This window comes from Parambassis ranga, chromosome 19, assembly GCF_900634625.1.
Source record: "Parambassis ranga chromosome 19, fParRan2.1, whole genome shotgun sequence".
Lineage (NCBI taxonomy): Eukaryota > Metazoa > Chordata > Actinopteri > Ambassidae > Parambassis > Parambassis ranga.
The window spans coordinates 3510960-3763915 of NC_041039.1; the positions used below are offsets into that span (position 1 = coordinate 3510960).

A 252956-nucleotide genomic window follows, 5' to 3' on the forward strand; every position below is an offset into this window, starting at 1 on the left:
AGCTGACAGACAGACGATAAATTTAGATCAGACATCTGTTAATGTGTTTGGTATCTCTGCCCATAGGCCTACTTAACCTGATGACCAAAACATGCACTGCAATAACACACACCAACGCAAACACACACAGGAAGAAGAGCATGTAGTCAGCACAACTGGCGAACAGTCCTGCGTGTGTGTGCATGTCTGCATCACTCCTCCCCCTAGCTCGCACGCTGGCTGACCTGCATGTGACCCTGACATCTCAGTGAACTCTCACACGCAACCAAGTTCACTGTCTGTCAAACAAACACACACACACACACAGTACATGCAGAGGGACCTTTGTACTGCACATTTCAATTTTAAAGCATCATGTGGGTCATAAAGACCAGGTTCTGATGTCTAACCCTAAGATCTGTATGAAGAGAAGATGACAGAAACATTTTATGAAATGTTTTACACTGAAATTAGTGGGTAATGGCAAGATTTCTGATCACCTGTGACTTGTAAGGTTGCTTTAATTTACCTGTTTTAGATACAGATACAGATACATGCAACAAACACCTACACATACCTAGGGTGAGGGTAACATTCATATGTAAAATTTGTCTGTAATCTTTCATGGCTGTACACAAACTTTGTATAAGAGAACATATGCTGACCAGTCTGATTTCTTAAGTGATGCTTTCGTGCACATAAGCTACATGGTGGCAGAGCAGAGTGCTTATTGGACAGCCTTCTATGTTGCTGCTGGTACTACATCTTTGCTACAACTAGTCAAATGCCCCCAAGTGTCCAAAAAGTACAACTAAATGCAGCTTTAATGCTAACCAAATGACAAAATATATAAACCTGAACAAGATGTCATGTATGTACCCCTCAAAGTGTTAAAAAATACAGGTTGTTTTCCTCAAGTCACTCTTTGTACTGAAGAATAATTCAGGTCGGTACACAGCTCTGTGTTTATGCTGATATACAACGCACTGTGCACACTGGGACTTCTGGGGTTTGTAGTTTAAGGTAGTAATCTGAAGTGCATTCCCAAAGGTCAGAGGGAGTGTGAGGCTCCAGGTTCAGCATGAGGTCAATCACTGTTTGTCTACTAACATCACTATCTCTGATCTCTGGATCTGACTGTAGAGATTTCAGCTACAGAGCAGAGTGGAACAGTTCCAGCTACTGACACAAGTCTTTCTGCAGGCCTCAATCCATTCATCATCAGTTAAACTGCAGCCTGGATCCATTGATTTTTCAACCCAGGAAAAGTTAGCAGTGATCCCACAGAAACTACAGTGAAGGGGGGGGGGGGTCTTTGGTCGACTTTTGCCTTTTAGATAACAGAAACAGAAAACCACCATATTCCTGAAGAAGATATCTGGGGTCATTTTATGTCTGTAAAATAAATGATTATGATTGGAATGGTCATCCGATGACATTTATCAGCTGTCTTTTCAACAGCTGTTAGTGTTTCCACTGTACAGTGTGATGGTAAAGTCGGCATGTATATTCACATCAGTACCCAGGTTCAATGTCCTACCCTGCTTTTGATCATATGCAAGATATGCAGTTTACACAACATGAAAAACCTGCTTACTTATATCCCTGCAAACAAAGTAAATGTCTGTATTAGTGGGAATGAAAGTAGAAGAGACTTTTAAGCTACCACTTTCCGACATGCCTCTGCTGCCTGTGTGTGAGAGGGGAATTAAATAATCTCATGAGTGCAACCTCTCAGATAAATCGTAGTGTTAAGCATGCATCAGCAAGGACAAGCCTCTGCAGTGCATCTGATTCTCTGTATTTTGTTCATATGTGAAAACGGCCTTGAGAAGCTGAAGAAGCCGGTGCTTTGGTGTGAGCAGATGAATAGTGTCTGGGCCAGGGGAGAGACGCGTCTTCTTCCTCTGTCTGTGTGCTGTATTGTTGAAGTAAATGTAAAAGCTGTTTATTGCCTTGTAAAGTGTTTGATCCCTGCAATAAAATACTTGTCACTCCCGTTGAGGTTGACACATAAGAAGGCACCCCTCCCCACCCCCCCTCCCCACACTGCGTTAACACAGGAAGGCAAGATCTTCCAAGTCTGCAGGTTTTCCCATGGCCTGATTGGTCAGAGGCACATGTGACAGTGAGACTGAGACTGGCTTTTGTCTGACACAAGAGATCCATGTTGTATCAATTATTGAATGTAATATTAGTTCAGTCTGAGTCTTAAAACTTAACATGGGACACCTGCTTGTTTACTGTGACTGTAGTGTAGTACAGATATATATATATATATATATATATATATATATATATATATATATATATATAGATATCAGGCAATGAAACTCATAAAAGTGGCGTCTTGCCCCGCGTGTGTATCAGAAACTCCTGTTTTGTCCAGGGAACAAGTGTCGTGCCTAGTTTTGGGTTGACATACAAAAATATATTATCCCTGCAGCACTCATAATAAATAATAAAGCAACTGAATAGGTTGTTAGCTACTGTATTCATTTTTTCTCTCCAAAATCCACCACAAAGGCTACAACTTTTAATGTACTCAGAGCACATAACAGCTGAATTCTGTGAATGTGACATTCTCTTAAAACCTTTGTTCTCGTGTGTGTATAGTCTAGGTCCCAGCAGGTAGTACTGAGAAATGGTGTGTTTGTTGGACCTTCTTGGAAACTGTGATTGGTGTCAAGCCCTATTCCTAATCCCTATCAATCTATATTCTTACTTAAAAAAGTTCCTGTAATTAACTGTTTAAGAAAGCAAAGCTGTTAGGACTTGCCTGGACTAAGTAGCAGAGAAAATCCACAGGGCAAGTGTCTTGTGTCATTTTGGTGAACTATTTGCAATACGATGCTAGAAGCTGAATGATCCATCGGTCATCTTTTAATGGTTTTCCCCTGATCTATATGTACTGTGAAAAAACGTACTTCATACGTCAGTTGTGGGGATGAACAGTGAAAATTGGGCTTGTTCAGAGAGCAGAGGAGAGTCAAAAAAGAGAAGTGTACAACCAAAACTTGACTTTATTTACAGTTAAAATATATTAAAACAACAGTCATTGACAAATTTGAGTTCATTCGCAATTTACCTGTAATAGTGTAAATAAATGTAAGAGTTGAAAGGATGGATGCTAGACAAATAAGTAGCAAATACTGTAGATAATTTTTAAACAGGGCTTGTTTGAATTGCATAAAAAGTGCATTTGTTTTCTAATCTGTTGTTAATTTGATGTTTATGACACTTCCTCATTGTCTACATGTCTCAGTAAATTGAAAAGTGTACATTTGAGCACAAATTTCATCAACTATTACTGCTGCTTTTGTTGAATTACTACTGATGGAGGTAACTGTCCAGTTTAAAACATGATTCAACAAAGTGATAAATAAATCAAGTTAATGCTGAAACTGTTGAAAAAAACATTGGTTCTATTCACTGTAGGTTTTTGGACTAAAACTGGTGGACGTGATGAAAACAGGGCTACTGCAAGTGTCCATGCAGTAAAACAAGAATCTGACAACAACATTCAGAGGTGATGGCTCTTTGTTAAACTGAATGAGTACTGCAGAATGTACATTATGACTGGAGAGCCTGTATAGTCAGTTAGTTAGTTTGTTTGGACAGATCCAGTAACAGAGGGAAAGCTGTAGAAATTATGGCCTGTATATGACACACCGCCAAACCAGGTGAAGAAGTTTACACTGGTGAGATGAAACCTGGAGTGAAAGCATGTGCACAGAAACCCTTTGACTGAAACTGAGTTAGGTCAAAGCTAAGGACCAGTATTTAAATTCATATTCATTTATTCATATTAAGTTGATAACATGGAATGTTACTCAGTCGTTGACTTTTTATATTTTAACTGCAAAGTTGAGTGGGTGAGAAGGTACCAATGTACTGTAAATCACTAAGGTCCTCACATTGTACTCAACTGTGTTCACCAAACAAGCATCAAACGCAAACTCTTAATTACATATTTACTTTAGGTGTTCATGGAGGTGCATATTACAGTATTAACCTCAATTCTGTTTGTAGCAGACAAACCGCTGTAATATTTTCTTTACAAAATATGCAGTATATACAGTGGCATTTACAAGCGACTATTAAAAAGGCAAATTATGAGTTTAAAAGAAACAAAAACATCAATCAATTTCAGTGCAAAAATGCCTGCTGAAAGGAAAGCACAGACCCAAAACAGTCTCATTAGAAAATGTTAACAGGAGGTTAGAAGCATAAACCTCCCCTGTGAGGCTGTAAAGAAACCAATGTATTTATTGCTGTGCTTTGTGGGGTATGCCATTCTAAAGCTTCATTTCACCCTGAGGAACAAAAAGAAAAAGGTTACTGAGCTGCTGAATATATATAAATAAATAACTGCTAACACCATTACATTACCAGTCCATGTGGGGCTTGTCTTTGTGTAAGCATGAATCAAGTCATTTGGGAGGCTTGCAAGACAACTTCATACATAAAGAATGTGTTTTACCCTACAACTGATTCACAGAGGGAAGAAGATTGGCAAAGTGTAGAAGAATGACAAATAGCAAGCAAAGTCCACAGAGGACTTAAAAAAACATCCCTTTTTCATGAACATCAGTCTGTCAAGACTTCATCATCCATTCGTCTATGCTTCCATCCGTCAGCATCGCTCAGTCCTTGCATACACACAGACAACAGTTTAACAGTGAAAGTAGTGGGACAATGAGTTCACTTGGTCTTTGTCACATGGGTGACAAACAGAAGCAATGAGATTTCTTGTCATTAATACGCTTCTGAATTTGGTTTAGTATGACTTTTTTGACCAGAAGTAGGAGACACCACTTTAAAAGCCCAGTTCAATACTATTTATGGGGCTGAAAATCTGGTGATATAATGACTATTTTTGCTGGAGTTACAAGTCCCTGAACATAAAACATGGGATCATTAAAGTGTTAATTTATCCCTTTTTAAAGGAAATGAAAACTCCTTAATAAAACCAAAAAAAAGTTGTTTTACAATTCAGCAAGTACAGTTGAAAATGCAGATTTCTTTTAACTAAAGGGAGAATTTATTGCACCCTTTATGGTTTTGCAATAGTAAATCCTGCATTGTAGTAGTCGCAATGTCAAATTCATGCCAATACACAGAACCTCACATAAAGCAAACTGATTCATACTTAAATATGTTCCATCATTCCCAAATAATTAATTATTCCCAAATATTCAGCTTTGAAAATGCCAGATATTTTCAGTGGACTTGCTTATGTTTGGAATGCATCTTAGTATTTTAGTGCATACTTAGGTTTCTTTCAGGAAACCTAAGTATGCACACACATTTTTTTTGGAAGGAAGATTTTAACTCCTTTTTAATGCATTATTTTGGAGGAGGAATGGTAAATGTAGATTTATGACATTCATTTCTATGGAGTTTATAGTCACTTCTGTTGCTAACACTAACACACACAACACATGCATGCACACACACCCACTCACATAAAACTACAATTACTAGTACAGTACTACTACTAGTATTAGTGGTAGTAATACAACATTTGTTTATAATAGACAGTATAATTTTTAAAATCTTTACAATGTCCCTTAATGGTGACCTTGTCACAGTTCAGTAGTTTACAAGCAGCATCAAATTCTAATAAGGAATATTCATTTCACAACTTTAACGGAAACCATTCAGTATAGTGAGGTATGTGTGGCTTTTGCCACTTTGCATCTTTTATGGTGTCACGGCAGCGTTAACAGGCAGGGTAAAGTGTATAGACACTTACGTCTGTGGCCGGTTACTTAATCAGCACATCATCATCACATGTCTACTGAAGATGAAGAGGCCCACTAGCCTCTGTGACCCCATGGACAGGTATGTGCTTCTGACAGGGCATTAAGAAATGGTTAATATCCCTATTTGTGGCGCCGTAATTGCTGATCTGTGATCTCATTGTCCCAATACTTGTGTCACTTCCTGTGCTGTACCAGTCTTCCTCCGGCGCTACAATCATTGCACTCTCACAAATGTACAAAATGTAGTTTGTCTCATTATAGACATTAAAAATACTTTACATTTTACTGTTCATTCCTGCTGAGAGTTTAGTAAACTGTTTAGCATGAGTGTGAGTTATTTACATTGACTATTCAGTCTGGTATAACAGAAAGTAGAAAATATGGAGAATATGACTTCATACATGTATGTGCTGTTTTTGCTAGGAGCAACTCTCCTACATGCAGGGAGTACTGCTGCATCTTCATGTGAAATGTGTGCAATGTGTGTACTGAATGTAAGCTATGTCCCTTTTGTCTGTCCGTGTATGCAAGAAGATTCTTTGTGTGTGTTTTCCTGTATGTCACTGCCACAGTGTGTAGAATTTATTTATTTATGTAATGTCCCTGCTCTCTGATTTTTGGCAGTTTAGTGTTTATATATGACATCATACAAGCTTCACCTATATGCATGTGCATATGTATGTGTGTGTGTGTATGTATGCGTTTAAGAGGACATGCCATTGACCAGGCTCCTCAGCTGTTTGACCACTGTCTCTATCAACTTCTGTTTATCTCTGTCGTTCTTCCTGAACTGAGAGAAGATGTTGTTCTTCTTACTGGTGTCCTTCATCCTGGACACAGAGAGACAGATGCAGACAGTCATTATGGGTGGATGTTTTGACACATAATCTGTTGGTTACATGAATCCCCGAACATTTTCTCGCTTCATAGGTAGTGAAAAAAGACAAACAGATCAAGAAATTACTTTAGAGTGAAATTAATATTCCAGTCTCAAAGGTTTCAAATGTGCGTTTGCTGTCTTCATCTCAGTTTTCTCTCTCTCTCTGCCTTTAGACCTGCATGCTGACCTGCAGTCCGGCCCCTGATCATTCCAATGCTTATTGCCTAAACCAATCTTCCTTCTTCCTGTTAAAAGGGAGTCTTTCTTGCCACTGTTGCTCATAAGGGGGTTCAGGCTCTAGGTTTCTGTAAAGCAATTCTGACTGTAAAATGTGCTATATAAAAAAAATTGAACTGAATTGTCTATAAATATGACTTTGTAACCATGTTCATGGTAATTGTAGGTGTCTGAAATCACCCACACAGTAATGGTAAGTTAATAGTTAGTGCTGCATCGCGGCCTGCATGACAGTACATATTACTAAGGCAGTGGCAATCACTTGTGAATAGTTTTCATAATGCATTATTATGGGTTTTAATGATTCTCACTACACATTCAGCAGAAATTCAAAATGGCTAACACACTATATAGTGAGTAGTTTAGCCACTGTACAAATGTAACTTATTACAGTATAGAGGAGGTAGAACCATATCTACAGAAGTTACAATATGTCAGTGCATGCATGTAGATGAGCAAAGAAAGAAAAGAGCAGTGAGAATGTTGCACCTACCCCCTGTATACTCTGAACAGCAGCAGCAGCAGAAGAGAAACAGCAAAGGACAAAATTTAGAGGAACAGGAAAGTAACAACAGAAAAGAAACAAAAGGAGAGCAGGTTTGAGTTTTATGTGTTCAGGACCTCTGTGGGCGGATCTTGCAGGAACTCACATGACTAAGATCCCTATAGTTGGTTAATGGTCAGTTAACAACCAGAAACTGTGTCTGGGCCATGTGCAGGACTAGTTGACGGCCCATCGTTAGAGTTTGAATGTGAGGGAAGTCTGCTAGGAAGGGATGAAGGGACAGAGTTGTAAACAGGTGAGAGCTGATGCCTCAGCCATCCTCCTATGTTTAGAGAGGGTTTTTCCAATTTCACATAGATGGCTTCTTTGACTCCTCTTTCATACCATCTGTCCTCCCTGTCTAGAATTTGGACATTATTGCTCTGTCTGTCCCTGGGAGTTTTGTCCTTGGGGTGGACCAGTTTTTGTCTCAGTGTAGAGCTGGGCTTAAAGTGTACTGGGATCTGATGTGCATTAAAAAACCTTCTGAGTTTTTTAGAAACTCCTGATATATATGGCATGACAATGTTTTTCCGGCGCGACTGGTCCTGTTCTGGTTGAGCTGTCTGCTGTTCTTTCCTTTTGCCAGCTTTCACCAGGGCCCAGTTTGGGTAGCCACAAGTTCTGAGAGCTGTGTTTACTTGTTTTTGCTCTTTAGTTCTACCTTCTGTCTTTGTGGGTATTATTTGTGCCCGGTGTTGTGGGGTCCTGATGACCCCCAGCTTATGCTCCAGTGGGTGGTGTGAGTCAAAAAGTAGATATTGGTCTGTGTGGGTTGGTTTCCTGTAGACCTCAATGCTTAGGCCCCTGTCTGCTTCAGTGTGAACATGTATAGGCATCTTTAAGCATTTCTTAGGTAATGCACTTTTTATTTTCACAATTATTGTGACAACAATGATGTGGAAAAAGTTTATTGGACTAATTGGAGGTCACTGGACTAATCAACATTTGTGACATCTAAGTGAAGAAGGCTCATGAAGCCTTTATCTCAACATCTCAAATCAGATTTACAATTAAGTGTCATCTGTTGAAATTGTGAGTCATTGTGTGAATGGTTGTGTCAATTGTGTGAAATTGTAAAATTACTTGGTTCAACACAATCACAGCAGGCTGTCATACATTTTTGCAAATATACTAATAAAAGTTTTAGTTAAAATGTAAACTACATAAAATTCTACACAGTATGTACTGTAATACAATTACACTGGCCTCATTTTAATAGCATAGGACAACCACAACTAAGTATGAAAGTACAGAAAATAAAACAAATAAAAACTAAAGTTGTGCTAAACATCTTCACACATGTCCATCATGAAAAAAAAGTATAACAATATTAGTTACATGCACTTACTTTTCAAGTAGAGCCAGGGCAGTGGCTGGGTTCACTCTCAGATACTTAGAAGTTGGCTGGCCATAGTCTGCAAGGTAAGTTGACCAGTCCCACACCATAAATAGATCCAGAAGCTAGAAAACAGAAAAGTTTTGCACTCAGATATACACCATTTCCACAGCTGGATATTGAAATATTAAATCAGTTCAAAATGAATTGTCTTTATATATCTAATAATAATAGTCTCCCTTTAATACCCCGGGAATCCCTGGGTTTTATATCTGTTTTTTTAAACTATGGCCCTGTTGCAACAGATTCAAATTTGGCTCAATAGATAAATATAAAACATTTACACTGACAAGAATTTGTAAAAAAAAAAAAAAAAAAAAAAAAAAAAAAAAAAACAAAAAAAAAATCTATACTCTTTAGCACCACTAGGTAACCATGACTGAGACCCACAGCCTTGGAACAATAATTCTGTTTGTTGAGACTTTCTGAGTTGATGAAAGTAGTGGTTTGTAGAATCTGTAAAAATGCAAGTTAAATATCTATGGCAGGATCTTTCTCTTCAAAATAGGTAATACTTTTGGGCATATAATAAATCTGTGCACAGAAAACAAATCTGATCTGGGTTTACTTGCACACTAACAGGCAATCAAAAAATGTTTTTTCTAGTTTAAGAAGACAAATTTTATTTGTTTCACAGCATTACAAGCCGTTCAACAGTGGCTTGTATACACCATATACAGGATTGTAGCAGTAATCTCTTTTTAACCATGATGACTATGCGGTCCTGATCAGGTGGTTAAGGATACACGCCACATTCACATTCTGTTTACTGTAAGGTTACACAAATCCTAAGATAACGCTCTACTGTAGATACCAGGAGCCTGTTATTATAGCCTATTGCCTCCGTAGCGCATGCAGCTGGTTCCCTTCTTACTGCGATATACTACTATGTAACCTATAGTGCAGGGATAAACTGCTCCAAATTAAGGGATAGAGTAGATCAAGTCAAAATTTGCCAGCAGCCAGACAAGTAAGTCAGACCAATGGAAATAAGAGTCATCACTCCTACAGGATCTTGAGAGGGACATACAGGTTACAATGACAAAATATTAGTAGTGCAGTTCAGTTCACTTCCTTTTTTCATTTATTTTGAAGTATTTAAGTCCAATAATCGAAAATGAGTCTGTTGGTAACAAGCTTGGTAATGCAGATTATCTAGAGAAGCCAGGTAACCACAGGAGAGCAAAACTAAGTTGACCCTGCTATGTGATACATGCCCCAGGGTAGAAGCAGGGTCAAATATCGTGATGATGGTAAACACTTGTGTGTCCTGGGTCACTGCGTCACTCAGAGATGTAGAGAAAAGACAGACGCAGAGAAGACAGAAGAGTGAGAGCTGCAGAGAAGAGGAGGGAGGAGGGAGGCTTTCTGCTACATGATGAGTGTGAAGTGTGAACAGGAACATTTAAAATGACCCTCCCATGACCTCTGGTTAACCTGATGGAGATGACCCCCCCTACCCCACCCACACACATAGTGTATGCTAATGTCATAGGGTGAAACAGCTGGGTGTTTGGGCCATGTTGAAAGAGCAGTGAAAGAACAGCTTAGTGATAATAGCATTATTCAGCTGACTTAGACTCCAACACTCACAGAGGCTTAGCAACAAGACCATTATTCTCACCTGGAGTTAAGAGTGATGTGCCATAAGGGCCATGCAAAGAGTGGTATAATGTATCCTGAAAAGTTTGCAACTAGGATGTTATTTTTAGCGGTTTTATGTATAGTTCTATCCGATATGAAAACCTAATTGGGTGATTTTCTTGCACAGTGAATGGGCATTCAGTAAACACAGATTTGATTTTTCTATATGCATACATAAGCTTTTAATTACAAAACCTAACTAATTTATAACTTAAAAGCCAATATTGATAAATCTGTAATATGCTAAATAGGGTCTCTCAAACTCTTTCAGTCTGAACAAAAAGTTGACCAGTAATCTCATTTTCCCAGTTCCAGTGTTTTTTGTCCTTTTGGAAATCACTGCAGTGGCATGTTTGTAGTGTGTAGTCCTAAATCTTTGAGGCTCAGGCTCTGAATCTCACATTCAACTGCTCCACTCTGTGTGTCTCAACTTAAATAGAGGAAGTTTAACAATGAGTGTCTGGGAATAGGATGCTGGGTGAGTTAGGTGATAGAAAACACTTGTTGGAAAGGAAATTGATCATTTGGCATCATAGCTAGAGAGACTGGTTAGGCATGTGCTTGTCAACTGTTCCATTTGAAAAAGGGGGACTACTGAGAATATAAATGACTTAATAAAAGTGGCTGGGTAGGATAATGCTTAGAACTGAGACAAGAAGTCTTTTGCATTATTTAACTATGTTAAATAATTTTGCATTTGGTGGTTTTATTTGACATCTGGAATTAGATTAAGATGGATATTTATGATTGACGGAAAGCTTAAAAACAAAAGAAGTTGTGTGAGTGAGATTTCCCTAAGGGATGGGGTCAGATAAATTATCCTCTCTATGACATTACGTAATGGCCTGTGGTAAAACGGCCTCCTTTCACCTTTAAATTGAGACAATAAATCAGGGTGGTGTCTTGAAATGTTAGAAATCCGCTATTGCTTTCATTCCATTAATACACCTGTGAAGCCTGACTTTGTCTGTTGATTCTGTTGTGTCACTGACTGTATTGTTTGGGATAGAGTAGTGAGGAATGAAGATTCTCTCTGCCATTATAGAAGGCCCACAGGTGAAAAAGACTTAGATATGACTAGATCATATTTACACTAAATTTAGTTGCATGCTTCCCTGGATCTGCACTGGTGTTTGTTCTACATCGCACAAATGATAAAGTGGGCACAAGACAAAGTGTACTTCTTCTTGTTTTATAAGTTGAATATAAGTTTTTACTGTTTCTATACATTCTGACAACTTGTGCACATGCTATTATTTAGCTGGGACAATTTATTCAATAATTATTGTATTGTATTTTGTATTATTATATGGTTATTGACACATTGTCAGTGTTAGGTGATACACTAAAACAACCTGTAGCACAAAGAAACAAAGACATGGCGTCTTTACAAAAAAAGAACTGCAAAATGCATGTTAAGTACAATGGAAACTACGGATGGTTGTATGCCACTTTTCATGCTCAATACCAATACTTCATTGGCTATGTGAGATGCACAAGAAAGGGTCATAAATCTAGATTATAGAAGTAAGGTCACTGTGCCGACGGCAGAATCACATAACATAACACATGCCTATCTGTTCCTCTCTCTCTTCTCAGTTCTGACTTTAACAGAGCAGTTCAAACAAATCTAAGAGGTGTTATGCTACTGAAGCCATGAAACGTTCTAGTCTTTGTGCAGTTTATTTGACAAATGTCCTCAGTGCAGTGCTGTGACCTGGACTGGATGCCAGGTCAAGCCTCCTCCTAAGGCTTGGATTAGCAGGTCAGCACAGATACAAGCTAATGAGGTCCAGCAGCACTTTACATACCACTGGTGTTTACAACTGAAAGGTAGAAAGAAGAATTTATCTTGAGTATGTGGGGGGAATATGTGATGGGGGGAATATTATGCCATATTACAAAACTAAAAAAAACTCTGAAAGGTTTAGCCTGTTTTTGTTTTTTTTTTGTTTTTATTCAACTTTTCAAAAGAAATCTGGTAGCAGTAAGTTTGATCCCAGCCAGGGAGGTAAGCACAAGCACTCATTTAACTTCTTCAGCAGAGAGCAGATAGAGATCAACAGAAAATACCCCTTCCAACAGGAACCTGCTTTTAAACTGCCAGAAAGCATGTAGACAGATTGGTAAAATTGGATGTTATAACTTACTGTAATCTCAATTTGACTGACTGGTATTTAATGCAGTATGTATTTAAGAAAGATTTCTAACTAAATCCCACCAGTGGTGTAGGGAGAGACCCGGTGATACTGAATAAATCAAGTTTCTTCTGTCTTGCTCAGGTAGATAATTTACCTGTCGCAGATCGATAAAGGCCAACTGGAGTGTGTCTCCCTGGAAGCCAGGGACTGGATCTGAGCTGGCAAACACTGAGGAAAAAAAACACACCACTTGTAATAAATGAACAGCATACTGTACAAACAGTTAATAGCTTTCATACACAGTTACCAACAACACCTGCTGCACAAAGCAGCAAATGCAGGGGTAAAGTAAAAACACCTTACTAAGGACAATTATTTACATTAAAAATAATGTAAAACAAAGAACCAATTTCCAAGGTTCTGAAATTCAGGCCAGAAATGTGTGTTTTGAATTTATGTTCTTACGGGGATTCCACCAAGGTGTACTCTAGATTCTATTCTATTCATTCTTCTTTGTTGTGAAGTTGTAGTCATTGGTCTAGAGAGTGTAACTTTAAGGTGTAGATTGACTATTAAATCCTGAGTGGGAGAGCAGACCATGCTCTTGTGATGTTTTAATTTCCCCCAGTGGATAGTATACAACTCATAAGGTTGCGTTCCTAGGTTAGCCCAGGTTTTGTCTCAGTGTAGTCATGGGTTTGAAGTGAACTGGGATGTAGATATTATTGAAAATCTTACACATATATATATATATACATACATACATACATACATATGTATGTATATATATATATATATATATATATATATATATATATATATATATATATATATATATATATATATATATATATATATATATATATATATATATATATATATATATATATACACATACATATACATATATATACACACATTCAAACAATACATTTTTATACTCACATTCACACTGAATAACATCTAAGTTGAACTGCTGAATGGCTCCCATACTGATCTGCTTGAGTTCCGTGTCCAGCAGCATTTGCATTAGTGATGTGGACAGATGTTTACAAGCTGACATACATGCTGTCTGGGCCACTTTTCCCTGTATGTAGAGAGACAGGGAGGAGGAAGGTGCAGAAAGGGTGCATTAGGGAAGGAGGGAGGAAACCAGAATGAGGATGAAAGAAAAAGGAGTGCGGGGGGTAAGGTAAAATGATGCAGGGATAAAATAGAAATGGGAGAACAAAGAATCAATATTAGCGATTACCTTCACCACATATTCTGGACAAGATGCACATGGACAAACAGTATGTACAATTATAGAGCAATCATCACCATCCACTATCTAGCCCAGGGGTCAGGAACCTATGAACGTCATGTTTAAACAAGTTGCTTAGAGAATTTTACAAATACCACACTACATAGTGAAAAACACTCAAATCAGTACAGACATGACATATGATTCATCAGATACAGTTTGCCACCAATGTACGCTTAAGAAAATGTTTGTGTCTTTTACGCAAACCCAAGACATTCAGCAATTGGGCCTGCAACAAACATTCAAAATTAGCCGCTATTAAATGATTATTAGTCTGTTACCTCATTACACATATTTCATATCAAAGTAAACATTGTTTTACCCAGAGGTGAGGATCTAGCACATGTAATGACAACCAGGATGGGACAAAAAAAACATTTCAAGATGGTGATGCCTGATGCAATAGTCACATCAGAAAGCCATCCAAAGTGTGGAAGCATTGCAGCGTGACAAGGGAAGGAAAAGGACTTTGTGCAACATCTGTAAGGCAGACATGCTTGAATGTGTAAGAGGACCTGAACTAAGGAAAGACAACAATGTGGGGTCCGACTTGGCTTTTCTGGTATAGTTTTGTATTTCTGCTACTTGCCACACTTGACTTGCGATTTATTTTTTAAATCAGCACCTTTTCTTTGTAATAATCCAATATAATGGAGTCTATTATTGTTTTAATAATATTCTACTAAATCACAAAAGTTGATAAATGACAATATATTTTAATTGAGGTATTCATCTAATAAAAGCTATTAATAAACTAAGATACTGAGATGAAGCATGTGCATCCTTAGAGGAACAACAGATTAATGGCATTTCCCTGTCCTTAAAGCTTTAACATGTGTTGTTAATGACAGATTAAGAACAGCCTGGAATGCAATTCAAAAGCTTTACTAGAGCTGTGTTTTAAAAAAGCGATCACTTAAGATTAGAGATAGTTATGCTTACAGGGTATAGGCTAATCACTCCATTATGGTTCCCACTGCCCCTGATCTAGCCTAATGCAGAGCTACAAAGCAAATGTCATCCTCACAAATTAAGTTTCTCATGAAATCCCACTGTAAATGTCTAAGCCTAACAGGCTATAGGACATTCATAGCGCTTCATAATGCATTATTTGAAATACATTGTACACACCATAAAAACCACACAGCACAGATGCAAACATGCAGGTAAAGAACAACAAAAGCTCAATTCAACTTTACACACTCACATATATTTCCCCAGCATTATGTTTACCACCAGAAAAAACATAAGAACTGAGAGCATTTCCTTCAGTTGAGGTAACGTGAACACTAGTAACCAAGTGGGACAAGTAAAGATTAAGAAAACCTTTATTTGTCCCGCAATGGGGAAATTGCGCCCACTCAAGTGATTGAAATGCTGACGTTGATTTTGAATCACCAAAAATGATAGCACAGAACAACACAATCCATTCAGACACTCAAGGTTGCAAAAGCCGAGGATAATTGTTAAAGAAAATGCACAGTTGGCAGGCTTAGGGAAGTACACAACTGTCTATATTAAAAGAACAATGAAGAAACAACCAAAGAAATGACAAGGTGAGATTATTAATGTGCCTTGCAAACTTTGAAATCCAGATGTGGTGTAATAAGGCAAGTCTATGTGAATATGTCACTTTTCTTAAGAAAAAAGGGCATCAGCTCCACAGAATCATATATACATTCTCAAAGCAGAATATCAAGAATCCTTTATGACAAATGCACACTCACACAATGAGAAAAATATTGTGTACTTCTTAAGTGAACATTTTTTCACGAGAACCTTTGCTTGTATGTTTGATGTCAAAACTAAAGTAACATGACTGAAACCCTGCTACATAGACTGTCTTTTAAGTACAGATGTGATTGATGACACTTCCATTTTTTTAAGTTCACTCACTTCTTTCTCTAGATGAGAAAGTCTGTTGATAAAATGCAAATATAAACCACATTTCTAACTATCTTCAGTGAGAATTCAAGGGTTGTTGACACAACCACAAGCATGTGCATTGGGGCATTTACAGTCAAACATTAGCATGCGTTTCATGTCCTCTTGGTCTGTAGAATGCCAGCAAAGTGTTTAGGGAGGGATACTCACCGACATTGATGCATGGTCATTGTTGTTATTCTGAGCAGAGAACGCCAAACCAATCAAAAATTGAAGAAGGGAAGGAAAAGAGGAAAAGGACAGGAAAAGAAATGTGGCAACAATAAATGGACAGGAGGACGTAAATTCAACTAGAAATATTTTGCATGCATGATAAGTCAAATTAACAAGGAATATAACCAATCAGTTACAGCACTGTTCATTACGAAAGGTGTGGATGGGAAGACAGGAGACATTCTTGAAAAACAAAAAAACAAAACAAAAGTTGGAACTGATTCAAGAAATAATTAAGAGATGTTACAAAGAATAGCAGGCAAGCAGCTCAGTGAGACTGATCAAGTCAAGCTGTAACTATCTGGGCCAAACATGGATTATCCCAGGTCTTTAATCTTTCTTTCACTCAATGTGCCTTGTTTAGTGTGTGCTAATGCAATTTATGGGGCAGCAACAGCAAAGTTTCAATGCACATTTACAAATCACCAATGCAACACATTCGGTTTATCTTCAAATGAACAATGTAAAACAATTCACATTCAGACGGTATATGCACATTTAGCAGGGATGTGATAAACATACAGTACACAAAACACAACAAGAAAAAAAAAATAAAAGAATGATCACATCCCCATTGCTAACAAATTCACGAGCAGCATGCCAATATACTATTTGTAAACAAGTCAACGGTAGTGTGTGGAATAAACTCACCGGCAGGTGTGTGAAGACCTGGAAAGTGGAGCGCAAGAAGTTGATTAGGTCCATGAGGTATCCAGAGGCACGGCCATCCGACTCAGCCATGCCCCATTCATAGTCTGCAAGCTGAATGAACTCATCGATCTTCTGGTTCAGTTTGGTATAAATTTCTCCCTCAGCAGCATGACGAGCATCCTGGAAAATATTGTTTGGGTGAAGAATAAGAGTTTTATCTAAGTATTATTGCGCAACAAAAAAAAACTGAAAAAAACATTTTAACTCTAATTTTACCTTGAATGTGGACAAGCCATAGAGTCTTGTGGTATGAACTGTTTCTGGGGACACATTGGTGATGTTTGTTATAAACTCCTCCAGATACCTGCAGGCCTGCTCCAGGTGGGTGGTGTTAATGATGATCTGTACTAGCTGTGGAGAGAAAGTAACATTTTCTGAATGAGTGAATCCTTTGTCATATTAATACGTTAAATTTGTGTAGGATTTGTTCCCACCTCTGTTAACCCTATGTGAGGTTTCTTAATGAGGTTCTGAAGACAGGTGCTAAGAGTTCGGGTCAGCAGCAGGTTGGTTGACTTTCGCAACATATCATCAATCTCTGTTGAACTGGTAATCAACATTTAGGTTCAGGAGGCAAATTTAGGGAGAAACAACTAGTAGAAATGTCAGCTTACAGCAATTGAACATGAGTAATTAAGTGACTATATAGTAACCTACCTACGATGTAGTGACTCTGAAAACTTGAGACTGGCGTAAATAAACTCTTTGACCTGCGTGTAGATTTGAGGGACTGACTGGGACATTGGCAGCTTCTTCGGAAAGTCCTGCTGCTTACACACACACACAAACACACACAACAAAACTATTATCCAATACAAGTTATGGAAAGAGCTTACCTTTACTTTGTGTGTCCGTCTGAATGAATGTGCAAGTTTTTGAGTCCATGGTACTGAAACCTTTACCTTTTCTATCTCAGCATCATGGAAGGGAAAACGGCTGATAACCAGTTTATACTCCTCCTCTGTCTCCACTGGGATGGGACTGTAGTTATCCAACTCAAAGATCTCCCTGTCAAAGGGCACAAAGGCACTTAATCTTTCTCTATTGTGTTACTTAAACATAAATAGACCAGTGACAACAAATTACGTTTCAAATGTCAGCAAAACTTGTTGCTAGAAAGGCAGACCTATCATAACTAGGGTGAAAGAGAAGTGAAAAAAAAAAGTGATGCTGAAACGGTAGCTCAGAATGCACTGGAATTGTTGCCTTTATAGCTCCTTTCTAAAGTAAACAGGACAAATGTGGGTACATTTTGGTAACAATGGCTAACATTAAGTATACAAGGTGATGTGTATTACATTTCTGTCAGGAACTGTCATTCCTATTCTATCCATCCCATATCTATGTGTTCCATCCCTCCTTTATCCATATGTGCCCTGAAGTCCCCCAAAGATCAAGTACACTGTTAGAAGGATATGTCAACCTATATGTATCACTAACAGTTACACATGACACAAAAAAATGCAAAAAGCCAACCTGAAAACCAGTGCCCATTTTTTCAGCAGAGTTTCATTGTATTGGTCTCGAACCTCAAACAATAGGTCAAACAGGCGATTCACTGGGAAACTATAACCCTGTACAAATGTACACAAACATTAGCAAACCAAATGAGTTCATCAAAATTATACACACACTTAGTGCTAGTTCCAAAAGGTTCAAATTATTTAGAGCTCTGAACCAACCTGTAGTGTGTCAGCGAAGATGACAATGAGATTCTTCAGCTCCAGGACCAGGTCTGGATCATCACAATATGACTGGACAGGAAAATACAATATCCAGGGGTTAACAAAAGCAACAAACCTCTGTAATGAAATACACCATATTGAGTAACTTAAAATTAGGATTCACTTATGTTTATCTTTTTTTTTCTAACATGTGCAGGTTTGGCTCTGGATACTAACCTATTATCTGAACCTATTATCACTGCAAATCTGTTAATAGAAAACTAAGCAAGTGCCTTGATTATAACCAAGGGAGAGGGTCAACAGACCCTCTATTTTTTGGAGCACAGAGTGATTTATGACACTGAAAGGAGCCCAGTTAAGTCCCCTAACAGTGATACAAGGATCCTGCCAAACGCAGGAGTGTGTAAATCAGTGAGTAAATGAACACAGCCAGAGATTGACATGAGACAGCCGCTGCCTGCCTCTTTGTTTACTCAGATAAACCAACCAATCAGCTGGAGACTAAATTTAACAGCAGCAAATCACAGCTGTGACAGATATTTCTTTAATCAGTTTCTATGCCTCTACTATATACTGCGCTGCATGATTTTAAAGTACCGGTACGTATTGATCATTTTGTGTGAGAATTTTGTAATGAAAATATTAGAAAGAGTAACATAAAAAATATTCTGCACTTATTTACAGAATACAGGAGAGAAGAAAAAATGAATAAGAGGATGCCTGGATGATGGATTGGTTTGTGGACACTCATTGGATGGCCATGCATTAGTGGTAATATCAGGATCCTGGCAATGTTGAGCTGATTCTTGGCCCAGCAGAGGGGCTGCAGGCCAAGGGGGAGACCAGGGCCTTTGTTAGTCTTCTTACCCCACGCTGTGCAACTCATTCTGTAGCCTGTTAGCATAATCCCCTGGGTCATTTACAATTGACTGCAGCCTAGTGGTCAGGGATATGCCTTCTTAATCTGTTGTTATTGTTGCAATCTGTCTCTCATTAACGTGCCAATATCAAAGATTTTCATTTAAATAAATGCCTCTTAAGTCACTATCTGTTGCCAATTGAGGTAACACAATACTAACTAAACCTAATATCCACTGACGATCCTTGTATTTAGAATATTATAAACTGTGGTTACCAACAATTATCATAATAAGAGAAGTTATATACACTGCCTGGCTAAAAAGTAATTCCCTCGGTCCCTCTGTCATTCCCACCTTTAGCTTTGATTATAGCACACACTCAACATACCATGGATCTGATTGTTTGGGAAGTTTGAGCAATGTCACAACATTTACTACTGTCGTCGCATTTATTTTCCTCCATATCTTGTATTGATGATTGGAGACTTGGACAACTCTATCACTTCCCCAAGATTCTCAATGAAGTTAAGGTTTGGACTCTGTGGTGGCCAATCAATGTGTGAAAATCATGTCCTGTGCTCCCTACACTACTTCATAATTTGAGCCTGATGAATCTTGGAATATAGCCATGCCATCAAGGTAAATCCATTGATGGCATCATTCAGTGCATTCAAGCAGTTAGCTGACCTCATTCTTTGAGCACATGATCCTGTTGGATGCAGATCTGACCCACTGAATATGATTTGTTACAATTTAATTTCACCAAGCATTTAAGTGACCTTAGATTAAAGTAGAGAAGATTGAAGCAAGTCGTCTGGACTTGTAGAGTTTTCTAGAAGACGTTTCGCTGCTCATCCAAGCAGCTTCATCAGTTCTAACTGGTTAGAACTGATGAAGCTGCTTGGATGAGCAGCGAAACGTCTTCTAGAAAACTCTACAAGTCCAGACGACTTGCTTCAATCTTCTCTACGTATGATGACCTGGATGACTGAGAATCTTCATCAACACCTTAGATTAAATAATTCAAGATTATTTTCTGATTTTCAATCTCACTTGTTGTTTGTTTACTTAATTTGTTCCAACTGAAACAAATGATATGTCTTCTGTCATGGTTATTTGGAAAGAAGCTTCTCACAGCTGAAATAAGAGTTGATTAACTTGTTGCCAGTTAAAACCTATTAAAGGTAGGGTAGGAGATTTTGATAACTCTAACTAACTTAGTGAGACTGAGCCAGATTTCGAAAGTAAACACACGCTCCTTTCTCTCGGAGCTCACCACAAAGCCACGCGCATTACCTGAAGACGAGCTGCAGTCTGTGACTTCGGCAATCATGCATGTACCTCTCTGGTGCGCGCAGAGCAGAAAGAGAGTGACAACCAGCCAATACTCCACGCAGGGCCCACCCGGAGGATTGGGTGATGTTTTCAGCGTTTTATAGCTTCCACAGATGATTAATATTCTTCGTTTTAATGCAAAACTGCAACTTACTCAGATTGTAAAGAGATGTTACACTGATTTAACAAAAAGTGCATCAGAAGGAAATCTCCTACCCTACCTTTAACCACTTCTAATTATCCAATGGAGGTACCCTTAACTATTTGTTGTGTCAAATCCTGATGGTAAATATTACTGTAGACAACCATGCAGTCACTCGGTGTCTCAAAAAAAAACAACAACAGAGATTTTTGAGCCATCTTGGCTGCAGGTGTGTATTTTAACCTATTCTGTTGATTAGGGTTTTTTGTGGATTTTGTGGGTGCACTTATCTCCACAGTGTTAAGTGTTTCAACCCGTGTGTGTGCTTACTGAGTGTGTGCGTAGCACAGCGATGATCTTGGAGAGGGCCATGTTCCACAGTTCATCAGTGAAAGCCCTGGTCACCAAACCTTGTGTGGCATGGAGGATATGGTCTTCCACAACAAAAAACCTGATGACACACACATACAGACACGCAATAGAATTATCATCTAATACAAGTTGACTGAGCATGTCCCTCTTTTCTGTGTCTGCCTGAAAGAATGTGCAGCTGTCAAATGTTACATTATACAAGGGAAGAATCTTACCCTACTATCTGATTGAAGTATCTTCTGTAGCCTTCCACTGTCTCATGCTAAACACACACAAAAATATTAACAGACATGGGTACAGAAATACCACCATCCCAGACTTTTTAAGGTTTATTTTTCTGTCAGTGAACTTACGTCACTGGTCAACATCACTGTTGTGTTACTCACCATGTTAGCCTGGGGTTGCAGCACAAGCCGTGCCTGTTTTTTTCTCTGTTTCCTGTAATAGTTCTCAAATGTTTCTCTGTCACCCTGTAGGCAAAGAGAAATACAATTATAACGTAAATACATAATACTATTACAGAATAAGGCTGAGAAACAGGATTACTTATAAAACACATTTTCAGTTTCAGAATTGTTCTTTCTGACAAACTCTATTATTTACAGCTGTGAAAACTATTATGACAGTTGCTATGTTCATAATTGAATGAGTAAGCAGGGGCACATACCAGCACAGTGTAAATATGTAGACACCTGTAGACAGGTGAGAAGTCCACCAGGTCCTGAGCTGTAAGAACCTGCCAGACAGTGTTAGGAAATGTGATTACTGTTCATTACTTTTTTATTCAGCAGCACTGATCCTACAAATAATAAATAATGAGAGCAAAGAAAAAAAAATGAAAATGATTATAGTACACTGACATCCCCATATAGAGTAACAGAATTTAGGCCTGAGGGGTCATTTTTTTAATGTTCTATAAAGATCAGTGTTTGACATACAACATATTGATAACATTATTTTAATATGATGAAATCTTGACTTTCTCACCTCTTCATCTGCTTCCTCTTCATCTACAACGTCGTCATCCATCAACAGGCCATTGGGAGAGTGACTGTGTGTTCGTCCATTGAGGGAGTATACAGGCTTGGCGTAGTGGCCAATACTAGTCTGCTTAGCTACTGCACTATTAAAGGTCCTGTGCTGCTGGGCCTTGATACATACACATACAGTCAGGCAGTGAAGTGATAAATAATTGGTTGTAGGTAGAATTTTTAAACAGTCTCACATACCTGTCTCATAGCAGTCTCTCCAACCTTGTCAGAATGTTTTCGGATGCTCTCCAAGAAGTCCTTGAGGTCTGACATAGAGATTTCTTTGATCTCCTCTCTCAGTCTTGGTAGGTTTTCAGCCATAATCTGACAGAACCTGTACTGACTAACCCTGCAGGGGATACAGCAGAACCAATCCAGACTTGTTCAAGGACTTTTTAGTCCTGGAATGGCTCAATACTACCTCTTTCTTGTAAAGTAGAGTGACAGTATGAACCTACCTTGGGATGTAGACCTTCTCTAGCTGTTCCATGGTTTTCAGGGCAGCATAGTATCTGTGGACACAAACATTATAGCTTTAGTTAGAATAAAAATAACAGAATAACTTAAAGAGAGTCAAATGAATGTATGTGGCTGACCTGAAGAAGTTCTTTGAGCTACAATGGCCCTAATAAATTATTGAGCATTATGCGTAAATATGCTAGTTTCATTTGGATATTTTATTTCCCCTCTCTACAGTGCAACTAGTGTCAGCAATATTTTCATATTCATGTACACAAATCACAAGGGTTCAATGTTAGGTCAGTGTGCTTCGCTCCCATCATTAGGCTGATAGGCAGGCTGTGAAGGGATCTAATTGGTTGGTCAGTGAGTGTAAAATGTGTTGTATACAAATGAACAGAGGACACACTCATAAAGTGTACAGTAAAAAGGTCCACAAAGACAAGAAGTGGCAGTACACTGAACAGAATGTGACCTGAGCATGAATACATTTACAAAAAAAAATATTTACACCACTCATTCCAAACCATAGTAAGAGAAGCCTGACATTAGTGTGTCCGCACATACAAATCCCACAAGGTCGCCATCAAGGGCTAATTGCCTTGGATTGGCTGTGGGCTGTGAAAGAGTGCAGTGTGGGGGCCTTGTTGTGAACAAGGGCACACTGAGGGTCAATTGTCCTGTCTCTTCCTTTGGTACACAGTAAAGAACACAAAGAGTCATTATTTTCCAGTCCGAAGTGAACCCCTTTCCCCTTTTTATACAGACAGGCATGGGCATGTGCCCAAGGTTATAATCGGGAGTTCATTGGGTAAAAATAAAGTTCAATCAAACTTACAGTGCAGACAATAAAGGACTTTGTGGATTTGTTTGACAGATAATACCAGACTTCTTAGGTTAATGTTACAATCTAAATGACTGTTTTAGAATCAACAGCAGAAAACACATAAAACGGTTATAAGAAAAAAAAAAATCATAATGTACGGATGCAAGAAGGTAGCAGTCATCAAAAGTATACTGTCCACCTCAATTTCCTAATCCATTTACCAATGTAATTTAATCATGTACATTAGTTTGATCCCAGTGAAGATATGATTGAAGTGATTCACTGAACATTCCTCAGGCTTATATGCTGCAAAATGTTTTAACACCACACTATCCTATAATGATCAAATGCTTTGAGAGGATAGGTACCTTTTGGATTCCAGCTGTTCCTTTAGTTTGCTGTACATTTCCAGCACTGTAAAGGAAAAGTCACAATTACTTTGTTAATACGTTTTATTCAGTTTTGCTCAAAAACAAATGTAATTTTGTCAGAAAGTGTCTAATCCGAGTTTGATTACATTGCTTTGAAACAACTCTAAACCAGATACCTTAGGTTAATTATGATCTTCACTGGGGTGGTCAGATAAGATACAAACATAGAAAAATTAGTATTGGGGCATACTTGTTTATTTTTTTTAATAAATACAAAGTATTTATATTCAGTGTGTTATCACCACTTGATTCAACTAGCTGATAAACTGTGTCTATGTTACAGCTTTCCTGTCAGGTGGACTGTGTCAATAGATCCTAATTGTTTGGGATATTTTACACATTAATGACTAGCGGTTGTGGGACATGCATAAATGTGCCTCCCCATCTATTTGCAGTTGCTCACTCACTCATGCTATATGAAATTGCAGGTTTGAAAAAAATCTGAAAAAAGGTTTACTGACAAGCTAGAAGCAAACACTAAACCTCAGTTTCTGTTAATGTTTGGTCAAAACCTGGACTATATTCCATAGTTAACTGAGAGTGTGTGCTCTTCACAGCATCTGGAGGAAACTCATTTATTATTATATGCCTTAGTGATAAAATTCGTAAACATTATTTGATGAAAGTGGCAGCAGCTGTAGACAACATACTATAGCAGGTGCTAAAACAAGCCACACAGAAGAATACACTTCACTTCAAAAAGACACCACTATCAGAGCTGTCTTTAACATGAATGTGGGTCTGATCACCTGGTTTCCAGGGTCCCTACAAGACTTAAAACAGGTCATTAGGGCCAGAGCACCAAGTGGTGTGAAGGCCCTATTATAATCGTAGAATTTTTTTATTCTATCCTCTGTTAACACTAACACCATATTAAAAGTTACTTAATATTATATTGACATTACCATTACACAGATACTAAGACAGTACTGTTACCTGGTATGCAGAGCTGGAGCTTCTCCACTGTGGTGGCCATGTTCCTCTGCTGGATCCGACAACGAATCACCTCCTCTGTCTGAGCTGTGACCTGGGGAAAGCAAAGGGAAGACACAATAGAAAAAAGGCACCATTGTTGGCAACTAGGTTGGAGAATGTACATGTGTACTGCAGAACTGTCTTTGCAATTATTTGAGCGAGCATGTCTTGACAGGAAAACAAAAATTACTTTTTTTGTCTTTTGTACATTTTTACATGGACTTACCTCCCTCCCAGCTTCTTGTAGTCTTCGATTAGTGTCTGTCACCTGACCCTTTGAAAACAAACACATTTACACACCATTTATTATATATCTCTCAGATCCCTCAGCATTCATTCTAATTACTATACCAACCACATCACCACCACATACCAAAGACCTTAAATGATCAGCATGGTATCTATCTTTCTTCTTTCTCTGTCACAGATTTCCACAACTACTTAAACACAGTCAGACAGTAGTCAGTTAGCAGTGAATAGGGTGAAGGTGGTACAAATAACAGTTGACTTTTTTCTGAGTGTCAGCTCTTTACAAACTGTTCCATTTCTCACCAAATGTTAAAAGCAAAACAGAAAGGATATAAGCTATAACCAGTGCTTTGATTCTGTCTGCTTCAAAAAGGGCATTAAACTGTTGCTGCATTTGGCATACAGCAATCAACAAGCTAGTTTGAGCAAATAGCAAAATAACAAGTAAAATAAGTGTTTTTTTACCTACAATTATAACTGGTATTTCGGTACCCTTTTGGTTCTATTCCATGACTTTTCGTGAAGGAACACTGGTATGTCTTTTTAAAATACTGTTTTAGAATGTATGAAGACCTTGGTGCTGGTTCTCCAGTACATGCTGTCACATATCTATCTGACCTTCCTTTTTCTGTCTGCCCCCCCTCTTCATGCCCTCTCTTTTCCCTCTCTACCTCACTTGCAGCAGCTGCTCAGCCTTGTAATCAGCTCATTGTCCATGAAGGGGCAAGGACAAAGGCAGGCAAATTCAGATTAACCAGGCAGTGGAGACCTGAACCCATCGTCGGTGCCCTGGGCCTTTCATGCGGTTTAATGGCTTGTGACAGGCTCTTTCTCACAGATTCTGTGACAAACTTCTCAATTCTGGATGGGGATTTTTGAACTCTCGGCTCTTGTCACACAGCTGAGAGCCATGACCCAATTGACCAGTCATCTTTTTGATGACAGTCTTTTCAACAGTGAAGCATCAAAACGAGGGGGGGGGGTCAACTACATAATCACTTGTTCTTTTTTTGTTTCAGCAATTTCACTTGAAGCAATAAGTGACATTTATAGAAGCTGTGAACAGTGCTGCATTTGTCAGCCAGAAGGGACTTAAACCCATGCCCTTGGGGGACAGTGTCTATTCTTATTACCGTTTGTACTACATGTAAAACAAAAGCACACCCTAGGACTGAAGTGACCCACCCCTGTAAACTAGTTTACAGTTCCAAGGGGACTGCATGACCCATGTTGCATGCAAACAGAACTGTTCAAGTCAGGCAAGGACAAGCACCTGAGAGGTTATAATGCAAACCTGAAGCTTATGTCGATAAAAGATGCAGTCATCAAACAACTTTCAAGCAGCCAGAAATTGAGTGTATGTTAAAAGTTAGGAGTTCAGAGCCAGCCTTAGCTAGTGCAAAAGAATGTTCTGGTGTACTTGCTTAACAGATGAGCTGTGAGCTAAAACGCAGATCAAATTGGCCAATATTGGTTCATGATTGCGTCTGAAAAGGCCGATCACAGGAGCCAATCAGATGATGTTGTTTACGACGATGTTACGACACTGCGCTGCAGAACCTGTCCTCAGCTCTTTGTGATCCAAAGTCAGGACTGGCTGCTGGTTGCAGTGGCTTCATATTGCCTTCTCTTACACCAGCTTACTTATTCTCCTGCTCAAATGTTAACAAAGTGATTAATAAAATTCCTGCAGACTCACAAAGAGAATAAAAGTGAAGGCATTCGCTTCTTAATTATTCATTAGTTACTAGCATTATTTAAAAATACAGTATAATTAAATCATTGCCCATCGGACTAAAGCCATATTTCAATTGCAGCTGCAGGAAATCATATCAAAGAAATCACTAGCAGCAGTAAAGCCGTAAATAGCCTATTAGACTTGTGCAAAATCGTATCGTCTGCAATTAATCGTCAGAAAAACTGTCACCGATTAATATTTGCCACTTATCGATTACGGCGATTAGTGCCTCGTCATGATGATGCATTTTTGTGTGCCACGTACTCTCACCATCACCCGCAAGTGCGCAGATGTGAGCCCACAATAACAATAATGGCGGAAGGCAGTGGTATTCAGTTAAATGATGCGGAGCAGCATGTTCCTAACAGAGGTTCAACGTCTGTCACCATAAGCCGGAGTACAAAGAAAGCCGAAGAAAGCCCAACAAGGCCACAACGCCGGCTACAGCTGTAGTATATAGTGCCGCACACGCATACGCGACATGCATTAGGTGTGAAGCTTGGAATGTTGGTTGTTACCATAGTAACTGGATGTTTGCTCGTATTAAAAGAATGAACTCCGACTAGAGAAGCTGCCTCCCGATCTTTATGTCTCCACAGCAAGATAGGAAAACATTACAACAGCGAAGTCTCCTCCAGCAGATATTGGAAAGAATTCCACTCAGCTGAGAGTCATTGTGCTCCTTATGACCAAACTAAGCGATGGAAGAACGTGGGTTGATTTGCACAGACATACATTTAAATGTGTGACATATTCCAGTCACAGGTTAATTTGCACAGACACATTTTTTTTAACTTGTGACTTTTCTAAACTTATTTGTCCTGTTTATTTTTAATGTTGATATGCACTCCTCTGTGACCTTAAGATAAGAACATTTGAAGGACAAAGTTACTTTAAATGTTTGCTTCATTATCATTTTGAAGCAGTTTGTGCATCTGTTATCAATACATATTTCAAACATAGCTGGTTTGTGCCTAATCACTACTTACCAGCTTAACCTGTTAGAATGAAGTAGTTAACTCAAGTGCAATTGTCATCAATTCATCGTCAAATTAATCGTTATCGGCTAAATGCCACAATTAATCGTGATTAATTTTTTAAGCGCCCAACCCTATAGCCTATTTCACACCATGTTGGTTAAACCTTCATGCAATGTTCCTTTAATATTTCAGAGTATGCCTTCTACACACCCACATGTACCATAAATTGTCGATGCAGAACAGTAATGAATATTGAGGGGTATTGGGTGTGACAGGTATTGTGGTGTGGTGTGTCTTTCTGTATGATAGCAGTCAGTGTGTCAGCAACACACACAAACTACTTGAAAACTACTTGCCAATATCTGCACAACTTCAAGATACATTACTAAACACTGCTGGCGGTGTCTCCTACATCAATGATTATAAATGTTTCCTGTTTATCAGATTTATTAAAATAGCTTATGTAAATTCACTCTTGCCATATCCTGCATTCATCACAGTATTTAAACAGGTGCAGTGCTCTACGCTGACCAGTGTTCTCTCGCACTGTATTTTCATATTTATCATCCAATGTAAGTCCTCTTTGCAGCAGTCTCTTACCATCAGTTTTTCTGCATCAGCACGAACTTTGAGGAGTTCTGTGATGGCATCCACAAAACCTTGGTGATGGAAGTTGCACATCTTTTCAATTTCACGGTCATGGTTCCTTATCCTGGCATCCAACTTTTCCATAAAGCGCTTGTGGGCATTGGGCTGGTCATCATAAACAGACCTGTGAAAGACAACAGATGAAAAAAAGAAAGCAAGGGAGATGAGGAAACAAAGACGGAAAAATGAAAATATAAGTAATATTACTCTTAGTGGATATATAGAACCTAGAGTTGAAGGAGATTTTCCAGTAATTAATAGGAGCACCCATTCACCTATAAGGCTCCAACGATTAGTCGTCTAATAGTCAACGGCAAAATTCTGTGACAACTAATTTAGTAGTCAACGAATGTTGCCGTCGACTATTAGTACGAGGGTAGTTAGTGACGTCATCGCATGGCACGCAAGTTAGGGTTGGGTGGTATCCAAATTTTGATACCATCAATATATAATACCGTGACCTGGGTTCTGCTGGTGGTGTCTCCTACATCAATGATTATAAATATTTCCTGTTAATCAGATTTATTAAAATAGCTAATGTAAACTCACTCTTGCCATAGTATCGACTAATAAATTGACCAGTGGACTGGGAGATTACCACAGACAATGCCTCAAACGTAAGACTGGCGGCTGAACTCAACAGCTCCACTTATCGTCACCTGCCTGCACTCATCTCTAAAGCCAGACCATGTAAACAGACTGGTATTTCTTGCTCAAAACATTTAACAATTTTTATGAGGAAGATTGCGGGGAGTCAGTAATTTATTTTTGTCAGTTTCGCTGTAATTAAACATTAGTCGATGTGTGAAAAAAGAAAAACCTGTTTTAAGTTTAATAAAAGCCAAATTTCAAATCCATGAATAATAAAAATAATTTGAATCATAATAATCGCGATTATGAGTTTTGCCATAATCAAGCAGCCCCAACACGCATGCACGTTAGTGGTATTTATTTTTATTTATTCACACGTCTTAAAACATTTTGTGTTTTTAAAAAGAGCAAGCGCTCCAGAGGTATACCTGTGGTTCACTTCTGGAGTGGCAATATTCATTAAAGTCTGCTAAAATTATGCCAAAATTGCAGGCAAGAGTGCTTGTGAACAGTTTTCTTTTTCTGCTGCTGTTTAGTACTGTGTGTCCCGGTACAGTTATGACAGAAATAAACCAACTGTAACGCTTCAAAAACAGTTTGTATCTGTGAAGACAGATGTTTGGCTTGGGTCAGTGGGCAGGGATGGCCGCCTCACATATGCAGGAAAACTTCTGGAAAAGCCTTCCAAGGTAAAGGGGTCAACTGCATGGGTGCAAAGATGGCAAAAGCTCACTAAAAATAGGTGTGCTTGGAAATCTGTGCTGGGTTAGGAAATGATGAATCAGGATCTGAGGTCAATAAGGTTTCACATTTTTCTCTCAGCTGGTGTAAGGGTTCCATCTAGTGGCACTGGGCTATAACACTACATCCAAGGTATGTTACATTTTATAGCCTATGCTTTGTTTGTTTCTTGGTTGGTTTTAAAACTGGTTATTTGGAGATTTTAAACAAATTTTTAACAAATTTTAAAAAAGCTGTCTGCTAATGCACCAAGGTTGATACCAATGCTCATATTAATATAAATTCTGCTATGAGGATAAAAAAATAGGCCCCAAGTTAACAGCATCTCTGATCTCTCTGAGTCTGAACACAAAATCTTAATCTGATAGGAATACAATATAAACTGATGACAATTCTGATGTCATGTTAACCTCCATCTCAGAAAAGACACATTTTTTAAACACCTGTGTGAAATTGTATAGTCTATGTCTACCTGCCAATCTAACCTCTTAACACAACAATGTCAATTTCCAGGACAAAACTTTAACAAGGTTGACAAGGTTAGCATACAGTATGTAGATCCCAGTTGCTTGTGCAAGTGAATAAAATCCTCCAGGTGTAATAGTGAATGTTTGCAACATAAATCCATAAATACTAAATATTTTCCAAGATTCAAATAACAGTTTGATTAGCTATTTGGCTGTAGCTAATGAAGAAACAGATGCAGGAGAGGGAAACCACTGTGGTTAAAAGGTGTCCATGGACAAAACAAATCACACATTGTATGTTATGTACAGACTTTAAGAAGCTGTAGTTCTCTGGTGTGATATTTTGGACAACCATGGGGGCATGTCCAAAAAAGAAAAACAACGATCGAAGAAGAGATATGTAGCCCAGCCACCTCGATGACTGACTAGAGAAAAACAATTGCCACCATCAAACCAAACTCAACCTCCATTTGTGGACTTCTGGTGGCTCCTATATACAGTATGCATACATCACCCCCCATGGCCAGATGTGTTGTTCTGGTCATCGTGGTGACCATCTGTACTTTATGGGGTAGTTGATTACCAACTAGCATGCTATTCATTTCTGAGGATGTCCTGTCTGTACAGAAATATTATTAAAAGCAAGAGATTAGTACATGTTAATTATAAATAACAGACGTGACCCTGAAGGGTTAAAAACACAGTTGGTTGCAATTTGATCTCTTGTTTAATGTCATCTTATTTTTGATTCAATGTGAAACGTATGAGACCATATATTTCCTTCCATTAGAGAATGCCTCTGTTGGCAATACAGGTGGAAATACTTTGTTAAACAAATCAGATGTTCTTAGCTAAATTTCCATTAGACGAGTGAAGATAAATTTTTTATAAAAGAAAATATAAGGGCTGCCTTTTTTACCATGCTGAATTCAATGAGTATAAACAAAAAAAAAAAACGAATTGCAGCTCCCCAAGAAACTAAAACTAAGATCTAGTCCTGATGTGAGAAGCCACAATATGCAAACTGAACACAAGCTCACCCATGCAACTCAATAATCATCAGCCTCCATGCTGCATATGAGCTTCTGCTTTCCTGTTATTAATATTTGAAGGTAGGTGGTTGCTGAAATAGGTCACAGTCTTCCTGCTTTCGGAGAGGACAGGAAGCTCAGTCCAGCCAGGACTGACAGGCCTATATCCCTACTACTCAAAAACAAAAAGCACTAATGTTTATTAATTGCATAAATTTCCTCTATTTAAATACAAAAAAAAAGAAAAATAAAAAAGCAGTCAACCTTTGTCATTCCAAAGAGAGGAGAAAAGAAAAATGCATATTAGAGTGGCCCAGACTTTAACAACTGATCAAACAACAGTGATGTGCGTTATCAATACTGCCTGAGTTGCTGTCACAATGTAGAAAAAGCAGTCAGTCGCACCACCCAACATTTATGACTTCCTCTTTTTATATATTAGTTTTGGGAGGGTACATGCACTTTGTATGTTCCAGTCACCTGCTTTTAGCTGGAATGAACAAAAATCAGGACAGAGACAGACAGTGAAGAAAATGTGCTGTTGCAAGAATGACATATCATTAAAAAATTAATAAAGAAAAGCTCAGGAAATAGATTATCTATTAATTTTCTTTTGATGCCAATTGTATTACTTTATTGATTGTTAAAGCAAAGAAGACAACATGGTACCTCATATACAGTAACCAATGCTGTGTGGCTGGAAAATGTTAGCTTGTAAATGCTAGTAATTCAGTATCTCAGTTCACTTCTATAACCTTTTTGACAGCCGCAGCACTAGGGGGTCAAGATGGCTCATCCAACTGTGGCATTACGGAATGTCAGACGCTGTCATTTGATCATTTCTACAACAAAACTAGCCAAAATGGTCACCAATTAGCTCATAGCCAAGACTTGCTGCATTACGATATCAAGATGTGTTGAGCCACAGCCACACCCACAACTGATGTTTACATATTTGACAAGTCATCAGATCTGCAGCATTACACATGACTAGAAAAGCACCACACAAATCCGGATTATCAATAATGCATTATACTAATTCAATACTGTTAGCATACTTGCTAACAAGCCACCTAGCTTCGTTCCTTCATTTCAACATCATATAGCCTGTTGGCTAAAATTGCTAACGTTAGCCTGCCGGTGGCTAGGGCAGCTAAGCTAGTGCTTGAACAAAAGGTCTTATAATGTACGACACGCAACCAAGCAAAGCTATTATAATTGGAAAGGGCTCTGTAAGAAGATATATATTCTTACCGAAGAGTGGGGCCGACACAAGCCGTGTCGGTGCTCTCAATTTCCTGCAAAATCCGCTCGTGTTCCGTTATACACTCAAGGGTTTCATTCTCCGCCATGATTGTTGTGTGTGTATGTTGGAGCTATCACTGCAGCTACAGAGTGCAGGTCAGTGTGAGGTCTGGTCTGTGGGAGGCGCCCTGCTGCCGCAATTACTGCGGCGACATCAGCTTTGTGTCCACATATCCTGTACGTTAACAGTCAAGTACCTGTAATAAAGTTGCACACTAAACTGTTCCAAAATGGAAACCCGTCCTCGTTTCAGCTGTATTAAACTATATGCTGAGATTAAACTTGGGAGACATATTTTCAACAATAACAAAAATGTAGCCTAACAGACAATCCAGCATCACACATGAATGCATTAACACTGTTCATCTTCATTTCTCTGTTTTTGAATCATGCTTTATTTTGCTGTAATTATAAATTACACCTACACACCTGCAAATTGGTGTGTCTTTCTTAGGACATGCATGACCATGAAATCAGTTCATGTACAATTATGCTCCTAAAACCTTACTTAATAATACATTTTACGAAGTCTTCACAAACAGCAGAGAGAAAGGCAGCTCTTGGTTGGGATATAAAAATCAAAATACAAATACAACTATAAACAAAACAAAACAACTCTCAGTTTGAGATAAGTTAGCCATAGAAATACATAAAATAATTTTGCATTTTCCTAAGTTTACCTTAAAGTGGTTCCTAGTGGCAGGTCCACAGATTCTAATTCGGCAAAAATATTCCCAAAAGTTTTCTCTTCTTTGTTTTCTTCTTCACCTTGACTAGGAGGGTCGGGTAAAGCAGCATGGACCCTATCTCTTGCCATCTTTTTTTTAATGAAGACTCCACGTATGAGGAGTAAATATCAACAATGATAAGGACGGCAAGAATTGTGTGTGTGTAAAGTAGAATTGCAGGGCACATGCTATGGTCAGCAGAAAAAGAGGGTGCAACAGGAAAAAGAGACCTTGTGATTCGCTGGACTTTGAAGCCAACAAAACATTTTTCAGCTGCTCCGTGTGACGCAGAAGACCCTAAAAAAGACAGCTGTATACTTTAGAGAATGTGTTGATTTGTGTTGACATATATATAAAGAAAAATAAGAAAAATAGAATTAAACTATACACATTTAAATTTCCAAGTGTGTCCTGCTACATGTGGCCTGTGGGCCTAAAACTAGAAAAAAGACATTTTATATTGTGTGTACATTGTTATTAGGTGAAATAACAATGTAGTGTCTCTTGATGTCAGTCTGTATCTGACTTGAAAGGTGTTGATAAAAAACCTACAGTACCACATTTTCTGAAAATACGTTTTTAAACAAGGCAGCAGGCCTTGGCCAGTTTACATAACCACTTTCTATTTCCTTCCTGCTATTCTTCATGGAATGGATTGGCCCATTAGGAGTGTGGAAGCAGTGCTTGACAATGAGATCTTTACAAAAGCCCTGAGTATGAGTTTCCTTATTACTCCACCAAAAACAAGAAATGGGTCACACACACACACACAGGCCTATAGGAAATGTGTCAGAGGAACGGATGCACAGATGGCCCAATGCTACACAATGGAGACAGAATGTATATTGAGACGTAAGATGACAGCTACACAAAGGGAAATGCACATAAAGCTCAGCCCTGTCTTTTAAATGCAGGCCTGTGAGCACACACACACACATAATTATATTCATATATTTTATAATATATATAATAGTTGACCCAGTGTTCACTACCGTTTGGCAAAGAGATTTTTGTTTAGTTGGTGCTTGTGTTGATCTTGTTGATGTACCATGTTTCTTGCTTGAAGCTTGTATCAGTTCTGTCTTTTTGGGTGTCTGCTGTCATTTGTTTATTGCCCTTTTTCCCCTTGGCCTATTCTCTGGATTAACATTTTATTTAGATTCATTTGGATTGGATATCAGCAGTGTTTCGAATTACAGGTGAGCTAAAAAGACACAAGCTTCCATGAAAGCCTACTTTGAGACATTTAGTGGGAGCTCTGAAATATTGTCAGTTTTTGGGTCACAGGTTACAGACTTCAATTTTCTGTACAGTCAGGTTCCTGAAATAAATATAGTAAAACATGCCAGTGTGTGTTTATTCAGTGTTAATAAACACAATGCGGTGTCTCTTCTTGACGGGTCGGTGGCATTGTGCTTTAATCACTACGTTATAAATTGTTAAGTTGCCATTGCTCTTTACTTAAGTGGTGCGGCTGCTACAGGCTAATCATGGCCAATCATTAGACGATCAATAGCAAGACAGTAAACCCATGAATAGTACATAGTTATGTGAAAGTGAGGTGATGTGTATGAGTGACATGTAGCCTGTTCACTGCTATTGACCGCGTGCCTCTCTTCATGTGTGCATGCATGTGACATATGTAGCAGAGGTGCTGTGCGAAAATAGAGCTCACCCCAAAGTCACAGTGTAATTTGAAAACTAGTTATCAGAGCAGTATGTCTGTGAGTTGAACTGTTTAAATAAAATTGCCCAACTATGGCTGTGATTGGTACAGTATGTTGATAATGATATAACAATTCTGGTGCCTGGAGAGAGGAAAATTAACATTGAATCAAGCTCTTTTTTTATCGCCCCTCTGTGTTTTCCCTTTTTGCTCGTCCTTGTTCTTTCTTTATCTTTTGTTTTTCAGGAGTTCTGGTGAGGTGGCAGTGCTGACTGGGCGGAGCACCGGGCTGATTAGGCACACTGGTCTCCACTCCTCCAATCACCTGTGCATTGATAAGGACCTGCCTCACCACTTCTCGTTGTCAGTTCTTCAGCTTACCTCATGGTAACAATACCATGTCATAGTCTCTCAGCCTGAATCTTTCGTCATTTTTATACTCACCTTTTCCTGTTTTAGACACCGCTCAGCCTTGTCCCATCCAGCTCAGCCTGTGCCCACCACAGCACCTGCTCACTATTGTTTTTTTCTCCCTCGTGGATGTTTCAAGAAAATAAACTGTTATCATTTGAGCCTGAACTTGGATCTCCTGATTTTGCACACAACATCTCCATACCTCTGTAAGTCATTCTCCTCCCTCCAGGCCTTAATCACATGACTCACCACAGAAAGTGGAGCAGCTCACACTAATTTAATGCTAATTTTCTGTGTAGCATACGTGGATGTACTAGCCATATTTTAGGGGGGTTTCAGCCTATATAAGCCCCCCTATAATTTGGGGAGATATTTTATTTATTAATACTATCTTGATATTTCCTTCGGAGTCGACATGAGAGCATATGTCTTACAAAGTCACTCATATCTCAAGAATGGTAATAGCTAGAGAAGTTCTGTTTTTTTCGAAAAGAGGACTTTCCACTGAGCTATCTGTCTGTGTCTTGTATACCGGCTGTAATATTCTATGGGCAAGTCAATATCCAATCGGACCATCGAGCGACATCACGAGGGGCTCAAATATCCAGTTGTAGAGCCTTGTGCCTCTGACGTGCTATATCAAAGATGTCTTCTGAAGACAAGAGAAGTATCTCCACTAACTAGCTGAGTCGTCGACACGTCTGAAAAGCGTCTGAAATTGCCAAAAGAGACATTTACAGCGTGACTATTTCTGAAAGAATAAGAAAAGATTATAGACAGTGACGCTGTTTCTGAGTCACTGGCAGAAGGTTTTTTTCACAGATGAACAGGTGCATTGGTGGTTGATAGGTGCAATAGTCACACACCACACTATAATAAATTACTTATTTGTTTCTTTTGATGCACCAGGTACAGTTTTCTACAAACCACTTCTACCTCCACTCAACTGTGCATACACACACACACACTTGGGGTCAACCAGTTGTATAGCTTCTCTGATCAGCACAACAGATTTAATTGCACAAAGGTTTTTGTAATCATCAATTAGCTGTGTAAGACATTTAGCTAACACGTCGACAATGTCTAGACCAGGGGTGTCAAACTCAAATTGATCGGGGGCCACTCCATACCTTGTGGTCCTATGAGGGGGGCACTTTTTTTTTGGGGGGGGGGGGGTATTAAAAATACGAGTTGGGGCATCTAATTACTATTATTATTAGTATTATTATTACTATTATTATTGGAGAGATGGGGGTCTGGGGGTCCTCTATAAACTAAACACCATTTCCTGCCTTCTGGTGGATTTTGACAGGTTGTTAAATACCTATTTTACATACAGAAGTTAACGCTTATTTTCCAATAATTCCAGCCTGTAACCCTCCTCCATCGCAGATGGCAAACAACAGTTCAGCCAAATAATATCATCTGTAACTTTAAGTAAACAATAGCTTCCTCCCAGCCTTTTCTTTAAGTTGAGTTTAACATCAATTTAACGTCACCAAGAGCTCTACCGTCTCTACAGTCCCCGGGTTTACACCTCTCTGGTCTCTCTATCACGCAGAGTGGAGTTCACCCCAATACGCGCAGACACACCCACACAAGGCAGGTGCGCAAATGTGCACGACTCTCTCCCCCTCTCTCTCTTTGAATAAACATGATGAAGTTGTACTTATCACTTACTACTGTTGGTACTCACCACAAAACTGACTGTATGAAGAAATATGTTGCTAAGATGTTAACCTCCTCTGCAGCTCTGTTTTTCGTTCTGCCTCTCTGATCCTTCTGTTCTCCGTGTTTAGTTGAGTTAGTTGGTTAGTTTCCACAGAACTAAATGTTTGTAGTGGAATGTTGTGGGTAGGTTAAATTTGTATGAAAAATTGAAATCTTACATTTACAAAAAAGATTTGGGCCGGATCATATATGTTTTGGACATTGTGGTGCGGGCCGGATAGAACGTTACTGCGGGCCGGATTTGGTGCGTGGGCCTTGAGTTTGACACATGTGGTCTAGACTGTATGTCTGATTCATTTCTAAGTGACCTTAAACTTTTGAATGGTAGTGTATATATATACTTTAACAAATCAACCCAGCACATAATGTTTCTAGAAATATTGAAGATGTTTCCCTGTGCATGATGGACTCCAGCAGGGCATCCCTTTGTCACGTCTTGTCACAATTTCTAGGTGCAGCCAGGTACCAGAGGGAGTCCGGTTTGGGGACCACAAAAGTTCATCTCGCTTTTTGCAGATGATATTGCCCTGTTGGCTTCATTGAACCAAGACCTTCAGCATGAACTGGGGTGGTTTGGAATAATGGAGCACCTCCAAGTCCAAGGCCATGGTTCTTGACCGGGAAAAGATGGCTTGCCAAGACAAGGTCAGATACAAGCAGCCGAAATTAGTTTCCTTTCATATGGTGGTAGAAATAGGGTCAGCAAAGGTGGCTCAGGCATCTGTTTTGGATGCCCTCTAGATAGTTTTCCAGGCATGTCCCATTGGGAGGGGGCCCCATTGAGGACTTAGGATACGATGAAGAGACTATGTCTCTCATCTCACGATTTCCCAGGAAGAGCTGGAGGAAGTGTCTGGAGAGAGGGAAATCTGGCCGTCCCTGCTTACACAGCTGCCCTCAGATAAGCCGTTTGAAGATGGATGGATGAAAAAACCCCGCCTAATGTGCTAATGTTAACTGTGCTAACTAAATTATGGTATGGTATAATTTTATTGTACAGGGACAATGCACAACAATACACTGACCTAGACAAAGTAATAAGGAAAGTTTGTTGTAAGTGGATAAATAGACCAAACAATATATAGTACATGCACACATTAACAGAATATATACATCTTAAACATAAGGTATCCCACCATTCAACCAGCATTATTCTAAAACCGTTCCAATAATCCAACCCTACTCACACACACACTCTTTCCACACACATGCACACTTACTCTCTCTCTTTCAGGGGTACAATACACACACATATGAACACTGACATGCATTCACACACACATTCATCACCAGTAAATACAAACTTATTTTGCCATTTCGTGTGGCTATCCCTGTTCTAATGATTCGTGGCAACAAAGAAAAAAGTTGATTTAATAAGTGCGGTTCTACACTTATAAATACTGCACTCTCCTCTGGAAGTTGAGCAAGTGACTTGATCTGTTTTTTTCTGAGGTCAGTATGACAAAACCTGTCAAGGTAGGGGCAGCACCCTCATCTTCGCTGGTGAGCTGGGCCTTTTACTGGACAGGAGTCCAAAAATATCCCAGCTGGGCACAGTAGATACATCTTCCTTCCCTGATGTGTTACTAATGTTCCTCTGGGCAGAGCTGAGTGTGTTCTAGCTGCATAGGTTCCTCTGCAAGTTAAGTGATCTTTGAGTGGGTCAGAGAAGCTTGGATAAAGGCATCAAACAGAGAGGATTTATTCCAGCCACTATCAGCTGCAATAGCGGGAACTTGAATATTGTATGTTTTTCATTGTCAGAGGGCCTTTGTAATGTTCTACAGTGCAATATGCACTAATAAACATGACATGTTTTTGAAGTCACATGTCAAAAGTTACAGATGTTCTTTAGTCTTTGACAAATCTATTGGAAGGCAAGTAATGCTACATCTTCAGACTTGTTAATTCATAATGCAAATTGTACAAATTGTAAATTGTCTACTTTAAAGAAGAAACTGTCAAATCGAATGGAAGCATATCACATCATATCGCATTGAAATCCTATCGAATCGAACTGAATCGTTCCATTTTAAAATGTATCGTTTCTGAATCATATCATACTCCATGTATTGAGATATGTATCAGATCAACTTAAGTTGGAGAGATGCACACCCCTAGTGATTGAATTATACTGGATATATATATATATATATATATATATATATATATATATATATATATATATATATATATATATATATCGTCAGTCCTACCTGTGGCTGAGGCGACTATAACTATACCTACAGCCCTGCGCACTATGTTTAAGGCTAACTATACACCTTACTAAACAGAAAAGTTTTAAGTCTAGTCTTAAAGGTGAAGGCAGTGTCTGCCTCTCGGACCCAGATTGGTAACTGGTTCCTTACTAGCGGTGCCTGATAGCTAAAAGCTCGTCCTCCCATTCTACTTTTATGAATCCTAGGAACTACAAGTAAACCTGCACTCAGAGATCTGAGTGTCCTATTAGGAACATACGGTACTATTAGGTCCTGCAGATATAATGGAGCAAGTCCATGAAGAGCCTTGTAGGTAAGAAGAAGGATCTTGAAGTGTATTCTTGTGAAGTGAAGAGATGCCTGTCAGAACTCTAGCTGCTGCATTCTGGATCAGCTGCAGGCTGTTAATGGAGTAATGTGGACATCCTGTTAATAGTGAGTTGCAGTAGTCCAGTCTTGAAGTGACAAAAGCATGGATGAGCTTTTCAGCATCACTCTGAGAGAGGATGCTCCTGAAAGCGGTCTTGGAGACCTGTTTAATATGAGAGACAAACGACATGTCTTGATCAAAGATAACTCTGAGGTTCCTCACAGTCGTACTGGAGGCCAAAGTAATTCCCTCCATAGAGAAAGAATTATCTGATAATCTAGTTCTGAGATGTTTAGGTCCAAAACAATGACCTCAGTCTTGTCCGAGTTTAATAGTAAAAAGTTGGAGGTCATCCAGTCCTTTATGTTCTTTAGATATGCATGGAGTCTGACTAGCACCTCTGTTTTTTCAGGCTTCATGGATAAATACAGCTGTGTATCATCAGCATAGCAATGAAAGTTTATGCTGTGCTTCTGGGTGATGTTTCCTAGAGGGAGCATGTAGAGGGTGAACAAAATCGGTCTGAGCACGGAACCCTGTGGAACACCATTAACCCTTGTACGCGAGGAGGAAAACATCATTAACATGAACAAAGTGAAATCTATCAGATAGATATGATTTAAACCACCGCAGTGCTGTTCCTGTAATGCTAATCTCGTGTTCTAATCTGTGTAGCAGGATACGATGATCTACTGTGTCATAGGCAGCACTGAGATCCAGTAGAACCATCCAGAGTTAGATTAGGATCTGTTTCCAGAAGTAGCGGTATATCCTCAGCGGTCACAGAGAGATCGTGGTTGATTTGTCCTCTAATAGTAGTGATTGATGATGACGGTGAAGAAACTCATGAAGTCTTCACTACTAAGAGCTGCAGGAATGCAAGGCTCCACAGAGCTGTGGCTCTTTGTCAGCTTGGCTACAGCATTAAAGAGAAAGTGCGGGTTGTTCTTGTTTTCTTCTATTAGTGATGAATAGTAAACTGTCCTAGCTTTACGAAGGGCCTTCTTATACGTCTGCAAACTGTCTCTCCAGGCCCACTGGGATTCATCTAATTTTGATTCATCACTTCCTCTCCATCCTTCGTGTAGTCCGTTTCAGTGATCGGATATTTGAGTTATACCACAGAGCTAGCCTCTTCTGATTTGTAGTTTTCTTCTTCAGTGGAGCAATGCTGTTCAAGACTGATTGTAATGTGTCTGCAGTGTTATTGACAAAGCAGTCCATTTCTGCAGGAGTAATATTTAAGTTGGTACCCCTATCAGTACTTATACATGGGACTGTGGGGAGTACTGGTAGGATTGCTGTCCTAAACTGTGATAAGGCGTCTTCAGACAGACATCTGCTGTAGTAGACCTCTTCCTCAGATGCTGATAGGAAAGAGTGAACTCGAAGGTTATTAATGAGTGGTCTGAAAGAACAGGATTTTGAGACCACACTAGCAGGTTCTCAGCTTCTAGGCTTCTAGGTGAGAACCAGATCGAGGGTGTGACTGTGACAGTGTGTGGGTTCATTTACTGAGAGAACCCAACTGAATCCAAGAGTGAGTTGAAGGCAATCTTCAGACTGTCGGAGTCGACGTCCATATGAATGTTAAAGTCACCCACTATAATGACTTTATCTGTGCTGAGCACTAAACTTGATACAAAGTCTGAAAACTCCAGCAGTAACTCTGAATAAGCAGCAGCAGGTGGACGATCCACTACGACGAGTAAAACAAATTCTTCCAGCTTCCATGAGACAGGCTGAGAGTGAAACTCTCACAAAAACTATAAGTAGGCTTAGGTTTAGGATTCATCATTGTGTGTGTTAGTGTGTATTTATATAAGGTTATTATGATTAATATATCTTAACTTGTGTGCTCTATGAACTGGGGAAGGATGTGCGACTGACAATAACACTTCAACTTCAATAACATTATTAAGCTTAGTGTTTCTATGTGTATTTGTATTTAATATGTTTTTAACGGAGGGTGGTGCAGCAGAGAGGTGTGTAGGACAGCGACTCTGCCTCCTGGCCTCGACCCTGTCAGGTTGGTCTAATAAACTTGACTATGTTGCTAGAAATCAGAGCTGCACCACCCTGGGTGGGATGAATGCCGTCTCTCCTAATAAGACCAGGTTTCCCTCAGAAAGTTTATCTATAAAGGCCATGTTGTTTTCTGGACACCACCATGACAAGCAAGTGACGGAGCGAGGACATGCGGCTAAACATGTTATCACTGGTCAGATTTGGGAGGGGACCAGAGAATGCTACAGAGTCCGACATGGTTTTAGCTAAATTACACACTGACTCAATATTAACTTTAGTGACCTCTGACTGGCGAAGCCGGGTGTCATTAACACCGACATGAATTATAATCCTACCGTGTTTATGCTTATCTCTCGCCAGCAGCTTCAGGTCACCCTCTATGTCGCCCACTCTGTCCCCCAGGATGTACTTAACTATAGCCGTTGGTGTCGGCTTTACATGCTGCAAAACAGAGGCGCCAATAACCAGGGTTGGCTTCTCAGTGGGTGTGTCGCTGAGTGGGGAAAAACGGTTCGATATATCAAGCGGCTGGTGGTGAACCATGGGCCTTTGTTTTGGGTTACGCTTCCTTCGAAACGCCACCCAACCTCTCTGACTAACATCAGCTAAGGCAGGTCGGTCCGCACAGGTTAACTGTTGCTGGCTAGCTGCTACAGGTCTATTATCTAACGTGCAAAGCCAATCCTCTAACTCGCTTAGCCTCGCCTCCAAGACTGTGAATAAGCTACACTTGTACACTAAGGTGCTTGTGTATTACCACAATAAAAGGAAACGCAAGTATGTCGAATGCAGAAAGTCCGTAGCACCAACAGCGCACAGCAAGTGAACAAACAAACAGTGTTGAAACAGGAAGTGACCATTACCGGGCTGAAGACGACATGCTCCAGCCCGGTAACGTATTGCATAAAATGCACTTGCTTTCATATCCAAAGATCATCTACACAAACTTCAAAGATTGAAGTGGTCCAAGGGAGTGCAGTTCAAATGTGCTGTGTAACATGGGCGTGTCTTTGCATCCTGTGAATGCGTGCTACCCAACGAAGATGACCAATCATGGAGGTTGGCACAAGCTGGAAAACTGATGTTAGGAGCACTCCCACACAATGCTCAACGCATAATGTTCAGAGCAGACAAAATAGCATAATGGGGGCCCCTTAAATGAGTAATGTTCAAACTGAACTCTATCGTCCTATACAGGATGCTCTCAATAAAACATCAAATATGCTTCAATTTAAGAAATGATCATTATCTCTGTTGAAAGAGGATCTGTGGATTACAACTGCTAGGAAACAGTGTGAACTGTCACTCTGTCTATTCTTCTGACCATGTGCTCTTCCTTTCGATACCCTGCCAGCTTCCTGACAGCTTCCCGTGTCTGTCAAGAGCAATTGCTGACCTCCATTGTAAGTTACACTCCAAACAAATAGCACTGAAGGACATCCTGGAATGGAATGTCCACTGCCATAGGCAGGGAAGTTGTCCAGATGTTTCAGACAAAGCCAGGGGCCCACTGGATCAAATTTGCCTGCACCGCTTTCTGTTGTTCTTTGTTTTATAATTAACTCATGATATAGACATCTGCTGAAATATTAAACAATAGTTTCATCTTGCTTGACAACATCAACAGCCTGGCATATTTGTTCTCTGTTTGTGCATGTTTGTTAGGCATGATTCAGTGGTTATAAGAAACCCTGTCTCTTTTTACAGGTACTATTGTATGTCCAAGTGTAGTTCTGTCCATTCTGGTAGTTTTGACAAATTTTTATACTTAATTTTCTACTTTGTTTATGCTTTTGCTTATTATTAATGCTCTATGTAAACTATATATCTCCAGACCCCCTTAAATTTTTTAGTCTTTGTTATATTGCAGCTATTTGTTACAATCATTTAAGTTCATTTTTGTCCTCATTAATGTACACACCACACCCCATATTGACAGAAAAACACAGAATTGTTGACATTGTTGCCAATGTATTAAAAAATAAAAAGTGAAATATCACATGGTCCTACGTATTCAGAGCATTTGCTGTGACACTCATATATTGAACTCAGGTGCGTCCATTTCTTCTGATCATCCTTCAGATGGTTCTACACCTTCATTTGATTAGGAAAGCCACGCAACCTGTCTATATAAGACCTTACAGCTCACAATGCATGTTAGAGCAAATGAGGATCATAAGGTTAAAGGAACTGACTGAAGAGCTCAGAGACAGAATTGTGGCAAGACACAGATCTGGCCAAGGTTACAAAAACATTTCTACTGCAGCCTGCACTAAAGAGCACAGTGGCCTCCATAATCCTTAAATGTAAGACGTTTGGGATGGCCAGAAACCTTCCTAGAGCTGGCCATCTGGCCAAACTGAGCTGTCTGGGGAGAAGAGCCTTGGTGAGAGAGGTAAAGAAGAACCCAAAGATCACAGGGCTGAGCTCCAGAGATGCAGTCGGCAGATGGGAGAAAGCTGTAGAAAGTCAACCATCACTGCAGCCCTCCACCAGTCTGGGCTTTATGGCCCGACGGAAGCCTCTCCTCAGTGCAATTGGCTCTTTAAGCTGGTTTATTCTCAGCCCAGTCCTCATGGGCAAAGGCTTCCAGTCCACTAATGTTGTTGGGTTTTCATGCTTTTTTCAAATCTTACTAGAAATTTTCACTGGGGTCCACGTCAGGCGACTGTGATGGCCAACCAAGCCTTGGTGGACTGAGGTATGCTATCATTTCCTTCCTCTTTCTGCCACATACTGTTAGTCTAGCCACTTTTCATTTACACTTGCAAACTGTACTTCAAACTGCATAACACTCAGTACCTTTGCCAGCTTTTTGTATCCTTTTACTTGTTTGTGCAAGACAATAATCTCTTCCCTGAAATTTATGGACTATTTTCTTGATATAGCCACAGGTTTAACTATTTAAACTGTTCTTGTGTAATATGTTTATTGCAAACACCTGATTTTTTTTCAAGTTTACCAATAAACCTAAAATTCATTGGAGGTTGAATAATTTTGACTGCAACTTTATACATTTCTTCATATTAATGGAGATAATTGACCTTCATCCACATGGAGGTTTGTGTAGCAGTACTGACAGTTGGTCTGCAGAGGGAGCCCTGTAGGCCAACAACTGCCCAGTAGTGCTGGGTGGGTTTTGTAGATTAGTTTCACTATACTGCGCAGCATAGGAATATTTTACTTCAATATACTGGGTTCAGTTCATTCACAGAGCCACACACTATGGCTTGACAACCTCATTCTCACACTTACTGAGAATGGAATTAGGTTTATTAATATCAAATTAACATTTAATTTATCAATCCCTGCAATCTCAGCATAAGCAGCATATACAAGATACACAAAAAATATACAAAAGACAATTAATATAATAAATGCTGTAAATACACTTATATACACATACACATATATCAACACACACATGTGTACACAAATAAATCATTATATGTAGGCCTAACTGAACAATTTGAGGATAGTCCAGCTCTAACAGGGACATATAAATGAAAGAGTTGGATGGTGGATTTAGTTTTATCATTAGTATTAGGGCGCGAGCACGAAACGTGCGAGAGCTCTATTGTAATGCAAGGAGTTATTATTCCCTATTCTCTGTATTGCAATTTTGACCCCCTGAATGTGCTCAAAAACTCAGCAAATTTGGCACAAAATTATCCCCCAACGAAAATCGTGACTTGACACTGTCTCTGACTTTGCTCTGCAGCAAAGTGTGAAAATATTCACCGCAACTCATACAGACTGGAAACTTGGTACACTGATGTATCGCCTTGTGATAAGAAAAAAAGCCTCTTGGACAAAAATTCCACAACGTACAGGAAGTCCGGCATTTTGAAAAAACCACGCCATGCTCCAATTTGCACTCCCCGCACTTTTGCGAACTCCTCCTAGGGGACTTGCCCGATCGGGCTGAAAATTGGGGAGGTTAAGGGGTTAGGGACCAAAAGTTGTCAAAAACACAGCACTTTCTCATACAGTCTGGCTGTGGCGCCACCACAAAGTTGACCCTTCGCTAACGCACAGGAAATGAATGTATTTGTGGCTGTATCTCCCACATACTTCCTTTTGTGTGGATGAAAAACAATCAGGCATGCTGAGCCTGTCATTCTGAACAGATTGATATGCTAATGAGCTGATACACTCATAGCGCCACCTACTGGCAGTATAAATGGTGTTCAGGCTGATTTTCCATGTTCCACACCTTGTATTTGAACGAACTCCTCCTAGGGAAATACTCTGATAGACCTCAGACTTTGTCACACAATTCTGAAGACATCGAAAACGCAGGTCAATGTTACACCATGTGGGCGGGGCAACGCCACAAAGGTGACCCTTCGCCACCATAGAGAAAGCTGCTGTGTTTCTTGATGTATTAACCCTACCTTACTCTATCGTGACATCAGCCCCTGTGCACCTTTTCATATCACCTAATCATCATATGTAGGCGTGGCAACATGGCTCAGCAGCACCCCCTAGAATGAGATCTGAGTTCCTGTTTGACCTACAGACATAAAAATCGGTACGCATATGTATCACCTCTATAGACAAGAAAAAAAGGCTCTTGGAGGTATCCTCTAAAATGCACAGGAAGTCCGCCATTTTGCAAAAACCGCACCAAGTACTTTTTAAAAAATGTATTGTCACATTTGTCATCTATTAGGTCTAAACAATCTATTTTCAATTGTGTGAAAATATGTTATGTAATTTTGGGGTTGGTATATTCACCATATTTGTAATTAACTTGATAAAGATTGTTGGGATATTCTGTGAAACCTTCTTATAAATCTCATCTGAAAAATATTTGGCATTAAAATCTTTTACATCAAGAACGTAACCATTTCCATCCATAAGGTGTATAACAGACCAAACCTGTTTTGTCATCCAGTCTTCTGTAAATATAGATTTCCTCCAACTCAATATCACTCTGTTGTTCCATATTGGCACATTATGGGGGCTGAAATTATGCTTGAACATCATCTTCCAATTTAATAAAACTCGTTGGTGAAATTTTTGGGTAACTTGGGCATATCAGAATCACAAACTTCAATACATCCAACTTTGTTAAAGATAAGAGAAGGTATTGAGAACCATATCATGTCTTTAATTCTTAAAAATGATCTTAGCCAATTAATCTTTAGTATAGACTTTTATACCTCCATCCTCATATTCCTTTATCAAGTCTCTATTTCTAATGTAGTGATGTTTATTTTTCCAAATGAAATTAAAATTGATTCTATTAATTTCTTTTATTATTCTGGGTGGGATAGCCAGGGAGAACGCTAGGTATATTAGTACAGATATTTTCAGATGAGTAAGCACATGGCTCAATACATGAGCAGGGCCCAGAAAGGAATAGGTAAGGACACCAGGGGAGCAAAACATCAACTACTGGTGGATAAAGCAGTCACTCGGGACTGTAAGACCAGACAGAGCAACCTGTGCACTGCCTGGATTGACTACAAGAAAGCATATGACTCAATGCCACACACATGGATCCTGGAATGCCTGGAGCTGTACAACATCAATAGGACCCTAAGGACCTTCATAAGGAACTCAATGGGGCTGTGGAAAACAACCCTATTGGCCAACTTCAAGCCAATTGCACAAGTCTCCATCAAGTGTGGCATCTACGAACAAGAACAAGGTCCAGGCCATCAACACCTACGCCCTGCCGGATATCAGATACCCCACTGGCATAATAAACTGGTCAAAAGAGGCCATAGAAGCCACTGATGTGAAGACAAGGAAGCTCTTCACAATGCATGGAGGACTTCACCCCAAATTCAGCATCCTGAGGCTGTACACTAAGAGGAAGGAGGCCGGGGACTGGTGAGCATCAGAGCCACAATCCAAGATGAAACAGCAAAACCCACAAGTACATCAGGAAGATGGCCCCAAGCAATGGAATACTTAGTGAATACCTCAGGCAACAGAAGCCCGATGCAGAGAAAGAGAAGCAATAACCATCATGGCAGGACACGGAATGTCCTCCACGGAATGTACCACCGACAGATACAGGAAGTGGCTGACATAGAGAAGTCCTACCAGTGGCTGGAAAAAGCTAGACTGAAAGACAGCACAGAGGCACTAATCGTAGCAGCACAGGAACAGGCCTTGAGCACAAGATCAATAGAGGCTGGGTCTACCACACCAGACAGGACGCCAGGTGCAGACTGTGCAAAGACGCCCCTGAGACAATCCAGCACATAACAGCAGGGTGTAAGATGCTAGCAGGCAGGGCGTACATGGAACGGCATAACCAAGTGGCAGGCATAGTGTACATCTGTGCCAAGTAGGGCCTGGAGGTCCCAAGGTCAAGATGGGACACACCTCCAAAGGTGATTGAGAATGACCAAGCTAAGTTCCTGTGGGACTTCCAGATACAGACCGACCAAATGGTGAACCCTGAAACTCCCAGGCCTCTGGTAGAGGACCCGAGATTGAGGAAGACACACCACCCAGGAAGGGGTGAGAAGGGATTTTTTTTATATATATATATTTTTTAATAGCTATTAATTAATTATTAATTAATAGCATTATTAGCTTTTTTTTAGCTGTGATTGAAGCACTAATATTGTCCCAAACACAGCAGAACTTATAGAATTTAATGGCATTTATTTGTCAAGGACAGCAGACTGTCTCTTATCACTATTATAACCACTGATATGAAAAATGTGTTGATGCTGTACATGAAGGCCTCAAATGAAAAATATGATGGTATGTAAAGTAGCTTTGAAGGAGTCAGATTCTATTAAATTAAGCCCTTTTGTCAGCACAACAATGCCATTATCATCTTTTTCTAACATGATAGCAAACAGTTGTTTATTTACACAGCCAGCTGTTTTTGAATATGTACAGCATAACTGCGAGCCTAAAACAGATGATATACATTTACAGCCAGGTAGTGTGACAGTATTGTTACATCACTTTATACATTTATTCATTCATTCATTCATATTTATACAAGATTTACAGAAATCACGAATCACAAGGGATGATGTAGTCGGCCATGTTGGGAAGACCAGAAAGCACACAGCAGCTCAGAGCGATGCGTCTGGCGTCCATGTCGCAGGTCTGAGACCACTCATTTGTCTCACTGTCATAGTACTCCACATTAGAGATGGTGGTGTTGAAGCCATTGAAGTCCCCGACAACAAAGAGCTGGTCCTCAACTACTTCGATGCCAAAGCTGCAGCAGGGGGCATCATGGAGGCAGTGTTAATTTTGTTGACGAATCATTTTCGTCATAGTTTTCGTTAACGACCTTTTTTTGCTAACGAAGACGAAATGTATTGACACTTTCGTCAACGAATAAAAACGAGACAAAATTATTGATGGAGACGAGATCCAATCAGAGCAAATTTTGTTTGTGGAAGGGAGGGACGAATCAGGACATGGTGACAGAGAGCCAATCAGAAGTGATCTCTCTGCATAAGAACGTTACCCCGCGATGCTAGGCGAAAGGGTACTCATGCATGGTACCACAAAACAGGAGAAGAAAAGACACACGGACACGTTTGATGTCAAGACAAACAAGACGATTTGCAAACCGTGTGGAGTGACTATCAGCGGTAAAAACACAACAAACGTGAAACGACATTTGCAGATGAGTCATCTTAACTTAAATTATTTGATATTCAGTTGACTAAAACTAGACTAAAGGTTAAAAAATGTTGATGACTAAAACGTGACTAAAATCAAATGACATTTTAGTCACAAGACTAAAATAAAAACTAAATCAGAAATTGCTGCCAAAATTAACACTGCATGGAGGACACCAGGTGTCCACGCCAGGTGTTGGTGTGAGGGTTGTAGACCTCAGCTGTCTGCAGACAGGCTGTTCCATCGAAGCCACCAACCTTTGGAGTCAAAGAAGATGCATCACTTATCAATTGTCACATAAAAAACTACCCACTTTAAACCGCTGATGAAAGCTGGTCACACATTTCTTTCATGCACTTACTGCATAAACATGGCTGTCGTATGCAATGACTCCTAGTCCACTGCGCCGGCTGCTCATGGGAGAGATCAGGGTCCACTGGTTGGTCTCTGGGTTGTAGAACTCTGCTGTTTGCAGGTGCTTATTCCTATCATATCCACCACATATGTTCCACCCACCTTGCCGTTGAGTGCTGTGCGGCTGGCGTGGCTTTTTAATGAAGTAGAAGCCAGTTCCTGCATTCTGGTGGATTTCAACACCTATTTTACCAACAGAAGTAAAGGCCTAACTCAACAACTATTACTGAGAGATTCAATAATAACTCCTTATTTATTTTAAGCAATGATGACAAATACAAAACAAACTGAAAAGAAAACAGCTCTGTCAACCAAGATTATTATAACAAAACAGGTTTACATCTGTTTATTTTCTACCTCTGTGCCAACATGACTATAGGCCTAACCACAAAAACTACATTTCTGTTTCGCTGTATTGCCAATGAGACCATCAGCCGGACTGTCAGATTTTAGAGACTTCACAGAACAGATTAAACAGATTACTCAAAGCCTCCAAAAAAGCTGCACAACAGGTAACTTAGTTCACCATGAATCTGTGCCGATTTGTTTGCTTGTGTTGATCAGCACACACAAGCAGTTCAAATGAAGTGACTGAAACACAGAGGGAGGGATCAATATAGAAGGAAACCCACTCTCTGTTTGTCACTCCCGGCTTTCCCTATATGCCATAACGTCTGCTGCGCGGTGTGCTTGCAGCTGAATCTCAGACCTCACCTGGCAACAAGAAATGCTATTTTCTGATTGGTGGATAGGTCGCTAATTGCAGACAGCTGTGGCAGCACGCTGTGGGGTTGTCTGGTTAACTAGCGGCTATAACTTGTTAGAGGTGTGTGCAGTCAGACGTAACACTGGACGTTCATGGCTCACTTCACTTCGTCAGTCATCCTGGAAAACTACACCGTGCACAAACATACCAGCGCTGCAGAACCTGCTTACGGGACTAGCAGATGAGCCGATTCAGTCGGTTCCAGAACACCCCCAGATGAGTCGTGAACTGGTTGGGGGAACCAGGAGGGCAGAAAGGAGGCCACAGGAGCAGTGAACTCCTCCATCTCCTGGAAAGGGCTTAGATAATGGAGGTGGAGCCAAGGCTCAGCATTTAGCTTGGATCATCCCTGTTCTGAGAACCTCTTTCCAGTTCCACATCTTCCCCAGCTGCTGGAGAAGGACAACCCTGCAGTTAACCAACCGCCACATCTCCTCGTTGTCTGTGGGAGGTGACGGCAGCTTGTCCACCAGATCTAACTCGGCCTGAACTGTTTCCCAAAGCTGGTAGACCTTCCTCCAGAGGCGCACCATCCCAAGTGGTGTCTCCTGAGGGCTTTAGCTTGAAGCAGCCGCTCCGACTGCTTCCATGTCCGCTGTGTCCAATTATGGTCAGTGTGTAATGTCAGGGTTCAGCGGCGAGGTGAGGACACAAGTGCAGGACAGGAGCAGTTCACAGTCTACAAAGTCTTTATTTTCTCCAGGCAGAGTCAAAAACAAAGATAATTCCTGAACTGGAGTTAATTCAAAAGTACAGGTTCTTCATGGCTTTGCTTTACTAAGAATTCAAGGCAAACACAAAAGTTCTTCATTGCTTGGCTTAACTAAGAGTTCATGGCAAAAACAGAAGTTCTTCATGGCTTGGGTTATCTAAGAGTTCAAGGTAAAAACAGAAGTTCTTCATAGCATGGATTTCAAGGTAATTCAAAAATAAACAAGGATTTACCAGGCATAAGGACAAAAGTCGCAAAGGCTGTCAAGGCATAGTGAGGCGACATGAACCCACAAAGACACAGAACACACACTGACACGGAGTGAAGGGAAGCCACACAAGATATACAGAGGATCAGGGAAGACAATGAGACACAGGTGGCACACATTAGGGAGGAGCAGGTAATCACCAGAAACATAAGGGAATGAAACTCACAGGGACACAAGGGGAAACACCAACAAAGGACTTTCAAAGTAAAACAGGAAGTACGAGACACTGAAAACACAACTAAGATGAACATTACCTACAGCTAACAATGATACAATAACAGAACACAGGTTAACCCAGACCCCAAACCTAAGAGGACAACATAAAAACAATAAGACAAGCTGAAACAGAATCCAAATCCTGACAGACGAGGTGTGTGTATCTCAGAGTGCAGTAGGCCAATTGCACAACAGGGTCAATCAGGCCACAAACACAAATCTTGTAAATTACAATGATCTGTTCTATCTAAAAATTCCAACTAATTGAATATTGATAAAACGTTTTATTTGACCAACCTGACTTGCACTATGTTTTTGGTCCCCCTCACCTACAAGTTAACAATTAACTGAGTTAACAAAGCAGTGACACTCATATCAATTTGATTTATTGTATTATTTTGACACTGACGTTTAACTGAGGTAAGATGAACATTTTTCCAACCTGCGCATCTTAATAGGCCTATACACACACATACGCATTATGTGTCATTCAGGAGCAATCATGACCTGTTACTTCAAAGTGATTTGACAGTACTTTATCATTTAATTTCATTTGTAACATTAAAATAGATTTGGAGATTCAAGCCACTCAAAACAGAGCATGATAACATTGTACTACCATATACATATACATATAGAACACCTAAAGAAAACAGCTACACAGATATGTACAAATACATAAAAATAGGCAAAAAAACATGCACATTAGTGCAATAAAATTGTAACATTGTAGTACATCTGACACAGGAACATCAGAAGGAACACCTGTAAAACAAAACAGCTCCAATTTAACCAAACATTAGGAGTGGTAATGATAATTCAACATGAACTGATCATGCATGAGGTGATTTCTGAGACAAACATTTATTATGGCTGGAAATGGCCTTTAAACTTCAGACAGATGTTTCTGTTTGCAGTGAGACGCTTGATTTTTTCTTTGGTCTCCTTATCTCTGGGTATCCTCTGAACGAAAAGGTCTTCCTGTGCATAGACCACAAAGTCACACCAGTCAAGTCCAGAAATCAACATTTGGCCCTGGATCTGCCAAAAGTAAGGATGAGATTTCAAGTTTGCTGAGTGTTTCTGTGCCATCATGGATCTTAATGTATGGGCAATCTACATAACTTGTCACATTTGAGCATTTAACCTCTACAAGGCCAAACGATGGCTGCCCCCATGGATCAAACACAACAACACACTTCCCTCTTGCACTTTTCCAAATAGAGAGTCAACCAGAGGTACATCATTCGATATTGCCATAGTTGTTATTAATGGACCTGTATTTATTTTTTACTTTAACCAATCTATTCAAATATTCATCACTAAAATCAAAACATGGTGGAACACAAGCAGTACAAGCCCACATGACATCTTGGCTATGATGAACAGGGTAAATAATAGTAAATAGTTACCATGGTTCTTGGCTTGTGCCATTTCTGCTCAGTTTCTGTGCAGCTGTGTGTTGGAGGAACAGTACTGATCTTCTGTTGACAGTAATGAGCAGTCTGGTACAAAAGGGCTGCCACATGGTTGCACATGGCATTGCATGCCATAGCATCACCTGCTGTACAGGGACACTTGTGGTTCTGCAGCTCCACAGGAAAGCAGTCCTTCAGCACAAGTTGAAAATAGAAATATATGTTAAAATATATACAGTTTAATGATTGAATATTGATAAACACATGTTTTAGTAGTTTTTAAACTTCTTCAAAGAGTTCCTTTACTGACACATTAGTTTGTTTACAATGTATCCCAGTATATAATATATTTAATATAATTGCATTTTAAGTGATAGAGTGCAACAATCACCCCCTGCTTACTACAAAGGACGCTATAAAACATTCAATAGAAAATGCCCAGATTGTTCCAGCTGACTGAATTCATTGTTATTAGTTATTCTATTTAGAGCAACAGAAACAGAACGTAATGAATAATATATTTTTTACAATTTAACCCAAAGTCATTTTACACACACAAAAAAAATGCTTAATACGTACATAAAACAGACTCATTTTACCATGTATAAAACTAGCTGACTGCAAGAGACACGTTCCTACCTGTTAATCAGCCTCCGGACGGAGTTAGCTAGCAGCTAACAGCTAACTTGTTCGCTTATTCAAGTGACGCTAACAGTGTACCGGCATCAGTCATGATAAAATATTTGAATATAATTGAATAAATAAGATATCTTATATAAAAAAATATATAAAGCACAGCAGATAGGCTATAGATCATGTAATGTTTTCTCTTTTTTATTATTTGTTTTATTTGTATTTTTTTAAAGCACTCTACTCCTGTCCACTTTACAACCACAGTCTCCTATTTCTCTTTGCAAAAAATGGATACATTGTAGTGCCTGTGTCCTGCTATAGAGCTGGAGTGGAAATTAAGTAAGCTGGCTTTGTAGAAACTGCAGTGGTGATCTGAAACAGAACAGTGTAGAACTGCAGTCTGAGGCGGAGCTTTACGTAGGGCTCTGTCAGACAGCGGTCATTTGCCTTCAGTCTGTCACATTCAGCGGACATGGACACGTCTCTGTGCTTGTTGTAGAGCTGGGAGCATGCACCACGAGAACAAAGAACTTTCTCCTTGCTCCCGAGGTGGCAAGAACAAAGTTCGCTTCGGCTCGGAGTATTCACACTCCCCGAGATGCGTGTGTGCAGCTTCTTCAATGTCTTTCCTCTCCGTAACCACACTGAAACCTGACACTGCACCGTTAGACTACGTGTTGACTCATTTGCATACGGACTGATTGGATGTTTACTCAGGGCTCAGGGCTCAGGGTGTGCGTGTGCTGCAACCTGTGAATACACACAGTGGAAGGACAGAGGGAAAGCTAAAAAAAGTACTCCTTTTTGTCGGATTTTTCCGCTACCGATGATAATTTTGTCAACTCGTAATATACTGCCCCCTCTTGCCCCTGCCTAGAACCGGCCTCAGAGGAGACTGAGCAAAGGCCCCAGCCAGCCAGCAGCTATGCTATGCGGACTATGCTTAGGATGTTTTATGAGTCTGTAGTTGCCAGTGCCATTTTGTTTGCTGTTGTGTGCTAGGGCAGCAGACTGAAAGCAGCAGACACAAACAGACTCAATAAACTGATCAGAAGGGCTGGTGATGTTGTGGGGGTGGAGCTGGATTCCCTGACAGCAGTGTCAGACAGAAGGATGCCGTCTAAGCTGCAGGGGATCCTGGAGAACAGCTTCCATCCTCTCCAGCACGTGCTGCTGAGGTGCAGGAGTACTTTCAGTGCCAGACTGATCTCTCCTATAAGCACCACTGAGCGCCACGGGAGGTCATTTCTTCCTGTGGCCATCAAACTGTACAACTCCTCCCTCCGAGATCAGACAAGCTGATCTGAGAGTTTCAAAATAACAATGATTTCGACTGTGGTGTGAATTTTAACTCTTATCTTAAAAACACACCTGAAGAACTTGACAAAGTTGGACATAATATTTTCTTCACCAAAGTCAAGCAGGTAATTGAAGTTAATCACTGCTTCAGCATTTTCCATTCACTCTGGTCCTGGTGCAGAGGTGACAGCTTCTGGTGATTTTGGTGCCACCTTCTGCTCAGCCTCTGAGCAGGGCTGCAGTGACTGCAGGATTTGTTCTAGTGTCCATTGCTCTTCGTGTAAGGCGTGCTCCTCCAGGGTGAAGGGACCCTGTTTTGTTCTGATCAGATCCTTTACATGAGCGCATGATGACAGAGCTGCAGCACACAAACACTGGTTATTCTCATGTGAAACCTCTTACCTTTTCCCAGGTCATCAACCAGGCTTCTGACATAAAATCCACCACCACACAAGCACGAAAGCGAGAGCCCTATTAAAATGCAAGCGAGTGGTGGAAAAGCGATTTTGGCGATTTACACCATTAGTATGCGGACAAACTCCTCTTAGGGATTTCGCCCGATTGACTTGATATTTGGTGGATGTCACCTAAAGGACCTGCTGATCAAAACTTATCAAAAGCTTTTCTCTAACTTAAAGGGCGTGGCCTCTGTGGCTCGCCAAAATCTGGCGACAATTCATGATTTTGCCATGAACGAACGGCTCTCACGCCCTACTTTATCCAAACATCTTCAAACTTTATGAGCATGATGAGGGCTCCGCCCTGAATGCCTCCATATGTTACCTCCTTACTCTGACGTGTATTGCTCCTACATAGTTCACAGCATCAACTTTGTTTCTGCTCTACAACCTTCCCAACTAGTAGGTGAAGCTACACTATGAAGGCCGTGAAGCTGCATGCAATGGCATCTGTGTGGCAGCGCGGTGACTGGCGATCCCTCACCGCGTCATTACGTTTGCTTTTTTAATGACCTTAACGACCTTCTATGATCATGAAAATTCATACATACATTTACGGATGTGTGTCCTAGCAATTGATGAGGGTCTTGTGAGTGGGGCAAAATGGCTCAATGGCGCCCCCTTGAATTTTTTTAAACACCCCTCTCCATAGGGATTTTTTTGGAGTATGAAGACAAAAGTCGGCACACACACAGAACACGTCCAGACGCACATAAAAGTCTCTTGCACCATTGATCTAGACCACACAGGAAGTTGGCCATTTTTGTTTTGGTGGTCAAGCGATTTCCACCTTTGGTATGCGAACGAACTCCTCCTAGGAATTTTGCCCGACTGACTTCATATTAGGTGGATGTTACCTGAAGACCGTGCTGATCAAAAAGTTATCAAAAGCTTTTCTCTAAGTTAAAGGGTGTGGCTGCTGTGGCGTCACTTCGGCATTCATACACGAACAGCTCTCTCTCCTAAATATTTGTTCCAAGTTTCATGTCACAATGGCCCGTCCCCGGACACGTCTGCATGCTCATGAGTCACCTGCACAGCGCCACCTACAGGAAACCGGAAGTAACTGCTTTTTGACCATTTTCATATATGAATCACATGTTTTTGGAGGTTTGATGCACAGACAGGTCTTCACTATTCTCATGGTGTCTGACTCCACCTAGTGGACACATAGGGTACTTCAGCTGGTATAACTCCACCATGGATGCTCCTAAAATCAAATTTTTTACATGTAATACAGACCCAACCTCAATCATGTGTGGACATCTGTGGACAGGTGGCACTGTCCACATAGGGTACTTCAGCTGGTATAACTCCACCACGGATGCTCCTAAAATCAAATTTTTTACATGTAATACAGACCCAACCCCAACCATGTGTGGACATCTGTGGACAGCGCCACCTGTCCACAGATGCAGAGGCACTGACATGTCTCTGCTTCTGTCTGCCGCTTTTTTCCCACAACTGGCAAAATTGCCACAGCTCATGGGGGGCACAGGGGAGAGAGGTGACAGCGTGATGGGCAGGGGGCGGTCGCTCGGAGTGCGAGGGCCCGATCATCGCTGCTCGCAGCTTTAATTTTTATTAAGGTGGGACATCTCAGGAGCCAGCTTGTTGTAGAGGGTCTTGGCTTATTAACTATGAGGTATTTTAAACTAAACAAAAGCCTATGGATGATTGAACCAGTCATTTTTTGTAGGCCTTCAGAAGGCAGCAGCTTAACCATATTTTGACAGGAGCAGCCATGTTTGAGTCCCTGAGTTAACAGTGGTGGACAGTGGATTTAGCTTTGTAAAGCTGGATGCAGGTGGGTGTATTTGGTCTCTGCAAAGAGCTCTTGTTATCCAGATAACAGGCTCTGATGGCTCTTTAAGTGTCTCTCTCAGTGTCTAGTTTACTCAGTCACATTCACCGTGTGCATACACATACACACACACACACACACACTGCTCAGCAGACGCAAACCTCTCTGAGGCTGTCAGCTCCCTCTCTTGTCTCCTTCAAGTGGGCAGGTTTTCACAGAACCAGGAGGAATGTTAACCCAGGTACACACTTCACTTATCCATCTGCCTGCCTCTTGTTCTTTCTTTTTTTCACACACTGTAAAAATGGCAGCCCTGGCATTGTTTGTATTAAATTGACATGTAGAGATATAATTATGGCAATAGATTTATGGAATTTCAAAGTAGCGGCAGGCACATTTTCTGTTAACTTTTGATGAGTATTGCATCAATCCAGCATCTCAGTCAAAGCAAGATATTTCAAACAGAACAAGTTGTGATTATTTTCAACAGCAAGAAGACTCATTTGATTCATATAAAACTGTGGATGCATCATTTTCTGTGCGTTGTAGGCAGCTAAATCAATACTTATTTCCCTTCTTCTTCTGTCTTGTGCTGTTTATCCATTTATATTGCCTTGGTGGGATTTGCAGTCTCAGTCACTACAGTCCTGTCATTGTTTGCTGAAGCTGGTCTGTCTGCACTGTACTGGACTCCTCCACCTCAGTTTGTCTGACAGAAGAGCCCAAGCTCATGCTGCTCATGCAGATTTAAAAAATACTAAGAAGAGGAAGTCAAACAAAGATAATGACCCTTCTCTACCTTCTGTAGACTCAAGACTAAAAGGATCTGAAAGATTTGTGTTGGTCAAATGTCATTTCATTACTGACATTTTCAATTCAATGGTATTTATATAGCACTATTTATATAGCACCGTTTTACAATTAGAAATGTCTCTAGCTTTACAGAGACCGAGAGCCTGAACCTCCGAGCAAGAAGACAGTAGCAAGGAAGAAACCTTGAGCAGGACCTGGCTTATAAAGGAGAACCTTCCTGCTGATAGTCAGCCGAGTAGAGGAGGAGAAGAAGAGGTAGACAGGCCAGAGAGTATAAGAGAGAGAGAGAGAGAGAGAGAGAGAGAGAGACATACATGCAATAAACATCATACATTAGAGAGAAGGAAAAAATGACAAGTTGTTATAACAGAAATGCTTTTGGCTGATATATTATTCAACTTAATTAGCACTATAGGCAGGTGTTGAGGCTGGATTTGTCAGAGGGCCGGATGCCGTTCAGCATGCTGATCTGGAAGGAGAGAGACCTGCAGAAAAATACAGAGAGAGAGAGAGAGAAACACAAAACTACGAGGAAGACTGGATGCACATTTACATTTTAGAACAGAGCCGGTTGTAATATCTGCATATTTAAACATATATGTTAGAAGTTAAATGTAAAATTGAGATGAGCCAATGAATGACTAAATCTCATAACATGCAAAGGGTAAATTACGCTGCCCCAGAATTCTGCAGTAAGACTTGGTCAATGACTTACAGTTTTTTCTGATTGCTTAAGCACATTTCTGTAACTATTGGCTATTTGTGCAAAACTCTACACACAAATAAAAAAACCTTACACCAAATCAGCAAAACATTGTAGATCTCTTGCAAAAGCTAATACATCTTGCTTAACTCTTCAAACCTTTGTAAAAATGGTATTTTTGTACCACACAGTTAACACAAACCATCATATTACTAAGCACACAATGTGCCAACTACACACTGATGGTATTAACTGAAAACACATCTGGCTTCTGCTTTCTCTGTGCATAAGGTCTGTCCATGTGAGGTCAAACTTTTGTCATAAATAGTTCTATAGAAACACAGGGATTCAAATTTCAAGTATGAATGTTTATTCACACACATCAAAACAAACACAAGAAAACATACAATTTCACTGAAAGAGAGAGAAAATCAGTCTCATTGTCTCTCTGGGTCCGGCCACAGAATTTCATCGTCTCATGCAATGTCTTCTAGTCCAAGGCACCGGGGAACATGTCTCCTGGAGTGCCGTATCCAGGCCTGACATGATGCCTGGTCCATATCCTCGCATGCCTCCTTCCAGATGCTGGATGTCTAGTAATTCTGTGGAGTAACAGTTTCAGTTTTACATGTACAGTATTGATGTTTTTCTCATTAGAGTATGGTACACCTACAAAACTTAGAGTGAAGGAACTGTACTAACCCATTCTCATCAATATGTCCTCATGATGCTTGCTACAGTGTAGCGGCTCAGGCTGAACCCGTTGTCCAGCTTCCCTCAGGGTCAATCCATGGTTCATCACATGATCCACTATTGTAGCTCCGATGACATCAGTAATTCTATTTCTTCTTACCCTTCCTCCTTCCTCTTCACCTCCTCGTCCTCTTCCTCTAAATTCACCTCCTAGTCTTCGTCCTCCTCCTCTTCCTCATGTTCCTCCTCTAATTCTCACTCTTCTCAGTTTCCTTCTCCCTCCATTGTTCTCCACACTGAAGCTTACCTGTGGCTTATTCACAGTGCTCATGCTGATTGCAAAGTGAACTAATGATGTAAAACAGTTCTCACATGTGACAGTGTAGCCAGACAGTTGGCAAAATAGTGTAAATACCAGCCATAAATGTGTGTAGTTTTACTAGGAGTGTGTTGATCATTTGGAAATTGTGTGTAAAGCAGTGAGTTGTGTTTACAGTTCAGCAAAAACAGTGCTGTGAAGTTGATTATATTTATACAATTGCAAATTGTGTGTTACAAAAGTGCAAATTGAGTGTAAAGCAGTTTTTTTGCTTTTAGTTTTGCAAACTCAGTGAGTGATTTTGCTATAACTATTAATAGTTTTAGAAATTGTGCTATAAGAATCATTGTTAGTGTTTAAGCAATCAGAAAAAACTGTAATCAACATCAAGTTAACGTTTGGATACAATTTTTCATTTCCTAACGATGATCCTAACAGTATCATGCAAAAACAAGTTTACGTGTAAAAGCTGTGTTGGCTTGCCAACAATTCTTTGGCTGTGTTTTTATAGCCTTATTGTTTCTTATGTATATGTTATGTATAATTTCTATTTCTATATTTTTGATTTAATATTTACAGTGTGAGAAAATGATATGCACAAACTAGAAATTTCCTGAAGAAAATTCTTGTTTGCTTGCTGCAGATGAATAATTGCTCTGAACTGCATGTTTGGGCAGCCATCTGAAAAATGTTTCTATTCTGTACAAACTCGCTCTGGACACATTTGGATAGACAAGCAATCCAAAAAAAGAAGCAAGAGATGTAGGCAGTGACAACCAGACTACAACCAGCAAAATACATCCAAAACAGCATGCAGTGGAGTACCTGGAGAACAGTACAGTACAGTGGTAAAACATTGAGGAGCGGCCAGACTCCATGCAGATGGCCCTACAGACATGTGAAACAAATGATCTTAAACCATGTCAACAGAAATACCATGTAGTCATGTTTTAGCATCAGTTTAGCTGTTTCCGTGGCTGTGGCTGTCTTCTGCAGTTAGAATTACAGCTTTTCCCGAGTCCAAGGTGATGTGGGACCAGGGTCAGTCCGGCACAGGGAGAGGCAGCAGCTGACCAGCTGGAGGTTTGTTGCTGTTCTTGCATTGGGCACAGGTAGGACAGGCTGCTGTAAACTCTTGGGTGTCCTTAACCAGGCTGACCCACCAGAGCTACCATCCCCAGCCCAGAATCAGACGTGTCTACCTCAACAATAAACATGTTGGAGGGGTCTGGCTGAACTAGAACAGGCGCAGGGGTACACAAAGACTCAAGCCGCTGGAAGGCTGCCTCACTCTCCGCAGACAACAGGATAGGTTAAGAGGGGGACGTGGACCTGTCAGAGTGGCTGCCATGGAGCTATAATTTCTAATGAATCTCTGGAGGAAGATGGCATAACCAAGAAAGCACTGCAGCCGTTTGCCGTTGGCCGGGGTGGGCCACTCAAGCACAGCCTTTACCTTCTCAGGTCAGGGTGAGGTCTCAAGTCGTGATATTAAAAGGAGACCTTGGACAAATCTGGTGAGGGCAGAATCTCTACAGGGGATTGTGCAGAATGCAGACAGGCAGCATGGCAGTGGTTGCTCCAGCCAATTACACGACTGGCTGACCATTCAATAACAGGATTGCATTGGACAGCGTGAAGATATAGAACCTAGAGGGGTCATGCTGATTGCCTGAAACAATAAAGTGGACTGGCTCGGTTCGAACTTTAACTGTGGAGACAATTTGGCCATTGAGTGAGGTTACTGAGGTTGGCTGGGTTAAAGGGAAGCACACATGATATACGAGGGCGGGAGAGACAATGAGACACTGGTGAGACGCATTAAGGCGAAGGAGGAGGGAGCACACAGGGGGCGGGGGTCGGACAAGACACCTGAAAGAGAGGGGAGTTAACGTTTTCAAAATAAAACAGGAAATAATAAGAATTACACATTAAGATGCCCTGGCTTAAGAGAGTTTTTGGCTGTCCCTCCTTTTTTCTCCTTCATTTTCTTACCTAGCAGTTGCTAGCTAAAAATAAATAAATAAAAGTAAGACTGTATTAAGTAAACCACCATAAACTAACCCAATTTGGTGTGCGTGCGTGCGTGCGTGTGTGTGTGCGAAAGAGAGAGAGAACATGCATTTTATCCAGTCTTTCCGTCATTGTTGTGAAACTGGCTGTGTTCATTTAGAATAAGGAAGTGAAACATACACACACACTTGCGGAGGAGTCACAGTGTGTTCAGTAAAGCAGTGCAGCCATGCATTGCAGACACATGTGTGGTCTTAGATAGTTTGTTGTTGAACAGGATAACATGTGCTGTTACTGATAGGCAAATCCTCTGGGTGCCATCTTTGCCTTCATGCTTCTGCAGACTGTAAAGAAGCAGCTTCCTCATCATGTAACAAGTACAGAGAGACACAGAGGTCAAAGCCTGAGGGGAAGAATGAGCAGGAAAAATATGATCAATGTGCACCAACTTCTTTTTACAGTGTCTCCTTCCACAGAAGCAACAGCAAAGGGACAGCAGGAGGACACCAAGCAACAATATCATCACTTATTGGACAGAAACAGTGTCAACACTTGGCACCATGATTTGATTTTCCCCTCCTGCCCAGTAAAACTCTATGAGTGAACTGATAAAAGTGTTTAAGAATATCTTGTTTATTATCTCATCTATAAGAATGCCCACAGACTGCTGGTTTATACCATTGTAGTGGTATTTTTAGGTATTTTTAGCACCCAAAGAGGCAAAAAGTAACAGAAGGTGAGCAGAAGGTGAGCAAAAACTAACCAAACAATAAGGATAATGCAAAGGGAGGACTCCAGGACTGGGAGAAACATGGATGACACAACACTAAGGTAAGCAGACAAGCCGTCAAGGATAAAGGGGAGCACAGGACTTAAGTAGACACAGACAAGACACAGGTGAACACAATCAGGGCAGAGCAGGTAATCACAAAGGGGAGAAACAGAGGGGAAGTAAAATACTAGGGAATACACAAGGAGACCAGATTTTCAAAATAAAACAGGAAACACAAGACGACACAACGAACACATGAAGGGAGGTCAGAAGACAACAACAAACAAATAAGGGAGGTCAGGGCAGGAAGGAAAACTAATACTGGGAACCACAATGCCAAAATAAACAAAGATCTTAGCAAAAAACAAGAAGGATAACAAACCACAACAATTGTTCTCAACACTATTCTGACAGTGATGAGGGTAAGTAGCATATTCTGTCAAAATACTCTGAACAAAACTAAAACTTTGAATGTGTGTGTACTGTGTATTTTCTTTTCTTTTGCTAACTTCAGATATGTACTCTTCTCAAAAATGAGTTAGCTAGGACATGCAATTTTCAGCCAACTAGGCACTTCACCTACCCTTTATTCCTTCAGCTCCTCTGTTACTCTCCACATTCTTTTTTCCTTTGGGGGGCTCTGTTGGTGGGACTGGGAGGAAATGATAAAACGGCACATCCTGTTACCCTCATTGTCTCAGATAACACTTTCCACGGATAACAAGAATGCAGCAGGGGTTCATGGCGAGCCTCTGACAAGGTATTTGTCTGCTCACACCTTACACACATGCTTGGTCTACAGAAAAAGACAACAAAAGCAAGCTTAAAAAAGCTGTAAGAAATGTACATTGTTCTGTATGAATAAAGTAAATCCTGTTTTGCGGCATTAAAGTAGATGAATATGAAAATATTAGGTAATGTTTGCATATATAAGTTATGCATACAGATTTTTGATGGGTTAAATAAGGTTAAATAGGGATATTCTATTCTATTCTAACCCCTTCCTTAATATATTCTTCTCTAAACTTCACAAGTTACAAAGTGCTGGATGAAGCCATGTGAAGGTCTCATGTGGTACATGGATGTTTGCTACACTGGTTTTTTTAACCAATTACTCACAATTAAAATAAATTACTGATGTAAAGGTCTTTCTTCCTAACCTAACTTAACCTAACCTGCTGTGTGACCGGTCCATCTTCAGTCTGTTTTGATGTTTAGTCTGCAGTCTTTTAACTGCTTTCCTTGTCCAATACCCCAGTGACACAGTGACTATACCCCTAGCATTCTTTGTCGATTAATGTCCTTTCCTGTCTGTGTCCTTTTCCTCAATGTTTTCATAGTGCTTTGCTGGCAACCAGCACTAACCCTACATTGTTCTGGCTGTTCACATTACAGCACAATAGTGTCAATAAGCAAGAAACTGCCATCATATGTGTCTCTTATCTTATGCCTGTTCCTTTTTGTAATCTTAGAGTGTGTAATAAGACCAGGCTAATCTGTATCTAAGCCTGTGATTAACATGCAAAAACCCATCAGCAGAGGACACTGACACACAATCAATGGTGTTCACATCATTACAGCACCAAATACACTACACCAGCACCTGTTGTATGCCATTTGTTTAGATTTAATGATTTTAGGATGAGGCAGTGATAATGCTAGAGCTTGGATTATGTGCTCTTTGTATTTGTGTAAAATTATAGTTAATTCTTCAGTTATGAAAAGATAGCTTTGCTGCTATATATAAGCTTGTCTGTGTTTGGAATGTGCACAAGGGTAGTACTGGTCCTGCTAAAGGACCTTTTATTGTTGATGTAAATTACATTTTTATATAAATAAAATTTAACTGAATACATTTGAGAAATTTTGGAATTTCCTTCTGTTTAGAGAGTGTAAATTGTATTAATCAGCTCAGACAAACTCATATGAGTTCCTGGGGGAGGCTCCATCCATCGCCATGTTGGCAGATTCATAGACCTAAACTCCTGGTTAATCTAAATGAAGACAATTGAGTTCACTTCTACCCTTGAATTATTTTAAGTCTAAACACAATAAATTGTCATAAAGGGGAACTTATCATAGACAAAGTCTATTTTTGTACCAAACTGTAAACATGGGTATTTCTGTATACTGAATGTTTTAACATGGGAGACGAAAAGATGAAGATTGACTCACTCTTGGAACCCAGAGGCTGTAATTATATTTAGTACCATAGGAACTAGTTGTTATCAGATTTTAAATACAACTACACTGTACTGATCTTTAAAGTGTTGCTTGAAAGACTGAGACAGAAGTTAAACATTGCCTGCATGAGTTGAGTATTATTTGAAAGCACATAAATTCAAAAATCAAAGCTCACTTACCTTTTTAAGATAACAATATCACACAGCTACACATATGTGTTAAATCACTACAGAGATGCTTTCAACTTTTAGTAGTTTTCATTTAAAAAACTGAATGTTACAGTAATTTTTATAAAGATTTTATGGAAACCATCTACATTAGTTGATTTCCTTTTTATATTGTTGCTAAAATGTCACTTGTGTTTTAATAGCACATTAATTCAGTCAGACGTTTGCTGCATTTGGCCATAACTATTTATTATCAGTGTGTGTGCTCTGCCAGGGCAGTTTGTTTGAGCAGCTAATCGTTCAGATGGACTCTATCTAAATTGGATGGTGAGGCAGAAAATCCTGTACTCTTCTAAGTAGCATGTGAATACTTTTAAAACCTCCCTATCTTCCATTTGTATATGGGCTAATTGAAAAGCAAATAGTATACTTGAGTGCACCCATGAATCAGTGAGTGATATCTCCTTAGTTGCCGGAGGAATGAATCTCTCAGCTGGCTCCCTCGCCCCCTCTCTGGTTTTCCATTGCTTCAAATGGCCTCCCTGACACATTATCTATTGGATTATTGTTTTGGGGATTAATGCTTGGATGTGGCTCCTTTTCACACACACAGTAAGTGGTTTCTGGGACAACTACAGACCTCATCTGTTGACTCACCAGATGGGATGCTGAACAAAGCTGAACTGATACATTCAAGGTGAATATAGGTAGCATTTTTCAATGGAATGGAAATTAAATGATAGTTATAAAGAGACAGTGATGATTTTCAAAATCACCATATGCACCATGTGCGTAAAATTAGTTTTTGTATTGTATAACGGTCACTGTGGAGGACACATTGTATAACAGTAATCAACAATTTGCCAAACTGAGCAGTTTATCATCATACTGGCTTGTGGCAAAAGCCCCTGAAAACCTCATATGACATTACAAATACTACACAACATCAACCTGAATGCTTGTTTGACTACTTATAGACTCCACTCTGGTAAGTTTTAAATGAGCTGTTCATTTTCATTGATCCTCACATTTTGATCATTATTAGATGGCCCATAATCTGGCAGAATCACTTGTTAATGCTAGAATCACTCTCACCATTATATCAGAAAATCTGGATTATGTGTGTGAGCTTAGTTTCATTTTCAGAACCAGGGTCAATAGGATTTGCAGTGTTGCACATGAGTCACATTGACATAGATCTTTATAGTAAAAAAAGCCATTTAAAACAGGTGAAGGCACAAACTATAGCCACTTTAAACTTATGAAAAGATGGCAGATGGTGGATGCTTCTACATTACTACCTGTTCAGGTGTCTTATACCCAAGTCACCCTGCAGCTGCAGACACCAGGGAGTCCAGATGTAAGCTGACATGCATGTATATACATTTTGCCATGCGGCAGCGGTGCTGCTGACATGCACTTTGCTGTTTTATAGAGTACGCACTGGTTTCACTTCTTTGTTCTGTGGCCTAGTGTCAGCAGTATCTCACTTGATGTCCACTCATCTTACACCCCATTAGCTCTACACATAAACAATGCATAATGTGAGTCATTCTATATCGTCTAATCGTCTAAGGGTCCAATAAAAATGCTGTCAGGTGTATCTTAGGGTGGATTTTGTAGAGAAAGCATATAAGGTACAATCTGAAGTTGGCACCAAAATTGGAAGACATGGCCATTGAGTAGGCAGGTCGGACACAATCAACTTGCAATATGAGAAACTGCGGAACCTAACCCCTCCTAGAGAACAGGGAAGAGAAGGAGAATAGAAGGAGGGTTCCTTCTGTGTCTGTTTTAACATTGAACTCAGTTCCTTTACTGTACTATGTTACATGTGGAATAAGCGACCACAAACTTTCTCATTCTTCTTCTCTGGACTAAATGAGATCTTGTTCGTAACAGTGTCGCCAAAACTTTTTCCTGCATTCTGTTGTAGAAATTTCCTAAGCTGAGTTGAGTAACTCAGTGATGAGTAATCATGAGACCAGTTCGGAAGCCTGCTATCTTGAGATAAACAAACATAATGAGGCATTTATCTTATGAACACAATGACTGTTTTCTTGAGATAATGTTGAAATTAAAGGAAGACTGTCTTTAACAAAGCAAATATGAGCATCATTAGTTCATCTGAGATAAAGAATGGGTGGTGAAAACCTTTTTTTCTTGAGATAATGTATTATAGATAACTGAAAATTGATGCTACAACAGTAATACAGTAATCAGCTAAACAAATTCAGATACAGATAAAATGACATCAATTGCAATGGCAAACAAACAAAAGAGAAATAATCAATTTGAAACTGAAGGGGTCATAAATGATTCTCTGGTGCAGGTAGCACACTGTCCTAATGGCAGGTTAATGGTGGAGGAAGCTGTGGAGAGCAGACCACTCTTCTCTCATGGTATACCCAGAAACAGACATTTGTCATCATTACAAGCCCTCAGAGAGCTGTTTGGTCCTGGATGCCACCCAGCAGTGCAGCAGTCACTGTTTGCTCTCTTTCAACACAAACTAGTGCACGGACAATTTACTTCTAGTTCCTCTGCACTGAGAGGTGAAGATGTGACTAAATAGTCCCCCCCTGGTGCAATAAAAAACTGTGCTAACCACCGTGTTATATGTACATGTAGAGATTCGATGGGGCCATTATTTAAGGTTTCACTAATATTACTGATTAATGATGTGCCCCGACTCTCATTATTGCTCTTCTTTTTTTATTTAAAAGAAGCTCTGTTGGGACGATTGACTTAAACAGACGTTGCCACAGTATTCAGCATAAAAGATTCTTTTTTCCTTCTAAATTAATACATGATTGCTGGAATAATCACAAAATATACTGCAGCATTTGTCTCTTCGTGTGTGCGTCTCTCTCTCTCTCTCTCCTTCTCACCCATGTCCTCCCCCAGTCTCCCTCCCTCTCTGTGTCCCTGTGTCTACTGGCGACACTAGTATCGATGTAAGCAGTGTTTTCTCTCATTAATTTATCAGTTCAGTGTAGGAGGGGGGCCCCAGCAGGGAAAGATAATGGCTTCCATTTGGCCAAGGTCAACAGTCAACACATTCCTCAGTCGTTCAAATATAACCACACATTAACTTATGTCCACCAACACAGCAAAGGGAGCACACAAACACCTACACACCTACATGAGACTGGATGTGGTAATTTATATTATGTACTCAATATTACATTATAACTACAGAAAATATCTTTAGAAAGGATCTGAAATTTATTTTACATTCCCTGACTGACTGTCATATTTTTTTCTCCCTCAGAGACATCAGTCATTCTTTTCAACTCTTAAAGGAGCCGTGTGCAAGGTTGCTTTTATAAAAAGGATGAAAAGAGTCGAACAGCTCTGATTCTGCCTAAGATGGCCAGATTGTATTGCGGTCATTCAGTGGAGCAAACAGCTGTGGACTGTGACCTTTTGTACTTTCACTATGGTGAAAGTTAAGGCTAGTGAGTCAATGCAGAGTCTAGTATAGCCTCTACAAGAAGTTCACAAAGTCTTTGTTTCCACTGTGATGATGTGGCTCAGCGACAGAGCTCCAAGAGCCATTCAGCAAGGCAGTCAGCTTTGTTTGGAGGTGGTTAAACTGTTGAGATCTCTGTGTGGGCTGAGGTTGCATTGCAGCTGATGACATTACCTGTAACATTAACCTTCTTTCTAGCTAAAGTGGTGGATCACCTTTACAATTCATGTTTTTACTTTGTTTGAAAATGACTAGTTTTACACATAGTTCCACTCAGCCACTACCCAAATTTAAGTTTGTGCAGTGTCACACTGTTATCACACTGTTGCACTGGCTGACATGTTATTTCGTCTGCAACAACACAATAACCTACTTTCCCTCTCCCACAAACACTTGTCACACTGGAGACACTGGCAGTCAAGTTTCCTGCCATCACATCTTCATTCCACAGTGTGAAATGCAACTTAGACCATTTACCTGATGTGTGATAAGATCAGGCTGCAGCCAAAGAGATGGAAAAGCTGTGGGACACCATGGTGGAAAGTAAAAATGTCCTTGATTTCAAGTAAAGGTATATATGGTACCCACTGAGAAGAACCTGCAGACTTCCAGGGCATATCATGTTAAGCCACAGCAAAGGCATTCATGTTGCAGCAACATCAAAGAGAGGATGATAGCAAGAAGGTGCCAGCCCAAAAACATCAGGTATTCTAAACCTTCACTTGATCTTATCACAGGCAAAGGTCTTCAAATTAAGTTGTACCACACTATGTCCCCTCGGTGTCTTCCAACCCAGCAAAAGCTTAAACATGGAGCTAAAGGCAAAATCTTCCAGTGCTAATAATAAATGCTGATGTTCCACTGCACAAAGGCAAGACCAGCAAGTGCAAATATAGAGGCGACTAACTGCAAAGTCTTCCCTCTGATCTTTTTGACCTACCAGCAGCTCCTGAAATAAACAGTACACAGTGAACATGGTCACCTTCTTCTTCTTCCACAGATGCTGTGCAATGTCACCAACCTTACCAAGTCTTTCTAAGAAGGGGACTGTGCAGTTCACCAAACCTTTCAGCACACGTGTCACCTGAACGTGATGTGGTAGCTCGTCTGCACACAGGAGTGAAAACACTGAACCAAAGGGGCCACCACCTTTCCCCAACCTTAAAAATATCTCTGTTCAATTCTGAAGATACACGGCAACACACCCACAAAGGGTGGACATTTAAAAAGAGGACATTTATTGGTTAAACTGGTACTGTCAGTGTTAACATGTTAAACAGACATAAAAACTATCTTCTGTTGTCATGTTGCCATTTTTTAAATGCTCATTTCTGCTGAATCCCAGTCCTTTTATGTTGAAAAGTCAATACATGCTCAAGGAAGAAATGGTGCAGTCAAGTGTGTGTTTGTGTGTGTGTGAATTGACCAGATCAGCCAGGCACTTTGGAATCAGTCAGCTATCTGCTGAACATTTCACCCACCAACTGTGAGTGTTATTCCTTCAAATGTTGACTTTACCCTGAATAATTTGTGAACCATTACACAATACGGAGGCTGAGATCAATGTGTGTACTGTTCGCTTTAGAATAGTCATGTATGTGTAAGGTCATTGAACCTAAGCAATGTAACTCAAACAAGGTTAAGAAACCAATGGTCTTTTTCCTTCCTTTATTTATCACATAAATGTTTCCTTTAATGATGACACCGGTACTTCTGAAAGTGTCTCATTTATGAAACAGTACTGTGAACATATTTTATGATTATTAATCCCCCTGCCCCATTAGCTATCTGCTGTCCCTACTGAGGGTTCACTCAATGATTAACCTAATCTACTCACTGAAAAACTCCCACTCACACTGTTTACATGAGAGCTCGGTGATAAGGTATTGGAACTTAAATGTGGTGATGGGACAACAATTGACATGGACTGAACTGTTTGCTAATCTGTAGCTGCCTTTGAGGTAGCAGTGAAACAGCAGTGATTGGGTTTGCATCTGTCAGAGGAACAGCCAGAATTTACAGACTGAATTTAAAGCTTCACAATATTTTCCAGTTCAAACCAGTTAAACATTCCTAAGAGGAGTCTTTTACATGCATCTATATTTTCATCTGTAAAGACTTATTTCTGAAAATATCAAACATATGTTACTGAAAGCTTTTACATGTAGTCTGGGCTACAGGTTGTCATGGTGTCCACATCCAGAGCAGTGAAAGCAGACATCCATTAAAATAGATGATTTAACTAAAAGTCATACTATTAACTTTACAGTGTAAAGTAAATGTCTACAGTCAGAGACAAACATTACTATAGCCTCCCTCATTCTTTGTACTAAAGCCAAGAAATGTTATTATTCAATATTAGAATATTTTCCTTCAACACAGAAACTAAATTATTTCCCAAAACCTAAAATTAATACAATTAAGATTGGCTAGTCTCTCAGGCTCCTCCAGAATTGATGGTCTCCACTGATTTTTAATCAGATTTAAGTCAGGGCTTCATGCAGATCTGTCAATAACCCTCACTTTGCTCTCCTGGAGGTGGTTCTTCACTAGACGAGATGTCTGCTTCAGGTTGCTGTCATTTTGGAAGAGAAAACTACGACCAAGATCCAGATTTACTGCTGATGCTTTAGGTTTTCTTTCATGATATATTTTTCATGTTTCCTTTCACCCTGAGAAGATTTCCACTTACACACATAGACACACATAAGCACCCCGCAGCATTGTACTGCCACTGCTGTGTTAATTGTGTGCTTCGGGTGCTTAAGACACATGTTGTCTGTGTGTGTGCTGCAATATACTAATCCTCACTTTTAAGTGCAGATCAAATGTTTACAGGGTCACTCAGTTACAGTAACACTATCATTGTGTAACAGTGATTTGTTCTGGGGTTAAACAAAAAGGACATTTCCTAACAGGCTTCATAATATTGACCCTGCTACTTTCTGGTTTGTAACTATGTGCAAATGAATATTATTAAGCTTCCTTGATGGAAATATGTGGTAAAAAAAAATAAATAAATAAAAAGACATTTCTTTGATATATCAAACTGCACTTGGGAAATATTTTGAGACATTTTTGTCCTCTTCTGTAAAAGAATAGTTCAAATGAGACCCGCGTTAAAATACTGAACTTGAATTTGTCAGTAATAAAAAGAAGAGCATGGACTGTGCATGGATTGATCGATTGCTGAAAAAAGGTTGAAGCCTATTTTTATGTGAGTAAAATTTGAAATGCTGCACAATGTTAAATATCAACCTGATATGAAAGAAATATATAAAACAATGCTTATATTAGCCTACATATATTATGCATTATAGGGTAAAATCAGGCATGGGAGCAAAAACAAATAAACAAACAAATATATAAATATATTGATAAGGCGTCTTGTCTTGGGGAGCACACGAATTGTTTAAAAGGTTACAAATAGCCTATATTTAGTAATATTTCATCCCAGTACGTAAAATAGTGTGTTATTTCGCGCACATCAACGGTCCCACAAATCATACATTTTGTGGAGTCGTGTTCTTTGGCACTAGTTGATTTGTGAGTTTTAAATTGGTGGTGTGCACTGTGCACGAAACAAAACAATTAAAACATACATGGCTGTTTTAGGTTATGTGATTGTGCTCACTCATCATAATCACCTTTTACTGGTAGGTCTACTTTAGTATGAGTTTACAAACCCAGCACTTTCCGGCTCTGATTTGCACACTGTAACGTAGTAAATGTGGCAGCCTCCAGAAACATGTCTAAAACATGACATGCGTTGTTATATGGGTTCATTGTTCAGTTGATTTTTAGGGCCCGAGCACCGAATGGTGCAAGAGCCCTATTGAAACCCTTAGGATTATTATTTTTTTTTTTTTTTTTTTTCTTTCCCCCCCTTAGATCGCATTTTTGGAGGCCTTAACATGCCCAAAAACTCACCAAACTTGGTAGAAAAATTCATTCGCCGGAAAAATTTTGAAATTTGCTGACGTTTGAAACGCACATAGGAAAATGACTCTATAGCGCCCCCAACGCGTAGCCCCTCTGGCCAGTTTGGCACAGGATTATGAAAATTGGCACACATGTGTATCACCTCAAGACGCACAAAAAAGTCTCTTGGACCCCCCCTCCAAACCCAACAGGAAGCCCGCCATTTTACCTTTTGTGGCCATTTTTGGCAATGTGTGACCCTGCTGCAAAACTTTTCACGCCTCGCATAGTTTATCGGATTGAGCTGAAAGTCGCCGTGTCCACTCAGGACACCATAGGGAATAGACGCATTCCAAAACTCTTACAAAAGTCTGACGGTGTGGCCGGGGCGTGGCCTCAAAGTTTGACCATTTCAGAGGAAACAGGAAGTCTCTATAACTTCTTCGTTTTCTGTCCGATCTGTACGAAATGTCACATGTATGATCAGAGTCTGACCCTAAACACATCTATACAACAATATTGAGGCTTTGACAGAGCGCCACCTACTGGCTACACAAAATGTTGTGTTTTCATAGGTTTTTCTGCCTGCCCCTGTGGCCTGTTTTCAGTAGGGTCATGAAAATTGGCACACGTGTGTATCACCCCATGATGCACAAAAAAGTCTCTTGGACCCCCCCTCCAAACTCAACAGGAAGTCCGCCATTTTGAAATTTCTGTTAATTTTTGGCGATTTGTGACCCTGCTGCAAAACTTTTCACGCCTCGCATACTTCATCCAATCAAGCTGAAAATCACTGTGTCCACTCAGGACACCATAGGGAATAGACGCATTCCAAAACTCTTTCAAAAGTCTGAAGGTGTGGTGGGGGCGTGGCCTCAAAGTTGACCATTCGCCATTACAAATGAACTCCCTGTATTTTTTGCCCTAACGCGTAGCCCCGCTGGCCAGTTTGACACAGGATCATGAAAATTGGCACACATGTGTATCACCCCAAGACGCACAAAAAAGTCTCTTGGACCCCCCCTCCAAACCCAACAGGAAGTCCGCCATTTTGACTTTTGTGGCCATTTTTTGCCTATTTGTGACCCTGCTTCAAAACTTTTCACGCATCACAAACTTCATGCAATTGAGCTGAAATTCACTGTGTCCACTCAGGACACCATAGGGAATAGACGCATTCCAAAACTCTTTCAAAAGTATTACCGTGTGGCGGGGGAGTGGCCTCAAAGTTGACCATTCGCCATTACAAAGGAACTCGCTGTGTTTTATGCAGTACTACCCATATACTTTATGCAATGTGGACAAAATCTTACAGTACTGCCATGGAGCCGAGTCTAAACAGATGTATATGCTAATAGGATGATACGGTCATAGCGCCACCTACTGGTAGCAGGAAAGTTTGGTTGTAAACATGTGTTTGTTGTATATCTGTGGAAATGAGAGGAGGAGAGCATAGCACAGGAGAGTATAGGAGACGCGAGCATAGGAGAGAAGACTGCGATGACCCCACGGATCGCAAGGTCCGCGAGGGCCCGCAATGCTGCTTGCAGCTTTAATTTTCTTTTTTTTTTCTTCTTTTTTTTGCTAAAAATTAATTACATATTTAAGATCGTTTATGACGGAATTAGATATAAAAAATAAATGCATATTTTGGATATCCAGTAACATTTGTATTTTATATAAGCTTACTTTAGGGCTGAGAGGATTTTATTTGTTTTCGATATGTTTTTCTGATTATTTGAAATAACTTATTGTCATTTCTTGCAGAAATGTGAATGAGCTTTCACATTTAAAGCAGAATTTTATTTTTATATAGATTAAACTGCATTTTTTGTATAACAAAATAGTTTATTAGTTATCACCAAACATGATTATCTAATGTAATACCACATTTCAGACAAAGGCCTACAGAGCGTTTACCATCCAAAACGATACATGTTACAGTACAGAGGAACTGCTCATTTACAGTGATCTTCACACTGTCACAGTCAGCACAAGTACAGCAGAGTATATGCATTATATACACAAGTCCAAAGACAGTCCTTGTGACAGGTGGTCTGTCGAATTTAGCAGTCCACATCAACCTGGCTTTGGCGGGGACCTTGATACTGCAGGAGACTGAAGTCACTGTGTCGGTGGAGTCCATCATTCAGCTCCCAGTGGATCTCTTGCCTTTTAGAACTGATGGGTGCCTGTGAACACGTCGTCCTCTATGTCCAGCTCCTGGTCTGTATCGTCCGACACGTCAGAGTCCAGCTCTGCGTGGGGCTGCCGCGAGGATATGGAGCTCACAGAGTGGCCCAGCAGCCCCTGCTCGGAGGTCTGTCTCTGCTCCATCCCAGCCGCTGCCGGCTCCGTCATTTGGTCTCCTTTATTATTCCTCCCGGCCGACCCTTCGCCCTCCACCTCCCTCTTAGCCCCCTGAGGGTTCTCCTGTTGAAAAGGAGGAAACGTGAATAAGACGAGTCATTTAAAGAAAAAGTATGATTTTGAAATGTGACAGCGAACGCACCTGTTTTAGCCTTCGCCATTTAGCCCGTCTGTTTTGGAACCAGGTTTTAACCTGAAAAAAAAGAGTTTTATTTTATTTTAGATTGGCAGTGTGAGAGCTGACTGTAGGACTGTTAGCCTACTTTCACTGCGTAAAGTGCACAAAGGGAAATGCGCCATCTGAAAAACAGTGAAAAAAGTGTAGCCTGTGGGCAATACCACATTTTCCTTCTGAATTGTGGTCTATCTATTGAATCTAATACTTTTTTAATCGGTGATTGATTAAATCTATCTAACCTCTCATAATGGCTGTTATGTAGCCTAATGTAAAGCATTAAAAAGATTTTAATGAATTTTATTTTTTATAGCACCTTTAACAGTCAACATGTTTTATAGACACATAAAGAAAAGGAAAAGGAGTTTAATTGAATATAAATCCAAGTTAAATTGAAACCTCATTAAAACAGATGCAGCATAATACATAAAGGAATCATCCACGTTGATTTAATCTTTGGCTGATCACTGTTACAGACACAATAACAGAACTGAGTGTACAGAACAGCTTGGTTCTCATCAGTCGGGCGCTCACCTGTCTCTCACTGAGCTGCAGCATCTTGGCCAGCCGTTTCCTCTCCGGCGGTGACAGGTATTTCTGTGTCTCAAACTTCTTCTCCAGCTCGATGGTCTGGTCGTTGGAGAAGCGGACCTGGCCGCCCTTTCGTTTGTGAATAGGCCGCTGGATGAAGGGCGTCCACAGCAGAGGCTTCCCTGTACACAGAGAGGAAACACTCTGACATTCTGGTTTGGCAAAATACTGTGGCAGTTGCTGCTAAGTAGATATCCTCTGCCTTTAACTTCAGAGTGTTCGTTTAATTATTCAGAACAATTCACAGGCCTATTGGAAGAAAATGAATTGCTCCGTGTTGCGCATGTTGTTCACATAACAAATGTGGAGATTTATTGAAGAGGCCCCTCAGTGTGTAATCAGATTGTTTTTGTCGTGTCCGCTTTCCTCTCCGGTTAATGGCCTGGAACAAACAATAGCAACCCGCGGCCTGCTGCACGCTTTTCAGGAAGGTCGTGACAGAGTGAAAACTATGGCCAAATATCCGCTTCATGTGCTTCCTGCTTTGTGGTGTGATTATAGACGGTGGCATCAACACAGACGCTCTTTTCCTCTGCTCTCACTGACAGCAGCCATAGAAATGTGCTGCGACCGAAACTGCTGTTAAAGACCTTCTTATTGCTGCAGCTCCAGAGGAAGTTAGCTAATCCAGTCTCATGAGGCTCGTCCAAAAATATTACAGCGACTACGTTTAATGCAATGCAGAATGTTAGCCCAAGTCACAATAAACAATCATACAAATAGGAATACAGTTTTGCACGTGATAATACACACAATTAAAGATGACCTAGAATATAAAACAAATCTGAAATAATCCAATACAAAAGAGGCTCCAGACATACAATGGCACTGGTAATAATCTCAGTACTGAAACAGTTTTGTTTCTATTTCTTTTAACACTGTGTTTAACCTCCTAATTAATAAAGTCATAATTTAAAAAACTAAAATCAGAAGTTGAATATGTTATGTCTCTGAATTGTAAACAGATTGGGATTATTTTGAGATTATTTTATTGTTAAGGAAGAAGTGATATATAGAGTCCTTTGTTCGTTTTCATCCACTTTGCACAGGTTTTTTAACATGTTTAAAAGAAGCGTTATATTTTCCCATAAGACCTGATGCGCGCGCTCTTTGCTTTATTTTCTTCTCGCCACCAACCATAAAGAAAGTCAGCCACATCCTCGCGGCCCCGGCAGAGGAAGTGCAACAATATGTGAAAAACGGATCCCGGGCTATCAGAGGCCGAGTGTTTCCTGAATATGTCTGTATTGAGGATGTCGATAAAATAATCAGCAGCGTGCAGCGGGCTCCCGAGGAAGCGGCTGGCCGGGGTGAGACAGGAAAACATTTAACAGCTTCTGAAACCAGATTTACTCCTATCGACAGGCTCATGGCTTCCGCTATGAACGGAAAAAGGCCCGGCTTGTTCAGCAACACAACACAAAATCAGGAGGCCCGCTTGTTACAATGTACATCATGGTCCTTTAATCCAACCACAGTCATCAGAACTTCTAAACCAATCAAATTCTTCCGCGTGTTTAGTCTGTATGATGTTTTAGACGTTTCACACAGCTGTATCACTGTACCAAGGTGAAATTATTTATGCCTTGTGTGGAACATTTACTAAAACTGGTTTATGCATCTACTAAAAAAATCACTTCACATATCTGAACGCTGATGGATGCGCGTAAAGTTGTATGAAGGAAGGATCTGGTGCCACACACACACAAAGTGATTAAGAACCCAGTTATGTTTTAGTTACTGGCTGACTTGCTCTTCTGATGTTTCAGAACAATAGGAGTCAGGAAAACGAGTCAAGGTTGCCGTGTACCCCCCCCCCCCCCCCCCCCCCCCCCAGCTCCAATAGCAGCACACTGAATAGACAGGACTGCTGCGATTGTGGCTCCAACTATGTCTGTCACAATAACAATGTGACTCATAGGTGCATGGTCAGGCATCACGCAGAAAAAAACCAGTAGACAGACAGTATAATGCCGAGGACTTGTATATGATCACGTTATGTCGTATAACCTGGAAACTGTTTGTGATGGATAAACGCAACTGTAGACCTTGAGTTCGATATGCATGACCAAGCGTGATACTTATGCAAAAATGGTTTCGTTGGCACTGAAACGAAGCTTGTAGACAGAAAAGCCTTCAAGAAGAAGAGTAAAAAGTGTTTTTACTGCCACATCATCCAAGCCTTCACATACGTTTTGCCGTCAAATAAAAACACAAGGAGGATAATAGGAAAACCATCTCATATAAATAACACATAATAACAATGCAGCATGCGAAACATGAACTTGATACATGAAATTATTTTTTGTTTGTTTGCTGACTAGAAGCGTAAAAGAAACTGTTAAGGCCATAAGGCCAAAACAGCAGAGAGGCTGAGGTTAACGGAAAATCTACGCACACGGACAGAAGAACCATGACTTCATGCGGTCTTTGGGAGTATATAACTAGATAGAAGTAAGACTACAGCACAACACTAAATGTATCCAAACAAATACGCACACAAGTTAAATCAACTCACCAAGAGGGTCGTGCCTCAGCAGCGCCTGTGCGTACTCCCCCATGGAGCGGTGGTGCTGGTGGTGGAACGGGTAGATGGAGCTGGAGAACGCACCGGCGGAGGCGTACGTCGCTGTCAAAGTGGCGTGGTGAGACAGTGCCGGGTGGATCGGCGTGGGCTCATAAATCGGTGTCCGGTACGGCGAGATCAGACTTGTAAAGGAGGAGTTGGGTGACGGGAGAGTCGGTAAGGGGATGACCGGAGTGGAGCAAGAGGAAGATGAAGAAGTGGAGGAGGAGGAAGAGGTTGGAGAGGAGCTGGTGGTGGCAGTCCTCCCTAAAATGTCCTCGATGTAGAAGGGAGTCGGGTGAGCCGGTTGAATTGGGGTCGGTGCGTAAAGCGGAACGCTCATGGTGCCGTGTGCGGCCGCGGCGCGCTGGAACTGAATTAACGGAAACCTGGGTCCCTCCCGTCTCTCCCTACAGCCTTCCTCTTTATCGACAATATCTTACAATAACTTTTTACATACTACTAAATATCTAGCATAACTTCCAGCGCTGACCTCAGTGTGACACTCACAGCAAACAGAGTAAACTTTCTGGGCTGCGGAGGAGACCGTTAGAGTGTTTTGGTGTCCATCAGGTTGCGGTGGTGACTGGCTGGCACTTAATCCAACTGTTGGGGTTGTTATCTGGCTACAGGCGAAGGAGGGTGGAGATAAGTGGACGGCTAACTTCCTGCAGGTGGCCGGCGGCAGTTTCTGATTGGCTTACGCGCAGCTCCAAACGAGCTAGACAGAGATCAGATGACAGGAGAGAAGAGATAAATGTATTTAAAGAGAATTGGTTCTCCCCGCCAACCATCGGGTAAATAGAAAACAAAACATGTTTTCATTTTTTTTTGTTACATTACATCAATGTCTGAGAAACTGAGCTGGGGAGAAGTTTAACACTTTGTTGTGACCTGAATTACTTTTGATTTACAATAAGGTAAAAATAAAATTCAGTTTTCTTCTGCCTTTGTGCTTTGAAAAAACCTTAATACATGTTTAAGGGCTGTTAAAGTATTTCTAAAAATCCCGCATGAATAGCTTCAGCTGTGGAAAAGAAACTCCCGGGCCCTGAATTCTATTATCGCACGTCCAGGTTTTACGCAGGGGCCTAACGTGCGTCATACAGGTCTTTGACTAACTAAACAGCCACCTTGCACCTTGTCACCTTGCATGCTATCCACGCAATTTACATGAGTTTTCTTGTGAAATCCATCTGTTAGAGTGGCTCGGGTGATATTGCACATGATAATGTCTATGAATGCAAATCTCTTTAACGGCTCACTTAGTGGGTGTTTATTCGCTCAACAGATTTCCGCAATATGTTAAACAATAACCGGTAACTTCTCTGTTTCAGAGTTACAGCACGGACAGGAAAGCCGCATCTCTGCCTCTAAAAAGGCCCCAGCTGCACGTGTTATAGTCATCCAGGTATTTTATCGCCATGTGAGATCATTAATGGCGCCCTGCAGGCACAAGTCACGCTTCGGTCTTAGGAGGAAGCCTATAGCTTTTCACCAATAAACCTTTTCACTAATAGAATGCAATGGTTCGATATTCTGATGCGTCTTTACAGCGCGACGCTGCCTGCCAACTTTCTAACGGCTGTAATTTAGATAAAGTGGACTCCGAGAGCAAACAGGGATGTGAGCAGCCTTGAAGACATGAAAGGAATCACCAAACTGCTAATATTTGGATTGAGACAATCATTGCAGCTCATTGATCCCAGCAGCTTCCCCTGGCGTCAGACTCCTGTCCAAAAACGACTGATAACTTCTCAGTGGCGCTCCCTGGCAGCTGGCGCCATATATCTGCCATTAACAGTTCAAAGAACTTTGATAGAGCTTCTGTCTCACTGATTGTCCAAACTGTCCAAATTATAGCAACCAGCTACCTGAACTCAAGCTACGAGTCTTGGTTAAGTGTGAAGATCACAAGTCTCCATAATACACAAAAAAAATCAACATTCCTAATAATAATTATAATAATATAGTAGAAATAGTAGGTAGAACTAGACGTCTTCTCAAAAGTAGGCAGTGTTTATATTTTTATTAAACAAATCATCATCATAATCTTCAATAAATAAGCTGAGGTTTGAACAGTTATTTCAGATATCATGTGAGCAGGTGACAGCTCCTTCATTCTGCTCATAGCTTTGTTGCACCTCCAGACTGCTCATATCATCACTTCCAGCATGGCACTTGGTAGTCTACCCTTCACCAGAGGTTCATTTAGTATAAAGCAAATAAATAAACAAATCCATAAACCCACATATTTAAGTCAGGATTTATAACATTAATGAGAGTCTCAATCTTGACACACAGAGACCTTCTTCTCAGCAGGTGTATTGTGTAAGGAGAGTATGGAAAAAGCAAATCAGCTGTAGGCCTACATGTTTATTTTTCATCTGGTTTACATGTGGAAAAAGTCATTATTAACACACCTGTGATTTCCTATGATGGTCCACTGTGAAAAATGCTGAGCACAGCAGGGAATATCACTCACACGACGACACAACTGTAAAATTATTCAGAGTATGTGTAAACCACACTACATACACTGAAGAACTGAGTGTGGATGGTGTTTATCATTCTAGAATGAACTAAAAATATAATTAAGTTACAAAATGAAAAAAAGTGACAGGAATGACAATAAGCAATAGAGGACATCAGCCTGTATCAAGGAAAAGATTGGATCATACGGGTCAATTCAGTACTTAAGATATATATAAGATATGAATATTGTGGACTGCACAAAATGTGTATAATGCTTAAAGTGTATATTTCTCTGGAACAACAAGTTGCAAAGATCCAAAGGATGTAGTGATCCTCTCCATTCAAGAAAGATCCAGAAAGTGGTGCTAATAGATCAGCACACATGCACACACAGCTTTAGCTTTTTTCCTAATCTGTGTACGAAGAACTGCAATTATTCTTAATCTCTGGAACCACAAATATACAGTTTACCATATTTATGTAATACTTCTAAAAGCCTGTTTAATAACACACCAATAGCAGCAAGATTGATGGAAACCATTGTGATTATAGTGCCTGAAAGTATTTCTTTATTCTCCAAAATAAATGTCCCCCTCCATCTACAGGGTCACAATGGATCGCAGCTGTCAAGCTGTTTTGGACTAAGAACACTGAATCCCTCTACAAGAAGGGCCAGAGCCACCTCTATTTTCTGAGGAGGCTCCGGTCCTTTAACATCTGTCAGACCATGCTGAGGATGTTTTATGAGTCTGTAGTTGCCAGTGCCATTTTGTTTGCTGTCGTGTGCTGGGGCAGCAGACTGAAAGCAGCAGACACAAACAGACTCAATAAACTGATCAGAAGGGCTGGTGATGTTGTGGGGGTGGAGCTGGACTCCTTGACAGCAATGTCGGACAGAAGGATGCCGTCTAAACTGCAGGGGATCCTGGAGAACAGCTTCCATCCTCTCCACCACGTGCTGCTGAGGTGCAGGAGTACTTTCAGTGCCAGACTGATCCCTCCTAAAAGCACCACTGAGTGCCACAGGAGGTCATTTCTATCTGTGGCCATCAAACTGTACAACTCCTCCCTCTGAGATCAGACAAACTGATCTAACACACTGTCTTGTTAATTATATCCATATTGGACCTATTGTAGACACTGTAAGATAGCATGCACATAGTATAAGTTGTATTATATATGACTACCAGTTTTGACTTGCTTGGTTATAACTTGAATGTTTATTATCGTTTAGAATTTTATTTAGGTTTTTTTAATTTTTATTCTATTCTTACCTATTATTTTACCTTACTTTATATTTCTAACCTGTTTCTAATGATGCATGGAGCACCTGGAATGCAAGCAATTTCCCCCTGGAATTAGTAAAGTATTTCTGATTCTGATTGTATCAGTTAATTTAGTTAGTTATTTATCAGTTTGTAATCTTTGTCAAAGATACAGATGATTACACAAAAGAAACAATGTCCATCATTTCCACTGATATTTATTTCACTGATAAATACTGAACAAATGTATTAGTTGTGCCCTACAGGTTATTACTTATTACAAAAAAACCCCCAAAAAACAGCTCAAAACTGCTTTCCATAGGCCCTGTTCAGCACAAACACTGAAGGCAGATATGATGTGGGGCAGGGTAGAGGGTGAAATTGGGGATGTAGATTCCAAATACCTGTATTACCTGTAACTGCAGATGAGGCAGAAGCCACAGGTCCATGGACTTAAGACAGGAGAGTTTCAAAATAACAATGATTTTGACTGTGGTGTGAATTTTAACTCTTATCTTAAAAACACACCTGAAGAACTTGACAAAATTGGACCTGATATTTTCTTTACCAAAGTCAAGCAGGTAATTGAAGTTAATCACTGCTTCAGCATTTTCCATTCACTCTGGTCCTGGTGCAGAGGTGACAGCTTCTGGTGATTTTGGTGCCACCTTCTGCTCAGCCTCTGAGCAGGGCTGCAGTGACTGCAGGATTTGTTCTAGTGTCCATTGCTCTTCGTGTAAGGCGTGCTCCTCCAGGGTGAAGGGACCCTGTTTTGTTCTGACCAGATCCTTTACATGAGCGCATGATGACAGAGCTGCAGCACACAAACACTGGTTATTCTCATGCTATGATGTCACACCTTACTCAAATTGTGAAACCTCTTACCTTTTCCCAGGTCATCAACGAGGCTTCTGACATAAAATCCACCACCACACTCAATATCTGTTACACAAATAAAGCTTTTCATCTTGTTTGTAATTCAGCTTACAGCAGGAAGTGATGTTCAATAAGCAATTTTAATGAAGTCAGTATAGAGGAAGAACGAAATATTGCCGGATGCAATGTGTGCTAACCCAGAGTGAAGAAAGGAGGTTTGAACTCCTGCAGTGTCAGGTTGTACACAGTGACGGGCCTGGCTGGTTTGGCCTCCACCTTGTGACCTTTCTTCAGAAGGACAGACAGACGCTGTCCATCTTTTTTCAGCGCTGAGTAGCTAAGATTGAAGAGGTCATACAAAACAGTTTTATTTGAAAAGAACCAGCACCAAGAACAGTGAAACTAAAACTAGATAGACTTACTTTGACTGTGAATGTGGACTGGATTTTTATTCTAGGTATGCACAAAATTGAAGTTTTGCTGACATGATATGCAGATGTCCAAAAAAATTGGCTAAAAACGTAACCCTATAAACATGTGATCAATACTGAAATTGTATGAGCGAAAAGCAACTCTGCCATTAATTTCTGTTGTTTCAGTCACTGTATCTGCCATTTTATCATCATCATTTTATTGGCCATCTAATATCTGATACCAATGTCTTCACAATAATATCATGCATATAATTTATATTTCATTCTTGGCCATTTTCATTATAAACTTTAACAATTAAAATACTTAGAAAATAATAAAAGAAGCGTCCAAACATTTGTATTAATAATTCAGGCTAACTGCCATATTTGAATACAAGTAAACTGTGGTTAATAGGAACAGCAGCACTTGTTCTTCCTACAATGAAAAATCTACCTGTCTGTAAATAGCCATGAACAGGTAGTGGAGAAAATGAATGTCAGGCAAGAGAAAAAAACTGGACAGATCTAATCTGAGGCCAAGCCAATGTGTTTCCATTTCTCATCTCATAATAACACATTTTGATTTGCATAGAAAACCCCTGAACAGTTAAGCTTCACTTGCATAAACATTTCAATATGGAGTCTTACTTACAGTGGGGGCACTTGCATGATGTTTCCAGTGAACACTTTAAGCTTTTCCTCCATGTCTAGCCTGGTTATGTGTTCTGTAGGATGAGACAGAGAAGAAAGACTGAACGTCCCATCAGAAACACTGGCTTAAATTAACAGGGCACTGCTGCTGTATATGGGACAGATAGTAAATGTAAAACAATGTAACATGCACTTCAGTTTTTACCAAAATCTTTCTCAAGTATCACACTGCCAGTAGCATCAAGGGTGTCTGTTGCTTTTCCCAGCTCCCCCACAGCAATGTATTTCTGACAAACAAGACGCACAGGCATGTCTTAATTGGTTTGTATAATGGCATAAAACAGATAGAAGAATTATAAGCAATAGTGTATACATTTTCCAACAGTAACATGAAATATCCAGCAATATCCATTGGAGACCACAACAAAGATCAGTAGACACACTGATACTACTGATATCTTTGTTGCACCTTATATTGGTGTCACAGTCATTCTATGAGACTGTGGCTCTACAATTAGCACCCATAGCTCTTTTCGTGAACAGCGTGACAATCTTACCTTTGAACCAGTCAATAATGTGCTCAGTGTTTTTGTACCATTCCCAACACCAACAACTGGAAGAAACAAAGACAACATGAATATTCATTCATCACAGCCTGGCAACCACCCTTATCAGGTCACTAAATCTGTTACACTGTTTTTTGGCCATTCAAAATGATGAGATTCCCATTATCCTGCAAGAACTGTCACTGTGAGCATGTTGGTGTGTTTAGATCCATTTGTCAATTGGATGATAAGAGCAGAGTGGTGTACCACGAAGTGAGAGTACAAGTTAACAAGGTCTGTTATACCTGATGAGTATTTCTAATCTACCTCTGGGCTACTTCCTGCCCTTAGACCTCCCCGAGCTGACCACCAGCATCAGTAAGTCTAAACCTACTAAATGTCTTTTAGACTCCATATGATAGGAGACTCCATATTAGGACAGATCAACCTGTCTCTGATCATTCCTACACTTAAAAAACCTTCACTGGACCCGGACATCTTAAGAAACTACAGACTGATCTCCAACCTCACCCTTATTTCTAAGATACTTGAAAGAGTGGTTGTAAGTCAGCTAAATGACCACCTCATAGGAACAGTCTGCTTGATGCTTTCCAGTCTGGATTCAGAGCCCACCACACCACAGAAACAGCACTGCTTAAAGTCACCAATGACCTCCTCATGGCATCGGACGGTGGACTCGTCTCTGTACTGTTCTACTGGATCTCAGTGCTGCCTTTGACACCATAGATCACAGCATCTTACTACACAGATTAGACCATGAGATTAGGATTACAGGAACAGCACTGTGCTGGTTTAAATCATATTTATCTGACTCCAGTCATGTTAATGATGTTTCACGGTGTTTCACAGGGTTCAGTGCTCGGACCGATCCCGTTCACCCTCTACATGCTCCCTCTAGGGAATATCATTCAGAAGCACGGCATGAACTTTCATTGTTATGCTGAAAATACCCAGGTGCTGAGAAACAGAACTGTTAGACTACAGGCATGTCTAAAGGACATAAAGGACTGGATGACCTCCAATTTTTTACTGTTAAACTCGGACAAAACTGAGGTCATCTCAGAACTATATTATCTGATAACATTCTCTCTGGATGGCATTACTTTGGCCTCCAGTACGACTGTGAGGAACCTCGGAGTTATCTTCGATCAGGACATGTTGTTTATCTCTCATATTAAACAGATCTCTAAGGCCGCCTTCTTTCACTTCTGTAATATTGCTAAGATCAGAGCATCCTCTCTCAGAGTGATGCTGAAAAGCTCATCCATGGTTTTGTTACTTCTAGACTGGACTACTGCAACTCACTATTATCAGGATGTCCACATTACTCCATTAACAGCCTGCAGCTGATCCAGAACACAGCAGCAAGAGTTCTGACAGGAATCAGCCAAATGGATCATATCTCTCCTGTTCTAGCGTCTCTTCACTGGCTCCCAGTGGACTCAAGAATAAACTTCAAAATCCTTCTTCTTACCTACAAGGTTTTACATGGACTAGCTCCATTACACTTGCAGGACCTGATAGTACCGTATGTTCCTAATAGAACACTCCGATCTCAGAGTGCAGCTTTATTTGTAGTAAATAGAACTCATAAAAGTAGAATGGGAGGATGAGCTTTTAGCTATCAGGAAGCGCTACTATATAACCAATTACCAACCTTCTCTTAGGAACCTTAAGTGCAGCAGAAATATTTAATGTGTAACCTTGGCCAGATCTGTGCGTTGCCACAATTCTGTCTGTGAGCTCTTCAGGCAGTTCCTTTGACCTCATGATTCTTATTGGCTCCAACATGCACTGTGAGCTCTAAGGTCTTATATAGACAGGTGTGTGTCTTTCCTAATCAAGTCCAATCAGTATCATCAAACACAGCTGGACTCAAATGAAGGTGTAGAACCATCTCAAGGAAGATCAGAAGACATGGACGCACCTGAGTTCAATATATGAGTGTCACAGCAAAGGCTCTGAATACTTAGGACCATGTGATTTCACTTTTTCTTTTGTAATACATCTGCAAAAATGTCAACAATTCTGTGCTGTTTTTCTGTCAATATGGGGTGCTGTGTGTACATTAATGAGGACAAAATGAACTTAAATGATTTTAGCAAATTCCTGCAACATCACAGGCAGTGATTTCAACAGTGAAAAATTCAACCTACATACATAGTAAAAATGGAATTAAATATTCTATTTGACTAATAAAGAATGAGAATGTATCCACAGAGTACTACTAAATGAAAGAATAAAATAAGATAATCCTTTATTAGTCCTCCACAGGTTTCTTCCATAAGATGGGTGATGCAGAAACTCTCGTAGCCTAGATGATATTCTTTTTTTTAATAAATGGATCATCTTAAAATGAACGGAAGTACACATGGAAATAAATTGGACATCTGGGCAGTTGTTAATACATGTGTGTTCTTGTGTCTTTGACATAACGTCACACTAATGCCAACTTTAAAACTAACCCTGCTCAGATAAAGTTACAGCTAATACTTCGTTTAGATGGAGCTTTCCTTTAATTACATCCACAGAAGAGACAGCAGTGTCACGCTGACTTGTGTGGATGCTAACTCCTACCTAAGACCCCACTGGCGGCGCTGTCCAGCGTCCCCCCGTGTCCCATCTTCAGGCTCTGCTTCTTCCTCTTGCGCGGGTTCGGGTTCTGGACACCTGCTTCTGAAAGACGAGTGACAAAAACATTTCACTGTCAGCCTCTAACAAACAGGGAACTTCTTCCTGTTGCTGCTGCTCCTTTCGTTACCCTTGAGTAAAGCTTCTTTGAGTGAATTTAACACGTCTGCAGATGTCGGTCCTTGCTTTTTATATATCGCAAATAATCCATTTAACGACTGGAGTTTAGCTAGCGCAGTGTGACTGATGTTTCCTGCCATGCTTGTTTTGCTTCTTCTTCTTCTTCTTCTTTATTTCCGGCAGGCTAAATGCTTGTTTTGCCGTTTAACCCTTGTATTCTTCTTCTTCTATTAACCAGTAGTTGCAAACTAGGACTTTGTTGTGGTTAGCCCCATCTTCTGGTGTGATACGGTAAATAACACATGCTCGCCACCACAGCCACTGCAGACACTGCTCCGCATATGCGTTCACACCACACACACACACACACACACACACACACACACACTATTGGACTGCATTACCCAAAATGCTTTGCGCCAAAAAAATACTTCCTAGTCACTTTGTTGCCTGGTTTCCTTTTTCTTTCATCTGGGCTGTCTACAACAACAGCAACTGCCAGGGTATATTTGCTGTGCACTCGCTGAGGTCTGTGTGTTTTCTCTGTAAAGATGTAGCTGTTATTTCTTTCTAAAACGCTTTCGTGTTTTAACCATTTGATTGCCCCGCGCGAACATTAAGATAGCCTGCGATAGCTCCTTAATTGCGTCACTCCCATTCAAAATTTGGCAGTTAGGTTTTACATATTGTAAAATACAAGCAATGTTTCGTTCAAATGCTGCGTTCAGGATCGGCACACATGTGCTTCCATCAAGTAGCATATTTTGAGTGAATTGTACGATTTTGTTGTTGCCCTGCAGACAGTCTGTGCTAGGTGGTGGCAGAATTTATGATGTCCTGATGATGCTGACTGAGCTGAATTTGTATCCGTAGTTTGTGCTTTCTCTGTCCATTTAAGTGTTGTTGTGCTGTTTCACTAAAGTAGACAGTCCATAGTAGCTCCTGCGCTTTCCTCCAAAGTACTTAATGATGCCTTTAAGTGATTAAACACATGATCATATATGAGTTTTCTTATGAACTGCTGCTGCATTTCCATTATTTCCATCTCCTAACTTCAAATCACTGCTACTGCAGCAGGCTAAACACTGGCTGACAGGGGTGGATTGATAATAACAAACCTTAAATAAACTACAAAGAAATGTAGTTTGCATGGACCCTGTGGGGTCAACACACCCAACCACACCTAGACTCACCTTTTGCAGAACAGAGAGGTTATTAGAATTGTAAATTATGTTTTTCAGACTTGTCTGTATTTTCTAGATAAGGAAACAAGACCCCCAGGACAGAAGGAAGAAGTAAGTACAGCTCTGTAACTATCAGATGATCAGGATTCTGCTGACCCACAATGGAGGATTTCAGGCGGACATACCTGCGGCTGTGCAAGGAGGCCGGCGTGGAACCTCAGGAGAGTGTGATGGTTCAGCTCCAGGAGGGCAGGGCAGCACAAGGTTCCAAGCTCGACCTGAGTGGACAGAGCCTGTCTGTGGATACCTGCTCCGTGCTGGCCAGGGCCCTCCAGAAAGATACCATGTTTACAGAGGTGTCACTCAGTGACTGCATGCTCAGTGAAGAAGGTGTGTACAAGACAGTCTTCTGACTTAAATACCAGTTGTTGTTTCTTCCTTTTCAGTGTCTGTCTTCATGCTTGTATGTGACTTCTAGGTGCCAAGTCACTGCTGTCAGGACTGTCTACCAACACAACAGTAAAAGTGCTGGATCTAAAGGTAACACCTGCCATAAGAGACTGTTGACACTCTGAACGCTCCCATACTGATGGCCTTTATTCCATGAGATGTATCTGTCTGTCAGTTTATGTAAATTATTTTTTACAGGGCAATAACCTGAGATCAACCGGGGCTGAAGTGCTGGGAAAGCTGTTGGCACATAACAAGACTCTCTGTAGGTGAGGATGATGTCATCATTTTTTCTGGCTCTGTAACGACACAGTTTTCATTTCTAAAATACGTGCCTCATTCTGGGACACATAATCATTGACTAGTGTACATATTTTTTTTTTACCAAAATAAGGCGACGCTTACCTCTTTATACCTGAAACTATTGATAATACTCCCATCACTGCCATTCTTGATCTGCAAAGAAACCTGACTTTTTGCAACCTTCTGCCTGGTGTTTGCAGGTTGGTGTTGGAGTGGAATGCATTGGGTGTGTGGGATGAAGCCTTCTCCCTGTTTTGCAGTGGTTTGGCCTCCAACAGCGTACTGACACAGCTGGACCTGCGCAACAATCAAATTAACCACCAGGGAGCATCTGAGCTCGCTCTGGCACTCAAACGCAACAGCACCCTGAAAGTGCTAGGTGACAGTGAACTCAAATATTACCCTGTCAAAGATGAACTAAAAGCCATTCATTTAGTTAATGAGAAAACTGTGTCAGAGGAGAAAACATGAACTTACTGAACAAGAGGAACATTTTCATGACCCTCTCATATAGTGTCTGTTTATAATTGTTTGCTAGTTGTTCCGTATTTAAATGATTTGCTGATGATCCACTCAAGCCTTCGGTATGAACCCTGTTCACAGATCTCAGGTGGAACAACATCGGTCTGCTAGGTGGCAGATCCCTGCTGGAGGCTCTCCAGAAAAACAAGAGCATCATGCAGCTGGAGATGGCAGGGAACAACATACCCAGTGACACACTCAAAGCACTTGGTATGTCTAATAATAACAACAATCTTTACTCTTATTACCCTTTACTTACTACCTACTTTGTTTCTGCGTTTAACTCTTTTAGAGCTGACCACTGGGCACAACTCAGATATTCATTCAAGCATGAGAGAGAGCCGCAGCAGAACCCAGGTCCTCAGCAAGGAGATCCAAACACTGAAGGAGGAGAAGGGCCGGCAGGTGAGGTTTGAATGAGGATGAGGATGAGGTGATTGATGAGGGTGTCTAATTTCCCCTCTCTAAGGCTTTTCTGACCTTACTCAGACACACACCTCTCTTAGTGTGTTTTATCTTTCAAACAATCAGAGTTAGCTTTTGAAAACTGAGTTTTAAAATCAAAGGCATGATCAGCCTACTGATTTGTCAGTTGGACTGAATTCACACAGCACCTGGTTGTAGAAGAAAGTATCAACTTGTCCTAAAAAAATTCAGATCCTTCGTCATGATTCTGGTTGTTCCTTTATTCTTTCAGTTCCTTAACCTTATGGAAACCATAGACAAGCAGAGGGAGGAGATGGGACACTCCAGCAGGTGAGTGCTGTTTCCTTTTTTATTTAGTGTTACTTACTTCTCTTCATATATCCTGATGTGTTTTACTTCCTGCTGTCTTTGTTTTCCCGGCCTTGTGCATCACATCATATAATCAGGCCGCTCAGTGTATATGCACCCAGACGTTGCTCTGCTTTGCCAGATTGTCTTTGTAGTCAAGCTTTCCTGTTTATATTCCTTGTCTTTTCCTGTTCTGAGTTTGCTATCCTCACATAAGACGTTTGCTCTTGGTGTGTTGCTCTCTGCTGCATCTGGGGCTTTGACCTCTGCTGTTACACTCTTCTGTCTTGTTAGGTCAACCTCCGTGCAGATCGGTCAGCTCCAGGAAGCTCTGAATGAGAGGAAGTCAACTGTGAACTCTCTCACTGCCAAGTAATCATTCCAACTTCCCTATTCTATGTTGAGTATCTGAAGAGTGAGGCACTTACTGAGGACAGATCATAGGATGAGGGATCATTATAATCTGTTTTGTATAAGGCTTCTTCACTGACCGAACCCATCTGAAATACTGCAAAGCGAATATTTTAACTGGCACATGAGCTAAAGTGTTTCATGTCCTGTGATGTGGTGTGAATTCTACATGAAATCTAAAGTGACTGTGAAAAATGGGTACACCCTCTGAACGTCACATGACGACAATAAAGCCGAAATGGAGAAGCCATGTGTAAAGTGCCCAGACATTCAGACATCAGGAGCTGCTGCTCTAACAGTAACACTGATTACATGTGTTGTTCAGGTTGCAGATGACAGAAGCTGCCCTCACTCTCTCTGAGCAGAAGAACCACAACCTGCAAGAGCTGCTGTCTCGAGTGAAGGCTGAGAGAGAAGAGCAGAGAGACAGACAGAGCAGAGAGAGGAAGAAAGAACAAGAGGTACAGACTAACTGTAGCTCATTTGTGATAAATGTACAAACTTTTTTACAAAAACCTAATGTGCTGTCGTACTGTGTGGCCAAAGCACACGTGAGTTGCCAGCCCTAAGCACCCATACTGAAAAACAAGGGAGGCAATTGATTGACCTGCAGCCATTAACCAAGTACTGTACTGGTGCAGTTTTAATTATATACCAAACTTTTAGCATTTTCCTTTCAAACCTTTGTGTGATCAGAGAATATACTTAGCCATTCTCATGTTATGATCTCTGAATGCCTTCATCCAGATTTTGGTACAGCTCACCTGAACTCCAGGATGTACTGGTGACAGTTTGCTGTGATGCCACAAAACACTATTTTAGCAACAATATATATGCAGATTAAAAACATGTTCAACACAATAAAGTAGTCCGCTGACGATTTATGTCTAAAAGGTTAACTTCACTCATTGCCATATTTCGCAAAACCACAGAATTACATACAAAGTCCTTTATCACATATATTATTTGGAATATAACCTGTCAAATGTCAAATACAACCTGACTGGTGGATATGGGGACTTATTGCAGCTGATACATGTGCTGCCATCAAATTGATTTGCATGTATTACAGCAGTGTGCAATAGCTTCACTATTATGTGTCTAAATCAGAGCTTTTAGCAATTAGGTGACACTTTGAGAAGTACAAAGTATGTCTTTGAATGTCCTCTGTTTCCTTCCTGTAGGAGAGTGCACTCAGAGAGGGAAAGCTGCACAGAGAGATCCAAAACCTGACAGAAACCAACAGCCAGCTCAGGAGTAAAGTAGGAACCCTTTATGTTCAAAACATTATTGTTATATCAACATTTTTCATATCTAAACTTGTGTGTGGGTGTTAGGTAGAGGAGATGGAGCACAGGTGTAAGTCGCAGCAGCAGCAAATCTTTGAGCTGAAGCAAGAACGGACCAATAGCACAGCTGAGCTCAAGCTGCGTCTAGTACAGGCAGAAGGTAACACACACACACACACACACTGACTACAGAGACAATTTTCACATGAAAATCATCAGAGGTTTCGGTTTGTCACTGTGTCACTTGCAGAGCGTCTGGAAACTGAGAAGCGAAGGTCCAAGCAGGCCCTGGAGGACATGGACAGTCTCCGCCAGAAAGAGGTGCTCTGTTACAAGTCCTGTAGATGAACATACCACATAAGAAGAATAGGCTAGGATTCCTCAAGAGAATCACCCTTAAACTTGTCTAAAACTACCCCAAGTAACTCCACACTAAAATGATATACAGCTGACCATTAGCATCAGCAGGGCTAATCAGTTTAGTTTTTGGGAAATCATTTTGTGTCTGCTTACATGGTAAAATGATGTGAGCTCCCTAAATAAAATCAGTATGTTTATACATGTTGTCTTTACATTCCTTTGCTCTATTAAACAGAATATGGCAAATATGGCAAAAAAAGACATTCAACATAGAGGTCTCAAACTGTATCATACTAAAGTTTACATTCCTTGTAGGTGGAGCATGCTAATAGACATCTGGAAGAGAGTGAGAGGGCCCTGCAGGACCGTATCTTCAAACTGGAGGGACAGCGGATCCAGCTGGAGGAGGTCAGAGCTCAGACCTGCAGACATACTGGTCTCCCTGTAACACTCACTTATTGTAACCGACAAATTAATCTGATACAGACTACAGACTAAATCAGAGTGGAACAAACTTTTACTTACTTTGGTGGGGTCACCTTCAGTTAAGTGTCGTTACTGTCATCTCCAGCCTACCATGTATTGTCCATCTGTTGTAGGAGCTGAGTAAAGCTAAAGCAGCATGTGTGACAGAGAGGGCCCAGGCCGAGGAGGAGCTGGGAAGAGTGCGAGCTCAAGTGCGCCTGGAGGAGGTGGGTTACAAATATCTTTAGCCCGGTCTCTGACCCTTTGATGTTAACAGTTGATACAGTCAAGGGGCTACATCATTTTCTGAATGCGTTGACTCCCTACAACATGAACGTTCGCTGCAGTCCCATCTGTCCGGGCAGACAGACTGGATTTATGCTTTTGGTGTTTGAAAATTAATGTAGGGAGACCTGGCTGCTAACAAGATGGCAGACCTTCATTATGCCATTTCTCCATGTGGTTTTTATGAGTCAGGTAGCACATATTGACTTAAAGACGCTGAAAACAAGCAGAATTATTTCTCTGTTGTTTTTGGCTGAAATGTTAGCTTTAAATTAAACAGTGATTGATATCCATCCATCCATATTCATGGCTTTTATGGTATCAAACCTGTTAGAATTTGTAGAAATATCGTCACCTTCCTAAATTAATTCTTATTTTTGACAAATGATTTTTGTGCCTAAATCATTTCCCCATGATGCTGCCAAACAGGGAAAATCACTTACAACTTCAGTTGAACAGAACATGCCTGTAGTAATGGCCTATGTCATAAGTGTGACTTAACCCAGAAGACCATTTTACAAGCTCTTCAAGATGGCTGCTTCAAGAAGAGACAAACTCTACCTAGCCACTGAAGTTATTTCCATGATTCAGGGCTCGCCCATGTTGATAAGTGATGAGGTATAATGAAGGCTAGGTTATAAATGTTGCATAATTGTTAATCATTTTATTATTTATTCAGTCTTTTTATTTAGTCCGTAAAGCTAGCATTTAGCAAAGAGTGAAAATAAGGCCCCAGAATCTTCGGCTGTTCTTTATGTTAACTCTTTTCTGTCTATAATAATAATTACTATTACAATAATATTTCATCTACAGTTTTCATCTCATTTTTTCTACATTACACAATCTAAAACTAAAAAAACTAAAACAAAAAATCTCACTTTTTTAGAATGAACACACATTTTTAACTGTACACCTAGAAAGGTTGAAATGTTTGAAGATGCACTTGACAATTCTGACACTGATAGCAAGTCAAGAGTCATCAATTGTCTTAAACTTTTCAGGTGAAACTATAAATGACAATTATTTAAGAGGGTGGCGATATGCTTGACAAGGTGTACAAACCATCAGACCGGCTTTAAAGCGGCACTCTCTTTCCACTTTGTTTGAGCAGCAGGAGCATGTGTCGACCGTGGAGGAGAAGCTCCGTGCAGTGCGTTCCTCCCTACAGGAAGTCCAGCTCCACTGCTCCCAGCAGAAACACACCATCTCTGAACTGCAGGCCAGGAACAGCCAGCAGAGCATCGAGATGGACGGACTGCGGCGCAGGATAGAGGAGCTCCAGCAGGTGAAAAACCCAAGCTGACACTGCTGCTGTACGGTGCCTTTGGTTTTGGTGGTGTCACCCTGGTGTCAGTAATAAACAGGTGGTGTGCTGCTGCAGGAGCTGTCGGGTAAGGAGCAGGAGAAGGTGGCTGAGGTGAGCCGGGTGAGGGTGGAGTTGCAGGAGCAGATCGGACATTTACAGGCAGAGAGGACAGCGCAGGGCGGACTTAAGGAAAAGATCAATGCTCTGGAAAGAGAAATGAAAGGTACAACATACTTACTGTTTTTGGGTTCTCTCCTTATATTGCATATTAATATTAATATTAATTGTTAATATTATATTAGCCCGAGCCGTACTAATACATTAAACATTCTTTACTGCTTTCTTACCCTCCCTTTGCCTTATTGCCCTGCAGTTCTGACCAGTAACCACAGAGAGGCGCTGCGCGACAAAGAGAGTGAGATGTCTTCATTGTTAGAAAAGCTGCGGCTGAAGCAGGCAGAGATCCAAAGAATCAGAGACGATGAGGCCCAGAGAGCCAGCTACCTACAGAGTGCCATCCTCACATATGTTCAAGGCTCACCGCTGGGGCACTACAGCAGCCCCAAGAAATGACCCACACACACACAGGTGGCACTCTAAGCTCTCAGGCTACTACACAGGTTAGTTTGACAGGGTACATCATTGTTTACTGTATTATTAGGGTTTGACTAGCGTAAGAACCTTGCAGCTGGAAAGTATGACAAAGTATGTAACGATGTTCAGATCTACAAAATGAGATTTAAACAGACTAGAACTTCATGAGTGCTTGTTGGCCTGTCTTGTTGGCTGCATTCTTCTTTCACACCATCTGTCTGTTTGCTCAATACATGCACTAATGTTCATCTATAGATTTGGAGTAAAACGTAAGCCTTTTCATCATCCTTTCAAACATCTCAGTATCTTTTAAATCACTTGATTGTTAAGATCATTCATCACACTGCAGAGTATAATGTAGAGGACGATGGTATTAGTGCAGCTTGAGTGTAGCCAGGTGGGTTGAAACCAGGTTCGTACAGATTTTCTAAAATGCTTAATTTATAGGTAAAGATGCAGATGTTGGTAACATCCGCTCAGTGAAAAAGTAAAGCAGTGGCTATGTAAAAATCTTTTTATTGGCAAGTTGTTAGGAGAAACTCGTTGTGATTTGGTGAAGAAAATAATTGCATATATGGCATATATCAGCATTGGCCATCAGGCAAAATGAGTTGGCCCTATCTGCAAAACCCAATATTATGTATTTTCCAAGGAGCCTCTTAATTTTAATAGTAGGAGAACACTGCATCTTTAATGTAGTGATTTTTTTAAATTTACACAGAGAAGGGTGTTATGGGTACTGGTTCGAAGAGATGTCACATTGAGAGAGAGGGAATCACCATGCTCAGGCTCTTTATGAAGTGTCTTAATATTATTTCTCCATTTCAGAGATCAGTGAGGCCGCAGAGTACTTTGAAAAGAAGTCAGGCGGTGAACAGTGTGACTGATCATTATGCACTTGGACCTGCAAAGCTCCCACCCCCCCAAATTTGAGAAGTGCTTCATAGAGTTCATGCAGCTGTACTCGTAGTTCTGTTGTGATTTGTTTTTTAAGTGTAGATCATTGCTGAACAGCTCTTCCTTGTGTCTCTGGCTTGTGCATTAACTGAGATGAACTGTGTAGTATTTACTGCATGTGATCATCTTATCTATTTTGCACTGTGCCAACCAATTCCATTGAACCTGTTCTAAATTGATATAAGTCAGTATGACTAAGTAGTACAGGGGTTATTGAAAGTAAGATTTGTCAATTGTGCCTTAATATTGTATCTGACAAACTACTTTTTTTGTTTTGTTTTATAAATTATATTTTACAAATAAAACTCTGGATACAGTCTTTTAAACTTTTGCAAATTTGTGATGGATATTTGATTTAAATACTTCTTAATACATGTATTATTCTCTACCTGATGTGTATGAGTGTGTCATTTTATGCATCAGTTTCCACTCAGTGTTTGGGGTCAAAGGTCATGTTTGTGCATGCCCTCTATAAGAGCACAGCATGATGTCATCTCGTTAGTGTATATACACTAGCCTCTATGATCCAGTGTGACAAACGCTCTTAGAGCATTTCTGTTGATTTGAAGTGTAGATCATTGCTGAACAGCTCCCTTTCCTGTGTCCTTGGCTTGCATTAACTGAGATGAACCATGCCAACCCATTCCACTGAACGTGATCTAAATAGATTTAGGTCAGTATGAGTAAGTAGTACAAGGGTTAAAGTAAGAATTGTGCCTCAATATTGTATCTGACAAACCGGACTTCAGGTCTTTTTTTTTTATAAATTATATTTATAACGGTACCAGGATCAGATCCTCAGACCCATTGTAAGACCATATGCTGGTGCAGTGGGCCCTGGGTTCCTTCTGATGCAAGACAATGCTTTACCTGATGTGCTGCATGATGAAGGCATTGATGCTATGGACTAGCCTGCCTGTACCCCAGACCTGAATCCAATCGAGCCCAGGCGTTGTAGGGAGGTGATACAGGCACATAGAGGCCACACACACTACAGAGCCTCATTCTGATTTGTCTTGAGGAACTTCCACTCAAGTTGGATCAGCCTGTAATGTTATTTTCCACTTTTATTTTGAGTATGGTTCCAAATCCAGACCTCCAATAATTTACAGATTTACATTGATCATTTTTATTTTATTTTGTTCTCAACGTATTCCACTATGTAATTAATGAATTTCAACTGGAATATTTCATTCATTAACATCTAGGATTTGTTATTTTAGTGGGTTTTTTCTTTATTTTTTGGAGCAGTGTATTAAAAAGGGTGTATAAAAGAAAGTAAAGAAAAAAGCAACAACTCACCTTGCTGCTTGCAAATGATATCAAATGTCACTTAAAACCCTAAAAACACAGATCTCAGGCACAGAGACCCAAAGCATTGACCAGGTCAGGGTTAGGCTGTTTATAGATTTTACATAACAACCTCATTAAATTTAATTTATACTAACAAAATACTATATTTTGTAATAATGGAACATTTTCTTAATTGTAAGGCAACAAACACATGCATCATCAGTCTCCCACTCAAAAATGTTTCGCAAAAATCTTATGAAAATGTAGCCTTTAATGAGTACATGTTTTCAGTTTCACTGTAAGTATTCAATACACTGACATTTCAGTTACCGTACAAAACATAGCAAGCCTCCATTTGGACTATGTAAAAGCCTCATTATCCCCCTATCAGGTCCATATTTACATTAAGTCCATCAGAACTTCCTCACTGGAGACAATAATTTGTAACTTAATGGACAGATGCAGATGTTTCTTTTGTTTCTGCAGTGCTATAAAAATTAAAATAATGTTAAAAAAAGACCATACACAGACAGAGGGAAAAATGTTCAATGTTGAACAGAGATTGTACAACTGTGGTGTGTGTGTTTGTGGTGTCAGACACATCAGCGGCGCCTAAAGGCACGTGAGATCCTCCAGGCATTGGGCTCCTCATAGCGGTTGTAGAGTGGCTCAAGGCGCTGCTGCTTCTTCTGCTTGCTAAGGCGTGTGGGGTCGGACACTTTAAAGAAGGCGGGTGCAAACTCTACGAGCCAGCGAGGGTCGATGGTGGTCACCTCCCGCATGTACTCCTTGGTAGTCAGCACCAACTCGTGATAGACCACCCTACAGAAGAAAGACAAGATTTCAGTTTAAGAAGGACATTATCTTCCCGTTCACTTGCTGAACATTTAAATCTGAGGTGCAGTCTTACCACTCAGGCTGTCGGTTGAACAGAGCACTGGATGGGTGAATGTACACAACCTGCTGGTCTATAAGTGTTCTGTAGCCTTCTTGAGGATCCTTTTTAGCTGCATTCCTGAAGAAACCACTGCAGATGGCCTTCTGGACTCGTACCGTGGCTTTACCACAGGATACCACATCCAGCTTATGTCTGAGGAAAAGAGCTTAATGTTGGTCGTTTATAACCAGAAAAATGTAGGCGTTAACCAGAAATGTTAACGTGGTTATTTACAGTACCTGTCCATGATGCCCAGCATCTGTTTGCGGATATCCTGTGCTCTGCGCAGGGAGCGAGCCTGGATGAAATTCTCGTAACACCAAGGGTTAGAGAACTTGTTGTTCTTCCAGGAGTTGTAGACAGCCAGCAGAGTCAGATGATCACCCTCAGGCTGGTGAAACTTTGCCTTCTTCTGATCAGCCAAGGCCTGCTTATCCTTTAATACCAAAGCAAAGAGGAATTAGAAAATACTGTATTGCTGTCATAGAAAAATAGAATTTAAAAGCTGTATTTGTGTAGAATCGGACCTTCGGCCTGTAGAAAACGTTCTGTACAGACAGCATTGACACGATGGTGAGCATTTCTTCACTGCAGCCCAGATGGACAGACATGATCAACATCTTACACAACATGGGCTCCAGAGGAAACTCTGCCATCTAGGGGGAAAAGAAAAGTACTTTATCTTCCATTTAATAATAGGTCCACACAATCTGAACACAAGTGTGAAAAATGCCTGGCATGAAGTTGAGGGGGTTAAACCAAGCTATCAACGTAAAACACGCCTCACCCTTCTACCCAGTCGAGTGAGTAAACCTTCATCATCCAGAGCTCCCAGAGTGTAAAGCTGCTCCATGGCTGTGATCAGTGTCTCCATTGGAGGAGCATCCATGAAGTCAAAGGACAGGAGGTCATTGATACCCATTGCCTGGAGGACAGAGGCAAAATAATTAGGTTTGAGAGACTGTACTTTCCCTGTGTGTCAAGTGAGTAATTAAATTATTACTTATACAGTCCTTAAAACCGAGAAGTACAAAGTGCTTAAAATAATATTTTGCACAGAACAAATGAAAATGATCAGACACCACAATAACATCAGCAAATGAATGACTGAACAAGCAAAATACAGCATGCCTATAGAGGTGAGAAGTCTGAGAGCCAGTGCAGCAAATGTGTGATCCCTTATTGTAATTGGAGTGGGAATGGATAAAATACTGAAAGTTAACAATCAGAAATATATAAATATAAACAAAACCAGCTTAAAGCTGGTTCAGTTCATACCAGTTACGTATTTAGTCGAGTGAGTTTGCCACCTTTAATAGGGCTGTCTCCGTTTGGCTTTTTGTGTGGCAAACATGTCATGATCTTCAATGAAGTGCAGGTGTTGAGCTAAGACGATATTTCCAGGATTCTGGGTACCGACTAATTTTCAGGAACAGTGGTGAACTAAAGCGAACTTAGCAAACAGGCAGCTCATATGTCTTTCCAGCTCAGAGTGGAGTGCAAGGCAAACTGTACCTTCAGAGAGAGCACAGTGCTGGCCAAGTTGGTTCTCTGAATCTCAGGCACGTTGGTTGTCAACATCTCATCTCTGTAGGCTCTCTCAGTGTACAGTCTGTAACACTTCCCAGGTCCTGTTCTGCCAGCACGACCTGCTCTCTGCTTGGCCTGAGCCTGTAATCAAATTAGTTTGTTTACGTTATAATTTCCAACTATACACACTAGCTGATATGTCATCTACATCACAAAGACAGTGCACCTGTGAGATGGGAGTCACCACCAGCTGATCAATGCCAGTCTTAGAGTTGTACACTTTTTGCTTGACAAATCCAGGATCTACTACGTAATAGATTCCATCGATGGTCAGTGAAGTCTCTGCGATGTTTGTAGCTATGACAACCTGAAAAAAAGATCAAAAACCATTATAATCACTTTCCACCGAACATTAGTATTCAAGTGTCTATTACATACTAATTTACATTAAAATGTTACTACATGGCCAAATTAAATCTACTACAGCACAGGGTCTGCATTTTGACAGACTTCTCTCCAAAAACAGCCCATTTATCCAAGAAACAGAACTCTTGTTTGAGTTATGAACTGTAAACAGACACTGTGAAATTTCACTAATTGAAATATTGATGGCACCTTTCTGCTGCCTGGAGGTGCTGGGTCAAATATCCTGGTCTGCATCTCACTGGGCAGAGCAGAATAAACGGGCAGAATGATCAGTTCAGGGACATCTGGTCCAAGGGACTTCATTCTCTCATACAGGATCTCACAGGCGGTGTCAATCTCTTCTTGTCCAGTTAAAAACACCAGGATGTCACCTGAACAGTGGAATGAATAGGGAACATGTGGATGAAAAAGTCTGTGGAGAAAAGTATAGCTGTGTGTGTTTTAAGATGTAAAAAGTCAAACCTGGAGGCTCAGTCAGGTGAATCTGCATGACTGTGATCAGACTGGCATCCAGGTAGTCAGTCTCGGGTTCTTTGGTGTAGAGAACCTCCACTGGATAGGTTCTGCCTGGTATGGTGAAGATGGGTGCTTCATAGAAATATTGTGAGAACTTCACAGCATCCAGAGTAGCTGATGTAACAATCAACTTCATGTCTGTGCGCTTCTGTACAGTCTATAGAAGAAGAAAAAACACCACACACACACAATCACTTTCAATTCTTACACTCTGACAAAAAATTAACATACAGGTCTTTACTTTGTCTTTCTTACCTTCTTAAGAAGACCGAACAGAACATCAGTGTGTATTGTCCTCTCATGAGCTTCATCAAGCATGATGATGGCATACTGGCCCAATTCAGAGTCAATCAAACACTCTCTCAACAGCATACCATCTGTCATGTATTTGATCACCGTCTCAGGACTGGTGCAGTCTTCAAAACGGATGGTGTAACCCACCTAGAAAACCAACATGAATTTAAACAAAGCTGCACTAAGGTAAAGATTCTAAATTGCATAAAGAACACACCAAAGGGTGTCATTCCTCACCTCTTGTCCCAGGCAACAACCATACTCCTCAGAAACTCTCTTAGCCACTGACATGGCAGCCACACGACGGGGCTGTGTGCAGCCAATCTTCCCCCTGGCAGTGTAACCTGCCTCAGCTAGGTACTGAGTGATCTGTGTGGTCTTACCAGACCCAGTCTCTCCAATGACGATCAAAATCTGGTTGTCATGAACAGCCTGCAGATTACACCATGTAATGTCAATACGAGAATGATCTACAAACACCACTAAATGTCACAGGCTGTAATCTGAAAGACGGCTTGAATGAATGCATCTATAAAGGCCTTTACATACTCCCCAAAAGCAGAGAAAGTAGTTCTCTCTAGCTTGTTCTCAACACATTATCTGGGCACAACTTTTTTTCTCATGTGGTGTCTGACAAGTATTGTGTGTTTGGTTAGATATTTGAAGCAGGCGTGATTAATGCGGAAAAGTGGAAACCTCCCACAAGCTATTATTTGCAGCCTGACCGCAAATCTGTCCTGGGTAGAGATCGGAGCGAGAACAGTGTGTGGGTGCAGATTAAACAAACAGGGAACTGCCATCTGTGCCATTGTCACCATACTGTTCCTGTATTGTTGTCTTGTGACGTATGAAATGCCCTGGCCAGAACTAACTTTGTTCTTGCCAGCTCGCAGAAAACAAATTTATCTGTTCTTGCGGAGTATGCAAAGTCCACTATCTCGTATTTAAAGGGACAGTGCAGCTACAGAAAAAATTTCTATGGCCTGTATAAAAAACAGCAATAACTGACTGGGGGTGAGCTGTTCCTTTAAAGGAGATGAAAAGACTCAAGTTTTTAGTGAACCTGAATGAGCTGCTCCTTCAACTTGTAGATGGGCAGACTCTCCCTCTGCTCCAGGATGGACAGCTGGGTTTTCTTTCCATATGAAGCCTTATTACCTCCAAAAGCATGTTTCTTCCACTCCGGGATGTCATTGGGCATCATGCCAATACCTCTCATGTTGGCAGCAATCTGCCTACCATCAGCTGCAAAGAGAATTAATCAAATATATGCTACCACACATACAGCTACATCACATGCATCCCATGGCAGGATAATAATGCCAGATTATAATAATAATGCCAATTAAACCAGCCAAACAGGGGTCTTCAGAAAGCTACACAGACATCTCCAGTACTGATGAGCCTGAAGGGTGAAGTATGCCAATAGAGAGAATGTCTCATTTCTGACTAAAGTTTTTAATACAACGGGGCTGAAAACAAACTTAAGATAATTTGATAATGTACGTAAGCATCAATATCTATATATCTATATCAATATCTATCTAATTAAATGACTGAGAATCTTAAAATCTTAAAAGATTTCTAACCATCTGGCAGTGGGTCGACCCAGTGTTTGTTCAGCCCCATGGGGATGGAATCCATCTCTGCTTCACGTGCAGCCTGCTTCAGCTCTCGTCTCTCCTTAGCCAGAGCGCTCTGCATCATGGCCGCCTGCGACAGCGAGCCATCTGGATTCTATGGAGAGTGCAAGGATAAGAACTACATGTTAAGTGTCAACCAACCAGCCCAAATTAAAACTGAAGCTGTGCTGTTAACAGGCTACCTCCTTGTGCATTGTAAGACTGCCTGGATTACAGCAGTGCAAAGAGTAAAATATAATTTACCTTGACAATCTTAACAGGACTCATGTCCATGCTTTGTTTGGTGTGTCCTCTCAGAAAAGGTGGTTCCTCTTCAACCAGTTCGATTTCCAAATCTTCATCTGTATGAATAAAACCAGTTAGTCTCTGTCACACATTCAGCTACAAAACCTTTACAACATTTTTGTCCATTAGCTACTGTACTGTGGTGTATATTACTCCATTTCTTACCCTCTTCATCATCAACTTTAGGAAGGATCCCTGTCTCATCATCAAAATCAGGGAATTCTTCTTTAGACAGCACATTGGCAGCAATCATCTGAGAGCAGACAAACAGAATGAGCTGTGAGGGGAAAAAAGGATTCTGTGTTTTCCTATAAGATTGTCAAAGTTAGCCCACCTGTTTGATTTCCCACTTCTCAGGGTCAGAGATTTTGGTCAGCCTCTTGCGCTCCAGGGTATCGTCCTGCTCTAGCTCAGGGGCATGACCGAGGTTCAGGTTGCTTGGCCTGTCTGGGTTCCTCATAGATATCTCCTCTCCTCCATCTGGTCCAACATTCCTCCTCCTGTTAGGGTTCAGGTCTTCTCCCGTTTCCTGGTCCACATCCTGGTAAACAAGACTGTGATTTCTTACCATATCCAATTTTAATTAATTGTTTAAAATGAAATATTAGTCTGTCAGTTTTTATACCTTCATACTGAGGCTGGTCTTGGAGCCAGTGAATGATAACACCTTTACTTTGACTCTTTGGCCTTTACTGACAACATCAGCCACATTGGCCACACGGCCTTCTCTGCGCAGCTCAGAGATGTGCACCAAACCCTCCCAGCGTTTCCTGAAAATAGAGGTGTACTTTATGGTTATGTGAATAAACAAAAAAGGATCAATGTCTCAAGTTCTATAGAAAGTGTAGTAGAAGAAAACACAGGCTGACCTTAGTCCCTCCAGCTGTACAAAGCATCCAAACTGCATAATGCTGGTGACTTTACCATTGTAGATGTCACCTACAGAAGGCTCCTCTGGTGGGGGGCGATCCACGTGTTTGTCCTTCCAGCGGTCAGAGTCTCTGTCTTGATCTTTTCTAGGGCTAGGAGACCGACGAGAAGATTTGTCTCTTCTTTTGCCGCGTTCTCTGTCCCTGTGACGATCGCGGTCTCTGGAGCGTGACCTGGATCTTGAACGTGATCGAGAACGATGCCGTCTCTTCCTGTCCTTCTCTCGATCTTTGTCTCTGTGTCTGTCTCTTTCTCTGCTTCTGCTGCGACTTCGGCTGCGACGCCTATTTTTTTCTGACCTGCAGAGAAAAGTAGTATTTATTACATAAATGTATACAGAATATCCTCAAAGGTAGGATTTTCTTCCAAGAAGAAACAAAATGTGTGACTAGTGTTCTTCATCTCACTTGCTCTTGCTGGCTGTGCCACTGACACTGGGCATAAACATTTCCAGTTCCTTCATGGCATCAGCTGCAACTTTAACGTCATCTTCATCCAGAAGCTTCTAAATTCAGAGTAGGAAAAGATAAAGTAATTTGTTTAGATGGAAAAAGACTGATCTTGTACTACATGACGCATCCACAATTTTTTCATATCTAGCAAGTATAAGTAGAATAGAATAGAATGCCTTTTATTGTCACTATACACAAGTACAATGAGATTAAAGCCGTCAACCTGTTTCAGTGGAAAAAAGCAATGTATAAAAAGAGATGTATGAAACATATTAAAAAATAGAAAGCCAGATACCTTTGGTGCTGGATCATTTGGTCTACACAACGCAGGAAACATCTCCTTCAGCCTGTCTTTCTCCGTCTTTGGCTGGGCTGAGGCCTCACCGACTGAAAGAGGTGGACAGTTACTGCTGTGATTATTCCAAAAAGAAGACTGTAGTATTATCTGAACATCAACAACAACCCTTAACTGAGGGTAACTGGTAGCACCACCTTACCTTTGCTTGTAGATGCTTTGGATGGAGGTCGCATAGTCTGAATGAGCCTAAGCAAATTACTAATGAGAGAATCCTACAATGGACAATAAACAAGAAAATAAACAGACGACAGCACCCATTAATTTCTGTGAACTAACGTCTAGAATGTAATGTTAACACGGCTTTAATCCAGCTTTTGAGCTTACTGTGAATTCGGCTCCATTTTGAAGCAAGAGAGCTTTGAATCCATCGAAGCTCTGCTGTTTTTCAGCAAGACTGATGACAAATTCAGCTGTAAAGTAGCAAAACAAATAATGAACATTAGCTTAAACTTGCGCCTGCCTGCTTGGAACAACTCTGCCATCACGAAAGATCAAATTAAGCACTGGTGAGATAGTATTACATCTGTTATATTAGAATTGGCAACTTGAAGTTGAGAAATTAAAGAATTTGTGTATTGAAAGTAGTAACTATAACCGTTAAAAAGTGCTAGCTAGCAATAATAGCCAGCATTAGCTAGTTAGTTGGTGTTACGAATCAGAACAGATACAGACCTAAATCTTTGTCATTTATTCCAAGATGGTTGTCAAGCTCCGTGCAGACCTTGGACACCAAAGATAAGTATTCAAGCTGCGAAAGCTCGTCAATTCCACCGTCTGCCATTCTCCACGAGTCGTTTTGTTCATTGGACGTACACAACGGCAGACATATTGTGGATAACCTCTACTTCCGGCTTTTCCGGAAATACGTAGGGGTATGTTCGTCTGCCTGTTCAGAGTTGGCCACACGATGGTGCTAAACCTAAAACTAGAAAAGCATTTCCTGAAGAAAATGCAAATTTGATTGCTGCAGCTGAAGCGTTGCTTTGAATGCTGATGTGAAGGATTGCTCTGAATTGCTGGAGAATCAGAGCAATTGATAGTTGCCCATAACTGGTTATGTGTACACATTACACCCTTTATGCTGCTTATTAAAATCTGAAAGCACTATTATTGCAATTGTAACATTCTATTGTACTAGTGTACATGCCTTATACACCATCAATAGATATATTTAAGGTATATAAGGCAAATTTATAAGTCTAATATTAGTAGCAGTCTTTCTCCTGTAGAACCGCCACCTATTTATGTTCCACCACCTCTGTTAAGGGAAGGTTTTTCCAGCTTAACATAGATGGCTTCCTTGACTCCTCTTTCATACCACCTTTCCTCTCTGTCTAGGAGTGTCCTTTGTCTTTGAGGTGGAGGTGAACAGCTGAGTCTTGTCCTGAGGAGGTGGCTCTCCTGTGCTGAGCCATTCTTCTGTGGAGTGGTTGTTTAGTTTCTCCAATGTACAGATCAGAGCATTCCTCACTGCACTGGACTGCATATATCACATTGCTGTGTTTCTCCCTGGGAGTCTTATTGCTCGGGTGAGCCAGTTTCTGTCTCAGTGTTGTCATTGGTTTGAAATGGACCGGGATGTCATGGTCCTACAGAGTTTCTCTGATACTCCTGACACATATGGAATGTAGATGTTCTTTCTCCATCGGCTGTTGTCCTTCTTCATGTTGTTAGGGGGTCTTATTTTTGAGTGCCCACTTGGGGTAGCCACAGGTTTGCAGGGCCTTCCTGACTTGATGTTGCTGAGGGGGATTCCTGTTCTTTTTGTCTTGTTGTAGTAGCATTGTTTTGTCAGTAGGGGGCAGTGAGACGCTGCAGAGAGGTGGAGACAGCGTCATGCTAAGAAATAAAATAGAGCAAGAGTATAGTGAAGAGTGAGTTGCGTGAGTGACGGCGAGATCCCGAAGTGGCGTGTGGCATATGTGCCGATCTTGAAGTGCCATGCCAGTACCATGTCTGACTGTTTTAGTGGTATGTGGCGATCTGTGTTTCACATGCCTCTGTTTTAAGCAACATGCCATTTTGTTGGGGGATGTTTTGATGGCAATTAGCCATCGCTTAGACAGTCTGCTCAAGCACTATATGTACCAATCATATGGCTTTGGTACCAATGTGTCAGCGCTGGATGTTTTAGTGGTATGTGCCGCTTCGTTGCTCCATGCCACAGTTTTGGGGGATGTTTTGGTGCCATTTAATGCCCGTTTTGGACTTCATCGGTTTGACAGATATAATGCTTAAAGTCTGATAAAGACTACAAATATGGCTGTTTTGTATGCTTCTTGTGTGTCAGCCTGTCACCATGGTAACAGCTTTGCCTGCCTAATTAAGCTTAATTAATGTTGGAGAGAGAGGTGTGTCAGCCTCCTTTACTCCTCTCAGGGCAGATCCCATGTATTTTAACCCTCGGGTGTCATTGGAGACTTTTTTGTCCATTTGGGTAATTTTTGCCTCTTTACCTGGCCACCATTTTATCTGTGTTGGTGCATATGGCACATTTTTTTGTAACAAAGACTCCCTCTAGACACATTTTAGAATTCCAATTTAAATTTTTCAAATACATCACCAGAACATGGTGAAACAAATTTACTACCCTTTTGTGTCATTAGGGGACAAAAATGTCCACTTACAAAAAACTGCTATAAAAACTTAACAGATTAATGTTTTTTTCTGCTTTCTTCTGCATAAATATGTTAAACAACTTTAGCCCTGCTCAAAACTACCAAACATTGAGTCATTTTGAGGAATTTAACCCTTTAAATGCCAGTTTGATTACTTGATGTCACAGTAAATTCTTATGAAGAAAACTCAAAAAATGAGTTATTTTCCACAAAACAAAAGTTAGGTGGCTGAGGCATTATATTTATATCTGTCATGGATATGACAAAGATTAGCCAAAATATTGAGTTTGATGCATTATTAGTTTTTGTGTAGCAGCAGTTTAAAAAATTACTACCCTTTTGTGTCATTCAGGGACAAAAACGTCCACTTCCAAAAAACTGCTATAAAAACTTAACAGATTAATATTTTTTTCTGCTTTTTTTCTGCATAGATATGTTAAACAACTTCAGCCCTGCTAAAGACTACCAAACATTAAATCATTTTGAGGAATTTAACCTTTTGAATGCCAGTTACATTACTTTGTCACAGTATTTTTTTATGAAGAAAACACAAAAAGTGAGTTATTTTCCACAAAACAAAAGTTAGGTGGCTGAGGCATTATTTTTATATCTGTTATGGATAGGTCAAAGATTAGCCAAAATGTGTCCATGTGTGTGCATACGTGTGTGTATGTGTGGTGTGTGTGTGTGTGTGTGTGTGTGTGCATGCATCTGTGTGCTGTTTCATGTGTCTTTGCAGTAGTCATTGTTGGTGTTAAAACTTATGTATGTAATGTCTGATGAAGTTACTTCAGTATATACCATCCACAGACATACAAACACTCTTTCAAGTAAACAAAAACATGCCCCCTTCAATGTGTCAAGGTGAAGAAAACATAATTTTGTTTCTGTGACAACCAAGGAGCAAGATGAAGATGGTGTTTCTATGTGGAAGAGGCTCAGGATGAAATGATGCTGCCTGTAACTGCTAGAGAGATTCAGGGAAGTGAAACATCCAGGAAAAGAGGAGTCTGGACGCCAGGACTGCAGCCAGGTGCTGCTGGCTAACTGCTGTTTGTGTTTTCTCCACATTGACCTCCTTGAAGTGCAGTAGGAAGAGGTGGGGGGGCATGTTTTTGTGCACTTCAAAGAGTGCGTTTGTGGCTGTTTGTGACAGTGTACTGCAGAAACTTCATCAGACATTACAAGCTTTACAAGGTCAACATACATACTACAAAAACACATGAAACGGCAAACACACACACACATGCACACACATGCACATGCATGCACACTCACTTAAAACAGCCTACTAAGCACAATAACACAACCACAAAAAATGATGAAATTACAAGGATTTCATGCATAGGAATATAATAGGTTAATGGCTGATTTTAGTGGTGAACAGTAGAAAATGTCAAATTTAACTATTTTTTTCAAAAATGGAAGGGGGCATGTTTTTGTTTACTTGAAAGAGTGTTTGTATGTCTGTGGATGGTATATACTGAAGTAACTTCATCAGACATTACATACATACGTTTTAACACCAACAATGACTACTGCAAAGACACATGAAACAGCACACAGATGCATGCACACACACACACACACACCACACACACACGGACACATACACACGTGTACAAACACATGCACACACACTTAAAACAGCCTACTGAACACAATCCAAAACACATCCACAAAACACAAGGATTTTATGCATAGGAATATAATGGGTTAATGGCTGATTTTAGTGGTGAACAGTAGAAAATGTCAAATTTAACAATTTTTTTCAAAATGAAACCCTTACATCAAGAAATGCATGGTTATATGTTGTTATAGCTATGATATTAAAAAATGTAGTATTATAATAGGAGTTAATGGGACCGAAGTGGAAAATACCATTTTAAACTAAAAACTAATAATGCATCAAACTCAATATTTTGGCTAATCTTTGTCATATCCATGACAGATATAAATATAATGCCTCAGCCACCTAACTTTTGTTTTGTGGAAAATAACTCATTTTTTGTGTTTTCTTCATAAAAAATTACTGTGACATCAAGTAATCAAACTGGCATTTAAAGGGTTGAATTCCTCGAAATGATTTAATGTTTGGTAGTTTTTAGCAGGGCTGAAGTTGTTTAACATATTTATGCAGAAAAAAGTAATAAAAAATATTAATCTGTTAATTTTGTCTTTGCTTGGTTTGTCCAAGCCGAAGCCTTCAGACAAAATAAACCGGGGGCAACCGGGTGCACCAGCAAGGTTTACTCTACAAATGTGTGCGATTTCATGTTAATCCACTTAAATATGTGGAGATGGCGGGGGAGTTAGAAAATAGGTTTGCTTTTTTCCAGTCGCTTCACTGTTTATATGGGCTCTTAATGAGGAAAAGACCGGCACTCTCCCCGAACAGCTGGCTCTACAGGCAAAACGGTTTGGTGTTGAGTTTTAAGAGTCACACCGTCAGAACCCAAACCATTTTCCTCGGAACTGGTGGCAAAATTATCCCTGTCAGATAAAAGGTGCAGATGTGACAGCAGGATAGAAACGCAGAAACTGGTTTATTTTTTTCCCCTCCCACACTCTGAGTGATGACATCACCCACCTATTGCCTTGGAAGACTCCGCGCAATACACACTAATGTTAAACTCAGAGGAGACCTCAAAAACCACGTGGTATAAAACTGTTAACCATTTGAAAACTATAAACAGCAGAACACTGAAAAGTTCTATAGCTAAAAAGACCAAAAGAAGCTGAACATTTTGATATATGAACGGTTTCTGTAGCTGAAAGTATGCAGGAAGTATGCAGCTGAAAAAGTTGAAGGCTCTGAAGGGCTCTCTCATAGACTTCAATGTTAAATTAATTTTATAAAACGCTTTATATTTAAAAAACTAGAGATAGCTGAAAAAAACAAAAAGTTGACCTATCATGTCCTCAATAAGCTTAACATTTTAACATTTAAATGGTTTCAATAGCACAAAGTATGCCCAAGATACGCTGAGCCAAAAAGTGTACGGAAGAAAAAATAAAAAAACTAGAAAAAGAAAGAAAATGCAAGTTTGATTGCAGCAGCTGAAGCATTGCTTTGAACGCTTATCTGAATGATTGCTTTGAACTCTTTGAGAATATGAAATTTGCATGTAACTCATAAAAACACATCAGAATTAATATGAACAGAAGCTGAATGGTGGAAGAAGAGCTGAACACAAGCTGAATGATGTTGGTGCCATGTGCAAACCACGTCTTTGCCCCATTGTTTTTTCCAAAATGATACATCTTCTAAATTAGAATGACATTCTAATTTCTCTACAGAATAAAAAAAAGCTTTTCTTAGAATGTTGTCACGCAGACCCCTTGTATTAACAGACAGAATATTTAAATCCAACTTGTTTTATGGAGAGAACCCTTAATAAGACGAAAACCAAATATAATGACTGCAAATAAATCGTCATATTAAAACCCCGGCAAATATATACGAGGTTGTTAGTTGGGAATTTCATTGCATGGCAACAGTTCTTCTGCAGGTGTGCAGGCAGTGCAGTGAGTGCATGCATGCGTTGGTGCGTGTGAGTTCTGTAGTGTACATTAGAGGATGGCAGCAAAGCCTGACATTTAGTTAATATCAAGGAAATGTGATGAATGTTCCAGAACTTAAGTGGAGTGTTGGAGAGGATATTTTCATACTATATTTCTATTATTGACTGACCATCTGTCTGACTCAGCCAGTACTAAGGTGAATCTCTGGTCGGATGTCACAGCATTTTTTTCAAATGTCATCTATGGGTGCCATCAAAACAGCATTCAGACAGGTATATCAGTATGAAGGGTTAACGAACAAATACCCCGAAGCTACTCTTTGGCTTATGCAGACTCAGAATTCAGATACAGTGTGTAAGGTGCTAACATGCTGGTGACAGTCCTCTAGAGGACTAATTAGAAGTTTAAGTGAAAACAGGCCTGTCAGGGACTGTAGAGGCTGGATGTAGACCACTTCCTTCTCCAGCTTCTACAGAAAAACCTTGCATCCCCATTGGCCACACGATGGCGCCAAAGTTCATGAAGAGGATTTAAATTAAAAATGTCTCCCCATGTGGTGTTACTGTGACAAATCTATTTGTCATCTTTAAAAAAAGTGGTCAGCTTTTCAGCCCGTTTGTTTACATATCTACTAGGCCATGTCTCCCTGCTTTAATAATGTTTTATTGTTTAAAGGATATTGTTTTACACATAATACGTACACAGTTATTATGTATGCTTTTATCATGTTTACAGCATAGCTGTGGCCCCTGTGGTGCATTGCAATGCTGTAATGAAAAAGTATTAGCACTGATGGGATTATTTTTTTACATCAACAACCACATTGCATCCATTAAGAGGACAGGTCTACTGGGGTTGATGATTTCTGGATGTACCCATCCATTCATCCATTTTCTTCTGCCTATCCAGGATAAGGTTGCAGGGGCAGCAGCCCAAGCAAGGAAATCCAGACCTCCCTGGAGGAATATCAAGGTGTTCCCAACCAAGCTGAGAGATATAATCCTTCCACTGTGTCCTAGGTCTGCCCAGCAACCTTTGGTGTCTGGGAGGCATCTGTAGATGCAGTGGAACCTTAATCATACAAAAATATTGTCCACACATACGTCCTCCAACTGAGAACAATAAACAGAATAAGATAAGATAAAATAAAACTTCATTAATCCTGGAGGAAATAATTTCAGAATCAAACCACTTCTCATTAAGTCAGATGTGGATTTTTTAGACTACTGCAAGTCACTTATATCTGGACTGCCTACCATGTGAATTTTAATGTAGTTTTATTTTATTTTTAAGCTTGAAATTAATTCTTCTGAGTACTTAAAATCCATTTTCTGTCTACTAAAAAATGTGCGTTTCAACTTGTATGTTTTGTCCTGCATGATATTGTGTTCTGCTCATCTGTCAAAGCACTTTGTGAGACTATTTAAATAAAGTTTATTTTTATTTTCTTAATGAAAAATGGTCTGTATGCATATACAGTGCTTTTCTACATACTCAAAGGTATACTCACTTTACACTATTACACATTTACCCTTTCGCCCACACAAATACGCACACATTCACACGGGGAGGGACACATCAGCATGCAACGAGAGTAGGGGGTTGAACCACCAACCATCAATGTTTGGTGAAAAGTCACAGCCGCCAGATTATAAGGACATACAGTGGGTATGGAAAGTATTCAAACCCCCTTAAATTTTATATTGCAGCCATTTGCTAAAATCATTTAAGTTCATTTTTCCTCATTAATGTACACACAGCACCCCATATTGACAGAAAAACACAGAATTGTTGACATTTTAGCAGATTTATTCAAAAAGAAAAAGTGAAATGTGACAAGTATTCAGAGCCTTTGCTGTGACACTCATATATTGAACTCAGGTGCGTCCATTTCTTCTGATCATCCTTGAAATGGTTCTACACCTTCATTTTAATCGAGTTGTGTTTGATGATACTGATTGGACTTGATTAGGAAAGACACACACCTGTCTATATAAGACCTTACAGCTCACAGTGCATGTTGGAGCCAATGAGGCTCATGAGGTCAAAGGAACTGCCTGAAGAGCTCGGAGACAGAATTGTGGCACAGATCTGGCCAAGGTTACAAAAACACTTCTGCTGCACCTAAGGACCCTTCCTAGAGCTGGCCGTCAGGCCAAACTGAGCAAACTGAGCCTTGGTGAGAGAGGTCAAGAAGAACCCAAAAATCACTGCATCAGTGCAAGACACATGAAAGCCTGCACTGAGTTTGCTAAAAAAGAAACAAATGAAGGACTCCAAGATGGTGAGAAATAGGAAAAAAAGCGTTGGTTTTTAAAAAAAACAGAAAATATCCCTGCATGCAGTCATGATTCATGGCTTTGCACTCACTAACAGATTTATTTCTCAAGGAGTTTTGGAAGAGTTTTACTGCGGGCGACCTGTAAATCAATACGTGTGTTGCCCTCCCCAGGTGTCCAATTTCCTCCTTAAAATGAAATGATTATTAAATGTTAGCACTCCTGATGAAGAAGCTTCTTTTTCATATTCGTATATCGTGAAAGGTGGAGCAGTATGTCTGCATGTTGCACCCCACTAACACTTTCTTCTAATGGCTGATCATTAGTTTCGCTCTGCTTGGCATTTCTAAGATTTCTGCTGCTGCATTCTTAAAAGCACACATTTTACATTTTCTCTTCTTCTCATGTTGACTTAGGCAGTAATTGATTCTCGCTGAAAGGCTTCCCAGGAGGTCACTTTTCCTCAGAAATCCCACATGATCTTTTCCTATTTTTTTTCCCCAAGTATGTCTCCTTTTGCACTCTACATAAAAATCTGGAATTTATTTAGCTGTTCATCTTTTGGATACTTCTTTCTACTAAAAGAGCTAAAAGTTCAAAGCCTACATTACACAGTCAAAAGTGGAAAGCAGAGCATTACACCCACATGTGGTTTTGGGCATTAATATGCATCTTTTCTTCAAATACTTTACTGGAACTCAAGGATTTGCTCCCATGGTGCAATGAAAGCTTTAGTGAGGTCCGAAATGACTGTTGACACATGAGGCCTGTGGCTCAGTTTATTATATGGGATAGAATAGGCGACAGAAAATATGGCTGTCATGTTGAAACAGGAAAGGTTTACTCTCAAACTACTGGCACATGCTGATGTATGCTTTCATGTCTAAGTGGTGGTATTTGGCTTAGCATAAAGATGAAAGCAGCCAAATTTAATTGACTTTTTTTCACTCTCATCAAAACTGGTTGATGTATGTGCTTAAAGATCTATCTACATGTGTACTCCCATTCACGTGTAGATAGCTAAGCCAGCTTGGATCAAATACAAAAGATGACATCAGTCCACTTTAACTAGGTCTGAGAAAATTTTCATCTTCCCCTTCTGACAGTTAGAGGACTTACAGAAGTGTCTCTCTCTCTCTACACTCCTCATTGAGCTTCATTTATCTGGTGTATATAGGCTTAGTTTGTCTGTATGTTGCCCTGTGATGGTCTGGTGAATCTGTTCAGGGTGTACCCTGCCTCTCACCTGTAGATAGCTGGGATTGGTTCAGCCCTGCACTGCAGGACAAAGCGGGTTCAGATAATGGATGGATGGATGGATATAGGCTTAGTTAACACTGAAGTTTGATGAATGTATCAAGTGTCCATTTAGAGGTTAAATTCAAACCAAACCATTTTTATTTTTAAACATCAGACAGATAGGTCCTTTATTTGTTTAAAAAGACAGTGGGTTTCCAAAATATGAAACAATATTTTCTTTAGTTCCCTTAGTTTCCGAGGTTGTCCACATACTATTAGCAATCTATCAATAAATCTGCACCATCTGGGCCTTTTAACATAAATACAGCATGTATTTGTTCTCTGTCAATTTATGCACATTACTAGGAATCCAGCCAATGTTTATGAAAAATGTTCCTCAAATATCCCACTGCATCTTTCCAGCTTGTGCTGCAGGCTTCTGTGTATTTTCAGTTACAGGGGGCCGCTTAAGGGCAACCCTCTTAGTCTCCCAGTCCTCACCTGACCTGATTTGAGAGGAAGCATGGAAATGTATGGTCCACTGGGAAGGGAAGTGGGTGGGCTCACACTTACATAACAGCCCCCTAGATGTACATATATGCACAATACATGCTGGATGTGCATGGCTGTGCTCATATGTGATTTCTGTGGTGAGAGCTGAGGACACGTGGGGAGGGACTGTGAACATTAGACAGACTGAGAAACAGAAATGAGAAGACCAAGAGAGTGTTACTGTTGGAGTGGATCCATGTTAGATTTTTTTAGAAGGAGCGTGTGTGTATAGAGAAGACATAAGGGGGAGAGGTATTTGTAGGCCATCCTGTCTCCCCCTGAGTCTCAGCAGTTGAATTTGTATTCTCCTGCTCCACTGTCCTGATAAACAACACATTCATGTTTGCAACTAGGTCTTTTTTAAGCCAGTTTGATAAGATCTAAAGGAGGGCATCTGCTCCTGGCTGACATGTGTAGCACACCGTGTGCTCTGTGTAACTACAGCTTTGTGCATGTCTGCATCTGTGCACACGAGGAAAGCCAGGAAAAGCAGGTTGGAGGAATAAGGGTGTCTGCAAACAGTCTTTGAGATTTAAGCACATACTACAATTGACAGCACAGCTGTCTGCAATGTTCTGCTGCTGCTGAGTGGAAAATTCCTACTATGACGGAGCATGAAGTGAACGTATGTGTGAGAGGGAGTATCTGCGCACGCACACACACACACACACACACACACACACACTAGAGAGAGCAAAAGGGGAGGGCGAGCTGAGGGGGGCTGGGCTATAATGCAAACAGCTAGTGAGGGATTGGTTGGTGGAAAAGCTGCCTTTGTGAGATCACAGCCCCCACAACAGCTTCCACTCACATGTGAAAAGATCCACCCTGCCTACACCAAATTAACACAAAAAAAGTCAACTTCAGAAAGTGGATGCTTTAAGTTATTCACTTCACTCACCTGCTGCAGACTGGAACACCCACGTACACAGGTTCCAGTGGAGTCATATGGGCGAACTGCAGCTGTTCTTTATGGATAAATAATCATAATAAATAGGACTAATTCACTATTCATTTATAAATGTTTGCCACTTATACCAGAAAGTCAAACTCTGCCACCTTAAATCCACTTTTATAGGGTACACTGTTGCTTTAGAGGAGTTTTGCAAAGAAAGATCACTCCACATATGCTGTAGCTCAGGGAGCTGCTGACACATTTTCTACAATTTGTGGGACTACTGGGCTGCAAACCCTAATTCAAATTACCCCAAGATAAATGTCAAGAATCACAAGTTACATGCAATAATATACAATTAAAAATGATTGTGATAAACCAAAGAAATGACACATGAACTTAGTTTAGGAATGAGAGTTTGGACCCTATGGTTTGTTTTCTTTCAGCTTATTAAGAGACATGTGAGTTGATCTATTAAAAAGTTAAAATTGAGCAGAGTTCCCAGTGTTGGCCATTCTTCTACTCTGATACTCATTTGATCAGACAAATTACATGTACTCTTCATTTAGCCATTATTTCAGCCAATTTTTACAGATGCTGCATACAACTGTAAAAAAAAATCAATCATGCAAATATATTTCACCAACTGGAGTGTGCACACGCTGCTGCTAGACACTGCTGTCGTTAATCTAAGTAGGATTAGGTACTTGGATGATGGTGCACAGGGACATTTACATCTATCATGAGTGAACTGTGTAAATGCAGTCAAAAACACAGAGATCGGCCAAAATATTGGCTATAATAACTGTGTCGCACTATGTGTTCTGACTCCTCTATCCAAAACAGCTGTTTCAGTAGCTTGAGCCACATTGGGTCAGACCACAGAGGACAGACATCACTCCCTAAGCGCATCAACAAGTCTTGGCTGCCCGTGACCCTATTGCCATTTCACAGCTTTTCCTTCCTTGAATCACCACTGCAGACCAGGAACTCCCCATAAAACCTGGGGTTTTGGGCATGCTCTGACCCAGTCATTTCACCATATTTGTCAAAGTTGCACAAATTCTTCTGCCTGTCCATTTTCCCTGTTCAACTTTAAGGCCAAAATGTTGTCTCCCTTCGCTAATATGCAATGATAACCTGATAATCAGTGTTATTCAATGCACGTCAGTAGTCTGAATGTTATGGCTGATCCATTTCAACCATATTCATTCATGACGTTTTCATGGTATCTCTACTCACAGCCTCAGTCAGTTAAAACTCACAACCCAGAGACAATAAGGTGATGAGTGTAAAGTTTTCATTTATTAGTCCATTAATGAAAACCTTTTTCTGCACAGTGATCTGGAAAACTGAGAGCCAATAACACACCAAAGAGCCAATGAGATGTAAATTTAGTCACATATTTATTACATAAATATATAGTAAAATAGACCAGCGACAATTACCATAAAAATATCTTCCTTTAAAACCCTGACCATAAACAAAGATTTGAAGATCACACAGTGACATTTACAAACACGCTGATTGTCTGGACCTGTCATAAGCAGCCCACCATATAAACCTGACATCACACCACCCACTGGACTCATGTAGGGAGGACAGGGTAAAAAGGAACAGCAGGGGATTTGGGTACTTGAAAAGAGGACAGGTCCAGGTGAGAGGGGGCTTTGTGTGATGACGGCGTGGGTGGTGTGAGAGATCACAGTAGATATTCAGAGGTTTCCTGTTCATGTGTGTATCTGTTTGAAAGATAAGACAGTTGTGTATATATTTAGCCCAGAGCATTGCCTAAATCTTGACTGTACATCCAATAGATCCTTGCATGTTTGCTTACCCGTGTGCATGATGGGAATGAGTCCTGAATATTGTTCCTTTCTTTTGCAGGCCAGCCATGTGTGAAGAGATTAAAAGAACAAAACCTGGGTCTGATCATATACATTTATTATTTTCTCGTTCAAACTGCACCCAATACCAGGATGCTGGGGGATGAAGAATAAGGGAAAGGTCACAGAAAAGTTAACTGAATAAAATCTGAAATATTTTCCACTGAAAATATATGTGTCTGGCACTGTGGATAGCAAATGAAGGAGAGAACTGTTAGTACAGTGAATGGCCATGTGTATCCCTGTGCACTGTGTTGTAGCCATGGATATACATACAAAACCTGTTATATACTGAATATTTATTCAGTTCTATACTACTGCAGATATCCATCTAGATACATATTTCCTTTGGCTTCTTAATGTCTCTCCCTTCAGCATGTGACAGCATAGCCCTGATCCAGGAAGGTACTTCACGCCAACATCTCTGAAATACATTACAATCTTCTTAAAATCTTAGCTAAGTGGAAACAGAACTCCTGATTCCACCTACTCCCTTAAACAGATAAAACGATGTATCCTTTTGCTTCTGTTCTGTCTGCAGCTGCTAACAAGTGTGGAAATCACAGATTTTGCATGGCTTGTATTGAGTCTAGAGATCTTACCTGGCACTTGTCAACAAGATTATTGTATTTTAAATAACAAAAAAATACAAGGTAACATGAGAATGAACACTGTGTTGCAGAAATATCTACTCAGGCTGGCGAGTCAAACTAGAACAAGAACTTGCTTTATGAGTCTGGCCTGTTTAAGAAGTCCCTATTTGCATCACCAGCTCTCACAATGGACCAGGTTGTGTAGAATATCCAGCAGATAATTATACAGGTGGCTGTTTATGATTAAAGAGCTACACCTACTACTCCTCCAGAAAAAGAATAAAATATACCTTTAAAATAATGGATTTCATGAGTTGTTGGAATAACACTACTGGATCAGGGCCAGTGACAGAAACTAACATCCTGTCTTTGGCACCTTCCAACCCTCCCTGACCCTGAGCAGACTGGTTGACCCTGGAGCATCTGCAGTCACAGTGAAGCAAGGAACTCTTGACAGAGTGCTATAAAAGTTAGAAAGGTGGTGGGTGGCGTGTTGTAGTGTTGTTTTCTCATTTGCATGTTCATTGCTGGTTTGAAGTCTTTAAGTTTCCATACACATGAACTCAGTGAGCAGGCTAATGGGGTTCTTGAGCAAATCTGAGAGGAAATCTAAGCTGAAGCCAGAGAGACCTCCACCTCCTCAGACTGTGAAGTTACTGAACACAAGGTTTGCAAAACGTGTTGTGGTTTTAGGCAGTCCAGACCTTAAAACTGGCATTGTTGTTAAGAAATGTAATAATCTGTCCACATTTTATCCTATGATTTTTTTCTGAACAGGACTGTATAAAGTAAAATACAAACACATACAGTTTATAGACATTTTGTACATTATCACCTAGAAATGGACAAAAAAAACAAAAAAAAACAACCTGCCACACCAACCTAACTGCTGCATACAAGATGGGAACATCATGTCCAGCAGGTGAAACACTGGTCCTGCTGCTGAGAGAAACTCTTTGAAGTAAAGTGTGTTTTGGTGATTTTTACTAAAGCATGCTACTGGACATGTTCTGTACGTGCAACACAGAGGCCTAGCCGCTGTAAACAATGTAAAACACAATAGTTCAGTGAAGAAGATGTTCTCAGTGGATGTGACGCCTTTAAAGAGTTGGTTGTTTTTTTTTTGCTGGTGCTGAATAAAGTGACCTGCTACAGATGTTTTGCACTGAGCAGAGAGGTTTTTTTTCTCCTGATTTTGCCAACAACAACAGGGAGCTGATGGTGCTAAGTGCTGTAGGGAGGGTGGTGGACAGAACAAGGGTAAGGGAGACATAGTGGAGCACAGGGGGAGGAAAGCACCTTTTAAGGCTGGTTTATCAAACCTGAGCAGTTCTCAACCTTATTCTCTACCTGACAAACATTGCATATTTTTCACATTATCACCCCCCCCCATCTCTACTCATATATCTCTAATCTCTGACTGACAGACAGGCTATTAATATTATTATATAATTAATAAAAGTACATTCTTATTGGTCTAGGCATTCAATGTTTTACCCGTTTACAAAAATATCCTCATGGATAGTCAGAGCAGCACAAATTTATCACACATACATCTTCAGTGTCCTCAGCTCTAATTAAATAAGGGTTGGGTCAATACAGAATGCTAACAGTCAATTACAAACCATCCCCATCCCCCCAAAAAATGTTGTTTCTGTGTCATAATAAATAAAACAAATTGGCACTTTGATTGCGTTGTTGAGCACACTGGTTTCAATAGTCTCTTGTTGTGCTAATGTGACCACATAGGGAGTATCAGCTTAGATTTTGTAATTTAATATTGTGTGTTAGCGATAACCTAAAAATCCCTTCAGGGATTCCTCAGTTCCTATCACCCCTTGCACTCCTTTTTTGCCTTCAATCTGACTTTACAAGTGGCAGCCTTCACAATAAATTCTCTGGTGCCCTATAATACACACTGTGCAACAATGCCACAGAGGAGGAGGGATACTAAAGCAATCAATAAGGCCATCATTGCGAGGACAAACGAAATTGCAAAGCCACGAAGTGCAGCTGGGGCAGTAATTTGCTCTGTTCTGCAGTGACTGTCTGCTTTTTTTCCCCTGTTTGTTCCAATTGTTGCAGCTTTTCTTTGAAATATTACCCACTCTCACAATCCAGTCTTCAATCTCCTTCAACCCTCAAATAGAAATGGTTCTCCCTCCTTACTCTCTGCTGAACACAGTATTAAGTTACATTCTTCAAAAGGAATAATACAAGTCTATGACAGAAGTCTGTGTTACCACGGCCTAAAAAGGTGCTTTTGGGAAGGTGAAAGAAAAGCAGGTCAATCAGAAAACAGCACACACCCACAAACTGATTTTCACATGCACACACACACCTATATACATGCACAGCCGTTTGAGCCATGCCAGCCTTTCAGTACATCACAAAGTTGAACAGTAAGCACACTGAAATAGAACAGGCCTGTGGAGGAACAAAGCTCTTCCCCTTGGGCTTAGGTGCCTGGTTTCTACTGTACTGCTTTATCTACCATTCATTAGCCAACATGAGGGAGAGCTGGATATTGCTGCTGGCACTTTGACCAAACAGGGTGAAAGTGCAAAGACTGTCAGTGAGGGCTGAATGTGTTTTTGTACAATCTGGCAAGTGTTTATGAGGAAAGTCAAGATGTGGCTTATTTTATTGGAATAAACCCATGACAAAATTATTTATTTTTTTTAAACCAAATTATGGTGACCCATTTTTGCCAGGAAAAAAACATTTAAAATAAAAGGTAACATTTTCTAACATAACTGAGTAAAATCGGACTATTTTTTAAACATTTTCCTGGTGGGAATGGGCTTTTATGCAGTGTGGAACAAAGACACCCAAAAACACTCTGACAGACAGACAAACACACACACATTCACACACATGACGACATTTTTCTTTACGGGTTAAGAAAGCAATGAGGGTCTGGCTGAGGGTCTCATTTTTGAGAACTTGGATCTACATCTTTTCATCCAGACTAAACACAGAGAAGAGAAAAAAATGGACACCAGAGGTTGTAATTGAGTGAAAGACAAAAAGCTGGTTTTCGTCTAAGGTTCATCATTTATTAGAAAATGTTCTTTTACCTGAGAGAATCCTTCAATAGCTTCCTTTACCCAGTCACAAAAAGTGGTCTGTGTTTGTGCGAGTGTGTGGACTGGGTTTTGCTGATACTCTCATGGGATGGTGTGTTATTTAGACAAGAACTACCGTACATCAGGAGCTTCTCTTACTCACTTATTGCACTTCATGAAGGTGAATTGTAAACGTTACGATCAGAAATTCATTGGCTTTGCCTCAACAAATCTGCTGTTTTTTTTTTACCTCTTAACAATCATTACAACTAAAGGTCTATCCACTTACAGTGGGTAAGGGCCATTCAAAGTGCTTTTTAGTTAAGTGCTTTAGTTTAGAATTGATGACGAGCAAATTTTAGTTAATCTAAAAGGGGTGATTTCATTTTTTTTTTAAATTTCTGATGCAAACCAGGTCAACACCTGTCTTCACAGTTCAGATGCAGAGGTAACAGGTTAAATAAACAACCCAAACATCAACCATTTAAAATGAACTTCACATTCATTGGTTGCAGGACACAAAGATAAAAGCTTCACACACACTTCACTGAAGTTAGGGGTTTTTCTCCATTTTGGAATTTGTTGCTCTTAAGGGCCTTAACACACCAAACAATGAGAGCATCGCATCAAACAGACGTAACCCATACGTCCAAACTGCACACATATACATACACACACACACACACCACTTTCTGAGCAGTTCATAAAAACAGCACATCTCTTAGAATTCTTGTTCTCCACAACATCCCCTTTTTACCCCTCCAACCTCTCCAAGACCCAGACCACTGTGAAGGTTGTGTGAGTCTGACCTTACACCAACAGTCTGGGCCCTCGCCCACATAATGTAGCAAGCTTTGGGTCTTGTAAAGAGCCTCTGGAATCTAAGCCAGGCAAAATCGGATCAGCAACACATAAGCTCACTGTTGTTACAGGAAGCTCGACTTTTGGAGGGATTTGGAGAGAAATTGCATAGACATCTTGCTACTTGCATGTCTTAACAAACTACTTTTGGCATGGGGGGTGGGGTGGGGTTTGGGGGCAAGGCCAAGCCCAACGACATTACAGACAATCTCTACCTTTGTCTAATGTGTCAACATATAGGAATAAACGTCTATTTATGGAGGGATGGATCACAATGCTCTACAAAAACCAGCCCAATAACCCGAAACTGCGTCTTATAGTCTGGAAAATGTATTTTTTTTGTCAGTTGGTCACTAATGGCCAAATTACTTCCAGCATTAACCAGTAGTATCTGAATTAACAGGTGTAAATGCTGCCTGATGTACTTTTTGTTAATCTGAGTGAAGATTACATTTAGCAGATGTACTGTGGACATTTTGGCTGGCGTCTGGAAAGCATTGAGGTGATGGACAAATGAACTAATCCATTATAGATTTTACCAACTATAATGGGGGTGTGTAACAGCCATATTAGCCAGAATTCATGCCAAATAATAACATGATAAAGTCCTATTCATATCATCTCTCTGCCACATCACCATACAAAACCACCCCCTGACCTCCAGCTGCTGTGACTGCTGGCAACACTCACATTGATAGTTAGTAAAGATCTGATTCCATAAGAAAACATACAAACTGGCACACAACTATAGTCATTCATGAATTGTGAGATTATGAGGGATATCTCTTAGCAAACAAGAGGAGGCACAGGGTTTATGATTAATGTCACAGGGCACTTCTGAACATGGATCTGCATGCACATGTGAGAGGGTGCACACAGAAAAATGTAACAAGCATTACATATTTCTTTCTCCCTCTCTTTTTAACCACTTACATGACAGTGGGATGGAGCAGTTTAAATTTACAATGAATCTTGAGTGTTTTATGTCTTTGTATTTACATCCTTGGTTATGGCCAAAATAAAAAAAATCAACATACAAAGAAAACATACAAAAGTACATAACATAGTATTGCACCTTGCAGATGGGGCAATATATATTCTCAGTTTTGTTTGTTGTTTGTAACGTCTGCGTGACACCACTATTCTTTATGCTGGTGTGTGGAAGGTTTTTGGGTGCCGGGCTCAAGTCCAGCCCCCCTCCCCCCCATCCTGTCAGCTACATTCAATTCCATAAAACACTCAGCCATTACAGAAGTCACAATCCCTCAGTCTTTGTGCCTGTTCACATTTTAAGTTTATACTCTGCGCCTTTAGGTTGGAGAAGTGCTCACAAATGTTTTGCAACATTTTTTCCTCAATATTAACATTGCATCTTCCATCACTCTGAGGACCAAATCAATATAGGGCACCAAAGCTTGAGGGGTGAGTCCTTTTGCAACTGATGCGTACACACAAGCACATATTATCTTTTAACATGTACATTTTGTTTAAAATCTATATATGCATCTCTGGAGTTTCACATCATGTGCCTCCAAAATATGACTCCTCCCAAAGTTCCTTTGAGTTTTGTGTTGTGTGAGGTATGACAAGATTGTGTTTCAGTTTTTTTCTGTATTTTCAGTTTATGTTGCATTATTTTTTCTCTATTTGTTTTTTTTTCTCCAAAGTTGTAAAAAAATGAAACAAAATATTAAAAAAAGAAAGAAAAAAATCCTGTTTTGTTGGTTGTAAATTCCTCCTGATAAAAGGGGATGGACAACGGGACAGACACACAGACAGACAGATCAGTTGGCTTATAAAGACAAAAGTATAGATGTGAAAAAGAAGTGAGATATTTTCTAAGTTACACTGCACGCATGGTCAAAAAGTGACTACAGCTGTTTTTTTCTCTTTTACACAGAACAGTTTAAGCATCAAAAACAAACAGAAATATAAGAAAACAATGATAAAATAATAAAAAAAAATCTCCAATAATTTTGTTCAGGAGTCTTTGTTTTAAAGTCATCTCTTTTCATTTTGTTTTATGGATTTATAATCATTTTATATATCTTTTTCTTAATCTTAATCAGACCAGAAGGTAAAGCAGCATATTAACCCCTACTGGAACACACAGACCCAGTCAACTCACGACACCAAGGACATCGATTTTTTTTGTTTTAGTTCTTTTACAAAGATGTCTTCAAGACCTGCATTTTTGGAATGCGGGGTCTCTTCCTGATCCTCACCATGTGAAAGCTGGGGGTTATCATATTGGAAGGGGCTGGTGGGTATTTTAGGGTTGTCAGCTGACATGGGAGAAGCAGGTTCACATGGGGCTGGGTTGGAGCTGAAGGGGAGCAAGATCTCAGTCTCTGCAACCAGCCAAATCACCCACTCTCACTCGTGTCGATGACGGAGGTAAGGTCTGAGGCCCTTAGCTATGTGTTTCCTGTCCCGTGCTTTCCTCCTCTTCCTTTGCTTCCTCACATTCTCACACTGAAGTGCCTGTTGCTTCCATTCACATTCATTTGGTGCCACCACTCTGAAAGGGAAGTTATGACCAGCCTTGTCTCACAAGGGAGAGGCCTAGATCCTGTTTTGGTGTAAATGATTTGAAGCCAAACTGGGTATAAACCGGTAAGTGTGAGAGGGGTGCTTAAGGAAGAAGAAAGGGAAGGATGGCAATGATGAAAGAGGGAAGGGATCTGAAGTGAGGGCTGCTATAGAAAGGAAAAGACAGTATGACTGCAGGGAGAAAAAGTAAGTGCTACAAAGCCCTCTCAACCCTCCTACACAGAGATCACGCACCACTCGTTGCTGGGCTACATGGTCTAATGCTGACAACAGAATGGACTGAGCCCACTGCAACTGCCGGCCTGTGTTACACAGTCCTGCTGAGGATTTGGAGTGAGGAGAACTAATGTGTGATTAAACTATGATGAGTACAGGGTGAAAATTAGGGACTGCTGCAGTAGTGCAAAAACTCCCACCAGCCTGGCTGAGTGGGGGTTTTATTTTAACGGTGGTGGGGCCCAATTCAGTCTGAGCTAGGCTCCAGAAAGGGCTGAAGTAGTGGAGGGTGGTGCAGAGAGGGCAATGGATCTCCACAAGTGCTTGAGGGAAGAACTCCACCAGTGTGCCCAAAGACAGCCTTCCAGTTCCTCTTGCCTTCCCAGTCAGGTTTGGCCATCCATGCCGTTTACCGCACATTCCTCTGCTAAGGAACTTCTGAGGGTACCCATGATGTACAGGTGCCAAATCAAATACTACTTCAGTTCTTTCTCTTTTTGTCAGAGTTGTAAACCTAGTTATATTTGCCTTGGCCCCAGAACTGGAATGAACAGAGTGAGCTTCGCTTTGACATTACTGTTATAGTGGTGAGCACTGTGAACATGCTGAAAGCAGCTTCCTTTTAGTTGTGAACATTCCATCTTGCTCGTGCATCAGAGAGCCTGTTTCCCTGATGCAGACAGAAACTGCCCTTCCAATGCATGCTAATTCAATGGGCGTGGCCACCAAGGGTTTTTAGTTGCTCTAAGCGATGTATCCTCTTGCTGCTGGCTTCGATGCGTGTCAGTTGGGCTGTACATCCACATTGTCCTACATCGCTTCTGTGAGTCGGTTTCAGAAACAAGTAAATCCAAATTTAAAAAGATAACACTTGGTCCCATATAACAAAAAAGAGACAACCCAAATGTGATGGGTACCACTCCCTGGAGCGCCTATACACCTTCCAGGGGGATGGTTGGCCCTCCTGTCTTCAGTGGTATTTCATTTGAACCAAGTGATAGCACTCAGGGTGTGTGTATTCTGTGAGTGTTTTGTCTTTCCATGACTAACAAGTGTTCACCTAAATAAAAACTGCACACATCTGTGTGTTAATCTAAACATGCGCCAACTCCAATGGTGTATGTCTGTGTGTAGGCTGTGGGCAGCTGCCCTGTGTCCACAGAGGTGAGGTAGTGCCTGACACCACAGGGGCAGTATTGCTGCTCCAGCCTTGGGGTGTGTCCACTTGAGGTAAATGGTAGCCTTCTTGGCATTTGCCTGCTCTCAGTGACGCCCATAGTTAAAAAAAAAAAGGCAAATGTGTATGGAAGCCTGGAGGGGCAACACTGAGGTGAGTCCGTGAGGAGGGGACTCTGTACAAACCCTGCAGGTTAGGGCTGTATATCAACACTGCAGTGCAGTGCATACAGTAAAATGAGGCATTCATGTTACTCTGAGGTGATGTTGTGTGTTTTTATGTGTGTGTGTGTGAAAGAGAGAGTGAGAGACAAAGAGAGAGAAAGGGTGTGTATGTGTGTAAGATGAGCTTTGCTGTCATGCTGGTGTTCGCTGCTATTGAAAACCTCCTTGGAGGCTGGGTGTGGGAGATTTACTCCAGACCCCAGTTTTAACTATGCAGTCCTACTATTACATTGTATTTCCTCTCTCTATCGCCTTCTATTCTACCCTTACTTCAATGCTTGCTGCGTGGAGAGAGAGAAGGGCTTAATTGTTTTTCACAAGACAAGTAGGCTGCTGGCACAAGCAGCACATGCAATGACGAGGCAAGTCTGCTCAAGTGCATGTGTTGTGTGTGTATATGTGTGCATTGTATGTCACAGGAGCCGGTCCAATGACAATAATCAAGGTAGATATGGAGCCATGGTCTGCATGTATTTTCAAAGGTAGACAACATAATTAGAAAAAAATGGAGTAGCCTTATATAAATATAGCACCGGTTTCATTGGAATCTAAGAAGCTCCAAAAACAGCTGTAACGGCTCAGATTGAATTATTGAGTAATCGGTAATTAGCTTTAATAAGTAACTCTGGTAGCTTTACTACGACAATTATACACCAGAGTAACACTTAAAAAGTCAGATGAGATTTCAGTGTGCAGTGCTTGCTGATTGCATGTGGCTGCGATGAAATGTCACTACTGACCATGTGCTCAGAATCACTGCTAATTCAGAGATAATACTGAGAGGTGCAGGCCAGCTTCGACGCTGGTAACATGGGCTTCAATACGTGTGACCGCTACAGAAAACCTGTGACAAGTGCTGCTCTGAAGAACTGAGGTGAAACAGGCTGTGGTTGTGTGTGTGTGCGTCTGTGTGTGTGAGTGCTGTCTGTGTGTGTCTTGGCAAATGGCTACAACTCTTACTAGATAAGACATCGTGCTCAGACAGAAGGGCCCCCACACAGATTTGACAGGGGTAGGTATAAGGAGGAGGAAAAAAGGTGGAGGTGGTGTTAACAAAACAAGTTCCTCTCTTATTTCACTCTCCTGTTGCTGGTGTGATGTTTCTTGTTATTGTTGTTTCCAGTTTTAAAACCACATATTATAAATGTGATGTCGGAGAAATGCAGACTCCCTCCATCCTTGCCCCTTAAAAAAAATCTCCCATTTTGCCTAACTTCCTTCCTTTGCATGGTGATGTCACACCTCCTGGTCCTCAAAGACCTCTAGGAAGAGTGGGGGGAAGAGTTCGTTTGGACACTCCACCTTCATGTGAAGGAAACGACTAGCATGGCACGCCCCGATCATCCGCAGATCTGTCACCTTCATCAGGAGCTTCGGCCAGAAGTGGGGAATGTTGTGCTTGCGGTAGTTGATGTAGTGCTCAAATGCCAGCAGGTACGTCTCCTGGCACTTCTCAATTTTGTCCACACAGGTCAAACCTGATCGGTCTGTGAGATGCAGAGGATAAGAGAGTGAGAATCATGGCCAATACAAAGTCAAACAGAGTGCTATGCCACTTGTAACAGTGGGTAATGACTAGATAAATCTAACAATGTCAACAGTTGCCAATCCAGAGTAAAGTGGTCGTGATGGAATTTTACAAATGTTAATTGAATAACCTGAGCTCATGAGAAGCACTGCCTGCAGCAGCGCCACTTCTGTGTCGTCCAGATTGAACTGCGCCAAGCTTTTGCCCAAATCGAAGATGGCATCTGACACCACTCCCAGACCGCCGTTTTTCAGCTGCTCGCGCTTCACAGCCATCTCCCCGCTCAGTGTCAGCGTCTCACTCTCTGGGTCATAGCGTATGGCTGCTCGCAGTGACATGATCTCCATGCAGCAGCCCTTCAACAGGATGATCTGGTCTTCGCAAGGCAGCTGGGAATTGACAAATAATTATTTACTGCTTAATGCAAAACTGATGGTTATATGACTATATAACATTTAGTATAATGAGGATATGATCGGTGATTTAAAGCTTATGTTTATTTTTTTCACACAGAAGAGTTTGTTACACACGATGCATTCAAAGGCCATCAGGAAGTGTAAAAAATTTAGATGATGACACAGGTAAAGATGCTTAAAATAAATGTTGGATATGTGAGACTGCCAAGATGTGTACATTGGAGTGATGGGAGGAAGAGAAACAAGATTTTTCTCATCTGATGTGTACAGATTATAACTAAATGACACCCTGATTTACATAGTTATTAGACTCTCTGGGTTAAAACCCATTTGATTAAATCAGCTCTGGTGTGTGAAATTAATCTCACCTTGATATAAGCTTGTTTCTTACTCTATTTCTCTCAACTGCTGAGCAGATTAATTGCCATTCATTGGTTTGATTAGTCTTGTAAATTTGTAACTAGGGGGCATGCTTAAAGGAAATGCTTTTATGGCTGCATTCATTTGTGGGAACGCAACAGATTAATTTTTAGTGACTAAATGAGTGCCTGCTTTGTTTTTGTGCATTCTTATCAGTGATTCAATGCAGTAGCATGAACAGGTTCTCCCCACCGCCACTTCCATCAGATTAAAAAAGAAACAAATACAATCTATTATATTGTGAAAAAAACCCACATTAAACATAACTGATTATCCGCTCCTGTGTCTGGAACGCTAAAGCTCCTTATCAGCAACAGCTGAGCTTATATGTCTCTATAATTATTATAACTTGCAGCAGCAGAATGAGGATTTTATATGCTAGCGGCATCCATCACAATAATAATATTGTATACAAGTACAATGAATGAATTTGACTTTAAATGTGCTGAATAAAAAGTGACGACCTCTTCTTTGTGTTCTTTGATACATAATGGATTATAGTTACTACTTTCCCTCTCCTGTAATTCATGTCTCCCCACTCATACTGTGCTTTCACAGCAGCTGTCCCACTAGACAATAACTCAACTACCCTAATAATTATCCAATCACACAAGGTCTCATTACAAGCAGCAGAGACCAGAACCATGATTACATGCTGCTAATTAAGGTAGGGCAAACAGGAGAATGAGCTTTTGGGATTGTCAGCAGCAACACAGCTTTATTTTCTGAGGCAGAGATTCTGAGGGAGCTCACAGGCAACAAGGAATAATGACGAATAAGCACTGCTCACCTCCGAGAACATGGGCAGTTTTTTGGCAAAATCAACGACACGGGTGATGGCAGGAGTGATGATCTTGGTGAACTCACTAAAAGCCTCCAAGTCCACCTTGTCTCCATCTGAGGTTGGAACAACTGGCGACTGGCCGATTTTGTCTGGCTGCACCGGAAAACACACAAGGACAGATTATCAGGATTTTACATTTCTTATAGGCAAGAAAATACAAAGCCTGAGCTTTATTGTTCACTGTAGTTTAATTTGACTCAATCCTGCACATGGCTGTGCTGCTGGAAATGCTACCCACCATGTACTATTTATCCACAGCTGAAAATAGTCCCTGGCTACAATACTGACAACTTACCCTTAGACTGAGCTCCATAAAAACTGCAGTGCTAGAAAATGACCGAGTTGTTTTAGAAAAAGTGAAACTCTATACTTGAGACATGTTTTTAAATCTTTACTAGGAATGCAAAGCACTACAAGGTTAGTGATGTTGAATACCACAGAATCTGACACAGAATATGAAAAAAATGGTCTTTCATTATGTGTGTATTTCACAAATATTTGTGTCAATCCAGAATCTGCTTCTCAACACCCACAACCTACAAACCTTGGCAGTAAAAATGCTTGCCCTGGACAAATGTGATGGGTTTAAAGAAAATACAACAACCAGCAGTTAATTTTCATTCACTAAAATAATTATATGGAGACTGAAAGACAGCCTAAAGTAAGTTATAGACTATTGGCCAGGTAGAACAATAAAGCTCATATGCCATTAAAAAGGCATAAGAGGACACAATTGAAGTCTGCTCTTAGATTTTGAAGGGCCCAGGAAAATACCAAAATAAGAGTATAGAAGACTAGTGTGCAGCATGGACTTAAATGTAATGGAAAAACACACAGAGTTTTAAATAGTTCATAAAATTCTTCCTCTCTCACAAATTCAAATCCATTTTTTAGATGAGGAAATCAGATTGTGCTCAGTGAAGAGAACGGGGCAGTGCTTACTGAGACTGCAGTGGGAACTGCAGAACAGTAATACATATGTATACATATGAGTTGTGTGAATCAAGGCTGTGACTATTAAAAATATTCTTTCATGCGCCAGTGCATAAAGCATGGTGTCAGGGCAGTAGTCATTTATTCAGGTTGGGATTCAGCAATACAACGCATGAGATGAAGGTACAGGAATAATCACCTGTCAGGGAACAGTATAAATCAGTGCAGAGTAATTATGGATGTTATTACCGTTTTTTAAATTGTAATAATTACTTAGATGGAATGCAACACTTAATATAAGAAATCCAAAATGAAGCAGTGTTTTTATTGGTGGAGATCTCCAACAACAGATCTCACAGGAGGATCAGTCTGAGATGGGAGGTGGAACTCAGCATGTCCCTGTGACCACAGTTAAAGTTAAACCAGCTGGAGCTTTGATGTATAACCAGGCATGTGCATGATTGTTAATTAGCCTTTATACATGTTCTCTATGTCTCACACCTATGGAAGCTTTCTGTTGGATTTCTTATGGATTTTCCTTCAACTGCTGTTGTTTGTTTATTAACTGCATGCCCATCTGTGTTGACAGCGAGGGTAAGCACTCTGCAGAGCCCACAGAGCTGGCAAAGGATTACTGTGTTTGCACAGACTGCTTGGTCGGGGTATTAATGTGTGTTAAACTCTCTGCAAACAAAACTTTTTTTTTGATCACACACAGAAAAGAAAAACAGCTTGCAATGTGTTTTGAAATAAGCACAAGTTTTTTTTTTTTTTTTACCCACGTGCACTGAGAGAGTTGGAAATCACAAAAAGAAATGGTTTTAACTGCAGTCTCATCATTTGTGTTCAACTGTTGACCTTATGTGAGATGCATTAGTTCTGGAAACTTCCTGCAGAGATGAAGAAATGAGAGTTCTATATGCTTGATAATGGATGTTCACCAAAAAAAATGAATGTGTTTTTTATGATTTCAGCAACATAATAAACTGAATAGCTTCATGTAATGAATTAACTGCATGACAAAATGATGAGATGACCTCATGAGTGTTAAACTGCAGGTATGCCATTCAAACGCATCAATGTTTAACTCTGAATGTCTGTGTTCAACTAAAACCATATGTCTTGCAAACACTGAAGTCTTTCTGATTAGCTGAAGAGAACATTTTAGAAAGCCATCTGAGCTGGCTAATGTTGCTGAGACCAACAGCTTGAAGTTCAAAAGTTGAGGACCTATTGAAAAAAGATTTATGCGAGGAGGATTTCCGCATCACTTGGCCTGGAAAGCTGCATGTATAAAAAAAAAAGGAGCAAGGAGCATCGGGAGATAGTTACTTCAGCATCCTGCATATTGTAAATATGAGTGAACAAACGAAAACTGAATCCTTCAAAGTTTTTTTGTCAGAGTGAATTTGTCTCTATGACAGGTGATTGCTGATGTTAATGAGTGGAGAGACACAGGAATGGCATTTAACAAAATGTTTGTGCATTTTATCAATATGTTTTGAAATCTTGTGTTTAAAAGTTTTTTTTTCTGGCATTTTAAACCTTATTGTCTGGGGTGGGTGTGTATTTTGTAAATTGCAGGTCAAAGTGTTCTTGCACAATACTGGTCTTCATTTAGACCCAACAAAGATGGGGAAATACATACCAGAGGGAGAACAAGCTAGTTTTCCCTCCACACTTCGAAAAGAAATGGCTACCAAATATTAAGAACTATAGACATGCACACAGGATCTGTTTCCAGATGCCTGAGTGTTTGAGAGAGAACACTGTAACTGTATTTACCTTTCAGATCGAAAACCTAACTTTCATTAAGCTATATGATAGATAGATGACACATAATGGATTCCTAAAGTGGTTAATTTAAAAAATATAAGGCATTGGCTTCTGCTTTCAGTTTCTCTTATGACGAAAACATGTTTCTTAACCCAAATTCTAACACAGTGGTAAATCCTAAAACTTTGAAACAAAATGCATACACGTATATTTCAAACACATCCACATACACATGCATTCACCCACACTCTCACTTTCAAATGTATCTTTCTCTTTAAGGAAATTTTCTTGAAGCTTTCTCAGCAATATAATCTCCATATGGCCCTCTTCCCATCACACCTCAACACAAACACTCTCCAGATGAACACCCACAACCCTCACACCTCTCTGCCTTAGAATTCTTTGAAGTCCCACAATGTAGTCATGGTGTGGAGGTGTCTCTAAAACCTGAGGTCCATGTCTGTGTGACAGGGATAGCCTGATACAAGACAGGGACACCCCATCAGAGACGTCCTGGATGAATCTGAGCATTAAACTCAGCAGGAGTGTGAGAGCGACACACACACACACACTCCTGCCTGCCAACTTGCAGAAGAGTAGTCATGACTGAGGATTTGCCTTGGCTGAGATAAAGAGGAAGCTTACAGAAAGCAGATGGGCAAAAGAGAGAGGAAGGCAAGGGTAGACACAGAGGGACAGTGAGAGGGGAAACAAAGGAAAGAAGAGATTAAAGTGAAAATAGAGAGCTGAGGTGTAAATGGAAACTATGGAGGGAATTAGGTCTGGTTAAAAGCCCAGAAGGATTAGGATGAATAAAACACTAAAATGCTAGAGAGAACTAACCAAGAGAATAAAGACACAGGCTGAGAAGAACAGGAAAAGACAGCCAGAAAAGGAGCAAAGAAGTGATGTGAGCGAGGACATCCAGCTTACCTTGATAAACAAAACCTTCGTTTGTGTTTTTTGAGTGTGTTTGTCGCACTTTAACATGTTCAATGTCAAAGCAATCCAACAATCTTTAGCTTTTATATAACACTTTGTCACTGCTTTAAAGGGAAACATGCAAAAGAATGTTAACGTGACCTAAATGTAGGGTGTCTTTATGTTTTGTGATTTTAAATTGTGCTATCATGCTATATAAGAATGTAATGATTTCTAAATAGACCTGGCTGTCTCTTTCTAAATGTCTTCTTACCAGGAATTTGCGATTCTGTTTCCACTGTGCGCCCTGAGCATTGGTGTGTCGATGGGCCTCTGTCACCAGGCGGATCAGCTCCCACTCGGCCCCGGTGGGTTCTGGACGGCTCTGGAGGGTTTTCACCATTTCCTCCTTCTTGCGTCGCTCCCTGTTCTCCTCAATAAGTCGCCTTTTAGCCACCCGCTTCGAGTCATCCAGCACCACTGAGAAAACACAGAGGAGACAGACAGACACACAGAAAGAGATGATGCCAAGAAAGTCAGTGTTGCAGCTACTGCGTCAAAATTCTATTCATGCCTGCAATTTGTTTAAAAATTGAGCACTTATATATCCTTCTACATGTTTTTATTCTCTGTGAGTATGAATGCACTTACAGTCCATGGCCATGCCCACTGTAATACACTTCTTAAAGCGGCAGAGTTGACACTGGTTGCGGGTGATCTTGTCGATGATGCAGCAGCCATCGTACTTACAGGAGTAGGTGGGGTGGAGGTTTTTCTGAATGGTCCTACGAAAGAAACCCTGCAGTGACGACAAAGAGGATTTAATATTATGACTGTGTGATTAGATTATTAGTAATTTTATTTATTTTGGACTGATTAATTTTGCATAAATCAGATGTATGTGCTAATAAATGCTAATAAATTTGAGACTGGGCTGTTACTGAAATATACCACATCAGCTCAATTAGAAGCCACACAGTCTGAGATGGAGCATAGAGATCTGATATACAACACACTGACAACAAGGCAGAGAGAAGGCTGAGTGCTGGCGGGACAGTGATGAGTCTATGACCTTGGTGCATGTTTGTTTGAATACACTCTGTAACTGTTTCAGAAAGTGTGTATTGCCTTATGTGAGAGGTGTTGACCTCAGAGGCCTCATATCGAGCTTCCTGGCAGATCGTGTGTGTGATGTGGTGTTTGTTTGTGTGTACCTTGCAGCCCTCGCAGGTAATGCAGCGGTAGTGGTAACCTGTGGCCTTGTCGCCACACACCACGCATGGCTCATCCTTTTCGAGGTAGCTGGGGATGTACCCTGAAAGAAAAGAAGCAGGGAGGACAGAAAAAGTCTGAGAAGGAGATGACTACAAGATCATCAGTCATGTGGCTCTCAAGTGTGGGACTGAAAGGTGGCCAGTTTCTGGTAGGTAACTGGATAGCACTTCTGTCTGTCACCATAGCTGGAAGGCATGTTAATAAAGGCCTTTTAAAGGACTCACTTTCATACCAACCAACAAAAAGGAAAAGCTACACTGTCAAAACAGAAAAAAGAGAAAATTCACTGTCTGGGAAAGGATTCTCAGAACTGTAAGTCTGGGGCACCACCCATCATTACTTCTCAAATGCTATTATAATTTAAAGTGCAGATTTAACCTGTAAGTAGCTAACATAAAATAAGAGTGCCAGCTGATCCAAATTTACAGTATTTGGCTTGTTCTTCCACTGTAATCTTCATCCTCTTTGCAGTATTTCCTCTGTTTTAAACTCAGAACAGAACAGTTTGTTCTTTTTCCATACTGCCTGAGAGACCAGTGAGACTGAGGGAGTGAGTGGAGAGACACAGGAAATAGCAGATTTCCAGACATTTCACATGATATATAGCTAAAGAAGATGGGAGGGAGGGACATGGTACACAAGTGCGGGTGAAAACACACACAAAAAGTAGCCACTGGGCAATTTATTGCACTCTGTACAGTACACACAGCACATATATGTGTTTTGATGCACACAACCTTCCATACCTTTAGATTTGTATCTGTACCACAGTGGGGAGCTGTTTTAGTAAGTCATTCTGCAGCATGACTCCCAAATTAACAGCGAGAGGAAGAACAAGGAGTCCTGCAACAGATGTTATTATGGCCCCCACAGTCTCAGGTTACATCCTACCTGCCATAAAAAAGCTGCGTGACTGTATCTGTAGAAGAACTGGTGCTGCATTTAATGCATTGGTTTGTTTTATTTTTCATTTTGTATGAAATTATGAAAGCCCTAAGAATTATTTTTAAAAGCATTCTTTTCCAAAAAACATTTCCTCATACTTATATGGGTGTGTTTGTGTGTGTCTGCCGGGGCATGGTGAGAGCTGTGACTGGCAGTGTCAGTTGGGCTCTGCCTTTTGGCTTCGTTACAGATTTTAGAGGAGGAAGAGGGGGAGGCAGAGGGGCAGCGCAACAAAGGATGGTGGAAAAGAGAGAAAATGACCAGAAGAAGGAAACAAGAGTAGGACGGAGCTAAAGGAGCACAGTGATTTTTTTTTTCTCTGTTTCTATTGATAATAAATTATAAGAATTAAAATGACTGTAAGATGGACTGTAAAGTTCACTCACTAGCTTAAGTTGTGAAAGATGGGAACAGGAAAGAATACTGAAGAAGAAGAGTGAAAGGGGGTCAAAGAAAGTAAGTGAGTAGAACACCATTATAAAAGAAGAACGTTAGCTCCACAGTGTTGGCAGCAGGCGGATCCCTGAGCTGCTCTGCCGCTGCTATGTTTGGCCAAGCCCAAAATCAATACTGCTGCAGCTCTCTAGCTCGGCCTGCCAGCTCCTCCCATCATGGGCCCTGCAATACCACCACCGACAAAAAACCCAGGAAAAGGGAAAGGAGATTTTTGATTGCTCCGAGTCAAGACAAATATTTTGTCTTCACAAGTTTCCCGACATAGCAAGTGCGATTTTGTGTGTGTGTGTGTATATCAGGATGGCATGATTTAGGTACCTGAAGGAGTCTCCGGAGTGTTTCTCTGAGGTCCCTACATGACAACAGCTCATTGTGGTGACATTTGAGACTGTAAACATTGACATTAGGAGACAGTACTGACTGCACACTAAAACCGGAGTTGAACCAAGTGAATCAAGTAAGCTGCCTAATGTCCAAAACACAACTATTTGTGTTTGGGAAGTCTTAATAATTAAACTACCAAAATGATCATTCTGCCTCCTCATTGATCTACTGTAGATCTGTTTGACCTTTAGACATTTGAAGCTGCTAGCTGGAGCTAGTTTGAAATATTTTCCATACAGTTTTGTATACAGGAAGATGAGAAAATCAGAGAAAATCAAAAATACAAGAATCTGTTTTCATTCTGTTATGGATAAAATATTTTGTGGTACTGCAAACAATGTGAGAGCAACTACACAGGGCTTTCTGTAAGACAACAGACACACTAAAAAAAATGTTGTGATTTAACTAGTAATTTTATGCTTCACAAAGTGTCCTCCCTATAGAAATGGGAATGATCTCATTAGGTCAGCTCCAATTTGGTTTACAAATTGACTAATACATTAATTTATTTCAATTTTTACATAGAAATTCTTTTACAATGTAGTTTAAAATACATAATGGTTAGACTATATATTACCATACCAGTATCACTTTATAATGTAAAATGTTATACATTTTTGTGTTAATCATGGTAATAACATGAATATATATATTTTTAATATATATATATATATATATATATATATATATATGACATCGTCACAGTGGATATAATCCAATCTCTGACAACTATGATGCCCCTTAGACAGACATTTTGTCATACTTTCCCTGTCTAAACGGACCACAGCAGGTTGCGGAAAGAGACATGGCTTTGGGATATATTTCATTAAATCAACTATTCGGCAGATTTAGATTTTTATGTCAACACCCTGTCTCCCTCACTGTTTTAGCTCAGGAGCTGTGAACTGTTGCAAGAGCAGGCAAAGCAGAAGACTTTTGTTTTTTTTTTTGCTAAGATGTTTTTTTATACAAACTGAAAGTGTAATGAGATTAACAAAGAATCATATATTGCCAGCTTCTGTGTGGTAACTCCACAGCCTGCACTGCAGTGAAACTGAAGGTTATTTCTAAAAAAGAACCTCAGAATACATCCTCAAAAAACAAGCCAGGAAAGCAATTTATAAACTGAATAATTATCTGCATTGGAAGAATGTTGTCTAAAAGCATGCTCCTCAAAATTCATACATCAGGAAGGACTCATGTTTGATACTTAAAAGCTACTTTCTAGAATTTCATTCCATCAGACACTCACCACTGACACTCTTCACCGAACATTGGCTGTTCTTCCTCTTCCTTTTCGGGCCATTGAGCCACCTGAGCAAATAAGCAAAACACAGAGAGGAGAGAAAATGAAACACAATTCAAATTTGATCAGGCTGATTACATCTGCAGGTGGAGGCAATGCATCACACAATTCAGTCAATTCCAGAGGAAGATAAACATTTCTGAATTAGTGTAAACCTTCTATTCATTTCAGTTAACCATCTGGTACTCAAATCAGGTGAAGAACTGCAAACATTCATTTGCCACCATATGTTCTCATTTCCAACAGAGGATAGTAATAGAACTCTGTGGGCCAAAAGTTTAGTGGTAATGTGGATGTCAAAGGAACAACAAATGGTTGTGTTTTGGCAGTCAAAGCTCTGCTCTTGACAGCGCTCCACTAAATCCAGACAACAGGAAAAATACTTTGTGTGAAATACGATTAATCCACTCAAGTCACTCCAACTGTAGAAACACATCTCACAACAGCAGAAGACAAAGGCTGCGGTCCTGTATGTACAGTATGACCAAAAGTGCGTGCTTTCATAACAGTGAGATGCACTCAGCAACCACACTGACATGTAGGAAAAGGCATGTACAGCACAGATGGGATGGGGTTGCACAAATGGGAATAATGAAAGATGAAGCAGAGAGAGAGAGAGAGAGAGAGAGTACAGGGGGATGGAGATTTCTAAAAAGAAAGCATGGTACAGAGTCAGTGAGTGCTCCTTGGTAGGGCTGGATATGTATAAATTCCCTAGGGTCAAGCTCCCTGTTCACTGATTGCCTCCAGTTCTCCTCCCACAGCAGGGCCCTTTAACACCAGCGCCAGGAGAGGGAGCAGGACTCCATTAGCACTGTAAATAAAATGAGGTCCAGCTCCGTTAAGATGTGATACACAGGCCTCTGGGTTCCATTTGCTGCGTGACAGAGGTGTATTACAGCATTTGCTTTATTGTCCAGTGGTGGGATTCTGAAGTAATACCTCTTCTATCTGTACATTCACCTTTAGGCAAACTTATGTGTATTCTGGATGTCTTGACTGATTGGTCCAACTGCAGAATATACAAACATTTACATATATTATACATACAAAAAAACTATCTAATCCTCAGTGTTACCCATTTCCTTTTCCAAATCATTAATAAATAAAAAACCTGCCTCACTCCTCCAGACAGATCCAAACTACAAAGTTAAGGCCCACTCTTGTCTGTAATAGTCCTTGCTCTCATTGCCCTGCTGATGTACAGAGCTTGTTTAAAATTTTATGAGAAGCTAGTTTATTGCCATTAAGCTTTGCATGGTGGCACAACATTAACAGTTTATTAACACAACCTTTTCAGTACAACAATTTTTCCCTTTTTGGGATATATTTTATCTCCACGTGGTTTATATTTTCTGTATAGCAGTGTAGACCCCAGAGAGTATCTTTCAGAGACACAAAAGTCTCTGCTGACCGGTAACATCTGACATGTAAGATCAGAGGAGACAACTGCACTGAATGCGATGCAGCATAAGCACAAAGAGGCAGCCTGGCATATGAAGAAGAGAAGGGAGGACAGTGTAGAATCAGGTGAGAGGGGAGGGGAAGATCAGGCGATGCTTCCTAATGTTCCTGCGCCTTGTATGTTATTAAAGCTTTTTGTCATGAGATGATAACATTTCCAGCTAAATGTGCCACAGGTTTTTCTCTTCTTATTAGGCAGCATGTTTTTTTGTATCTCACAGCAGCAAACACAGTTTGCTCCTGGGAAACATAACACTATAATTGCTTGTTAAGTCCAAGAGCTGCTGTAATTGAGCTTAAATGCCATCTCAAACTGCCCTTCACATTTTACCTTGGCTTTAATTATAACAGTGTCATCTTCTCAGTTATGATTTCCTTTGCCCTTCTCAGAGTGCATTAAGATGGATAAACAGAGCATTAAATTAAGCTCTTAAACAGCCTGTTGAGTTAAAGCTTGATTTACTACGATTGCTTCACTTACGTACTGTCTTATTAAAACTTATCTGCGGCTCAGAATTGTGGATGCACTGTTCTTCATGACAAGATGACGCATGACATGGAGTCAGGATGCACACCTGCGGAGCAACACATTGCACTGTGCATATTATAATAGGTTGAGAAATCCTGGGAAGCTGACAGACGCTTTTCATTTACTACGTGAAAAAATTGTCAGTAAAAGTCAGTAATCTGAGGGAGAAAAAAAAATTAAAGCTGTCACAGCAGCAAAATGGTAAGGTGGGGTTTTCACTGACAACCACTCATAGGTAAAAATCTCTCCCTCAACACAACTTCCTCATCACCTCACTGAGCTGCTGGAGGCGACAACCATCAGACTGTTAGGTATGTGAAAGTTGTGGCAGCATGTTTGTGAGGACAGAAACATCAGCAAAAGGGGATAAGAACACACACACACACACACACACACACACACTGTATTCAGCTCTCTGTCACAAGTATGACTCTTCAGAGTCCATCCAATTTATATTTAAATATCTATTATTTTAAGCTTCTGTCTTCAGAAGAAAAAAACAATTAATTGCACAACTGCTTATTTCCTTTTATAAACAGGCCCAGTGATAACCTTAAATGCCACTTCTGCCACATGTTGAGTTTTGTTTTCCTTCAACTGAGCTGTGCACTGTTCTGATATCAATAGAGCAATGATACAAATACTAACCTCTTCCTCTGCTTCAGCTTTCACACATCGTTAAGATCTCATCAACCCCAAAATAACACTGATAAAAATATTAGCACCTTGCATCTAAAATAAGCTTATGGCAGCACCTCAGATGTGCTGAGGTGCTGCTAGTACCTTTGATTAAAAAGCTCAGGGAGATATGATAACATGTGGTCATAAAGAGTAAACAAAACTAACATAACAACAGAGAAAGAGTTACAGCAGGACGTTGCAACTCTAATCAACATGATGCTTCCATGCAGCAAACAGTTGAATTTCATTTATGGCAGGAGAAATTTGAAACGTTATCACACAGCTGGAGAATTAGAGGCCGCTTAGCACATACTGCACAAGCAAAAGAAAAAAAAAAACACCTCATGTATAATTGAGTATTTTTTGATGGAATGTGGGTTTTTGCAAGTTGAAACATGGTGCTATGTGCTACACAGGCATGCCAAAGAGTACCTTTCAATTCCCAGTTCTAACACAGCTCTTGGGATACACATATCATCAGCACATCTCTAAATATGTGACGCCTCAAGTACTGTGTCTCTCAGCAACCAGAGCCAACATGCACATACTGTACAAGAAGATATTGATTGTTGAGCTCTGACAGCACTGTAGAATATGCACAAAACAAATACACAACAGAATCAACGACAGCAGCCAAAAAACACAACACAAACACACTTACAGTGCTGACCTGAAGATGTAGCGGGGCTGTAAAAAATGCATAGTGCAGGAACTGAAGGTGCACACAGCCCTCCTGCATGGACCCTGTCTCATTGTGTTTCTCACACTGATGTCTCTACAACTTGTGCTATGTTTAGCTTGCTGAACCTCTAAAGTACACTGCCAGCCCTCCCTCCCTCCTCCTTATTCACTCTGTGGGACTTTCTTGCTGTGGTGCTGGTACCACCCTGGCCTTCCCTGATTGATTGGAACACAGCCAGCTTCTCCACTTGTGACTTTGACAGTGACGGCTAATGCCTCTAACAGGTATTGCTGGTCATATATAGATAATCAACCAACCTTCACAAAATGCTTCTCTTGTCTGTTTGAGGCACTTACCACTGACATTTCAAACATATATAAGCGATTTAAATCCTGTAGCTTTGACTGTAGCTTTCAGCAAACAATACCCAAACCCAATACCCACAGGGGTTTGTTGAGGACAATTTTCAGTTGTGGATTAATACATTTTCTGTGCATTAATTGCAGAAATGTAATCACTTCTGCATAATCTGATGGGTATGATGCTCAGATTATGCAAGATTACGTCTTCCTCAAAATGAACCAGAAGTTCAGAGGTTGGCATCATTTTTACAGTTAATAAGACAGATTTCACAGGTTACTACATAGTTATTTTCAGCACTCTTTACAACCACAAGACTGTGTCTGTGTCTCATTTTAGGAGTTGCATCTCTTAAAAGCTATATTTGAAAACCCTCGAGAAGCATGTCAAAGCCTGTGTCAAGGGTGTCCCAGTGTCTCAGAAATGCAGCGTTGTTTTGAGTTGGGAAAGATCCTTTCCAGCTCAAAACAACGCAACAACATTCACTGTGTGCTGCTGGTGTAAACTAGGTGATTGGTAACAGCTTGTGATGCAAAAAAAGGGGTACCCAAAAGATTAGCATTCTTGCATAGACTACACCCCTCAACTGCACACAGTGTAAAGGTAGATGAACCTTTAGAATGTGCTACATTCTAAAAATACTTCTAGAGGTAATTCTTTACCTCTTGTACCACAATTAACTTAACTGAACCAAAGTTCAGCCTCTCAAACAACAACAGAAAGACACTCAGGGAATTATATCCCTAACAGTGTCTGAATGAGGGGCCCTGTACTATGTTTAGAGTGCTACAGTTGCCTATTGTTGTGCCTGCATGCTACAGGCCTACAGCTGGGTCTGTCCCGTTCTGTACATCCAGCACTAATGGACACTTTGTTCCCTCATGTGTCCTGCCACTGTCTAAATTACAGCCTTAGCTGGAAAGGGATATAGCATGCCACTGAGAGAAAGCAAGACAACTCCTTCTCTCCAAATACACATGTACAGCAAACCCACACATAACCAATAACCAGCAATGGACTGAAGACCACTTTATACATCCTATGCCAAGAAATGTCATTTCATTGGGAGTTTTCTATACATGCTGGCTTACATTTACACTAAATTTGTGTGAGATCCCAGCAGGGAAATTTCTCTTTTACAAATCCATGAACAATAAAGTACTAAAGAATCAATCTGGTTGGTACAGGTGCTCACCCAATTGGCTGCTTTTCTCTCATATAATTGGCAATTGTGAGCTGATCTTTGGTTGAAGTGCTTTTACAGGTGTGCATTGCCATGGTAACCATGGCTGCAGTGATGTTAGGCAGGTGAGCATGAGGTCAAAAGATAGAAATCTTTAGAGAGTGTCCTTTTGGAGCATTTTAATCTACAAAAACTTCTTACAAAAATCCAACCCTACCCTTTGCTTTATTGTACTTAACTCCGGGAGGTTTCAGTGTACATACATACCATAACCATGTCCTGCTTCAGTAGCACATTAAAGATAGTACCTTATCCTTGGAAAGGAATACAGGGATGTATGTTATTTAAGTTCTATGCAAGGGTCAAGGATTGATTAAGCTGTAAAATCCATAGCAAGCGAGCAAACAACAATGCCTTTAACATTGCCCCAACAGGACATCCTCATCTACAGGGGGAAGGAAAAGCTGAATCTTGTTTACATTTCCATTTAAACCACAGACATGGTGTCGCATGGAGTGGCAGAGGGATTTTTTTTATCATACAGAGACTAAGTAGTACCCAATAAAATATAGATCAGATATTGCAACATGAGCCATTGGAAGCCCAGCCCAGACTGTAGTCTACAGCAGTCCACACATTTTATTGCCATCCAGCCAAAACATAATCACAAAGGATCTGTGAAATTTAGTGAGACAATACATGTGTGTAAGGTTTAATAACATTTAGATAAAAATGGCAGAGCATGTCAATCAGCAGTGTGAAGAAGCATTCTCTGTATGCTGGCATCACTTAAAGAGCCAGAGCAGTTTAAAACAACAAGAGGGAGGGGAAAGCTGGAGCCTATCCCAGCTATCTATGGTACACCCTGGACAGGTCACCAGTCTATCACAAGGCAACATAGACAGACAACCATTCACACTCATACCTATGGGCAATTTAGAGTGACCAATTATGTATTAAGTATCAATTTATAAGACAATGTTTGACACTATAGCTTCAATCATTTAATTGTTAATGTAGAACAAACAATTATTTTCAAATGATCCAAATGGTCTTTCTCAGGCAGCAGACAAGTATTAAGTAATAACTCTCCTCTTCCATACGAAAGGGCCTCTTTCTCTAGCCCTATGAGAAAAGGTCCATAGCACTAATATTATGTTTTCATTAATGAGAAGAGGCTTACAATGCTGTGTTTGTTTGTGTTGGGGGTCAGCCTGACTGGCTCTGCTTCTCAAGAACTAGACTAAGGGCAGAAACATTGAGGTCATAAGCAGCCAGTGGCCCAATTTCCCTAAACACAACTCAGACCAGGAAGAGAGAAGGGAGGAGAAGCCTGGAAAAATGGTTATAGAAGCAGAGAGCACTGTGAGAAAGATTTAGATGATTGAAAACACTATACCTGCTTCACTTCAAGGGTTCTCAATTATATCAGGAAGTAAAGGAGGTGATCATTAAAAGGACGGAATGCTTGACAAATAACTACGGTACATTTAACAAAATGTCAACTCACTGTTTCTCTTCGCCCTCTGATGGGTTAGAGTCCTGCTCCTTGGGCATGTGTTCCATTCACCTTAATTCCATCCAGCAGCCAATCATGAGAGACTGAGGCAAGCCCCACCCTCGGATGCACACTTGTCATTCGCTGCTTGGGAAGGGTCAGTCGGTTAAAACATGACAGGGTCCCGTCCCTGGGTGGGGAGGATGTGGGGGAGGGGGAAAGACCCCCTGTGAGCTTGATGTAATGCCGCAAGATACAAAAGGTGTTGGAGGCCCTGTAGAAGTAAGTCAGCTGGCTCCTGAACCAGGGCTGGAGGAGGTTGTCGGTCTCAAAAATTTGGAGGGAGGAGTGGGGTCCAGTCTGCAAGAGAACCAAGGACACAGTCAGATTAAATCACCTCAAGAAATGAAACATGTTTGGCATCAAGCCCTGCCCAACTATACTTTAGAGCACTTAGGAGCACCCCATCAAGTAGTAGAAAAGGGGCCCCTATAGGGACACTTCCTGCAACTTCCTGCATTAGGAATACCTTCACATACAATAATCTCACAGTGAGTTGTCCTGTTCTCTTTCCACTGAGGCTTGTCTATCTGCTTGACAAATCAACACACAACAAGACTGGTGCAGTAAAGTAGATAGAAAGAGAAGACATTTCTGGATAGTTCTGAAACCCAAAAGCAAAGCTGTAGTTAACAAAAAGCCACAATGCTGATGATAAACACAGATGAGTCCTGACATCAGGTTTCATGCTACAAGTCTAAAGAGAGTTTGTCTTAAATACATGTTTCTGAAGTCGTGCAGCCAAAGATATGCTGCCATACTACACAAAATTAGAGCTCTGCCACATGTTGTGTCTACATGCTGTCAGCTCCACTGAGACTCCCATGTGAGTGATTCTTACACTCTGTCCAACATTATGTGACCACTGGTCATTTGAAACAGAGGCTTTTCCTTGTGTTGCAGAGACTTTACAGACACACACCAAGTTAATGCCGGATATGGTTGCCTAGAGGTCAGAAACGTGTCACCTGTAACTGTTACTGCTTCTGGTTCCTGGAAAACTGCATGCAGAGGGTTTAGGATGAGCCGCTGAATCTAGGAAAGATTTCTGTGTTTGCGTGTCTGTATGTGGAGAGACACAGGGTTTGATCCAAAAGCCTCTTCTTTCCTTCTCTGTTGTCCAAGGAAGGCTTTAGTTTTTCCTCCACTAATCTATGGTTCAATGGCATATAATCTGCTGCGACCTGTCTGCAGGTCTGCAATTTTCACATCCTCACTTAAAAGGTTTCAAACTAATTTAGTTGAAGGACAATGACCAATTTGAAAAATCTGCTGAAAAAAAAATACAAAAGATTACAGTTTTTTCCAAATTACTTTGAAAGGTTCTATACAGCTTTGATGTTGTATGATAGAGAGTCCACCATCGACAGGCTAGAGGCGTGGAGGCTAGATAGTCAGGAAGACATACAAAAATTGTGCTTTAGAGCCCAAAGACAATCTGTCAGTACTAGAATGAAATTATTACAAATGGTTGATGAGAGCATATATTATCCCGGTTAAGTCAAACGGATGGTCCCCTAATGTGCTAGACGTGTGCATTATGTGTTTAAGGGTACCACTGCTTATGGGATTGCCCCCAAAAAAAAGAAGTTAATTTTGTCTGAGATTGTTGGAGTGAAGGTACCTCACCAGGCAAAAATAGGTATACTTCATAATATATATCCAAAAAACTTTATTGTCAATCCTAAAAAGTCAACTTCAATCGACTTCGGACTCCTGCAGGCGAGGAGGATGATTGCTTTGTCTTTGAAAAAAAATGGATGTGCCCTTGATACCTATGTGGAGAAAGGAGATGGTAACTTGTATTGTGTTGGAAAGACTGATTTATATAATCAGGGGAAAGACTGCAGAGTTTGAAAACATTTAATAGAGTTTCTTAAATGTTAAAATGCACAATCAATGAGAAACTGCTGTGTTGAAATGTGTAGTTTAGTGTTTGTAATTTAGTCATTGAACTTGTTTTAAATGTAAGTATGTGCAATGTCTTGTGGAAACGGTATAAGTGAAATATATATAAGCTCAATAAAAACATTGATAAAAAATACTTGAAAGGTAATTGTTAAGCCCTTCTTCAAAGAAAAAAATAGCACTCTAAAAATAGATCTTATATAAGAAATCTTATACAGCCCTTCACGCAAGCTATACAGTTCCATTCCACTACTACTCTCTACTACTGTGCTCCAATATGTAGAGATAAGGAGGGAAAATAAGGGAACGAAAAGAGCAGAGAAAGAATAGAAGATAAAGGGAGTTAGTGGAATATTGTTTAGTGAGGTCATGGGAGATAAAAGGTGAAAACAAGCCTCAGTTGGAATGAAGACAAAATAAACTCATTTATCAGAGCTAGAAGATAATAACAGGAAGAGGCTGGGTGTGTCAAATGGCAGAATTATCCCCGATTCAACAGATTTCAAGCATGGATAGACATATAAATAAACAAATCAGTTACAGAGATCAGTACAAAAAAATGGGTACTGTGCATATACTGATAAGACAGCAACAATCTTGGATGCTTTTTTTGACTAATCATCATTCAGCTGCACAGGCCCACAATGATCTATAATCTGAATAGTGAATACTAATCTGAAAAATAATCTCTAAAATGCTTTCACATTTCTCAAAGAACAACAACTGTGGTCACTGTGGCCACAGACTCGCGTTAAAGCACTCTGCAGTTTGTTCAGTTTCAGTTTCATTTACTTATGCATTACTGGTGCTACAAAGTACAGATTCACATTTAAACCAAATGGTGCCAAATCAGAGCACATCTATAGTCACATAGAAGGCGAGAAAACACCTGGTCAAATGCAAACTAAAGTTACACAGTCCACGAGAACAAAGAACTTTCTTCAAGCTGAAGAGGTGGCAAGAACAAGAACAAAGTGCATGAATCATATTAGGAGTTTATAGTTGAGCAGTAATGCAACAACATTCTTCCTGTTCTTTGTACAGTCTCACCTTAGCAGAGTGCACTCACATACTTCTACTACTGACACCTTGCAGCTGCATTCACCTGCCTTTACAGGACTGCCTCAAATTTTTAATTGCACCTCCAAAAGCTGACATTTTTCCACAAACAGCTTTCACCTTTAATTGCATACTTTAAAATGCATCAAAAGAATAACTAGTGGAAACATGTTGATGCCTGGAGTGGCTTAGAATAAATTAAACATGACCCACTCTCCTTCCTTTCATTTTTTTAAGCCAAAGAGTTCACTGTGCCTGCTTTTCAAAAAAAACGAGACGAGAAATGAAGGCGTGTGATGATGGGGGAGGAACATGTTTCGAAATGTTTGGGTTGTAGTTTGATGGAGGGAAATCAACTGAAATATTATGAAAGAAACAAGGCACTGCTGTAATATGAAGGAACCCTTATATTAGAAGTTGTTACGAAATTAAAGGTAGGGTAGGGGATTTTGAAAACTCAGTGAGAGTCAGCCAGATTTCAAAAGCAAACCCACGCCCCTTTCTCTCAGAGCTCACCCCGAAGCCATGCCTCCTAATCACATGGACGCAATCACATTACCTGAAGACGAGCTGTCTGTGACTTCGGCCATCATGCACGTACCTCTCTGGTGCGCGCAGAGCAGGAAGAAAATGACAAGCAGCCAATACTTCGCGCAGGGTCCACCCGGAGGATTGGCTGATGTTTTTAGTGTTTTATAGCTTCCACAGATGATTAATATTCTTCGTTTTAATGCGAAACTGCCGAACTAATTGGTTGCTATCAGATTGTAAAGAGAAGTTACACTAATTTAACAAAAAATGCATCAGAATAAAATATTCTACCCTACCTTTAAAGTTAAATTAAGCAACCTTACTTTGAGCCTCACAAAGACTCAAAGGACTCTAGCCAATTCACTGAATCACAAACTTAGTTCGTGAGATACCTGTCAAGGTTACAAGATTCAGACATTCATGAATGAAAATGTACAATGTTCCTTAAACACATTGACAGATAAGCTGCAAACGACCACATGCTGTCTATCAGAAAGAGGTACAGCAGGTAGACCATGACAGCAGACGTGGGGGTCAGTGCTCCTGACTCCCAAGGGTGGCCTGACCAATTAGTGGTTAAGTAATAGAGCAAGGCAGGCCCAAGTTGTTGATGTGGCACATGCAGTCTGATCATAGAGGAAATGGTGGTGGAAATGGGGGAGGGGGGTACCCCTGGGTCAAGAGTAGTCACAGAGGCAAAGAGCTCATGTTTCATGCTACGTCTCTGCTTCCTCTCTCTCCAGGCTAATTACTGTCAAGGAATTATTAATGGGTGCTAATAGGTCACAGCAAAGCAACTAAATTCGATCTGAACAGCCATTTCACCGAATGTGACCTTGTGGCTTTGAGGTCCACAAACAGAGACATCTACACACAAAAAAATGTTAATGTTCAACTTCTATGTGTAATCATGAGTCCAGGGTTTCATGCCTGACAGGTACAGGCCAAATATACAAACTGCTCAGAGAAGACATACATTTATTTATTACCATAGTGGAGTTGACTCTGCGTGGGATGCTCTGTTTTCAAACTATTTGAAGGTGAGCGTCAGGCTGTCCTATCTATGCCGAATTTAGATGTCCATCCAGCAAATGATGGAATTTTTAAAATGTGACACGTTCCTTTGCTTGGTATGTGTGAGCAGGGTGTCTGTTACTACTAAATCCCTCAGTTGGCCTCAGTTGGCCTTGCTGAGATAGGAACAGAGTGTCTCTGCCGGTGCCTGCATGTTTCTTATTCTGTTTGCATGCTCTGAACATGTGTTTGAGTGTACATACAAAGCTGGTCTGCAGCCAAGGACAAACTCACACAAACAGTGGTTTTAGATACCACTGTCGTTTATGTTGCTCAGCTTAAACCCTCACCAAACATCTGTCTGTTTATTTACCATCACTCCTCCAGCCATCTTTTCTTTGTTCTTTGGCTCTTATCAACCTTCTGCCATGTCATTTTTAAAAGTAATGACAACGACAAAAACAAAACAAAATAAAAAAGTAGCTGTAAATAGTAGCGTGTCTCCTATTTACATGTCTTGTAACACAACTAAAGAGTCCAGTGCATATGGACACAATCATGGATAGTTCACATGGAATTATAAGCTCATTTGTTTTACAGTTACCGTCTCATTCACTGCCAAGAGCTGCTCAACCCCACACTATATACCCACTGGCCACTGAGCAGAACCACTGACAGAGCTGCAGCTTAGCAGCTACCTTGCTAAGTGGCATTAAGATTAAGAAACCTTTATTATTCCCACAATGGAGAAATTGCATGTCAGCAACGGTTGTTGAAGGGTAAGGTCAGAGGTCACATGCTGCTAGAGCCTGGCACTGTAACTCAGCAGGCAATCGAAGACATTAATCGCACATCTGCATACAGGGCATAGCTAACTCACAACCAGGCGGCCCCCGCTCTCTTCTCCCAGCATTACAATGTCACTCATTCTTAACATTTTATAGTCCAATTACAGCACACAGCATATAAATCTTAACAAGTAACATCATGACAGGCTGACAGGGAAAGACAACAGAAGCTTTGTGTGCTTCCTCTGTGCATCTTTTCAACAAGGCAAAGGTTGCAGATGATGTTTTTAATGTCCCGTTTCAGAGCAAAAGGTGCACCATCAACTGTCTTCTAAATCAATGATGTTTTTTGATTATTTAAAGATAACTTACTGCCAACCAAAGCTATAAATTCAATGATCATAGAAAGCTTAAACAGTGTTCTAGATTTATTTTTAAAGGCTTGTGTGCAATAGCCGTTGGAATAATACACACTGACTTGTGTGACTGGTTTGAGTAAACACACAAAACAGTACATTGTGAGCGGGGTTACATAAGGCAATGTATACTTTTTCCTAGATCCACAAAGATAAACACACATGCCTGCTTATATCCAAGGCCAAAGATTAAAGTAGAGTAAAAGTCGTATGCACTACAGATGTTTAGATTTACTGTATATCATCACACAGTACTGTCAAGGAACAGGGATCAGTCCTAAAATAATCCCACAGGAAGACAAACATGTCTAATAAAACTGTTGACCTTTGACTTTTTTAGGGTCTAATATTGTGGCACAGATTGGAAAAAAAGAAGGAATAAAGAAAAACAATCTGCACTTTCTCTCTCCTCTCCACCCTTCCCACCCTCCTTTGGCAAGGAAAAGGTAAAGTGCTGCCAAGAATGTGACTGCGTTTGGAAAACAAATCCAGCTCACTTCTCCCCTTTATTTAGTTCTTCTCTTATCGTCACTTACAGTTTTCTCTTACTTACTCTCTTTACTTTTTTCTATTAAGGTAGACCCATGAGCCCTCCACACCTCCGCGGGCAGCTGTTCAGGTTTTTAGACCGCAGATTTCTGTCTTTTGTTCTGCTCTATGTGTATTCTTCATCAAAAAGCCTTCACTCCTTCCACTCAGCTCTCCTGAACACACTCAGCTGTTTTTCTCCTGCATTGTTTTCACAGCCCACCTTAAGAAAAACTGCTGAAACTGTTAGGAAGCTGTGCTCATGTGTGTTTTTCACTATTGTTACACTTCCTCAAACTTGTTCATTTCCTCTCTGCTAATTGAAGTGTCTCATTGTAACAAAACAAAAGTAACAATTTCATATTACTGCTGATTGTTAGCCAACGATGTGTTTCGTTGTCTGTGTTATCCTTGTTTGTCACTGTGTAAAACACTATGGGCTATACTCCCTGTATGAAAGGTACCAACCCAGTCTCACTGCAAAACATTAATTAGTCATATAATTTTAAATGAATACTCATGCACATGGACACACAAACTGATACACACAGCACAACAACCTACAACCGTCCCCTATTTCTAAACAGCTGTGCACCAAAACAAAACAACAGCACCATATGGATGGCAGTCTGCAGTTTGGAATCATTCTCCTTAATGCAGACTTTTTCAACTTTACACAATAACAGGGGAAAATACATGTATATGCGGCAAGATGGGTGTAGCCCTCTTCCATAAGAGGGTATGGCTATGTAGGGGCATTTCATTAGCATTTAAAGCTACAGATGCTGAAACAGCCTGACACCAGGAGCATACCAGCTGTGTGGCTTTATTAACTATGATTTAACATGATAAAAGTTGTACAGAAAGGGATTTTAATGGTGATAGATGCAGAGTAAACGTAAGACAATAATTAAAACATTAAAGATATTGTTGATTAAAAGGAGATAGAAAGAAATTCAATTTTCGAGTTTGTATTAGTGCATCTATGAGAGTGTATCCAGCATTAGTGCAGATTGAGCTGGACCATTAACCAACTGTAGGGATCTTAGTCATGTGGGTTCCTGCACAATTTACCCACAGAGGTCCTGAACACATAAAACTCAGATTCCCAACCAGAATAGTAGCAGAACTGAAGAAGCCACTTGGGCGAGTGGCGAAACGTCTTCAAAAAACAATCCTTAAGTCCTCGATTTAAACTCTTGGAAATGACTATGACCTGAATGAATGAAAGCATCCACAGATATGAGGAGAGGTTATGTGTCCGTGGTGTGACTGGTCAGTGAGCCTGACCTGCTGTACCTCTCTATGTATACACTTAAAGTTAACCACGTGCCAGCAATCACAGCCTTACCTCATCCACACAGGTGCTGCTGCCAGGACAACAGCCCTGGGAGAGGTCTCTCAGATTAGTGATGGAGCTACACAAACTCCCAGAAGGCCACAGCAAGGGCAGGTTTATCAAAAATAAGTTTCCTACAGAATATAAAACACAATGCTCACTTCTTCTATTTGCTGTATACTAAGTCAACAAAAATACCTTTAGGTCAGTTTTTGGAAAGGCTATTATTAAGACGTTGAGAAAATCTAAGGTCAATTCAGAAACAACATTAATATTTTTCTTGCTGCCTGCAGCAATAATCTCAAATGTTTTTGACAGATTTCCTGTAAGATTTGTGAAGTTATAGTCTTACATGTTAACACAGGAAATGAAATAGGCTATGTGTTATATAGCAGTGATGCATGGATTAGCCTTGAATCTTCTCAGATTTTAAATCTAACTCACTGCCTAATCTCTGAGGTAGATTTGGCATAAATTGAAAACACTGTCTCCATTATATTTTTTAAATATTCCAATAAATATATATTTCTGGACTAAAAAAGAACCAGCAGCAGGGTGCTTGTCATGATGCTGTATGCCTGCCATGCAGTGAGTATTGTGCATTTAAGTGTGTGTATTGTGCGTTCAGTTTCTCAAGAGTTTTACAAACAGGGCTGGGATCCAGGCACCAGCCATAGCTCAAATAAAATAAACCAGACTTGCGTCAGGCATATAAACATGAGTACAAATAACATCATATAAATAAATATGTGCAAATTGCAAGCTGCACAGAAAACCTCAACAAATTGGGACGGGTTTAAGTTTGAGAGTCAGTCTGAGCTCCATGGGGGGAGAGGGACATCTGCTTTCTTCACTGAAATAGGTCTGAGTGTTTGGCTCTGTGTTAGCTGTTTACTGCACACTTCAGCCAGAAAAAAATAAAGCAGTGGGTTATTCTTTAAACTTTAAGTTGACGTTTTTATTTCATGCTTCATTACTAAGGGGCCTTCATCATCAGCTGTCTAGCACAAATACAGCAGGTCCATAATATCTGTGATGCTCTATGTGGCCAGTCAGCTGGACTTTGAGTGTCCACACACATGTGTGCTTGGAGCTAACTGAACTTCCATCATTCTGTATAACACGACACCCAGTGAAGCTGTCCTGACCATATCTGAGATGTCAAACACAGCAAGTGCAACATGCATTCACAACGACACACACCGCAACACCTTTTTCCACCCCCTCAAACCCTTCCATTCATCTCCACATCCCAGCCACCTCTGTAATGAGCAATAAAACACATACTGTAAAGAGACCACAAACACACACACAGACTCACAAAGGAGCAACATGGTCATTTTTTTTACAGTATTCCCCCTACCAATCCCTCCCACCCACAGGTGTAATGAAGCCTACAAGGCCAAGTGAGGCCCTGGGGTGCCACAGAGCCATAACTACCCCCCCTCCTCACACTATAATCTGGCTGAAAACGGCACAAACTGTGAAAGGAGAGAAGGTGGTAAAGGAGGAGGCTCGTCAGAGCCAAAAAGGTAGATTCAACAGGCTGGAAGGTTATTTTCTTGGCAAAGAGTCACGTTAGGGTATGGGGGGGCTAGGGGGCCCCGCTTCCCTAAATTTCTGTGTGGTCCTGGATTTGATTAGCATCAAACCCTTGTCATACACAAGGTACAGATGCCCACATGTGCATGGTAATAAGACTTTGCACATGCTTACATTTTACACACACACACACCCAATCAGACCTTGTACACATGCTGCACATATGCAGCAAAAGTGCAAAATGTTCAGAGCTTTACTCGGGTCTGTGAACACTGTCAGGATAGATGAAGAAGACGAGCGGTTTGCAGTTTTCTGACTCAAAAATGCAAGACAGTGATAAGAAACAGAGAAAAGGCAGAGGTGGGTAATAGAGACAAAGCAGTGGAGAGATGCCGCGGGAGCCAAGGCTGTCAGAGTGCAATGTTTTCAATGCAAACTCCCCCAAGGCATAAAATGAAAAATACTCAATCATTTCATCTTTTCCATTCATTCTCCTTGTTTTCGTTTCATGGACGTTACACACACACATATACTGAACCAGTCCTGAGGCAACAGACACCACACTGTGCACGAGAGATGTTTTTCTCTAGTGTGTATGAGTTCATCCGGAGTTTGCCGCCAGTGTGTATTTGCTCAAAGGAAGATTGTGTCCATGTGGCAGCCTATGCATAACATGTCCAGTTTGTGTGAGTAAAGAAAAACAGAGAGACAGGAAGACAGGAATGTGGCTGAGGATTTTATACTACAAAACCTCTGCAGTCTTTAAGTGTGACAAAGACCTGCTCACATTTAGAGTGTACACTGTGTGTTCAGGGAGGCTCCACCTTTCTTACAGTACAAATGCCTCAGGTGCAACCGTGCATCTGATGATTTATAATTTTGCTCTTGAAAGTTACTACATCTGCTTCCACAAGCCAAAATTCAGGTCAGGACACACTAAGACTTCTCTGACTCTGCCGTTCTTGAAAGTAGCATTTTTTCTGTTGCGAATGCAGTCAAATTATTCGGATGATGAAAAGGATTCACAAACTGAGCCACTGCGCATACAAAAAAAAAGAAGTTGTAAAGGGTAGCCAATCACTGCTACCCCCCCCCCCACACACACACACCTTGTGTTTCTGCATCGGTGGGTTGGAATGTGCATAATGCTCTACAACATACTATATGCTATACATACTAATACTCTCATTTGGAGCATATAATATCTGCTTTTGTATCAGCTGATATTTTTCCACTCCTGGGTCAGCAGCTGTAAGGATGTTTTCCACTTGTAAATAATCATTTTCACTGTAGAAGGGTGGTCTTCATATTGATTGGATGGCCTTAGAACCGTCTTTGACTGCCGGGCAGCAAAACTTGCATCTTTAACAGCATTGCCAATGATTTCCCATCTTGGCATTGTGTTAACACACACCTAAACGCTCCAGAACAACACACAACATTGATTTTTTATAGAGGTCTGTACACCTGCTGATAATTAGTTCAGGTCTTTGTTTAGCTTAATTCTTGTGGAAACAGTTTTTCACAAATGCCTTCTCTATTCTGTCATTATAATAACGAGAAGGATAGTTTCATTCTCTGTTAAAATGGAAAAATGGAAAATATGCCAAATATGTATTTTATAATAATCAATGTTTAAAGGAAGGCAGAATTTAATAGAAAACTAATAATATATTCTCTGTTGAAGAAAACAATGATCTTCAATATGAACCTGTGTCATGGTTTTGTTTTAAAGAATAAAACCAGAAATTTCAGAATAAAAATACACAAAGAAAATACAGAGTTATAGAAAAAAAGGGCATCCATACACTCTCCCTTTCTCCTGCACAGGAAGACCCCAACGTGCTCCTACTTAGAGAATCAAAGAGAGGAGGCAGAGACAAAAGAGGGCAGCCAAGTAAGAAACAGAGAGAGGAGGGAGTGTGGCTGCAGGAGGACACTGAGATAGGATGGCTACATGGCTGACTTCACACATGATCTGTATGTTTGATTTACAGTTCATTTGTGGGTTCATGCAGGCATGGACACACACACTTCTGCCTATCACAGCATTCCAGGAAGAGCTGTCTGCATTGGCAGGTGCAAACTATAATTCATGCTTGTTTTGCTGTCTTCCATAGGCTACCTTTTTCATGATGAAGCCTTTAAGCTTTTTTAATGAATGTAAGGAGCTCTGATGCTGTTATCAGATGTAGTCAGGTTCCACTGATATTTATCATTTATATGTAGATGAATGACTGTCCTTCATTAATCAATTTGACTGAACCATTAGAAACAAGCAATCTGTTGTACCTCAGAGACACAGTCATTTATTCACAGTAACTGGTTCACTAGGTCAGAGAACTGTGAAATGGTAGATCCAGTATCTAGGGAGCAGCCAGCAGTTGCTTCCACAGCTCTCATTAGTTAAGTGGGATTTGCCCAACACCATGGCTGCTATAAAGACTTAAAACCAGAGATCAAGAGGTGGCCTTTGTTTAAATGGAATGGTTAACTCATTGCTGTGGGAATAAAGTTCAAAAAGAGGCTATTATTCCTCATTGTGTGACAAGAGAACCCAAGTGACATGAATAGTGAATAAATGCTGCCCAGCCCCTTTAAGCCCAGAGGAGGAATGTAGGGCCTACGATCTGTAGTCTAGGTTTGACTGTGGCTGAGGACATAGAATGGTGGGGGATACGTTGCCATGGGACACTAAGCTACAGAAATCTATGTAAGATTTGTTCTATAAAGGGTTTAAAATTCACAGCATTGTGGTGTGATGCTGGAGGTGTCTATCAAACAGTCTGAGAGCCTTGCTAACGGATCCAGCCAATATCATATTCACATAGGATTACTGTAGCTAATTGTGTACACTGTGCCCTAATCCAATTTCAACATTCAGCAGAGTGAACAAGATATTTGATTCCAACTTTGCATGCAAGACAATAATATGTTTCACTATATGCTCTAAACCCAAGAGGTATTAACATAGTGATAATCTGAGAAAAACACTTTCCTTTCTTCAACTCACTATTATTAGGATGTCCACTTTATTAACAGCCTGCAGCTGATCCAGAACGGAGCCGCAGAGCAGAGTTCTGACAGGAATCACCAACCTTTCTGTTTAGTAATATACCCACCTATAGTTAGCCTCAAACACAGTGTGTAGGGCTGATAGGTATAGTTACAGTCACTTCTTGACATCCAGCCACAGGTAGAACCGGCTGACTAGCTATGCTGTTATAGGCCTACGCTGCTGGGGGACACAAACATGATCCACCGAGCGGTTCCCCCACCTCCTCAACACCACCACCATCTTTATTGCCCCACCTCCTCTCCTCTTCTTCTTCTCCCCTCCTCTCCCCTCATCAGGCTGATATATGATTTATTATTTCATGATACTAACTTCAGTTTTCCTCTCTCTATCTCTCTCTCTTTCTGCAGGTCTTTCTGGTGTCATTTTCCATGTAGTACTAGTATAATTACATTCAATAACATATCTGCTAAAATACATAAAAATACACAGATTCTTGGCATTTCTATTACAACCTGTCATGTCTGTCCTTGTACTGTATGATGTTTATTGCATGTATGTCTATTCCTATCTCCTTCATCCTCTCTGTCCTGTCTCCCTCTTCTTCTCCTCCTCTACCCGGCCGACTGTCAGCAGGAAGGTTCTTCTTATGAGTCGGGTCCTGTTTAAGGTTTCTTGCTGTTAAAAGGGAGTTTTTCTTGCCACTGTTGCTTTTAAGGGTTTCAGGCTCCGAGTCTCTGTGAAGCACCTAAAGACAACATTGATTGTAAAAGGTGCTATATAATTAAAACTGAATTGTATTGAAATTGAATTAAATAAAAATGGAAAACAATTTGATGTGATAGTCCAAATGGCTTACAAAAATGAAAAATACAATCAATTTTCTCTGCTGGACTTTTATTTTGTTATTAAATTCACAGCAATCTTGTATCTTTTTTCCCTCTTTATATTTCAATTTATTTTACTCTATAACTTTAATTTATTTTTTATTGCATTTCTTTATGAAGTGCTCTGAACTGCCTTATTGGTTGAATTTAAACGTTGCCTTATTCACTCATCACTTTGCTGTCTGACACCACAAAGTATCTCTTACAACATTATATCATTTTTGCTACTTAATGTAAAAAAATCAGTAAAACTCCTAACACAAAATGTGAAAACACCACAAGTGCTGTCATGTTTATTGTCCTGGCGCTGCATCTGTTCAGAAAGAGCCTATTATGCTGCAGCCACAGCCCTCCGCCAACAGCTGCACCCAAAGACAAACAGGCCCGCTTCAGCAGCAGCCTTATCACAACAGCCTGTGCCAGCTGCCTGGAGCTCAGGTGGCCTATCATTAGACTAATGGGTGGTCGATTAATGTTAACATGCCAGCAGAGCTCATATCAGACAGATCTACAGGTTGGCGCACGGCCATTAATAATCCAACTGACTGGAAGGCATTTTCTGCTGGTGGCCTTCTATCTTCACTCTGTGATCTTTTCTTATTTACGCAATGATCTGTTTTCCTTTGTTACAAGTCTGCCACTATTACACTTCATGGATAAAACTGATAGGAACGATTGTTTATGTTTTAACAGAGAGCATCTCAAAAATTTCTAAATGTTCCATGTTATTGTCCTTCCTCCCTGATGCTGAGAAACAGAAACAAGATACACATAAAAAAATGTTGCTGGAGGACAATTCAAATGCACCACACACCCATTATTTAGAAGACTGATGCAGTGATACCTGTTTCTGTTCTTGACTGACAGTGAAATAGTTTATTCTAGTATTCCATGGATACTGAAAGACAATAGCTACCCACTGTGGCAACATCCCAGCTTTGGAGGACTGGGAATTCAAACCAGGTAGTTGCTGCTGAATAAAATGTCACAATGAGAAGGGTCCAGAGAGAGGTGTAATGATGCCACTGTAAGCCTGTTGTGAGACACAGCTAGGAGGCATTACACTCACTTTTCAGCAAGGGTGCACTGAGAAAAAGTGACAGTAAAAATGGAAGGTTAACAACAATGTCTGCGATTTTGATCTTTGATAACAGCAACACCTCAGACAATATCTGAGGTATCTGAGGTTACCTTTCAGGTGAAAAATCACACGGCTCTTGTGTTATCTTTTGGTGGGCTGTTGCTTGGGAAATACACAATAAGATGTCTGATTAACACTCTGAAGCATGACACCTTTCTGCTCAAGCTGACTTTTACCAAAGTGTAGGCCCAGCACCAATTACATTCTCACCAGGGGCTAATGCATCAGTGCATTTAAAGCAGGCAAATGTGACAAGAATCACATCAGACAAACCCTTTTTGTATTAAAACTGTGTGTGCCATAGAGGCATGGTATTTAACATCAATCAAACTCTCAGCAGCAGCTGACATTTCCTTCCTGTCATTTAGCAATTAACCACTTCAAGAACACAGGTAGCCTACTGCTGAATCTTAACTTCAGTGCTAAATAAAGCATCAAATGTACTGGAGCGCTGTATAGCAATACAATAAGCAAGGTAACTGTTTTTTTCTGTTTGTGGACTTTATATTTACTGGGTCCTCTTCTTCCCTGGACCACTTGTGACATTTACTGACCACTGCCATTGGAGATACTCTGTCCTGTCTGGCATCACAGGTCCGTCCTTATCCAAGTCACACACAAATCCTCCTGCTTGTCTGTTTTTCCTGCTCTTAACATCAACTTTAAGGGACAACATGTTCACTTGTTGCTTCGCTGCAACTTCTAATTACCACAAACTCTTTGGACACATGATTAACACATGCATGTTCTGTAATTGACCCCCTCTTTACATCCAGGAAAGGACTCTCTCTCTGTCTCTCTCTGTCTTTCACACATAGTTACTAATCATCTGCTTGCATGAAATGCAACTCTGCTATGCTTTCATTATCCTGATGAAATTGTAAACAAGTGCACATTGTCTGTGCTGCTGGAGCAGCAGGAGAATAAAAGGAAGCAACAGCTGAGGCTGATGAAGACAGGAGAGGACAACATCCATGTTATGCTTTAGCCTATTTTTTGAACATGCATTACCTTTGAGGTTATTCTGCATATAAACTTACTTATCCACTCTAATGTTGATAGCAGTATTGAAATCTTGATTGACTGACAGCTCAGCCATGTATAATATGTATACTGTACAACTATACATAATGAGCAGCTGTAATCATAAAGCGTACTATACGAAAGAGATTGGTGGAGTTTGTCTGACAGTATCTAAAACAAATATGTATATTTGAGCAAAGAAATGAGGCAAGCTTTTGTCTAACTGAACTTTTATTAAGCATTGGATTTTACGTTGTACAATGACTGTTTAGCATTGCATACTTATTTAGTCATTGTGTATACAAGCCCAAATGTGAACAAAGAAGAGAGAAAGATTGTGCTGATTGTGCTGTTGGAAGCAACATGGCATATTAAGCTTAGTTATATATTTACATGTATTGGCCATGAGTATAGCTGTTGATAAAGTGACAAAGTGGATTGTACAAAAAAAAAATCAATATTATCCCAACCAAGTTTTTATTGGAGAGTTGTTATATTTGCTGTGTAATTGGGCTTTAAAACAAACGTGTGCTCTTTGATCTTAGTGAAGCTTCTGTTGGCACTTTGAATGCAGCACCCCTGTAGTGATGCTATTTACTGAGTGTTTGAACATGCATTATTTGTGCAGCTGATATAATGATGGCAGTATCCTTTCAGTGCCACTATCGGCTCAGCGATGAACCATATCCCATTACCAGCTATTCAGCTGACAAACTGTACCACAGCTCTAACTGTTTGGTGCATTATATTAACAAAAACCCACACACACACTCTAATCCCTTCAACAAACAGGATATGGGAGGCTATAATAAGACTGCACGCGAAAGCCATTCTTTTCACACGCCTAGATCCTTATTCACCTTGGCAACATAAAAAAATACAAATATTACTGTAGAAAAATCACAACTCCTTCAAGCGTCTTCACAATTTAACTGCTGTTATTTATTTCAACACCATATAACCCAACCAAGAAGAAGACCAAAGACTCGTGGTGACTCATAATCACAGCCCCTCAAGGCCTTTCTGCCACTAAAACACGCAGTCTAAAGAGATAACCCAAGATTGCACAGTGCATTCCCTCATCTGTCACACTCTACCATACATGATCACAAGAGACAGACTGGCTGCACCGGCTTCTCTGCACTAACAGAACCAGACATGCATGGCCGATGTCAGATGGGAAACATTAAAATAACATGGGACCTTAGGGGACCAGAAAAAAGACTGGAGCCATCCCGCCTATCTCTCCTCACTAACGGTCCCTCAGCACCGGAGAAATGAATGTGTGTGTGTGTGTGTGTGTCCCTTCACTGACCTCTCTGTATGCTGCAGCTAATTACATTGTATGTGGCTATATAATTATCTTACTCATTAGTCAAAACCCCAGGGTTATCTTTATTAACTGCTACAGTGCCTGTTTTGTTGAATGGGCATGTGTCATTATTGTGTCTATGTTTAATTAATAACACTTGGAATGGTTGCTGTTTCAAAGCAGAACACCATAGTCTGTAATTGTGTAATTAATCTGGGGTTCTTTGTGGTATCCAGGCTAGGTTTTTATACATATGTCACATCAACATCAATGCTATTATGTCCTCTAATAGGATGTTAAAAAATTATGTTCTTGCTATCAAACATTCAAGTTGTAGTTAACATACCTGTTTAATATGCATACAACAACAAAAAAAAAACCTACTATACATGATGAATGGCCAGATTGATCAAGGTTTAAAATAATTCTTGGTTGCACTCATATATTCCAATTATTACAGTGTCTGGCTGCTCTCTGTGTTATATTTTGAGGTTTGTTTTGTCCTTGCAAGGCTGCTGACCTGACACCAGTGTTGACAATCTGTCATGCGTCTATGCAGATCTTAAACATGTCCTATTTGTCCTATTTTAGTCACTTACTATCTCAGTATGGTAACATTTAGTACCACTTTCATCTTGACACAAATCAACAAAGAACTGACAAGTGACCAGGAAAGAAGTGTAAAGGCAACATGTAGAGAGCATTTTGACCAGAGATATTAGCAAATAGTACTTGAAAGAAATCACATGTGGGGAAAAAGCAAAAGTTCAACCAGTTTGTTTAGCTCTCCAATTAATTTGTTTCAAATATTTCAGATTTTAACCCTTAGCAGGAGGTGCAGGAAGAGCCAGCTACAGCTAATGAAGAGAGTGCATGTTGGTGAGGAGGCGGGAAACACTGCTAATGATGCTTTCCCAGAGCCACCGGGTTGTTTAGGATCAGTGTAGCCTTGCCACATTCACACCCAGCAAAGATAAGGATGTGTATTCTGGCTGACCCTTCTGGGACTCTAACAGTCCAGTTTACCATCGTTGTGAGCCAACTATAACACTAATACCCACCTCTTTGTAGCTGCTGCTGGAAAGTGGAACACATTCACATTTATGTCTGAAACTGGTTCAAGCATCAGTGATTTTTCCACTATGTTCTGCCATTACACAACCCTGCTGGTGAGCAGACACCTTGGTCCTGTGTGTGTGTGTGTGTGTGTGTACCAGCACAGTTAATTGCACACCCTGCTGGGCCTGAGGCTGTAGGTGTCCATTTACCTCTGCTATTGATCCCAGACCTGTCTCTATATTAAAACAAATTACTTTCTTCTACAGAAGATGCACATTTTCCTCTACATGTGCTGCAAAAAAAAAGATAGAAGAAGAAAGTATCCGGTGGGTGAGGTTGAGCCATCAAACCAAAGCCATTAAATCAATTTCCTCTAATCTGGATGAGGCCATCTGAGGACAGGAAATGCCAGGCAGTGAGCCTCTCAAGGGAGAACCAGCTATTGTGCCTGCAAACAGAGCATAAACTGAACAAGTGATTTAATAAAATGCTTTTTTTTCTCTACTGTGGAAGGTGCCTGATCTCATCTTTCATTCTTAAGCTACCTCCCTTCTTCTATAGGCACTATTTTCAGCACAAGAAACAAGCAAAGCTCACAGCTCTGATTAACAGACCAAAGACCAAATTACTGACACACAAAGGAATTAGTAATGTGGGCAATGTTTGTGTTATTATTATGACACCATTTTACCTCTCATGCAGGCATTTATACAAGCCAAGAAAATCTCTGTACAAGCAAACATACATAACACAAACAAAAAAAGAGACACACACACAGGGGGAGTAGATGTACAGTTTCACTTTTCACATAGGAACAATGTTATGTTCGACAAAACGCCATTTCAAAGGAGATGAGAAACAACAGGAGAGTGTTACTCTAGTTCAGATGTTTTAAATCAAAGGAACTGGTCACAAATCAGAGGCTTCTTTAATACAAGCCATTTGATCCAAACAGAGTAGCCGAGGCAGCGTGAAGAAAAAGAAATCTAATGAAGGATTTTCTTACATAGTCACAATGTCGTAGGGATGCTTTATTCATCAAGCTAGAGTGCACAACAAAAGAATGAGCTCACATTCATGTCCGAAATAGGCTTGCAATGTGCTGGTTAGACCTATCAGCAGGTAAATCTGTCTGCATTTCACAGTATATTGAAGATTTAAATCTGACTGATTGAAATACAGTTACCAGGGAATGTTGGAGCCTCAAATAGAAAAATCTAGAAAGTATCAATAAAAGTCTTCACTGTCTAAGACCATTACCTGGGACAAATGTTTTCACCGCTCCAAGACAATCATCTATCATTTAGAGGGACAGACAGTACCCTACTGGTCACTATATTCTGGTGCCATCTTTTCACAGCCAGAAGGGAAGGCACAAAATTCAGCACTGTAGCTTTAAACTTCAACATCTCCCTGATACATTAGCCTCTTTTACTGTTTACATAAACTTCAGCATGTAGCAGTATCTGACAATACTGTGCTCCCACCACCCGCCCACCCAAATAAGTTTCTATCCATCTCTCTGCTCAGCATTGTATGCTTACATTTCTCCACTCCAAGCCTTTTAATATTGTCTTTAATTTCTCACTATGTCTTTACATTCAACACTCTAAACTGTCTTCTTGTCCTCTACCGCAATCCTTTCAGTTTCCTTGTTGCCACAACAGCACATGTTCCAAACCACAACTAGTTAGTGAGCTGATTGGCTGAAAGCAGTACATACCCCCAACACACCTACTATGCTTACTGAGGTTTCTGGCACTAGTCTGCCTATGCAATGCAGATCTGTATGTGACTGTGCACTCACACACACATAAACATTGAGAAAAAAAGGGACACAGTAGGACTGGAGTCAGCACATTAACAAATGTCAGACCTGGGCTATGCTGCGAGGGATAGCTGCCAAGAGTGAGTGGCTGTGTCAAAACACATTGCCCACACCTACCCACATGTGCTTTAATTCCTCTGCTATTCCACTGTAGACTCTCAGTAGAATACGTCATGAGATGAAGTGCTAACAGCAGAGGACCATCACCATAATCCAAAGGGGGATCAATGATTTCTCTAGACATGAAGAGCAGGAAATGAAAGTTCATTCTTTAGCGCTGAAAACATTTTCTACTCCTTTTTGCAGTGTTTTCACATGTTCTATGGTTTTTCCAAGAGCACGCCCTTTAGACCACAAACTTAGTGCCTATAGTGAGAACTTCATGGCAGACCACCTATAAGAGCTTTCCCACTACACACCACCATGCATGCAAGTCTGAATGACAGTCAGAACATTGTGGACACAGAGAGAGGCAGAAATATTTCTGTATGAGCTGCTAAAATTAGGAACCAAACAGTGTGGTGTGGGGACACAATCCAACTTTGTCTTTTATGTAAACCAAAATGTAATTATGGAAATTTGAAAGTATAGTTTTATAATATGGCTGCCACAGCTTATGGCTGGCATAAGGGAAATTCCAGCACCGCTCTTCTGACCGAAACATAGCAAACATAAAATATAAACAGCCAGCCATGAAAGACTATAAAGAGGGTATTAATTTAGTTCTGAAAGTCATTGCTATGGTGTTCTGTCAATCTGTGGTATACAATAAAATTACAATGCAACTAATGGCTAATAGCTTGTTTTGCTCCTTATGCTTTAGATAAAGTTAAAGTTTAAGGTTGAAATGTACCAAATGGAATGCTAAGCCCAGCTGCCTCTCCATCCAGCAAGGAGGTAATGCATTTCCCCTGAGTCAGGCTAAGTGCAGCAAAGCAGACAGTGGCAGTAAGAGTAACACAGTGGCAAGCCAATCATCGATTATGGTAATTAACACAGAGGAAATGTGCCTAACTTTTTTTTTTTCCTGCAGAGCTGCAGAGGAGAAATGAAGGAGAGGAAAGGCCAGAAAAAAAAACAAAAAAAACAAAAAACAAACTTTGCACCAACACAGAAAGAGTTGTGCTCTGCCCACAGAAAATGAGGATGGAGTACAGGCTGGCATTGGTATCAATGGAGCTAATGCATTGGCATTCTGTCCACATAATAAAACAAAATAATAACAATTCAAAATTAACATTCACATGTCTGTAGTGCAACAGACACAAGGTCCCATCCTTATTACTGTGGGGCTTGCTAAATAAAGCTTATTTAGCATGTTTAAGTAATCATATTTAAATAAAAGAAAAAAACTATTTACTTTTGATACTCATCATGAAGTCTACTGTGCAGTTTAGTGCCATGCTGCAGTCTCAATGCCACTCGTCCATATTTTTTCTTTGTTTTATTTCTATAACTCATGAGCAGCCAAGGCTGCTCTGAAGCCAAGAGTACAGAGAGGAAGAAACAGAGAAGAGAAGCCAGGGCCAAGCTGCTCGCTCCATAAAACCAGTCTCTTGGGTGTTTTTTGTGTGTGTAATCTCAGCAATTAGCTGATCAAACAGACTGACAGAGGACGGGACTTACACTGTGGGTGGGCACTGATGATCTAGACCATTAGTTGTGAGAATATAGGTCTTTATATATACATATTACAATATGGGTCTCTGAAGACATTCTGGACAAGATGAAAAACATCTAAGGAAACAGATTTTGAACAGCTTTTGTTTCTCCTACAAATGTCCGAATGCATTTTATATCTATCTATATATATTTTATCCATCTCTGCATCATCTCAGTGGCTGAGTACACATGCTAAAGAAAAAACAAGCAGATTATAATTTCAAAGTGCAAGTGCACAAATTTCTTAGCTTGACAAAATGTCTAGTAAAGACAGGATTCAAAATCACACTTATATATGTTATGTGGGGACTGACTGGATGCAGACCTGCAGACCAAACCAGGCTCCAGCTGCTAGTTAAAGAAACCAGACCCTAACTTACACAGTCCCTGACCAGACGCTCTACCTCCCACTGTAATCCACTCTAAAAGTCACTTTCAGCGTGTTTCATCTGCCCCATAGCTGCCATGTCCCACATTCTTCTGATGACATTTACGACCTGATTGACGGGACAATGGCCAGGCTGCTGGCCGTGTTCATTTGATCAGCAAAGGCCCACCCTGTATGTGTTCAAAGTGGTGGCCAGGTCCAGATGAAATAGGCATGGAAAAAAATACATGCTGACATGTTTGAAAAAATCAAGAGAAAGCCCTGCAGCATATTTTGGCAGTGTTACAAGAATTTTTTTATGTAGTTACACTAGAAGTATGTTTTCACACACATAATATTTGTTCATAGTGATGCATATGCCATTTTAGGATAAAATACAGTGTGTGAATATTTACATTCTGTCATATTCCAAGTCCTACAGGAGTAAATTGTATAAGGAACACTCACACACAAGTACAAGCTACAACACATTTAGCAGGGTGCAAAAATACACACTCTAAATGCAAACAGTCACTTTTCTGGACTCCCTCCAAGTGCGGAGCTCCTAATAAGCAGCAGGCAGCTGAACAGCATCAGTGTGTTTCTGTTCGTTGAAATTAAGACAATGGCTGGTCTGTAAGGAGGAGCGAGAAGAGCCAGCAGATAGGCAGGACGAGTCATTGCACTTGACACTGCCACAGCAGGAGAGAGGGAGAGAGAAAGAGAGAGAGAGACTGAGAGGGAGAGAGAGGGAGCGAGGCTTATTGGTTCCAGGTCATTATCTGATGTGTTTGTGCTTACATTGTGAAAATGTATAATGAGAGCCTGAGCCTCTGACCTCAAATAATTTTTTTTATAGAAAACAAAGACAAAACAAACAACAATTGCTGCATGATAAATTATCAGCACAGATTCTGGCAAGCAGTAAAACCTCAAACAGCACAGCTCACATTCTCCTACATACACAATGAAGCATCCTTTACCTGCATCTGTAACCTGCTGGCAATTAACTCAGGCAGACTGTGGATTAGCACTGATACACACCTTCTCTAATGTCTGGACATGTGATTTTTTGTACAAATTTATGTACATATAATGAAAAATCACCACCTTTACCCTTTAATGGTTGATTGAGTAGATGTCTTTTATCCCCAGACTGACGCTTGTGTGCTGCTACTGGCATTATGGCAGCTCATTAAACTAACCAGGTCTGGAAATAGAAGGCAAAAAGACATCAGCATCTAAAAGTAGGCAGAGCTCGACATACACAAATGTAAATCAAAACGCCACAGGGAAAATGAATGAGTCTGGTCTTCAGCCACCACATAATAGGGCCTCACTTGTGTATGACAGCTGCAAATAACCATGTTCACTCAAAAACATCAGCAGCAGAAGTGAAGTGCAGCGGTCAGCTGTGGGTGCAGAACTGTGTACTTTCTGTGCTAATGTATTCGATCTCTCATTTAGCTGGTACCTGTCAGAATACGAAAAAAAACAAAAAACAAATTCAGTCACTGCAAACATGCAGGTCGGCCGCACAGAACACACTCTATCCATGTCCAGAGCCACTCTGTTTGCCAGGAAACCATTCCCCCCTGAGCCACTAGCAAATAGCTCCTTAGCGGTGGGAGAGCTGGTGATCAACGACCTGTGGACAGGGTGGCAGCCGACAGCTAGTTAGTTTGGCTGATAATTCTCTGACAGAGACCAGCAGAGACACTTTGAGGATGATGAAGCCTGTGTGTGTCTGTATCTCTCTGTTGTACTTGAAGACGGGGTTCAGTGATACACCGCTGTGCTGCTGCTCGGTTTACATGGATTTCTCAGGGGGTGCGCGAGTCTTTATGTAATTATTTATTTGACACAACTTTTGTTGTTTTAACTACAGATATGATTTAAGTAAGAGTTCATAATCAAACAATAACTGAAACCAGAGGAAATCACCACCAGAGGCATGGAATGAAAGCAAAAGGAAGTGTGGAAGTCCTGTGACCTGTCATCCAAATGGATCCTTTCTACCTAACATGAATTCTGTCACCTTTTTGTGTCCTTATGCAGCTGGATGCTTCGCTGAACACACTCTAAAGGTGTGGTGTGCAATATGAAATATCAAAGTGAACCTGGTAGAGGATCAATATGCATTTATGAAACTGCTCCTTCTAACTAGGCTAAAATGTACTAGCGTGTTTGTGTGTTGGAATGTGGTTGTCCTGCCCTGACTAGGTTATCAAGCTGTGGTGACTCACAGGTTGTGTTTCATTGAAAACATGGATCTGTGTATTATTAAAGTTTGGGGGCCATGGACCAGGAGAAACCTCAAAAAGAGGAAAGACACAGGCACATATTCTTTTCTGATCATTTCTTGTTAAAGACTTTTACAAGCCATAAATGTTTTTAGTGTGGTCTAATAAAAAAGGTTTATCTGTGTGAGTGTGTGATAGACAGTGATTTGGTGGCTTTTACATGCCTGACTTTCTGCACAGTCATGTGAAAAAGAGGAGAGTGACAGTAACACTATGTACCAGCTGCTCAAATGAAGCAGTACCCTGCACTGATCTAACGGCTGAAACATAGTAAACCTTTAGAGTAAGCCACACACACTAACAAATAGTTCTGTTGGTGCACTAATATAAAAGTCACACTGCTTCACACTTCTGCAGTAGCACTGATTTTGACCCAGGTGTCATCCACACCAGTCCATCCACGGAGCCTGCTGTTGTTTCTTCCATGTAGAGGTTGGCCACAATTGGAGAAACAGGTAATTCCATAGCCCAGCCGTGCTTCTGTCTGTAAAAGTTTCGCTTTATACTGGAAATAATTTGTGGTCAGGCAGATGTCCAGCAGGTAACAGATGTGGTCTGGCGTGAGGCTGGTTCTTTCCCTGAGTGTGTCTTGTGTGAGGCATCTCCTTACCATCTCTGTGGTGTCAGGATTTCAGCCAAGTGCTTAGCTACGTTGTATGTGACTGAGTTAGTGCTATTGACTAAGGTCTGAGGGGGACCCCTTCTTTGTGTATCTTGGGGAGTCCATACAGGTGTGGAGTGGCCTCCCCAGGATAAAGCCAGAGGTAGAGCTTGCGGATGATTATTATGTCCTTCTCCAGTTTCTGCAGGTAGCTGACTAGCTTTTTCTTGTTGTTTCTAGTAGGATCTCTCTTCAGTGTTTCATATGTGGCTGTGTCACTGAGGAGATGAGCCACTTTGGAGTGGTATTCCTGCGTTGTTTTAATTGTTATGCAAATCATACACTGTGTACATGTGCTAGTGCATTCAGCCATCTCAATAGATAGGTAAAGATGCTGGTGATAATGTTGCATAGTGGGCCATGATGCATTTGGTCCTATAGATGAGTTAATTGAGTGCACAGTAGATTCCCAACAACAGAAGAGCAACAAATCAAATGCCTAATGGCACTTAATTGCTGTCTGAGGGCGAGTTGCCTTACATTTGAAGGGGTTGTTTGGGAAATGTGCCTCATTGTCAGCAACAACACACATGGCCTTTCAACAGAGACACCATTCGAAAGCCAAAGAGATAATAAGTCTATTTTATTACAGACTATGTTCAACAGCAGTGCAGAGCACCACATCTTATATGCAACCAAAAGTTACCTGTAGATGAACCTATGAATCATCAAATATTAAAAAAAAAGTTCAAGAGACATTTCCTCTGTCATTCATCAGCTTAATGCACTAAAACTCCATGTGACCAGTGAACTGCACAGCATGCTCTCTTCCCTGTTGTATCAACGGAGAGAGTGGCTTAGTGTGACCTGAATGCAAGCTGACAGCCTGTCACTACAGACCAAGACGTGATAGTAAAATCCATCCAAACACATTCACAAGCAGCCTAATAGTGGGCTATTGTTTTGAGCAGAGCATTATGCTCAGACTTCATATTGGATTTAGACTGTGGCTGAAACCCATTACTAAAACCCCAAAAAGCAGTGAGTGCTACTGTAAAAGTCACAATATTGTGAGGAGGAAGAGGATGAACTGAAGAAGGATCAGTCATACTTGGGCGACAGTGCTGCAGATTAAGCATCCACAATTGTGCCAAGATTAACCCGGAAAGAAAATGCGGTTGTTATAAAAACATCTGGCAGCTTGTCGCTTTTAACATTCAGAAACAACAGCAGGCTTGTAGGTCAGAAACTTATAAATATGGGAATGCAGCAACATTAGTATCTGACAAGTAAGAGATGGACAGGTTTTGAACCAGTTTATCATCCCAGGTTCCTGAGCTATGTTTACACATAATGTGTCTTCTTAAGCCGTCAGCATCTGATATGCAAGTTAATGAAGCAGATTAAATTTTTAAAAAGTACTTAGAGTGTTTACATTCAATTTCCCTGTAATACTGTACCTGGTGTATCTTATGCATTTAATGTGTGAAACTGACTGTGGTAGGACCCTGGCAGGTATCTGTCTATGGATAGATTTTGTCAATATAACAACAATGTAGCCATGAAACATGATAGGTGCACAGTCTAGATCCAAATGAAGTGTTTGTTTTGAAAGCTTGTTGTCAGCCGAGTGGCCATTGTGCATGTAAACATATAGGCCACGGTCAATTCAAGGCTGATCCAAAGAAAGACAGATACAAGATAGACACAAAGAAGTCTGGAAGTGAATTTGTCTGAATTTTCCATCTGTGGGTCCACTGTTTTGAAGCAGGGGTTCAAGCTGTTTATTGCTCAGACTGAAGCATGCAGTAAAGCATATACTGTATTCTCCCAAAACACTCAACTGTGCCCCTCCCCAGTGCCGTGATATGCACACACAACTGCCAGAGAAAACTGACTTCAGCTTCAAAAGCCAGAATGAGAACCAGTTGTTCACTTCTCACAATTTTGTGTATCACAAAAATATTGCAGTTGCTGTTGTTATTGTAACAAAAGAACCCTCACAGCTGCTTTCAAGGACAAGTGCTGCTAACCTAAGGCTACATGTAAACACAACCTACAGCTGAACTTGCTGAACTATAACTTCTTCTTGTTATAACTGAAAAAATAATGATAACAAAAGTCAACCTATCTGGTTGACTTAACCAGATAAAGACGTTTCTTTATTGCTTAACAAGTCTGCATATTATTTGAACACATGCACTCCAGCCCACTTAAACTGCAGTGAATGTCCTTTCTTCAGGAAAAGCAGTGACCTTCTTATTTGTACTCCGGTTACTTCTTCTCTTTGTCCACACAGAAACCATTTTCAATAAGAGCAGCTCTGTTCCAACAGAGCCCACCGACACATTATATATCACTTTATTTTTCCAATTTCACCTCTGCTGTTGACATGAATGACTCTACGGCCACATACAACATACAGTACAGGCACTACAAAATGTGCATGCTGCACACTTGCGTGTGCATGTGTGTGTGAGGTGTGTTCATGTATGTGTATGAGAATGTGCTGTAGCAGCTATGTCAGCAGCGGCCCTGTAGCAGCAGGTGGGATTTATGAGGTGTTAAAAATGCCTTGCCTGTAGCCCAGCGATTGGAGCCTGATCCCAGCTCCTCGTCTCCCTGTGCCCCTTGCGTAACACCCTCTCTGGCTCCTACTTAAAGACACACATTCACATGAACCCACATATGTGCAGTACAGTACTCCCCTGGAAGCACTACACAACACACACATGTGCACATCAACCCCTCAACCTTTAAGTGTGAGCCTAACGTCTGCACCACCCCAATTCCAGCTCTGAAAGACTAACTTCCTGAGGCTAAACACACCTTCTAAAATGTCATGCTTACCCTGTTCCACTGCCTTCAGCATTTTTCCTTTCTCACTAACTGTCTCCTTTACAGGTATTCTGGACGTCAGTTGACAACAAGTATGAAGATACTGTACAGCAGGGGCCGCTCTGACAGAAAGGACTCTCTGAAAAGAGGGAAACGGTGCTCTGCTAAATATTCCAGGACTCAGGTTAGCACATAAACACAGTTATAACTTGGACCCTGTATCAGATTGTCAAATCTTAATGTAATACCTTTCTTTTGCCTGTAAAATCTGCACAAATGTTAATAAAATGTATCATTCATTTATTTTAATCTCGTCAATCATCCAACTAATCAAACTCATAAGAGAAAATGTGATTCTGCAATAAGAAAATTAGAAAATGTGCTTATCAAAGCAACTTTTACTCTGAACAAATTAGGTCACTATCCATCTTGACGACATAGGAGTCAAACCTCAACACCATCAATGTCAATTTTTTACAACAACATTATGAGTAGGATTAACACCAGTCAATCTTTATAGCACCAACAGTCACTTCTTTACAATCTCTTTCCCTATCTCTTGTGACACAACCAAGCCTGGTGTGCACATGTTGCACGTGTCACTCTCATGGCAGCACACCAAGAAGCAAATGGCATATTTTCATTATAAGGAATAAGACTATTAGGTTGGTATAGGTTGATAGAAAGATCTACCAAACCAGAGTAACTGAAATGTTAAAAGCTATAGACATGGAGCTCAGCGAAAGTTCAGTCAGGAAGACAGCTGATTAATAGAAGCACCTCCCTCTCCTATCAGTGACCATATCCTTGCTCATGTAGCCAATCACATGGGAGCATGAAAGTTAAAACATTTCCTCCTATTTTCAGATCAAACCCTCAGCCCTCCTCCATCCCAAGCACCACCAGTCAGAAGCCCAAGCCAGGTCAGCTTCTGGTCCTCCCCTTCATTCAGCCCCTCTCCACCCCCACCAGGTCTAGACCCCAGTTGAAATCTCTTTCACCTCCTTTTCTCCCCCCTTCTTGGATGATGTCACATTGATGTCTATACACCAAAACACATTCTATTTGTACTCAATCAAATACATTTGTACATTCTGGTAACTTGGTCTCTCCTGATTAAAATGAAGTTACTGCTTCTAGGCAGAGCAGCAGCAGCATGCAGGTTCACCGTGATGACAACATTACCCTTTGCTCCACAATCTCTCTGTCATTAAAGCCATTCCAACAAACATCTGTCCAAACAACTCTGAGGGTTATTCTGTCTCACTCAGTCCGAGCTGCACAGCTTAGAGCAGGATTAAACTGCAATTTGCAATTATATGCTTCCTCTTCCTCTCCAGCTGCAAGAGGAGAGGAGAAGAGAGGAGAGGAGAGGAGAGGAGAGGAGAGGAGAGGAGAGGAGAGGAGAGGAGAGGAGAGGAGAGGAGAGGAGAGGAGAGGAGTTGCACTGATTTCTTTGTTCTGTCAAAAAGTATACTTCTGTTTCTTTTATAGAATAAAAAATTTAAAATGGGTTGTCACTTCAAACACACAGTGTAAGCCTCTCCTCAATCTGACATTAACATTTTAATTTAATTTGGTTAGCTACCAGACAGTTAAACAAACAGTTGATGGGAGCTGCAGATCCGGTTGATAATTCTTTAGGTTCTAAACATTTAACATGTGACAAGAATTTTGTAACTTGGGATGAAGGTGACCCCCTTCTTCAGTGAAATCATAGCCTGGTGACAGATAACTGTTACAACTCCACAATAAATTGCTATACAAAGCAGCCTTTGTTGTTCACACATGAACAACATACATTTATTATGCATATGAGAGGACAGACAGAACATAACCTACCAGTCATATTGTATGTGTTTGTGTGTGGTTAATGGTCTCTGCAGGCCTCCTGGGTAGTCTGCCGTCTTGTCTATGTCCTAGAAAAATAAAAAGAGGATTGTTAGGGTGGGTGAAGGGAGGGGTAAGGAGGGAGTAAAGGTATACAGAAAACAAACAGTCACACTCCTCTGAAATCCCTTCTGTCCTCATTCTTCAGGTGTTCTTTTTCTCTTTCTTTTTCTGTCTTTCTTTTCTTCCTCTCTTACTTAATGGTTTCCTCTTTGTTCTGCCTCTGATCTCAGGAGCCTGTAACCTTATTCTTATGTGAGAGTGGTATCAATCATCTGCTCAATTATTGGCATTTCAGCACTTTCTTTTAGGTTACAAGACCTCTATGACATGGCAACACAGGGAATTCAGCAGAGTTCAGCTTTATGTAAAACAGCAGTGACTCACTATGATGACAAACAGCTAAAGGGCTCCAGTGTCCTCACACAGCAGTTAAAAATGAACAGTATGCAATCTTCCAATCATTTATGTATGAGGACATGGTTGCAAGACAGGTTTGTTACCTTGTATTCTTCTACATCAATAAACCTTCAGACTTTCTTGTCTTTCTTTGCTTGCTTACCTCTGAGCCTGTTTAGTGCACAGACGCACATGGAACTCGATCACTGATCTATTGGCCTGTGTCACCATCATGCTGTAATGGATGCAGGATCACCTCTTTTACTAGTTTTTATGTAAGCATTTGAAGTCTGACAGGCATTGTTTACCTGCAGGCTCTGACTTTGAAGTTTAGTGAGTTTAGTGTTAAGTGTGCTGCAGGTAGCCGCCATAAAACTGCACAAACTATAGTATGGCTGAAGGACTAATTAAACACTTTCACTTGTTATAGCTATAAGGGGAACTGTTTTATACCAATGTAAGCAATCTGCAAATCTTTAAAGAATGGTGTGTGTAACATGTTAATTAGTGACATTTAGGCAGAGAATTAGCTAACTGTTATATTAAACAAATAGTGGTAAGATCAACAAGGAATATAATCATGATACTTTTAAATCTTGCTAGCTTCCAGAATTCCATCCCTGGCTTCAAACCATACAAAAGAACATCCAGCAGTGCAGTGTGATGACCATCAGCTGAAAGACGGATAGACGGAAGACACGTTCTGTGCGTGTAACAGGAAAGACATGAGGGCAACCCCCCCCCCCCCCCCCCCCCCCCCCACCTCAGTCATGATCAATTTTTCTGCCATAGAAAAGAAGGCAGGTTGGATGGCTATTGGAGTTGGAGCCTGTAAACATGAGTAGGTTTGCTAACAGATGAGGTTGAAGGTCCTTCACTGAGTTTACGCAAAGGATTTCTGTGGACCGCATCTGTTTGAAAGGAGAACTGCATTGAGAGGATATGGGTCACATGTGCCACCAGATCAACTCACTGAAGGCAACATGTTAAGATAGGAGGTCAACTATTTAGGCCTTATGCTGACAGTCTGTGAAAGAGTCTGATCTTCCATCCCACGGTACAGAGCTGCAGAAGATGATAGATGGCAAAACAGAAGCAAAGTAGGCAGGCACTGAAGCCAAAGCATTGAGTCAAGAGCCTGGGTGTCTTTACAAGAGAAGCATCAAAGCAAAGTCGCTTCATTTTGTCAACTCGGAGCAATGCTATCGCGCCGGCCAGCATAGCCTTTTCACCATCCTGCAGACATGAATAGGTCCTTTTGTCGCAGTGAAATTCCACTGGCAAGTCTCTAATTAGCTGGAGGGCTCTTCCTGCAGGCCTGTGTGGGCACAAAAAAGGCAGGGCACAAAGAGGGAGGCAGCTCAGTGTGAAGAAAAATGTGCAAACAATAAGAGAGCTGAATGAAGAAACTGTCATATGATGCCCTTCAGCAACAGCTATAACTAACTAATAATATAATTTGGGGGGAAAAAGAGAATGAAATTCTGATGCTGTGTTGTTTCTGAAGGCAGGGATCTGACAGGTGGTTGACAAGTGTTGGGTTGTCAAAACCCCATGTGAGTACCCTGGCTGGTATTTACATTAACTCACTAGTGGGGAGTAGCTAAACTACAAAACTACAGCTATCCAGTCAAGAGCTGACAGCTGGCTAAATTTATTTCAGCACTCATTAGTAATGTTACCTGTCTCATTGCCTCAGATCTGATTTTAAGGGGCACTCAACTCATTTCACACATTATAAACTGAGGGCATAAACAAATGGCTTTAAAGTTCATTATGGTCACAGACCTTTCCTTTTTTCAGTTTTAATGAGCTATCACCATCTTACATGAATGCTAGAATGTCAATTATCAATGACTCCAAAAATGCTATATGATGATCAGTTAATCAAAAATAAAAAAATACATTTGATGAACATTTTATGAGGCAAAAGAGTAAATGAGTAAAAATAAAGAGTGATTTTACATGCACAACAAACAGTCTGCAACAGACAGGCTGAAAATTCAGAAAATCTTGAAAGTTTATACACTCTGTACATGTTTGATGTTTGGTGATCTGTGTGTTGCGCACAGTTCATGTGAATCTTGGCTGGCCTTTGGAAATACTGATGGGTTTTATGATACACTGAATTTGATCACATTGATCACATGTTGGTGCTATATTTACACTGACTGGAAAGCTATCTTATATAGTGTATCTTAGCTGACTAAGCTGTAGTTTAAGACAGAGGTAAAGGTATAATATGAGGTGAATCTGCACCATGGGCTCTCAAACCATGGAAAAGCAGTGGTATGTGCTCAGAAACTACTAATAAGCTTTTTTCTCTTCTTCAGACAGATCATATACAATTTAAAAATCTGACTTCAGGGCAATAAACATGTCAACACATAAGGGCGTTTCAACAAACACTGGCACATTAGGTAGGTTTAGGAGGTGAAATGTCACCATTTCGTGTTAAAAAAAGAAACCAAAGGTACCACAAGCACACAATATGATGCTGTGAGGTTGCATAGGTTAATGCACAATAAAAAAACATAAACAGGAAGTATGGTAGAGATTAGAGATACCAAACTCATATTACAAAATTCCAGCTCTGCAACATAGATCATCAAATGTGTGAGATGTGATCTGATAGTTTTAAATCCAGATGTGGACACTTTGATAAGGCTAAGTCTTGTGTTCACCGTCACTGATTGCATGATGCCTATCAGGCCACACTTGTCCTCCAATTTCCATCCCACACAGTTTAAATAGATGCTTCCTTGCAGGGACTGGATGTTTTAACAATCTCACTGCAAGATCTTGTAGAGGCAAATTAAACAATGTTTGCTTCTGCAAGATCTAAAAAAATGCCCAAGTGAAAGCACCACCAAGATGATCGCACCAAACAAAGTACCCATACTAGGCTCAAGGAAACAGAAGCAGAAAGTCTCCCCACTTCACAGAACATTCAACTGAAAACATCTTGAGGGTAAATTCTGTCAGTGGGCCCCAAGTTCACCACTACTCCCGCTCTCTAGTGACAAATGTAAGGCTTTGAACTGCAGGCTGGGAGGGGTGTAGGGGGAATTCACTGTGCTGTCAGGGCTATGAATGATGGTGGATAGAAAAGATCAAATCCTGCCTCGCTGCCTTCAGGGAGAAGATCTCCTGACATGGCAGGCTGAGCCATGCAAGGCCAGAACATAGCAAAGCTATACTTATAGCTAAAGACATAATTTTATGAAAAAAATCTGTCAGACTTCAAGGAATCATGTGACTCTCTCCTCACAAAGTAAAGTTTATAAACAAAGTGAGCACAGCAGTGATCAATAGTTTATTTGGTTTGGGTAGTAGACATTCCAGCAAAAGGCAAGCCAAGATGCCAGCAGTGGACTGTATATCGGGACATTGCATCAAGATTCTTTTTACGGCTTGCCTGTGGGAAAATGTTTCAAATCAATCTGCAGTGGCCTGATATAAGTCTGACCCTTTGTGCTACTTATTGTTATCCTCTGTATTACCACCTTTATACAACCCCCCCTTTCTGATGCACTTAACTCTAACCAAACTCACTTAAAAAGTAGTTAACACAATCTAACATCTAAAGCTGCTTTTTTGGAAAAAGACAGAACGTGGAAAACCCACACAAACCAGCAGCATAAAGGCAAACCGCCATCAGACAATTGCAGTAATAACAGTGTAATTTAACAGGCCAGCAGCCTAAGGGACCGTAAACCCGCAAGAACACGCAAGTATTAATAAATAGTCATAAAGTATGTATCTCTGCTGAATTCAGGAGAATGTGCAATTAGTGCTGTGTTTAAGTTGATGTGCTTCAGTAAAATTTCATTTACATGTTTAAAATTATTTAAACAAATATCTCATGCACCCATGTCAATATAATGTACTGTAAATCTGCAAATAAAAGAAAGCAGCTAAAGGATGGCCTCTGCTACATTACATCATCATGTTTACACATGTACACAAATAAATGCTTCCTCATATTTATTACAACACTAAAAACACAGATTACTGTCTTAAACGTAGACAAATCTGAACCTTTCTATTAAACTAATGGACTAAAGCACTAACTATGTCATGGGTCTGCGGTCTGTAATGCAAGTCAGCAGTACATACACATAAACATGGGGAATTTGTTTTTTGCCCATCTGGAACTGATTTAAGTTAGGGACAAGAAATTGTTCTATCATGCTATCTTAGCTGTTTGATGTAGTTTAAAATAAAAACACGTCCTGAGTTTAAATGTATTCTTTCACTACGAAAACATGTAGTGTCACATCAGGAATCAATTCTAACCCTGACTGTGAATGAATAAAATCACTGATTCACATGCAGGTACGTACACACACACACACACAAAACTACAGTGAATATCCTTCAGACCATCTATGTGTCAATCCATTGTGGTGGTGGGGGCATCAGCACCGCAGTGTCAGTCCAAGGGCAGCCGTTTTGTCCCAGTGAAAGACTGGGTTCACTATACGAGCAGTCAAAAAATCCACAGCTCTCAGGGAGAGGGCAGCTAAAGACATGAGGGGGGAGAGCTATAAGAAGAGATGATGAAGAAAAGACACAGATGCTGAAAGAGTCGGGCTTGTTGATGAGGGCCTGCACAGCTGGACAGGTCAAGGACACAGACGGGGGGGTAGTGCGAAGGTCAAAGAGGCAAACAGGGAGACGACAATGCAACATGGCTTGTCAAAGTGGAAATTTACTGTTGGTCAAGTTGCAAATAGCTTCCCTCCTGTGCCCTCCAAGCTGTATTTGCATGAAGTATGTGTTACAGATATAACGGGTTGGGAATGAGTAAGGGAGCAGGAGCTTTAGGAATGCTTGTCTGTATGTGTATGTATATATGTATAGATGGAAATATTAACACTCGCTGTGACTCAGGTGGTAAGAGGTACAAGTGCTTTGAGTACCTTAGAGGAAAAAAGTGCTATATAAATATACAGCTCTTGCCTTCTTTCACTACAAAGAAAATAAATGCTACTTTGAGTTATACATGGGGAGACTTGAACATTTATACCTGAAGAAACGCTACTTTTTTCACCTTCCCCTTAACCTGCATTCGCTCACTTAGAGAACAACTACAAACTACTTCACTTAGTTTTGCTTACAGCAAAATCTTCTGCTCCTCTGCTAACACAGAGAGCAGCAAGTGGACAATAACTAAGACGTTTTTAGATCCATGTTATTCTGTGCTTCTGTGGTATTGTTATAGCAACACTCACAGGCCTGGCATATGTACTACAGCGCTTTCAGTGGTTTGTGCGGATTCGTATGGATGCATGCATCTTCTGAAATGACGCCATTCAAGTTTAAAGGGTGGCTGGTGGATCCAACCCTGCTGCAGACTTTCACCTAGAAGTTTGGTCTTAAATGGTTTTGTCTATTTTGAAGTAATGTAGCTGTTGTCGCAGCAGCATCAGACAGGTCTTTGGAATGCCTCCAAAAGAGAGAGAGTTGTGTGCATTTACACAGATGGCACAACAGCAACAATTTAATTAATTATCCTGGTAATGACAGTGTGTAATCAGTGCTGCTGATGAAGATGCTTGGACAAGCTGCGAAACAGGGAACTCTAACAAGTCCACCTCCCCTGATATAATGATGTACCCTTTAGTTATATGTTCTAATCCAACCCTGAAAATGCTTTCAACACAAGTTGCATTGCACACTACTCTGCTTCTTGTCAGCCACAATACTCCTAGCAGTAACCCACATGTGGGCATGTGTTACTGCCAACTGCTCTTCCTCTGTGCTGTGTGCATCAACCTAACCAGACCAGGCAAGAACTCTTCTGAACTTGGTTAAAGTATTAAAATTTATTGCCCAGCCTGTTATGTGCTTATGTAAATAAACTACACTCCCCACTATTTGAGCAAAGCATAGATTTGTTGATGATTCCACAATGAGCACCACATAATCACACAAGTAAAAAGAAGCAAGAATCACAACAGGTGCACAACAACAGCTGGGCACAACCAAATCTCAAGACATGCATTAAATCATCCAGGCCTCGGAGCCCAGAGCAGAACAGAAGCTATCATCGTTGAAGCTAAATGCGATTAGTGTCCGGTGGTAATCTAGGGCCTATTCATTCCTGCTTAGAGTAGGCGACACATTTGATTCAGAGGATTAGTCCACCTCTGCCTTCAGTGTAGGGGAGGAGAAATCAAAGGGCCCACGTAAGGAAAGCAGTGAGAAAAGGAAGGAACTGTGCGGAAGAAGATGAAGGAATATCAAAGAAACAGAGAGGGGGGCAGAAGCCATGAGCCCAACACTCTTCCATAATTAAAGCAGACAGTTCCTTTGTGCAGCCATGTCATTAACACAACCTAGCACACTGCGGAAGCCATGAGTGCATTCAGTTCTTTAGTTAGCACATACATGATAAGAAACAGTGAAGCACGAGGAGCCCTCTGATGCTGCAAGATTTCACCACATGATAGGTTTAACATTCAAACCTTCCAATTAACCTTTGAAATGCAGCTTTGCCTGCAGCATACATTGATTGAACAACAAGAATTACCCTATGTAAAAAAAAACAGTTCTGTCACAGCATTCACATGCATGCCCATAAAGAAGCCTGGAATTCTGTTCGTACGTACATACAGAAACAACTGCTCCTTTTATTACACTCTGGTTTTAGTATATAGTAAGAGACAAGTAGGCCTGAAACAAAAACAATGAGAAAACATGTGACTCACTACATGATGTATGTACTACATGTAGCTATTCACCTGTTATCTGTCTCTGTATCTGTTAGATGGGCAATGGGAGCTGTAATATGCCGCTGTGCATTCTTTACATCAATACAATGGATGTATTATTCAATATTATTTTAGCTGGCTTTCATTCAGAAGTACTGAAGTCTCATTGAAATAATGACGAGTCTTGGAGATAATGTCAGCAGCAGTAAACAGCTTGGTTTTGTTCACATACAGAGAGAATATTCATTTTTGTGGAATACACAAGGCTCATAATTGCCTAATTGGACTACTTTGGACAGATGAACGGAACATGGCAACGAAGAGTGGCTGGAGACTGTGGTGATGTCATACATGAACACAAATCTTGACTTCAACAAGACTTCAACAAGGCTTAAACAAGGAGGATCTGTACTAAACTAGGCTGTCTCTAGTTCTTTTCTCATTCAGTTGCAAGGGAATTAATTGTAAACAAATTCACAGGTTCATTAGCTACAGTGTGTTTTTACTGCAATTGTCAATGCAAGAATTCTGGCATATGCAGACTGTGTCACGACCTGGTGTTTAGTTCTGGTTTTGTTTACTTGTTTTGGGTTCTCTGTTTATTCGGTTGTTGTCCTGTCCCCTGGGTTTCTGTTTTTGTGATGTTGTCTTGTGCTTTCTGTTTTATTTTGATAGCCTTGTCCTCCTTGTGCATTGTCTTGTTTTTTACTTCCTGTGTTTTCCCTCCTTGTGTGATCACCTGCCCTGCCCTAATGTGTGCCGCCTGTGCCTCGTTGTCTTCCCTGGTCGCTTTGTATATAGTCTGTGTCTTCCCCTCTGTCATTGCTAGAGGAGTTTTTGTTAACCTTAACAGCTCCATGCCTCTGCATTTGTGTCCTCCTCCTGACGAACCCTGACAGACTGACTGTCTGAGTAGACAAGTGAAACAACAGCATGGTGTTCAAAACCCTGTCCAGTAACTGCTGTCATCATTAGAATCCATAATCTTTCTCCTCTTAATCCAGCCCAGTCCAGAGTGCACTTCTGTCATTAGTTATTGTTGCATCTATCTGTGGATTGGGTGGTTTCCACAAGCAAACAGTGGGGAGTCTAGCTTCCTGAAGTGCAGCATGACCAGCCGCTCAAAGCATTTCATTACCGATGGTGCCACAGACGGAGTTCTTTAGGCATTACTGCTTAATGGAGTGGCTTGACAGAGGTGCAAAAATATGTCTGCAAAAGCATCCTTCATTTGCTAACACAACCCCTAAGAACACATCCTGGGATGTTGTCTGTTCCTGCAGCTTTGTGTTTAAATGGAAGCTACTAAAGTACTTGTTTGCTGAATAGTGGTGGGAGCACCTGTTACTGAGCAGTGTTGTTAAATAAAAGTCATTCAGCTTATCTGTTACTGACGGGTCATTGTGGCAGATCTGCTGATGGGGCGGTTACAGTTATCAATCATCTGAATGTCCCACCACAACCATCACGAGTCTTACTCATTATTGTTAGACATTAAATTAAAGGCCAAGATCAGCTAATCTCATATGCTATTTTGCCCTATAGAATAACATAACCACAGACAGAAGGATGGGATGTAAGTGGAACTGTAGATGAGGACTGCCTGGCATGAGCTCAGTAACATAGAAGAAAGCCACCGACTTATTTTTCCATGACTAACAAATACATTTTAATAAAGATGTACATATATTTGTCACATACAAAACAGACTTCAGGTTTCTCAAAAATAATGGATTTTTTTGGCACTTCTCTGGGGCCACTGGTCTGTCTGCTGCTGGGATATGATGAAAAACGTATTAATGAAACCAGATATGGTGTACAGGGTTTGATTGAATTTCATTTGCTTATTCTAAATTTGTGAATTGTGTCACATAAAGGAGCCTTGGTGAAAGGCTCCTTTATGTGGTGTTTTGCTGCTAAGCTGCACGTCCAAGTATGTCTGGTTTACCCAGCCTCTCTGCCAGCTAAAATAAGGTAATGTTTTCAATAAATTGCTTAAATACACTTGTGAAGTGAAGGATTTCCATCTGGGTCAATGGTTATTGCTATCAGCAGCTTAGGGCATAGATACTCTAATATGACTGGTCAAACGTTGCTTTTAATCATATTGGCAACATTTTATCATGGCAGCTATGTTGCTCTGTTAGGTGAACAAATGCATGAAATATAAGGGGAATGTTGAGAAAACCTTTGTTTCACGGACAATCTGTACGTCAGCAGCAGGGTGATATGGACGTCACACTGTCACCTCATACACCCAGGCTTTGCGGAGCTTATGTTTGTAGCTGTGCTTTGCCGTCCTCTGTGGATTTTCCATTTTCTCCACAGGAAAGCACACAATGGAGGCAAGAACTGAAACGGGTTTTTCTTCGTAATGCTACAGTTTTTATGTCCATATGTAAAATTAATCTACTTGTTAAACTAAACTAATGTTTGTGTCTGACAAAACCGCTCCACCTTTAGAGTCTTACCTAGCACACTGCATCACTCCACAGAACATCTGACACAACACAACCCTCCCATATGTGAGAGTAAAAGACACTGCTCAAATGCAAAATAAACTCCTCATTTCACAGTTCCAGTTTGTGTTCCATGTGTCTGCAATGGGACTCTGTGAAGACACGCCCTCATCAGCCTGGCGCGGCCTGCCCTGCAGAGTGTACAGTACAGCATGTGTAATGTAATGTACAGTGAGCAAAGTACAGCATGTGTAATGTACATTATGTACTTTGCTCACTGTAATGCAGTCACAGGCTTATTAATCCTCCCTTCTGTCTTTGTTGGGCTCAGATCTCAGATAAGCTTGCCATCAATGTCACTGCCTGTTGTTCTGTAAATGCTGATGTGAGAGTGCATTGTCTCTACCAGAGAGAGTAAACATGAGCAGATCTATGTTGTGGGACAAGCAGCTTTTCATCATTGAAGCCACAGATGTACGCTTAAGTCCATTGGTGTTAAAAAGTTGTTAACAAGATACAACCTAAAAAATTGATCAGTGACAGAAAAGGGTGAACAGTGGGTGAAGTTAATCTTATTTCATTGTGATACACTTAACAGAATATTTGAAATTGACCTACAGAGTTTTTGACCAGGAAACAAAGACCTGTCAGCTAAAGGTCAGTTAAAACTGTATAAAATACAGTTTGTCAGTGTGTTTCCACTATTAGTACAGTTTCTGTACTGAATTGTGGTAAAGAGATGGGAAGAAAAAAGGAACAAAAGAATATATCCTGCTGAACCAAGCAATTCCTGTCACTCTGTGGGTACAGAACAAGGAGAGAGTGTCTGAAGGGGATGCAGAATGGGATGGCTGCCAGTCACAGCACAAAAATTATTACCCAGCATGAAGTCACATGACCTCCCGTCTATCTCTTCTCATCCAGTGCTGAGGTCAACAGCAATCCATAAACCATTCCATGAGAGGAACTAGCTGCTCAATGCCGGCTGACCTGAGGTCAGTTAAATTTTCAACTCATGATTCTGTTTATGACGGAGGAGGAAGGACATAGATTCACAGGATTAGCTTTCCCATTGACATTATTTCTGCACACCCTGCAGGCAGCGAGCTCTGGCCGAGTCCTTCAGCACCTCCTCATGTGTGGGTGAGGTCAGGGCAGTGCTACCCTTGGGACTAACAATATATTGCACAAGTTGAGCACAACGTAAAACCAGCCAGCTACAGAAGCAGTGCGGATCTTCTCGGAAAAAATAGAAAATAGCTATGTTATTACAAAGAAAGCCTCTTCTATTTAAACATGGTAATGGCTCATTTCTGCAACTTAAATCTTAATGCTGGAAAGAATCAAATAAGATTAAAATGAACAGAAGTCTCCATAGTAAACACACTGTAGTATTTCTTTCCACTTTCACAGCTGCAGGAGGACATTCAGGAGCCCTGCTGCAGCTTGACTCAGGCACAGCAGCCAAATGATCCCAGCTGATCTGGACTAACTCTGACTTTGTCATAAGTTCAAGCCAGTTCCCACCCCCTCCCCCTTTTCCCTCCTCCCTCTTCCCTTGTCGTCTTACTTCCAGATAAACATGAAGTGAAGTCTGGCGGGGGAACAGACAGGCAGCAGGAAAAAGTGTCACTCCTGGCAGCCTCGCAGTCTGAGCAATCTTCTCTGATGGTGTATATGTGCCACTGTTTTAAAACCGGAGCAACAACAAAGCTGTTGGCCGTAGCACAAGCACTGTGCAGTGTCATGCTCTGTAAAAGGCATAATGCTGGCTAGACACCCAAATCCTGCAGATATGCTCACTGATGTACAAGTGTTTATATAATACCTGCAGCACATTTTCCCACAAACTTACACATCTGTGCTGTCAGCCTGCAATGGAGAAAACCTGCTGTTGGCCTGCAAGTATTGTTATTATTATGTTTATTGTTGTTGTTGAGGTCTCAGATCTCACAGAACATGTGATGCCGTTAAGGTGGTACATAATTGATGTTTCAACATATGAGCTACCATGTTTTGATGGGATCAGGTATCTCTACAGAGAAAATCCTTGCAGAGTAACTGTATGCTTGCCTTTTCTACTTATAGAACTGGAGATGTGTCAGCTATATAATCTGTGATCAAATCTGTGAAGGAAAGTGGAAATGCTATAAAACTGCATGTTGTACAGCAAACTATCATTTCCTGAAAGATAATTAAAGGTAGAAGAAATAAGAGTTTGCCAGGATTAGTTTTACCCATGGGGCCTCTGGTAATTTGTAATAATTGCAGAGGTCACCTGTGATCTTAATCCTACGTGGACCTGCCATGTCTGTAATTTGTGAAGTTAAAATTCTACTGCAAATATCCTACCATACTTCACCTTACAGATGTCCTATGATATATTAATCCTGTGTGAATCCACTGTCATTTGTGGCGTTTGTTTTCCACACCATTGCTTGCCTTTTTTGTGTGAGCAAGAGCACAAGAACAATATTTAAGAAGCTTTATCTTGCTACAGCAACAACAACTTAATGTTGTTAAATCAAAGTGAAGCTGAATCAGAAGAGGTTACAGGGAAAACTAATTCCCAGTAAATAGATGGGATCATTTTGTTTGTTTGTCTATTTATATCTGTTTTACTTACTATATCCATCACATTGACACAATTCTTTAGAGAACAAAAAGGCTCTGGCTGCATTTAGATATATACCAGTATGAGATTTCAACTCAACTTTGTACTCTTCTGCTGAAAAAGTGATTAACATTTGACAGTGACTGACAGATAGTATGTTGATGTGTTTCTTTTCAAACAACCATGTGTATATGTCATCAAAACTGTGCATCTATTTGTCATGGCTGTTGTATTGTTAGGCATCATGTAGAAGGTGATGTCTTCATTCTTTATCCCAGTGCCCTGAGCTGTGATTCGTCAACTGTGTCTTTAACTGGAGACAACAGACATCAGTCAGGACAATAGAGTGAATAGCTGGGTAAACTGGAATCACAGGCTGAGTGGAGGTCTAGGAACATGTAAGCTTGGTCTGTAATGCCCAGAAATAAGCAAGGATTGACTATTGATTGACAATGTCCAATGCAGTGGTGAAAGGACATGTGATTTCTTGTTAGGAACTGCTACCTATGTTTGGATACAAAGCTACAGAGCATATAAGAATAAAGTTTACATTGCCATAAATTAAATAGCAAAGAGGATCATGATTAATGGATTAGGCTAATTTAGAGGAGGAAAACATAATCTCTTTAGCATAACAAAGGATCCATCTTGACACACACTCTTTAAAAACACAGTCCAGTCTCTTTTTGTTTGATGCTATTTTTCAACACTAAATGAATGCAAAGCCAAGAAAAGCTATAAACACTGCCTGGACTGAATCCCCATTCAGAATATAGTGGTGACAAACTCAATGCTTTCACTTGATCTTGGCTCCTTGGGATAAATCCTGATGTATTTTCTAAATGTTGATAAGAATTAATTGTGCACAAGTAGTGACACAGTGCCACTCCAAGAAAAATATTAGGTCCCAGATTTCAGTGTCACATTGACAGCTGGCTGTGAGCATAGGAGACAACACATCGGCTCTGCACATGTGGTTCCCCTCCTACAGAGAAGCCATCAAACTGAGAATCTAAAGCAGACCAAACACAATGGACAACCAAAGACGGATAAAGCAGCCAGAGACTGGAGGCAGCAGGGGGGGAGGTTGGCGCCACAACCAAACTCAGTAAATCACAACACTAATATGCAGCAGGCTTGTCATCTGATCATTTCACATATGCAGATAAAAAAAAACATAAATACACGTCTTGAGCAGCTCTGTAGAAACCAAGTATTACGTACACATGCCCACATTAGAGTGTGTGCTTTGCATCACAGCACAAAATCAATTAGAGGCAGTTTGTTAATCAACATGTACAGACAGACATGTTGCTGAGACAGAATGTGTAAATGAGACATAAGACTCATGCAGAGGTGGAGGGAAGGCAGACGCAGTGAGATGAAGAGGAAGATGGCTGTCCTTTGTTTGACTAAACTTTGCATTAGTGAGCTTTCCAAAACTCTGTCTAACAAGAATGAAATGGTGTAATCAGTGGTAGAGGGATCACACAGCTCCCCTGCCCCAATTTGAAGGACCATTTAATGACACACTATACGACGTGAATCCAATAAACTTTGGTACGACATCAAGTTTAATGTGTGCAGATTGTACGATGACCATTTACTGAATCGCAGGCGATCATAGGTTACAACGTACGTCAACATGCGAGGAGGAGGGGGACGTGGATGTGGGGTGACAGGTCGTAGCAGCTGTCACCCTGTGAGACAGTCATGCTAAATTTCTGACACCGCTATACTTTTATCTCACCTTATCTTTGGTCGCAAGACACTGACAACAGCCATCATGGAACCTGCCTCACAGTGAGGCGTAAGACCACCGTTTTAGAGCCACGACCAAAGATCTCCAAGATTCTCCTACGATGGTCGTCTTTCATCCGCCCAGAATCGCACAGTGTAAACCGGCAATAACAGTTTTACTGTTGCTTACTATCTGACCATACCCTGTAAGCATGTCAGAGATTTTAACATCAGCCTTCCCTGAACAAAACTGAGAGAGATGAGGGTCACTAAGGTTAGTTAAACACTGGAGAACAATTTATCAGGCGGTGGTAAAAAGAAGATAAACGGGAAACGAAAAGGAGAAAAAACGACAGTGAAAGGAGGAGAGAGGTGAGCAAGGGGAAGAGCTATCTGACAGCCAGAAAAAAACTTTTTGGGACAGGTTGTCAGTAGTCTGATTGTTCCCTTATTTCCACACACAAACACTCCCTGGGGTCAACATGTGGGGGTGACAGACGTGGAGCGAAGGGGCCCGGGCTCCTGTGGAAGCCTGTAGTTGATTTAGGATTTTTGAATGCAGGCCAAAATTCCTGAAGGAACACAGTAAGCGGGGGGCTGGCCATAAAAACTGTCCCAGAACTGGGGCATTAAAAAAAGAAAGAGTGAGGGAAGTGTGGTGAATATGAAATATCTGTGTGTGTGTGTGCTGGTGTTGCTAGGGTAAAATAAGATTCTGGGAATGGGGAACTGTAGAATTCCAAATGGCAACACTGGGGGAGGGGGGGTCTCCACGGAGCCAAATACAGTGTTGGAGAAATCCACTGGTTAACATATATGTGAGTGTAAGTACATGTGTGCCGGTTGTGTGAACACAGATGCTGAAATGGCTGACCAAAATAATGCAGAAGGCCTAAAATCTCTGTTCCTTTCACACATCTAAAAAAACAGGAGTCATGCACTCAGCTCTCTTCTCCAATCACACTCAGCAAAGTCTCCTCTCTTCATCCATCCATGTAAGCTCCATTATATCAGGTTGGATCAGAGAGCAAACTGTTTGAAAACAGTTATCCCAGCAAACCAAATCTCTGATTTCCAGCTGCTCAGCCACCAGAAAACTGCCTTTGTAAAAGAAGTCACCAGAGAATCTTCTCCATTGTCTCTGGAGAGCCGTAAAAACAACAAAAAACATGTGTTGTCATGGTCTCAAAAATATTTAGGATTCTATGAATGAACAGTTTGATGGAGTTTGATATAGTAACCATAAAACCCTGTTGAAATTTAAATGTTAGTTAGTTGGTTAAATAGCATTTCTGAAGAATGACAAGAAGAAGAAAGACATGAGTCTTCCTTAAGCATAACGCCAGTTCACTCAATGCAGTTCTAGGGACTGTCTGAGTCAGGTGAGTGAGCCAGGCCTCATAGACGACTATGTTAAAATCTTCAGCTTTACAGAAGAAATAAACATGTTTACATCCTGGTTCAATTCTGGTCACTGTTGATACATTCCCTTTTAGTGACAACTGTGCGGCAACAACAAAGTGGTCTAGTGAGTCAACGTAGCCAGAGAGATGTATATATAGTACGATCAAGCCTGATGTCGGCTTGCTATGGGGACCAAGCTTCTATTTTGATGTCTGAATGCAGGCGAAAGCCAGCTTTACTGTGCCAGATACATAAGTATTGCAGAGTGGACTGTAGCTGCTGATATATTTTTTAAAATCTACTCAACAGAAGCTGCAGTGCCCCCCACTTTAGAGAAGCTTGACTAGAAATTTTCTCTTTTGCAAGATGAGTTTTATGTGTAGACCCCAGTGCTGGTGTCAAACGTAACCTTTATCACTTCCCTGCAAAAAATCATTACTAAACCTAACTCGAATTCTGCTCTTGGTTATTAGCTAATGGTATAATATACCTTGTGTTGAATTGAGCTCAGCCTGGTCTTCCAGGGATCCCTTAGCTCCTGGCTGAGTGGTCAAACAAGCTTGGTGACTCTGTTTCACACCGAGTCTCCTTTTCTCTTCCTCTTTGTCTATTTATAGCAGCTTTACTGCAGCAGCACAGCTTAGCACAGTGTGTTCCATAAAGCGCAGGCCTCTCCTGACCACATCCCCTAGGCATGTCATTTCCCACTGCTGTATGCATGAGTGTATGGAGAGTGCAGGAATTATCCAGACAGGAGGACACACACTGTGAATGTGCACAGCCTTGGGGCGTGCACACACACACATTCAAAGGGACGCAGACAGTGATGAACGCACTGGGACACATTTGGAGAAACCACACAGGAATACACATACACATTGGGGAATACAAACAGACAAGGGCATGCATATAGAGTCAAATATAGCAAATGATATAAAGGCTCAGAGTGGAATGGGATAAAAAAGAATGCTTTTATAGAGTGGCTTTTATACATTTCTGTATGTACATTAACAGGAAATATTGGCCAGCTAAGCTAATATCTACAAAGAACAACCACCAGTAGCCAAACAAGGGTGTCTTCTCCATGAGAATGAGTGAACAGCCCACACCACCAGTCTCTTTCAATGTTGTTTGTTTCTTTTAAGAGCATCAATCCTGCATTCTCACAGCTGTTGACAATAAATGTCTCAATATCAGTTAAATCTCTCTGGCTGCTGTCAAAGAGTGGAGTTGCTCCAATTACTCACCACTTATGAGGCAGCTGCAGAACCTGCCTACATTACATCAAAACATGTTGTTTTTTTTTTTACAGTTCACACATGTGAGAGGGAGAGAGAGAGAGAGATTTCCAGTATGGACTCAGACGAGGGCTGAATAACTATATAGCAGCCTAATGTGAAGCAGAAGAAAAAAGGAACACGAACCCTGGATAGGACAGGATTCCTCCAGGGTAAAAAAAAGCTTACATTATGCAAATACCAAGGACAGACAGGATTGTCTTGCAAGTTTAACTGACAAACTGCCAACCACTGAAGACAGTTCCACAGCAGCACCTGCACACACTAAACACACACGGAGGAAGTGTGTCAGACTACGTTGGCACAGCATCAGCTAAGCTAACCTTGACAGAGTTGGACAAGGTTCCTTGAGGGAAGTACTTTGCCGAACGGCACGCGGGCAATTCATGTAACAGAGAACACCGCAGCTGACAGCGTAGAGAGAGATGAAAGAAAACACAACAAGGGAGAGAAAGGAAATGGAAACATTAGTATGAGATAATTAAACAACAGAATAATATGCCTGCTGATAGGAGTCTTACATTTGGCTTTATGATATTTATATTTATTGATCTAATATTATTCATTATAACATTCATGCTGCCTTTGAGTTACTTAAAAAGAGGTGTGAATTTTATCCAGCTTTACTACACAATCTATAAAAGTCTCTGCTCTCTGCTTAGCAGTGGAGGGACAATGTCCCAATATGGCTTTAGGTAGTCCCGGCATGTTGAAACCAGTTCACTAGCTTACAGAATTGTGTCTTTAATGAGAAGGTGCAGAAACCAGCTCACTGATCTGGAACTCATCCAAATACAGTACAAAAGGTAGGCTGATACATTCCTGTGCCCATCCCCATCCATACCTGCTGGAATGCTAATGAGAAAACACATATACTCTTCGTATTTGTACATGCAGTCACCTGTATGTGCATGGAGGAGCTGTGTGTACGTAGATTTATATCTGTGCAAAAGCTCAATAAATCCACCAGGTTTCTTCCTTGGCCTGCCTTCAATAAAAACTCCTCCACATGCCTGCATAAAACTGCACCAAGCAAACGGCTCACCCCATCTGGAAAGCCAAAATAATGGCCGCTGTATGTAGTGAGACGTTTAATACTCTCTCCCCCCTTCTCCATCTTTATAAAAGTCCTCCAAAGTTCACTTTATTTGTGCGGCAAAGGAGTAGGAGCAAGCAGGGAAGATTGGAATATTTGTGGCGAGACAACAAAAGGAGCTGGAATGCCCTTCTCTAAACTGGATAATGCTGCCCACCAGTCTTAGGCCATATTTGCGCCCTTTTTCCCCTTTACGGTTTCTGTAATGTTTCTGTTCTTTGTGTGTTTTTTTTCTGTGACACAGCCCCTCTAGGAATACTGGCCTGGTCTTTATTATGGAAATGTCCCCCCATACCCAGAGCTTTGTAACTGTTTACAGCAATGTGGACATAATAAACATGAGGACTACACATATGCTGGTTGTTGTTGGGAGTCTAGTGAGGTGCCTGCGGTCACAGAGGGGATCTTTGAAATTTTACACCGTTAACAGGTTATCAGACCTTACCCAGCACACTGTAAACACTCAGTATAGAACAATATGAGTCAGACATGTTTCTATATGTGCTGTCTGATCTTACAGAACACATGAAGTCACTTTCTCTCCATACACTCTGTACTGTGCTAGTTGGTGATGTGTTACTTATTAAACTTCAAAATCAGCAGTAGTTCAGTTCTTTTGTCCTTAGCCGGAGGTAAAAGACATCATGAGATCTAAGCCTTCTCAATACATGGTGCTGTTATCTATGATCCCATATAGCTGAACACTGAGTGAGAGCAAACAGAGCCAGAGGTCTGTCTGGCTCTGGTGTTGCCAAGTACTTTGAACCCGTTTTCTGGCACAGTGTCAGAGAGGACTGTATTTAACATATACATACATAATGTGGGTTGGGGTGGAGGGGACTTCATATCACTCATAGCTGCACCTGTTCAGGGCCTCAACTGACACTGCCTGAATGGCAAGGTTTGAGTTCTCTCTGCTTGTAGCCGTGATTGTGCTGTTTCCAGTTGCAGGACTTCATGCTGCAGTGAACAATTAGCCCACACTGACTGAACACAACGAAAGCAACTGCTCCGGCTTCAGAGACTAACAAGATGACAGTATTCATAAAATACTTCACCTCTGTTGTGCAGTTTATAAAATAAAATAAGTAAGAAGACAGAAGGCAGTAAGAAAAAAAGGCAGTAAAAATGTGCAAAACCTGGCAGTGGATAACACATATATGTAAGAACTGAAACATTACATACATAAGTAGTAACATTATCATATGCTCAGTAAATAAGAACAGAATGATGTGACAGCAATGCAAAAGTGTGTTCTACACAGATAGAGCTGTAAGACAGTGTTATGACAAATGGTAGAAATGACCTCCTAATTTGTTCTTTGTCACTAACTAAGAATAGTCTGAGGGGGTGGGAAGGGTCTCACGGTTTGTTCAGTCACCTCCTGTTCCTCACTGACTCAGACATCTCCTGGTTCAGTCTAATGGTGTGGTAAATTTGATCACCATGCCTTCCCTGACACTAATGCTGCTCCCCCCCAGCAGACCACAGCACAGTACATGGCACTGGCTAAAGAGTACCGGTAACACAAGTTAAGATGAAAATAAGCAAGAAAACATCAAAAAGTTGTTGTACCAAGCCGCCGCTCTGCATTTTAAGGTATGTCCACATCACAGTCCATACAAAACTGACAGATGAAATTCTGTTAGACAGTCTGTCGATGAAGTGTCTGGGAAACAAGAGCTTCTAGTGAAAGTTGTGAACTCGGAAAAATGTGTCTGGTCTGCTTCACTACAAGAATTAATTCTTTGTCAACTGGAAACTGGAGAGCTCTCGATACAATCATATATGTTTCACAGCATGAAATTCACCTGGATGTCTGACAGGAACTGCTGCAGTGACAAGCGCTTCAACAAGTCTGATGAGGGGCTCAGATATGCAACATGAATGTACTAACAGTAACATGTGATCTGCAACCAGGGCTCATCAAGCTGCAATCAAAGTGTAGACTGATAAACTTCTTACATATACATTTTGTAACTGTATCTAACATTAAATAAATGCACAAAATTGGCTTTGGTGAAAAACTATTGATGTACACCTGAAATTTCACATTGCACTTTTAAAAACTGGCAACCAAAAAATGTACAAATCAGGCAGTACAAAGAAAATACAGAGATAGTGTGATTTAAAAGCCAAGCTACACATTTAGCCTTGGCACTCACCACTCGCTGCACTGAGAGGTGAGCAATCATAACCAGGAAAACACTCCTTCACATTACCACAAGCACTGCTTAATTTCTGCCAACTGTGGTTTGCAGAAAGCACAAAACGAGGCTGTCATTTCTAATACAGATGTTGATTGGATCGCGTAAGAATGAATGAAACAGCAGCGTACAGAGAGCTGCAAAAGAGGAACGTTCTGTGCTTCACTAAAAGGAAGCAAACAAAAAAACACTTCCTTTCAGTGAATGACTGAGCTGTCCAAGAAACCACACAGTTTCACTAAATACCACACACTCCATCTCTTACTCCATCTCATTACAGCCGCACCTTGTTTATCTTGCACTAACAATAAAACCATTTGGTGACAATCAGAAAGTGTTCACGCTTCAAATCAAATTCAACACAATATTTCAACATCGTCATTATTCAACTATTGTCCCCGCCATTCCTGGAGATGTCATTCAGCAGCAACCATGGTAATTGTCTTTCTAAATGAATCCCAGCATCTTTGCACAGTTAACTAAAATTGCTATTCTGTCTAGACATCTAAGAGCCTCAGTGCAGGTTATTAAGTTAACTTATTGATTACTATGAAAAAAAATTCAAATGTCACAAACAGAAAAAGACATGCACATCCGACTGGCTGCTTCCTGTTTATATGCCACTGTCTCTCTCCTACAACACTAACAGTAATAAAGCTCACTCTCTCCAGTTAGAGCCAGAGAGGGTTTCAATGGCCCTCCGAGAAATTCGATTCACTCAAATTGAAAGTGAGGTTTAGTGCAGGAGCTGTCCAAAAGCCTCAGCTGGGATTACCCGGCCAGGTGGCGAGTCAAACTGTCCAAGAAAAAAAAAATGCAATTCCAGCTCTGGCTCCAAGCCTGATCTGCAGCAGCACAGGGTAAAAGCTTAATGTCAGCACAATGCACACATTATCTGTGTATGATTCTGACTGTATTTGTATGTCTGTGTGCACGTTTGCACATACTTGTCCATTTGATTATGTACATGCAAATTTAGTATTTGCCACTCTATATGCATGCCTAAATGTTGGTCTCTGTGCATGTGTTTGTGCATGTGCCAGTGGGAAAGTGATTCCCCTGATGGGGAATGACAGATGGGCAAGGAGTGGCTCAGCTTGTTCTCTGACACCCAAAAAGCCCTAGTGCAGGATGTGTGTGTCGGTCCATGCTCACCTCTTGATCCACTTGAGATCTACTGCTTTTGTTTTAAATCACACCAAACAAAAATCATATTTACATAGAGCAGGGAACTGTTTTGGTTTTATTAGGCAAAAAAATAGGATCTAAAATGGATCCAAACCATTCAATATCAATAAAACAAAAACAGGAAAAACTGATCATTTTATATCCTCATGCAGGTTGGATAGATGACCCACAGAGTCTGTTGTGTCTAGAAGTGTCCTGTAAAATCAAAGGTGCAGCACTATCTACACACACTGCCTGGTCGAGACAAATGTAGTTCAGACATCAGAGGAAAGCAGGCCAGCCATAGTTTGTTTTTATGCTAGTGTGTAACACCATGCTTGTTAGGTTCACTCAAAGAAGCAGACATCACACAACATATCCAACATACTGGTTCTGTTAAACCTGCTAGAAGTCCTAAATGTAACTTGGCTCTCTGCAAACTGATGACAGTTTCTGAAATTCTGCAGTTGAACAAGTGGTGCTAAAACAATCACTCTAAACACTGGAACTAAAAAAAGCACGAGTAAAAACCTAGAATGTTGACAGGTTGGTGTTCTTGGAAAGGAACATTTAAGTTTTACAGTTGGCTCAGTATCCAAGCACACATGCTTTTTATTAGTTGTTTTTTATCATTGTTAAAATTCTATTATTAATGTTTTACTGTTTTTAATTCACTTTAAGAGCTTAAAAAATCATTTAAAGAGGTTTTTTTGGAGAGAAATTGTGATTTCAATTTGAGCAAGAATCATGCAGTGATAATTAAAACTCATTCTTTTCCTTGTTCTGTGACCCTACACCAACCAGTTAGCATGAATACTGCTATGAAGCAAAGGCGTGGCCCGTCAGCAAAGCACAGCATGTTCTGGACAGCGGTGATGATGAAAGGGAAAAGTCCAAAGCTGTGTAAGATAACGCTCTTGAGGAGGAGCACTGACTGTTGCAACTATAGGGTCTGTGAACTGTGTGATGCTGCACTGGCCTGCTGCCAGAAGACCATAAGAACAAACGTCTGGCCCAGAAAACCTGTTGCAGGTTAATTGCAGCGTCTCCATTTACTGTCCTGTGAGCAGCACTGAGTGATTCCTCAGAGCAGGGCATGTTTATCTCCATGAAAGGTTCTAATTGCTGCAGAGATTATTTAAAGAAAGCTTTGTCAGATTCACACAAAATGCATGGAGTCATAGAGTCAAGTTTTCTTAATGTGCCAGCACACATAAAGCTGCTGTCTATATAACATGCAGAACATCACCTGTGCATCTCAGGTGGACTTATCTGTTGTTATTTTGTGTGCAGTTTTAACAGGCACAAAGCATGAGAAGCTGATAAATGTGTCAGTGGGCTGAACATGTGTGCTGCACAGCTCAGATATACAGCACATAGGCCCCACCCCGCCCCCACCTCCCTCAAAAGCCAAATGTGATAGCTGCACCTGTGGAAATGAGACACTGTGTTCCAGCATGGAAAAATCGCCTTGCCTCTCCACCACTCTTTTGACTTTGTGACACTATAAGGGTATCGTAGTAACAACACACTCACAGAGCCCACTGTGAAAGGTCTGCGATAACTAAGTCAGTACACTAAGAGCAATGCTGCGTGATCTGCTGTGTTGTGAGCAAAGCGTCTTACCTTTGTGGTCAGCTGTCTTCAGGGTTGTTGTCTGTACATTACATCCAAGTTTTCAAGGTCTCAGGGAACTCTGCAATCACAACAAATGATCTGTGATTCCTTCATTTCTTTGCCAGCAAAAGACAAACATCCAGAAGGCCCAACACTCCTTACAGGCTTACAGAGGGATCCTGTGAGACAGGAGTTAGTCAAATCCTACAGATAGCCATAGCTCTAGCACAAGGAAATCCACATGGCCACCGATGCATGAATGTACTGACATGGGAGGAGCCTCAGAGTTCAGGAGAGGGAAAATCCCAGAAGGAGGTTTTGTTGTCTATGAAAACCGATGTTAGATTTTCATGTGACCAGCTTACCACTAAAAGGCTTAGTAGTCTAATCCTTTAGCCAAATGAAGTGTCTAACTCAAGGCTTAGGCTGGCCAGAAGAATTGAGGAGCGTTTATAGCATGAACTTTGCTAGACTTTCAGAAAGGCAGTACACACTGCTCTGTGATGTGGGCTCTGATCAGTAACTCTCTTAATCATCTCTATGGCTACTTTACTGTGCACCAAGGCCTATGACTCACACCTGGGGTACTACTACTGCACAGGAACCTTATCTTAACCCTCGGGCGTCATTGTGGACTTTTTTGTCCACTTGCCCAATTTTTGCCTCTTTACCTGGCCACCATTTTATCTGTGTTGGTGCATATGGAACATTTTTTTGTAACAAAGACTCTCTCGAGACACATTTTAGAATTCCAATTTAAATTTTTCAAATACATCACCAGAACATGGTGAAACAAATTTACTACCCTTTTGTATCGTTCGTGGACAAAAACGTGTTAAACAACTTCAGCCCTGCTCAAAACTACCAAACATTAAATCATTTTGAGGAAATGCCAGTTAGATTGCCTGATGTCGCAGTAATTTTTTATGAAGAAAACACAAAAAATGAGTTATTTTCCACAAAACAAAATTTAGGTGGCTGAGGCATTATTTTTAAATCTGTCATGGATATGTCAAAGATTAGCCAAAATATTGAGTTTGATGCATTATTAGTTTTTGTGTAGCAGCAGTTTTAAAATTTACTACCCTTTTGTGTCATTCAGGGACAAAAACGTCCACTTACAAAAAACTGCTATAAAAACTTAACAGATTAATATTTTTTCTTGTATTTTTCTGCAGAAATATGTTAAACTTCAGCCCTGCTCAAAAGTACCAAACATTAAATCATTTTGAGGAATTTAACCCTTTAAATGCCAGTACCTGATGTCACAGTATTTTTTACTAAGAAAACACAAAAATGAGCTTTTACAAGTCATGCAGAAAAAGATTCCTGATATTTTTAGCAGTGGTGTCACTGCAATGTTTGTCTAGCAGAGTGTGCTCTGACAGACTTTAGATAATGAATGAACGTGCCATTTGTACTGGTACTGGCATTTAAAGGGTTAAATTCCTCAAAATGATTTAATGTTTGGTACTTTTGAGCAGGGCTGAAGTTGTTTAACATATTTCTGCAGAAAAATACAAGAAAAAATATTAATCTGTTAAGTTTTTATAGCAGTTTTTTGGAAGTGGACGTTTTTGTCCAAGAATGACACAAAAGTGTAGAAAATTAAAGTGACGCATAAGGGTTAAATATGTATGTTTTTTTTAACTAGTGACTATAACAGCTTTGGTCTTGATGTAAGTGATCATTAAAGTATATTATATTTCACATTCAATTATTTTATACTGAACAGGCCCAAATCTGCCACTTTGCATTGGATCAAATAAAGTGATCTGGCAGAGGAAAATTGAATAATGCTTCACATCTGTGTCCTGTCAGGACTGCACACAAACACATGCACACTTAGTCAGACAAACATACTATATTGTGACAATTAAGACTATTTTTTACCATGCAGGTAATATCAAAGCCAGTAAATATCATGGAGCAACACTAAAAGCAGCATGCTGTTGTCACATTTATGACATCAGATTGAGCTGCACACCTGTTTAAGCAGTTCAGAAAACACATGTTTTCCCCAGGCTCAGTACAGAGATCAGTCATGGAGTTAGTTCCTTTGTTGACTGGCCCTTCTCCATGGTAGAAGACCAAGAGTGTAACCAGCTAACTGTTTAGTTACCCTTAGAACCTTGGTATACTGTCTCAAGCAGCCACTACCTTGCTGCGGGGTGTTTAGCCTAAAGTGAGGGTTAGCAGGATCATGAAGGTGGCTCTCTTTTAACCTGCTACATGACCACAGTAACTTATGCTGCAAATTTTACCAGGTCAGGATCAGGATATGTTCAGAGTTTCAGCTGTCAGTATGACACTGACAGAAAATGAATTCTTTCATTATCAGTCTCTCATGTAGAATATAATGTTACTGAAATTTTAAAACATATTAAAATATGTTTATCTGAACACTCATCTTAAAAGGGTTTTTTTCATTTCTGTAACTGCAGCATTGGTTTAAATGTAAAGAGGCACTGCATTTTAAATGGTAAAATTAATTAACATTATGATCAACATTACATGACATTTAGTTCCTTTCATTATGCCTCTCTGGTCTTTTTTTGCTGCATCAATGTTTTTTTTTTATCATGAAGTAGTATAAAGTCCCCTTATCTGTCCATCATAAACACCTGTTCTTTCTGGATAAAGTCTGTAACCCACAAACGCTCACTTTAATGTGAACACGAACAGAGCCTGAGGCAGAAAGCCTGGATTGACAAGAGACACTGTGATATACCAGTTATCTCTAATTGAGAGCTTTGACTTTGCTTTCTTAAGAACAGTCTGGCTCTGGCCAGCGTTCTTCACGAAACACCACCCAGATGTATCACAACATCCTGTGTGTGACACATATTCTCAGTCTGACTACACCAATGTAAGCAACACACGTTTTACCCAAGACACCTTCTGATGTTAGTCACATGAGTATGTGTAGCCTGACAGCTCTATGGCTAGATGAAGACTTTGACCTGTAAAAAGCATTACTACCTGTAACATCTTTGTGATTTTGTTTTTCTTGAGTTAACAGTAGCTCACTGTGCTTTCAGTACTTTACCTGTTCAGGTAAAGATCAGAATCCTGTGCAATCATCAGAATAACAACAAGTCAGGCCTGATCAATGTATCGCTCACTCAGGCTGATGCATTTAACATGTCAACACATTTTTTTACAAGTCATGCAGAAAAAGATTCCTGATATTTTTAGCAGTGGTGTCACTGCAATGTTTGTCTAGCAGAGTGTGCTCTGACAGACTTTAGATGAGAATGAATGAACGTGCCATTTGCTTGCTTTGATTAAGAACCAGCCCACATCCCAGACTTCACACACTTCATTGCATAAAATGTTATGGTTTTTTTTACCAAGTTGTTATTATCAGATGACATTTAGCCCAGTGGCAACAACACCAGTGGCACTTTACCTCATGACTCGACATAAGGTCACTCCTATCTTGCATTGAGAAGATAATGAAATAATTCTAGGATGCACCCAAATGAGACAGCCTGTTGGCACCCTATTATCAAGAGACACACAGAACAGAACTGGTGGCCTTTGATTTCATCTCACAACCGTCACTGTCCTGCAAATTAATGTTGGTATGGGGGTCAGGAATTTCCGGTGTTTTGTCATTTTAAAGTTTGACCGTTAAATGTCATACAAGAGTATCCTCATATTGAACACAAAGAAAGCACTGACAGCTAAATGTAATTTTAGGCAGAAATGATTCAATTCTTTTAATCCAAACAGAGTCCCAGTCGTGTAAAAGTAATGTACTTTTCCGTGGCTAAAAGTTGCCCTTAAGCTTGAGGATTTGGCAGCACTGGAGCATCTCTCTCACACTAACACAAGCAAGCATAAAATCTCACCAATGTACCGAACCGAAAACTGTGACATCAGAACTATGCAGTAAACCAAACAGTGGATTCTGTGAACCATTCCACCCCTAATGCTTACCCATTTACTGCTATTGTAATTCCGTGTGGCCACACATCTGATTCTCTAGCTAATCCGTATGCTAAACCAGCTCTTAGCCACTCAGGGAGGGATAAATATGCATCAGCACAGGTGGGACAGATAAGAGGGCCTGCCGCTCAGAGGTAGGGTTAAACCTGACTCAACCCGGCATTATGCTGTGTAGAGTGTTAATGCAGCATGTGGCCAATGAAATACACCACCAAAACTGATATGACCAAAGAGTTCTCCACAGCATGTGTTCATGTCACAAACTGTATGTAAAGAGTGCTTTCAAAGCTCAGAGTGGCCAAGTGGCTCTGCCCGACGGTGTGTATAAGTCTGCTTAATGCCCAGGTAATCCAAATATCGGCAAGTGGTGCCGTATTAGTGTCAGTTTAGATTTATGTTGCTTTTTTTTTATCAAATCTTTATGTGATTAAAGGTTTGCAAAGCCTTGTATTTAGTTTCCAGTCTTTAAGAGTTGCACCTGTATTGGGCCACCATTGCTGTAGTGACACTCCATAACAAAACCATAGATAAATTACTATTTAGTTACAACAAATTAAAGAAGACCACCACAACCACATAACAGCATGGGATGCTTTTTGTGTTAATGTTGTGAGTTTTTTGACCAAAAACAGAGAGCTGACACTACAGCAGGAAATCACTAATACACTGCTCTGACTTTACACTGAGAGAAGCCAAATTATTTTTTCCTAGAAAAACAAACCTACAGATGAGCTCTAGTCTTGTGACATGCTTTAGCGCACAGCACACAGCTGCACAGAGAGGTCACTGCATTGTGAGGTTAAGCAGATGGTCATGACAGATTAAAGTAAGAGCTGGGTTTTAAAAGCATTAAACAATATTACTTGTTCCTTAAGGCCTATTTTGAAAACTATCTTGAACCTGAAAACATTCTAAATTTAAAAACAGGAAAATCCATTTAATTCAAGCCATGGGGAGGAATAAATTAGCTTTGAGTCGAGGCTGTGTGGGTCCAGGTTGTCTCCTTAACTTATGCTCCTGTTAGGTTGTTAACTGCACTCCATTTATGAATGTCTGAAGAAATATTTGCCTCAACTATGACTATGTCAACATGTTTTTCATTGTTTGTGGATGGCACAATCTTAAAGGCTAACCTGTCAAGCAAACAACAATTATGTCACAATACAATAAATTAAGATGGCAAGCCACCCGTGAAAATAAGAAGAGAAATTCGCACATGCCTACAACTTTACATATTGCTGTCAAACATTTGATAGAGATGTCAATAAAAAGAAGCACACTAAGCTCTCATGCAAAGCTGTGTGAAGCCTTGTGAGATCACAGTATTTCTAATTTGGTATGCCAGTCCCACCTACCACTGTTCTGTAGGCAGACTGAGATGTTTAATCTTCAAGATAAAAGAAATCTCTCTTGTAAGATGACAGCACCTCCCACTACTAGATGGCAGTTATTGTTAATCTTTTTTGGACAAAAATGATGTTCGGGACAAAGCTGTTTGTCAAAGTTTTCACTTTATAAACAACATCAAGTTTTTCCACATCACAATAAAACAGGTAGAAAACATAAGATGACCTTTGGCGAGACCTAACCTAATCCCCCCAAAAAACACCTAACCTAATAAAAAAAAAACCTAACCTAATTCAAAAAACAAACACCTAACCTAATCCAAGCTTCAAAAAGGAGACACCAAATGCTTGCTGACACTGCCAAACCAGCCAAACCCATTGAATGCATCCATATGTTTGCATATTATGCAAATCACTCTCACTACCTTAAGCGTAAATCAGTGTACATCCATCTGTGTGTGTGTTTGTGTGTGTGTGAGGGACCCTGTCCAATCCAGCTTACACAATTTATTTTTACCATCCCTCATGTTAGATGTGCCACCTCTAGAGATTCGCTTTTCAGGACCGATAATAGTCACAAACAGAATAAACTTAATTTTCTTTAACTTGGTTACAGATAAGTACAGCATGTACTATATTAATGCTCATTCCAAATCTAATCCAATTCATTGTTCCTACACGGCTTTGTGTATAGAACAAGTCATTTCCACATGGGATTAATCCAGTGTGCTTTACTTTTTTAGAGCAGTCTGTTCATGAGGTTTGCATAGTTTAATAGCTTAGCTGTTATGTGTGGACTTAGACACACACACTCACTTACTCACACACACACACACACACATACACACACAGTGGTGCAACTGAGCCAATGTGGAGATTGATCAGCTGGGCTGTGTCCAAATTAAAGCCTGTCCTCTGCAGACACGCCAAGCATAATAACTCTCTCCTCTCTTTGCACTTCTCCTTGGCCAGGGAAAGTGGGGAGTAAAAAAAAACACATGCATGAGAGGAAAGGAGGGAAATTGAGGAAAAAAGAGATGCAATTGGATAATGTCTTGACACCCATCTCAGAAAAAAGGAATGCTGGCTCTCAGATGTCTGACCCATTTTCTGCTCTTGCTTTCCTCCTTTCTCTCTAATTTCCTTCCTTCCTCTAATCTACAGGAAAAGGCACTCTCTGAGTCATCTTCAGTGAAGCTACGGAGACTGAGCTATGCATATCTATGAAACACATTGAAACACATCTACATAATCTACATATGCCAACTTGATCCCTAGGAAAGCTCAGCAATAAAAAAGAGAACAGACCATGCCGTGCTTCAATAAACGAGTGTTTTAAATTCTCTGTGTGGGCTGTGTGTTTCTACCTTATGAAAGGCAGCAACGTGTGCTATGTGTTCAGCAGTATGCTTAATGAATGGCCTGTGTTCAGTGACAGTTTAATAATCACTTATTCACTCACTGGAAATACAGTGGAAATATAATGTTTATTCCAATAATAAATCAGTCACCACAACTGCTGGATGCAAAGACAAAAACATATACTGTGTTCCAATGTTCCAATTTAATCAGGGCATAAATGAAAACAAGGTATTGTATTCTTAGGAGATGATTGACCAGATGACAACATGTAGTGTTAATTTAATTCAATTCAATTCAGTTTCAATTTAATTTTATTAATATAGCTTTTTTCAATCAGAATTGTCTCAAAGACACAGAGCCTGAACCCCCTTAAGAGCAACAGAAACACTCACTACAACTCCAACTGCTCAGTGGATCATGTTTGTGTCCCCCTGACTGCATAGGCCTATGGCAGCATAGCTATGCTGAAAGTTAAAAATTTATTAGCCCTATGATACCTGTTATACCTGTGGCTGAGGCCATATCAACAAGTGACTGTATCTATACAGTGAGATATGATCCCTTTTGCTGATTCCTGTCTGAACTCATGCTGCTGCGTTCTGGATCAGCTGCAGGCTGTTGATGGAGTAATGTGGACATCCTGACTAGGGATGTCCCGATCAGGTTTTTTTGCCTTTGAGTCCGAGTCCGAGTCATTTGATTTTGAGTATCTGCCGATACCGAGTCCCGATCCGATACTTTCAAGATTCTCTATAAAGGCGGTAAATAGGATTTCAGACACGCAGCAGCTCATCGAGACCTCGCACCAAAAGCAACTGTCATACCTAGGCCTGTCATGATAACAGATTCTGCTGGGTGATTCATTGCCAAGATAAATTATTGTGATAATCGATAATATTGTCGTTTTGAGACCATGTTCAACTAATATAATGATAACAACATATAATGCAAGTACACCCTTTCAAAGATCAATAAACTTTCATTTCTAAAGAACATTTAACACTGGAAAGGCCCCCAATCATCAACATTATTATTATTATTGTTATTATTAATGATATTAATATTAATGTTAATATTATTATTATTATGAGTAGTGGTAGGCCTATTACCATGGCTTATCTGAGCATAGTCAATGGAGTTAAGTCAAACCAACTTGCACGTCATGAGCATCAGAGCCAAACAACACGCACTTTCTGGGAGCGGGCTCACCTGTACGCACATGTGCTTGTGTGCGCACGCGTTTGCATGTGTGTACGCGCATCAGGCCGCTGCAGACAGCTGCAGTGAATTTTACAAATGCCACCATGTAGACAGAAACACATAGAAACTGATAGCAGAGATGGCACCAGAGGACTGGGCAAGCGAACTAGAATGGGTGGCGCTGCAGCGAGTGCCGCCAGTGAGAAGGCAGAGAACTTCACTCGTACAACGCGGACTCTCTCTGATAGCAGGTTCTATACATGAGCATGTTTAGTGTCGTGGTGAATTGTGGCAAAGTGTTGAAACGGTGTTGAGCAGCTTCACAGCTCTCTGTGTTGCTGTAACGTCCAAGCCCTGCAGCGCTGTGACGCACCGTGGCGACGCAGACAGCGAGCTGACCGTGGTCTGCTCAGAACATCCCGTAAACGTTACACAATGAGTTAAAAAATAAGAACTACCTGTTGATTTGACACATTTTAAGACAGAAGCCGCGGGCCATATAAAGTCCGACGGCCTTTATACGCTACGACGCACCGGAGTGACGCCTTTTGTCATCCAGTCTCTTTGGAGAGGGGGAGAGAGAGAGAAAGAGAGGAAAACAAACCAGCATGCAAATGTAATTTATCGTGCAATTAATTGATTTGTTGTTTATCGCGACAGGCCTAGTCATACCCCTACACTACAGGACACAGAGCCACCCTGCACAGAAGGCGTTAACTTTGAGAGTCCTAATAAATATATATCCGAGTCCTGATCGGGAGGTAACATCCGATTCCGATCGAGTCTGAAATCACGTAATCGGGCCCGATTTCCGATCACGTGATCGGATCGGGACATCCCTAATCCTGACAATAGTGAGTTGCAGTAGTCCAGTCTAGAAGTAACAAAAGCATGAAAAAGTTTTTCAGCATCACTCTCAGAGAGGATGCTCCTGATCTTAGCAATATTAAGGAGGTGAAAGAAGTCATGTCCTGATCAAAGATAACTCCGAGGTTCCTCACAGTCGTACTGGAGGCCAAAGTAATTCCATCCAGACAGAGAATGTGAACATACACGAAAATAAATATCATGGTGAACATTATATAACTAACAAACATACACCCCCTCCTTTCCCCTGATTTTAAAATGCAACCCTAATATTAAAGCTGCAAGATGACGGGCCCGATGACAGCAGCCGCTGCCTCTCCTATCGGCCCACGACCTCTCTCCCGGCTGTACCGGCACAAGCTGTGGTCTGCAGGGCAGAAGAGTACAGCAAAACACACATGTACAAAAGTCCTCCAGCCAGCAGGTGGCGCAGTGACTGTAGCATATCAGCATGTATATCTGTGCAGTGTCCGATGTTCAGCATGACTGTAAAGTTTCATCCACATAGGATGAAGTATGTGGCGAAGGGTCAACTTTGTGGCGGCGCCACGGCCAGACCGTGTGACGAAGTGCTGCGTTAACTTTTGGTCTCTAATGCCTTAAGAGTATCCGGACCAAGTTTCAGATGGATTGGACAAATCCACTAGGAGGAGTTCGTAAAAGTGCGGGGAGTGAAAATTGCAAAATGTCGCAGGTTTTTCAAAATGGCATGGCGTTTTAGAGTATACCTCCAAGAGACTTTTTTTCTTGTCTAGAGGTGATACATATGTGTACCAATTTTCGTGTCTGTAGGTCAAACGGGGAAGCAGATCACATTCCGGGGGGGCTGCAGAGCCATGTGGCCACGCCCACATATGACGATGAGGTGATATGAAAAGGTGCACAGGGGCTGATGTCATGATAGAGTAAGAGGCAGGTAGGATGAACAAATCAAGAAACACAGCAGCTTTCTCTATGGTGGCGAAGGGTCACCTTTGTGGCGTTGCCCCGCCCACACGGTGTAACATCGAGCTGCGTTTTTGATAACTTTTGCTCAGCCATGTCTTCAGAAGCATGTGACAAAAGTTCAGGTCTGTCAGAGTATTTCCCTAGGAGGAGTTCATTAAAATACATAGTGTGGAACATGGATAATCAGCCTGAACACAATTCATACCGCCAGTAGGTGGCACTATAAGAGTTAAGAGTGCTCGGGCCCTAATCATGTAATTAATGATTAATGATTAATGATTAATTCTACGGTCAGTTCTATATTATGTGCCAGAAATATTGTCAAGAGTTTTTAAATTGTACTGTATTGTACTACCATTTGAAATTTCAATTTGAAATTGAATACCCCTGATCTAGAGTATGGAGCCTGGCCTCTAGCTCACTTAGCCTCACCTCCAAGGCTATGAATATGCTACACTTTCTACAAACCTCACTCTCACTAAAGGAGGCAGAGGAGTAACTAAACATTTCACACACCTTGTAGAAGACGGGACAGAAGGAGGCAGAGGGAGAACAACTGGAAGAAGCCATGCTAACACTAAGCTAAGCAGTTAATAAATGTTTTGCTTGTGTACTTCTTTGTTAAAAACCAACCACAGTAAGAGATAACACAAAATACAATTCAATTAAAGTAAATCTGTAAAATCTGTAACACCAAACACCAACAGGTGAACAAGCAGGACAGAGCAGAAACAGGATGAGTAAGATAGTAACCATGTTCAGTGTGGCCCTGCACAGGAGCTACTGAACAGCCCGGTTTTATAGTGATAGATCAACAAGCTTAAGTGACAATCTGTGGACAAACAAGAGGGTCGGACTGCGTGTGGCAGACGGTCGAGAAGACCAGAGGTCACCTTCAGTCAACTAATCCTCCCCCCATGTCAGATAAGTGTCACACAAAGGAACAACAAGAGGAAGCAATGGACTGCAAACATTGTATTTCACAAGACATACACACACACACACACACACATACAAAATGAATATATGTAATTATAGTCCAGCACATGATCTGCATGGAACCCTGCCTGTATGGTAATTCCGTTCTCCCTCCCTCTCTCACACACACACAAACATGAATAGAAGGTCAGAGAAGTCAACGCTCCCTGCTTTGGGACAGAGAAGAACTACAGATAGATAGATAGATAAAGTCTTTATTGTACCCTTTGGAATAATCTTCTTCACACATCACTTCATGTTCCTAAGCAGCAGATGTAAATAATAACAGGCGTCTCACAAGGAGTATCCCAAACATAAACAGCACCATATACAACATTTCACACATACATAACTCACAGCAACGTTTACACCATGTCCCACATTTCCCCCCACCATTTCCCCACATACACAACTTGCAGATTAGAAACAGGTGGACAGAGCAGACAACATAACACAAATAGAATACAGGAGAAAGGGCAACTGTTACAGGAGTTTGTTTAATGCAGTGATAGCTGAGGGGACAAAATTCGTCTTGAAATGGCCTTTTATCCAGTCCAGGGCTCTGTATCTGCGGCCAGATGGGAGTAGAGTGAAGTGGGTGGTCAGGACTGTTTGTTATTGCTCATGCAAGGCATATGATAGCTGTGTCATATGCGTCAGTAAAGCTGGGGGTGGGAAGATGTATTAATATGGATGCTATGTGTGAGATTTTAGAGTTTGTTCTTGCTGGTAACAGGTAGTATAGTGAAGAAACAGGGGGAGCAGGGTTGAACGATACTTTTGTAAAGTAGCAGCAGAAGGTGGGAGGCAACATCTCTGTGCACGTTTCTGTGTAACAGTGACATGTTCATTGAAGTTTATCTTATTGTCTATGGTAAGTCCAAGATATGTGAAAGCACTGATCTGTCCAACTGGTTGACCATGGATAGTGATTATGGAATGGATGGAATGAGTCCAGGGAGTGATTTTCATGTGTGTATGACCAGTTTTTTTGTTTTGCCAGAGCTGGAGGTAGTTGTCAGTACAAAATCTTTGATGGCCTGATGGTAAGTTGTGATGGAGCTGTTGTCTGTGAGTAGTCCTACTATGGCTGTCGTCTGCATATTTTTATGTAAATGGTGATGGGTAGTAAACTCTGACAGTCATTTGTGTAGAGTGTGTACAGGAAGTGACTGAGGATGCAACCTTGAGGGGCTACGGTGTTGGTGATGTCATTGTCCTATTTTCACGGTATGTGGCTTATTGCTGAGGAAGTTGTATATCCAGTGGGTATATCCAGATGTGAAAGTAGACTTGCTCTGGGGACCAGCTGGAGTCCATCCATCTGGACAAAGGTCAGGGACACAACTCAGAGAACTCAAGTGGCATTTTGGAGCCTGTTCTCAGGGCCCTGCCAGCTTGTCACTCTCTTTAGTCACCCTGGGCCTCCAAATAGCCAGATCAATTTTTCTTTTTTCTCAATCAGAACAGCACAAATCTGAGAGGTGGATCTATTCACTGAAATCTGGCTAAGGTCTGAACACACAAATGCGGCAAGTAAAGAAATGTACCTATGATGAACCCTACTCCTCATACAGCATAGATTGTTCAGTCCACCATGCCTATACCTTTGTTTTGTCTACAGTTTTAAATGTAATAAGCTAGAGCTAGCTGCCCCTTTATGGCAGAGGCTTTCCCGCCTTTGTGAAAGATAGTTGGCAAAAAACCTAGTGGAACAAGTGGAAGGACCAATGTGGCTGTTAATGAAACATGCACAACTGTGTGTTGTATTGTGTACAGAAAAAAAACATAAGATATTTTTATTGATACCATTTAGTAATAGAATGCCTTCATGTTGTCATTGTTTTGATATCAACATGATGCAACTGGCCATGTCAAATAAATCATTAAATGTCATTAAAGACATTCCCACTCATACAGGAAGTTGTTCCGGGCTGATGGCAGGATCTCACTTCGCTCAGTGTCATCTTGTAGTAAACAAACCTGAGGCAGGTTTGACTGAGTTGTACAGACATGGAGCAGGCTGGCTCAAAAATAAACTGCAACTATACTTTTTGTATATTTCTATACTAACATCGTACAAACACTAAATAATTAAATGTGTTTTCTTCAGACGGCAGTGATCAGCACTTGAACTAAGAATAACTGCCCACATGTGTGTGGTGTTTCAGATGTCTGAGTGTTTTTGCATATCAATTGCACAAGACTAAATGGAAGTGTGCAGTATGTGTGCCCGTATTTGTGTGCTGTTGCAGGCCAAAGTTACAAAGGCAGTGATACACACACTGATCACAGAGTGGTCACCTCACACTTTGACTATTGAGTTTCCCTGCTATCCAGGCCAGCTATGTTGAGGGAAACATGAGCCTGTCCTCTACAGGAAACACAGAGATGATTGAGAAATGCAGTGGCAGAAAATGTATATAGAAAACTGAAAGCCCACTCTGCCACACACACACACAACACATACATTTGTAACAGAAGAGGTGTTACTTTCATTATGAGTGAGAAACTGAATAAACTTGGGACTTCATAGCTTGTTTGTTAGCATTTGTTGATTGGCTGCAGTTAAGACAACTCAAACCAGGAATGTTCATACCAGCCAGATCAGCAAGTCTTTTGGATATTGTACACTCATACACACACAGGCATGCACACACACTAAGACGAACACACACACATGCAGTGCCTCAGGGCACTTGGCATGAACTTTTGCATTCTGGACCTCCCAGTGCACAATACTCTATCAGGTATAGATGTAGCATGCTCCCTATCATGACAGTACACAAAAAGGACAAATAAAATGAAATGTAGGCTCAAGTAAAAAGCAGAGAAAATCATCTATTTAATAATAGAGTTTTTTGTTTCTTTAATAGTTATCAAAAAAAGTTATCAATAATGGCTCAAAACTATATACTGTAAACCACTCACACTTTATATTGAGGGGCAACTGCACAGGTTGAAAGTGTCCCACCATGGTGGCACACACAAATTTATATGCACATGAAAAGTCATCAACACTATATGTTGTAGGCTATTTTATTCTAAGAATTGAGAGCAGTAGCTAGCACATGTGTGTGTTGTCCAGTCAGGGAAGCTTTTAAATCCATATGGACTTCAAGAATCAGCATGTGAGGCCTATAGAGTTTCTTTGAATTAAAAAAAGGTCACCCTGGCCTCTTTTAGTAACATTACTGAGCTTTATCCGGAACCTGATTTCAAATCACTTCTTAATTTATGTTAATCACAGAGATGAATGCTTTTTTAATTTTTACGTAAACTTTGATCACCCTCATTATAGAAAATAGAGGCTGGCTCAGTGTCACAAAAAGCATGCCAATGTGTCAGTGTGCCGGAAATATGATAATCAAGAAGATAACAAACGCAAGAAAGATTCATCACAAGCATTCTTGGAACCTCTGCACCAACAAACTGTTAAAAATATGACTCACTTGCATTTCCTGGTACCAACAAGCCACAAACCACAACATACCAACCTGCAGCTAAAATATAATGATGGGCAATTTTCACTGTTATTACTCGATCACACACAGGAAGAGACCCAGCGGAGACAGCACTGTTAGTGATTTCAGCAACAAGTGGACTCAACAAGTGGCCGACATCACTTTCAATATAATCACAGGAAGGAAAGGAGCTATCAGAGGTACAAATGGCTTCTTCAGTATGGTTTGGAAATGTCATGTCAGAAGAAGAAAAGTTTCCTTAAACAGAAAAGTGCTGGCTGCACAGTAACGGAGAGGCCCGATGGAGTGCGAGACACTGTCACAGTTTAAAGAAGTCTAGCTAAACTATGAATTGTTAACCTCACAGACAGTCATAACATAAACCAAAGTCAAACTCTTCAGCCAGTCGGACACAGTTGTGTCAGTCACTGTGCAAAACCCGACATGTGACAGAAATCTGGGTTTTTCTAAAGCTGAGGAAGCAGCTTGGTGTAAATTAATAAGGGAGCAGTGCCACAACTAACTGAACACATTTACACCTTAATGAGTCCTGAAAGCACAATTACTAAACTTTAATGACACTCTAGCTGTAGAATGTGTGGAAAACTATGCTATCGGGTGGACATGTTTGAAAGAGTTTAAAACCATCCATTTTTAAACCATCCAATTACATTATTAATAGTTATATAAAATCCCAGAACATTTGGAACATGATCAGTGGTATCAATGAAGCAGGTAACTTCATTTGACGGGGCTGTGGGTGTGCTGTAGAACAAACAAACTCACAGAAGCTATGAAACTCCTGCTTGCCTTCTCCTGATTCTGCTTTACAGAGAAATCAAATCCTGGTTTCCCAAAAAGAACTAATCCTGGTTACATTCTAATCAACGTTTCAGCACGAAAGCAGCACTGCACTAATGTTAAACATACACTGATGGGGAAAAAAGGTCGATATGCAGTATGTGTTGGAGGAGCAGCCATAGCAGGACTAGGGTCTGGGCAAAAATTGTGATTGTGGGATTTTATAAGCATCTCTTTGCTCTCAGTTATTGATTACCACAGCAGATAATATGTGGAAGCATGGAAAATGTCCAAGTAGAAGCTGCGGTGCAGTTCTTTATCAGAAGCATTATAGCACTATTTACTTTATCATTAAAGCCATCAGCCATGATTTCCACACAAAAACTGGGAGGTGGTTGATTGTGATAACAACTTGTGTGCTCAGTATGGTAAATTATACAAATATCTTATAAAGGAAGCTTCCGTTGGTTTTTTGTTTCTATCATGAAATATGACCTGTAGGGAATCCTTCTGTATTCCACAAGACTCTGGTGTTTATGACACAGTTGGAAAAAAGTAGCCAGTCTTGGAAACTAGTTTTTTAACATTTCTGCAAATGTGCAGCAACTTAACTTCTATTCCACTGTGTAAACTGAAGTCGCTCTCACAGACAGGGGGTGAGAATGTTTCAGTGCCAGCAAATGTCGGATGGACTCCTTGTTGTAAAAATGCTCTGCTTCACCCTGGCAAAAACAAACCTCACGGCTCCCGATGCCAAGTATTCCTGTTGATGAAAAGTCAGTCGTGAGTGGCCTTGGTTGTACCCCGGCAGAGCCAAGCTGGCTTATGTTAATAAGGGAGAGAGGCGGCCATGTAAAACACTCTCATAAGTCTTTCTGGCCAATAAAGGACATTTAACAAGTTATTATTTTCCCTGATGATTTGGAAGCAAGCTGCTGAAGCAAAGGCCGGCTCTGAGGTATGCAGAGAGTAACAACAGCCACAGAGAAATGAAAACACACCTATCTGTATGGAAAGCACAGCTCAACAGAAACAACTGAAAAACCACCAAAAGGATAAAGTGAAACTTAACCTACTAAGAGAAGACAGCAGGGAGGGGCCTAAAAAACAACACAAACTTGAAGTTGCTGCCTGAGATCTGATGTAATGCAACTGTGTTTGTATGTTAAGAGGGATGGGATGTTCTGGTATCTCAAAAACAGCAGGACTCCCAGTGGTTTGTGTGAAGACTGGTGCAGAGCGCACTGATAATCTCTTGTCGTGTTCACCATGACAGAATGCTTATCAGCAGCGGAGTTTCATGGGCCTCCAAATGCAACACAAACCAGCGACGACATCACCCTGGAAGGTTAGCTGCATTCTTCTCTGCTAATGAGGTTTGAATTGCCAATTGGCATTACTGCCATTACTCTGTGTGCCAAACATTACAGCAGAACACAGGCTGGAATTCCCTCCACTCTGTGAAGGCAGAAGACAAACATTACTCTTTATTATTTCTGATATCAGCTGAGTTGGAGGATTTTAATAGCATTACAAATGCCACTGCATACCATCAAACCTTACTGGAGCTGAAACAATCAGTCCAAATGTTTTTGACAGTTTGATGACAAAATGATCATATGCTTTGTCACTGTACAACACGTATCTATGGGCCATAAAAATCATGTATCCATCACAAGGCTACTATGTCAATGTAAATAAAAAAAAGCTCTCATACAGCTTCCAATCTGACCTTAATTCACAATTAAACTCACGTTGGTATGCATAATGATGTATAGGCACACAGTCAAAGATGCTGTCTGGTTAGTCATCTGAGAAATCTCTCCATGCATAAAGAGGCCAATTTATTTGCTCCGCTGAAAACAACTGAATGAAACATTTATGCAACATGCTCTTTAAAAAGGATGCTTTTGTTGACAGTGTACAGATAAAAAACAGCTATATTTCAGAAAATCTAATCACCTGCATTAAATTCAGGAGCTTGTGATGATCAGATGATATTCTGTGGCTGGCTGCATTTTCTTTTTTCTTTATATCTAAATTCTTAGAAGCAACCTACAATGCGTAACATATGCGTACTATTATCTTATTTGCTGTACCAATGCAGAAGCACCCCAAGGAAGAACAGGCATGTCTTCCTGTGGAGAAAAATGTGCTTGTGACAAACATGTCATCATTGCTAACCTATAACCTTAAATTCCATTTAAGGTTATATGTTTGAGAATGCAGAGCTGCAGAACTGGTAGAGCCACTCGACTCATCTATGCTATGAATTCAGCTGCCTCAATCTTACATTTCAGGATAGTAGGATAACCTACATCAGCACAGAGATCTCTCTTTATTTAGGCAGGCATGGGGGCCAAACAATGCAGCTCGCTCGGGACTGGTACTGCCATTCTTTATAGTTCTGACAATCTGACAGAATACACTGCATCTTCATCAGTCACCATTTAATCCAGAATTATCCTAGCAGACAAAAGAAAGGAAGAGGAAATGGAACTAAAATTCCAATTCCCTGCCAAGCTCAGCAACAGCTCTTGACATATTGACCACCCCAGCATGCCCTCTGCCTCTCTAGACAGCAGTGATGATACAGCAGATACAGACCAGGACATCGGCTGCGTACTTGAGGTTATATAAGACGACGCTCTATGTTTCTTAGCATTCAGTGCTGCTCCTGCCCACCAACAAGAATAAGAGATGACGACAGCGGTGCAGAGGCTATAAGGAGAAGGAAAAGGGGTAAGGAGGCCAGGAAAAAAGACAGACAGAGGGTCACAAAAAGAGAGGGGCCCGCTGGGGTGTTCGCTGCTGGATGAGGGAATGTAGAAGGTCATTCCCGGCCCCCTGAAGGAGCCCCAGCCGACGAAGAGACGAGAAGAGGAGAGAGGTCACATGGGGCTTCATCCATCCACAGTCCTCATGTCCTTCCATACAACCCTCACTCAGACAGAAACAAAGCTAGTATTTAGTACAGAAAAAAACCTTTACAATGAGGGAGAGATTATGTGTAGGGATAAACGTCACTGGTTCCATTTTTTAGTCAAATACCTTTTGTAAAAAGCCAACAACTAAAAAAAGCATGTGTGATCTACATTTTGAAATGTTTATAAAAGATTTAAGAAAGTCTACTGTATTCATTAAATGATTAAAAAATACGTTACACATCTGTCTGCACTATTGCATTTCATCCAGTGGTCAGTGCGTTGATGAGACAAATTTAAACACATCCTCTGCGCCTGAGGAGTGCTCCTGTTGCAAGCTTGATGGATTCAATGGCAAGCACACACAGCTTTTAGACTGTCACTTTCTATCAGCACAGTGCCAGAAACTGCTGTGGAGAAGAACGCCGCTGAGAACGGAGACCCTGGAAAGGCTTTAGGCAGAGTGGTTGCATTGAGTGATTTAATTATTACTGCACTGTAATGTTGTGATGAAGGCTCTTACACCCAAACAGCTGCAAATGCACTAATCACACTACCCACTATTATATTGATGATGTGCAATCATGTAGTCTAGTGGTTCTCACATGGTGGATAAATAAAAGTGTCCGCCAGGGCTGTGTGGCATCAGGAAGCACTATTTAAGTATTTGTTGGCTATATATATCCAACAAATACTTAAACAGTGCTTCCTGATGCCACATATATATATATATATATATATAGCCAACAAATACTCTGCCTCTATGCTGACTCCAACCCGAAGGTAACTTGACAATGGGAGAACAGTGTGCTCATCACTCAGAACAAGGTGTGCTTTTAATGTAAACATTAAAAGCAGGACGGAGAGAGCAGACATTAGATTATTAGCTAAAAGTGCTAATATTCTAGTGATGAACTAAAAAACCAGTACATCCCATTTACATTCTAGTCTACTGTTATTTTCAGTACTTTTCATACAGAGACACCACTCGTGCAATGCATCAGTGCACGTGTAGGCCTGGTAAACATAGCTATGCAAGGAAGACACCTCAGAGGAGAACAACAAATACTTATCCATTTTTCATGAAAATCTGTCCCAGAGTTTTTCAGCTCTTTCCATCAAAGCCTGTCACTCAGTTTTGCTGAGCTGCCTTTGTTTTATGTGTGAAAGGCACAACACTCTTTCATCACACTTAAGTCAACACATGAGTGAAATATGCAGCCATGTTTCTTCAGTTTTGTCTTTAGTGACCTTGTGCACACACACAATCACATGCAAATTTACTTCAGACTGCCCCCCCCCCCCAATTCATGACAGCCTCACCTTGGTTACAGCATTTCATTATGTTGTATAGTACAGTAATGTCAGTATATGCATTCAGAGGTGAGTGAGGCAAATGAGGAAACAGAGGTAGGGTCAGGTAACACACAAACACACTCAAGTCTTCCTATAAGAGGATTTTATTCCTGTATTATTGCTGTTGGACTCTCTCTCTTTCACTGGACCATGCGCGCGCGAGAGCGCAGCAGGCGCAAGTCCAAGTCCGGGCCCTGAGACCATCGCGCGCGCGTACACACTCGCGCGCGCGCACACACACACACACACACACACACACACACACACACACACAGTGAAGCTAGCGCCGCCAAACAACTGCCTGCACAACCTACTGTGAAGCCCGATAACGACACTTACCGTCGGTTACTCCCCCTGCGCCGCGTGGACACCACTCTCGCCTGGATTGTGGGACATTAGGCGGAAATGAAGCGGGGGAAAAAGTCAGCCTGGCTCCTCGGCTTTCTGCACAAGTGAAGCAGGACCGCCGGACGGCTATATCCGTCCCCTCACTCCCGACCCCCGTCCTCCGCCGAGCCGCTGCGTGTCGTACCGTCAAATTATCTCCCTCCTCGCACAACTCCCGCTGTCTTCCTTCCAGTGAAGCTTCAGCGTAAAAATGACTAGTTTGTATCCCCCTTTGTTGCCTTCCAGTAGCGTTTGGATGGGCTGCAACGACAGGGGGGAAAAACCAAAAAAGAAATACTATACGCTCGCTCCTCCCTCCTGCTTATGTACAGTACAGTAAAGGGAGCTCTGGGCTGTGTAACACTTATTAAAACTATCTACCGCTCTCTACTGGACCTCCACTGTAAAGCACGAACTGTGCACATGTTGGGACGTTCACGTGTGAGATGCGGAACACATTCTGCCTCCACTTGTCTCTGCTGTCCTTATTTATTGTCTTCATCGTCTCTGCGCCCCGTCCTTCCTCCTCCTCCCCCGCCTCCTCCTCCTCCTCTCTCAGGGAGATTAGTTGACCTTGTAGGTACATAAGATTATAATATCAACTTCGATATCAATGTTAGGACCACAAAACGACTTTTTTTGAAAATTATTATTATTATTATTATTATTATTATATTAAAGCCCAGGAGGAAACCAAATCCTGCCAAATATTTGACCTAATTATGCCAGTGTGGAGAAGCTCCAGATGTAGGGTAATGTTGAGAACATGGCCGCTTAAGATATAGTTCACTAAAATCTGCTAACAGCAAAACCAGCCAATCAAGCTGAGGTTTCTTTAAAAGCACCCAACCTGCCTGTTCTACCTAATTCACTAATAATAATTCCTCTCTTCAGTGTTGTAAGAAATTCTAACTGCAGCCCCTTAACGGTTATTTCTGTCTGACACATCCAGTTGTCAGATTCGCAAGAAAATCACAGGCTGTTAGAGTGACACATTGTATCAGCAGTAAATGCCCACAATTTTGACATTTACATCTGATGGTGTTCAACTGCAGAAATGGAAGTGCATACAGGTTTATTTTAAGTACAAATGCCACTGCAGCATGCACATAAAAGATTCTGCCAAACGTGTGTGACAGTATTCCCATCACCAGGCTTCAATATTCCACTATGAGGGAAGGGATAAAACACCTGATACAAGCAGCTGCTGTTTGACACACTGCTATTCAGATCCTGTACAACCAATCAGAACACAGGCTCACCTCCATCTGCTTGCAGAAACAACACAACGCAACCGGTTAATAGTAATGAGTGTTTTTAAAGGGGCTTTGAATGCGTGCATCATTTACTAGTTTGCATCTGGATGCAGCTCAAATGTCCTGGTTCAGCTGCTGCTGCTGTCACATCCATGAAGGATTCCAGTTGCTGAAGGACGTCACGATCATTTTAATAGAAACATTTTGATTACTAGTCATTAACAAGCACAGACAAATGCCCATTTAGCTTGTTAGGCACTCATACAAATGAGTGGTTAAGAGAAAGTGATAATTCACAAGTAGCGATTCAGACTTCAATAGTTTTAGTCCATCTTCAGTAGCATTAATTAATTAACAAAGAATCCCCTACAACAACAGCCTGTGATGTTGCAGTAATTTAGAATGTGGTAAACCCAAAGGAAGTTGTTTGGGACCTCTGTTTTCTATATTAATAGTTCAAACTATAGCCTGACTGGAACATGTGGACACATGGACTGACATCATGTGATCACAAGAGAGCTCTAATAATAAAAGGTTAGTATGAACACTGTGACTGTGTCTTTCTTAACTGCAGCTATCCTTAGTCACTGAATCAATACCACAGCTGGAACACAGTTGTTATCAAAATGAGCAGAGGTATTGGACTTATAAAAAGGTGTATTTACTATGTACAATCAAATGTGCTGGATCAGTTAGCCGATTCATTTCACTGATTCTACTGTACTGGGTCTTATGTTTATAGTCATGCAAAACAAACCTTGCACCATGCAGACTAACTGATGCTCACCTTTTCTTAGAGATCCTGGCCAAGTGTCTGGATTTGGACCATGAAAATAATTTGTGGTAATAATAATACATATTAGATAGGAGGCCATGTTAGAAAACAAGTACAGATCCTGCTATCAGCAACTGTTGCCAGAGTCAAAGTGTGGTTTTAATGTTTGAAGTGGAAATGTATTATTCTTTACTTTTGGAAGGATTTACATTTTTCTGGAAGCTTTTAGTAATTTGATCCTTCTCACCGCTGCTTTGAAGCCTATCAGACAGAGTAACAGAGCAGAAAGAACACAAGTGCAGCCTTAATTGACACAGCAGAGACTCATACTTTAAAAACCTCCAGCATTTAGTATCCAAATACAGCAAATCATTTATACACCTGTGCTTTATGAATGACTGAAGGTGTGGAACTATTCGAAAGAAGATGATTTCTTTGGAGAGACGTCCTTGTAAGAGCAAGAGGAAGCTTCCATGGAAGAGGACATCTGGCCTGGAGAATGGATGGATGAATATATGACTGAGTGCACAGATGGACAGATGGATAATAGCCCTTCTATATGAATCTGCTCCCAGTACAGGCTGTAGAGAAATATGGATGGAGCATCTGGGACCTCTGAGGCTTGGATTTGGGCTTACCATTTACCAACATTACTGAAGCCAACAAACCCAGAGCTGGTCAGAAGGGAATGCTGAGACAGTTGGATTTGTCTGCAGTGTTTTCTGTCGTGTGATTTATGTATTTTTTATGCCCTGTTATTTCCTATTAACTGCTTGTAAGCACCGATGGGCACAATGTATTTGGTGGTCAATACATGAAAATTGTACAGTCTGTCAAAACAACTGTGTCTTCTCCCTGGTGTCTCCCTGGCATCTGAAACGTGTAAAATAAAATGTAATAAACTATAGTGTTACCACCACAAACGTTAATAAGTCCTCCCACTCACACAGATGCTGCTTGAAATCCCACTGCTGCTCACATCTGTGTCCACTTCCAAATGATCTCATAGCAGCCTTGGCATTTACTTATATACATGCAACAGGGGCAAAGTTGACATTTAAAGCTTTAATCCTAACCCTCTTTTCTTGATCGTCTTTCAGCGACTGCACTTGACACGATGAATGCTGATGAGATTTGCTTCCATTTGATGTACAGTAAAACTGGATTGAAACACACTGAATACAGACTCTGTGTGGGTGATGGAGTGGATTAACCCTTACATATAACTTGATCATATAGGGACTATATAGAGTGCTTACATTTCCTTACTTAATTTTAAGTAAGGAATTTTTATTATTTGTAGTGCAACATGTAGGCAACGGTTTCCAATTTATTATATGGCTCTGTTCATATAATAACAAAAAGTAATAATTAATCTAGTCTAGTGATTGGAGAGGCACAGTTTCCACTTTAGAAGGCATAAATAAATTCATAGCAACCAATAGGAAATCCAATAAGTCAAAGGTCAGTCATTTTCACCTGTGAGAGGATAAAGGCTTGTTGAGGTTTAGAGTAATCATCAGTCATGCTCTAGCCCTCAATTTACAGTCATTTTCTCCACTTGTATTCTTGACCCTTTTCCTGATTGTGTGCTTCTTTGTTTGTGTAACAAGAAAAGCCCACTTTAATGGCAGGCATTGAAAACCTACGTAAACTAATACACAAGAAGCATCCACCATTCTGACTAAATCTCTTGCCAGCTTTACAGTGAGATGCAACACTTTCCAGCAAGCCCATACATTTTTCAGCATGAACACTCCTTTGTCCCAATGTACACAGGAGTGAGAGTTAATCTAACAAATGGCTGTCAGAGCCTGATACCAGAGAGGCTCTGCTCTGAATAATGGATCACTCCATCTGCAGCTTGTCCTCTGCCTTAATTGCACTAGTACCTAATCTAGTTCATGATAAAGTTGTGTGCTGCTGACTGAGGTTAATGTGTTGTTCTCAGGTTTATGTAGACGCCACTGTGTTAAAGGTTAGGTGGCGATGCAATTAAAAGAATAAGTGGCGCTTAAGACGATTGTTGTTGCTCCAGGATGTAGATGGTGATGCTTGGTTTCATTTATGCTAAAGGATAAAATTTTATCGCATTGGTCGATGTCATCCTATGATGATACCAATGCAGCTGCACAAGATCATGTTAGGAGGTAGGTGGAGGCCTGTTGTTAGGGTTTGGCTTTAAAACCTACTATTTAAGGTTAAAAGTTAAAGGGCGATAGTTGTAGAAGGGAAAGCTGTTCCCTTCCATGGTCGCCATTTTCAGCTACCGATGTGGCAAGTCCCAGCCTCCTAACCATATCAAGATGTTCTGTTTTCAAGGACTGAAATATGGAGCTTATGTTTTCCTGGTGAGGACGGACTGCCCTGGTAACCTGCATGTGTACACAGGACATGTGATGTCCCCCCTGATGTCAATCTCATGACATAAGCTTTACTCTGTGGGTCCTGCTCTCAGTTCTGAGTCATCTGAGGTGTAGCTCTGACAAAAAAACATTTCTCTCTATTTGCTTTAAATCACTTTTAAAGATATACTTTTATATGAGTGCTTTTAGTGGTTTTTAGGTTTGAACTGTGCCAGGTTTTTATTGACTGATTGTTTTGTGTTTTATCTTGCTTTATATTTTGAAACACTGTTTATGATTTTAGGATTTGATTATGTTTTATTTTTCTGTGTATTTTATGGGCTGTGAAGCACTTCTGCTATACAGTTAAAGTATATTATTATTATTTCAACTGTACACTGTTATTGTCATCTTCATTGTTTTCTAGAGAAATGTTGCTTTTACCAACCACTTCAGATTTTCATCAAAGAAATCCAAACAATCTTCCCTCACACTGCTGCTCCAAACAACAGAATAAATGCTACCAGGGCAAAGAAAGACGTTTGCAGAGACCAGGAGGCTGAAATTATTCACCTGGCAGTTATGTATGACACACATAGAAATAGGTGCAAAAGCTAAACAAAAGCTAAAGGCTGTCCAATAGAATATTATGGTATATGATTTTTTTCATGTTCCTTTAAATACTCTGTTTGGGATAACAGTTAAAACCTCATTCAAACTGCTACAAGAAAATCACCCATTACACACACAGGCAGGTGCAGACATTTGTTGAAATGTAAGTGTGTGTGTGCAGACAAGGCAAATGGGATGAGCAACAGACTGAAAGCTGAGAAGGTGTTAATCGGTGGGAGGGGGACTTTCACCATTTTCTACATTATTGCAGGTGTTCTGCTCAGACCAGGGTTAAAGTCACCTGATGGTAAATGAAGATGGTAAGCTGGGGATATAAAGTGTATGTTTATATGTGAATGTGCAGCAGCTGCAACAAAAACTGTGAGCCTTAATCAATGTGTCTGTATCGTGTCACAGTCCCTGCAATATATGACTACCACTAGTAGAGACTAGTCAGCTAGCTCCTATTTTGGGGGGTGATTGATGAGTTGGAGCTCTTTCTGTTGTGAACCTAAACATCAGGTTAACATTCCCTTTACTGTAGCAAGAGCAGAACTTGAACTTTACAATAAGACCAAAAGACAACAATAACAACCAAGTTATCCTTCACCTTACAGTGAGGTAAGTGATGTGTTCATTATCTTAGAAAGACACTTGTTGCAATGTCATTGTGTGTCCCTTGCTGACACTTGTTCTTCTGTAGTTCTGTGTCACTTTTCCTGCTTATGTCCTGCAGCCTTTCATCACAACAGGATCTGTGTCTGGTTTTGAAGACAAACAGCTTGTCCTTCAAACATATCTACGAACTCATTGTACAAACTTCTCTGCTGTCTTGTCTCTTTGTGCCACACTCAAGAGGAAGCTGACTCATGTTCATCGACGCTGTGGGACATTTGCATTTCAGGCCCATCTATTTTTCCTCCTCAAAGGAGAGCCACTTTGATGTCCCTCAAATCTCATTATGGCTGGGGGCTCAGCAATGGCAAGGACTGATTTCTTTTGGTTCTGCAGTGGCAGGGAGGAAATGAGAGAAGCAAAATCCCTGTGGAGCAAAATCCAAATGGATAAGGCCAGTCACGAGGGAGACCCTTTGAAACACACAGTGCCGAGCGGCTCATTCCATCATGGAGGCGGACCTCATTTAGAGGTGATTAGAGGCACCCGGTGTGACACAAAGATGTAAAAGTTACCTATCAGTTACAAAACATGCGCAAAATGTGACAGACGCATATAATTATCTGCACTCACATGGTGACCACATGCAGTCACTGTACTACACAAGTTTTACATTAAAGCTATAGTCTACTTTAGAACCTGGTTTCCATACATCAAAGCAACATTTGAATACTATATACTTATACTAAATCATTTTTTTCTCAGTCCTCAGATTTGGATTAGGAGTGTATTACTCGTACTCCTCCTACTTTTAGTAGAGGCTCCGCCACTAGTTTTCGTTTAGATCTACTGTTGTGGTGGATGCTTGCGTACACTGTAACTGTGAAAGTTACCTACGGTACATCCAACTACCTAATATTGCAAAAATAAAAAATAGCCTGGTATAGCACTACTGGCTGGAAAAGCAATACACAGTCTCAATACAAGCATGACTTTGCTTTTATCTTGTAAGTCAGTGTCAAATCTGTCAAACCTAATGCTACTGTCAGACCTCCATACAATGGCCCTAAACAGTTGCTTTGACTCCACTGTTGGAATGGAAATAAATAAAGCTATGAAATAAATAAATGTATATTTATATATTTACTCCCATATCTATTTATTTCAGACCCATATTTATTCATCACGCATGTATGTATTTAATTTTGACTGAAATGAAGTTCCATAATTCAACTGGTTTGCTATTAATCACCACATCACTACCATCCATAATGAAATATAAACACATTAAGTATGAGTGTGTTCTACCTTCATTAATCAGCGCACATATCAAAACAATCAGTGCGTGTCTGACAGCAGCAGTAATCACACGGTGTGAGTCAAATGGAAACATGATTGCAGACACACTGTATACAGTATATCATGTGTGACATGACTTTGGCATGAGGATGTATTTGTGTCAGAATGTTTGCAATCATACACCGTGTTTATATCCACCGCACAGCCCAGCCGTGAGGTTTAGTGTTTGCATCAGACATAGAGAGGATGTAAACACACACACACACACACGTGGCCTTAGCTCACTCTCTGGGCTGAGCTTGTCCACAGAGTTGCAAGAAAGAGAACAAACGTTTACTTTACACTGTCATTTTAATGATTCACTGCAGTGCAATCATAGTGTTTAAAAAGGTGCAGCTGAGCTCTAATGGCAATATAATAATAGGCTTCTTACACACTTCACGGCTCCCTGTAATATCTCCTGCCAGAATATCTATTTATTTCTACACACATTGAAACTTTTTGTGTGTGTCCGTTCTCGGTCCATTGTGCAGCATCAAGACACCAACTCACATTCAATGGATCCTGGTCTGTACACTGTACTGACAGTATGAATGACCTTGCGCGTTTTGACTGAACCAGGGTGATTTGCTTTGTGGTGGTTCTCGGTAAACAACTGCAACATGTGTATCAAGGTTAAACAGCAATGCACTTACGCTGAGAGAACACACCCACACAAGGGCGACAGAACAAAATAGGAATATAGAACAAAATATAAAGGGAGAAAACAAGAAACAAAAGAAAGGAGTCTAAAGTCTAAACAGAGCTGAGGAGGCTTATGGGGGAATAATCAAGAACAAAGAAATAAAAAAGATTTTTGGCTGGGGATCAGCTAGAAGCACACAGAGAATGCCTTCAGCAGTGTAATATTTCAAAAAGAATGCTTTATTTTAAATCCTGTTGGCATTCAGGGAGCTGGTATCTGCACATGTTGTTGATATTCCTAAATGGCAATGAGCTCCACTTTGTTGTGAAAAAGTCTTATAGTGGAGGATAAACGTGTTTTCTGCACAATAAGACCAATAAACAGAACAAATGCTGCTCTGAATAACAACCGTTTATAATGAACATTTTAATTATAATTATACATTTAAACTTTGTTTAATTTCATTAATTATTTCATTCATCATTATTTCATGTTGTTACTGGCCCTTTACCTGACACGTCACCCAGTCATGAAAGGATGTAGCAGCAACAAGTTTGTATGATGAGGCAGGCTGGGGATGGTGTTGGTTCCTGTTTTGTTTGTACTTGAAGTTGAATTTTGTTTTCACTTGCAGTGGGGTTAGACAACTGTGGTTACGGTTAGGCATTGAAAAATTATAAAATCCATACATTTATAACATTAAATACATTTTAAAAGGAAACCCATGCTCTTCTGCCACCATGACCGTATTAAAGCAATTGATGTGAAAAAAATTCAGAATGATAAATGTATTAATAACATTTAAAATGACTTAAGACATTAATACATTATTCAGATAGACCTGTAGACAGTACATAAGCATGGACAAAGCTTCTGTGACATCACCTGTTTACTAAAGAGCAGTTTTTGGAGGCTCTGACACCGTGTTGGCAGTGTTACAGTCCATCTAAACTCCAAATACGGACATAGAGATGGAGCATGAGCATCAATCAACACTACTGCACCACATAAAACATAGCAAAATGCCCTTTCAATGTTCCAATGCTTGTTTTTATGTCTCAGATTTTACACATGCCACTTGGGCTTTTATTTCATTTTAATAGGTGTTTAATAGAGATTGTTAGTGTAATTCACTTGAAATTGTGGCAAATGATATTTTCCTTTTTGCTTTGTGTGAGTGTGCACAGCATTTATGTATTATTAGCAGCTCTAACATATAAGAAAATGTTTCATCACAATGCTGTTATAGTAGCAGCAGACTTTTTTTATTAGAACTGCATAAACAGCAAGGCAGCAAGATGGAGAACCATAACTGAAAAGTAGTAGAGAGAGCAGCTGTGGAGATAATATTGAAGTCAGCATCTGTCTGTAATCAAGATCCTGAGTCTGAGAGACAGTCTGATACTGTGAGTCATCACCAGGAACAAAGATTTTAAAGCCTGATAATGGAGCAGCCCTGTTTGTGACTTCTACTCTGTCTGCAGCAGTTTGCTCCTACCATTTTGTGATGCAGTCATGTGAAGCTATGCATACAAATAACAACTGTAATAGTCCATCATTTATCCTCCCGCCCACAGAGGAACAAGCGGAGCGCAGGAGCACTGTATTACAGCACATAATTCCTTTGAGAATCAATCACTTGATAATACCCGTGTTGCAGCAAAAGACACAAACATGATACAAAGAACAAACTGCTTTCTGCAGGTTTGAAGCCACTGCTGCATGCTGGAGACACACAAAGCACTTGATTATCAGCTTTTCTTTTTCAGCAAGGCTGGCAAGAAGTTTGTTTGGCAAAGTTGAGACATGAAACACCAGAGGATAAAAACACAGGAGATACCTACAACATGAGCAGAAAGACTCACTTTTACATATTTGTACAACAAAGGTGGCGCTTTGCTTTTTCTGAAAACTGATGGATGAGTTGGCACCGACTGACAGCTGAGTTCTTTTGATATTTTGTCACTCCGCAGAGATCAGTTTTTTTCTTTGCAGAGCCCAACAACTCACATTGAATTATATGAAAAATTATAGCAACACTCATCTCTAAGAAAATAAAAAGAACGTTTGATCCAACAACAACAGCTCCCAAATAAACGCAGAAAAGGCTTTTGTTTCAAATCCTTGCAGTTCTCCCACTGGACTAGCCACTGTGCAGCAGGGCTTTCAACCATCAGATCAAGTGACCCAACAGTGCTGCGTGATGTCTGCACTGCCCGATGTAATCAAACACTCTGTAGGTAACTGAGATCTATGTACTGTGAGGGGGCATCCACAGAATTTGCCATGTTGTTGTTTTTTTCTTTTGTGCTGAGGGCATACAGGAAAGTGTGCTGAATTAAAAGCAGGCCAATGTTTATGTGAGCATCAACTTTAAGTGAAGGCGTTTTCTGAATAAAATAACATGTTACTAACTAATTGATAAGTATTAAACAATAAATTATTATGACATAGGTAGGTAGAACATGCACAAAATATTAAACAGTATTGATTGTGCTCTGGAGTGATAGTCATATTAAACGAGAAAGGGTTGTTTTTATATAAGCAGAAAATATACACATGGCCAAAAAAAAAGAAAAATAATATGCATATGCACAACACTCAAAGGCTTATAAAATTAATTGTGCTTTATAGCCTTTCAAACCCAAAGAGCACTTAGCGTTGCATCCTATCATACCTTTAAGTGGCCATCATTTCTTTTGCAGCAGCTATGAAGCCTCTTGATTGCCTATGTTTGGGCCCCCAAGCTCCTCTGCATACTAATGTTGCTGTTTGATAGAACTTACAGCCTCCAGATTCCCTCTGCTATTTTAACCTTTCTTCTTCTGCCAAGCAGAGTGCTATTTAATACATAGGCTGAGTGCATGAATGTGTGACTGACAAGAGAGAGGGGTGTATGATTACTGACAATCATGAGTACGTGTGTTGGTGTCATTTGTGTATATCTGTAGTAAGTGTGAGAGCGCATATCCAGGGGTTGGTTTCCCTCTGCAATGCGTCAGGAGCCCACATCCAAGCCAAGCTCCTGGCAGTGCTCAACAAGGCCTGTATGTTCTGCAAAATCGAGCTGAACACATGCCAGGCAGCCATTTGCCTGGGAGCTGGCGTGAATCTGGAGTTAATTCTGAATATTTCTGGTCCATACAAAAGTGCATGAGAGAGAGAGAGAGAGAGAGAGAGAGAGAGTAGGCTGGCAGGGTAGTGCTGTGCTATAAGGAGACACTTCCCTCGCAAACTTTGCTATGCAGAGAAAAATTATTTTCACAAACAGATATATGCCCTGAAACATCAATAGCGCTCTTAACTTGAAGAAAGTTTACAAGTGGTCTGAGAATTTTACACAGTGCCAATGCAGACACATGGATGCAGCAATGTTACTGTCAGCATAATAACATTTGATTATTATTACACGCAAAGTGCACTGGGCAAAATAAAAACCTATAGAACCTGTCTGACCCATAATGTGTTAAGTTTGTTTTATTAGTTATTATTTATCGTATCGTATATAGTATGTTATTTACCCATGAAGCTGCTTAAATGAGCAATGAAACGTCTTTGAGAAAACCCTACAAGTCCAGTTGCCTTGCTTTAACCCTTTGAATTTTATTTAATACATTATTCTGTAATGGCACAGATTATAATTGCTAGCTTGTTTAGCCAGCAAAGATCAGCACGTTTTATTTATGTAACAACAATCACGTAATTAATAGCGGCAGAAAATGATGAAGGTAGTGTTTCCCCGACAATTTGTGGATAAAAGTGATTTACTTGAAGCTTCATCCTATCAAGACCACACACTAATTTGAGGACAACCATCCAAGAGATGTCCCATACATGACTAAATATTTTAACCAAGCTGCATGTTCTTAGAAACCAAAGCACACTGACAGTCAAAAGAATAATTATGAATCACATCATACTACACCAGTGTATGATTTCTCAATAAACACACTAACAAACAGCAAGTAAAAAGTCCACAGAAACAGCCAGCAATCAAAGCCTCCGGCCCTCTGTGGTGAGTGTTTATATATTCACCATTTGCTAATGATAAACAATAATGCCCTCACAGACACACACATTCAGCACATCTCACTCATCACATCCACACTGAATAAAAACAAGGTTGTCGGCTGTCTGATTTAGGAGGATCAAAGTACAGCTCCATCAGAGAAAGGCGCTGCAGGTGCAGAGGATTTACCACACTGAGGAGGCTGATAAATCCCAAAACCATATTCATAGCAGAGGAGAACAAAATGAGTTCATGTCCTCCAAAGAAGGCTTCCTGCATCCACATTCACAGCAGAGGGGAAATGAATCAGAAAAATCCTCACACTTTAGTCCTAAACTGGGCCTGGTCCTCGTGTTTAAGCCCTACAAGCCAGTCGGCTCACCTCAGGGGGAATCACTCTGAATCATTCATATCTGTCTACATGACACACCTCCAGAATCTTATTATGCAAGTTGATTGAAGATTTTGGGGAGGATGGTGAGTTTCAACCCAGCTTGTAGTTTTCTCAGTCGCTTTGGTGCATTTCTCACATCACTTTTTAGATTTGCACAACCGTTAATGCATTTCTCAAAACAATTAGAGCAAACTGCAAAACCTAGTTGATAACCTACAAAAGCGTGTCACTTGCTTTCTCAAAAGCAAGTATTTATGTCAGTGAAAGTGTCAGTGTCATCAAGATGAAAAGTCCTGACATCACTGTGTATGAACAAGTCAAATGGCTTTGTCATGTTTTCATTATGACATAAGCAAGTGAAAATGTTATAAAACAGCAGAGAGTTGTGTGGAAGCAATTGACGCATGTCCAAAGGCATTTGCAATTTGTTTGGGGAAAAAAAGAGTAACTGCTATGTGTGCACAAATGACTAAATGTGTTGAGGAGGTTGAAACCCTCATTAAGGTATATGAATGTGTGCAGTGGTTCACTGGTCTCCAGCTCCATGACATGCTTTATCACAGAAAAAGCGAGAAAAACATAGTAACACAGTGCATTTTGGACAACGTATTACAGTATACAGTATGCACTGTGAATACACATACACAGAACTGCCATGTAAGTATAAGTAAACAGTTTACAGCACTGAACATTATGCATAGAACATATGATTCACCTGTACATACTGGTGACGCATCTCCTTCACTCCGTCGCTCTTCCGTTCTTCCATAATGCACCAACGCAACTGAGAAACTGGGAAAAAAAAAGGTGAATAGGGTGGAAGGAAGAGACTGGCCAGTCTTGAAGTCCACCCAAGACTGGCCAGTCTCTTCCTTCCACCCTATTCACCTTTTCTCATTCCCATAGAGGAGTTTTTTTCTGCATGGAGGTGGAAGGTTTTTGACCATCAGCCACATGACCAGATGTCACTCCTTGATGCCATGGATGCTGCCTGCAGCGACACTGCAGTTGAAGACTGCCAAACATGGATCCGTAAATGGCTTGAGAGTGATGGAAAGCCACATTGTCCCAGGTGATGACAAAAATCCTCATATTCTCTCCCTCCTAATCCTGCTCTGGAACCAGGTGCTGGCGAAGGTCATTCAAAAAGGCAAGAAGGCGCATGGTATTGTAGGGCCAATCTGACATCAATGATGGATCAGTCCAGTATTTCCAAGTGCTGTACACATTGTGATGTTTGCCCCTCTCGGTCCTGGCACTTCAGCTGTGGCCCTTTTACCTATAACATTCCGTCCTCGCTGATGCCTTTTGGCCAGACATTACTTTGTTTGTCTTTTCATGTGTACGCTCCCAAAAACATCACTCCTGAAGGTCCTCCTTTATGTGTCAATTTCATTGAAGAATCCTCAGCACCTGCCTCTGCAATCCAATCTACAATCAGCTGTGGTTGGCCCAATTTATCCAACATAAATCAGCTGTATGTCAATTATTGAACTGTTTGTTAATTATCAGCTTGTTTTTGAGCTGATGTGTTGTTTTTGCACTGACATTGTTGCAGAAGTAGAGGTTTTATACTGTAGCTAAGGTTTGGGATATTGTTGTTTTTATTGTGGTGTGCTGTGTGCTAACATTTGTAAAAAAGACAACAATGATCCATCATTTTGGTGGTGGGAAAACTTATCTGTTAAGAAAATGTAAGCATTGTAGAAATATGTTTACTGACTGCATATTGTGTGAAAATGACATGAAATGTGTGAATGGTATGGTCACAACAGACAGATGCTGTGCACATTATATTAAGGGTTCTGAAAATGTGGCCCTTGTTTGGACAATTTATCAACTATTCAATCAATGAAGACTTCACCACACAACACACAGACAACAAAATACAAACACATCTCATCAGATTAAAACTGAATGTTTGTGCAGTATTCATAAAGTGAGACATCTCCTCTCATGTATTTGAATTGAAATGTATAGAATTTCTTATCATGTTGCATGCCTGCAAGCACAGATGTCATAAATCTAATTTTGCAGCCAAAACCAACTCTGGTTGCCGTATAGCCACTTCTCCGCAGACGTCTCTTATTCCACACAAGCCTGAAACAACAGGACGCTTGAAAGCAGAGGAGGGAAAGCTGCAGAGGTATGTGAGAAGGAAAAAAAGCCAGCTCTAACTTCTCATGTGTGCTGCTGCCAAAGCAAATGTCTTTGTTGTTGGGAAGAGTTCCCTTGTTTAGGTCTCAGTGATTCCAGCAGAAACTTAATTTATTACCATCAAATATATCATGTAATGAACACTGCAGGAAAAAATAAACACAATCGTAGGGTGAGTGCCAAACAGAAGAACTCCACACTATGAAGGCATGCAACTTATTTCTGCCTGAATGTGCACATCGAGATACACACATCAAGGACACCGCACCAGCTCCTAATGTTCATCAATGTGATTCTTTACACTCAGACTATTTGTTTGCATGTTTGTAAAACTTACAAACAGGAAAAGAAATCAAGAAGGGGAAAACATGTAACCCTGTCACATCTCTCCATCTCTCGGCCTCTCCTCTAAGCCATTTTCAAAAGCTATAGTTGCATGCAGCACTGATGCTGGAGCAGGTCCAGGAAGTGATTAGAGGAGCCACTGAGAGCATTGGGGTGGCTCATGTCCAAGTGTGAATCGTGCTAAAGAGAAAGACAGGATAAACAACAAGCAGGAGAGAGAGAGTCAAACAAAAAGGAGCAGAGGGAAGTGCATGGTTAGGTACAAGAGGCCATGAAAAGAAATGTTTACTGCAGATTATCATCGGAGGTGAAACATTTTGATGCCTCTTTCAGCTTACCAGTGTGTTTTCTAAGATTATTATGCCAGTTGATATGCATGTTTATGTGGCAAAATCAGGCCTGATGGTGGACTATTTGAGGTAAATTGGATATTTTGTGGGATTCTGTTCAAACAGATATTCGGGAGCACAGATGATCTCATGTGAGGATTGGTTAAAAAGCTGACTCAAATATGTCACTGAAAGCTGCTCTGCTTAGAGGAATGTCTTAATACAGAAAGTATTCAGACCCCTTTAAATGTTCACTCTTTGTTATATTGCAGCCATTTGCTAAAATCATTTAAGTTTATTTTGGTCCTCATTAATGTACACACAGCACACCATATTGACAGACAAACACAGATGTATTAAAAAAGAAAAAGTGAAATATCACATGGTCCTAAGCATTCAGAGCCTTTGCTGTGACACTCATATATTGAACTCAGGTGCCCACATTTCCTCTGATCTTCCTTCAGATGGTTCAACACCTTCATTTGAGTCCAGCTGTGTTTGATGATACTGATTGGACTTGATTAGGAAAGACACACACCTGTCTATATAAGACCTTACAGCTCACAGTGCATGTTGGAGCCAATGAGGATCAGGAGGTCAAAGGAACTGAGTGAAGAGCTCAGAGACAGAATTGTGGCACAGATCTGGCCAAGGTTACAAAAACATTTCTGCTGCACTTAAGGTTCCTAAGAGCACAGTGGCCTCCATAATCCTTAAATGGAAGTTGTTTGGGACGACCAGAACCCTTATAGAGCTGGCTGTCCAGCCAAACTGAGCTATCGGGCGAGAAGAGCCTTGGTGAGAGAGGTCAAGAAGAACCCAAAGATCACTGTGGCTGAGCTCCAGAGATGCAGTCGGGAGATGTTTGTGCACATTTGTGCTCACATAGAATTATGTTAGGCTGATATTGGCAGAAATGTGAAAAGGCCCTGTTTGACTTTTAACATATTTTAGTTACACTAATACACATCTACAACCATGTGTTTTCAGACACATCACTCTGAGTTGACTCATATTCCCAAGTTCATCCATTTGAATCTTTACATGATGATGATGCTGTGCTTCACAACATGGCAGGGCTGTGGTACACACATAGAGCTTAGTCCACATCTGTGGTCATGTAAACCTGACCACTGTGTTGTCTGCATCCTCTGAAGGAAGTGGCTCTCAATAGCTGTTGAGCGGGAATTCAGTGGCTAAGTGGCTAAGTACATCCTGCCAAATCAGCAACAGCACAGGAAAGACTGGCTCTCCTGTGCATTAAATATTAAACACCCATCCATCTACATTATTGTCATATGAGGGAAAAATGTGGATAAATTGCAGCAATGGACAAATGATCAGGCAACTAATGTTTGTCCTTCATCCTGTAAAACATGTCACTGCTTTCTAAATAATTACATGATCAGGAAAAGAATCTATTTCAGAACTTTGCTTATGGGATATGTTAAATTATACATCAGGCAGCAAGTGCACTCATCTGGAAATTAACTGAAATAATTTCTGCTCCCCGTAGTATCTGGTTTGTAGGTCTTAATTTTGCGTTAGGTGCATCCGTTTCTCATGAATATCTAATACTATATTAAAACTCTCAACAGTTTTACAACCAACAAACACCATGTGCAGCATTTCAAGCAAATATCCATTAAGAGGTCTGATGTATACTTATCATTGTGCATCATTTATGCCTGCCTACTCAAGAAATTCAGCATCTAAAGGTCATTTACATGACAAAACAAGCATGGGACCAATAAATAAGTCCGAAAATCTTCCTGGAAGAAATGCGGTCAAACATAAAAAGCTGATTAAAATGGCACACATGCATCTTTATACACATAATTTGTGCATCACAAACAGCAGCAATCCATGCAAAAGCACTTAGACTTAATTGGTGAAAGTTCATCCTTTTTACAGTTAATTTAAACAGCAGTGCCAAACTAATTTTTGTGGAAAGCACTTTTACATCTTACATCTTTTATTAAACTGAATTTTATCACTTTACCCCACCACAGCAACGTAGACAGAGAAGAAAAACAGACTAAATAGAATAGAATAGAAATAAATGATACATCAAGTGCTGCGGTTTTATTTAAGCTATTTTTATTTCTCTAATAGGATGTTTAATTGAACCACCAAGCTTTTGATAATCTGCAGCAACACTTATATATAATATACACATATATAATTGAACTAAATCAAATTATTGTCTGGTATTGATTGTTACACTATTTAATAAAAACAATCTAAAACCAATGCCAGAAAAAGAAATCCTGTAAAAACCACAGAATTAAATTGAACTAAATTAAAAATGAGATGGTGAGCTCATGCATGTATTTTAACTGTATATTGTACTTTATTTTAACATGATAAAAACATCTTAATTTATCATCCTGCCCTCTCCAGTGTGTACTAATTTTACATTCAGTAGCCAGACATTTTCTTTTATTTATTGCGGGCTAGATGGCAACCTATCTGTATTTACAGGAAACACATAAATAAGCACAAACACACTGTTTTAATTCAATATTAATGCAACCTGATTGATAGCACAATATACCACCATCTTTATCTTGCAGAATATGACATGTTTTTGCTTTTCGCCTCTGCTGTTCAGTCCAGGATTCACTGATTTCAGCAGCTACTTAAATGAGCTTGGCATTGTTTTGCTATTTGTCTGTAAAATAGGCCATGTATCAAGAGATTTGTGTGTCTGTGATTACACCTGTGTGTGGGTGGATTTGTTCACATGACTATATAGTCCAATTAACTTCAGAGCAGCCTGTAGTCTTGATGTTTTTTTTTTTAATCTTAGGAGTTAGATTAGTTTTATTGTCTCAGCACAGATCCACAGCCTACCAGCTCTGCGTTAGGCTGAATACATCCTAAGAGCACTACAAGGTCATTCTCAGCAGCCCCTCTGAATGTGAGTTGAATAAAACATGCAAAACATCATGAATGTGTGCTCAGCAGCCTGAGCATTAAACACTGAACCTTGTGTTTTTAAAAATTGTTGTTCCTTTCCACAATATTTAGCAGCACATGCACTACACTAAAAAATAAGACTGACCATTTCAAGCTGTGAGGACAAAAGCTACTGTTACATGCTGTAGTAACTCCAGTCCTGTCAAATGTCAGGAAATTACACCAGGAACTAAGCACCATTCACAAGAAATACAGGAAAACAAATAGGACAGATTCACAATGCACTGGGGGGACTTGGCAACTGTATTCTTTGCTCTCGGCTTGTTTTATAGTCTGAATAAACATGATAAGAAAAGGTTCAAAAGAAGATTTTGTGGGGCGATAATTAAAAAAATTTAATGGTTTACTCATGACATCTTACGGATTCATATGACATGTATTCATGAATATCTGTGTTCCATAACAGACTATAGACTGACTTAAATTATGGCCACTATCACTCTGCCTGTGCTGTATGTGGTTTCCTATATATTTACACAGTAGCTGCTGAAACATAATTTATTGTTCTGGTGGTGTTAACACAGCAGACAGGACTATAAAGACACACAGTGGTAGCAGTATAATAGATAGGCTCTACTTGCACAGTCAAACACAATTCAACACAAAGCCTTCAATAAATCTATGGAGCACTCATTTGAGTGCAGTACAGTGCATCCGGAAAGTATTCACAGCCCTTTATTTTTTCCACATTTTGTCATGTTACAGCCCTAATTCCAAATTCTATTAAATTAATATCTTACCCTTAAAATTCTACACACAATACCCTGTTAGGACAATGTTAGAAAACATTTGTTTTGAATTCATTAAAAATAGAAAACTAAAAAAAAATCATGTTTACTGCCGTTGCCAGCCTTTGCTTAATACTTTGTTGATCCACCTTTGGCAGCAATTACAACCTCAAGTCTTTTTAAATATGATGCCACAAGCTTAGCACACCTATCTTTAGGCAGTTTTGCCTATTCTTCTTTGCAGTAATTCTCTTGCTCCATCAGGTTGGATGGGAGACGTCTGTGAACAGCCATTTTCAGGTCTCTCCAGAAATGTTCAATCAGATTCAAGTCTGGACTCTGGCTGGGCCACTCCAGGACATTCACAGAGTGGTTCTGAAGCCAATCCTTTGAAATCTTGGTGTGCTTTAGGTCGTTGTCCTGCTGAAAAATGAACCTTTGCCCCAGTCTGAGGTCATGAGCGCTCTGGAGCAGGTTTTCATCCAGGATAGCTCAGTATATTGCTGAATTCATTTTTCCTTCTATCCTGACTAGTCTGCCAGTTCCTGCTGCTGAAAAACATCCCCATAGCACGATGCTGCCACCACCATACTTCACTGTAGGAATGGTATTGGCATGGTTTCCTCCAAACATGACGCCTGGCATTCACACCAAAGAGTTCAATTTTTGTCTCATCAGACCACAGAATTTTGTTTCTCATGGTCTGAGAGTCATTCAGGTGCCTTTTGGCAAATTCCAGATGGGCTGCTATAGACAATTCCTTTGACTTCATGCTTGGTGTTTGTGCTCTGACATGCACGGTCAACTGTGGGACCTTATATAGACAGGTATGTGCCTTTCCAAATATGTCCAATCAACTGAATTTACCACAGGTGGATTCCAATTAAGCTGTAGAAACACTTCAAGGATGATCAGTGGAAAATAATGCAACTGAGCTCAATTTGAGCTTCATTGCAAAGGCTGTGAATACTTATGTGAATACTTATGTAAATGTGATTTCCTAGTTTTCTATTAGTAATAAATTCAAAAAATTAAAAAAAAAGAATTTTTCCAAATTGTCATAATGGGGTATTGTGTGTAGAATTTTGAGGTAAGAGATTCATTTATTACAATTTGGAATGAGGTTGTAACATGACAAAATGTGTAAAAAGTTAAGAGCTGTGAATACTTTCCGGATGCACTGTAGTTATAGTGCAGGACCCTTTACTCCACAGCTGTAGAAGTACTGTTTAGGAACAAAAATAGCAACATGTTTGTGTGTGTGCAGTCACTTCCTAACCTACAATCAGCCAAAAAATCAGTATGAATATGCAGACCCTTTGATTTTATTCTTTTATGATGTTTTATTTTTTGTTATGTTTATTTGTGTATTTTATGGGATGTGAAGCACTTTGTAACTCACTTTTGAAAAGTGCTATACAAATAACGTTTATTATTATTATTTTCAAAATAAAAATACTTTGTGAATCAGGGCCTGACGTTGTTTTCAATGATGAGTCCATGCTGTAGTATACAGGATCTCCACACATGAAAAGACCACAAAATGCATTTTATTCCCGGGAGGGATATTAGGCAAAAAAAAAACAAAAAAAAAAACACCAGCAAATCTTTCCATTTATGGCTTGTTATACTCACATATGTATAATGATTTATATATTTTACATTTCACGCATTGCAACCACTTGTGCTGATGCGAGGTGCTGCTGGGTCAATTTGTTCTGGCTGAATGAATGAGTAGTTAGAGATGGTATGCGTGGTATGGGTGACTGCACTCTCCACCAGACCTGATGCTCCAACCCTCATCAGGCAGTAATGAGGAAAGGGCAGTGAGAGGTATACAGCATGTCTGCGCTGCTGGTCTGCTCACTATTAATAAAATATACACACAGAGATCCGTCTCAGATCAAAGCCCACTGAGTCCAGTGAGACACTAAATAGTCCTCCTGTTAAAAAAAAAGAAAAGAAAAAAAAATATAAAATTTTTAAAGATGAATTATTTATAAGCAGCTCACCAGGTATAAGACATGTAATTCCTCAGGATATCCAGATCTTGAATAATATGGCAACACTAAAAAATTATTAACTGTATCATCCAATTTGCTTTGTCAAAGACATTTTGTACGGACAGTGACGACTCCTTACTGTCTCACTTACTGCAGGTGTACTTATTAAGGCTACAGTGCTGAACTTTTATCTCCCCTCCACGACAGTGAGTGTTATGTACTGGCTTATACAGCGGCTGTGTCGGTCCCATGTTCAGATGAAGTCAGGCAATACAGTTATACATTTTGTTAACTTCAACGTAACATAATGTTGTGTATGTAGCCTACGGGTTGTTTGTAGGGCATTGTGTCCATTTGTTAATAAATACCATGTGTCCTATCTGTGCAACGTATTGACATGTTGGTGTTGAGCTTTTGGGTAATCACGAAAGACATAACAGTCACCAAAACAAAAACAATGCCAGCCACTAAATGGTAGAATCAGTAATTATATACAAAAAGATTTTCCCCCTCCCTCAAACAGATAAAACACACCCCCAAGACAAAGTCAGAGTGGAGAGATTGAGATGGTTGGAACATTTGCAGAGTGGAGATAGTGGTAAAATGATGTTTGAAATGGAGCCACCAGGCAAAAGGTCAAGAGGGAGGCCAAACAGGAGATATATGGATGTGGTATTAGAGGACATGACACCTGAAGGAAAGAGCCGAGAATAGAAGAAGAAGAGGAAGAAGAAGTGTATGTCATATACAGGTTATACAAGTTTTTACGGTATTAAATAAAAGTGGTCACGATGAAACCTCACAAGTTTCTATCTGGCTCACAGTTCCCTCAAAGGTCAGCACTGTTTCGATGTTCACTGTTCTTTTATCAGTGGAATGAGTTCATTCATTACATTCTGGCTCAACACAAAAACACCTTTTATTTCACACTGATACATTTCATTGTAAATGCTGGTGTGACCTTTTTGGCCTATGATACGTGCTATCAGTCCACGAATTCTATTAAAAAATTTTAGGAATGTGACACATCCAAAAAGAGCATAGGTCAAAGGTCAGCCAAAGATGCCCTGGAAAAAAAGCAAAATGGCACAAAACTGAACCAGGAAGTTGGACAGTAAAGAGCTGTGATGCTTGTTGCTTTCTTCTATAATAGTGAGTAAAGAGGACAAGACTCTCAGATTGCATTGATGCTAATAAGGTAATGTATCCCCGACCACCTGTAGAGGATATTGCCTCTGAAATTTAATGTGGTCTTTCACTAATTAAAATCTGATAACGCAGCATGGTCGTTAATGAAAAGTGTTAAGGGGTTTGTTCTTAATTTGTTTACAGTCACAGACTAATGAACATCATGCCATATACATACTAATTATTTTCTCCAAAGACAAACAGGCAGGGGAAGATCAAACAGTTAAAGATGGTTTGAAGAAATACACTGATGGTTTAAAAGAGGAGTCAAAGAATCATCTATGTTAAGTTGGAAATATGTTTCCCTAACTCAGACACCATCATCAACACATACAATGCAGCTTCCATCCATTCCCAGGAAGTTTCACTCCAGGTCACATGTGCCCAGCAAGAACAATGACCTGTCAACCTGTCCCACCACAGCCCACCTGTAGACTCATAGTCCTTAGCCAGTCATTAGACACAGTCTAAGTAGTAAGTCTAAAGTATGGAGACATTTAGAGCTATTGTTTGTGAGTTAAACATGTCTTTATTTTATTACTTCTGATCTGATCTTAAGACTTAAAGTGCTCAGTCAGTAATGACCTTTAGCAGACTCATATTATTATGGATGTGACAAGCATCACCAGCTTCCTAATGCCACTGCTAACATGGTGACAGTCAGAGCCTCACACAGCTTTTCAGAAACCATTGTGGGACATCACTGACACTTGAAGCTATATACGCTCTCTGGGTCTGCCTTATCTACTGAGTGTTAATATTTGCAGTAACAAATACAACAGTAATCCAGCCAAGAAATTGTTAAAAAGGATATTAATTATTGATTGGTAGCAGTATCGAGTGATTGGTAGCATTATTTTATTGTGCACCTCAATATGATAATATCTACTGGAAATTTAGTTATTTAATCAATATACATTCAGTGGCTTGAAGGCAGATAAAAGTTATAGCCCCCACGTTTCTAAGAAGAACGGTTTATTGCACAGTGTTGACTTTCCAGTACAGCCAAGGTTTAAATCATCTGCACCGTGTCTTTCACAGAGCAGCAGGATTTGTGGGCATGTATGAGAACATCACAGCACATGACAGCCAGAGAGAAGGTCACCTCTGTTTACATTCTGCAGTACTGGAAGTACCAATGAACACAACACACATGGGGATATGGACATGGGAGACAATATTTGATATTCGTCATTATAGCAGGTGGAAGCAGCATCAGGTGTCAGTCATAAGCTGCAGCAGGACTCCATCCTGACAACCAGGTTTACCAGCACCCTAATTAACCTGCAAATCATTGTTTCTGTGTCATAGACACTGATGAGCTGCTTTCAGAGGGTTAAGTGTTAGGTAATTGACCGAGGCTGGAACTGGTTTGCCACTCTGCAATCTAATTAAGTATTCCAACGGCATCGCAGGTGTAAATCAGCCTTTTTATTAGACTGAAGAGCATATAAACCTGCTTGGGCCTCAGCTACAGACAGGCTAATGTCATGCTGGGTAGAAGTATTTTCTTACATTTTGTTGTATTATTATTTTGTAATGTAGACTGCTGAGCAACAACATTTATCATCTGGAAGATCCTCCATAAAAGTGATGATGATAATAGCTGTGATATTAACTGTAATAACACTGATGAAGGCTAGTAATCATTTCCTGACAGTTAGATGATCATTTTGTTGGTGCTGCTGCAGCACCTCACACAGACCCAATTCAATATATATTCAGAGGATTATATATTTTTTTGATTAATGACATTATGGAAATATTGGCTGAGTATTCAATTCATTTTCATGTGAAATATGTCCCTGTGGGACAACTGTTGTATATTTTATCTATAAAAAGTTAATTACAATGCAACACATGCTCCTTAGCTTTGATCAGACTTTTCATGTGTATATGAGTAGTGAATGTGTTAGGTCTCTGCAAAGTCTCGTCGGTTTCATGTATGTGCAGTCAAAGACTCTCTCATAGTTTTTGATCAATTCATAGGATTCACAAACTAAAACCCTAAAAAGATTTTACTAGATAGTCCAGCTGGCTCAACAAAAATGACACCTATTATCATGAGCTGAAAGTATTTGGATGCCATGCAAAGACCAAGATGAAATCAATGACAATGTATACCTTAATGATTTGCCCCAGCATAGTGTACAGACTCAGTATATCGCTTCTTCTTCTACAGAAAAAAAAACAAAATGAGGTCCCATTCATTATGACATCAAACTGCTAAGAATTGAAAGAAGCAATCAATACAGGTATTCAATATTTCTGATACAGGGAAAAAAAGTCTCTTGATCCGTGGGGTGTATAACCGTGAACAGCCTTGTCAGAGCTTTTATTGGGTCTAAACAGGGATGTGCTCGCAGCAGCTGTATGATGTTTACCTTGAAATCAATCCCATTTGCATCTGCATGATGTAACATCAGAGCAACCACCATTATTATATAAATAATATATATCAGCCAGGGCGACTGTGTGGAGTTTGCATGTTCTCCCTGTGCCTGCGTGGATTTTCTCCGAGTGCTCTGGCTTGTTAGAGTGTGAGTGTGAATGGTTGTTTGTCACTGATGACCATCACAGCGCCTCTCACCCATAGATAGCTGGGATAGGCTTCAGCCCCCCGTGACCCTGCACTGCAAGATAGATGGATAATGGTTGGATGGATATATATCAGCAACTGATTACATTTACTCACTTTTATCTCTACAATTAAAACCAGTAGCAGCCTGGCAGAGTGTCAGTCCAATGCTTAGGTTCAGAAAGAAATTTCTATGGTGTCGCTACAAAGATTTGTATATTCATGGTCCCCAGGGGAGGAAGCCACATCAACAACAGTTTAAATGATACTTTGAGTAATTGCCAGTATGTCAAACTTCAAACACAGGCTGCCAAACAAGAACACAGAGCTCAAAACAAAATAGCATTATGAATGTGCTTAGAAATTCAATGTTCACCACTGAATTCACCAATTTTTAACTGGGACGTAAAAGTTCATAAATATATAATAAAGTGTGAGAAGCCCTCAGGTTGAGGTGCATTAATTTACTTAAAGTTAATACAATATTTTTGTTTTAAGCGGATTTGCTGAAGGTCAGCTAAGGATTTTTTTTTTTTAAAGAACCTCCAGTTTGCCTGAGGAACAACACGGGTGAGCAGAGGACAAAACACTGAACCTGATTACCAGGACACCTGGAGGTAAGCTTATCACAGCCTCACGATGTCATTGTGAGGGGAAACATTACATCCTTTCACCTAACTTGCCCCACGTTATTTAAAAAAAAAGACTGACAACTGACAGTTCTTGTGTCCCGTTGACGGTGGAAGGATTAAAGAGTGTGAGAAGATGAGAAGTGAATCAGAGATGGGAAACAGGTTCATGCAGTGGGGCAGATTACTTGCTTCTATGGTGTTCACACAGATTTCATAAAGCTAATATCAAAGCAACAGCTGGAGGAAAAGGCCAGGCAGAGACGAGGACAGCAGCAGAAAAGGGAATGAGAAATGCAAACTCCGTAAAAAGAGGAGGAGCATGGAAGTGTGTGTGTTTTCATGTATATATTCATACAGAGCTCAGCAACTGCTCTCCCTCCCTCCCGGCCGCCCGCTGCTTCTTTAACTTTGAAGGAAATTTTCTTGTGAAACTCTTCTAGACTGACTAAAACCTTGGGATGAATTCAGAAGCCCTCTGATTGAGAACATCTTAAAAAATGCAAACCCCATCAAAGAGCTGCGCTCTGAATCCATATGAAGATGCAGCTGGCTTTCACTGAAACTTTTCTTTTTCCCTCTGAACAGCTCCTTCCTCCTCTGGCCTTGCCGTGACCCCTCTGGGGTTTGATTATTAAAAGCTCTTCCTATTCTTAGAGAAAATTCTTTGCTGTAACCATTTCCTTAAACACATCTTTCTCTGAGAGTCGATGGATGTTTTTTATTTAACTGTATGTTCATATTGTCTGTTTATCTTTCTCAGTACTGTAGTGAATAACTCATGCTATGCAACATACTATCTGTGGTAAATTACTCGGTCAGTCTGGACGGTGTCTCAGCAGTTAATCATAAGACAGTTGATTGTGAGGCAGAATTAATTTCCTGTGGATGATAAGCTTCTCTGAACTAAAATGAAAACTGAAAAGTGAAAGTGAAAGAAGGTTTATTTCTATTCTATTCTCTTTACTGTATCCTATTAATGCATCAACTACATAGATAGATACTTTATTGATCCCAGAGTATACTGAATTTCCCCTTGGGATCAATAAAGTATCTATCTGGCTATCTATCTATTGGACTAATAATGATAACAGCAGGGTGACTATAAACAATTAATTAGAGCCTAAATTATGAAGGATTTTTGGAGCAAATACAGAGTAAAAAACACAGTGAGAAATTGACAGTGGTCAATATTCTGTATGTACTCAAAACCTATATATGTACATACAGACAGTGTTGCTAGAGCTACTTTTTACTGACTTGAGGAATGCTGATCTGAAAGCACCAATTGCACCAGCAAACCTGTAGTTAGTCTATTGGAAGTGTTACCATGCACCACAGGAGAGAACACAGCAGATTTAGCCAGTATAACCATGTCAAATAACTGTATTACTAGAGTATAAAATCCATTATACTGAGCTATACCATTCCAGCTTTACTGGCTCCACAGATCTTATCCCTCTAGCACCAGTGGCACACACCAAGCCCAAGTCCTAAGCAGCTGAGGGTTAGTAGGGTTAGTTAGTTAATGCACTGCCTGGCATGCAGCTGATGTCGGAAGACTTTAGAAACCACATCTAACAGTCAATAATTATTAAACATAAATATATGATCTTACATGTTTATATATAATATGTTATATATACCATGAAATAATAATGGTACTACAGTATATACCAAGTGGTATGTGTTTGTGTGTGTTTGTATACATAAACTCCGTAAAAATGTGGAAAGGAAACAAATGCACATTTAGGAATAGCAAGTAATACATTTATACGATAAGATAAGATAAGATAAAACTTTATTAATCCCGAAGGAAATTCTTGTGCCAGAGGTATCAAGTTACATTTAATGCAGTTAAGTACAGAGTATAAGTGCCACTATCATCCAAATCAGAGTACAGTACGCACAATATATGATACATGGATACAAATATAGAGATATAAGGTGCTAAGTGAACATAAATATAGACCAGTGGAGGGAATGACAGTGATGCCTGACATGATTATCTAGCGCTTCTCCCTACAGAAAGGGGAGGAGTTATACAGTCTGATGGCCACTGGCAGGAAGGACCTCCTGTGGCGTTCTGTGCTGCTCCTCGTAGTCTCAGTCTACCACTGAATGTGCTCCGGTAGGACAGCAGTGTGTCATGCAGGGGGTGAGACGTGTTGTTATGAATACTAAGGAGTTTCCTCAGTATCCTCCTCTCCGTCACCTCCACCACAGACTCCAGCTCTACTCCCAGTACCGAGCCAGCCTTCCTAATGAGCTTGTTGAGTCTGTTGGTGTCGGCCGTCTTCATCCTGCTGCCCCAGCACACTACAGCGTAGAAGATGACGCTGGAGACCACCGAGTGGTAAAGCATCTGCAGCATGGTCTGGCAGAAGTTAAAGGACCTGAGTCTCCTCAGTAGATACAGGCGACTCTGTCCCTTCATGTATATTGCCTCTGCATTTGTGGACCAGTCCAGTTTGCGGTCAATGTGGACACCCAGGTATTTGTAGCTGTCCACAATGTCCAAGTTGGTACCTTTGATGCTGACCAGGTCTGGGAGTGTCTGGTGCTTCCTGAAGTCCACCACCAGCTCTCTTGTCTTTGTGACATTCAGCTGCAGGTGGTTCTGTCGGCACCACTCCACGAAGCTGTCCACCACACTAATGTACTCCGCCTCCCGACCTGTGCTGGTACAGCCCACAATGGCAGAGTCATCCGAGAACTTCTGCAGGTGGCAGGACTGAGCAGTTTCTTAACTCCAATGTGTAGAGTGTGAACAGGAATGGAGACAGTACTGTGCCCTGGGGTGCCCCCGTGCTGCTCACTATCGTGTCCGAGATGGTGTTCCTCAGCCTCACAAATTGTGGTCGACCAGTGAGATAGTTGGAGATCCAGGTGACCAGTGGGGTCTCTACCTGCATGTCCAGGAGCTTCCTCTTCAAAAGGGCAGGCTGCACGGTGTTAAACGCACTGGAAAAATCAAAGAACATGATTCTAACAGTGTTGCCTGCCTCCTCCAAGTAGGTGTGGGCTCAGTGCAGCAGGTAGATGATGGCGTCCTCCACTCCAATACAAGGCTGGTAAGCAAACTGCAGGGGGTCCAGCGATGATTCAACAACAGCACGCAAGTGTTTCAGGTGTTTCTGACATCACATGTGAAGTCAGAGCAACTGGTCTGTAGTCGCTGTGTGTGCTTGGATGTTTGGTCTTGGGCACAGGAATAATACCCAATTATTTAATGTAGTGCCAATAAACACTAGCTGCAGCACACTCTTAAATTGGATGGCAACAAGCTACTGTCATGAGTAGGATGTGTAACAGCTGCACTACCCTGAGCCGCTCAACTGACAACACTGTGGACACAAGATCCAAATACACCATTGTCAATGTGGACATTTTATACAGACACTTAAGACAACAGGTCAATTGCAATATATATTCAGAGAAGATTCTAAGATGGGAGAAAAAGTCAGAGCTGATTTTGTAAGTCACCTCATTGTCACAAATATATGTTGGATGAATATGAAACCCACAAGAGAAAAAACACTGTACTGCTGAAAACATACACATGTGATGCCTATTCAACAGGCATGAAGTTAGGAAATAGTACAAAGGCTTAAGCAAAAAAAATGACAAAATCAAGGAATCCATTGCTACAATAACCCACCCCATTACATTTTAAATAGACAGATTTCCTGTTGATTCCATGTGCAGCTATAACACTATAACACAGCATGACCTGTTCTGCCCCAACCATGGACACACACTCACTCAAGGTCATGCTCATGGATGTTTAATGACCAGCAGTGACATGCTTTTGTCATGCAGTGTACAAGACAAACATGATTTATTTAGTTTGTTTGTATTCTCTTCAGCTGACTACATAAACACACACTTCTTAACATAAGGTTAACCATTTAACCATTTAGAGAATCCTTAAAGGCATGTCAACTCGCTGCCAGGCTCCATCTCAGTGTCAGCTCTCTGAGTTTAAAGCCTTTTCCATGAAAGATGGCAACTATAATTATACAAAAAAAGTCCAGAGATGACAGAAAGAGTGAGGAGAAAAGATATACAGGGAAAGGGTGGGAGGGAGAAATACTAAAAGGACATCTATCTGGAGGGCAGCAATACATTTTTTATTAAGAATTAATCTCTTGATTATCATTATCGTCTGATTAAAGGAATATTCCATTATTAAGTTTTGAGAACTAGATTAAAAATGTTGATCAGTTGCCTGGCTTTTACAAAACCAGCTTTAAATTCTAGCATGTATATACGGAGGTTTTCATTGAAGGCTGTGATCATTTCTACAAGACAAACCACATTTTATACTAAAAAAAATGACTGGAAAAACAGTGTAGCTGCTCACCAGGCACACATCGGCTGGTAACATGAATGTGAAGTATAGTTACAAATGTGGTAGCTGGTTCCAGAATAAAAAAAAGGTGAAAATTGTATTTGATAAATTTACTGATACCTCTTCTGTAACTGATCAGATACGTCATGTGCTATAAGATCACAATAAACCAATCAGGAGAGGGTTAGTGGTGTCTGGAGCTGCTGCTGACACAGGCTCATATCAAATATCACTGCTTACACTGTCTGCAGGATACAATAAGTTTCATACAGTTCTTTTGTCTCAGGTCCAAACGCACATACAGATGTGTCTTCTTACTCAACATCTGTCTCTTTCATTTCGTCTTTTTCTCCTTGTCATTGAATTAACTTGCATTAATTAATAATTAATAATTGTATTATTCTAAAATCAATCAAAGAAAGCAGTTCCAGAGTTTATTATTGTAGTAATTGTGTGTGCACTGCATTTCAAAGCAGGAAGACTCATGTTTCAGACCTTCCTATCAGCCTACTGTATTAAATATTCAATACTGTGGTAAAGATAACATTCTGCAAAACAGCAACCTTTTGGCACCCAGACTATAATACTTCAAGTGATTCAGGTTTCATCTCTTCATTACTTCTGAAACACCAACAGAGATAATAAGCTTTTATACTGATAAATTTGTATTTATTTTGAGATGTTCATGTCAGCTCTAACAACACACGCTCTGTGTTAACATGGAGAAAATGACATGCTTCACATCATTTGCCTACACTCAGCACCATTAAGCTGCAGGACACATTCACTGTCAGAGAGCTGTCACCTGTCAGCTCATCCACATTACAGAGCTCCACATGCTCCTCAGGGGAACTGCACACATTAAGCAAAGACTGAGGGGAAAGATGAGTGGGAAGCCAAGCAGTAAAAAGAGGGCACACGTTGAAATGTCCCAGCGTGGTGCGAATCACATCTTCCACCTAAACAACATTAGACTTAATTTAGGATCTATTTTGGAAAAACACTTTTTGTATCCTCCTTGATTGTCATGATTTGATATTTTGGGTTCTTATGTGTTTCTTGATTAGTTTCTTGTTTTGTGATTCCTGGTGGATTCCTGGTGGCTTTGTTATTTTCTTATTACTTGGGTTTTCTGGATTTGTTGTGCTCCCTGTGTTGTCCCATTTCTGGCTGTCTGTGTTATGTTCCTTTTGGTTTTGGTCTTGTTTTCTGTTTTACTTTGAAAGTCTTGTCTCCCTTGTGCTTGTCCATGTGTTTTACTTCCACTGTGTTCCCGCCTTTTGTGATTGGTTGCCCCTCCCTAATGTGTTTCACCTGTGTCTTGTTTCCTTGTCCTGTGCTCCCCTTAGTCTGTGCCAGATCATCTTGTTGTCTTCTGGTTTGTCTTCCGTTTCCCTGGGTTCTTGGAAGTTTGTTTTGATTGTTCTTAGTTGGATTTCCTTGGTTTAGTTTGTATTTTAGTTTGTACACAAAAAAACTCACTTGGTTAGCTAAACCCTCTGCTTGCGCCTAAGTCCTTCTTAACTGCAAAGCTGACATTTTTTAAAACTAAAGCTGAGCATACACTGTGTGTTTTTTGGGTCGGGCCGAATTTCAGCTTTGTCATGCGTCTTTAATCGTGCAGTGTACTGGGGCTGACAAGAGGCGATTGACGTGGTAAAAAGGGCTTACACCAACAGAAATGCAAAAGCTACCCAGAATGCTTCCATTACTAGACTACAGCCTGCTCTGGCAGCCATACTACACAAAAAAGGTTGCACGAACTGACGCGCAGATTGCAGCAAACTCCGTTTTTTTTCGTTTTTGTCAGTTCACATTCGAATGCGAATGCAGAATTTTCCCAAATTTCCACTTTTGACAGAGTTTTCAGAGGTGAAAACTCTGTTTACGTGTAAATGAAAGCCACAAACAAAGGAAAAGATCTTCGTTTTTATAGATACCGGTGTATGTGGAAACAGGGTCTTAGTACTGTACTTTGTCTGTGCTAGATCGTGGTTGTTGTCTTCTGGTTTGTTTTCTGGTTTGTCTTTTTGGTCTTGTCTTTGTATTTTTTGGGTTTGGGTTTTTGTTAACAGTAAAACTCACTTGGTTAGCTGAACCCCCTGCCTGCGCCTGAGTCAACTGCAAACCTGACATTTATTATGAAAAACAAACTCCAGTCATGGAGCACACAGATCCCTTCTTGCATGTTGGACCTCCAGAAATGAGAGCTGCATGTCCTTTTCGTTCTGCGTCAGCGGTGTTTGTGATGTTAGGGTTTGTATCCTCTCATTCTGAATTATTAGCTGTTTAAAGAATTGAGAGGCAGATCTGATAAACATACAGCTTGTAGGTCAGTCCTCGACCCTTTTCTTATCAGTGGGTGTTTAATGACCTTGCAATGATCTATGGACCGGTCCAGCCTGCAAATGAGAACAAAATGACCATCAGCTGGGCCGACTCATGACACATTGAGCCCAGCATGGTAAATTCCCTGAAGGTTATATAATACTCTGCATTGTATGCCTCATGGTAGTCTACATTACTGTATTATTTATTTAAAGCGGTGATGGGACAATGTATGTGTAAGTAATGGTGCAGTGACTGTTCATGTGGAATTTCAATAACCTCACACACACAGTTCTTGAAACAAATCTCTGCTCAGCCAAATGAATTCAATTCCCCACATCAGCCAGAGGAAAATGTTATCTCCAACAAACCAAAACCAATTTTGAACAGAATAAATGATGTACCTTCCCACTTGTCAGACACTTAAACCTCTGATCCCTTGTTATCTGCTTCATTTCTTTCTTTTGACACGGTGATAGCTGTGATTGTTGCAAGAATGCTGTGTTAGTCTCAAAGCTCATTTTCATACAAATAAGGGGAGTGGATGGGTAGACAGCACACTTAACGAGCACTGAGATATAGAATGCCCTACAGCCGATCAATAAATGACTTCTGGAAGTGACTCATCACCAGCGCTATACTCACCCTCCTCAACCTGCAGGCAATGTCGAGGAAAGGCCCTCCCCACATCCGCTCTGCAACGGACAAGGAGAGATGTCCGCACTCAGACACAAGTGGCCTGCTGGCAACAAGTCCATCTCATTTCATTGATCTGCTGTCCTAAGATCTAAGAAATATGACTGAGGGCTGATTGCCTAATGGGACTGCAAATGCAGCAACAGGGCCATGGCCTGTCTGCATGATGTATGCCAGGCAGCTGGACAGGTCACTCGTCTTCTCATTGTCAGCTAATTGGCTCTCCACCGTGCCTGTGTCTTGGTCAGGCCATGGCTAATAGCTGGCAGGCCATGTCCTCCACTCTTACACCCAACCTCCATTCTGCTTTTGATCAATGTCCTTCATACATACATACATACATAAATGCATACATTTATATATATATTCCCCCATCACCCCACATCACTGTGTCCCTCTCCATCACCTTTTCCTCAAAGGACAAGGTGAGAAAAGTGTGGTAGTAATGACTGTGTTGGAGTTATAAGAAAAGATAAGGCCCTATTGATCCCTGAAGGGAGATTCAGTTGTTACGGCAGCAAATATCTATCTATAATGTAATAATAGAATGAAAAATAAAAAACAGACTACAAAATAGAAGTTAAGATCATGTTATGAAACAAAATTATATTAAATATACAGATGAAAATATTCAGAGGTGGTTGTATATATCACACATACCAATGACTAAGTGACTCAGTCAGGACAGAGCTTGCTTTCTTTTTTAGTTTGTTCAGTGTATTCTTCTCCATCTCTGTAATTGCACCACACACACACACTACAAAGGACCTTAGTCTCCTTAGCATGTGGGATGGTGGCAACACTGGCCCTTCCTGCTACTGTATCCAGCCAGTCCAGTTTTCTGTTGATCTGAACACATGGTACACCCAGCTTCACCCAGGCTGTAATACACATTTGTAATCAAATCAACTTAACCAGACTGCTGAGTGAAAGTCTGCTGCATTGCATGTAACCCACCATTCCCACATATACCTGTGTCTGTGTGGAAGTATAGATAATTTAACAAAACACTATACAAACTTAACCAGCAGCCAGCACTGCATCCTTTTTAAAACATTCTAACACCTTTTTGTTCTACTTTTTTGTCATATAAAGCAGCAGAGAAAATAATTAGTAGATGTAGCTGATACTGAAGCATGACTGAATTAACAGAGAAGGAAGGCAGTCAGTGAAAACTGCCAGAAAACTGATAGTTAGTAAACAGTCTTCCTGGTTGGAATGGCTATCCCTTAAAATACAGCCTCAGAATCCTCACAAAGGAGTGAGAGTGAGTAAAGTTATGAAAACAGTGACCATCAAAAGTGTTGCAGCCTGTGTTGTTTTCTGCAGGCTACGTGAGCAGGACTTTCAAACACAGATGTATACAGCAGCAGAGAGCGCCCGACTTTGGTGCTTCTCATGACAGCCAAGTGCTCAGCTCAGACCCATGCAGACCCTCACTGTGAATAATTTCTTAATGCTTCCATAGAGAAACAAAGAAGCAGGGTGAAAGAAAAGCTTGAAGAAGAGGAGGAGAAGGAGGCGGACAGAGACTCAGTGAAAAGTTTAAATGGATGACATCAAGACAGAGAGCAAATAGAAATTGGAGACAGAGAGGAATGGGTGAGGGGAAGGAAGCATAAAGTCAGAATGAAAAGAAGGGATGGATGAAAGGAGGGCTGCACATGAAAGAGGAGGGAGTGATTGTGTCCAGTGTCCAGGGATCCTGCTGCAGTCTACATTATTCATCGCAACACTGCACTGAATCAGGGTGACTTACATCGCTCATCATTTACATGCCATCACCTATAAATTATTGAAATAATGACTTGTGGGTCTGTTGATCCATATAAATAAGAGCCAGAGCTGACTGGAGGGAAACATTGACTTAGAGGTCAGTCACCAGAAGCTGAAGTGGACCCAAAATCAGAAAGAGTACTTTACAGGAGTTCAACTTTTACAATCAACATTGTCTCTAGGCGCTTCTCAAAGACCCAGAGCCTGAACCCCCTTAAGAGCAACAGTGACAAGGAAAAACTCCCTTTTAACAGGAAGAAACCTTGAACAGGACTTAATTATACTAGTACTATTACAATAACTTTTCGTAAAAGATTAAGACTTTATTTATTTACACAAGAATAACTGTTATTATTAGTTTGATTGCTGCAAGAGGACATTCCGGGTCAACTTCAAGTTTTTTTCAAAAAATTATAATTTTTCAAATATTAAGCAATTTCTGTGTCATTTTTTTGTCATTTTAGCCTTAAAGCGCTCATTAGATGCTGCACTATCAAACTTGTATTTAGAAATGTCTAATTCTGAATTGTTTCCGCACGCCAGGCTCTCAAAGTTGCAGTGGTTTTTGAGGTCTCCTCTGCTGTTACCATGGTGACAGGCTGACACACAGAGGCATACAAAGCTCTGAATTGCTCTGATTCTCCAGCAATACAGAGCAATCCTTCACATCGGCATTCAAAGCAATGCTTCAGCTGCAGCAATCAAACTTGCATTTTCTTCAGGAAATGCCCTTTTCTAGTTTATATTTGGTGCTTCTTTGTCAAGACTGGTTGAAGAGAGGAAAGAAAAAAGAAAAAAAACCATGAAAATTATGATCCCTACAGTAGCATAACTGTAACTGTGAGAATGAATAATGTAGAGCTGTTGTTTTATTGTTTTATTTTTTAGTATGTTGCTGGACTGTCATGTATGAATGTGTGCACTCCATTTTGTCTGTATAATGTATTTTTTTATGTTATAAGAATACTTTTTTTGAAGTCTATAGACTCCAGGAAGAATAGCTACTGCTTTTGCAGCAGCTAATGTGGATCTTAATAAACTAAACTAAACTAAACTACATGGAAAATGACACCAGGCAGGTGTTGACAGTAGACACTGGATTTGTCAGAGGGCCGGATGCTGTTCAGCATGCTGATCTGGATGGAGAGAGACCTGCAGAAAGACACAGAGAGAGAAAGAGAGAGAGTCGTTTTCCCTTCTTTAGGGCTGGTTGTTGCTGACTTGTGTTAAGTTTGAACATGTACAGATACAAATATGATGATAGATGACATACAAATACCTCAGAGAAATCTGACTTGACTGGATTTTTAGAAGGTAAACTGGATACTACACCACAGTGCTGACACAGAGACCCATGTGTTACTCAGATGTGCACAGCATATAGATATTTAAGCATTAAAATGACCTTACAATTTACTATATCAGCTCATTAGGGAAAAATTTGTCTCCGCAGTATTTTTTAATTAAATCTGGAAAGGAAAGAAATGATTTACTTATAGCAGGAACAGTTTTAGATTATAAGTGCAAAGCTTTAATTAAGTCTCAATTGCCTTGACTTTGGTTTCAGCCGTCATTCAACAATGTACTCACTTTATTATTACTGCAAGTCCTACTCTTGCCCATAAACGCTTCTTAAAGAAACATTTCAGATTTCATGATGGCAGGTTTGTCATGCAAAGCTGCATAAACACAAGGTAAAAGAGTGGGCGGGGCTAAAGGATGCAATTTGATTTACAGTACAGGTAGCTCAGTGTGTCACCTACCTGTTAGTGCCATATTATTATTAGTAGTAGTATACTACTACTATACTATACTACACCACCACTATAGTGGTGGTGGAGGTGGTGGTTTATGTGAGTGAGCACACAATTGCAAATGGACAGACAAATTAGGTATATGTTATTATTGGCTTTTCTTGTCTGCTAGGGTTAAATGATCTTTTTGGTGCTTTCGGGTTTGTATATTTGAATATTTTAAACTTTCTGGACTCTCTTTAGTAAAAATGCAAAAATCTAATTATTATCAGATTAACATACTCTGCGGCATCAGTTGACAATGAAACACGATGCTGACTCAGAGAAATCTTTAAGTATAAATGGATAAAAGACTTAAGTGGGTCTTATTAGAAAGTGCAGCATGGATTAAACGAATTAATATTCAGTACAGACACCCAATGGAGAAACTCCTTTTACCAGTAAGGCCTACATTCACTTTGCATACCAATAATAATGGCTGATTTAGAGCACATTTAAAGAATGATTTAAGCTGTGATTTACATTCAAAGCCACACTCTTGTCTATTATTCAGAATATATATCTATCACACCCATTAGATCACACACTGAAACTGAGTGTAGTGATAGATGTAGTGGAGCTCTGAGGGCATGGCTGCAGTAAAGTCTTTCAATCAAAAACAATACAGCAGAGAGGTGATCAAACACACACACACACACATACAGTTCCAAATCATAAAAATTCTAGTTAATAATTGGCAATCATCACAGTAGAGCGAGATTAAAAGATATCTTTTATCTTTTCATTCCCCTTTTGAACTACACAAACATTCGTATTCATGCAGGTGAATTCCATTACTGTAGCTCTGTGATCTGAAACAAACAAATATTTATACACATCCACCAGCAGCAGGCATAAAGAGTGAGCTTTAAACTAAAGTTTTATTATAAATAATTAAAAACAAACTACAGTCAGGTGGATACAAACCTGTCCTTGAGGGACATATGTTAACACCACATGCCTGAGGGCAGACTTCCAGTGTTAAGGAGGCTCACAGTGCTGAGATGTATATGAAGAAGTTACTACATCCCTCAGAGAGACCCATGGGAGTGCAGGGTGCTGGCAGGACTGGGAATCAAGTGTGTATATAACACTGTACAGTAGCCTACATCCAACAAGACAGGCTGAATTGATTTTTTACCTCTAGAATGTATTTGAAATACAGTATAGTAGCACTGTTTATTACACGTGTATCTTTCTTTTTCCAAAGAGAACCATGAACACTGCACTGTTACACACAGAGAAATCCAGAGGCATGCCATGTTACAGCCAAGCTACCTCTGTCAAATCTCTGTCCTGGTCAATATGAAAACACAACCTCACTGAAGGGTTGTTTGCCATTTATCAATCAAGCATCCTCATTTTAAGATAGGTGCATTTTAATCTGAATTTGTGAAAGGATGAATACAACAGGACAGATGCTGACCTACAGAAACATACTGAGCAAAAAGAATAGAGCAGGATGCCCTTGAAGAAGAAAAAATAAAAAAAACAACAAAGGCAGAGTGAGATGCTCAGTAAAAGCCCTTGGTAATTAATTAAGAGGCTTCAGATTTAGTCATGGTTTTATCCCCAGCAGTGTAGCACTAAATTGCAGTGAAGTGAAAGCTAATTAGGCCTGTCTCCTAAGCCATGTTGTGTTTTATTTATGACCACATTTC

The 252956-nt window shown here is 40.5% G+C and overlaps 6 protein-coding genes across 17 annotated transcripts; 1 reads left to right on the plus strand and 5 right to left on the minus strand.

Annotated features, from left to right (window-relative positions):
- Positions 1-2986: 2986 nt before the first annotated feature.
- Positions 2987-33523, minus strand: exoc6 (exocyst complex component 6). 7 transcript variants are annotated; one of them, XM_028430191.1, is made up of 25 exons: positions 33310-33523; positions 28447-28618; positions 25106-25153; positions 24841-24931; positions 23842-23887; positions 22647-22700; positions 22387-22537; positions 22145-22306; positions 21825-21893; positions 21544-21627; positions 21373-21419; positions 21116-21236; positions 18446-18517; positions 18240-18337; positions 17666-17771; positions 17421-17530; positions 17198-17309; positions 16980-17114; positions 16704-16883; positions 15990-16019; positions 13538-13679; positions 12747-12820; positions 8760-8872; positions 7358-7369; positions 2987-6577 (listed from the first exon to the last, which is right to left on the minus strand). In XM_028430191.1, exons 1-25 carry the CDS (start codon positions 33444-33446, stop codon positions 6451-6453), a joined length of 2493 nt encoding a protein of 830 aa, XP_028285992.1. In that variant the 5' UTR covers positions 33447-33523; the 3' UTR covers positions 2987-6450. The 7 variants fall into 7 exon arrangements, with proteins under 7 accessions (XP_028285992.1, XP_028285995.1, XP_028285994.1 ...); XM_028430194.1 differs by lacking the exon at positions 33310-33523 and adding an exon at positions 32579-32710; XM_028430193.1 differs by lacking the exon at positions 15990-16019.
- Positions 33524-74332: 40809 nt separating this feature from the next.
- hhex (hematopoietically expressed homeobox) lies at positions 74333-78755 on the minus strand. Its single transcript, XM_028431150.1, has 4 exons — positions 78105-78755; positions 75530-75708; positions 74963-75013; positions 74333-74883 (listed from the first exon to the last, which is right to left on the minus strand). The coding sequence occupies exons 1-4, from the start codon at positions 78493-78495 to the stop codon at positions 74626-74628; spliced, it is 879 nt and encodes a 292-aa protein (XP_028286951.1). The 5' UTR covers positions 78496-78755; the 3' UTR covers positions 74333-74625.
- A 3335-nt stretch (positions 78756-82090) lies between these two features.
- trub1 (TruB pseudouridine (psi) synthase family member 1) lies at positions 82091-87353 on the minus strand. Of its 2 annotated transcripts, none has more exons than XM_028430960.1 (8): positions 87160-87353; positions 86976-87071; positions 84390-84445; positions 84038-84119; positions 83834-83906; positions 82966-83105; positions 82778-82834; positions 82091-82706 (listed from the first exon to the last, which is right to left on the minus strand). In XM_028430960.1, the coding sequence occupies exons 1-8, from the start codon at positions 87287-87289 to the stop codon at positions 82510-82512; spliced, it is 831 nt and encodes a 276-aa protein (XP_028286761.1). In that variant the 5' UTR covers positions 87290-87353; the 3' UTR covers positions 82091-82509. The 2 variants fall into 2 exon arrangements, with proteins under 2 accessions (XP_028286761.1, XP_028286760.1); XM_028430959.1 differs by having other exon boundaries at positions 86976-87074; positions 87160-87343.
- Positions 87354-87585: 232 nt separating this feature from the next.
- On the plus strand, positions 87586-96437 carry lrrc45 (leucine rich repeat containing 45). 2 transcript variants are annotated; one of them, XM_028430849.1, is made up of 19 exons: positions 87586-87677; positions 88410-88723; positions 88812-88873; positions 88982-89052; positions 89287-89465; positions 89690-89818; positions 89901-90013; positions 90306-90364; positions 90677-90754; positions 91119-91254; positions 91978-92055; positions 92131-92242; positions 92333-92403; positions 92758-92850; positions 93042-93134; positions 94304-94477; positions 94574-94721; positions 94872-95118; positions 95921-96437. In XM_028430849.1, the coding sequence occupies exons 2-18, from the start codon at positions 88495-88497 to the stop codon at positions 95069-95071; spliced, it is 2025 nt and encodes a 674-aa protein (XP_028286650.1). In that variant the 5' UTR covers positions 87586-87677; positions 88410-88494; the 3' UTR covers positions 95072-95118; positions 95921-96437. The 2 variants fall into 2 exon arrangements, with proteins under 2 accessions (XP_028286650.1, XP_028286651.1); XM_028430850.1 differs by having other exon boundaries at positions 94872-95086.
- Positions 96438-97593: 1156 nt separating this feature from the next.
- Positions 97594-105558, minus strand: dhx8 (DEAH (Asp-Glu-Ala-His) box polypeptide 8). Of its 2 annotated transcripts, none has more exons than XM_028430911.1 (23): positions 105386-105558; positions 105038-105123; positions 104853-104925; positions 104651-104742; positions 104311-104405; positions 103843-104202; positions 103599-103743; positions 103308-103514; positions 103139-103226; positions 102932-103029; positions 102635-102782; positions 102109-102290; positions 101283-101477; positions 101007-101192; positions 100698-100908; positions 100425-100606; positions 100036-100176; positions 99795-99950; positions 99067-99204; positions 98807-98935; positions 98519-98715; positions 98253-98432; positions 97594-98164 (listed from the first exon to the last, which is right to left on the minus strand). In XM_028430911.1, the coding sequence occupies exons 1-23, from the start codon at positions 105492-105494 to the stop codon at positions 97945-97947; spliced, it is 3618 nt and encodes a 1205-aa protein (XP_028286712.1). In that variant the 5' UTR covers positions 105495-105558; the 3' UTR covers positions 97594-97944. The 2 variants fall into 2 exon arrangements, with proteins under 2 accessions (XP_028286712.1, XP_028286711.1); XM_028430910.1 differs by having other exon boundaries at positions 104311-104408.
- A 15972-nt stretch (positions 105559-121530) lies between these two features.
- On the minus strand, positions 121531-215726 carry thrab (thyroid hormone receptor alpha b). 3 transcript variants are annotated; one of them, XM_028432082.1, is made up of 11 exons: positions 215372-215726; positions 195842-195911; positions 173065-173141; positions 144013-144360; positions 137550-137611; positions 134452-134552; positions 133889-134036; positions 133512-133717; positions 129554-129700; positions 128058-128316; positions 121531-127886 (listed from the first exon to the last, which is right to left on the minus strand). In XM_028432082.1, exons 4-11 carry the CDS (start codon positions 144066-144068, stop codon positions 127636-127638), a joined length of 1230 nt encoding a protein of 409 aa, XP_028287883.1. In that variant the 5' UTR covers positions 144069-144360; positions 173065-173141; positions 195842-195911; positions 215372-215726; the 3' UTR covers positions 121531-127635. The 3 variants fall into 3 exon arrangements, with proteins under 3 accessions (XP_028287883.1, XP_028287884.1, XP_028287885.1); XM_028432083.1 differs by lacking the exon at positions 215372-215726 and adding an exon at positions 195995-196081; XM_028432084.1 differs by lacking the exon at positions 195842-195911.
- Between the last annotated feature and the right edge of the window lie 37230 nt (positions 215727-252956).

What these genes read in the sequence shown, in the direction of transcription:
- thrab (XM_028432084.1), bottom strand. Translation starts at nt 144,068, where the DNA reads ATGGAACACATGCCCAAGGAGCAGGACTCTAACCCATCAGAGGGCGAA. An exon ending in TCAGAGGGCGAAGAGAAACA is followed by an intron (nt 137,612 to 144,012) that starts GTGAGTTGACAT and finishes TTATTTGCTCAG; the next exon opens with GTGGCTCAATGGCCCGAAAA. An exon ending in AACTGCCCATGTTCTCGGAG is followed by an intron (nt 128,317 to 129,553) that starts GTGAGCAGTGCT and finishes GTCAATTCCCAG; the next exon opens with CTGCCTTGCGAAGACCAGAT.
- lrrc45 (XM_028430849.1), top strand. Translation starts at nt 88,495, where the DNA reads ATGGAGGATTTCAGGCGGACATACCTGCGGCTGTGCAAGGAGGCCGGC. An exon ending in ACAGCCAGCTCAGGAGTAAA is followed by an intron (nt 92,056 to 92,130) that starts GTAGGAACCCTT and finishes TGTGGGTGTTAG; the next exon opens with GTAGAGGAGATGGAGCACAG. An exon ending in AGCGGATCCAGCTGGAGGAG is followed by an intron (nt 92,851 to 93,041) that starts GTCAGAGCTCAG and finishes CATCTGTTGTAG; the next exon opens with GAGCTGAGTAAAGCTAAAGC.
- hhex (XM_028431150.1), bottom strand. Translation starts at nt 78,495, where the DNA reads ATGAGCGTTCCGCTTTACGCACCGACCCCAATTCAACCGGCTCACCCG. An exon ending in TGCAGCTCAGTGAGAGACAG is followed by an intron (nt 75,014 to 75,529) that starts GTGAGCGCCCGA and finishes CTTTTTTTTCAG; the next exon opens with GTTAAAACCTGGTTCCAAAA. An exon ending in AATGGCGAAGGCTAAAACAG is followed by an intron (nt 74,884 to 74,962) that starts GTGCGTTCGCTG and finishes CCTTTTCAACAG; the next exon opens with GAGAACCCTCAGGGGGCTAA.
- dhx8 (XM_028430910.1), bottom strand. Translation starts at nt 105,494, where the DNA reads ATGGCAGACGGTGGAATTGACGAGCTTTCGCAGCTTGAATACTTATCT. An exon ending in TGTTCGGTCTTCTTAAGAAG is followed by an intron (nt 100,909 to 101,006) that starts GTAAGAAAGACA and finishes CTTCTTCTATAG; the next exon opens with ACTGTACAGAAGCGCACAGA. An exon ending in CACCTCCAGGCAGCAGAAAG is followed by an intron (nt 100,177 to 100,424) that starts GTGCCATCAATA and finishes TCTTTTTTTCAG; the next exon opens with GTTGTCATAGCTACAAACAT.
- trub1 (XM_028430959.1), bottom strand. Translation starts at nt 87,289, where the DNA reads ATGGCAGGAAACATCAGTCACACTGCGCTAGCTAAACTCCAGTCGTTA. An exon ending in CATTATTGACTGGTTCAAAG is followed by an intron (nt 84,120 to 84,389) that starts GTAAGATTGTCA and finishes CTTGTTTGTCAG; the next exon opens with AAATACATTGCTGTGGGGGA. An exon ending in CGTTGATGACCTGGGAAAAG is followed by an intron (nt 82,707 to 82,777) that starts GTAAGAGGTTTC and finishes TGTGTGCTGCAG; the next exon opens with CTCTGTCATCATGCGCTCAT.
- exoc6 (XM_028430191.1), bottom strand. Translation starts at nt 33,446, where the DNA reads ATGGCAAGAGATAGGGTCCATGCTGCTTTACCCGACCCTCCTAGTCAA. An exon ending in CTCACATAGGGTTAACAGAG is followed by an intron (nt 17,115 to 17,197) that starts GTGGGAACAAAT and finishes TTCTCTCCACAG; the next exon opens with CTAGTACAGATCATCATTAA. An exon ending in ATGGCTTGTCCACATTCAAG is followed by an intron (nt 16,884 to 16,979) that starts GTAAAATTAGAG and finishes AATATTTTCCAG; the next exon opens with GATGCTCGTCATGCTGCTGA.